Raw genomic sequence first — 280,466 nt, 5'->3', positions numbered from 1 at the left:
TCATTGTTGTTGGCTAGATTAGAGAGAAATGGAGAAAGGAGAGGAAGACAGAGACGGGGAGAGAAAGACACCTGCAGACATGCTTCACCGCTTGTGAAGCAGCCTCCCAACAGATGGAGAGCCAGAGACTTGAACTGGGATCCTTATGCAGTCTTTGTGCTTCACGCCATGTGTGCTTAACCCACTGCACTACCACCAGGTCCCTCTTACTTATATTTTAAGGATGAAATGAGAAAATACATGTAATTTGCTCAGACTAATAAGAACTTACTAGTAAGCAGTTAGCACTTGTTACGTGCCTGAATTTTTTCTTTTTAATTTATTTTTTAATATTTTTTTATTTACTCCTTTTGTTGCCCTTGTTGTTTTATTATTATAGTTATTATTGTTGTTGTTATTGATGTCATTGTTGGATAGGACAAAAAGAAATGGGGAGAGAGGAGGGGGAGACAGAGAGGGAGAGAGAAAGATAGACACCTGAAGACCTGCTTCACTGCTTGTGAAGTGACCCTCCTGCAGGTGGGGAGCCAGGGCTTGAACTGGGATCCTTACACCGGTCCTTGCGCTTTGCACCACATGCACTTAACCCACTGAGCTACCGTCCGACTCCCTACTTGCCTGAATTCTTTCTCCCCTTTTACTTAGTTCATTTTTTATTTGTGATTAATAGTGGGACTACAAAAAAAAAGTGGGGCTACAAGGTATAATTCTACACTGCACCCACCACCAAAGTTCTGTGTTCTCACCCTACCACCTCCCCAAGATAACTATCAGAGTTCTCACAAAGTCTTAGAAACAGTTAGTTTTTATTTGCTTAATTTTTTTTATATTTTATTTACTAATGAGAAAGGAGGAAAAGATGAAAGAACCAGGCATCACTCTGCTACATGTGCTGCCGGATATTGAACTCAGGACCTCAGGCTTGAGAGTCCAGTGCTTTATCCACTGTGCCATCTCCCAGACCACTGTTTGTTTAATTTTTGAAGTTTTTTTTTCTAGTTTACGTGTATCAGATCTCTAGATCCACATGTGAGTAAAACCATCTGGTAGCTGTCTTTCATCTCTATTTCTCTAGCCATAATCACCTTCAGTTCCATCCATTTGGTCCCAAAGGACACAACATCATTTTTGATGAAAGAGTAGTATTCCTGTGCAAGGATGCAGGTTCAAGTCCCTGGTCCCCACCTGCTGGGGGAAAGCTTCATGAATGATAAAGCAGGGCTACAGTTGTTTCTCTATATCTCTCCCTTTCTATCTTCTCCTTCCCTCTCAATTTCTCTCTGTCTCTATCCCATAATAAATGAATAAAAATAAAAAATATGGTGCTAGGTAGTGGTGCACTTGGTTGAGTACACGTGCCACAAGGCACAAGGACCTGGGTTCAAGCCCCTAGCCCACACCTGAAGGTGGGAAGCTTCACAAAGGGTGAAGGAGGGCTGCAGGTGTCTCTCTGTTTCTTTTACTCACTGTCTCCCCAACCCTTCTTGATTTCTCTCTATCTCTACTGAAATAAATAAATACAATAAAAAAGAAAGAATATTTATTCCAGGCGGAGGGTAAATAGCATAATGGTTATGCAAACAGACTCTGAGCCTGAGGCTCCAAAATCCCAGGTTCAATCCCCTGCACCACTTTAAGCCAGAGCTGAGTAGTGCTCTGATAAAAAAAAAAAAGAAGAAGAAGGAGAAGGAGGAGAAGACAGAGACAAAGGAGGAGGAGGAGGAGGAGGAAGAGGAGAAAGAGAAGAAGAACAAGAAGAAGAATAAGGAGAAGAATAAGGAGAAGGAGAAGAAGGAGAAGAAGGAGAAGAAGGAGAAGGAGAAGGAGAAGGAGAAGGAGAAGGAGAAGAAGAAGAAGAAGAAGAAGAAGAAGAAGAAGAAGAAGGAAAAAGAAGAAGAAGGAAAAAGAAGAAGAAGGAAAAAGAAGAAGAAGGAAAAAGAAGAAGAAGAAGAAGAAGAAGAAGGAGAAGGAGAAGGAGAAGGAGAAGGAGAAGGAGAAGGAGAAGGAGAAGGAGAAGGAGAAGGAGAAGAAGAAGAAGAAGAAGAAGAAGAAGAAGAAGAAGAAGAAGAAGAAGAAGAAGAAGAAGAAGAAGAAGACTTATTCCATGGAGTAAATATCCCATCACTGATTTAGGCAGTCATCTGTTGAGCAATTAGGCTGCTGTCACTCTTTGGCTATTGGAAATAATGCAGCTAAGAATATAGGGGTTCATATGTCCCTTTGCCTTCCTCCCTTTCATTTTGTCTATTTTTCAGGTTCAAACCTAGGTGTAAAAGCATCACACTGTGTAAATGAACTATTTTGCTAACCCTGGATGATTTCAACACTTTCCCAACTCGTCTCTATGCTTCTTCCCTCAGCCTTACCTTATCCTCTCTCAAACCAGATCATATTACCTCACCTGCCTGCTCAAAACCTTCCATCAGCTTCCACTCTCAGAATGAAATCTCAGTTTTTATAATACCTTACAAAATCAGGTTCCCTGGCAGAGTCTTCCTCCTAACTTGCTGCTCTATTGGTTTATTCTGCTCCAGGGGCTCAGAGCCCCTCTGTCAGCCAGGTATACTTACCACCTTGAGACCGATCATCACAGCCTCCTCACCAGCAGCTCCCCTCAGGTCTTAGATATCACCTTCCTCAAATCCTTCTCTGCTATCTATTTCAACTGGCCATCTCTTCATGTGCTCACCTCTTTTTTTTTTTAATATTTATCTATTTATTTCCTTTTGTTGCCCTTGTTTTTTACTGTTGTCGCTATTGATGTCATCGTTGTTGGATAGGACAGAGAGAACTGGAGAGAGGAGGGGAGACAGAAAGGGGGAGAGAAAGATAAACACCTGCAGACCTGCTTCACCGCTTGTGAAGCGATCCCCCTGCAGGTGGGGAGCCAGGGGCTTGAACTGGGATCCTTATGCCCCTCCTTGTGCTTTGTGCCATGTGCGCTTAACCCACTGTGCTACCGCCCAACTCCCCTCCCTGCACCTCTTACCCTGTATCTTTTTCCATCTGGCACAGTACACATTGATGTGTGTGCTTGTACTATGATTATTTATTCTCTATCTCCTCCACTGAAATGCATGTTCTGTGAAGGAAGGGATTCTTATTATCTCTTTTGCCTTTATTACTTAAAACAGAGAACACAGAAAATAAATAAATAAATGAATGAACAAATAACAGTGTGGATTTGGATTACCTCAAGCTTTGTGCGAAACAGAGCTTTGCAAATATTCCTTCAATATATTATAGCTGGGAGTCAGGCGGTAGCACAGCGGGTTAAGCACACATGGAGCAAAGAGCAAAGATGTGTAAGGATCCCAGTCGAGTTCCTGGCTCCCCACCTGCAGGGGAGTCGCTGCACAAGTGGTGAAGCAGGTCTACAGGTGTCTGTCTTTCTCTCCCCCTTTTTGTCTTCCCCATCTCTCTCCAATTCTCTCTGTCCTATCCAACAATGACGACAACAGGAATAACTACAACAATAAAACAAGGGCAACAAAAGGGAATAAATAAATAAATAAATTTATAGCTAATTATTCTGTACATATTACCCCCAAATGAAAAGTATTTAATAGGAAGGAAAAGGCACTTTTAGTTTTTAATATAAGTTGTCAGACTGTTTTCCAAATTAAATGAATCTGGTATCTTCTAAATATCAGTTACAAGATGCCCCTGCTAGGTATTATACTTTTAAACTTTTCTGTAATTATAGGAAAGCTAGAAAAATTCACTACTTCTCCATATTTTCATATCAATGATACTATTAAATATCAAGAAGAGAATCATAGCAGCCTGGGAGGTGGCACAGTGGACAAAGCAATGGACTCTCAAGCATTCTGCTGAGTTAGATCCTCAGTATCACATGTGCCAGAGTGATACTCTTATTCTCTCAATAATACATATTTAAATTTTTGAATACATGAATAATAATGTAAATACATTAAAACTGTTCATAAAGAACTAAAATTATCAGCCCAAGGGCTTTCTCAGGTTTAATTTTTTTTTTTTGGCTCCAGATTTATTTGCTGGGGCTGGATGCCTGCATTATGAATCCACTGCTCCTGGAAGCCATTTTTTTTTTGTTGCCCTTGTTGTCGTTATTGTTATTGTTGCCATTGATGTTGTTGGATAGGACAGAAAGAAACCGAGAGAAGGGGAGAGAAAGGTAGACACCTGCAGACCCGCTTCACCACCCGTGAAACGACACCCCTGCAGGTGGGGAACCAGGGACTGGAACCAGGATCCTTACACCAGTCCTTGTGCTTTGTGCCACATGCCCTTAACCCTCTGCACTACCACCCGACTTCCAATATTTATTTATTTATTTATTTATTTATTTATTTATTTATTTTCGGTTCTGGCTTACCTTTGGCTGATTATAAATAAATAAAGGTGGCCTTACTAACCTACTGTGAACACAGATTTTTTTTTCCTTCATAAAGTGTCATACTAATGCTTAGCTCTGGGCAATGGCATACCTAGTTGAGTGCACATATTATCAAGCTCAAGGAACCAGGTTTGAGTCCCTGCTCCCCACTGAAGCAGGTTTACCAGTTTCTGTCTTTGGCTCTCCCTTTCTCTCTTTTTCTCTCCTCCTCCCCTCTCAATTTCTCTTTGTCCTATGAAATAAAGATGAGAGAGAGAGAGTAAAAGAGAGAAAGGAAAAAATGGCTCTTGAGAGCAAAGCATTTGCAGTGACTTCACTGAGACCCAGCAACAATCCTGGTAACAATAATATGAATATGTATATGTATATGTATATGTATATGTATATGTATATGTATATGTATATGTATATGTATATGTATATGTATATGTATATGTATATGTATATGTATATATATATTAAAAGAGCATATTAGGGGTTGGAGGTAGCACACCTGGTTGAGCACAGATGTTACAATGCGCAAGGATCCAGGTGTAAGCCCCCTGGTCCCCACCTACAGGGGTAAGCTTTTCAAGCAGTGAAGTAGTACAGCAGGTGTCTCTCTTTCTCTCCCCCTCTCTATCTTCCCCTCCCCTCTTAATTTCTCACTGTGCTATCCAGTAAGTTGTGGAGGGGGATGGCCTCCAAAAGCAGTGGATTCATAGTGCTGGCACCAAGCCCCAGTGATAAACCTGGAGGGAAAAAACTATATATCTATATATATTTGATAGAGAAAGACAGAAGTTGAGAGGAAAGGGGAGATAGAGAGGAAGAGAGACAGGGAGACACATACAGTACTGCTTAACCACTCTTGAAGCTTTCCTGCTGCAGGTGGGGACTGAGTGCTTGAACCTAGGTCCTCCTGCACTATAACATTATGTGCTCAACCAGATGTGCCACAACCTAGCCCCTCTCTCTCCCTCACTATCTCCTCTTCCCTTTCAAAATCTGTCTCTATCAAATATTTTTTAAGGTTTTATTTATTTACTAATGAGAAAGGCAGGAGGAGAGAGAGAAAGAATCAGACATCACTCTGGTACATGTGCTTCTGGGGATTGAACTCAGGACCTCACGCTTGAGAGGCCAATGCTTTATCCACTGCACCACCTCCCAGACCACTCAAATAAATTAAATTAAATTTTTAAAAGAGAAAACTGTTTATTTTAGACATTATCACAGAATATTAAGTTCCACTGACAGTAAAGGCCTAAAATTTGCTTTTATTTTTCCCCAGCCAAAATAGTACTCTGCTCAGATCCCAAAATCTAAATTTTGTACATGTAAAGATAAAAGCTGCAGAAAAAGTGTGTTGTGTTCATTCCTACACACAAACACTTTGATGGGGGTAAGGACAAGAGCCAGGGCCTCGTAAGTGCAAAGCATGTGCCCCTTGACCTTCAGAGACAACTACCATGTAGTACAAGCAGGTGGCAATTTCACATATCTGTATTTCTATATGTTTATTAGCTAGCTAGTTAACTAGCTAAGAAATACCAACCCTGGCTAAGAAACCCTGAGTTTGATCCCTAGTAGTTTATAAGAGCACCATGGACAGAAACAAAGGCAAAATCAGGTGGCTTTCCATGGATATGGTGTGCTGCTTTGGTGTCTCTCCTTCCTTCTCTCTTAAAAATATAGACACATTTTGTGTGGAACTGTACCCCTCTTATTCTATGGTTTTGTTAATGTCTCATTTCTTAAATAAAAAAATATATATATATGGACACAAATTTGACTTATGTGGATCAGGATGGTTAAGGACAACCTGCATGCCTAAGGCTCCTGGTTCAATCCCTGGTACCTCAGGTAACAGAGTGGTGCTCTGGCTCCTCTCTCTCTCATGTGAAACTCTCTCATTATCACATATGAAGGAAATGAATTTTTAAACATTAAACGGGCAGGGAAAGAGACTTGGTGTTGAGCATGACTGAAGCCCAGCGTTTACCCCCAGGCTTTGTTGAGGGACAAATGCAGAACACAGGGGTTCCTGAGTTACCATACATGGAGCTGAGATCCACACCAGCACATTTTTGTTTTCACTGGGTTTGCGTTCACTGGGTTTGCACACATGGAACTTGAGATCCACTTGGTGAAGGGCTCTTTTTTTTTTTTTTCTTTCTGCACTATATGAGGAGGAAGGAGCTTGTCTCATCAGGCCAATGAAACATAAACCCTGGTGTGACCTAAGAAGGGTATAAAGAGGGTGTTGGGGGTAACAGGGGGTTAAGTGCACATGGTGCAAGGACCAGCATAAAGATCCCGGTTCAAGCCCCCAGCTCCCCACCTGCAGGGGAGGTCGTTTCACGGCCAGTGAAGCAGGTCTGCAGGTGTCTATCTTTCTCTCCCCCTCTTTGTCTCTCCTCCTCTCTCGATTTCTCTCTGTCCTACCCAACAACAAGAGCAGCAATGACAACAACAAGGGTAACAGCAAGGGCAACAAAATGGGGAAAATAGCCTCCAGGAGCAGTGGATTCGTAGTGCAGGCACTGAGCCCCAGCAATAATCCTGGAGGGGGAAAAAAAGGGGGTATAAAGAGAAGGGGGCTTGTAGCATCTTGGTATTTTGGCTTTTAGTCTTTTTGCCTTTGTATTTTGCCAATTTTGGACCAGGTCCAGAGACTCTAGGGGATTCTGACCTCTAGCTTTTATTCTAACTTCACTTTTGCACAACTGTATTAAAGAGCGAATTTAGATACTACACATCTGTCATGCGAGTCCTTTTAAATTCTTTTCGAGTGAATCCGCATAGAACCAAAATGGGAATCCTTCCCCCCAAACCCTTCAACAGCTCCACATGAAAGCAGAAAAAAAGAGGACCGAGCGGTAGCGCTGTGGGTACGAAGCACAAGGACAGGCTCATGGATCCCGGTTTGAGCCCCGGCTCCCCACCTACAGGGGAGTCGCTTCACAAGCGGTAAAGCAGGTTTGCAGGTGTCTATCTTTCTCTTCCCCTCTCTGCCTCCTCTCCTTTCTCAATTTCTCTCTCTCCTATCCAACAACAACTACAACAATAATAACAATGATAAACAACAAGGGCAACAAAAGGGGAAAAATAGCCTCTAGGAGCAGTGGATTCATAGTGCATGCACCGAGCTCCACCAATAACCCTGGAAGCAAAAACTTAACTAATTAATTAGTTAATTAATTAAAATAAAATATTTTAAAACTCAAGTAATGTCATTTTTATTTTTATATAATTTTAATTATCTTTATTTATTGTATAGAGACAGCTAGAAATCAAGAGGGAAGGGGGTAGTAGAGAGGGAGAGAGAGAAAGACCTGCAACACTGCTTCACCACTTGTAAAGCTTTCCCCCTCGGTGGGGACTGGGGGCTCGAACCCAGGTCCTTGAGCATTGCAATAGGTGCGCTCAACCAGGCGCATCAACACCTGGCCCCTTATGTCATTTATTTATTTATTTATTTATTTATTTATTTATTTACCTTCAGGGTCATCACTGGGGCTCGGTGCTTGCACTACAAATCCACTGCTCCTGGGGGCTATTTTTTTTCTTTTTCGTTGCCTTTGTTGTTTATTGTTTATTGTTGTTGTTGTTGTTATTAGATAGGACAGAGAGAAATCAAGAGAGGAGGGGAAGACAGAGAGGGGGAGAGGAAGATAAACACCTACAGACCTGCTTCACCGCTTGTGAAGTGACCGCCCCACCCCCGCAGGCGGGGAGCCAGGGACTCCAACCAGGATCCCCATGCAGCTCCTTGCACTTCACATCCTTTGCGCTTAACCCACTGTGCTACCTCCCCCCATATCATTTTTAAACAAAGAAATTATACATGTCCCCCAAGATGATATACAAATGGCCCGAATGTACAAGAAAGATGGCCAGTATCATTAATCATCTGGGAAAAACAAATTCGAATACAAAGAGATCTCACCTCTCGCCTGCTAAGATGGATATCACCAAATGCTGGACAGCAAGCTAGCAGTTGAAGGTGCCTGCTTTTTCATGTGTGTGACTGAGAGAAGCATCAGTGTGGTGATGTCTCTCCCTTTCTCTCTGTCTCTCTTTTTTATGTTTTATTTTTTATTAGCTATTAATATTGATTTACAAGATTGTAAGATAATAGGGGTATAATTCCATACATATTCCACTCCCAGAATTATCTGTCTTATCCCCTCCATTGAAAACTTCCCTGTTGTTTATCCCTCTGGGAGTATGGACCAAAATTCTTTTTGGGTTGCAGAAGGTGAGAGTCTGACTTCTGTAATTGCTTCTCCACTGGACATGGGTCTATCACTTTCTATCCGAAAATGTTGGAATAATAAAGCCCACGTACTGACCAAGCAGGGGGAAAAAAAAGACAAGCAACAACAAGTGTTGCTAATGATGTGGAGAGAAATAAATTGATTTTTAAACATTTGTTTATTTATTAACTAGAGAGAGAGAGATCACCAGAACATCACTCTGGCATACATAGTGCCAGGGTTCAAACCTGGGACCTTCAGCCTTGAGGGCTCAGTGTTTTATCCACTGTTTCACCTCCTAGCCTGCACTGCTGATGGGAATGCAAAGAGATTGCAGTCTCTCTCTCTCTCTCTCTTTCTCTCTCTCTTTCTGTCTCTGTCTCTCTCTCAGAACTAGCAGATGGTCAAGCAGTTCCAATTCCACGTTATACCAAAGGAAATGAAAACAGATTATCTCAAAGATACGCACTTCCATATTTACTGCACCATTGTTCACAGTCCCAAGCTATGGCAACAACCTAAGGGTGTATCAAGAGATGAATGGATAAAGAATGTGGTATATACACAGAAAAATATAATTCACCTATAAAAAAGAAAGAAATCCTGCGATTGCAACAACACAGATGTGTAACCAGCTGTTAGTTTTGTGAAATCAGAATCAGAATTTCCACAGGGGAGATGTAAAGAATGCATTTATAGGGCCCTGTGTAGTGCACCCGGTTGAGCACACATATTATCAAGCACTAGGACATGGGTTTAAGACCCTGCTCCCCATCTGCAGGAGGGAAGCTTCACAAGCTGTAAAGCAGGTCTAGAGGTATCTCTCTGTCTCTTTCCCTATCACCCCCTGTCCTCTCATTTTCTATCTTATCAAATAAAATAGAAAGTCTCCAGCCTCCATGCTACTGGGGCTCTGATGGTTTCTTTTTATTTATTTATTTATTTATTTATATTTTTATTTATTTAATTTATTTATCCCCTTTTGTTGCCCTTGTTGTTTTATTGTTGTAGTTATTATTGTTGTTGTCATCGTTGTTGGATAGGACAGAGAGAAATGGAGAGAGGAGGGGAAGACAGAGAGGAGGAGAAAAAGATAGACCCCTGCAGACCTGCTTCACCGCCTGCGAAGCTACTCCCCTGCAGGTGGGGAACCGGGGTTCGAACCGGGACCCTTATGCCGGTCCTTGTGCTTTGTGCCACCTGCGCTTAACCCGCTGCGCCCGACTCCCTCTGATGGTTTCTTACGTGCATGGGACTGATCAGTCTCTAGCTCATCTCCCACCTCAGAAGATGAGGCATGGGGGGCCTGCAGATTTTCAGCATTCTATTGACCAATCCCCTGAAGCTATTCTGGAGTCCAACAAGAACAAAGCAGTCTTCTATCACACAGGAAATTCCTAAGGATTCCTACATCTCTGGGTCAGGAACTGGGGTCAAAAAAGAAAACATTAGAACAAAAGGTGTTCCTGGTATTCTTATCACTCAGGAAAGAACAAGGGATTTAGAAGTTTTGTGAGAAGATCCAGGGACAGAGAGTGATACCTATATTTTTTTTCTTTCTCTTTTTCCCCCTAGTGTCATTATATTGCATAAGCTAAGAAGTTTGACATAATTTTGTTTGTTGTACCACAAAATAATTATGGCAATAAAGTCCATTAGCACATCTGTTGTCTCAAATGTGTGTGGTGAGAGCTTTCAGCATGTACTCTCTCAGTTGCTTTCTTTTTTCTTTCTCTTGTTACCTTCCTTCCTTCCTTCCTCCCCTCCCTCCTTCCTTTCTTTCATCCTTTCTTTATTTTTTATTGGTGATTTATAGGATAACAGGGGTATAGTCTCATACCACTCCCACCACCAAAGTACTGTGCTCCCAGTCCCCTCAGTGATAACCATCATAGTTCTCCCAGCATCTTTTTTTTAAAAAAGATTTTATTTATTTATGAGAAAGATAGGAGGAGGAGAGAAAGAACCAGACATCACTGTGGCACATGTGCTGCTGGGGATGGAACTCGGGACCTCATGCTTGAGAGTTCAAAGCTTTACTACTGTGCCACCTCCCAGACCACAGTTCTCCCAGCATCTTAAATATGGGTTGACTGGTTTTTTTTTTTTTCAAGTTAGTTTGTTTTAATTCTTTTTTTTTTCCTTCTTCTTCAATTCTTTATATTATTGGTTCTAGTATTACAAATACACTGATGCCAGTGGCCATATTTTTCTTTTTTTCTTTCTATTTTTAGATGATAGGACAGAGAGAAATTGAGAGGGGTGGATAGAGAGGGAGAGAGAAAGACCTACCTCACTACTCCCTGTACTCCCTAGGTACTCTTATCCTTGCACATGCTAATATGTGTACTCAACCACCACCACCCCCCTTTTTTAATTTCAAGATTCATTTATTTACTGATGAGAGGAGACAGAGAAGTGGACAGATGGAACCAGAGCATCACTCTGGCACAGCAATGCCAGGCATCAAACTTGGGATTTCATGTTTGAAAGTACACATTTTATCCACAGTGCCACTTCCCATGCCCCAGTAACTTTCAAATATACAGCAAATTGACTAGAGTCACCATGTTATTTTCTGTACCCTCAGAGCTTAGCAGGTCAGGCGAGGGAGTTATTGTGTGTGAGGTCCCAGGCTCTATATCCTACAATCTGTGAGTAGAGAAGTGCTCTGGGTTCCCTAACCAAATAGGTGAAGACTTAGGAAAACATTTTTTTAAAAAAACAAAAGTACTGGGGCTTGGTGGTGGCACCTTGCAGAACACACACGTTACCATGTACAAGAACCAGGGTTCAAGCCCCCAGACCCAATCTGCAGGAGCGAAGAAGCTTCATAACCAGTGAAGCAGTGCTACAGGTATCTTTCTTTCTCTTCCTCTCTACATCCCCCTTCCCTCTCAATTTCTCTTTGTAAAAAATAAATAATAAATAAAATATATATATATATTTTTTTTAATTTAAAGTACTAGAGGGCCAGGTGAGAGTTTACCCAAAAGGGTGTATTTTTTTTTTAATTTTTTCCCTTTTTGTTGCCCTTGTTGTTTATCGTCGTCATTATTATTGTTGTTATTTCTGTTGGATAGGACAGAGAGAAATGGAGAGAGGAGGGGAAGATAGAGAGGAGGAGAGAAATATAGACATCTGTATACCTGCTTCACCGCCTGTGAGGTGACTCCCCTGCAGGTGGGGGGCAGGGGGCTAGAACCGGGATTCTTTTTTTTTGTTTGTTTTTTTCTTTTTTTAATATTTATTTATTCCCTTTTGTTGCTCTTGTTGTTTACTGTTGTAGTTATTATTGTTGTTGTTGCTGGATAGGACAGAGAGAAATGGGAGAGAGGAGAGGAAGACAGAGAGGGGGAGAGAAAGTCACCTGGAGACCTGCTTCACCGCCTGTGAAGGGACACCCCTCCAGGTGGGGAGCCGGGGGCTTGAACCGGGATCCTTATGCGAGTCCTTGTGCTTTGCGCCACGTGCGCTTAACCCGCTGCGCTACCGCCCAACTCCCAGAACCGGGATTATTATGCGGGTCCTTGTGCTTCGTGTCACGTGTGCTTAACCCGCGGCCCGGCTCCCCAGAGTGTATATCTTACCATGTGCAAGGACCTGGGTTCAAGCCTCCAGGACTATATGGGAACATCACACATGGCACCAAGGGAGCCTTCATAAATGATGGAACAGTGCTGTGGTGCCTCTCTTGTTCTCTCTGTTTCTCTTCTCTGTCTTTCTCCCTCACTGTCTCCATATGAAATTAAAACACCACCACCACCACCACCACCCAAAAAAAGTCTTTTAGGAATAATGGAGTCATGCATGTGTGACACCCAGTGGTCCCTCCCCAACAACTGTTAAATTATTTTCCTAAAAAATCTTTCTCTGGGGCGGGTCGGGCGGTAGCGCAGCGGGTTAGGCGCACGCGGCACAAAGCGCAAGGACCGGCTTAAGGATCTCTACCTGCAGGAGACTCACTTCACAGGCGGTGAAGCAGGTCTGCAGGTCTGCAGGTGTCTATCTTTCTCTCCCCCTCTCTGTCTTCCCCTCCTCTCTCCATTTCTCTCTGTCCTATCCAACAACGAACGACATCAACAAAAACAATAACCACAACAAGGCTACAACAACAAGGGCAACAAAGCGGGGCGGGGTGGCCTCCAGGAGCAGTGGGATTCATGTTGCAGGCACTGAGCCCCAGCAATAACCCTGGAAGCAAAAAAAAAAAAAAATCTTTCTCTGGGTATGGAATGGCAGCGACTTAGCAAGCAGTGCAGCTGCCAATATATAGTAGACAAGGACAGGAAACAGAAAGAATACTCTGTCCCCTGGGGATCCTGGGCAAATTCAAAGGAACAGAATTTTATTGCTAGTTTTGGCAAGTGGCCAAGATACAGAGACTAGCATGCGGATGCCTGAGGAAAATGCCATCCAGCCTCCTGAAGCCAGACTTGGCCCTGTCACCAAAGCACCTTTGAGTACTTCACCTTGAGTGAAATAAAAGGCTCTGAGGGGGTTGTGTGGTAGCGCAGCGGGTTAAGCACACGCGGCGCAAAGTGCAAGGACCGTCGTAAGGATCCTGGTTCCAGCTCTCAGCTCCCCACCTGCAGGGGAGTCGCTTTACAGGTGGTGAAGCAGGTCTGCAAGGTGTTTCTCTTTCTCTTTCTCCCTCTCTGTCTTCCCCTCCTCTCTCCATTTCTCTCTGTCCTATCCAACAATGATGACATCATCATCAACAACAACAATAACTACAATAATAAAACAGTAAGGCCAACAATAGGGAAAATAAATAAATATTTAAAAATAAATTTAAAAAAATAAATAAAAGGCTCTGAATCAGCACATCCACCCAAGCTCCAGGTCCTCCCCCATTTCAGCCCATCTAAAATGTGACCTAGATGCTAGATCTGCCAACAATTTCATTTCTTGGCTACAATCACCATGTTCTGTGTCAGGGCACAGCTGACCCAGTAGCTTTTGGTTTATAGATCCTTCTTCCATTGTGACTCTGTTACTCTCCCTGTGAAAGGCTCTGCTGTCTCTCCTTAACTCTCTCTTGTGGACTTGAAGCCTCAAAAAGCTCTCCTTGACTTCCAATGCTGGATCATACAGAGATAGTGCACCTTTCTGCTGTTCTGGAATCCTGCTCATAAAGCCTGGTCATGCGTCTTGAGAAACTGCAAGGAGTCTGTGAAAACGCCTATGTGGAGAGGAACCTGGATTCCCAGCTCCTGTCCCCAAATGAACTGAGCTGGCACTTCCTGTTGTTCCTGGAGGCAGACATCTTGGAGAGCAGATTCTGCAGCTTCCATGACCAGCTCTAGGGATGTCTAAGGAGCAGAAATTAACTGCCTGCCTAAGCTGCTGCCAAAATGAGATTCATGAGCAACGCAATGAGTCTACTGCTTTGGAGGTGGATATGGCCTATTTGCCAAAGTCTACATTTTTTTTTTTCCTTCTAGGACTTACTTCATTCTGTTGTGAAAAATTATTTGGTTCCATTCATAGGGTACAGTTGTATGCTTTAGAATGCTTTCTTTTATGTTACTTTAATGTAACCAGGGCTAGGGAAATAGAATAATGGTCATGCAAAAGACTTTCATGCCTGAGGCCCCAAAGTCCTAAATTTAATTCCTTGAACCACCATACACCAGAGCTGTACAGTGCTCTGGTAAAGGAAAAAAAAAAAATCATTATTTAAATATTAATTTATCTTCTGCCTCTAGGGTTATTGCTGGGGGTTTGTACTGGAACTACAGATCCACCACTTCTAGTGTTGTTTGTTTGTTTTTTTTTCCTATTTTATTTGATAGGACAGAGAGAAATTGAAAGGGGAGAGGAAGATAGAGAGGGAAAGAGAAAAACACCTGCAGGCCTGTTTCTCAGCTTGTGAAGCATCCTTCTTGCAGGTGGAGAGCCAGGGCAGCTCTAATCTGGATCCATGTGTGGGCCTTTGCACTTAGTACTCTGTGTACTGCCCAATCCCTAATTATTATTATTTTAATGTAGCTTTGGGAAACCAGGGCCTTACACATTCATGATATAGTAAAATGAGTTGGTTTGTCATCTTTTTATTTTTATCTCTTGAGATAAGAGGGGAAATGAAAGGCAGAGAGAGAGAGAGAGAGAGAGAGAGAACGAGTGAGCAGAACTCCTCCATCATCCATGGAGGAGCAGAGATTAATGGCCTCAAAGCCATATAGTCTGTTCACAGTGTTCCCATGTGGTGCCAGGGATGAAACTTAGGGCCTCACACACTTGAAGATACACACTAACCAGGGGAGCTATCTTCCAGCCTCAAGAAGTTTTAACTTTAAAATTCAATTAATTGGTTATATTTATCTTATCACCTCTATGGTGATTTTTTTTTCTTTTTTGTCTATTAAGCAGCTTACAAATCAAGCCATAATGATGGGCATGAGACTCAAATCATTCAGTCAGTTATTCAGTCAGTCAGTCAGTCAGTCAGTCAATCTTTACCTACAATTGTTTTCAAATTGGATCCATGAAAAAGAATCCTCTTTCTTAAGTTGTCACAGAATCAAAAAGATGTAATGTTTTAGTCATCTCTTTCATAGATATCTAGCCAATGTCATATATAAAGGCAAATTCTAAATTGAAAACCTAAATATGAAAGCTTAAACTATCAACATTTAATTTAGAATTTCTACATAAGATGTAGGTAGTAGTTTTGTTACCTATAGCTAGGAAGAGATTCTAAAATACAGTTTTAAAAGCACAAAAACTGGGAGTTGGGCAGTAGCGCAGTAGGTTAAGCACAAAGGTTATGACACAAAGTGCAAGGACTGGCATAAGGATCCCAGTTCGAGCCCCCAGCTCCCCACCTGCAGAGGAGTTACTTCACAGGTGGTGAAGCAGGTCTGCAGGTGTCTCTCTTTCTCTCCCCCTCCTCTGTCTTCCCTCCTCTCTCCATTTCTCTCTGTCCTATCCAACAACGATGACATCAATAACTACAGCAACAATAAAAAAAATAAACAAGGGCAACAAAAAGAAAAATAAATAAATATTAAACAAATTTTAAATTTAAAAAAGCATAAAAAGTGCTGGGTGACAACTCAACCAATAGAACATACACAAGGCCCTGGGTTCAATCCTCAGCACCACATGGGAGCCCCATGGACAAACAAGACAGTACCAGGGATGGCAAAGTGTTCTCCTCCCCTTCCTCCTCCTTTTAAAAATAATTTTACAGTTTTAAAGAGATGTTTTCTAGGGTGAGGGTAGACAGCACTCTCTCTGTCCTATCCATCAATGATGACATCAACAACAATAATAACTACAACAATACAAAAGGGCAACAAAAAGGAAAATAAATAAATATTAAAAAAATAAAAAAATATATAGAATAAAGGGGGCTGGGCGGTAGCGCAGTGGGTTAAGTGCACGTGGCGCAATGCGCAAGGACCATTGTAAGGATCCTGGTTCGAGCCCCCAGCACCCCACCTGCAGGGGGTCACTTCACAAGGGGTGAAGCAGGTCTGCAGGTATCTATCTTTTTCTCCCCCTCTCTGTCATCCCCTCCTCTCTTGATTTGTTTCTGTCCTATCCAACAACAACAGCTATAACAAAAACAAGGACAACAAAATGGGAAAAATAGCCTCCAGGAGCAGTGAGTTCTTAGTGCTGGCACTGAACCCAGTGATAACACTAGAGGCAAACATATATAGATAGATAGTTGTGGCAGGAAGGCAGTTCAGTGCTGTCATGCATGCACTAAGCTCATAAACTCATCCCCCTGCTTTAAAGTATTAATTAATTAATTAATTAAAGGACACATATGACACGTTACTATGCACAAGGACCTCAGTTCAAACTGAGGTCAACCCCTTCAGTTCAAACCCTCAGTCTCCACCTGTAGTGGGGGAAGCCTTAGGAATGTTGGAGAAGTGTTGCAGGTATCTCTCCTTTGTTCTGTCTCTCCCTCTTTCTGTCACTCTCTTTCTCTCTCTCTTTTTTTTTATACCCCCAGAGCATTGATAAACTCTGGCTTATGATGGTATAGGGGATTGAACCTGAGACCTGGGATCCTCAGGCATGAGAATCTGTTTGCATATCTCTCCCACTTCCTTTCTGTCACTTTCTTTCTTTCTTTCTTTCTTTCTTTCTTTCTTTCTTTCTTTCTTTTTTGTCTTTCACCTTCTATTAAAAAGAAAGAAAAAGGAAAAATACACCACCAGGAGTAGTGGAGCCATATAGGCTCCAAACCCCAACACAGGAAGAAATACATCAGGAATGTAGTTTCAGAAACCTGGCTAAGCACACACATTACAATGTATAAGGACTCGGTTTCAAGCCCCTGGTCCCTATCTCTAGGGAGGAGCTTCGTAAGCTTTGAAGCAATGTTATAGGTTCAATCTCTCTCTCTCCTCCTCCTCCTCTTCCTCCTCTTCTCCTTCCCCTTCTTCTTCTTCCCACCTCTGTATCTCCCCTTTCCCTCTTAATTTCTGTCTCTGCCAGAAGGTGGTGCACTTAGTAGAGGGTGCACAAGGATGCACAAGGCTCAGGTCTTGAAACATGATGGCTGAGGAGGACCTAGCTGTGGTTGTATTGTTTTATGGAAATGCTATGTGTGTACAAACTATTGTATTTTACTGTCAACTGTAAACCATTCTTCTTCTTCTAGCGTTTGCCCTTCTTCCGTAGCCAGTCAACAGCGTCAGGTTGAGCCTGATGTAAAGTTTCGAGACCTCCTTTGAATCTGGAGAGGTGGCAGTCGTTGACTATGTGGGTCATAGTCTGTCTGTAGCCGCAGGGGCAGTTCGGGTTGTCTCTGGCTCCCCAGCGATGGAACATAGCGGTGCACCGGCCATGGTCTGTTCGATACCGATTGAGGAGGGCCCAATCATAACGTGCTAGGTCAAAGCTGGGTTGACACTTGCAGGGGTCTGTGATGAGGTGTTTGTTCTTTACCTCAGCTGACTGCCAACTCTGTTTCCAAGAGTCTGGAACAGAGAAGTTCAGTGTAGGCGTAGGGGACCAGATTGGGTGACGAGACGTCAAGCGTTGGACAGGGTGGGCAAAGATATCCGCGTATATTGGCAGGTCCGGTCGAGCGTAGACGTGGGAAATGAACTTAGATGATGTCGCATCCCGACGATGTTGCTAAGGTTAGGGTTAGGGTTAGGGTTAGGGTTAGGGGCGATGTTGCTAAGAACTGGCAGCCATGGAACCGGGGTGGAACAGATGGTTCCAGAAATTATCCTCATGGAGGAATATAATTTGGAATTGACCAAGTGGACATGGGGGCTACGGAACCATACTGGGGCACAGTATTCTGCAGTGGAATAGCATAATGCCAGAGATGATGATCGTAGTGTGGAAGCGCTTGCGCCCCATGAGGAGCTGGCCAGTCTTGCAATGATGTTATTCCTCGCGCCCACCTTTGCTGCAATTTTTATGAGATGTTTGTGAAATGACAGAGTAAACCATTAATTCCCCAATAAAGAAATAAAAAAAAATAGTCCCTGCCTCCTACCTGCAGGAAACTGCTTTAGGAGCAGTCTCTCTCTCCTTCCACTTTACCCTCATCTCTCAATTTCTCTGTCTCCATCCAAAGTAAATAAATAAATGTGAAAGAAAAATAATCAGTTTCTCTCTTTCTAAAATAAAAAATAAATGAAGGAAAGCAGTTTCAGTGATGAGGTACGCCTTCACTATTGTTGGACTGCCACCAATTCATCAGCTGCACAATGTCAGGTGTGGGCAGGAAAGTGAAGCCTCAAATACCCAGCTACTTGGGGCACCAGCTGTCATGATTTAGCCAGGCAAGGATGTCCATGTCCCCTGTGTGCATGTCTCGAGTCCTCATTCAGATCTCTGTGGGATACATGCATGCTTTACAGTGATATCAATCATGGTGATGGGGAGGTAGAGGAGACCTGAGTGTTCATGTGTTCATGGTGGGAAAGTAAGTAGGCAAAAAGTGGTGAGAGTTGTACCCTGAAAAGTTATGTGGCAGGCAGACCCCCTAATGATCTAGGACAATATATCCATTCCCCCAGCAACCTTAGGTTGAGTGGTTTAAAGCAGCAGATGTACTTCTCTCCTAGTCTGGAGGTAGAAGTTCATAGACATAGACAGGGCCAGTTCTGGCCTTAAAGTCTCTCAAGGAGGCTCATTTGTGGCTTCCTCCAGCATCTGGCAGCATTTGCTTTTCCCTGGTTTGTGAAATCCTGACTCCTGCTTCTGACTCTGCCCTCAAGTGTCTGCCTTCCCTTTTTGCAGATGTTCTCTGTATCTATTTCCTTTTCTTGCAAGATCCACAGTCTAATGGGGTTAGGGTCCTCTGTTGATCATGACTTCATCTCAGGCTGAGTATGCCTGTGTGAATGCTACATTCAATTAGGGTTATATTCACAAGCCAGGGCTTCAATATGTCTGTTTTGGGGACCCAAACCCACATCAACCATCAATATGGGGCTTAGCAGGAAATTAAGCACTACAGCTCACACTGATAGTTAAGGAGGAAAATCATACAGTCACTTTAGAGTCTGGAAGGAAGCTCATCCAGCAGAGCACACACCTTACCATTATTTCACTAGGTAGAGCATTCAGTATACTACACACAGCGATGTCAGTTCAAGCCGCTGGTACCACATGGGAGCATCATGCATAGCAGATGTCATGGTGTCTCTCCTCTAGCTGAAGTAATATAAAATAACAAAGAGTTCAGCAGGAGCAGTAGTTTATGCAGGGGTGAAGCTTCATTGTAAAATAAATAAAATGATTTTCTTCTTTAATATTTTATTTATTTAAAATGAATGAGAGAAGAGAGAAAAAGATAGAGGTAGAAAGACCAGAGCACTGCTCAGTTCTGGTTTATGGTGGTGCTGGGGAATTGAACCTGGGACCTCGGAGGTGTAGGCATGAAAGTTTTTTGCTCAACCACTATGCTGTCCCCCCAGTGCATAAAATTATTTTCTTTTTTTTTTCTTTTTTAATTTATTTATTTCCTTTGTTGCCCTTGTTGTTTTATTGTTGTAGTTATTATTGTTGTTGTTGTTGTTGCATAGGACAGAGAGAAATGGAGAAAGGAGGGGAAGACAGAGAGGAGGAGAGAAAGATAGACACCTGCAGACCTGCTTCACCGCCTGTGAAGCGACTCCCCTGCAGGTGGGGAGCCGGGATTCCAACCGGGATCCTTATGCTGGTCCTTGTGCTTTGCGCCACCTGTGCTTAACCCGCTGCGCTACAGCCCGACTCCCTAAAATTATTTTCTATTGGATATTTATTTACTTACTTATTTCTACCAAGGTTATCTTTAGGGCTCTGAGTCTGCGTGATGCCACCATTCATGAAGATCATCATTCCGTTTCTTCTTTTCTTTTTGATAGAGGGTGAGAAACAGAAAGAGATAGAAAGGGAGAAAGAGATAGAAGGGAGAAAGAGAGGGGCCAGGTGGTGGCGCACCTGGTTGAGTGCACATGTAACAATGCACAAGGACCCAGGTTCAATCCCCTGGTCCCCACCTGTAGAGGGAAAGCTTTGCGAGTGGCAAAGCAGGGCTGTAGGTGTCTTTCTGTCTCTCTCCCTCTCTGTCATCCCTTTTCCTCTTGATTTCTGCTTGCCTCTATCTAATAAGTAAATAAAGATAAAAAGTTAAAAAAAGAAATAGAGAGATAGAGTTAGAGATAGATAGATAGATAGATAGAGAGAGAGAGAGAGAGAGAGAGAGAGACCTGCAGCACTACTACACTGCTGCACTGCTCATGAAACTTCTACCCTGAAGGTGAGAAGCAGGGGCCCGAACCCATGTCTTCAGGCATGGTAACACATGCAATCTATTGGGTGCATCACCATTCAGCTGTCATTTGGTTTTCTTAGTGGCTGGAGAATTTCCACAAAGTTTAATTCTAATTCATGACTGAAACTCAGAATATTTGTAATATCAGTAGAAGGATGCTTCTCAATGTGAGAAAGAACATCTATTTGGGAAGAGATAGAGAGAGGTGTGAGGTGAGAGTTGATTGTGGTTTTGAAATAGCTTGAGTTGAACATCTTTCATGTACCTGTTTAGCTATCTGTACTTTTAAAATGTCTGCTTAGGGGCTAGGTGGTGATGCACCTGGTAGATCATTCATGTTCCCATTCAAGTCCCCATTCCCCACTTGCAGGGGGGAAGCTTCGCAAATGGTAAAGCAGTGCTGCAGGTGTCTACTCAGTGGTAAGAAATGATGACATTTTCTTTTTTGCTAGAATATCAATGCACCAGAGGGGATTATGTTGTGAAGATTAAACCAGAAGGAGGACAGATATTGGATGATCTCACTCATAGATGGGATCTAAGAAACAAAATGAAGATCAGGACAGGGTGAATCCTCAGCAGGTCAACGTCTACAGCAGCAGATCCAGGGACTCAGAAGAAGGGAAGAAGGAGTGCTAAGGAGGAGTGCTAATGGTAGGGTGGGAGGCCTAAGGCCCTAGGGTGGGGCAGGATAACATCTTGGGAGAAAGTGAGATGTACAGATACTTATCTTAGGGGAATGTGGAAATGTACACCTGTGACAAAAATCCTGTAAATTAACACTCCTTTAATAATGTGATATCAAGGACACACAGTTGAGCACACGTTACCATGAACAAGGACTTGGTTTCAAGCTCCCAGTCTTCACCTATAAGGGGGATGCTTCCTGAGTGGTGAAGCAGGGCTGCAGTGTCTCTCTGTCTCTCTCCTCTCTCTCCTGCTTTCTCTTTCTCTATCAAATAAATGAAAAAAAAATTTTCTAAATTAAGTGACACTGGGGGGGATAGGCAGTAGCGCATAGGGTTAAGCGCACAGAGTTAAGTGCATGGAGTTAAGCACACGGAATATGAAGCGCAATGACTGGTATAAGGATCCCAGTTTGAACCCCGGCTCCCCACCTGCAGGAGTTGGGGGGCTGCTTCATATGTGGTGAAACAGGTCTGCAGATGTCTATCTTTCTCTCCCCCTCTCTGTCCCTTCTCACTCAATTTTCTCTGTCTTATCCAACAACAATAGCAATAACAGCAACAACAACAATGATGAAAAAAGATGCTGCCAGGAACAGTGGATTCATAGTGTAGGTACCGAGCCCCTGAGATAATCCTGGAGGACAAAAAAAAAAAAAAATAAGGATACTGAAACTGAAAAATAGGACAATTTAGGAGAGCTGTTATAGACTGAGAGATGAAAACACTGATATGAAGTCATTTAGTTTTTCTCTTCACTTCCAGTAGTCATTCTGTATTACTTGCTTTGAGCCTAGCATCACATACAAAAATCCTCTCTTCCAGCATCACTCAGGAATACAGTTTTCCATCAACTCCTCTTCACTCCCTCTCCCTCTCAACAGTCTCCCTTCCCCTCTCCTCCTCTCTTCTCCCTTTTTTCTTTTTAATCATAGCAGTATTTAGCTCTGGATTATGGTGGTTTGGGATTGAATGTAGGAGCCTCAGGCACTATGCTATCTCCCTATCTCCCTAGCCCCAGATCCTGTTTTGCAACAAGCAACAATTAGCAAATTATCTGTTAAAATGTCACCAGGTTTTGTTAAAATGTCACTTGGTTTATACCAAGGTCACTCCTGTCAGACCAACAACAGGGCTAAATATGGGAGATGGGCCAGAGCAGGTGGGGAAGGGGTTTAGAAGGAGGGCAATATTCTGCAGTGTCTCTTATCAGGGTCCCAAAACTGAAGAGTCATTAAATTCTGAAATCTGGATTATTATCCTGTTTTTGACACTTCCATTTTTTTGACTTGTTGAAAAATAGAGTTAGGGCTGAGGAGACAGCATAATGATTCTACAAAACACTTTTCCTGTCTGAGACTCTGAGGTTCCAGGTTCAATCCCCAGAGCTGAGCAGTGCTCTGGCCTCACTTTTTGTCCTTTTCTCTCTCTCATTGGGGGAAAAACACACACACACACACACACACACACACACACACACACACACGAAGTTCTAGATGGGGAAATAACTCACTTGGTGAAGCATTAGACTTGTATGCCTGAGGTTCTCAGATTGATACCTGGAGCACAGTGGTGCTCTGGTTTGTCTCTGGTTTGTCTCTCTGTTTTAAGTAGATTGCTCCCCTTCTCTCATATTTAATACACAAAATGAACTGATAGAAATAAAAAAAACCTGAATACATTAAATGTTGTTTTGCCACCAGAGTTACTTCTTGGGGATCCTCTATATAACTCTACCACTCCTGGACATCATTTCTTTCTTTCCTCTACATAGAGGGTGAGAGACAGAAAAAGAGAGGGAGATAGAGATAGAGAGACATTGCAGCACTGCTCAACTGCTTGTGAAACTTCTTCTCCCCTGCCCCACTATGCCCCCGCTGTTGCTCCAATGTGGTGACTGTGGTATTGAACCTGGGTCCTCGCACACAGTAATGTGTGCTCTACTAGGTCAGCCACTTGTAGGCCCCCATACTTGACATTTTAATTAATTAATTAATTAATTAACTTCCCCCCCTTTTGTTGCCCTTTTTTTATTGTTGTAGTTATCGTTGTTGTTATTGATGTCATCATTGTTGGATAGGACAGAGAGAAATGGAGAGAGGAGGGGAAGACAGAGAGAGGGAGAGAAAGATAGACACCTGTAGACCTGCTTCACTACCTGTGAAGCGACTCCCCTGCAGGTGGGGAGCCAGGGGCTCGAACCAGGATCCTTATGCAGGTCCTTGCGCTTTGCACCACATGCGCTTTACCCACTGCGCTACCGCCCGACCCCCATAATTGACATTTTTAATGGTTTGGTCAACAATTCATGAATTGGATAGTATCCAACATGGCAGATTGAAAAGAGCTCTGAAGAGCAGTACAAAATAAGAAACTTGTAGACCTAGAAGGGAATTGAGACCAGGAAGATTTATTTTAAGCAACATTTTACTACATTCCTAGTAACTGTTTATGAGGTAGGTGAGGAATGAACCACAATACTTATACATGCCTCCCCTACCCAAACTTTTAAGTTCCGTTTCTCTAGCGAGAGAAAGATGGAGAGCCATTGCAGCACTGTTCCCCAATCCATGGGGTGTCCTCCCACCCACCTCCCTGCCCTCTGTGCTGTCCATGCTGCTTTTGTTGGTGCCAGGAACTGAGCCCAAGGCATAAGTTCTTTCTGCTAAGCCAACTCCAGGATTCAGTTCTCTCTCTCTCCAATAGTTGTGCTTTCTTTCTTATTTTAATTTTATTTTTCTTATTGTTGGTAGGACAGAGAGAAATTGAGAGGGGAGGGAAAGATAGAGAGGGAGAGTTAATTTTTTAAATTTAATTTAATTTAATTGTATAAAAACAAAATTTGAGAAGGAGAAGGTGAGGGAGATTTAGAAGGACACCTCTAGCACAGCTTGAACACTGGGCTCAGGATAACATGTGTGTTCAACCACATGTACCACCAACTAATCCATTAATTTCTTTTTGTAAAGATGTATATGTCTAAAATATCTGTTACCCTTGGTTTAGGGATCATATTTAAATATTTTTAATTAATTAATTAATTTCCCTTTTGTTGCCCATGTTTTTCATTGTTGTTGTGGTTATTATTATTGTCATTGATGGCGTTGTTAGATAGGACAGAGAGAAATGGAGAGGAGGGGAAGACAGAGCGGGGGAGAGAAAGACAGACACCTGCAGACCTGCTTCACTGCTTGTGAAGCCACTCCCCTGAAGGTGGGGAGCCAGGTGCTCCAACTGGGGTCCTCACGCTGGTCCTTGCACTTTGTGCCATGTGCGTTTAACCCGCTGCTACCGCTGGACTCCCAGGATCATATTTTTTAAAGTCATCATCTTTGGAGTAGGGCACCAAAGTAAAAATCCTGGGTTGATTCTATTCGACTTCCGGAGGCGGAGCTACGAGCAGCAGATCGCTTTCTCTCCTCTCCTCTCCTCTCCCGGATCAACTAGGAATACCAAAGGAGACCACCCGGACCGAAACAAGACAGGACTAGAATGACCACAGAAACCCAGTAAATCACCCGTGAGTACAAACACGCGTGGCTGGTGACAGAGAGGAGAGAGGGGCCTAAGGAGAGATTAAGTGACTGCTAACAGTTCGACAGTTTGTCAGTGGAGACACCACCTCCAGTCTGCTCCACCAACAAGGGGACAGCTGAAGGGAGGAAAGGACTCCCCAGAGACTCACCAAGTACAACTCTGAGTCTCCATTGCTACTACCCTCAGAATCTGGAGCAGCAACAGGGAGGAACACCAGGGCACAGAGATCTAACCGGGAAACTCAGGAGAAGACCTATACCTCGGTGGCATAGCTGAAGGGCTGTGAAAGTCTCTTTGCATAACCACTGGATTATCTCTGCCACACCCTGCTTTATCTCTTGGTCAGGAGTCATTGATTAAGCCAAGAAGCCTATTGATAGTTTAAAAGCCCTCAGGCTACCATAGCCTACAGGGGAAAAAAAAAAAAGGCTTTTACACCACTGAACTCCAACTCAGGGATTGAAAAAACTGTTAACTTATATAAAATGGTTAAAACAACAAGAAAAAATAATGGAGACTCGAACCAGGACAAGAGTCCAGCTAAAAGTCCTCCAGAGGGTGAAGCACAAAACAACGAGTTCAACATCCAAACATTAGCTAAGGAAATAATAACAGGAGTGAGTAAAGAATTTGAAAAAATTGTAATCAGAACTGCAGGAACAACAAATGAGAATATGGAAGAAAATTCTAATAATCTCATGGTTATTAGAGAGCTGAAAGCTGAAATTGCTGAGCTAAGAAGGCAACTAGCTGAACAAGCTAAAACAGTATCAGAGCAGGGCAACAAAATAGATGAACTCCAGAAAGCAGTAGAGGGCAGAGAGAATAGAATCAATGAGGCTGAAGACAGAATTAGCAAGATTGAGGATGAATTAGAGACAACTAAAAAAGAAGTAAGAGATCTCAAAAAAAGATTAAGAGATGCTGAAAACAACAACAGAGTCCTATGGGATGACTTCAAAAGAAACAATATACGCATTATTGGCTTACCAGAGGAAGAAAGAGAAGGGGAGGAAGAAAGCGTTCTCCAGGCCATAATAGCTGAAAATTTCTCTAGTCTAGACAACACCAAAGACATAAAGATTCAAGAAGCCCAGAGGGTCCCAAACAGAATTAACCCAGACCTAAAGACACCAAGACATGTCATACTTAGATTGGAAAGGAATAAGGATAAAGAAAGGATCCTCAAGGCTGCAAGAGAAAAACAAAGAGTCACCTACAAAGGAAAACCCATAAGATTAGCAGCAGACTTCTCCATACAAACACTACAGGCCAGAAGAGAATGGCAAGATATCTATCGAGTGCTCAATGAGAAAGGCTTTCAGCCAAGAATACTATATCCTGCTAGATTGTCATTCAGACTAGATGGAAGCATCAAAACCTTCTCAGACAAGCAACAGTTGAAGGAAGCAACCATCACCAAGCCTGCCTTGAAAGAAGTTCTGAAAGGTCTCCTATAAACAACCAGACCACCACAAATAGAACATATATCAAAACACTCTAAAACTCTACAAGACTGGCGTTAAAATATCTTCAATCTTTGATATCAATAAATGTGAATGGCCTGAATTCACCTATTAAAAGACACAGAGTAGGAAGATGGATCAGAAAACACAACCCAATAATATGTTGTCTACAGGAAACTCATCTAACGCAACAAGACAAACACAGATTTAAAGTGAAAGGATGGAAAACTATCATTCAAGCCAATGGCCCACAAAAAAGGGCAGGAACAGCTATTCTCATATCTGACATGATAGACTTTAAAATACATAAGATTAAAAAAGATAGGAATGGACACTACTTAATGCTCAGAGGATCAGTCAATCAAGAGGACTTAACAATTATTAACATCTATGCACCCAATGAGAAGCCATCTAAATACATCAAACTTCTACTGAAAGAGCTACAGCAATATATTAACAGTAACACAATCATAGTAGGGGACTTCAACACCCCACTATCTCAACTTGACAGATCATCCAGGCAGAAAATCAGTAAAGACATAAGGGAGCTAAATGAAGAGATAGATAAACTAGAACTATTGGACATTTTCAGAGTCATTCATCCCAAGAAACTGGAATACACATTTTACTCAAATCCACATGGATCATTCTCAAGGATAGACCATATGTTAGGCCACAAAGACAGCATCAGCCTATTCAAGAGCACTGAAATCATCCCAAGCATCTTCTCAGACCACAGTGGAATTAAACTAACACTTAACAATCAACAAAAGATTAGTAACAGTGCCAAAATGTGGAAGCTCAACAGTACACTTCTTAACAACTTCTGGGTCAAAGAGGAAATCAAGGAAGAAATCAAAATGTTTCGAGAGTTCAATGAAAATGAAGACACAAGCTATCAAAATATTTGGGACACAGCTAAAGCAGTCCTAAGAGGGAAGTTCATAGCTCTACAAGCACACATTAGGAAACAAGAAAAGGCACAAATAAACAGCCTGATTGCACATCTTAAAGACCTAGAAGAAGAACAAAAAGGAACCCTAAAGCAACCAGAAGGACAGAAATTACTAAAGTTAGGGCAGAAATAAATAACATTGAGAATAGGAAAACCATACAAAAGATCAATGAAAGTAAATGTTGGTTCTTCGAAAGAGTAAACAAAATCGACAAACCTTTAGCCAGACTCACAAAACAAAAAAGGGAGAAGACCCAAATAAATCGGATAGTAAATGAAAGAGGAGATATCACAACAGACACTGCAGAAATTCAACATATCATGCGAGGCTTCTATGAACAACTATATGCCACCAAGTTAGAGAACCTGGAAGAAATGAATGATTTCCTAGATACCTACCAACTTCCAAAACTAAGTAAAGAGGAAGTGGATAACATGAACAGACCCATCACAGCTAATGAAATTGAAACAGTTATCAAAAATCTTCCCAAAAATAAAAGTCCTGGACCAGATGGTTTTACAAATGAATTCTACAAAACTTTCAAAGAAGAACTAATACCTCTACTTTTAAAAGTCTTCCAGAAGATTGAAGACACTGGAATACTCCCTGCCAGCTTCTATGAAGCCAACATCACCCTGATACCAAAAGCAGACAGGGACACAACCAAAAAAGAAAACTACAGACCAATATCTCTGATGAACATAGATGCGAAAATATTGAACAAAATTCTAGCCAACCGGATACAGCAGTATATCAAAAAGATTGTTCATCATGACCAAGTGGGGTTTATCCCAGGCATGCAAGGTTGGTTTAATATACGTAAATCAATCAATGTGATCCACCACATCAACAAAAGCAAGACCAAAAACCACATGGTCATATCAATAGATGCAGAGAAAGCCTTTGACAAAATACAACATCCCTTTATGATCAAAACACTACAAAAAATAGGAATAGATGGAAAATTCCTGAAGATAGTGGAGTCTATATATAGCAAACCTACAGCCAACATCATACTCAATGGTGAAAAACTGGAAGCATTTCCCCTCACATCAGGTACTAGACAGGGCTGCCCACTATCACCATTACTATTCAACATAGTGTTGGAAGTTCTTGCCATAGCAATCAGGCAGGAGCAAGGAATTAAAGGCATACAGATTGGAAGAGAAGAAGTCAAACTCTCCTTATTTGCAGATGACATGATAGTATACATGGAAAAACCTAAGGCATCTAGCAAGAAGCTTTTGGAAATCATCAGGCAATACAGTAATGTGTCAGGCTATAAAATTAACATTCAAAAGTCAGTGGCATTCCTCTATGCAAACACTAAGTTAGAAGAAATTGAAATCCAGAAATCAGTTCCTTTTTCTATAGCAACAAAAACAATAAAATATCTAGGAATAAACCTAACCAAAGAAGTGAAAGCCTTGTATACTGAAAATTATGAGTCACTACTCAAAGAAATTGAAAAAGACACAAAGAAGTGGAAAGATATTCCATGCTCATGGGTTGGAAGAATTAACATCATCAAAATGAATATATTACCCAGAGCCATCTACAAATTTAATGCTATCCCCATCAAGATCCCAAGCACATTTTTTAGGAGAATAGAACAAATGCTACAAATGTTTATCTGGAACCAGAAAAGACCTAGAATTGCCAAAACAGTCTTGAGAAAAAAGAACAGAACCGGAGGCATCACACTGCCAGATCTCAAACTATATTATAGGGCCATTGTCATCAAAACTGCTTGGTACTGGAACATGAACAGACACACTGACCAGTGGAATAGAATTGAGAGCCCAGAAATGAGGCCCCACACCTATGGACATCTAATCTTTGACAAAGGGGCCCAGACTATTACATGGGGAAAGCAGAGTCTCTTCAACAAATGGTGTTGGAAACAATGGGTTGAAACATGCAGAAGAATGAAGCTGAATCACTGTATTTCACCAAATACAAAAGTAAATTCCAAGTGGATCAAGGACTTGGATGTTAGACCAGAAACTATCAGATACTTAGAGGAAAATATTGGAAGAACTTTTTTCCGCATAAATTTTAAAGACATTTTCAATGAAACGAATCCAATTACAAGGAAGACTAAGGCAAGTATAAACCTATGGGACTACATCAAATTAAAAAGCTTCTTCACAGCAAAAGAAACCACTAGCCAAATCAAGAGACCCCTCACAGAATGGGAGAAGATCTTTACATGCCATACATCAGATAAGAGTTTAATAACCAACATATATAAAGAGCTTGCCAGACTCAACAACAAGACAACAAATAACCCCATCCAAAAATGGGGGGAGGACTTGGACAGAATATTCACCACAAAAGAGATCCAAAAGGCCGAGAAACACATGAAAAAATGCTCCAAGTCTCTGATTGTCAGAGAAATGCAAATCAAGACAACAATGAGATATCACTTCACTCCTGTGAGAATGTCATACGTCAGAAAAGGTAACAGCAGCAAATGCTGGAAAGGGTGTGGGGTCAAAGGAACCCTCCTGCACTGCTGGTGGGAATGTCAATGGGTCCAACCTCTGTGGAGAACAGTCTGGAGAACTCTCACAAGGCTAGAAATGGACCTACCCTATGACCCTGCAATTCCCCTCCTGGGGATATATCCTAAGGAACCCAACACATCCATCCAAAAAGATCTGTGTACACATATGTTCTTGGCAGCACCATTTGTAATAGCCAAAACCTGGAAGCAACCCAGGTGTCCAACAACAGATGAGTGGCTGAGCAAGTTGTGGTATATATACACAATGGAATACTACTCAGCTGTAAAAAATGGTGACTTCACCGTTTTCAGCCGATCTTGGATGGACCTTGAAAAAATCATGTTGAGTGAAATAAGTCAGAAACAGAAGGATGAATATGGGATGATCTCACTCTCAGGCCGAAGTTGAAAAACAAGATTAGAAAAGAAAACACAAGTCGAACCTGAAATGGAATTGGAGTATTACACCAAAATAAAAGACTCTGGGGTGGGTGGGTGGGTGGGGAGAATACAGGTCCATGAAAAATGATGAATGAAATAGTGGGGGTTGTATTGCTAAATGGGAATCTGGGGAATGTTATGCATGTAAAAAAAAAAAAAAAGAAGTAGAAACACAAAGCAGAAATTGACTGAGTTTGGAGTATGGCACCAAAGTAAGAAAGCAGAAGTATACTAGAGTTTGCAGTGAGTACCTCCCTAATACTTCCTCTCCACTTTTCCAAGCTTTGGGTCCATGATTGCTCAACAATTTGTTTGGCTTTGTATGTTAACTCTCTTTTCAGTCACCAGGTTCCAGGTGTCATCAGGATGCCGGCCAGACTTCCCTGGATTGAAGACACCACCAATGTGTCCTGGAGCTCAGCTTCCCCAGAGACCCACCCCACTAGGGAAAGAGAGAGGCAGACTGGGAGTATGGACCGACCAGTCAACGCCCATGTTCAGTGAGGAAGCAATTACAGAAGCCAGACCTTCTACCTTCTGCAACCCTCAATGACCCTGGGTCCATGCTCCCAGAGGGATAGAGAATGGGAAAGCTATCGGGGGAGGGGGTGGGATATGGAGATTGGGTGGTGGGAATTGTGTGGAGTTGTACCCCTCCTACCCTATGGTTTTGTTAATTAATCCTTTCTTAAATAAAAAAAAAAAAATCCTGGGTTAAGGGTGAGGGTGGATGTTCAGTATCACGGGGTGGGGGAGGGGAGGGGAGGATGGGATGTGACACAGTCTTTTGGTGATGGGAATGGTGTTTATGTACATTCCTATTAATTTGCAGTAATATAAATCACTATTTAAGTAATATGAGAGAGGAAAAATTGATTGAATGTCTCAAACTCTTTAAATCACAGACTGAGTCTTTTTAATACATAGGCTGAGTCTTTGATATGCTGACTCTCTTAAAAGCTTAGACCAAGGAGAATAGAAGCAACTGGTGGCACAGCTATATACAAATAATGTCAAAAGACATAAATTATGGTGATGTTGTGTATGATACAGCAAATCCTAACAAAGGGATATGTCAAAGTTAACCCAATTGCCAAATAATGTGATTATAGCAATAACTATTGCCTTCTTAAATCCTAAGACAGCAGGAACCTCCCACTTCCTCTATAGAGGCGATATTTTCCCCAGTTCTGGAACCTCTATGGTGGGGCTCACTTTCCTGCAAGCTTCACTCAATTCATACCAAATGATACTGCATCTGCTGATCCCAACCTAATCAACACAACAAGTACCACCTCAGCATGCTTCACTTCAGACTGTGTCCAGAGATGTCAGACATGAAATGTCAACCCTTCACCCTCATTATTCAGGTGAGACCTTCCCTTTCTTTTTCTTTTTATTTATTTATTTTTATTTTATTTATTTATTCCCTTTTGTTGCCCTTGTTGTTTTATTGTTGTAGTTATTATTGATGTCGTTGTTGTTGGATAGGACAGAGAGAAATGGAGAGAGGAGGGGAAGACAGAGAGGGGGAGAGATAGACACCTGCAGACCTGCTTCACCGCCTGTGAAGGGACCTGCCTGCAGGTGGGGAGCCAGGGGCTCGAACCGGGATCCTGACGCCGGTCCTTGAGCTTAGCGCCACCTGCGCTTAACCCGCTGCGCTAAAGCCCGACTCCCCTTTTCTTTTTCTTTAATTAATTTTTTCATTTTTGAGAGAGACGCAGAGAGACACACACACATAGAGAAACACCAGAGCACTGCTCAGCTCTGGCTTATGGTGGTGCAGGGGATTGAACCTGGGATTTAGGAGCCTCAGGTTTGAGAGTCTGTTTGCATAACCATTATGCTGTCTCCCCTGACTGAGACCTTTCCTCAGTTAATGAATGGAATAACATACTTCTTGCAATACATATACTTTTTACATATTTCACTTGTCTATTTCACTTGAGCTGTTAGAACTTTTAATATATAAACTCTTTTATTAGATGTTAATATTTCCCCCTTATACACTTCTAACGCTTTAGTCTATTCCAGAAATTTATAAAGTTTTTTTTTTTTTGCCTCCAGGGTTATTGCTTGGGCTCAGTGCCTGGACCATGAAGCCACTGCTCCTGTAGGCCATGTTTTCCCCTTTTTGTTGTCCTTGTTGTAGCCTTGTTGTGGTTATTATTATTATTGTTGTCAGTCATTGTTGGAGCCTTGTTGTGGTTATTATTATTGTTGATGTCATTTGTTGTTGGATAGGACAGAGAGAAATGCAGAGAGGAGGGGAAGACAGAGAGGGAGGAGAGAAAGACACCTGCAGACCTGCTTCACCGCTTGTGAAGTGACACCCCTGCAGGTGGGGAGCCGGGGGCTCCAAACGGAATCCTTAGGTTGGTCCTTGCGCTTTGTGCCACATGCACTTAACCCGCTGCACTACTGCTCAACTCCCGGGCTTGCTTTTCTTACTGGTTGTCACTTTGTGGTGCTTTCAGTGAAACAAAATTAAATTAAATTACCTATGACTATTACCTATTTTATACTTAAGAAGTTCTTCATTGTGAGGTCTTTTGGCATCAAACAAAATTAATTTGTTACTTAGACAATAAACAAGTTTTATTTGGAAACGAAACAACAGAGGAGAAGGTAGATTGTCTAGTGTCTCCATGGTGAGAGGCACATGCACCTCTGGGGACCATCTCTTTTTTTTTAAAAAATATTTATTTATTTATTCCCTTTTGTTGCCCTTGTTGTTTTATTGTTGTAGTTATTATTGTTGTTGTCGTTGTTGGATAGGACAGAGAGAAATGGAGAGAGAAGGGGAAGACAGAGAAGAGGAGAGAAAGATAGACACCTGCAGACCTGCTTCACCGCCTGTGAAGCGACTCCCCTGCAGGTGGGGAGCCGGGGTTCCAACCGGGATCCTTATGCCGGTCCTTGTGCTTTGCGCCACCTGCGCTTAACCTGCTGCACTACAGCCCGACTCCCTGGGGACCAACTCTTAAACTCCACCACAGCAGGAGCTGCAAGGCACGCTGGGTGCTCTAATTTTCTCATTTGGGCACACCTTGGCTTCTTTCTAGCTCCATCACTCTTTTTAGTTGCCTAAATTCATTTAAATAAGGTTTTAGCAGCCCAAGTGGTGGCACACTGGACTCTCAAGCATGAAGGTCCTGAGTTCTATCCCTGGCATGACATGTGTCAGAATGATTGGTTCTCTCTCATAAATAAATGAAAAACCTTTAAAAAAAATATTTATTTAGGGGAGTCGGGCTGTAGCGCAGCGGGTTAAGCGCAGGTGGCGCAAAGCACAAGGACCGGCATAAGTATCCCGGTTCGAACCCCGGCTCCCCACCTGCAGGGGAGTCGCTTCACAGGCGGTGAAGCAGGTCTGCAGGTGTCTATCTTTCTCTCCCCCTCTCTGTCTTCCCCTCCTCTCTCCGTTTCTCTCTGTCCTATCCAACAACGACGACAACAACAATAATAACTACAACAATAAAAACAACAAGGGCAACAAAAGGGAATAAATAAATAAAATATTTTTAAAAATTTATTTATTCCCTTTTGTTGTCCTTATTTTATCGTAGTTATTACTGTTGTTATTAATGATGTCGTTGCTGTTGGATACAACAGAGAGAAATGGAGAGAGGAGGGTAAGACAGAGAGGGGGAGAGAAAGACACCTGCAGACTTGCTTCACTGCCTGTGAAGCTACTCCCCTGCAGGTGGGGATCCAGGGCTCAAACCGGGATCCTTCCGCTGGTCCTTGCGCTTTGCGCCATGCGCACTTAACCGGCTGTGCTACCGCCCAACTCCCCCACAACAAATCTTTTAAATAGGGTTCAAAAGAGTTATTTGTGTAAGACAGGAAAAAGGAGAGAAAAATAGAGAAACTGCATCATTCTGGCACATGAAATGCCATGGACCAAACTTGGGACTCAGTGGAACATTTTACCTACTGAGCACTTTCTGGGCTATCAAGTAGGGTTCTAAATATTAACACACAGGTCAGGTACCTATTTATCTACCTACCTATGTAGCCATAGTTCATTATTAAATATTTTTATTATCTTTACATATTTACTGGAATAGAAACTGCCAGAAATCAAGAGGGAACAGGATGATACAGAGGGAAGGAGACAAGAGAGACACTTGTATCCCTGCTTCACCTCTTGCAGCTTCCCCTGTGCAGCTGGGGACGAGGGGCTCACAGATCCTTGCACACTGTAACATTTACACCACCATCCAGCCCCTTGGTTCATTATACAATACCATCACTGAGTGACCTCTCTAAAGCAGCTTTACTTTTTTATTCTGTGTATGGCAGACATGGAGAATAAAGATATTGCAATACCACTCTACCATCCATTGTGCTCTCTTGGTGCCATCCATGGTGCTGGTACTTAACAGCTTTGCATATGACAAGGTTCATACTCTACTATATGTTCTCCACTAGGTAAGCTATCTCATGGCCTGTTTATTATTACTATTTAAAATGTTTTATTTATTAGATAAAACAGAAATTGAGAGTGATGTGGATAGACACCTACAGCACTGCTTCACTGCTCATAAAGTTTTTTTCTTTCTTTAAATTTATTATCTTCATTTATTTACTGGAGACAGACAGAAATTAGAAAAAGGAGGGGGTGATGGGAAGAGAGACACAGAGAAACACCTGCAGCCTTTCTTCACCACTGGCAAAGATTTCCCCCTGCACGTGGGACTGGGGGCTTGAATCTGGGTCCTTGTGCACTGTAATGTGTGGCTTAGCCAGGTGTGCTACTATCTGCTCCTGAAAGTGGGCAGTGGGGCCCACGAACCTGGGTCCTCATGCATGGTAATCTGTGCCCTTAACCAGGTATGCTACTGCCCAGCTCATTAACTTTTAAATGGAGTCTCAAGGAATGAACTCAGGACCTCTTGCATGGTCCTCCCAATACATAGGTACATATATGTCCAAATCCTTAAAAGACAAGAGAAACAGTAGATGGAGGGACTCCAAGCACCACTCATCATCCAAGGAGTTCATTTCCTTTGCCACATCTTTGTGTTGCTGGGTAGCAAACCCACGGCTTCACACATGGTGAGATGTGTGTGTTACTGCTCAGCCAGCTTTCTCTAGGCCTCTGATCTACTACATTTTTACATGTATCTGTATTTAATATTTCACCCTTAAATTCAATTATAATTTAGTGTATATTTTGATGAAGACTCTACCCAAATAGTTAATTTGTTAAGTCACTGCTGACCAACCCCCTTAACAAACAGAGTCAGACACAGAGAATTGGTGAAGATGAAAGTTTATTCACACAACCACAGAGAAGTAGGCCAGTATCCAGACTCACACGGACAGAGACACACGCATATCTCAGCTGAGAGGTCCCCAAGCCAGAATGCCAGAGGCCCCATTGCCTGAGAGACCCCGAGTTCTCTAAAGGCTTTTATAATGGGGCCTGAGAGACCCGGAGTTCTCTAAAGGTTTTTATAATGCTCAGGGATGGGGGTGGTCACTTCTTATCTAAGGGAGGCAGAGGGGCAAGGGGGGGTTTGCAAGCGAAAGGGTACATTCCACACCTTTATCTAAGTCATACATTCCAAACTCTATCTATGGCCCCCAATCTATGTCTAAGCAGGGTTTACAGAAGCAGAAAGTCAGCATTATTCCTACCCTAGGTTAATTTTTAGCTTTTCTATCGTTCTGGTGCCTAAGCACCATCTGAGTTGATCTCTGAACTATGCCAGCAATTTCTTAACTGTATCTAGTTTTCCTTGATTATACCTGTACCCATTTTTAACTCTCACAAATTAAGTACTCTAGAATGACTAAAAAAATAAATATTCCTTTCTTGGTTGATTTGAAATATCTCCTTTATCAAACAGTAAGCTATTTATGCACTGTGTTTTTAGGTTTCTCCCCCACCTTCAACTTCTAATGCAATAATCATTCAGGAAATGACTGGTCCTGGGGCATTACTGCCCAGATAATGAATCACCAGGTTAAAAGGTTTTATGGCCACAGCCTATTTGAAAGCATTAGAAAGTTTTTTTTAAAATACTTTATTTTATTTATTTATTCCCTTTTGTTGCCCTTGTTGTTTTATTGTTGTAGTTATTATTGTCATCGTTGTTGGATAGGACAGAGAGAAACGAAGAGAGGAGGGGAAGACAGAGGGGGAGAGAAAGACAGACACCTGCAGACCTGCTTCACCGCCTGTGAAGCGACTCCCCTGCAGGTGGGGAGCCGGGGTTTGAACCGGGATCCTTATGCCGGTCCTTGTGCTTTGCGCCACCTGCGCTTAACCCGCTGCGCTACAGCCCAACTCCCCGAAAGTTTTTTTTTTTTTTTTAAGAGAATGGCTTTGTTGGAAGTGTTTATAATTCTAGGTTTGTGATGTCTACATTTTATTATTTGTCGGCTTCACTGCTCTGAGCTAGCTTTTTGTTTTTCCTCTCTCCAAACACAGAAATCTAGACAGAGGGAAAGATACCACAGCAGGAAAGCATCCCCTAGTGCTTGGGTGCCCGCATGTAGAACCAAGCATGCACCTTTCTGAGTGCTTCTGCTGTCTCCGGGATGTTCAAAATGTTTCATATTTTTAATTTTTTCTTTCCCAGAGCCCTGCTGAGTTCTGGCTGATGGTGGTGCTAAGGTATGAACATGGTCTTTGGCAGAAGCCGCCCGAGCTCCTGGCCCTGCAGCATCGTTCCTGGGCACCAGGAGGCAGTGACTCGCTGCCTGTGCAGCCACAGCTCCGGGCCGGGATGGAGACGGCGCTCGGCCCGCCCGTGCCCGAGGGCAGGAGGCAGCTGTCCACCTACCGGTGTGCCTGTCCCGGGAGCCATCAGGCGGCGGCGCCTTTGCTGCAGAGGCGCAGCTGGAACCTTCGTGGGGACCGTAAACTATTCGTAAACCACTGAGAACACAAGCAAACTGTTAACGGAGGGCTGGCTCTGCCGCGCTGGCCGGCAGTACCTGGACTGGCAGCACGGCCGCCCTGCCGCTGTCCAGCCGGGCGCGCAGGCTAAGACACGAACTCGATGCAACTGGAATGGCACAGACCCCGGTGGAGACGCTGATAACTTGTTCCACCGTTCCCGACAAACCCGAGCGCGGTTTTCTTCACTCCCTACCTGACTTCCGGCTCCTCCTCGTAGACGCCGCCGGGCGGACCTTCTTCCCAGAGTGCCTTGCGCCTCCTTCCCAGGCTTCCCCGCGCGCTCTCCACTTTCGTCGCCCGAGTGCGCCGCACAGAGTCTAAGGCGCGTAAGTTGTACTTCAGAGTCTGGCGGGCGGGACTGGTTCTGGCCGGATCACAGTGTGTGTGCGCGGGGCGGCTCAATTCTGAGGCAACCCCGAAGCTGTGCTTCAGCTCGCTGCGGGTATGAGCATGGTGACCTGGGCCCAGAAGCCTGTACTAAAGTGTGCAGCGGGAGTTACCAGATAGAGCTGGCCGGGCGCGTACGCTCCGAGGAACGGAGGTCTGCAGGCCCTCGCCGGCCCCCGTCGACGACGTCAGCCCCGCGCGACGGGCAGGGAGCGCTTGTCACTGCGGCGCCGCGTAGGTCGGGGTAGCGCAAATGCTGTGTCCTTGGCTGCACTGAGCGGCCGGGCGCGGCCAAGGCGGTTGGGGAACGCCAGTTTAATCTCATACACTGCATTTCCAGACCTTCAGAACTTTGAGATGAATTTAGAGACGATTAAACATACCCGTTAAGCTGCAGTTAGGAGGTTTTTAGTATGTTCACGAAGTCATCCAGAGAGAAATGAGATCCTGTTCTCATTATGTCTGGGAACCTTCCTTCTCAAGATATTTCACTTTAGTGCACTCAGATTATTTGTCATCTTGTGGGAGAGAGGTTTGACCTTAAAAGTTGATTATTTGAGAATTCATCTATTCACATATTTTTATTTATTATTTTTTATTCACTTTTTTATAATCTCTAAATTAAAATGGTGTTTTCATAAAGTACCGAGAAAATCGAGTTCCATGCTCATATTGTAAATGAGAATCTTTTTTTTTTTTTTTTTTGCACGCAGAACTCCATTTAATGTCTTTTCCAGTCTTTTTTTTTTTTTTTTTCCCTCCAGGGTTATTACTGGGGCTCGGTGCCTGCACTGTGAATTCACTGCTTCTGGAGGCCATTTTTTCTCATGTTTTTGCCCTTGTCTTTATTGTTATTTTTACCATTGATGTTGTTGGACAGGTCAGAGAAATCGAGAGAGGAGGGGAAGACAGAGAGGGAGACAGAAAGACATCTGCAGACCGGCTTCACCGCCTGTGAAGCAACTCCTCTCCCTGCAGGTGGGGAGCTCGGGCTGGAACCGGTTTCGGGGTGTCTCTCTCCTTCTCCGGCAGGGTGGCCTCCAGGGGAAAGGTAACAGGCTGGTTCTTTCTTGCTCACGACAGGGGTGACACGAAGTAAAAGACACCAGGGGACTCTTAGCGTGCCTAGAATCTGAGTCCTTAGAGTCCCAGAATCCTAGAGTCTGTTTATTAGCAAAATTGACATGAGTTAAGTAGAAAAGCAACGGAGGTAATTATTGTTGAAATATGACAGAAATTACAGGTTTCTTAACAGTCAGCATGCCCCTAAGGTAGGGGGCTGGTATGAGAGGAATTGATGAGATACAAGACAGTTATTTTCCATGACACAAGCAACTTAATTATCCAAAGGTATTTGAGAGAAGCATAGGGGTTAAACCCGTAGGGTGCAACAGAAAGAAGATGAGGGGGTCGGGAGGTGGCGCAGTGGGTTAAGCGCATGTGGCACAAAGCGCAGGAACCGGCGTAAGGATCCCGGTTCGAGCCCCTGGCTCCCCACCTGCAGGGGAGTCGCTTCACGGGCGGTGAAGCAGGTCTGCAGGTGTCTATCTTTCTCTCCCCTTCTCTGTCTTCCCCTCCTCTCTCCATTTCTCTCTGTCCTATCCAACAACAAATTGTGTCAACAAGGGCAATAATAATAACCACAACGAGGCTACAACAAGGGCAACAAAAGGGGGAAAAAAAAATGGCCTCCAGGAGCGGTGGATTCATGGTGCAGGCACCGAGCCCAGCAATAACCCTGGAGGAGGAACAAAAAAAAAAAGAAAAAGAAAAGAAAAGATGAATATCAAAAGCCATATAGTTTGGAATTTCTCTTGTCTGGGGTCTGAGGTGTGTGATGAAGTGTGTGATAAGGTGTGTTCTTCTGTGATCAGAAGGTGACTTTGAATAAGTGAATCTGCGGCCATGTGGCCTGTGGTTAATGGAGGGAAGTACTGGGGTATCTGTGGGCCTGAGAGTCAAGAAGGAAAGAACCAAGTCTGAGTTTCCCCCCTTATGCTCACCTCGGTTGAGAGAGACTTACCAAGAGGTTATCTTCTCAGACCTCCATCCAAAGATGGGGGTAGTTCTCCCTAAGCTCTATCAGGCTTACACATGTTACCAACATCTCCTCCTAATTTCTTTAATTAATGAACAGTGTTTATGGATCAATGTCAGAGCATTTCTTTCCTCTAAAGGAATATGAGTGTAAGGGTGAACTGAGACTCTCTGTACTGTAACAGTAATTATGTCATGTATGCATTTCTTGAGGAATTGAATGAGGCAAGGAATAATCAGCGATAGAGCTACCATAGCTAGCAAAGGGCCTAGGAGAGGCAGAAGCTAAGCAGTTAAAGGAGAAGAGAACCAGGAGTTAGTACCGAAAGAGGAAAAGGAATTCTTAATATCACAGCTAAGTTTGTGCAAGATATTAACATTTCAGTTTTACAAATCTAATTTCATTTACAAAAGAAACATTTTTCTAGACAAAGATCACACTATTTAGCATAAATCAAGTCCAAACCATGGCAGTTCTGGAGTACCACCTTGGCAAGGGAGTTCATCTGTCTCTGGAGAGGCTCCAAGCTGTCCGAGGTGAAGTCAAATGGACTGTCGAAGTTGATTTTCAATGCATCCAGCAGCATAGAGAGATTGTCCCAAAGTCCACCAGCAAGTTTAAGGGATGCAGTCAGTCGATGTGATGTCCAGGGGAAGAAATAGCACGTCTGGTCCTCTGGTGGGTCAGCTCCAGCTGATGAAATTCTTCTTCTTCATAGAGGGTCAGCTGTGGAATAAGAAAAACTAGGAGGCAAGGACCAGGTAGAGAAGAACTGACACGAAAATTAGGTCAGCAGAAAGAGAATTGGGTAGGCTGGTGAGGTTAGCTGGAGTATATACTGGCATGGTGTCCTTTATGGTAAGGACTTGCCAACAGGGACTCTGTGCATTTTCCAAGAGCAGTAATGTCATCCACCATAATAAAAGGAAAACAAACATTCCAGCATTGAAAAAAGAAAAAAAAATGTGTCTCTATGACTATGTGTCTCTATAAATTGGGTGGCTTTGTCAATGAGATATAATAAATGGACAATTCGAATTTCTGTAAATATTAAGAAGATTTAGTATAGTTACTTCATTGACACTGTAGCCAACTAAATACTGGGGGGTGCATTCCCCTTCTTTTTTTTTTATTAATTGAGCTTAAGGGTTATAGTTTTTCTTGTTTGAGCTGTAGCCCACATAAATTTAGAAAAAGTACCAGTTGAGAAAAAAAAAATTTGTTTACCAAACATGGGCAGGTGAGTTACATCAATCTGCCAGAGAGCACTGGCTTTTATCAATGGGGATTAGTCTTAAAATTCTGAATAGCAGAATCTTAATTAAACAAAGCAGGAGCAAGTAAAGTGCTCTCACTATGGCAGGTCAAGCGTTAAAATTTAAGACGCTTGTAAAAAAATGAGAAAAAAAATTTTAGGATATGAGTGACTTTAGGAGTCATCACACACCCATAAATAAAAAAGAAAAATGTTTAGTTTTAAATCTTACCATATGAGCAGTTGGTTCTTCATGTGCAGGTTGTACCTATTTACTTAAGAGAGAAAATAACGTGTACCAAGTTAAAAGTTTAATGGTTAGAATTGGCTTGAGTTCCTTCATATGATTTTAGAAGGCTCTTTATTAAAATATACCAGTATGTTATAGAAAGTCAATACCTAATGTGTTGACATGATAAAATGTTTACTATTTTTTTTTAATCACTTAAACAATTTTAAACTTAGTTTGCTAGAATCTTTATCACAAAGCTTATCACACCCTTAGGGCAGCTATAAACAAGGGTGGGTACACAACTTAATTGATCTTTCACTTAAAAAGCTAAGATAAACCTCATTGCTTAAATGTTTACTGTTACATTTATTTTAGATGACAATATTAGACTAAATAATTTTGTTGAATCACATCTGCCGAATAAAAAAAAATTTTATCAGGCCAGGAATATCATGTTTAACCCTTTATTCCTGGCAAGGCCACTGCTCTACCCTGACTGGGTCATTAGAAAGCCAGACTAAGCACGGAATTTGTTACAGTGGCAGTTGGTATTAGGGTGCTGGTGATATTTAGAATTTTCACCCTCGTGAGAGAGATGCCCTGTAGAGGGGTCAGAACAGATAATCACATTTAAAGATTCTAATAAATCTCTGTCCAATAGGTTAGTGCTGATGTCAGCGATCAAAGGGCGGAAAAGTCCGGTAGTCCCATCAGGATCTTCCCAAACAAGTGGGTCTTGGGTCTGAAAGACCTGTGTAAGGCCGCCCACCCCATAAAGTCTAGGTCCAGGGAGGAGATTCCAGTGCCTGGGCACCTCCTTCTGTCTTAAAATAGTTCTGTCAGCTCCGGTATCAATCAGACATTTAAAAGGTTTTTTGTCAATCTGGAGTGTCATAATTGGGTGACCTCGTTCAATAACAGGGGTAGTCCACAATACTTCTGGCTCTGGACTAGCACCTACCCTTTCCAGCTGGCTATCTTTATCCTGGGTCCTCTCGTGGACTGGGTGCTCTCCCCTATGCTCAGCAGGGAGCAGTGCAGGGGGCAGAAGACAGGCTCCCTGGCTAGATGGAGGCGTGATATCTACAGAGCATTTTATTTCCATATCTTTCCCTCTTTCAGGGGCTAAGGGTTGCCCCAAATCTAGTTTAAATCTTTGTCAAAGTCTGGTAAAGGAGTGCCATCTTTATGCGTTTTAGAACAACACTCTTTTCTCCGATGATAGCCCTTCTGGCACCGAGAACAAAGTGTCTTAGCTTTCTGGTTGCCAGATGGGGTGCGTGGTCCTTGCTTGCCTTTAAAACACTGGTTACGCCAGTGCCCCTCGCGACTGCACTGAAAGCAGGCTCCCTTCTGTTTATCTAGGGCAGCTGCAAAAGCTTGCGCCAAAGTGGTGGCCTGGTGAGTGCTGGACCCTATCTCTTGAGTGGCTAAAATCCACTGACTTGGGGTCTCATTCTTTAGAGACAAACATGCCTGACGGAAGTCTGGAAGCATTCCTTCCCATACTATAGTTTTTAATAATAACTGACGGGCATTTGGATCAGAAAATTTTCTCTCTAGGCTGGCTGTACTCTGGTGATAAACTTATTTAAAGACTCGTCTCGCTCCTGGCATAGGGTAAATATAGGGGCAGGACTCTCGCCTGTAGGCGGTCTTAATTGGTCCCATGCCTGCATTGCGCAGAGGCGCACCTGGTCAAAGTAACCGGGTGGAAACCTGGCCTCTGCCTGAAGAATTCTGGTGCTCAAGCAGCCTGTGCCAAATAATGCATCGGAATTCCAATCTGGCTGCCCTTCAGTATTTCTACGGGCTTGCTGCAAACACTCATCCCGAAAAAATGCTTCCCACTGGAGAAAAAGCGGGCTAAGCAGTACAGCTCTCATAATATCCCTCCAATCTTGGGGTGTATTTAAACTTTATAGATAACCCTGGAGAATAGACTTTGTCCAAGGGGAATGAATCCCATCTTCCTGAATAGCGATTTTGAGTTCTTTTAAATCAGAAACTGCATAGGGGTACCAGGAGCTAGTTTTCTGCCTGTTTGGGACCAAATTTACAGGGTACGCACTAAGCTGTCCTGGGGAAAACTGATCTCTTAGCTGGCATAAGCGTTCAGAGTCTGTCATAGCCACTTTTGGAGCGACAGGGAGCAGTGAGGTAGTTGGAGCAGGAAGAGGAGGGAGAGGGGCGGTGCACAGGGTCTGTGCAGGTGGCTGTGGATCCCGCGGCTGCCTTTCATTTACTGGCATGTCCTGCGGCTCTGGCACAGCCAGAATCACTGGCGCGGATGATAGCGCCTGTTGTGCCGAGGGTGACAGCGCTTGTGGGAGCTGTACAGGTTGCGGCAGTGACGGCAATGAAGCCGTGGGTGCCTCTAACTGCACACTGGGTTGTGGCAGTGATGGCAATGAAGCCGTGGGTGCCTCTAACTGCGCACTGGGTGCAGCCGGTGGTGACTGACCTGGTGGCTGAATCAGAGGTGCCTGTGCCTTTGGAACTGGCTCTGTTACTGCCCAAGGCGGTGATACAGGCAAAAATAATGCTTGTGGTCCAGGGGGCAACACCGGAGACGGTGGCCTGGTCCATGCAGGGAAGGGCAGGGGTATCTGAGGAGGAGGCGGAGGTGGAGAGGAAGGTGCAGAGAATGGTGGAGGGAGAGACGGAAACTGCAGAACAGATTCTTCAGATTCTGCCCTTTCTGGAGAAAAAAGCTTAGACTTAGCCAAGAGAGCAACCTGATCCCTTAATTCCTGAATAGCAGTCTCAAGGCTAGCCTCTTTTTAGTATCTGATCCTTTCAATTCCTTTAAGACTTGCACTGGGGGTGCCAGAGTGGCCTCGCCCTCCAGCGACTTGGCTGAGGGAGAGCTGTCCCTTTTCTCTGGTTCCTTAGCAGATGCTTCGCACTGTTTTAATGCAGCAATGATTGCCAGGAACTGAACATCTAGCTCTCTTAATCCTTCAGCTTCCTCCTTGCGGGCTAAATATGCCACACAGGCCCATGACTCCGGGTCATAGATATGCTCTTTCCTAAACCAGGGGGCTACATGAATTACCACATTCCAAAATCGTAGGGCCTGTTTCCTTGATAGCTTTAACGCCCTGGTAGCTAACAAGTTTCGAAAGCACTTAATTGGAGGTTCCTCCTGGGTTGAAAAAAAATTCCCCATGTCTGTTTAGCTCAGAAATTAGGTGAGGGTCTAGAGCAAATGTTACAAAATTTGGATAGGAGGAAAGATTAGGTCAGACCCGTTAAGATTCAACGGGGGAAGAATACTCAGTTTTCTCAGAGCCTGGCCAGGGTTCTGTTCCACTGAGGTTCTCCCTCTGTATCCTCTCCACGAGCTTCCCTGGAGTGTGAAAAGATAGGGAGAAGGAGAGAAAGATCACAGGGGCTCAAATGAGAGCCTTGGGGTTACCTTTCTGATGTGCTTCGCTATATCTTCTTGATTTCCTGAAGCCACGGTCCTGATCCCCTCGGTTGGGCCAGCGTTTTTCAACCGGGTGAAGGCTGATGCCTGATGGGCCGATTTTCCTCTTGAGGTCGGGAAATTCTGCCCTACATTGGGCGCCAGATTTCGGGGTGTCTCTCTCCTCCAGCAGGGTGGCCTCCAGGGGAAAGGTAACAGGCTGGTTCTTTCTCGCTCACGACAGGGGTGACACGAAGTAAAAGACACCAGGGGACTCTTAGCGTGCCTAGAATCTGAGTCCTTAGAGTCCCAGAATCCTAGAGTCTGTTTATTAGCAAAATTGACATGAGTTAAATAGAAAAGCAATGGAGGTAATTATTGTTGAAATATGACAGAAATTACAGGTTTCTTAACAGTCAGCATGCCCCTAAGGTAGGGGGCTGGTATGAGAGGAATTGATGAGATACAAGACAGTTATTCTCCATAACACAAGCAACTTAATTATCCAAAGGTATTTGAGAGAAGCATAGGGGTTAAACCCGTAGGGTGCGACAGAAAGAAGATGAATATCAAAAGCCATATAGTTTGGAATTTCTCTTGTCTGGGGTCTGAGGTGTGTGATGAAGTGTGTGATAAGGTGTGTTCTTCTGTGATCAGAAGGTGACTTTGAATAAGTGAATCTGCGGCCATGTGGCCTGTGGTTAATGGAGGGAAGTACTGGGGTATCTGTGGGCCTGAGAGTCAAGAAGGAAAGAACCAAGTCTGAGTTTCCCCCCTTATGCTCACTTCGGTTGAGAGAGACTTACCAAGAGGTTATCTTCTCAGACCTCCATCCAAAGATGGGGGTAGTTCTCCCTAAGCTCTATCAGGCTTACACATGTTACCAACAAACCGGGATCCTTAAACAAGTCCTTGCGCTTTGCACCACCTGCACTTAACCTGCTGCACTTAACCTGTATATCGTCTGACTCCCTCCAGTCTTCTTTTTTTTTTTTTTGGTAGCAATTTCACAGTTTAGAATGTTTGATCAAGGCATGGGGGGAGGATAATAGCACTGATAAATGATTTAGCTTTTGTGGTCCTAGACATGTTATGATGTCATGTGGCATCCCATACTTGACATTCATATTTTTTTTTTATAGTTAAAAAAAAATTCTTTAGATCTTTAAGAAATTCATAGTTTTTTAAAGATCTATTTATTTACTTATTTGTGAAATACATGTTTTTATTTCTTTTTTAAGTTTTTAAAGTTTTATTTATTAACTTTTTTTTTTTTTGACTCCAGGGTTATCCCTGGGGCTCGGTGCCTGCAGTACAAATCGACTGCTCTTGTGACTATTTTTTGATTTTTTTTTTTTTTTTGATAGGACAGAGAGAAGTTGAGAGGGGAGGGGAAGATACAGATGGAGAGAAAAAGGTACCTGCAGACCTGCCTCACCACTTGTGAAACGACCCCCTTGCAGGTGGGGAGCCTTCGGCTCTAATTGGGAATCCTTGGGCAGGTCCTTGCACTTGGTACTATGTATGCTTAACCTGGTGTGCTACCACCCAGTCCCTTATCTTAATTTATTGGATAGAGACAGCCAGAAACTGAGCTAGTAGAGGGAGATAGGGAGAGAGTCAGAGAGATGTTTTCTCCTTGTAGGTGGGGATTGGGGGACTCGAACTCCATCCTTGCTCATTGTAATGTGCACTCAACCAGGTGTGCCACCACTGAGCCCCTATTTTTAAAATTTCTTTATTGGGGGAATTAATGGTTTACAGTTGACAGTAAAATACAATAGTTTGTACATGCAAACATTTCCACATAATAAAACCCCCTCTAGGTCCTCCTCTGCCATCATGTTCCAGGACCTGAACACTCCTGCCCACAGCAGAGTCTTTCACTTTGGTGCAACTCCCTCTAGGTCCTCCTCTGCCATCATGTTCCAAGATCTGAACCGTCCTGCCCACACCAGAGTCTTTCAATTTGGTGCAGTACACCAACTCCAGTCCAAGTTCTGCTTAGTGTTTTCCCTTCTGTTCTTATTTTTCAACTTCTATGAATAAGATCATTCCATACTCATCCTTTTGTTTCTGACTTATCTCACTTAACAAAATTTCTTCAAGCTGTATATAAGATAGGGTAAGCAAGGTGAATTCACCATTTTTAATAGCTGAGTAGTATTCCATTGTGTATATAGACCATAACTTTCTCAGCTGCTCATTTCTTGTTGGATACCTGAGTTACTTCCAGGTTTTGGCTATTACAAATTGTGCTGCTATGAACATAAGTATACACAGATCTTTTTGAATGTCTGTGTTTGGTTCTTTAGGATATATCTCCAGGAGAGGAATTGCGGGATCATAGGGTAGGTCCATTCTAGTCTTCTGAGAGTTCTCTAGACTGCTCTCCACAGAGGTTGGACCGATTGACATTCCCACCAGCAGAGCAGGAGGGTTCCTTTGTCCTCACAACTTCTCCAGCATTTGTTACTGCTACCTTTTAAGATGTATTAACAAGAAAACCAGAGCATCACTCTGGCACATGCAAGACTCCATAGCTTTAGCCACTGTGTTGCCTCCTGACCACTATATTGGTAACTTTATGGTTCTGCTAGTACATGATCTAAAAATCTAGAACATATATGTTTCCTGAGACACAACTTTGAATTTGTTCATTTGCAGAGGTGATGGAGTAGGCAGGTGTTGGGTCAACCTGTTAAAAGGTGGTCTTTCTGAGGGTGGTTTTACTTTTTTTTTAAAAAATTTTTATTTATAAAATGAAAATATCAACAGGACTACAGGATAAGAGGGGGTACATTTCTACACATTTCCCACCACCAGAGCTCCCTATCCAATCCCCTCCCTTGATAGCTTTCCTATTCATCCCTCTGGATGTATGGACCCAGGGTCATCATGGGGTGCAGAAGGTGGGAGGTCTGGCTTCTGTAATTGCTTCTCTGCTGAACATGGGCATTGACAGGTCGATCCATACTCCCAGCCTGTCTCTCTCTTTCCCTATGGGGCAGGGATCTGGGGAGGCAGGGGTTCCAGGACACAGGTGGGGTTGTCTGGCCAGGGAAGTTAGGTTAGCATCATGATAGCATCTGGAACCTGGTGACTAAAAAAGAGTTAAGATATAATGCAGAAAATATTGTTGACTAATCATGAACCTAAAGGCAAGAATATTGCAGATGCAGATTTGGGGTTTCCATTTTGGAAAAAGTTCATAGGTCTATGTTAGGTATCTTCTAAGGGGCCCATGAATTTATTAGTTTTTGCCTGAGCCTCACATCTAATACGCAGGTGAACCCAGGTTATTGTCTAGGGATATATTGTCATAGTTGGTAAAAGGGCTAGAAAGCTGGATTAGGGAAGAGCATAGCTTCCAAATATGGGGAAAGTATATAAATATTGTTAACTGTCAACCCCATAAATTTGATCTGGGGCTCATATTCAGCTTAGGAGCCTATGTAACCTCTGCATCCCTGTAGGTCTGAGCTTGTATTCTGTGGTCATGGCTAGGAACATTCCAGGCTGCACTAATTTCAGGACCCATCTTCCTTAATATGTTGTCCAACCTCCCTTCGTAGAATGGAACATTCCCTACCATTGCTGATCCACACTGAAGGCAAGGTCCACTAGGGGCCCACAGAGGAGTCCATTATGTTGTTCCTAATGGAGATGACCTGTGACAGTGGCAAAAAGGATCTGTTAGAGGTCTAGGCCCATCATGTCTGTGGGAATCCCAGGACTCCCTGACTAGGGCCCCAGGTGATGGGGTGGCCTGGTAGTGACCAAAGAGTCATCATTAAAGTATGCCAGTCTCTTGACCGTATTCAGCTTTTGTAGTCCTTACTTTGTCTGACAAGGTTAGCCTTGGAGTGAGTGAGGGATGTGTAGTAGAAAGTAGCTGAGGAGGCTAACTAGGTCTAAGTAGAAACTATTTCATTAGGTACTTTATGGTGTCTTTTTAGGTCTTTCTACTTGCTTCATTTATTGACTCACTGTAAACTATTGTGCACTTTTGCTTTAAGGTATATATTTTCCCCCAACTTATGGTTACATGTGTACATGAGCCCTATCTCTTGGGCACTGGTCTATATCTAGGTTTTGAGGTTTTTTTAAGAAGTGCACCACACAGGGGGCCGGGTGGTAGTACAGTGAGTTAAGTGCACGTGGCATGAAGCACAAGGAGCCCAACTCAAGCTCCCGGCTCCCACTTGCAGGGTGGGGGGGTGTTGCTTCACAGGTGGTGAAGCTGGTCTGGAGGTATCTGTGTGTGTGTGTGTGTGTGTGTGTGTGTGTGTGTGTGTGTTCCCTTCCTCTCTCAGTTTCTCTCTGTTCTATCCAACAACAGTGCAACAATGACAGCAATAGCAACTATAAATAACAAGGACAACAAAAGGGGGGGATGGCCTTCATGAGCAGTGGATTTGTATTGCAGGCACCCAGCTCCAGCAATAACCCTAGAGGCAAAAAAAAAAAGTGGGGCCACCCCATCAGTTGGGGCCCTATTCAGGGAGTCCTGAGATTCCCAAACAGACATGATGGGCCTAGAACTCGAATAAATATCTCTCTCCATTGTTACCAGTCACCTCTATCAGGAACAACACAATAGACCCCTTTGTGGGCCCCCATAGGATCTTGCCCTCAACGTGGGTCAACAATGGTAGAGAATGTTCCATCCTCCGAAGGGAGAATGGACAATATACTCTATGCTACACCTGAGGAAGATGGGTCCTGATATTGGGGCAGCTTGCAATGTTCCTACTCATGACCACAGAATGTGAGCTCAGATCTATAGAGATGCAGAGGTCACATAGGCTCCTAAACTGAATATGGGCCCCAGGTCACATTAAATCGATGGGGTTTACAGTCAACAATATTTATATGCCTTTCCCATATTAGGGAGCTACTCTCTTCCCTGATCCAGCTTTCTGGTCTTTTTTCCATCCATAACATCATCTCCCTAGACAATAACTAGGATTCACCTGCATATCAGATTTCAGGCTCAGGGAAAAACAAACAAAAAACTCATATAGACACAGGCCCTTTGCAATATAACTAAAATATGCCTACTAGCTATCTACAAAATGGAGGACTCCCCCCCCCCCCCAACTCTTCATCTGCTCTATTCCAGCCTTTAGGTTCATGATTAATCAACAGTTTGTTTGGCTTTGTATGTTAACTCTCTTTTCAGCCACCAGGTTCCAGATGCTAACATGATGCCAACCAGGCTTCCCTGGACAGACAGCCCCACCAATATGTCCTGGAGCCCTACTTCCCCAGAGCCCTTCTCCACTAGGGAAAGAGAAAGACATGCTGGGAGTATGGATCAACACCCATGTTCAGCGGGGAAGCATTTACAGAAGCCAGACCTTCCACCTTCTGCATCCTACAATGACCTTGGGTCCATACTCCTAGGGGTTAAAGAATAGGAAAACTGGGGAGTCCGGCAGTAGTGTAACAGGTTAAGCGCAGGTGGCGCAAAGCACAAGGACTGGTGTTAAGGATCCAAGTTCAAGCCCCCGGCTCCCTACCTGCAGGGAATCGTTTTGCAAGCGGTAAAGCCTGTCTGCAGGTATCTTTCTTTCTCTCTCCCCCTCTGTCTTCCCCATTTCTCTCTGTCCTATCCAACAACGATGACATCAATAACAACAACAATAAGACCTTTAACAAAACAACAAGGACAACAAAAGGGAATAAATAAATATTTTAAATTAAAAAAAAGAATAGGAGAGCTATCAAGGGAGGGGATGGGATATGGAGTTCTGATGGTGGGAATTGTGTGGAGTTGTACTCCTTATCCCATGGTTTAGTCAGTGTTTCCTTTTATAAGTAAAACAAATAAATAAATGAAGAAAGAAAAAAAAAAAAAAGAAATGGATCACCTGAAATGTAATTAAGGAGGCCTAGGAAATGTCTCACCAGAGTAATGAAGCTAAAGGGTTGACATTCCATGCCTGAAGTCTGTGGACACAGTCCAAAGTGAAGCATGCTGTGGTGGTACTGGTTGCATTGATTCGGTTGGGATCAGCATGCAGGAAAGTGAGCCCCACCCTAGAAGTTCCAGGCCCAGTTCCAGGGAGAAATAAGAGCTTTATAGAAAAGGGGGAAGGTTCCTGCTGTCTTAGGGTTTAAGAAGGCAATAGTTGGTTATTGCCATGACCAAATTATTTGGCAATTGGGTTAACTTTGAAAATTCCATTGTTAGGATTTGCTGTATCATACAAGACCTCACCATAATTTATGTCTTTTTATGCTATTTATATATAGCTGTATCTTATAAAGTAATGCCACCATATCAGTTGCTTCTGTTCTCCCTGGTCTAAGCTTTTAGGAGAGTCAACATGTCAAAGAACAAGTCATTATTAGAAGTGTATTAACAATTTGAGATCACAGATAAAATTCAATCTGGTTATCAATTTGAAGTTTTAATTGCTTAGATTGAAGGAACTATGGTCTATGCATTAAAAAGTTTGAGACATCGGATCCATTTTCCCCTCTTATATTAATTAAATAGTGATTTATAGGACTATAAGTTAATAGGAATGTTAACACCATTCCCACCACCAAAGATGTGTGCCCCTACCCCCTACCCCTACCCCCCTGGAGAAAACTGAACATCTACCTTCACTCTCCACCCAGAAATTTTTACTTTGGTGCCATACTTAAAACTCAGTCAGATTCTGCTTTGAGTTTCCCTTTCTGTACTTTTTTCTGAACTTCTATTTATGAGTGGGATCATCCCATATTCGTGTTTGTCTTTCTAACTTATCTCACTTAACATAATTACTTCTAGCTCTGTCCAAGATGGGTCAGAGAAGGTGGGTTTATTGTTCTTAATAGCTTTGTAGTATTCCATTGTGTAAACATACCACAGCTTTCTCAGCCATTCATCTGTTGTTGGGCACCTGGTTTGCTACCAGGTTTTAGCTATTACGAATTGTGCTGCTATGAACATAGGTGTACTCATATCTTTTTTGTTGGGTGTTATGGAGTCCTTAGGATATATCCCTAGGAGAGGAATTACTGGGTCATATGGGAAGTCTATCTCTAACCTTGTGAGGGTTCTCCAGACTGTTCTCCACAGAGATTGGACCAATTTACACTCCCACCAGCAGTATAGAAGGGTTCTTTTGTCATCACAACCTTTCCAACATTTGTTGCTGCTATCCTTTTTTATGTATGCCATTCTCAAATGGGTGAGGTGGTATTTCAATGTTGTCTTTATTTGCATTTCTCTGACAGTGACCTGGAGCAATTTTTCATGTGTTTGGTGGCCTTTTGGATCTCTTCTGTATTGAATATTCTGTTCATATCCTCTGCCTATTTTTGGATGGGACCATTTGCTTTTTTGTTGCTAAGTTTGCTAAGCTCTTTATATATTTTGGTGATTAGTCTCTTCTCTGATGTATGACATGTGAAGATCACCTCCCATACTGTGAGGGGTCTCTTTGTCTGGGTGATGGTTTCTCTTGCTCTACAGAAACTTTTTTTTAAAAAATTTATTTCTTTATTGGGCAATTAATGTTTTATATTCAATAGTAAATACAATAGTTTGTACATGCATAACATTCCCCAGTTTCCCATTTAACAATACAACCCCCACTATGTCATTTATCATCCTTCATGGACCTGTATTCTCCCCACCCACCCACCCCAGAGTCTTTTACTTTGGTATGATACGCCAATTCCATTTCAGGTTCTACTTGTGTTGTCTTTTCTGATCTTGTTTTTCAACTTCTGCCTGAAAGTGAGATCATCCCATATTCATCCTTCTGTTTCTGACTTATTTCACTCAACATGATTTTTTCAAGGTCCATCCAAGATCGGCTGAAAACAGTGAAGTCACCATTTTTTACAGCTGAGTAGTATTCCATTGTGTATATATACCACAAGTTGCTCAGCCACTCATCTGTTGTTGGACACCTGGGTTGCTTCCAGGTTTTGGCTATTACAAATTGTGCTGCCAAGAACATATGTGTACACAGATCTTTTTGGATGGATGTGTTGGGTTCCTTAGGATATATCCCCAGGAGGGGAATTGCAGGGTCATAGGGTAGGTCCATTTCTAGCCTTCTGAGAGTTCTCCAGACTGTTCTCCACAGAGGTTGGACCAATTGACATTCCCACCAGAAGTGCAGGAGGGTTCCTTTGACCCCACACCCTTTCCAGCATTTGCTGCTGTTACCTTTTCTGACGTATGACATTCTCACAGGAGTGAAGTGGTATCTCATTGTTGTCTTGATTTGCATTTCTCTGACAATCAGAGACTTGGAGCATTTTTTCATGTGTTTCTCGGCCTTTTGGATCTCTTTTGTGGTGAATATTCTGTCCAAGTCCTCCCCCCATTTTTGGATGGGGTTATTTGTTGTCTTGTTGTTGAGTCTGGCAAGCTCTTTATATATGTTGGTTATTAAACTCTTATCTGATGTATGGCATGTAAAGATCTTCTCCCATTCTGTGAGGGGTCTCTTGGTTTGGGTAGTGGTTTCTTTTGCTGTGAAGAAACTTTTTAATTTGATGTAGTCCCATAGGTTTCTACTTGCCTTAGTCTTCCTGGTAATTGGATTCGTTTCATTGAATATGTCCTTAAAATTTATGCGGAAAAAAGTTCTTCCAATATTTTCCTCTAAGTATCTGATAGTTTCTGGTCTAACATCCAAGTCCTTGATCCACTTGGAATTTACTTTTGTATTTGGTGAAATACAGTGATTCAGCTTCATTCTTCTGCATGTTTCAACCCATTGTTTCCAACACCATTTGTTGAAGAGACTCTGCTTTCCCCATGTAATAGTCTGGGCCCCTTTGTCAAAGATTAGATGTCCATAGGTGTGGGGCCTCATTTCTGGGCTCTCAATTCTATTCCACTGGTCAGTGTGTCTATTCATGTTCCAGTACCAAGCAGTTTTGATGACAGTGGCCCTATAATACAGTTTGAGATCTGGCAGTGTGATGCCTCTAGTTCTGTTCTTTTTTCTCAAGATTGTTTTGGCAATTCTAGGTCTTTTCTGGTTCCAGATAAACATTTGTAACATTTGTTCTATTCTCCTAAAAAATGTGCTTGGGATCTTGATGGGGATAGCATTAAATTTGTAGATGGCTCTGGGTAGTATATTCATTTTGATGATGTTAATTCTTCCAACCCATGAACATGGAATATCTTTCCACTTCTTTGTGTCTTTTTCAGTTTCCTTGAGTAGTGACTCATAATTTTCAGTATATAAGTCTTTCACTTCTTTGGTTAGGTTTACTCCTAGATATTTTATTGTTTTGTTGCTATAGTAAGAGGAATTGATTTCTGGACTTCAATTTCTTCTAACTTAGTGTTTGCATAGAGGAATGCCACTGACTTTTGAATGTTAATTTTGTAGCCTGACACCTTACTGTATTGCCTGGTGATTTCCAAAAGCTTCTTGCTGGATTCCTTAGGTTTTTCCATGTATACTATCATGTCATCTGCAAATAAGGAGAGTTTGACTTCTTCTCTTCTAATCTATATCCATTTAATTCCTTGCTCCTGCCTGATTGCTATGGCAAGAACTTCCAACACTATGTTGAATAGTAATGGTGATAGTGGGCAGCCCTGTCTAGTACCTGATCTGAGTGGAAATGCTTCCAGTTTTTCACCATTGAGTAAGATGTTGGCTGTAGGTTTGCTATATATAGACTCCACTATCTTCAGGAATTTTCCATCTATTCCTATTTTTTGTAGTGTTTTGATCATAAAGGGATGTTGTATTTTGTCAAAGGCTTTCTCTGCATCTATTGATATGACCATGTGGTTTTTGGTCTTGCTTTTGTTGATGTGGTGGATCACATTGATTGATTTACGTATATTAAACCAACCTTGCATGCCTGGGATAAACCCCACTTGGTCATGATGAACAATCTTTTTGATATACTGCTGTATCCTGTTGGCTAGAATTTTGTTCAATATTTTCGCATCTGTGTTCATATTGGTCTGTAGTTTTCTTTTTTGGTTGTGTCCCTGTCTGCTTTTGGTATCAGGGTGATGTTGGCTTCATAGAAGCTGGCAGGGAGTATTCCAGTGTCTTCAATCTTCTGGAAGACTTTTAAAAGTAGAGGTATTAGTTCTTCTTTGAAGGTTTTGTAGAATTCATTTGTAAAACCATCTGGTCCAGGACTTTTATTTTTGGGGAGATTTTTTGATAACTGTTTCAATTTCATTAGCTGTGATCGGCCTGTTTATGTTATCCACTTCCTCTTTACTTAGTTTTGGAAGTTGGTAGGTATCTAGGAAATCGTCCATTTCTTCCAGGTTCTCTAACTTGGTGGCATATAGTTGTTCATAGAAGCCTCGCATGATATGTTGAATTTCTGCGGTGTCTGTTGTGATATCTCCTCTTTCGTTTACTATCCGATTTATTTGGGTCTTCTCCCTTTTTCGTTCTGTGAGTCTGGCTAAAGGTTTGTCGATTTTGTTCACTGTTTCAAAGAACCAACATTTACTTTCATTGATCTTTTGTATGGTTTTCCTATTCTCAATGTTATTTATTTCTGCCCTGACTTTAGTGATTTCTATCCCTCTGGTTGCTTTAGGGTTCCTTTGTTGTTCTTCTTCTAGGTCTTTAAGATGTGCAATCAGGCTGTTTATTTGTGCTTTTTCTTTTTTCCTAATGTGTTCTTGTATAGCTATGAACTTCCCTCTTAGGACTGCTTTAGCTGTGTCCCAAATATTTTGATAGCTTGTGTCTTCATTTTCATTGAACTCTCGAAACATTTTGATTTCTTCCTTGATTTCTTCTTTGACCCAGAAGTTGTTAAGAAGTGTACTGTTGAGCTTCCACATTTTGGGACTGTTACTAATCTTTTGTTGAAGTGTTAGTTTGATTCCACTGTGGTCTGAGAAGATGCTTGGGATGATTTCAATGCTCTTTAATTGGCTGATGCTGTCTTTTGGCCTAACATATGGTCTATCTTTGAGAATGACCCATGTGGATTTGAGTAAAATGTGTATTCCAGTTTCCTGGGGTGAATGATTCTGAAAATGTCCAATAGTTCTAGTTTATTGACTTTATTGATTTTCTGCTGGATGATCTGTCATGTTGAGAGAGTGGGGTGTTGAAGTCCCCTACTATGATTGTGTTACTGTTAATATATTGCTGTAGCTCTTTCAGTAGAAGTTTGATGTATTTAGATGGCTTCTCATTGGGTGCATAGATGTTAATAATTGTTAAGTCCTCTTGATTGACTGATCCTCTGAGCATTAAGTAGTGTCCATTCCTATCTTTTTTAATTTTATCTATTTTAAAGTCTATCATGTCAGATATGAGAATAGCTGTTCCTGCCCTTTTTTGTGGGCCATTGGCTTATATGATAGTTTTCCATCCTTTCACTTTGAGTCTGTGTTTGTCTTGTTGAGTTAGGTGGGTTTCCTGTAGACAGCATATTGTTGGGTTGTGTTTTCTGATCCATCTTCCTACTCTGTGTCTTTTAATAGGTGAATTCAGGCCATTCACATTTATTGATATCAAAGACTGAAGATACTTTAACGCCATTCTTGTAGAGTTTTAGAGTGTTTTGATATATGTCCTATTTGTGGTGGTCTGGTTGTTTATAGGAGACCTTTCAGAACTTCTTTCAGGGCAGGCTTGGTGATGGTTGCTTCCTTCAACTGTTGCTTGTCTGAGAAGGTTTTGATGCCTCCCTCTAGTCTGAATGACAGTCTAGCAGGATATAGTATTCTTGGCTGAAAGCCTTTCTCACTGAGCACTCGATAGATATCCTGCCATTCTCTTCTTGCCTGTAGTGTTTGTATGGAGAAGTCTGCTGCTGATCTTATGGGTTTTCCTTTGTAGGTGACTCTTTGTTTTTCTCTTGCAGCCTTGAGGATCCTTTCTTTATCCTTATTCCTTTCCATTCTAAGTATGATATGTCTTGATGTCTTTAGGTCTGGGTTAATTCTTTTTGGGACCCTCTGGGCTTCTTGAATTTTTATGTCTTTGATGTTGTCTAGACTAGAGAAGTTTTCATCTATTATGGCCTGGAAAATGCTTTCTTCCTCTCCTTCTCTTTCTTCCGCTGGTATGCCAATAATGCGTATATTGTTTCTTTTGAAGTCATCCCATAGGACTCTGTTGTTGTTTTCTGCATCTCTTAATCTCTTTTTGAGATCTCTTACTTCTTTTTTAGTTGTCTCTAATTCATCCTCAATCTTGCTAATTCTGTCTTCAGCCTCATAGATTCTATTCTCTCTGTCCTCTACTGTTCTGGAGTTCATCTATTTTGTTGCCCTGCTCTGATACTGTTTTAGCTTGTTCAGCTAGTTGCCTTCTTAGCTCAGCGATTTCAGCTTTCAGCTCTCTAATAACCATGAGATAATTAGTATTTTCTTCCATATTGCCATTTGTTGTTCCTGCATTTCTGATTATAATTTTTTCAAATTCTTTACTCACTCCTGTTATTATTTCCTTATCTAATGTTTGGATGTTGAACTCGTTGTTTTGTGCTTTACCCTCTGGAGGACTTTTAGTTGGACTCTTGTCCTGGTTCGATTCTCCAATATTTTTTCTTGTTGTTTTAACCATTTTATATATTATGTTATGAGTTCCCTTTATCAGTACTTTTCAAATTATTCATCACTATTGCCTGGATTGACTTGTGTCTAAGTAAGTTAATTAAAGGGTTCACAGTGTTGGAAGTTAACAGTTGTTTCAATCCCTGAGTTGGAGCTCAGTGGTTTAAAAGCCTCTTTCTTTTTTTTTTTTCTTCCCTGTAGGCTATGGGAGCCTGAGGTTTTTAAACTATCTATAGGCTTCTTAGCTTAATCATTGACTCCTGACCAAGAGATAAAGCAGGGTGTGGCAGAGATAATCCAGTGGTTATGCAAAGAGACTTTCACAGCCCCTCAACTATGCCACCGAGGTATAGGTCTTCTGAGTCCTGGTTAGATCTCTGTCCCCTGGTGTCCCTCCCTGTCGCTGCTCCAGATTCTGAGGTTAGTAGTAATGGGGACTCAGAGTTGCACTTGGTGAGTCTCTGGGGAGTCCTTTCCTCCCTTAAGCTGTCCTCTTGTTGGTGGAGCATACTGGAGGTGGTGTCTCAACTGATAGATAAACTGCTGAACTGTTAGCTGTCACTTAATCTCTCCTTAGGCTCCTCTCTCCTCTCTGTCACCAGCCACACGTGTTTATACTCACCGGTGATTTACTGGGTTCCTGTGGTCATTCTAGTCCTGTCTTGTTTCGGTCCTGGGTCCTGGGTAGTCTCCTTTGGTATTCCTAGTTCATCCGGGAGAGGAGAGGAGAGAAAGCCATCTGCTGCTCGTAGCTCCACCTTTGGAAGTCTCCTGAAAATTGACAGTTTTCAGAAGCTTTTCAATTTGATGTCCTATTGATTTGTTTTTGTTTTAGTCTTCTTGCAATTGGGTTTGTATCATCAAAGATGTCCTTGAGGTTTAGGTAGGAAAGTGTTCCACCAATGTTTTCCTCTAAGTATTTGATAGTCTCTGGTCTAACATACAGGTCCTTTATCCATTTGGTGTTGACTTTTGTTTCTGGTGAAATAAAGTGGTTCAGTTTCATTCTTTTGCATGTTTTCCTGGCATCATTTATTGAAGAGAGCCTCCTCCTTCCATTTAATAATTTGGGCCCCTTTATCAAAGATTAGATGTCCATAGGTGTGGGGGCGGTTCTACTTTCTGATGGACTTTCAGACTTCAGTTGTCTGACTAATGCATTGGCTTGGCATCTGAATCACTTCTCTGTCCTTTCTGCGGCCTCAGCTTTTCCTCATGCAGCGGTCTGACATTCGCTTTCATAACCAGATCTTAGGCAGTGCTGATGCTGCCAGGGATTAACCTGCTCCCATGCTACCTTCTGACAAGGTGTAGGAAGCCTTTCTTATTGCTGAATCCTACGTTTGTTTCATATCTGTTAGTCTTCTCCCTCCCGCCAGATTTTTGGCTGCTGAAAAGCAGTTCAGGCTTGTATTGTGTCCCTACAACAGCCAAATAAGTTGATTGTTAGCTCTTGAAGAATGTTTTTTTATTTTCCATTTAAGATGCAAATTAAAAAAAAATATTTATAAAAAGGAAACATTGACTAAACCATAGGATAAGAGGGGTACAACTTTACACAATTCCCACCACCAGAACTCTGTATCACATCCCCTCCCCTGACAAGATGCAGATTTTTATTGAAATAAAAATATTGTAACTAGACATAAGGATAAATAAAGTAGACAAGAACGTTATAATCTGACTATATAATCATTCTCTCATTTTTGGTATATCACTAAAACAAAGGATTGTTCTTTATGCTAATTTTTAAGTTTGTTCAGTTAAACCATTATTTGGTATCCTTTCAACAGATTAACCTTGTAACTATTTAGAGTTTCTTCTCAGAAACATTCATATATTATACAGGAAAACATTCATAGTTCATTTGGAAACATTAATATTTTATACAGGATGTACAAATTTGAGACAGGACAATTAAAAAAAAAAACCCATAGTCACACAACTTTAGCTGCAACACTATCCAAGCTTTATTGTGGTGATTATATTCAGTCAGCTATCCATTATGTACAACTGGAATTTAATAGTGTTATTTACACAGGGGCAAAAAGCACTCATCTAAGGTAAAGGTGCTCATGTTTAATGTGCACTTTTCATAGCCCTATGAAAACACACCACTATATATACTGTAAACACCACAGGGCATGAAATTCATCTCCAACCACAAACATCAATCTCACAGGATCAAACATACAAGGTCTAAGGGAAGGTGCCTGACTTTTCCTTTGTTAGCATACTTTTCATCCAAGACTGCTATTTTTTTTTCCACAGGACACTATTCACTTATATCAAATATGGTGCCAGTACTCAAAACATTTCTGGAACGTTTTCGGGGTGTGGTGGTGGGGATGCCTGCATAGTCTGCCATGAATTCTTCTGAATGTCCTTGAGGGTGGCAAGTCTTCGTCCTTTGAAGATGAATTGGATTTGGAAAAACGCACTCACCGCCAAGTAAATCAAACTGTGTAATATATCACCCAGGATCAAATGTGTGATGCCACTATAAAACAAGGAGACCAATTATCTTGTACAACTCATAAATTAAGAGTTAAAAAAATGCCTGAACAAAGGCAGTCCTGATGAAATAAGCACAGATTTTCCTACGGTGATGGCTCTGAGAGGAAAAATTTGCTTGGACAGCATAGCTGGGGCCTTACACAGTTTCAGAGATTGTCCCTTTGTCACCTCTTGTTGTTTTCGACAGGCTAGGTTGTTTTCGCCGGGCTGGCTTCACGGGCGGGTAACAGACGACCAGGGACTCATGGTTGAGCTGTAGGCAGTATCTCTTTATTCATGCTGGATGCAGCACAATCTAAGACGAGCTAAGCTAAACTCAAGTACTGTAAAACTCACAATGCTGTCTTTATATATACTTGCCAAGTAGGGGGAAACAGGATGTGAAATAGAGGGTGGAGAGAAAAGTGACTGGTGAAAATCAGAGAGTGACAAGGAGGGGGCAGAGCAGGCGAGAATCCTATCACTGAACCACCAATGCCCTGGAGTGCTTTATGTAAATGTAAAAGAGATTTATGTAAATAAATCAAAGCTTTGAATGGGATTAAATCTATCCCTATATAGGCATATGGTTAAGCAGAAGCCAGGGGGAGCTGCCATACTATCCAACAACCTCTCACACAGACTTCAGTATTCCTCTTCAGTTTCAGTCCCTTTTGCTTTCTTATGGATCACCCGATTAAAGCTGTGGCAAGCAGGAACCCAGTGATTGTCATGCAGCCCAAGCTTACAGCCAGGGAAGCCCTTCTGGGACCTGTGGCAGCACATCCAGTACCCTGGCTGGCCCATAGGGGAGTGCCTGGCAGTAGTGTTTCTGGTGCCACAGGCACAGTGACACATCCCTTTCACATATTTTTTCTTGTACTGCTTGCAAGAATCCTCTCTGTAGCATGGATCTCAGACCCAGTGAGAATGTGCTGGCATGATGTTGTAGTATTCAATGATAAACTTGAAATAGCAGTAGGTACATTTAAGAGCCACTTAAACTCTTGGTGGGAAGTAACCTGAAGATTTTCACCATAACAGGATGGGGCAGAAAAGCCATGTACTGCTGACGCTCCAAAAGTTGCTGACTTTTAAACCTGGTCTCCAAAAAAGTCCTGAGACACCTGCTTCTTCCAACTGGATGCCTCAAGCACCGGCAGGCAGTGCACTTTCCCTAGGCGAGGCCAGAGGAACAAATGAATCAGCTTAAAGGCTTTTTTCTTCAGATGCATGGTTACCCTCAGCAACATCTTCAAGTTGGCTGGCTTCAGATGACTCTTTGGTTGCGCTTTCATTCAACTGCAGTCTGGCTGGTGCCAACTAGGTGGCAAAAAGAACAACATCCCTTGAAGTGGGTCTTCACAGGACTTTAAACTGGAAGCCTGGTTTTTCTCTACCTTGGTCACAGTAATACTAATGCACAAAGATTCTTTTCTTCTTTGATCAGGATTTTGAATGTTTTTGTTTTTAAACAGAATTCCAGCATATGCTTATAATACATAGACAGTGCCACTACTATAGCACATGTTTTAGCTGAAAGGTAGCAGCAGACCTTAAAAGATTTTCAGTGGAGGGCCGGGCAATAGTGCAGCTGGTTAAGCACATGGTGCAAAGCGCAAGGATCCGAGCCCAACTCCCCACCTGCAGGGGGATTGCTTTACAAGAGGTGAAGCAGGTCTGCAAGTGTCTGTCTTTCTCTCCCCATTTCTGCCTTCTCGATTTCTCTCTGTCCTATTCAACAATGACAGCAATAACAACAACAACAATAATAACAACAGTGATAAACAACAAGGGCAACAAAAGGGAAAAATTAGCCTGTAGGGGCAGTGGATTCATAGTGCAGGCACTGAGCCCCAGCAATAACCCTTGAGGCAGAAAAAATAAAAAAGCTTTAAAAAAAAAAAGTTTTTCAGTGACTCTTTAAGAACATAGCTGAGCACTGGGAAACTGAATCCTTGGTGGGGGCAGGATCTAGAAATAGAGTGAGTATACATATAAATGCTTCATCTGGTTTTTGGTAGAGACGCTTACCTTTGACATTTATTGCAATCTCTTTCTCATATCTTGTTAATACAGAGGTCACTGAGAAGTACCATGTCTGGGACTGAAGAAATGATTCTTGGCAGCCATGACAACCACACTTCTGCTGCTGGCACATCTGTGTTGTGCTTTGGACAGGTAACTGCATGTATTTTCATACCTGGAAAGAGTGAACTTAAGTCAAAAAGGTATGAGAAAACAGTTTGTAGAGCATCATCATATATGGGTAAGCTATGCTTATTGCTTATTCCTTTATATTTTGAAAAGATGTATTTATTTACTTAATTATTGCACAAGAGATTGAGGGGGGCAGGTGAGGGGAGAGGCCAGAGGACTGTTGAGGATTGAATCTGGGGCTGCATGTCTAAGTCCTGTGCACTAGTGCTGAGCCATCTTCCTGGCTGCTGGCTTTCCTTCTTGATGAATTACTTAGGAGTTTTTGATCTTGTGCATTTGCTAACTTAATTAAACTTAAAATCTTTTAAAAATTACTGTTATCGGGGGTTGGGCGGTGGCGCAGTGGGTTAAGCGCATGTGGCACAAAGCGCAGGGACCGGCGTAAGGATCCCAGTTCGAGCCCCCGGCTCCCCGCCTGCAGGGGAGTCGCTTCACAGGCGGTGAAGCAGGTCTGCAGGTGTCTATCTTTCTCTCCCCTTCTCTGTCTTCCCCTCCTCTCTCCATTTCTCTCTGTCCTATCCAACAACGAATTGCGTCAACAAGGGCAATAATAATAACCACAACGAAGCTACAACAAGGGCAACAAAAGGGGGAAAAAATGGCCTTCAGGAGTGGTGGATTCATGGTGCAGGCACCGAGCCCAGCAATAACCCTGGAGGAGGAAAAAAAAAAAATTACTGTTATCAGGATTATTGCTGAGACACTGTTCCTGGTGACTATTTTTCTGTTTGATAGAGATAGAGAAGGGTAAGGGAAGAAACAGTGAAAGTGAGGGAAAAAATCACTAATAAAAATGAGAGAGAGAGACACCTGCATCACTGTCTTACCACTCATGAAGCTTCTCCCCTGCAGGTGGGTACTGGGGGACTTAAATCCCAATCCCTGACCATGGCAATGTGTGCACTTTACCTGGTTCCCCCCTTTTAAAAAATTTTTTTATTTATAAAAAGGAAACATTGACAAAACCATAGGATAAGAGGGGTACAGCTTCGCACAGTTCCCACCACCGTATACCATCCCCTTCACTGATAGTTTTCCTATTCTTTAACCCTCTGGGAGTATGGACCCAAGATCATTGTGGGATGCAGAAGGTTGAAGATCTGGCTTCTGTAATTGCTTCCCTGCTGAACATGGGCGATGACAGGTCGATCCATACTCCCAGCCTGTCTCTCTCTTTCCCTAGTGGGGAAGGGCTGTGGGGAAGTGGGGAAGCAGAGCTTCAAGTCACAGTGGTGTGGTTGTCTGTCCAGGGAAGTCTGGTTGCATCCTGCTAGCATCTGGAACTTGGTGGCTGAAAAGAGAGTTAATATACAAAGCCAAACAAATTGTTGAACAGTCAAGAACCTAAAGGATGGAATAGTGCAGATGAAGTGTTGGGGCGTCCTCCATTTTGTAGCTAGCTAGTGGGCATATTTTATATTTCAAAGGGCCTGTAGCTATCTATACTAGTGTTTTTTTTTTCTTTTTCTTTTTGGTCTGAACCTGAAATCTGATATGCAGGTGGATCCTAATTATTGTCTAGGGAGATGATGTCATGGCTGGGAAAAGGACCAGAAAGCTGAATCAGGGAAGAGAGCAGCTCCCTAATATGGGAAAGGGGTATAAATATTACTGTAAACCCCATCAATTTGATGTGATCTGGGGCCCATAATTAGCTTAGGAGCCTGTGTGACCTCTACATCCCTCTAGATCTGAGCTCACATTCTGTGGTCATGAGTAGGAACATTCCAAGCTCCCCCAGCATCGACCCATCTTCCTCAGGTGTAGCATAGAGTATGTTATCTATCCTCCCTTCAGAGGATGGAACATTCTCTACCATTGTTGATCCAGGTTGAGGGGAAGGTCCTAGCCCCCCTTTTTTTAAATAGTGGTGGGGATTGAATCTACCACTGTGTGAGGCACGTACACTTTTACTGGTCCCATCCTTGGACATTAGCATCAAAAGACTTACTAGCATTGAGTTACATTTAGACTTCAGCTTTATTGTTCAGGCAGATTATGTATTCATATGATATGACATGGTAATGTGTGTGCTTTTCAGGGAGCCACCATCCAATCCCTAAAATAGTTTTGTAATAAAAGCAAATGAATGTCTGCCTTTCTTCCTCTATGTCCTGAGTGAATGATGGAATGTTCCAGAGATGGTATGGTACTGTTCTGATGGCTGATGGACTCTATGTGTTAAAGGCTCACTTTTTTTTTTTTTGCCTCCAGGGTTATCACTGGGGCTCAGTGCCTGCACTACGAGTCCACTGCTCCTGGAGGCTATTTTTTCCCTTTTGTTGTCCTTGTTGTTTATCGTTGTTGTTGTTATTGCTATCATTGTTGTTGGATAGGACAGAGAGAAATCAAGACAGGGGAAGAGAAAGATAGACACCTGCAGGCCTGCTTCACCCCTTATGAAGTGATCTCCTGCAGGTGGGGATGGGGGGGTAGGAGGGGGTCTCAAACCAGGATCCTTAACGCCAGTCCTTGCACTTCATGCCATGTGCACTTAACCTGCTAAACTACTGCCCAGCTCCAAAAGGCTCTTTTTTCCTTCCTCCTGTGGCTTTGCACCTGCATGCCTTCACTACTCCCAATGGATAGTTTTTTCTTTTTTCCTTTCAGTCACAGATAGGAATGAGGGTGGGCTGAGGAAGGGAGACATCGCAGCATTGCTTCACTGCTTGTGAGGCTTCCATTGTAGCAGCTGGGGGGGCTCAGTCCTGGGTTAATGGCAAAGTTTGTTCTCTTTCAGGTGAGGTATTGCCCCATAGAAGTTTTCTTAGTTTTAATTCCTAATACTGATGGATGTAATCCACATGAGCAAAATTAGACCCATAGTACTTTATAAGAATTTAAAGGGATCTAAAAAGTGAAAGTCTCAGAGACTTGCTGAGGGATGCAATAGGGTGTGTCATGTAACGTTCCCTGTCTGTGTTGCAGTGCCCATACACAGCAGACGAGCACCAGGCCATCCAGAGAGCGCTGAGGCAGAGGCTGGGCCCTGAATACATAAGCAGCCGCATGGCTGGAGGAGGCCAGAAGGTAGGAGCGAGATTTTATTTTCTTTTATTTTATGTGTTGTGATGTATTACTGATAATGAGTAAACTCAAGCACTACTCTGGTACATGCAATACCAGGAATTGAGCCTGGGACCTCACACTTGAGAGTCTAGAGCCTTACTTGGGCCACAGATAGAAAAGTATCTGCTTGAAAAGGTATCCTAGTAGCTGGCTTTTCAAAGAACCTGGCCAACTTAACTCTAGTTCCTCATGGATTCAGGGCTCTTATTCACTGTTACTGTACTTAGTACCTGCAGTACTAGCCTTCATCATCTTTGTTGTCATCATTGTTATTTTTGCTGCAAGCATTTTGCTGGGGCTTTGTGCCTGTACCATGATTCCCACTGCTCTGGAGGACTTTAGTTGGTGAGAGACAGAATGAGGAGAAATAGCACAGAACTACTGTCTCAGTCATGAAGCTGCCCTCCTGCATGGTTCTCTGGTGGCCAGGGGTTTGTACCTGGGTCTTTGCAAAGAGAGTACAATGTGCTCTCTACTGGTTTGCTGTCTCCTGCCCCCTGGCCTTCATTATTATCTTCATTATTTTTCTCGAGATTTATACATCTGCCATTCTAGAATTTTTTTTAAATTAAAAATTTTTTTAAATATTTATCCTCTTTTGCTGCCCTTGTTGTTTTAATATTGTAGTTATTATTATTGTTGTTGTTATTGATGTCATTGTTTTGGGATAGGACAGAGAGAGAAATGGAGAGAGGAGGGGAAGACAGAGAGGGGGAGAGAAAGATAGACACCTGTAGATCTGCTTCACCGCCTGTGAAGCAACTCCCCTGCAGGTGGGGAGCCGGGGGCTCGAACTGGGATCCTTACGCCGGTCCTTGCGCTTTGTGCCACCTGCACATAACCCTCTGTGCTACTACCCGACTCCCGCCATTTTAGGATTTTAACACCATCTTTTAAGAATGTTTCTTTTGTTAATTGTTTCTAATTTTATCCCTCTATATGTTTTTGGTCTTATGTAAAATATATCAACCTGAGATTAGTACTTTGTTTGGAAACATAATTTCAGAAATTGGTAGGTGAAGGGGCTAAGGGCACAGATCTATAGTGGTGGAAGTGGTGTGAAACTGTACCCCTATTTTCTTATAATTTTGTAAATCACTGTGTCAGAAAACAAAAAACTAAACTAGTAGGTGAGTGGCGATCTTTCCTATCTGAGTCTGTTTCCTTCCAGCAGTCAGAGTATTATTTCCTTCTGGAAGATCTTTGAAAAAGCTAATAAATTCTCTGGAATGTCTAAGGGGAAATTTGTATGGAAAAATGAAAGCCGTGGTAGAGATAAGACAAATTAGTTTTGACTAACATTTAAGTTTGACAAAGGATTTTAACTTGTTTTCTTTCATTTTTTCCCCCCCAAAGGTCTGCTACATTGAGGGTCACCGGGTAATTAATCTCGCCAATGAGATGTTTGGATACAATGGCTGGGCACATTCTATCACACAGCAGAACGTGGGTGAGCAGAGGTGCTGTGATCTCCCTACTGGTATGCTGTCTGATTGCTGCTGAGAGTGTGCAGTGGGTGAGGAGATGCTGGAGGTGTGTCTGCTTGCTGGCAGGAAGAGTATGGCTGAAGACTGAGGGTCAGCATCCTCCTTATCTGGTTCTCTCTCCCACCTCTAGATTTTGTTGACCTTAACAATGGCAAGTTCTACGTCGGAGTCTGTGCATTTGTGAGAGTCCAGTTGAAGGTGAGGGTGATGATACAGCAGCACTGCTGCCCGCAGGGACATGGTGGGTGGTCAGAGAGCTGAGCAAGTAGAGAAGCTTGCCTGTGGTGCACAGCTGCCTACAGCACTAGGCCCTGACCAAGTCTCAGCGAGGTCCTGAGACCCTCTAACCTTTTTCACATGGGCCAGGCCAAGAGATGTTTGAAGTGCTGTGTTATCTTGCATATTTTAACATCTAAAAAACTCTACCACAAATATAAATAGTGGAAAATTCTGTGGTTTGGCATATTATAAATTTTGACATTCTAAAGTAAATCTGATGCTTTTTTAAAAACGTACTACTTGCTGTCATCCATTTTTAAAAATGAAAACTTTTTTTGATCAAACTATATTTTTGTCACGTTGTTTCTTCTTGAACTTACATTTCTGTTCTATTTGTGTATTGGCTTTATCCTAGCACAATATCTATTTATGGATAAAGGTCTTCTAATCTTTTACTAATAACTTTTTGCTACTCTGCTACTGAATTGGGTGGAGTGTGTGTGTGTGTGTGTGTGTATGCAAAAATAATTTTTATTTTTGCCCTCCAGGGTTATTGCTGGGGCTTGGTGTCTGTACTACAAATTCACTGCTCTGGAGGCCATTTTTCCCATTTTTGTTGCCCTTGTTGTTGTTCTTATTGTTATTGTTGTTATTGCTGTTGTTGTGGATAGGACAAAGAGAAATTGAGAGAGGAGGGGAAGACAGAGAGGGAGAGAAATGACCCCTCTGCAGGTGGGGAGCCAGGGTCTCGAACCGGGATCCTTGCTCTGGTCCTTGTGCTTTATGCCACATGTGCACTTAACTTGTTGCACTACCGCCATGCCCCTGACAATAATTTGTAAAAAATATTTATTTATTTATTCCCTTTTGTTGCCCTTTTTTTTAAAATTGTTGTTGTTGTTATTGATGTCGTTGTTGTTGGATAGGACAGAGAGAAATGGAGAGAGGAGGGGAAGACAGAGAGGGAGAGAGAAAGATAGACCTGCAGACCTGCTTCACCACTTGTGAATTGACTCCCCTGCAGGTGGAGAGCCGGGGGCTTGAACCGGGATCCTTATACTAGTCCTTGTGCTTCACGCCACATGTGCTTAACCCGCTGTGCTACCGCCCGATTCCCCTGAAAATAATTTTTAAAGTAAATTTCCAGGGCTGGAAAATAGCTCACTTGGATAGTGCGCTGCTTTGCCATGTGCATGAGCCTTGGCCTCCACCACACTGAAGGAAATTTCAGTGTTGTGATCTCTTTCCCTCTCTGTCTCTATCTTTTTTTTTTTTTTTTTAAAGAAAATTTCCAGTAACCACAAGGCTCTAAATATCAAAATAATATTTTCTGGGGCTGCGAGGTTGCTTTCCTAGGAGAGCATACACTTTATCTGTGTTCAAACCCTGGCAGCATGCTGGGTCAGCATACATGATGGGTGCTTTGCTGTCCCTCTCTCTCTTTCTCTTTTCCTCTCTGTTTTCAGTTTAAACTGAAAAAGAGGGAGCAGAGAAATTGCACAGGCATGAAGCCCCTGGATGCCAAAAAGGAAATTCTAGGTTATGTTACTAGTACAGGTATTAATAACATAGTTTTAAGTTGAAGAGACAATGCTGTCACCAAGTTTATACTTAATGAAAATATTTTAGGGGTAAGTGGGTGGATGTTTATCTTGCCAGTGTGCACGGCTTAGGTTCAAGTCCTACCATCATGTGGAAGCGTCACACTGCATTGCAAGAAACTCCAGTGTATCTCCCTGCCTCTCTACATGAAATGGTGGCCCAGGAGCAGTGAAATCATGTATGTGTGAGGCCCTGACTTTGAAAAAAACATAGAAAAAATGACCTTTTTCCAGTTACTTTAAATATCCATAGCTAAATATCTCTTGTCCCTAGACTGAACATTCATCACTAACCTATTCAGATTTATTTTATAGATAGCACTGAAATTTCTTATTTACATAAACTGAGAATAGAATTTTGTTATAGTGTCATTCATTTCTTTGAGTGTCTTTACCATTGTATTTTCAAGAATCAGATTTATTATCAAAAATCATATTCAGGGGGACCAGGCACTGGTGCACCAGTTTAAGTGCATATAGTACAAAGCTCAAGGACCCATGCAAGGATCCCGGTTTGAGCCTCTGGCTCCTCACCTATAGGGGGTCACTTTGCAAGCATTGAAGCTGGTCTGCAGGTGTCTGCCTTTCTCTCTCCCTCTCTTCCCCTCCTCTCTCAATTTCTCCTTGTCTTTTCCAACAATAGCAGCAACAACAACAACAATGGGAAAAAAGATGGTTGCCAGGAGCAGTGGATTTGTGGTGCAGCCCTAGTGACAACCCTGGAGGCAAAAAAAAAAAAAAAAAAATTCAGTTCTCCATCAGCTAAACTACAGCATCAGGTTGACCAAGTGAAAGCCGAGAAGTGGACTCACCTGCCTTGCAAAAGGATTTGTTGTTCAGAGTCTGTTAAATAAAGTATTTACTTTTACTTGCGGTCTGGAAATATCACAGTAAGATGCTTAGAGGGAGAGACTGTGTCACATAACTTTGATTACAGCACACTGTTATAATTGTCCTATATTACTCCTAGTTATTCTGCTGATCTTTTAGTGAGTTTGATTTATCATGTAAAACTCTTAGGTTTATGTTAGGTCAGAATACACAGAAGGAGTGAGGTTGGTCATGAGCTCAGCCTTCTCTGGGGGGTTCTGGGAACTCACCCTTGTGCCCATTTTTGTGACCTGGGGGCAGAGAGCTGTGGGGCCAGAGCCCCCACTCTGAACTTCTGTACCCCCAGGATGGTTCCTATCATGAAGACGTGGGCTACGGTGTCAGCGAGGGCCTTAAGTCAAAAGCCTTGTCTTTGGAGAAGGCACGGAAGGAGGCCGTGACGGATGGACTGAAGCGAGCGCTGAGGTGAGCTGAGTGGGAGAGGCTGGTGTCTGACCACAGTCAGAGCAGCTCTCTTTAAGGCAAGCCATTTCATGTGCTTCAGCTGTCATAGGTCTTGCTCCCACCCATGGCCCTGTCTGCATGTCTGCATGCGGTTCCTTACTCTCTTCATTCTCACTGCCGCTCCTTGAGGCAGGGATTTGTGCCCTTTAAGTTCCTGTGAGGGCTGCCATTTCTTAGGGGCCAGGCCACGCAGGAACATGGAAAAGAGTCAGCACACATTTGAATGACTATTAGGGTCTATTTCCTCTGCTGCTTTGAGAACTGAGAAACCTTACTCAAAAGTTATAAAGTCTATTCTTCGATATTTATATGGAATAATTCTTTTTTTTTTTTTTTTTTTTTACCAAAGCACTAAGCAGCTCTGGCATGTGGTGTGGGGGATTGAACCTGTGACTTCGGAGCCTCAGGCATGACAGTCTGTTTGCATAACCATTATGCTATCTACCCCCTCCCAGAATAATTCTTAACGGTACTAACTAACTTAACTAACCCTAACTTTTTCTTCCCCCTTACGTACAGAAGTTTTGGGAATGCACTTGGAAATTGTATTCTGGACAAAGACTATTTGAGATCACTGAACAAGCTTCCATGCCAGGTATGTGGTAGTGGGTGGTTGGATGGGTGGATGCACTGAGTGGGCCTCTGTATGTCATCTGGGTGGCTTTTGGGGAAGGAGGAGGTGGAAGTTGAAGACTTGGCTGTGTAGAGGGCTTGACGTGTGTTTCTGATTTTTAAAAAAATTTTTTTTATTTATAAAAAGGAAACATTGACAAAACCATAGGATAAGAGGGTTACAACTTCGCACAATTCCCATCACCAGAACTCCGTATCCCATCCCCTTCCTGATAGCTTTCCTATTCTTTAACCCTCTGGGAGTATGGACCCAAGGTCATTGTGGGATGCAGAAGGTGGAAGGTCTGGCTTCTGTAATTGCTTCCCTGCTGAACATGGGCATTGACAGGTTGATCCATACTCCCAGCCTCTTTCTTTCCCTAGTGGGGAAGGACTCTGGGGAAGTGAAGCTCCAAGGTACGTTGGTGGGGGTGTTTCTGATTTCTTTGAATATTAGAGCTAGCTGGAACCAATCACTATTTTACAGCTGAAAAAAATTGAAGCCTCACTTGTTTCATATAGAGAGAATAATGGTTGAGAATGGAATTCTCAGAGGAGCACTAAACCTGAACAACCCTAGGTTGTTGTGTGTGTGTGTGTGTTTTCTCCTTAGACATGCTCAGAGCCTTTCCCCTGCTCAGTCTTTAGTTCTGGTATCTGAGTTTCAGATCTTGTTCCTGTTGGTGCCAGTCATGCAGTTGTTTTTGGAGAAGGGGATCTGGCGTGGGGTGCTCCCAGATTCTCCCTGCTTGACTGAGTCAGGCTTTGGAGCAAAGCTGCATTGCTTCTGAGGTCCCACCACCCAGCCAGTATGTCCTACTTCTACTTGGAGCACCCAAGTTTCTTACCAAGTTTGTTTGTTAGTTTTAGATAGAGGCAGAGAGAAATCAAGGGACTAGGGAGAGATAGGGAAAGAGAAAGAAAGATACTTGCAGCACTGCTTTACCACTTGTGGCTTGAACCCCAATATTCACACGTGGTAATGTGTGTTCTACTGAGTGCATTATTACACAGCCCCCAATTACAACACCACAAACTACTACTACCACTACCACCACCACTATTACTTTGTTCTTTCATATATGATGGAACCCCTAACGGGTATGTTCCAATTAGCATTGTGAAGTTCTGTCTTTTTCTTTAACTTGCTTTTATATGATCAGACTTAATATGCAAATAATTTGTTAGAGGCATTTTAATCTATTTTACAAATAATATCAGCTATAGGAGTTTTCCTTTTTAAAAATATATTTATTTCCTTTTGTTGCCCTTGTTTTATTGTTGTGGTTATTATTGTTGTTATTGATGTCGTTGTTGGATAGGACAGAGAGAAATGGAGAGAGGAGGGGAAGACAGAGGGGGGAGAGAAAGAGAGACACCTGCAGACCTGCTTCACCGCTTGCGAAGTGACCCCCCTGCAGGTGGGCAGCTGGGGGCTCAAACAGGGATCCTTACACTGGTCCTCATGCTTCGCGCCATGTGCACTTAACCCGCTGTGCTACCTATCATCTGACTCCCTTCCTTTAAAAAAAAATTTTTTTTTTTGTAGTGTTAAAAGTTACGATTTTAGGTCTGGGAGATGGGTCCGCTAGTAGAGCGCACACTTTACTGTGTTCAGGGACCAGGTTTGAGCCCCTTTTGTCCCAAGGGAGCACATGTACAAGGGGAAGCTTTACAAGTGGCAGAGTAGACTGAGGTGTCTTCTCTCTGCCTCTTTTCCTCTCTGTTTCTACTATTGAAAAACAAAAGAAAGTCTGATGAGAGTGGTGGAATTGTGTAGGCTTAAAGGCCAGGTGATAAAAAGTAACTTACTTTAAGAGGACATGCTCTTGATCATGGCGCCACCTCCTGGGCTGGACCTTTAGAAATATATATTTTTTTCCACCAGGGTTGTTGCTGGACCTCAGTGCCAGATGAGTCTACTACTCCTGGCAGTCGTTTTACCTCCTTTTCCTTTTTTGATAAGAGACAAATGGGAGCAGGGGAGAAAGGAAGACATGTGCAGGGGCTGGCTGTGGTGTACCTAATTAAGCGCACATGGTCAACCATGTGTAAGGATAGGTTCAAGACTCTGCTCACCACCTGCAGTGAGAAACTTCATGGGCAGTGGAACGGTGCAGGTCTTTCTTTTTTCCTCCCTCCCCCCATTTCACTGTCTGTATCAAAAGAGAAATAAAAAGGGGAAAAAATGGGAGTTGGGTGGTAGCGTAGCGGGTTAAGTGCAGGTGGCACAAAGCACAAGGACTGGTATGAGGATCATGGTTCAAGCCCCTGGCTCCCCACCTGCACGGGAGTCGCTTCATAAGTGGTGAAGCAGGTCCGTAGGTGTCTATCTTTCTCTCCCCCCTCTGTCTTCCCCTCTTCTCTCCATTTCTCTCTGTCCTTCCTATCCAATAACAACAACAATAATAACAACGATAAAAAAAACAAGGGCAACAAAAGGGAATAAATAAATAAATATTAAAAAAAAAAAGAAAAAAGGGGAAAAACATGGTATCTGGGAATGGTGGCTTTGTCTTGCAGGCACTGAGCCCTAACAATAACCTTGTTGGCAAAAATAAATAAATGAAAATAAAATAAAATACATCTCAAAAATAAATAAGTAAAAATGCTTATCTATTTATCTATTTTATGAGGGAGGAAAAGAAAGAGGGATGCCAGGACTAGTGTTTAGCATGTATACTGCTGGGGCTCAACCATGATTTTTTCCCTTTTTCTTTCTTATTTGATAGAAACAGAGAAATAGAGAGAAATAAACACCTATAGCAGTACTTTCGCAAGAGGCTTCACTTCACTTCTGCAGATGGGGACCAGAGACTGGAACCCCTAGTCCTCACTTGTGGTGATGTGTGTGCTTTACTGGGTACACCACCACCTGGCCCCTGAACTCAGGACCTTACCTGTACAAGTCTGGTACTCTACCAGCTAAGCCACCTCCCTAGCCACACACCCCAACTTACTTATTAGTTAGGAATTCCTAGGTAGCCTCCGTGTCATGATGCGATGAGTATAGGAATGCTGATGATCTTTCTTGGGGGTGGGTGTTGCTGGGGATTAAACTTCATATATGGAAGGCACATACTCTACCACTGAGCTGCATCACTAGCTCAGTACTCTTCAAGTTCAGTCCCGAACCTGAGGATAAGCCAGAGCTAAGCAGTGCTCTGGTAAAAACCAACCAGACAGTGAGGGAAAACCACTATACAGTGAACTCCCACTATCCTCTGTCCAAGCCCCTGAAAACTCCCCTTCTTCATTTTTCCTTCTGTCTTTTCTTGCATTCTTTCCAGTATTTTATTTATTTATTAAACCAGAACACTGCTCAGCTCTGGTTTATTGTCATGCTAGGATTGAACCTGGGACTATGGAGCCTCAGGCATGAAAGTCTTTTGCAGAACCACTGTGCTGTCTCCCCAGCCCTTTTTTCTATATTTTTCTCTGCCAAAATGTGTCCTAATTTTTCCAGCATCCCAGTAATGATCTCATTCTCTCACATTCAATTCTTCTATTCATATCATGAACTGACAGTTTTCCCAAAAGTAGAAGCACAGGCTTCCTGCAGTGCTTGGATCTAGAAGTGAAGGGTAGGCATTTGCCATGAAGATACAGCCAGTGCCCCCGCACTTGCTGAGGTGCAGGGATGCCTCTGGAGAGGAGTCACTGCAGCCGCTGCCAGCACTGCCATCATCTCCAGGTTTCTTCTTCCTGTTGCATGAAGGACACTCATGTGCCAAGCCTGAGGCTTCTGTGGTGATGAGTGTGGAGCTTGTAGAGGAGGCCTGGCAGGCAAGCCAGAGAAGGCGGAGACTCCCACAAATATCACATGCGCTTGTTTCCCAAAGAAAGAGAGTTGTCATCAAACAGATCTTGTTGCTAAGGAAAGATTCAAAGTAGATTTTTTTGGATTATTTGTTCTAAATCAAAACTGAATAAGATTCCTTTTCCTTCATAGGATTCCTTCAGAGATACAGAAAAAATAAGATGTAGACAGCAAAATCATGCTACTACTCATATAACTAAAATAACTATTTCTGGGGCCAAGTGGTGGCACACCTGGCTAAGTGCACACATTATAGTGTGCAAGGACCCAGGTTTGAGTCTTGGGTCCCCACCTACAGGGGGAAATCTTCACAAGTGGTGAAGTATCACTGCAGGTGTCTCTCTGTCTCTCTCCCTCTCTGTTTCTCCTTTCCCTCAATTTCTGGCTGTCTATCCAATAAATAAAGTTAATAAAACAATAAAATAAACATTTAAAAATAATAATTTTGAATTGAGGTCATCTTAGCTTTTAGGAACTAGGAAAATTGATACATAGGATTGTCAACTGCCATATTCCAGAAATAATGGTTCTAAGGGATGGAAAAGAAAGGGAAAAAGTAACTATTTCTCCTTTTTTTCTTTCATTATTAGTTGCCTCTTCAAGTGGATTTAACTAATGCAAAGAGACAAGATTTTGAGCCCTCTGTGGAGCAAGCAAGATACCGCAGCTGCAGACAGAACACTGTTTTGGGACCCCAAAAGCCACAGGAGGTGACCTCCCCTTGTAGACCAAGCCATTCGGAAGATCCCCACACTGTGACACAGGGGGACAAGGATAGTAGCTCCCGGTATGATGCCCACATTTCCTCCACATCCAACTTCCCATCTGACTAGTTGGGTTGTGTGTGTTCCTGAGACTTAGTGCGGGAGCTCATGCCCACTTTGCTTCTCTGAGGCAGATGCCTGGCTCCTGGGGACAGGGACGCTACCTATCAGCGAAAACTCCGGCAGAAGCAGCTGCAGCAGCAGTTCCGGGAGCAAATGGAGAAGCAGCAGCAAGTCCAAACCCCTGCTCCCTCTGTGGGAAAGAAGGGCCAGGGTATGTGAGGGTGCATGGCCTGCAGGGAGTTAGTGTGGTTGGGGCAGACCAGCCTCCCAGGGGCATCTCCAAGACCAGAAGGCCGTGAATGCTGTGGGTGTCTCCTCACAGGGACTGCTTTGGAGTGCAGGAAAACACTTGACTCACAATCCAGAACCAGACATTTCAAGGCTTAGAACCTTTTCCTGCTTTTAGCTACTATGATAATCTCTGCGTCATAAAATTTCTGAGCTGTCTTTTTTTGTCTTTGCTTTTTAATCTTTTTTTAAAAGATGTATTTATTAATGAGAAAAGGAGAGAGAGAGAGAACCAGAGCATCATTCTGGTACATGCATTGCTGGGGATGAACTAAGTCAGGATCTCATGCTTGAGAATTCAGTGTTTCGCCCACTGTACCTCCCAGATCTCTGAACTGCCTTGGAGTATAAAGGCTAAATTAGGTTTTAAGATAATGGAACTCTTGACAATTATTGGGTTAGAAAAGTCATGACTGACTTTCTTTTTTTTCTTATTTATTTATTTGCCACTAGGGTTATTATTGGGGCTTGGTGCTATCACTACAAATCTACTGCTCTTGGTGACCATTTTTTCCTCTTTCTTTCTTTCTTTCTTTCTTTCTTTCTTTCTTTCTTTCTGCCTCCAGGGGCAATAGCTGGGGTTCGGTGCCTACACTATGAATCCACTGCTCCTGGAGGCTACTTTTTCCCCTTTTGTAGCCCTTGTTGTTATTATTACTGTTGTTATTGCTGTTGTTGTTGTTGGATAGGACAGAGAGAAATCAAGAGAGGAAGGGAAGACAGAGAGGGAGAGAGAAAGATAAGACACCTGAAGACCTGCTTCACCGCTTGTAAAGTAACCCCCCTCCAGCAGGTGGAGAGTCGGGGACTTGAGTTGGGTTCCTTACTCTGATCCTTGTGCTTCATACCATGTGTGCTTAATCCCACCTCCACTTTTTCCTTTTTCTTTCTTCTTCTTCCTCCTCTTCCTCTTCTTTTTTAAACTAGATAGGACAGATACATTGAGAGAGGATGGGGAGGGAGAGGGAAAGAAAGGTAGACACCTGAGATCTGCTTTATTGTTTGTGAAGCAGACCCCCTGCAGGTGGGGAGTGGGTCCTTGCACTTGATAATATGTGTGCTTAACTGTCTTCATTTTATTGGATAGAAACAGCCAGAAATCTAGAGGGGTGGAGGAGATAAAGAGGGAGAGAGACACCTTTAACACTGCTTCACCACTCACAAAATTTTCCACTTGCAGGTGGGGAGTGGGGGCTTGAACCCAAATCCTTGTGTAGTCTAATGTGTGCTCTAACAGGTGCACCACCACCTGGCCTTTGTTTTTCTACACATGGCTTTTCCAAGAGCCCAGTTTTTACCACATAGTGTAGATCCAGTGGGAATAGTAGATGCAGGAGGTTGGTATATATATATTTATTTAATCTCCTTAAGAATTAAGATGGTTTTGGATTTGGGAGGTGTATCACCATCCTAAAGCCTGATGATTTCCATGCCTGAGGCTCTGAGGTCCCAAGTTCAATCCCCAGCAGCATCATCAGCCAGAGCTGAGCATGGCTCTGGTAAAGAAAAGGAAAAAAAAAAGTAAAAGACAATCTGGGCCTATCTGAAATAAAAGTTTGGCCAGGTAGTGGTGGAATTATGCATGCCTGAGGCCCTACCACTGGAAAGAATGAAGAAAAAAAAAAAAGATTAAAAAAAAAAAAGGATAGTTTGCCAGGCTGAGTGAACACCTTACAATAATAAGGCCCTGTCAGCCTAGGGAAGAAAGCCATAGTGCCTTGGAAACCCCATGAATGTTGGGGGGTGTTTTGGCGATTTCCCTCTCCCATAAAGTGAAAGCTGAGTCAGTCTGGGAACAGTTGTGGTCACACATAGTCCTATGCTGAAAAAAGATTCATAGAGTTCTTGCTCATGTTTGGCCTGTTAATTTTCCTCTTAGCTCCTCTTAGCAGACTGGAGCTAACAGGGGAAATGCATGAGTAACTGAGTGGGGCTGCTCTTCGCTCTAGACCCTAGGGGAGTGGGAACTGTCCTGGGCTTTTCCTGATCAGATGGTTAGGCCCATGGTACACAGACTACCATAGTTATGGCCTGCATTTCTGCTTATGGCTTAGGTGGAATGAGGTTTGTTGCTTTAGAAACTGGAGCAGGTGGTTTCTTCTAAAGGGGAAGTAAGCATTCGTCCCAGTTTGGTGCCATGAACAGTGTTTAGTTGTGTATGGCTCTGAGTGTGGCTTGTGGGGCCAGGAGCAGCTCTGCACCTCACAGGTGATGTCTGACTCTTCAAGGGCCCTTTCTCTCCTGCAGTAATTGTGGGGCCACCACCCCTGCCCCCTGGGAAGGACAGCACCCCAGTGATGAAGCCTGCAGATCCTCCCATGGCAAAGGACTTTGAAGGTCAGTATGTGCTGCAGGCAGGAGCAAGATCATTAGTTACCAGTAAGTCCATGTGGTATACTTAGAGGGGACTGTGCAGTTGGTTCTGGTAATCACGAACACATTTTTTAAATCACCCCTGGGTTATGGCTTGGTACACATTGAATGCACTGCTCCTGTGACCATTCCCCCCCTCCGTTTTTTTTTTCCCCCTTTTCTATTTTATTTGATAGGACAGAGAGAAATGGAGAGGGGAAGGAGAGAGAGAGAAGGGCAAAGACAGAGATACCTGCATCACTGTTTCACCTTATGAAGCCCCCCTCCCCCTGCAGGTGTGGAGCAGGGCCTGGAAGCTGTCACTAAGCATAGTAATGTGTGTGTAATCGGGTGTGCTACTGTCCGACTCCAAAATGCATTTTAGAAGACATCTCTTCCATCCATTTTATAGCCCATAATATATCCCCCCCCTTTTAAAAATATTTATTCCCTTTTGTTGCCCTTGTTTTATTATTGTAGTTATTATTGATGTCATTGTTGTTGGATAGGACAGAGAGAAATGGAGAGAGGAGAGGAAGACAGAGAGGGGGAGAGAAAGATAAGACACCTACAGACCTGCTTCACCACCTGTAAACAACTCCCCTGCAGGTAGGGAGCGGGGGGGTTCAAACCGGGATCCTTAGGCCGGTCCTTGCACTTTGCACCATATTTGCTTAACCTGCTGCACTACTGCCCGACTCCCAGTTTTTGCCCTTTTAAGAGATGCTGTCATATGGACTGCTACATGTTTAGCTTGTGTGTCTAGTCTGAGAAGTATCAGTGAATTTCTAGGTGTCAGAAAGCTCCAAATCCCTGGGAGAACAGCCATACTGGGAGGCCTTGTGCCCAGGCTCTGTTCTCTGCTGACGCTCCTTACTGTGATCCCTGTCCTTACAGACAACCTTGAAATGTGGGACATGTCTCAAAATTCATGGGACAGTATAGCCAAGCTCTCCTCCAAACCAGAAGCACCCCAGGCCCTTGCCACAATAGTCCCAAAGAACCAGATGGCAGCCTGGAGCAACACCCCCAAAAGCCTTTGCCATCAGAACCTACACGTGGAGCCCTGGCACCCCCAGATTCACAGTGCTGAAAAACACTCAACAGGTAGGAAGATGTCAAGCCAAATTTAAGGAAGAACTTGGATTTAATTCTGTGAGCTTTAAATAATGTCATAGGAAGGCCATTGGGTGAAGAAACATAACTTTTTCTTGGGGTTTTGACGTGGTGTGTGTGGCTCTGGGCCCATGGTGGAAGTGGATATTAGCACAGCTTGGTCCAGAGTTTGTGAGAGATGCGTCCTCTTCATAACTTTCATCTTTGTGATTTTAGCTTAAACTAGGGCCCATTTAGAAATTAATCTTTTCACTTTATTTCTGAAGTACACACGTACATTGAACGTTTTTCTCTTCCACAGGCAGCTCTGACTCTGACAACAGAAACCTGGACATGAAGAAAAGGAGGCTGGATCCATCTTAATAGAGGTTGAGGCCATGACACTGACTATCACAGGAAGCCTTTAAGAAGAACTCATGAAAATGTTCACCATTTCTAGGGAATGAGCTCTATTTCCAAGGACTGACCTTGCTTCTCTCTGAACTTTGCCAGAGATTGTATTGTGACTCTGGTGACTTGTTGCAGATGAAGTTGTGCAGCTGGAAAATATGCACCAGGGAAACCTCGCCACTGCATGGGGGAGGACCTGGGAGATGAAACATCCTTGCTTTGGTGTTATTCACTCTATATTCCTAAAATGGTATGCTAATAAGAATAGAGAGAGTAGGTAAAGTCAGTGGTTACCGGCCATTACACAGCATAAATCATACTAAGCTCTGATTTTAACATTAAATTATTGAGTAATCTTTTTTTTAACTTATAAAATGGAAATATTGATAATACTTTAGGTTAAGAGGGGTACATTTCCACACAGTGCCCACCCCCAGAGCTCCATATCCAATCGCCTCCCTATTTATCCCTCTGGGAGTGTGGAACATGGGGTGCAGAAGGTGGAAGGTCTGGCTTTTGTAACTGCTTCCCCACTAAACATGGGCATTGGCAAGTGAATTGGTATCCTCGGCTTTAGTAGTTTTTGCCTGAGCCTGACATCTAATACATAGGTTGACCCAGTTTATTGTCTGGGGAGATAGTGTCATAGTTGGAAATTGAATAATCTTTGCCTCCTTTGTTTACAGGACTCTAGTGATGCTCGTACAAGCAATGGCTTATTTTACTGCACTTTGTAGATGAGGGTTTTTTTTTTTTTTTGTGGCAACCTGTGTGAGCAACTGTCAATTCCTGCCTACAACTATGTGCCATTTTCTGGTATCCTATTATTTTTTCATTATTCTTTTATTTGTTATGTTTCTATAATCAGCAACCTTTAATACTACTTTTAGTAATTGTTTTGCACTACCACAGATCATCCTCATGTGAATAGTGTATGTAATCTATTTAGCTATCTCATTTCCTCTTTGGCTTCCTTATGTCCTGAGACTGGAGTTCACTGCTTTTAGGCCAGGGGCTGGAAGATTAACTAGGAAGCTCACGGGTGGAGCAGCACCATGGTGTCTTTCAGTATCTCTCTGCCTCTTCTATCTGAAATAGAATAAACATCCCAGGAGCAGTGGGTATGTATCATATATATGTATATATGATTCATATATATAAATCACATATATGGGGGGCTGGGTGGGTAGCACAGGGGGTTAAACGCACATGGTGCAAAGTGCAAGGATCAGAGTAAGGATCCTAGTTTGAGCCCCCAGCTCCCCACCTGCAAAGTGGGGGTCCGCTTCGCAAGTGGTGAAGCAGGTCTGCAGGTGTCTGTCTTCTCTTCCCGTCTCCCCTACTCTCTTGAGTTCTCTCTGTCCTATTCAACAACAACAGCTATAACAATAACAACCATAACAAGGGCAACAAAATGGGAAAAATGGCCTCCGGGAACAGTGGATTCATAGAGCTGGCACTGAGCCCCAGTGATAACCATGGAGGCAAAAAAAATAAAATTTGAAGATGAAAAAAATAGGCCAGTTAACTAAGGACCTCTGAATGTTGGAGTGAAGAGACAAATATGACCATAAATCCAAAGCTGCAATGATTAAGCTTAGCGAGAGAGGGCATGTTGAAAACCAAGACAAGGTCAAAAGCTGTGCCTCTTGGGCCAGCCAGGTCACATGTATGACAAAGCAAGTGCAAGTCCAAGCAGCTGGCTTGCTGGCCCATTTCTATTCTGAGAAAGATGAGAGACAAGATGCTCTACCACCAGTTGAGTCACGGTGCTGAGGATCAAACCCAGGACCCCACACATGCTAAGTCATGTCCTTAGGTAGCTAGAACTTCAATCTTGTGGGAAGATATGAATCTGGATCTCTCCCTATTTTCCCCTTCCTCTCAATTTAAGTGTCTGAATCTGAAGCACAGAATTCCTAGATCAAAGTAAGGCACTCAACTGTTTTTGTTTCTTTGGAAGATGAAGAGGTAGCAGCTTACCCAGATTTCCCTTCCATTTTGCTTGCTGAATGAATTTGAACATTGTGTGTGCGTCTACACATCTTTCACTTTTATCCTCCCCTTGCACCCAACTCTCAAATTTTGCCCTAAAGAAACTAGAAACTCTTGACTCTATAGTGAACATTTTATACATTAAAAAAAAAAAAATTCCCTTTTGTTGCCCTTATTTTATTGTTGTCATTATTATTTGTGTCGTTGTTGTTGGATAGGACAGAGAGAAATGGAGAGAGAAGGGGAAGACAGAGGGGGAGAGAAAGACACCTGCAGACCTGCTTCACCACTTGTGAAGCGACTCCCCTGCAGGTGAGGAGCCGGGGCTCGAACCGACATCCTTACACCAATCCTTGCGCTTTGCGCCACATGTGCTTAACCCACTGTGCTACCGCCTGACTCCCTATACATTCTTTTTATAGAGAGGGTGGGGACGGCAGCATACATAGTGTGAAGTGCAAGGACTGGTGCGAGAATCCCGAGTTGAGACCTTGGCTCCCCACTTTCAGGGGGGTCACTTCATAAGCACCGAAGCAGGTCTGTAGGTGTTTCTCTTTCCCCCTTTTTTAATTTTTTAAAATTGAGACAGAAATTGAGAGGAAGGGGAGATGGGGGAGAGACACCTACAACACTGCTTCACCACTTGTGAAGCTTTCCCCCTTGAGGTGGGGGCTGGGGGCTTAAACCAGGGTCCTTAGGCAGTTAACATATGTGCTTAACCAGATGCGCCACCACCTGGCCCATCTCTGTCTTCCCCTCATCTCTCTGTCCTATCCAAAAGCAGCAACAACAACGGGAAAGAGATGCCACCAGGAGCACCAAGCGCTGGCAATAACCCTGGAGGCAAAAAGGGGGGGGGGCGGAGAGGAGGTAGGGAGAAAGACACTTGCTTTGGACCTGGGGCTTGAACCCAGGTCTTTGGTGTGGCAAATGTGCTCTACCTGGTGTGCCACCACCCAGCCTCCCAATTTTTATCTTTCGCAGTTTACATTTCAGTTCTTTCAGATACAAGAACCAGAAGACCCCCCCCCCCCCCACACACACACACACCACTGTTTAGTCTGCAGCATACCTTCAGATCAGAATTGCTATGGGAAAAAAGTTGGAGTCAGGAATTGTATACAAGCAGAGCTGACTGGAACATGAAAAAGGAGTTTGCTTGAAAATGAAACCCCACAGCTCAACAAAAGCAAGTTTGGTTTATTTGAATGGTTTCATTAAATAAGTCTACAAAGGTAACAAACTGAAGCACAAAGCGAGATCTTACAAGGAGCAACACCAGAGTTAGTGCAAAATGTACAATTCACGGCTACTGAGAAATCCCCAAGGCTTGAATTCAGTTTAATTTGCTTTTTAAACAATGTACATTGTTAAATAATGTAAGGAAAACATTTATAATTCAGAAAGTTTTTTTAATGTGGAAAAAGATACTCAAAAGTATACTATTAACACAAAAATAATTTAAACAGTTCAGTAGCACTAGTTCATTCCTCTAGGCTTCAGTTATTTCATCCACAGGAGGGGGGGAAATTAACAGTAAAAACCAGTTCTCATGTGTAAATGAGATCTCAAAATTATTAACCAAAATAATATGCTGCATTTGGTTCCCTCGTCCCTCTGGTAGAAATATTTGTTTTTGGTGGTTTACTCATTTACTTGGCACCTTTGTTCTATTTTTACATGCTCCCCAAAACTCTAAGGTGAGATTGAATAAGTAAATGAGTTTGAATTAGGACTTGAAACTCTAGCCCCATTCATGTCTACCTTGCTAGAACCTTCAGCTCTCATTTGCACTGTTGGGGTCTGGGTTAACATGAAGAAAAACAAGGCCCATGAAGGAACAGCATAAAACAGGACAGCCGGCCAGGCTCTTTCTAACGCTGTGTGGAGTCCTGGATATGCCGCTGAGGTGGTCAAGAAGTTGGAAATAGGTCAGTATTCCAACTCAAGAGTCGAGAAGAAGCACCCAAAAATTAAAAGGAATCCTAGCTTCTTTGCAGATATGCAGAAATTATAATAGAGATCTCAAACTTTGCCAATTAGGAGACTACTTAAAAGCTCTTGAAAATAGAACTGCCTGTTACAACTAGGCATAGTACTGAATAATACTGGTTGGTTGCAGTTATAAGGGGAATATTTATCTGAAAATGTGAAGAGTATCAGTTGCAATTCTAAAAATGAAGGTGGCAAACATACCCTGCAACCATTTGAACGCCCGCTATACAAAGCAGCAGCAGCAGCAGCAGCAGCAGCAGCAGCAGCAGCAGCAGCAGCATTCCTTCCTACAAGGCTTACTATGGATGTACCTGCACTTTGCACACAGCAGCTCCCCAGACTGAAATGCAGGGAGCATGTGGACCCCGAGGAAAGCAATCCAAACAGAGTGTTTCCTAGAGCAATTTTCTCCACCTGTGGTTTCTCACCATCTCATTTCCCATCTTAATAACTCTCCTCTAGCCCCTTTCTGTATGTCCTGCCATTTCTTCTAGGTCTCATCTGTTCAAGTCCAGCTCAAATAAGTAAGGCTCATGGCAACTACTGGCCAGGCGTCATAGACTTTTCAAAACAGGTTTCTATTCCTATTCTTTATAGTCTTTCTTCCCCTTTCACTATCACATGCCACCCTAATCTTTTAAACTGTCCAATTTTGTTACTATACCCTTCTTCACTGTCCCTGAAACAGAACATTCTGCTTTCAACCACTGATGTCAACGTAACTTCTCACTCATCTTACACCTGCTCTAGACAAAACTGTTGAGTGATATTAAAAAAATAAATTTGAATTTCCCTTTGGCATAATCCACTGCTGGGGTTACATAGACCACATGCCCTGTGCTGATCTGGGGTCTGATGAGAGGTTGATGCTAATGGCAGAAGCAATAGAAGTCCAAGGCACTAAAATATCCAGCAAACAATACTGGGAGAACAGAAGTATTCAAGTACAGTAATTTATACAATTTTACATTCACATTTATTTATCTAATACAATGGAAATACAAAGGAAAAAGTTAAAGTGTCTCAATAAGTAAAGGACAGAGCTAGCTTTTTTCCCCCCAACTTTTCAAACCTTTCATATTACTCTTAAAAACTACTGTTGTCCAACAACATTTTTATATCACAGTGTTTCCACATCAAAACTGATGGCAAAGTTACATGTCCGCAGGGAACGTAAGTTTTTTTTTTTTCCTAATTGCTAATGCTGCAGTCAAAGCTGCTAATATTGTTTGCTTAAAGCACTGATGACCTATCATAAGAAAGTGTTGAAACCTCAGTCCCCTGGTGTTTTCCACTGGGTGCTAAAGAACAAATATATATATAAAGAAAAAAGGGAAGGGGGGAGGTAGGGTGGGGAACAGGGTATGAGAGAGCCCAATAGATCTTTTTTTTTTTTAATCTTCTGGTTTAGATTTTCAAAGGAATAAAGGTCTTAGGGTGGGTACCAAAGTTAGGAGCTCCACACATTAAAAACACAGATGGGCTGTGTCTCCTCTGAGCTCTCCAGTAGCTTTGTAGTAAACACAATGCTCTCTCCTTGCCCTCATTGTTAGGTATATAATAGGAAAGCAGAAGTTTGAAGCTGACACATCACAAAAAAGTTGCTTCTTCCCACTCCAATAAGTGGTAAAGGGAGGAAGGGTCTCTATTCTGAGGGCTCTAAGCAGTATGAAAAACATTCCTTTCTGGCAAAAAAATAACCAGTTAATAAATGCAGCACTAGTAGTTAGTATATAGGCTACTTTCCCACCCCTTTCCCCCTCCCCTCCAGCATTACATCTCCTGCCCCCAAATCTACTCAGGTCTCTTCTCTAGGTCTAAGTGGTCCGCAAGTTGGAACCTGGGGGGTTGCTGATGGATTTCTGCAAATTGCTGATGTTGAAATTCTGTAAGGAAGCAGTTCCCACAGGCTGGAACTGGCCCAGTGGCTGTGGTGCTGGGCCAGCCGTCCCGCTCCACTGAGTGCCAAAGGGGGCAGCTGGAAAACCGTACTGCTGGGGGGGGCACATGGACTTGCTGAAGTGACCTAGAGAGGTAGCTGATGCTGCAGAGAGGGGGGCAGAGCCTCCCAGGCTTGAGGTCATGGAGGTGCACAGCTGGCCAGGTGCAGAGAACTTCCTTGCCATTCCAGGGCCCTGAGAACAAAACCAATACATGTCAAGGCTGCTGTAGTTGTAACACTGCCACATGAGAAATGGGTAACACTATAATATGATTCTAGAACTGGGGCTGTTCTAATCTTACAGGGTGGAGTGACAAAAACCTCCAAACACAACCTTCCATAATAATTAAAGTTTTGGGGGGTCGGGCGGTGGCGCAGTGGGTTAAGCGCATGTGGCACAAAGCGCAGGGACCGGCTAAGGATCCCGGTTCGAGCCCCTGGCTCCCCACCTGCAGGGGAGTCGCTTCACAGGCGGTGAAGCAGGTCTGCAGGTGTCTATCTTTCTCTCCCTTTCTCTGTCTTCCCCTCCTCTCTCCATTTCTCTCTGTCCTATCCAACAACGAATTGCGTCAACAAGGGCAATAATAAAAACCACAACGAAGCTACAACAAGGGCAACAAAAGGGGGGAAAAAATGGCCTCCAGGAGTGGTGGATTCATGGTGCAGGCACCGAGCCCAGCAATAACCCTGGAGGAGGAAGAAAAAAAAAAAATTAAAGTTTTTTCCTTTTCTTATAGTTAACTAAATAGCACACACACTTATACAGAGCCCAGGGTGTTAAAACAAAAGGGATGATGAAAAGCCCAGAGATAACCAAGAGGGAGCTAGGAATTCAGGAAAACAAGAGGGCTTCTGACTGATTTCAGTTTTCCTTTTTTGAAAGTGTTAACATCCATGAGCTAGTTAAAAAAGGCTGTGGTATAGGATGTTACACACTAGTATAGGGATTTTATTGTCATTGATCTTGATGTGTTATGTGACAAGTACACTGGTCAGGGAAGGCTTGCCTCATAATTCATGTGTCCTTTGCTTCCTCTCCTGCCTGAAAGATTCATGGCATCTCGGGCCCAGTTGTCTACCAACTTGTGCAGGTCATCTGTGAAGGTGCCCTTCCGGCTGGAGGTCATGGTGGGAGGCTGAGTCTGGGCAGCTTGGCTGTTCACTGTCCCCCCAACAGTGTTTGTGCTGCTGGTCCCTAAAGTAAGAAAAGGAACAGAATACAACTATTAAAAAAAGTCTAGGTTGCAATTTCAGGAACAGGGAAAACTTCACAATATGATGAATCACAAGCAAAGAGTGGGGAAGGAAGGAGTGAACTGGGAAGCCATGCAAGGAAGGTTGGTTCTCTAAGGTTTTATTTAGCCAATTGTTCTGGCATAATGGGAACAAAACCAGATTCTCTTCAGGAGCTGCAGATGAAGTTAAATAACTGAGAATGATTAACAGATAAACACAGGGGCAAAGCTCTCTCTTTGCCTGTTTCTGTAGCACTGTAGAGGATGATGAGCTTTAATGAGACTGACTGCCAGTATTCTACTCCCAACATCATGCTGATGGAGGTGCCTTACGTTGTAGAATGCAGAGCAAGAGAAGAGGCTATCTTGTGCATAGGAGCAGGGTTATGGTAGGTGTTAAAGGAATGCAAAGGTAGGTGCTTGGCCCAGGAAAAGATGGGGTTCTCAAACCATGTGGATATTGCCACTCATCAAAAACAAAGTGGTAAGAGAAGAAGCATGCTCTGTTAAAAAAAACACCTTTTTCATCTAGACTCAAACACGAATTTGTAAATATAAACATAGAAGGAATTAGGCTTTCAACTATGCCCTGTTTCCTATGAGTAAAGAACCAAGATTACTCATGTGGAAGATGCTTCATGGTCACCTGAATCTTTCCACCTCAGAAACACATGATTTCCTTGACGATGACCTCAGTCTCAATTGGTCCAAGCATTCTACCCATTCTTCACCCCCTCTCTTACCAGAGAAGCAAGCACTATCATGTGGAAGCGGTGGGAACATTCAGCTGGGGTGCAAAAGGGAGGGGGGAGCTTTGAGGTTATGATGAAGGAATTCTATTTTCTACGGTTTGATAAGAAAGGAAGAAATAAAGGAGTCTGTGTCCTGCCTGATTTCGGCTCTGCTGGAGGGCACACTGAAGATTATTCGAAGAGGCAAGGTTTAGGGAAGAGGGAAAGAAGAGTCATGATCTTGTTTTCCCCATAGCATCTCCCATTTTCTTACCATATCTCACATGTGCTGCAGAGTAAAAGCTACTAAAATAAGTGAGCCACCAGACCCCAGGTAATGTTAGGGGCTAAAAGATACACACATCTCCTGCTTCCAAGGTCAAAGCAGCACTAGAGCATAGCAGCATACCTGAAGCAACCCTGCTGTTTAAAAGCCCACTTTAATTCATCACTAGTCCCAAGTTTACGCCCAGCACCCAGGGAATGGCATACACAAGCAAGTCTGTTCTACAGCTAACAGCTAATCCCAGGGTGAAGCTGTTGAGTGAGGTGGGTCACATGATTCTTCCCACCCAGGCAAGACCTGGAACTACTGTGTGTATATTAGCTCACTTCCTGGAGCCTGCTGGAGCCACAGGCATTACTACCACACAGTATGTGGGGATGAGTCAGTGGCTCTGGGGTACAGGGAACCCATGTGGGAAAGTACAAAAGCACTGGAAACAGCTTTTCTGGAACAGCAAGAGGAGACAGAAGTGGGGTGGGAAGCACAGGCAATGAGTATGAGCAGTCATGGTATCAGTGAGGTCCAGAAGCAGGTGGCTAACATGCATGAGGACTGTCACCCTGCTTGAGTGATCTCTGCTGGGGAAGCTTGATGAGGACTGAGGCAACCAAAATGAAAGTATAATCACAAATGAACAGAGCTATCAAAAGCCAAACAAGAGAAGCTCCACAACAGTGAACACTACTTATTTACGGAGCTCATGCTAGGAAGTCACACCTCTCTAGTCTCATGCATATCACCTTTGATGACCTTTTATAACCAAATTTCAGTTTCTGTTTTAATCTATATTACAAAAACTGGGTTAATACTAAAAAAGGAGAGTGAACCATAAAATGAGTGTTTTTCTGTCCTCTGAAAATGTTTTCCCACTAAAGGGAAACACAATCCTTCCAGACCAGAAATTAACTCCAGCTGACCTATAAGAACTAAGAGTCCACCTTGTGCATTGAGTTCACCTTAGTAGTAAAGTACACTTCCAGAACATATTGACTAAACCTCTTAAATTTTTTTTCCAGACCTGTTGAAAAGTTCTTAAAAAACAGTATTTTTTACTTTCAAAAATACACTTAAAAATTTGTTGAACAGTCTGCACTTTAATAAGAAGTCACTAATCTAAGAAACTACAAAATAGTATTTATCTTCCACACGCCTCCTGTGATTTCATGATACAGATTTAAAAAAAAATCGCTTCATATTTGACACAGTTGCACAATGAAGAATGAGAAGCCTGTGTGTGGTGCTGGAGCAGGAAACCACAGGTGTTAAGCACTCTCCAAGTGGGCTGCTGGATGTGTTCTATTCTGCTCACTGCTGGCAGGACAGTGTGATTGGCACACACCTACTGACTAGAGAACATTCTTTCCCAAAGTAGCTGGGCATTCCTGACCTCTGTGTACCACATCCAAGGGTATCATCAGCCTGTGACACTTAAGAGACAGGCTTGAAGTATTTCTTCATTTGGAAGGATAGTCAGTAGTTAGCAATCAGGCATGTTAAAGAACGTATTATAAGAGTGCAAAACTAGACAGATGGAAGTTAGGGATCAAGGAGTTCAGGGTTCAAAGAACTCATGGGTAACAGGCTTTGCAATCAAGGATCAAAAGTAACAGAAAGAAAAGATAATTACTACAGAGCTGGTTGCAAGGACAGACTTTTTTCACCATCTTCCCTGAAGCACAAAGAGAGAGCAATGTGTTAAAGAAACATCAGTGTAAAATATTTAGAATCTCTAAACAGCACACAAAATGCCCAGCATGAGAAAGCAGGAGGGGAGACAGACTGTTAGGTAGGACCTGGAGTCCTTGCTGTAGATGTAGTTCTACAGGTTCTAACTAGCTGGCTACTCTCTCTTATGGTTACATGGTGACTGTGGCACTTGGCTGTCAGAAGTTGAGTTTTTACATCTAATCACTATCTAAATATTGCATTCAGATTCTGGAATGGAGAGGAACTCCAGTGTCTCAGGTGTTTAGATTTCAAGTGCCCAAGCAGTCTGTTCAGTGACCCTGTCTCACTTTCTGTTTCTCCTGCTGGGTTGTTAAAATGCGCTCAATTAAATGCATTAGTAATTCTATCACAGTATGATACAGTACCATTGTTATGGTTTACACATCATTTAGTTTGGTTATATTTCCACACCCTAAATGTACATAGCAACAAATTCTTCTCTAGAAAAAGCTTTAAAGGTATGTGGAAAACAAGCAACTTTTAAAATAAAACATTAAGCCAAGCCGTGCTTCCAGACTATTATCTATTTGAGAGCATTGGATAATGCGCCTAGCATTAGAGCAACCCCTCCACTCCTCTGAGTAACTTCTCTCTTCCCCCTTCCTTTCCTTCTTCCTTTCTGTATCTGTTTTAAATCTGCCTCAAGGAATTATTCACCAAGGCTTATCTGATGTATTCTGCTATGCATTCTCATTTCAGAACCAAAGAGAAATGGAAAGAGCCATTATTTTTAACTACTTCCAGTTCAGCAACAGTGTAGCATCTACCTACCTTTAAGAGAGTGTGATGAACTTTAATTGAATTAATTAATCTGAAATTATACCTGTCTCACTGTATTTCACAAAAAAGCCTTGGTTACTTTTATCTCTGGAGACATTTTAGGCTGTCTAATATAGACCTGGCATGGCACATTCTAGTTCAAAACACTGGTCTCCTACTACTAATGTCTTACTTTCTAACTAGACAAGTAAATGTCTGAGTATCAAAATGCTGACATGCTTAGTCCAGGCTTGTCTAGCCAGTAAAAATTGTTGGTTTGAGTACTTAAATCCCAAACATACTTATAAAAATATCAAACTAGGTAATGGCTTCCACTTTGGCCTTGGAATAGAATGAGGCCAAAGGGCTTTTGAATGATACTTAGAAACAGTGATGGCCTTAGCACATGCATTTGAACAGCACTTTGATAACCACATCAGAAGTTTGAGGCTTTAATAGAAAATATCTTTATCAAAGATGTAGCAAAAGTTTTATACATATTTTGGTTCTTGAAAAATTTATTTCAGTATACACTTACTATGTGCTTCTTGGTGTGTGAGTGTTTGTGTGTGTGTTTTCCTGAATAGCTCTCAATGACGAGCACTCTGCTCCAACTCGTGTGGAAGAAGTGGGCTTGGGAGCTTGGTGTTGCTCATTTCCAGAGCAGAATGCTAGGAGATGCCCAAAGTCACATAAAAAAGACCATCTTCATACACAGAACTTTGTTCTTTAATAGAGTGAGTGCTTTATAGGAATAATTACACTTAAACCTTTTTGAAATACTAATTTTATGGAATGAAAGGATCTAATAATGACAATATTCTAGCATCTTTTCAACTTGATGGTTAGACCTACTGTGAAAAAGCAAAGGCACACTTTTTGCTTGATGCCAGGATTTTAAGTGCATCAGTAGTCAAGCTTTTGGCTACTTATAGCACTGGAGCAAGGACTATGCTAAATAGAACTATAAGTTAACTTTTCACTATGCTAAATGACCCAGCACTCTACGTAAAATCCTTGGTGTCATATCAAACATGTTGTCACCCAATACTGTCACAGATCTAGTAAGAAGCTGCTCTACCAAATAACAGTCTTAAGCTTCTAGGAATCTACTATTATTTATTTTTTATCTAAATTAACACAGACCCAAACTTCTGAGGGTACCAGAGTTCAGCCAAGTTACTGAGTAGATGATGTACAAAGAGACAAATGAAAATGGACTGTGTGACTATCAGATCCAAGCAGCAGAAAAACAAGGACAAGGAAGGAGTAAAGGTGTTACACACAAAGAGCCAAGCAGGGCGTACTCAGAAATCGCGTCCTCCTGCCACCAGGTTTGAATGCCACCTGCTCAGATGCACAGTTAAACTTCGCACAGCCTGTGAGAAGGGGAAAACGGGGAAAAACAGAGAGAAAAGAGACAGAACACAACTACAAGATGTTAGAAACTTGAGGCTGGAGTGGTGAAATGCACTAAGATGGCACACAGAAGAACAAGCCTTTAGGGAAAGGTCAGTTACGTTGTACATGAATACTAGGTCTCAGTTCCTTCTATTTGAAAATGCTAAGTCATACTACGCAAATAAATTCACCTTGTGAAGAGATGATGTAATCTACTTTCTGTGTATAATAGCAAAAGTACTTCAGCTAGTTATCTATGTTTTCCTTGATTGTTATCCTTCCCATGCACCCAACTCTCAATTTTTGTCCTAAAGGTACTAGAAGCTCTTCACTCTATAGTAATCCTGAGTGAATATTAATGTAGAAAAGACTATACTGGAATGTAGATTATGTGCAAAAAAAAAAAAAATCAAGCTTCAGGGATATTCAGTCTTAGTATGTTATTCCTATATTCAGACACTAACAAAAAGTCTAAAAAGTCTATGGTTAAGCAGAACTACTATGCTATCTCCCCTAGTCCTTGCAAATGTGCTTCAAAAACTATTAGAACTCCTGGGATTTGGTCTAGGAAATCCGAGTCTAAAGCATATTTTCCAAGTCCCATATAAATAATTTCTCTGAATAATATATGCCACAAATGTATGTATGCCATAGGTATGATTTTTTTGTTGTTGTTGTTGGGATCCTTTAACAAAAACAAAACAAACCCAAAAAACTTGTCAGAAAGAAAACTAGCTCATTCAGGATAATGTGCTACTTAGCTATGTATGAAGGCTCAGGTTTGAGCCTTCCCTTGAGGGCACTGAAGGACACTTTGGTGTTGTGATTTATTTTCCTTCCTCTATCACCCTTTCTATCTGAAAAAGTAAGCATGGGGCAGTGAAACCCCAGAGCCAAGTAAAGCCCAAAAATCCTTCAGATAGGAGCAATGAGTGCTCTTATCTAATTAACACTCAACTTTTATTTTTAGTCCAAATACACAGGCCACATGCTGGTTAGCTGTCCTTTCACCTACCTCAACAACTGGCTACTCATCTGACTTCTGTCACAAATCTGTCACCTTCATTTGCATCTTATTAGAAGATAATAGTTGCTTTAATTTCTTACCTTGACCTGGAGCAGAAAGGCTTGGTACAGAAATGGCACCATCACTGGTGAAGGCTGAATAGAGGTTGTCACTGGAGGGAGATGGCTTAAGAGGCTGTAACAGCTGGTTCTGCCCAGTCTCTGGCACATTCCCAAGAGGGTGAAGGGTCTGCTGGGGGTGCAAAATTGAAGCTGCACTCTGACCAGACAGGTTACCTGCCAAAGACAAAGGCACATGAAGAGACATATAAAGCTGCCTTAATTCTTTCTTTTTTAAGAAGTTTATCTTTATTTATTTATTTATTGGATCGAGACAGCCAGAAATTGAGAGGGAAGGGGGTGGTCTCTGGCACATTCCCAAGAGGGTGAAGGGTCTGCTGGGGGTGCAAAATTGAAGCTGCACTCTGACCAGACAGGTTACCTGCCAAAGACAAAGGCACATGAAGAGACATATAAAGCTGCCTTAATTCTTTCTTTTTTAAGAAGTTTATCTTTATTTATTTATTTATTGGATCGAGACAGCCAGAAATTGAGAGGGAAGGGGGTGATAGATAGGCACCTGCAGCCCTGCTTCAATACTCATTAAGCTTTACCCCTGCAGGTGGGGACCAGGGTCTCAAACCCAAGTCCATAAGCACTGTAATGTGTGCACTTAACCAGGTGCACCATGACCTCGCCTCTCTCAATTCATTTAATCGGCAGTTTCTATTCCTCCAAGTTGTGCCACTGAGTGGCTGAAAGCTATAGCTCTTATAGCTACAGGGGGTAAAAAGATCAAAGGGCTTCACCAACAGGAAGGGAAAACTGACATGATAGTCAACGGGACTATAGGAAAATACCCCAAATGTATGTGTACATGTGTATATGTGCATATGGGTCTATCTAACACACACACACCCACACACCACCACCAGGTTTATTGCTGGGGCTCAGATCCAGCATAGCTCTATGGCTCCTGTTGGTCATATTTTTCATTTTTCTTTTGATAGAGTTGATAAAGGGTGAGGAGTTACCTGCAGCACTGCTCCAATCCTTGTGAAGCTTACCCATTGTAGGTGGGTGTGGGGAAGTGCCTTGAACCTGCATCTGTGTGTGTGTGTGTGTGTGTGTGTGTTCTACTGGGTTAGTCACCAACCAGTTCCTTAAAATAGTATTTTTAAACATTAAATAACATGTAAGAAATACTATAATGTGGAACTGATAGATTACTTACTTTAAAAAAAAAAAGGTTTTATTTATTTGTGAGAAAAGATAGGAGGGGAGAGAAAGACCCAGACATCTGGCACATGTGCTGCCGGGGATTGAACTCGGGACCTCATGCTTGAGAGTCCAAAGCTTTATCACTACGCCACCTCCCGGACCACTACTTGCTTTTTTAAATGTCTTATTACTCGTTGGATAGGAACAAAAAGAAATTAAGAGCAAAGGGAGAGACAGGGAGGAAGAGGAGGAAAGAAAAGGAGAGACCTGTGACATTGCTTCATCCCTTGTGAAGTTTTCTTCCTGCAGGTGGACCAGGGGCTTGAACCTGGATCCTTGCATATGTTAATGCATGTGCTCAACTGGGCATAACCACACCCAGTCCCAAGAATTTAATTTTATATTGACAGAACTGAGAAGAAACAAACAAACAAACAAAAAAACATATACAGACTGGGCAGTGGCACACCTTGTGGAGTGTAAATATGATAGTGCCTCCTGCCCCGACATATAGGGGGGAAGCTTCATGAATGGTAAGCATTGCTTGAGGTATCTCTTTCTCTTTATTTCTCTGTATCTTCCCTTCCCCTCTCAGTTTCTCTATCCTAACAAACAGGTAAATTAATAACTATAAAAAGACCCACTATAAAGCATTGCATTGGATCATTATACAGACAGGTTTATTCACTGAGAACAAAAGAGGTGCTGAAAATGATGTAGGTTACTGAATTATAGAGCAGTGATTATTTTTGTTTCTTGGTAGGCTGCTTTCGTATGACTAGTAAAGTTTCTCGAAACTAATTAAGCTTTCTGTGCCCTAAACTAGTAAAAGAATAGCAGTCTACTCAAAAAGTAGATGATACTTGCTGTAAATAAATTCCTTCTGGGTTTCCAGAGAAAAAGTTTGGGTTTCTGAAAGTTTCTAGAGAATGGAGAGCTTGCTATGAAGTTTGCACCTATATTCCAACATATTTCAGTTGGACCTGGGAAGTAAATATGAGGCATGAACTATTTCAGCCCTTTCTACTTTCCATTAACATTACTAAAATTTCACAAAATGAAAATCATCACAATTAAACTAACTTTGTCATGCATTCTGACCCAGGTTTGAACCCAGTCACCACCACATATTCAGTGCTTGGGCTCCTCTCTTTTTTTATCAAAATTTTTTAAAAATTAATTTTATTACTGGATAGAGACAGAGAGAAATTGAAAGAGGAGACAGAGACACCTACAGCCCTGCTTCACCACTCTTGAAGCTTCCCCCCTGCAGTTGGCGACCTGGGGCTTGGACTTGGGTGCTTGTGCTCTGCAATGTGTGCGTTCAACCAGATGTGCCACAGCCTGTCCCCCACCACCTCCATCTGAAAAAGTCAGACAGGAGTGGTGAAGTGCAGGAGAAAAAACAAACACCAAAACTAAAATTCTCATAATTCACCACACTGAAATTATCACTCAAGACATATGCAAATTGCCTATATAAAATTCCTATTCATCTTAGTTGCAATTATGACCAATTAATTCCTTAAAAGGAAGAAACTACCAGGTATTAATGTATTTCTTCCCCCTCCCCCTTTTCTTTGATAAGGGAGTATGGAACAGATAGAGACTAAAGGAGAGACTTTGTAGCACTGCTCCATTGCTCATAAAGCTTCCTCCCTACAGATGGGGGGTGGGGGAGAGATGCAGCTTGAACCTGGGTCTTTGTACATGGAAATGTTCTACTAGGTACACCACCACCTAGCCCGATTATTTTTTTCCAAACTCCCAAAAGCCTGGTGAAACACTGAGTTACCAGGCAAGTTAAATATTTTAGCCTTAAGAACAATTATAAATGAAGACTTAGTAGATAGTAAAAAAAAGATTACACTGTACTCACTGAATCTACTCCCACAGACCACTACGAATATAGAAAGTGGAAAATTCAAGGAAGCAAGATATGTTAGAAAAGTAAAAATGTTTTAAAATTTAATAAAAATGACATTTTTTATATGTTACATACAAAGTTAGAACAAAAGACATTTGCAGCTAGCCTGGCACTGGGCTTTACCTGAAAGCTGAGGGCTCTTATTCCCCAAGGAACTACTTCGACTAGACTTGCTGCCTTTGCTTTTAGTGGGGCGCCTTCTTCGCCCAGAAAGTGGGGCCGCTGGGGGGATAATGACCGCAGGGGGAACCTTGCCCAGTTTGGTATATAAAGACTCAATCTCATGTTTCTGGCGACTCTGCAGGTCTTGAATCTCTTTAAGATGCCTAACAAGATAAGCAAACATAATTCAAAGATATTATCACCAACTTTGTTCAAACAAGAATGAACAACCAATTCTTTAACCTCCATTCAAGTATTGACCTACCCATGAATATTCCTCCCTACTACTGTGATTTCTGACACTCAAGATGCCACTCTCAACTCATCCTATGGCCTCTACTGATCAAGCCCAATTCTAACAAACTCCTAGACAGGAAGTATGAGAGGAGATGTGAAGATGTTCTTGGCTTTTAAGCCTATTCAGAAGTACTGAATCTGATAGTCTGATGTGATCTATTAAGTAGGACCAAAATGATCTACCAATAAAATCTACAACCTACTGTCATTACTGTATTCACGTGGTATATTAGTAAGTAGCTTAAAATTAATTTTAACTACCATTAAAATCATTTTAACAACAACTAGGAAGTGCTATTAATAAAAATGACACTCAAGTTGATATGGGTAGAAATGTGCTGAGTAAGCCCTATAGGGAGAAATGCTATGGGTTTTCTTTATGAGTACAAGAGGTGCAGTGAGGGGGGGGAAAAGTGATCCAATGAGAACTACATTCAGATAACTAGCTTTTGCATATCAATCACTCTCTTAAGCACATTGCAGAGGCAGGAATCAGGACATAGTTATTTCCTATTGCCCTTTCACAGGAAAATGTACTTACTTTTCTCGTAGTCGCCGTAACTCTAACTTTAAGTCTTCATCTTCAATATCCGACTCATTATCACTACTCATGTAAGAAGAATTGAATGAATTACTAAGGCTTTGACTTAGATTCTGGACAGGAAGGCTCTTTGAACATAGCTGAGTGGGGGAGTGTGGACTGCCTGACCCATCATCCACATCCCGACTCAGAAAGGCTGCTTCTAGGTCAGAGGATGGCCCATTCAATTGTGATGCTTCTGAAAACTCAGGCTTTTCTTTCTTTGGTATCACAGCAGGAAGAACAGCTTGTTCCACATCTACAGAAGGAGGAGATGCCACTGCTTCCTCCTTCTTTGCATCAGCAATCTTGTCCTCAGTTCTTGATACAGAGAAACGCCCTACTTTGTCTGCAGTAGTCATCACCTGAAAGCGTCCAACCGTGGTAGACTGCCCAGTTTCTGATTTTGTTTCAGAGGCAGGCATTGTGGGAGCACTGTCTGGCATATCTGCAGAAGTGCCACGGATAGTTATTCCATTCGGCTCTAGTTTCACCAAGGTACTCTCTGGACTACTACTTGATAGTACCGAGGACTCCGAGGAGCTGGATTCAAAAGGGACAGATTTCATACCTTCTGATTTGTTTTTACCTTCTTTCTGGGCATCATCCATTGCTACTGAAACCTGATGTGAAGACAAGATGAAATTAATAATGTGCCTAGTATTCAATTTTTAGCAAAGTACAAAGAAAAAACAAAAACAAAAAAAACCAAACACACACCCTTCACAAAAACAAATTGTTTTCCCAGTCAGAGTGGGGTCACTATCTGCGTACAAAGCACCTCCATCTTATCAAAACACATTGAATAAATACCATTATAAAGAACAACCTCAATATCAAGATATAGATTCTGAATAGATGGTTAAGTCTGCTAACTACTTACCTTCATTTTTGTTATTATATATGGCTCAGGCTCAGATTCACATCTTAGTAAAAATATAAATAAAAACTCATAGAATCTTGGTGGTCGCTTTTTGAGTAAGAAAAACTACAGTAGCCCAATGGATAAAGTACTGGACTTACCAGTGTGAGGTCATGAATTTGATCCCAGATATCATGTCAGTGCTTTGGTTCTTCCCTTCTCTCAATAATAAACAAATTTTATCACACACACACTACATAGACTGGGCTGGGCAGTGATACACCTGGCTAACTGCACACTTTACAGTGCTCAAGGATGCATGTTCAAGCCCTTGGTCCCCACCTGCAGGGGGAAAGCTTCACGAATGGTGAAGCAGTACTCCTTCTCTATCTCTTGCTTCTCTTTCAATTTCTCTGTCTCTATCCAATAATAAATAATTTTTTCTTTAAAAAACTATTAGATTGAATCAGATTAACTTTAAACAAACAAAATACATGTTAAATGCCCAGAATCAGTGTTTTAAAGCAAGAAGCAATGTTAAAGTGTTAAAATCAACACAACTATGTGGTACTAAGAAAGAAAGAAAAAAAAAGACCCAGATCCTTGACTTTGTTCATCCATGTATCATAAATATACATATACTGCCCAGCTGTGAGAAAAAGAAAAACAGATTTTCAAAGCTTGTTAGAGGATTGGTGAAATAATCCACTTAGATAATGCACTACTTTGTCATGTGTGCCACAACCCAAGTTTGAGGGAGGGAGGGTGAGAGGGAGGGGGAGTGTGAGAGAGAGAGAGAGAATAAGGATGAGAATGAACCAGAGCACTCTGGCACATGGAATGCTAGGGAATGAACTTGAGATCTCAGGATTAAGAGTTCAATGTTTTATCCATTGTTCCACCTTCCAGGCTGCAATAATCCAGTATTTTTACTTTAGAAATTGATCCAGGATGGGAGTAGATAGCATAATGGTTATGCAAAGAGACTCTCATGCCTGAGGCTCCGAAGTCCCAGGTTCAATCCCCTGCACCACCATAAACCAAAGCTGAGCTCTGGTAAAAAAAAGAAAAAAGAAAAAAAGGCAGGGCTAGGTAGCATAGTGGTTATGCGAAGAGACACACATAATCAAGGCTCCAAGGTTCCATATTCAATCCCCCACACCACCATAAGCCAGAGCTGAGTAGTGCTCTGGTAAAAAAAAAAAAAAAAAAAAAAAAAAAAAAATCAAAGAAAGTCATCCTGTCATCCTGGGTGAGTCCGGCCGTAGCACAGTGGGTTAAGCGCACATGGCACAAAGTGCAAGGACTGGCATAAAGATCCCGGTTCGAGCCCCTGGCTCCCCATCTGCCCAGGAATCACTTCACAAGTGGTGAAGCAGGTCTGCAGGTGTCTATCTCTCCCCTGTCTCTGTCTTCCCCTCCTATCTCGATTTCTCTCTGTCCTATCTAACAATGACATCAATAACAATAGTAACTATAACAACAATAAAAAAACAAAACGGAAAATAAATAAATAAGTATAAAATAATTTTTAAAAAAGTCATCCTGGACAGGGTAAATGTTTTTATATACACTGATTGGTTTCCTGTTACTTTACCTACTATATTAGAAAAAATTAAAGCAGTCCAATTAAGAGGAACTGACTGTAGTGGCAGGAAGAACCCTGGATTCTATTTTTTTCTTGCTGTACCCAACAAGGAATGAACCCAACAAACTTTCTTTCTGGACCCTAAAGAACTTTAAAAGTGCTTCAGGGCCCAGGCTGAGACACACATTACCATGCACAGGAACCCATGTTCAAGTCCCCCGGCCCTTTCTACATGGAGGGAACTTCTTGACCAGTGAATCTCTCCTTTCCCTTTCAATTTCTGTCTGTCTCTATCAAGAAAAAGAGAGAGACAGAAAGGGATAGAAAGAAAAAGGAAGGAAGGAAGATCCCTGGTGATAACCCTAGTGGCAAATAAAAAATAAAAAGTTAGGGACAGAGAGACACCACAGAACTGAAGATTCCTTCAGCATGGTGGGAGCCAGACTTGGATGTAGGTCATATGCATGGCAAAGCAAATATACTATCCAAGTCAATGTATTTGCTGCCGTAATATATTTCTTTTATATAGTACTTTTAAAGTTTTCTGGGGTCCAGAAAGAAAGTTTGTTGGGTTCATTCCTTGTTGGGTGCAACAAGAAAAAAAAAAAAAAATTAAAGATAGCCATACATGTAACCTCCTTCTACCACTAGAGTCAGTCCCTCTCTGCCTTCCCGTAGGAACACTACTTTCTCCAATTTATTTTCTTCTGCTCCTTTTTCTTTGTACATATTTATATCTAAAATTGATCCTACTACTCCGAATGGTTGTGGGGGTGTGTTCTTTCTTTATTTTTTTCCATATTGGGGCATTAATGAATTACAGCACACTTGGTATATGTTTCCTTATCTAGTAACCATTTCAATCTTAGTTGGGCTGTTTTTATTTTTTCTAATATAGTAGGTAAAGTAACAGTAAACTAATCAGTGTATATAAAACATTTACCCTGTCCAGGGTAATTTTCTTTGGATCATTTTTTTTTTTTTAAGATAAAGACAGAGACACAATGTGAAAGCTATCAAAACACTGAGGCTTCCTTCACTGCAGCAGAGGCCAGGTTTGAACCTGGATGCTGCTTATAGCAAAGCAATGCACTAACCAAGTGAGCTATTTTTAATAGCCTTCTGAATTAAAAAAAAGTATTTATTGGATAGTGGAATTAATAAGGACAATGGGGATAGGGAAAGGATCTGTGTCCCTGTAGATTGTAACACATACTCTCTACCAGGTACCCCTACTCTCTGAATTTTTTAGCTGGGGGAAAAAAGTTAACCTGGAGAGTGATGTCCCAGTGATAGAAAAAGAAAACAAATCTGTTATTAAACCTGCAACTATGCCTTAATAAGTAGGTAATGACTTTATTATACATACTTCCCCCCCCCCACCCCAAAGAAAGAAATGTGATAATCTTACCTGAAATCGTCCCATCTTAAAAACACCAGTTCCTGAACTAGGGTCTTCTATGATCTGAGTAACTGAAACAAATACATGGAGGAGAGCAATTTAAATGAGAATCTATTTATAGTCTTAACTTGCTACCTTCCTCTGTACATTTACAGGTCCTATTACATTGAAGTAAGAAAAGATACACATTGGGGGGGGTCGGGCGGTGGCACAGTGGGTTAAGCGCATGTGGCGCAAAGCGCAAGGACCGGCATAAGGATCCTGGTTCTAGCCCCCAGCTCCCCACCTGCAGGGGAGTCACTTCACAGGCGGTGAAGCAGGTCTGCAGGTGTCTTTCTCTCCCCCTCTGTGTCTTCCCCTCCTCTCTCCATTTCTCTCTGTCCTATCCAACAATGAACAACATCAACAATGACAACAATAATAACCACAATGGGGCTACAACAAGGGCAACAAAAGGGGGAAAAAATGGCCTCTAGGAGCGGTGGATTCATGGTGCAGGCACCTAGCCCAGCAATAACCCTGGAGGGAAAAGAAAAGAAAAGAAAAGAAAAGAAAAGAAAAGAAAAGAAAAGAAAAGAGAAGAAAAAAGGGAAGAAAAAAGGGAAGAGAAAAGAAAAGATACACATTGGGCAGAGTTAGACAGCATAATGGTTATGCAAAGAAACTCTCAAGCTGGAGGCTTCAATGCCCCAGGTTCAATTCCCTGCACCACCATAAGTCAGAGCTGATCAGTACGCTGGTAAAAAATAAATACCTAATATAAGCTGCACATTAAAAAAAAATTTAAAACAAAGCAGATCTCAGAGGTAAAGCACAGGGCTTGCAGCAGAATGAGATCCTGGGTTCCATCCTAAGTATTGCACATGCCAGAGCTGAGCAGTGCTCTTTCTCATAAAAGTAAAAAGTAGGAAACTGGGTGGTGGTGTACCCAGGTAAGTGCACATACTACCATGTGCAAAGACCAGGGTTTGAGTGGTGAAGCAGGTGTCTCTCTCCCACTCTCTCTCTCGTCAGTTTCTTTGTCCTATTGAAAAGAGGAAACAAACAAAATAAAATAAACAAAAAACAAGGGGAAAAAACGGCTACCAGGAGTGATGGATTCATAGCACCAAGCCCCAGTGATAATCCTGGAGACAAAAATAAATAAATAAACACAGCTATATACAAGATACTGGGTATTATATAGCAAACCCTAACAAAGGGGCTTTTCAAAGTTAACCCAATTACCAAATAATGTGATGATAACAGTAACTATCCATTGTCTTTTTGAACCCTAAGACAGCAGGAACCTCACATTTCCACTATAGAGCCTATATTTCCCCCAGTACTGGAACCTTTTAGGGTAGGGCCCACTTTCCGGCATGCCTCTCCCAATTCATATCAAATAATATTGCATCTGCCGATCACAACCTAATCAGCCCAACGACTGCCACCTTAACATGCTTCAGCTCAGACTGTGTCCAGAGACTTCACATGTGGAATGACAACCTTTCAGCTTCATTACTTGGGTGAGACTTTTCCTTTCATAGTATTCTCTAATTCTATCCCAGGTGGTTCACTTCCTAACAAAGTCCCAAAACCTAGATCTAGACCAGGTTCTGTGAGAGAGAGCATATGTTCACATGTATCCATAAACTAGTGTAAAATATATACCTGAAAGCAGAAGTACACTAGAGTTTACATTAAGTACCCCCACCCCCCCAACACTTCCTCTCCACTATTCCAACCTTTAGGTCCATGATTACTCAATAATTTGTTTGGCTTCATATGTTAACTCTCTTTTCAGCCACCAGGCTCCAGATGCCATCAGGATGCCGGCCAGGCTTCCCTGGACTGAAGACCCCACCAATGTGTCCTGGAGCTCTGCTTCCCCAGAGACCCACCCTATTAGGGAAAGAGAGAGGCAGACTGGGAGTATGGATCGACCAGTCAACGTCCATGTTCAGCAGGGAAGCAATTACAGAAGCCAGACCTTCCACCTTCTGCATCCCACAATAACCCTGGGTCCATACTCCCAGAGGGATAGAGAATGGGAAAGCTATTGGGGAGGGGATGGGATATGGAGATTGGGTGGTGGGAATTGTGTGGAGTTGTACCCCTCCTATCCTATGGTTTTGTTAATGTCTCCTTTCTTAAATAAAAAGTTAAAATTAATTAATTAATAAATAAAAGTAAAAATAGCAAGATTCATATTATTCATTTTAAGTTAAAAGAGAGAAATACATAATGAGATTTTACCTAGAATATTAAATATTAAAGATATATTTTAAAATGAAAACCAGTCAAGTTATAGAGAGACAGAAATTGTACCTATGTGACCACTGTCTTGGAAATCACTATTTTCCCAATGAAATAATTGGGGGTGGGGAGAGGTAGGATGGGGGTGAAGATAAAGAAAATCCAGTCAGGTGTGGTCCAGGAGGTGGCGCAGTGGCTAAGGCACTAGACTCTCAAGCATGAGGTCCTGAGTTCAATCCCTGGCAGCACATGTACCAGAGTGATGTCTGGTTCTTTCTCTCTCTCCCCTCTATCTTTCTCATAAATAAACAAACAAAATCTTTAAAAAAAAAAAAAAAAAAAAAAAGAAAAGAAAATCCAGTCAGGACAAATTGTTTCAGGCCACACTTTGGTAAATCCTCTAATAGGACAACAAAATATCAGAATTATTAATAATAATAGTTTTCAGTAACTTTAAACTACTTACGCCTCTAATGGTAATAATTAAAGTTTCTTGCTAGGGATACATACATTTTCTTTATTTTAGGTAGCTATCTGATTCTGACACTTTCATTTAGTGATATTTTTAGAAAGTTTACTCTATCTCAATGTTTCATTCTTTTTAATGGCAGCATAGTATATGACATCTAAATTATTCAGAAGTTCCTGCTATACTGCTATTAGACAAAGTCTCTTATAGTTCTATGGAATATATAAGATATAAGAATAGCACTTAATGTTGAATCATTTCCACTTAAACACTGACACATTTTCCAAAATTATCTTCAAAGACATGGGACCTTATCACTAGTAGCTACTGAACTTCTAAGTTTAGTGAAGAAAAATGAGTAATTCTATCACTTTTATTTTGTTAATACTTTATTCATTTACTTGCTTTTATGACAGAGATCAGAGTACTGCTCAACTCCAGCACATGGAGGACCTAGGTGTTAAACTTGGGGTCTCTAGGACCCCAGATACACCAAGTCTTATACTCTAAATGCTAAGATATTTCCCTAGCCCTCACAGATTTACTTTGGTTTATCATGAAAGTAAATTATGTATTTTCCTATCTAAAATTTCCTTAGTACTTGGTTCATCCTGAATTTATAGTAGTCTTAATTAACAAAGCTAGTTCTTTTTCACATATACATTTCCTACTTTTATATTTATCTTTGGATCTGATGCCCTTTTTTGTTTGTGTTTGCTTGTTCCAGAGCACTGCTCAGCTCTGCCTTTTGGTGGTAATGGTACTGAACCTGGGAGGTCAGGACCTCAGGATGAAAGTTATTTTGTATAATCAACATTCTATCTCCTTAGTCCTTGATTTTTTTTTCTTTCTTTTTTTTTTTAGGGGTAGACGGTGAGAGAACATAGCACTGAAGAAGTTGGAGCTGGGCTTGTACACATGACATGGCAGCATACTATCTAAGAGGGTTATTTTTTTGGCTCCTAATATTATTCTTTTTCCAAAAAGAAAACTTAATTATTAATCTATTTCTGGGCTGGGCATTAAACTAAGTAATATTGTCCTTTAGACTAGGGATCAGAAAATAAGGACTTGTGGAGTAGCTTACTGCATATTTATATAGAGATTTTACTGGAACAAAGTCAAATGCATTTATTTACATACTGTTCACTGGTGTTTTTGGCTACAACAGGAGCTTTAAGTAGTTTGGATAGTGACTATATATAGTCAGAAAAGTCTAAAAAAACTTTCTGGCTCTTTATAGTAAGCAACTGACCCATTTAAGACATTTTAGGAAAATTATCATTTCCCCCACCCTTCATCTGCTTCACTAGTTTTCAAGTGACAACTTTTAAAATAAGACAGTCAGGGACCAAACAGTGGTGCACTGGATAGAACACATACCATGTGAAAAGACTCGGGTTCAAGTCCCTAGTCCCCATCTGTATGGGACTATAAGCTTTCAAGTGATGGAGCAGTGCCGTAGGTTTCTCTCCTTTCTGTTTCCCCTTACTCACCCTCTATATGGAAAATAGTCACCAGGAATGGTGATGTCATGGAGGCACTGGGGAGCATTAGCAAAAACACCACCAAAAAAAGGGGGGGGAAGGGAGAGAGGTAAGAACAGGTAGGTCATGTGCCCTGGCACCAAACAGGTGCCATGAAACTAGGGAAAGCTCTAGTGCTCTGGTATCTCTCTCTTCCTCTTTCTCTAAATGAAAAAAGTGTCCCAGGAGCAGTGAAATCATGTGCATAAGGCCTCACATCCTCCTGACCCCCCCAATTAAATAAATAAATAAAATAGGCAAGCAGTCATGTATTATATAAAAATCACACTAAGTGACATAGTCTACATTTAATTATGTTTACTTTTCCAAATCATTTACAAATGATTTGAAAGGAAAATATGACAATAATTAGAAGTTTTAAGTCTTTTTTTTTTTTTTAAAGAATTTATTTACTCATGAGAAAGATAGGAGGAGAGAAAGAACCGGACATCACTCTTGTACATGTGTTGCTGGGGATCAAACTCAGGACCTCATGGTTGAGAATCCAATGCTTTATCCACTATGCCACGTCCTGGACCACTTAAATCTTTTTAATGGAACTGATATGGTGAAAACAGACTCAAAACAAAACTTTGAATAATGTAAGTTTTTATGAACTTACGACCAAGTAAATGGTGGTAAAAATGCTAATAAATAATTTGTTGTGATGGATAACTTTCACAAAATTAACTTGGAAACATGCTGCTCTAAAGAGACATTTCTGGACATACTAATTCAAAAGATTCTAGAAATAGTTAACAATAATACCTAACTGAAATTTTACATTTGTATTTCTATCTCCATGCTGTTCATGTTTACATTTCTGTAATATCCCGTGTCATAAGTGGATTCCATAATTAACTTTCATAAATATACTTGCACTTTCCAATCTCTCACAGCAAGGAGCTAATGCTTAACAAAGGGCCTTATGTATGACTTTCTTAAAACAACACAAAAAAAGTCAACTGCTAATTAAAAAACTCATCCATTTAGTAGTATTTCATCCTCTAGACAATTATCATTTCTTCTGTGATGAAATATATAAGTGTTCCTTAAAACAGTCCCATATACACTTAAAAAAATGAAATTTATTTTCCTTTTTGTTGCCCTTGTTTTTTATTGTTGTTGTAGTTATTATTGTTGTTATTGATGTCGTCATTGTTAGGACAAAGAAATGGAGAGGAAGGGAAGACAGACAGGGGGAGAGAAAGACAGACACCTGTAGACCTGCTTCACCACTGCCTGTGAAGTGACTCACTGGGATCCTTATGCCAGTACTTGCGCTTCATGTCATGTGCGCTTAACCCGCTACACTACCGCTTCTGTATCACTCTCATTACAAAGAAGAAAGGGAGTTGAGGGGGGAGGGCGAGAAGATGGTCCTTAAAACAGTAATCTCTAAAGTACAGTATAGAAAGATGTGGAAGCAGTAACAAAAGGAGGATGCTTCTCACCATCCTTCTGAGGCTGTGTTCCTGCTTCTGGAAATACCATGGACACCGGCTGTAAAACACAGATATCAAGCTTCAGTCACTCTTAAACTTTTGTTCTGCTATTTTTTTCACTGATCTTTTTTTTTTTCCCCCTCCAGGGTTATTGCTGGGCTTGGTGCCTGCACCATGAATCCACCACTCCTGGAGGCCATTTTTCCCCCTTTTTGTTGCCCTTGTTGTTTGTAGCCTCGTTGTGGATGTTATTATTATTGCCATTGTTGATGTTGTTCGTTGTTGGATAGGACAGAGAGAAATGGAGAGAGGAGGGGAAGACACAGAGGGGGAGAGAATGATAGACACCTGCAGACCTGTTTCACTGCCTGTGAAGCGACTCCCTTGCAGGTGGGAAACCAGGTGCTAGAAGCGGGATCCTTACGCCGGTCCTTGCGCTTTGCGCCACATGCGCTTAACCCACTGCGCCACTGCCTGACCCCCTTTTTCACTGATCTTTGTAAAAGTCAGGAAGAAAAAAATGAGGCAGAAAGACAGTATGTATGCGAAGAAATACTACTTTCCAAGAGAAATTTTTACTTTTTAAAATAGGCTAAACTAAATAAGTCTAATACAAAAAATGACAAACTTTTTTTTCCCTCCAGGGTTAGTGCTGGGGCTCAGTGCCTGCACTACAAATCCACTGCTCCTGGAGGCCATTTTTTCAATTGTGTTGCCCTTGTTGTTATTGTTGGATAGGACAGAGAGAAATCAAAAGAGGAGGGCAAGACAGATGGGGGAAGAGAAAGATAGACACCTGCAGACCTGCTTCACCTCTTGTGAAGCGAACCCCCCCTGTAGGTGGGGAGCAAGGGGCTCCAACTGGATCCTTATACCAGTCCCTGTGCTTCACACCACATGCACTTAACTTGCTGAAGTACCTGGCCCCAAGAATGACGTTTAAGAAAAAATTTTGAGCTTTAATCCTTCCATATTGGCTTACTTTTTTCATAATATTATAGAGCAGCTGTTTTCATCAGGACATTATTGTGTCACAAGTCTAAACGGGAAAATTAAAACTTTAAAAGTATAACCCTCTGGGTCAAGGATGTGAGCTCAGTGGTAGAGTTCATGAGATAGAGTGGCAGAGTTCATGAGGCCATGGGCTGCATCCCAGCACTCCAGACAACAAAAACAAACAAAAACCGTAACTTCCTTCAAACTGTATGTATGAAATCATAGGATTAATTCTGATAAATTATAACCATAGGCAAGATGTGAAAATACTTTTCAAATAAAGTAAGTTTCCACAGCTACACAGTTGAGGCAGTGTTAATTTTTCATTAACTGTCTCATTTTTGTTGGTTGGAGCTAACAGATGCTTAATAATGCTGTAGGTTACAGGTGTGTCCCAGGACTAACACATTAGGAATATAAGATTTTAAGAGCTTACACCAACTGTAGATGTCACTGCAATAGTCTCTGGACTCAGTGTTCTTCTCAACTGAGCATCAAGATCTTCTAGAGGTTGCTGGGACTAAATATAAACAATTATAGTAAGTACATCTTTGGCATATCCAGAGTACCTGAATTAGTTTATAGAGGATATATTCATTTATGCTTCAGGTCAGGGGTGGGGAATGTCCAGCTTGCTGGTGGCCCTGCCAAGGCAACCACAGGTGGGACTCTAGATTCAATAAATCTAGGAGGGTTTATCTGTTTTGTATAGCCTGTAAATGATGTAGTAAATATCCCAATGGCTCTTGGCAATAAAAAGGTTCCCCACTCCTGCTTTAGATTAATACAATGTAACATATGTCTATTCACTAAGCATTAAAGGCTAGATCCCACCTAGTTAAATTGCATGGATGATTTACCAGTCTCTCAAAAATTCATGTAAAACCCTCAAGCCTTAGAGACACTAAGTTACAATTATGTCTTTACAGTTTCAAAATCTTTTGACAAAAATCTTGTTTGATAATACAACAGAAAAGCTGTCTACTTATCTTCTTTTTAAAAAAATATTCTAATGTCTATCATGGGGAGATTAGGAAATATAGACATGATAAGAGTCTCATAAATCATTTCTCTAATAAGGTGATTCAAGAAACAAAATATATGGAAACATGCATTAAAATTTACTGCTAGACAAACCTACCCATATGAATAAAAGATGGAATAAATATAGTCTGCAATCATTAAGTGTTACTGTTTTTCATTTTCCCAAGTCTTAATAATCAATATGCTTTAGACATTATAAATAGAATTGGAGGTCTAAGCATTCCATCCTACTAACCAGATTGTAGTACTATCAGCACCATCCACCTCAAAGTTATACCTTCAACTCTCTATAAAATTCTCTAATCCTGCAACTATCTTGGCTTTTAACAAAAACAAAACAAAACAACAAAAAAGTCTTTTATGACCTTCAATTAACTGTTCTGCCTTTACATGAAGGCATGCTTCATTTATCCTAACCCTCCACCCATGTCTCATTTCCTGTTTCATATCATACATTCAATTTAAAACTGTGTGGTTGGCAGGACAGGAGGTGAAAGTGGACTTAACGATTTAAATAGTAGCAGACATTTCTGATGCTATTCCATCAAATAAGAACTGAGTATGAGACAGGTATCTCACTCACATTCATGCTTCAGCTCTCAGTTCCTCTATGGGTAACCTAGTGAGTGTTTTTGTATTTAAAGATACAATAAACGTTTTTCACAAATCATGACCTATGTACAAGTCAATTATTCTGTTGGTTGGTCATTCAAAGGAATGTTAATTCAAGAAAAAAAATGGTTGGAGTGAACTGAGAAAAAATAGTGTTTCCCTTTATCTATGTGACTCTTCTCTTTCTTTTAGGTTTCTTTCTTTTTATGGGGGGAGACTAATGGTTTACAGTTCAGTTATTAGCACTGGATATGGGGTATAATCCCACATCTCAACAGTGACCTAAGGCATGATGGAACTTCAATATGAATTTTGACTACATGTTAACTTTTTACCTTTCTTAATAACATAAGTCAATCTCATGCATAAGATGAAATCTCACTATTCTACAAAAATGATAAGATGTTATAGTTGCCTGGCAAATGCCTACTGTGCTATTTTCTTATAAGATATGGAAAAACATTAACAAGGTTTATTTTCTAGATGACTTGAAGCAATATTACCAGCAAAAGAACACCTTACTTTAAGGAGTGCCTGGCTCATTAGCTACACTATTTAAAAATAAAGTTGCAAGGGAGTAGGGCGGTGTGCAGCAGGTTAAGCACAGGTGGCACAAAGCGCAAGGACCGGCATAAGGATCCTGGTTCGAGCCCCCGGCTCCCCATCTGCAGGGGAGTTGCTTCACAAGCGGTGAAGCAAGTCTGCAGGTGTCTATCTTTCTCTCGCCCTCTCTGTCTTCCCCTCCTCTCTCCATTTCTCTCTGTCCTATCCAATGACGACAACATCAATAACAATAATAACTACAACAATAAAACAACAAGGGAAACAAAAGGGAATTAATAAAATATTTAAAAATAAGTAAATAGGGTGGGGGTAGGTAGCATACTGATTATGCAAAGAGACTGTCATGCCTGAGTTTTCAAAGTCCCAGGTTCAATCCCCTACACCACCATAAGCCAGAGCTGAGCGGTGATCTTGTGTTTCTCTCTGTGTCTTTCTCTCTCTGCATCTCTCTCAAAAATAAAATAAATAAAATACTCAAATAAAATAAAGTTGCGGGGGCCGGTTGGTGGCAGTGGGTTAAGTGCACAAGGACGAACAAAGTGCAGGGACCGGCGTAAGAATCCTGGTTCGAGCCCCCGGCTCCCCGCTTGCATGGGAGTCGCTTCACAGGCAGGTCTGCAGGTGTCTGTCTTTCTCTACCCGTCTCCGTCTTCTCCATCTCTCTTGATTTCTCTCTGTCCTATTCGGCAATAATAGCAATAATGACAACAATAACAACAATAAAAAGGGTGACAACAAGGGCAACAAAATAGGAAAAAAGGTCTCCAGGAGCAGTGGATTCATAGTCCAGGCACCAAGCCCCAGTGATAACCCTGGAGGCAAAAAAAAAAAAAAAAAAAAAAAGTTGCTACTAAGTAAAAATTAAATAGGAGCCAAAAGCCAAGATCTTGCATAGAAAATTTAAATAAGCTTTGTGAAAGAAAGTAGGGGGAAAAAGAGAGGAGAAGGAAGAGAGAACTGCCAAGTCTTGAGGCACCTGAGTTAGTGAAGGTCCTGGCAAAGGTGGCAGCTGCTCGCTGGGAGGTGTACCAGCCGGAGGCTCAGTGCCTATTGGCAGCACCTACAGACAATGAAGAAAATTCAATTCCATGAGACACTAAGAGTAAAGATGGCATGCTGAAAAGCTAATGAACTAATCTGAATGAAGAAGCATTACAATACATCTAGTTCAAACATGATTGTTGCCTAGATTACACTTTAATCTATGAATTTGGGGGAGGAAGTGGAGGGATATTAAATAGGGGTTATTATGACACACCGAAATGGCAACAGTATAGGGACTATCATTACACACTAAAAAAAAAAAAAAAAAAAAAAAAAAGGGGATTCGACTTCCGGAGGCGGAGCTACGAGCAGTAGATCGCTTTCTCTTCTCTCCTCTCCTCTCCTCTCCTCTCCTCTCCTCTCCTCTCCCCTCCCCTCCCCTCCCCTCCCCTCCCCTCTCCTCTCCCAGATCAACTAGGAATACCAAAGGAGACCACCCGGACCGAAACAAGACAGGACTAGAATGACCACAGGAACCCAGTAAATCACCCGTGAGTACAAACACGCGTGGCCGGTGATAGAGAGGAGAGAGGGGCCTAAGGAGAGATTAAGTGACTGCTAACAGTTCAGCAGTTTATCAGTGGAGACAACACCTCCAGTCTGCTCCACAACAAGGGGACAGCTGAAGGGAGGAAAGGACTCCCCAGAGACTCACCAAGTGCAACTCTGAGTCTCCATTGCTACTACCCTCAGAATCTGGAGCAGCAACAGGGAGGGACACCAGAGGACAGAGATGTAACCGGGAAACTCAGGAGAAGACCTATACCTCGGTGGCATAGCTGAGGGGCTGTGAAAGTCTCTTTGTATAACCACTGGATTATCTCTGCCAAACCCTGCTTTATCTCTTGGTCAGGAGTCAGTGATTAAGCTAAGAAGCCTATTGATAGTTTAAAAGCCCTCAGGCTCCCATAGCCTACAGGGAAGAAAAAAAAAAGAGGCTTTTACACCACTGAGTTCCAACTCAGGGATTGAAAAAACTGTTAACTTCCAGCACCACGGTAAACCCTTTAATTAAATTACTTAGACACAAGTCAATCCAGGCAATAGTGATCAATAATTTGAAAAGTACTGATAAAGGGAACTCATAACATAATATATAAAATGGTTAAAACAACAAGAAAAAATATTGGAGAATCGAACCAGGACAAGAGTCCAGCTAAAAGTCCTCCAGAGGGTGAAGCACAAAACAACGAGTTCAACATCCAAACATTAGCTAAGGAAATAATAACAGGGGTGAGTAAAGAATTTGAAAAAATTGTAATCAGAAATGCAGGAATAACAAATGAGAATATGGAAGAAAATTCTAATTATCTCATGGTTATTAGAGAGCTGAAAGCTGAAATCGCTGAGCTAAGAAGGCAACTAGCTGAACAAGCTAAAACAGTATCAGAGCAGGGCAACAAAATAGATGAACTCCAGAAAGCAGTAGAGGGCAGAGAGAATAGAATCTATGAGGCTGAAGACAGAATTAGCAAGATTGAGGATGAATTAGAGACAACTAAAAAAGAAGTAAGAGATCTCAAAAAAAGATTAAGAGATGCTGAAAACAACAACAGAGTCCTATGGGATGACTTCAAAAGAAACAATATACGCATTATTGGCTTACCAGAGTAAGAAAGAGAAGGAGAGGAAGAAAGCATTCTCCAGGCCATAATAGCTGAAAATTTCTCTAGTCTCGACAACACCAAAGACATAAAGATTCAAGAAGCCCAGAGGGTCCCAAACAGAATTAACCCAGACCTAAAGACACCAAGACATGTCACACTTAGAATGGAAAGGAATAAGGATAAAGAAAGGATCCTCAAGGCTGCAAGAGAAAAACAGAGTCACCTACAAAGGAAAACCCATAAGATTAGCAGCAGACTTCTTCATACAAACACTACAGGCAAGAAGAGAATGGCAAGATATCTATCGAGTGCTCAATGAGAAAGGCTTTCAGCCAAGAATACTATATCCTGCTAGACTGTCATTCAGACTAGATGGAAGTATCAAAACCTTCTCAGACAAGCAACAGTTGAAGGAAGCAACCATCACCAAGCCTGCCCTGAAAGAAGTTCTGAAAGGTCTCCTATAAACAACCAGACCACCACAAATAGGACATATATCAAAACACTCTAAAACTCTACAAGAATGGCGTTAAAATATCTTCAATCTTTGATATCAATAAATGTCAATGGCCTGAATTCACCTATTAAAAGACACAGAGTAGGAAGATGGATCAGAAAACACAACCCAACAATATCTGTCTACAGATATTGAAACCCAACTAACTCAACAAGACAAACACAGACTTAAAGTGAAAGGATGGAAAACTATCATACAAGCCAATGGCCCACAAAAAAGGGCAGGAACAGCTATTCTCATATCTGACACAATAGACTTTAAAATAGATAAGATTAAAAAAGATAGGAATGGATACTACTTAATGCTCAGAGGATCAGTCAATCAAGAGGACTTAACAATTATTAACATCTATGCACCCAATGAGAAACCATCTAAATACATCAAACTTCTACTGAAAGAGCTACAGCAATATATTAACAGTAACACAATCATAGTAGGGGACTTCAACACCCCACTATCTCAACTTGACAGATCATCCAGGCAGAAAATCAGTAAAGACATAAGGGAGCTAAATGAAGAGATAGATAAACTAGAACTATTGGACATTTTCAGAGTCATTCATCCCAAGAAACTGGAATACACATTTTACTCAAATCCACATGGATCATTCTCAAGGATAGACCATATGTTAGGCCACAAAGACAGCCTCAGCCTATTCAAGAGCACTGAAATCATCCCAAGCATCTTCTCAGACCACAGTGGAATTAAACTAACACTTAACAATCAACAAAAGATTAGTAACAGTCCCAAAATGTGGAAGCTCAACAGTACACTTCTTAACAACTTCTGGGTCAAAGAGGAAATCAAGGAAGAAATCAAAACGTTTCGAGAGTTCAATGAAAATGAAGACACAAGCTATCAAAATATTTGGGACACAGCTAAAGCAGTCCTAAGAGGGAAGTTCATAGCTATACAAGAACACATTAGGAAACAAGAAAAAGCACAAATAAACAGCCTGATTGCACATCTTAAAGACTTAGGAGAAGAACAACAAAGGAATCCTAAAGCAACCAGAAGGACAGAAATCACTAAAGTTAGGGCAGAAATAAATAACATTGAGAATAGAAAAACCATACAAAAGATCAATGAAAGTAAATGTTGGTTCTTCGAAAGAGTAAACAAAATCAACAAACCTTTAGCCAGACTCACAATACAAAAAAGGGAGAAGACCCAAATAAATCGGATAGTAAATGAAAGAGGACATATCACAACAGACACTGCAGAAATTCAACATATCAAGCGAGGCTTCTATGAACAACTATATGCCACCAAGCTAGAGAACCTGGATGAAATGAATGATTTCCTAGATACCTACCAACTTCCAAAACTAAGTAAAGAGGAAGTGGATAACAGGAACAGGCCCATCACAGCTGATGAAATTGAAACAGTTATCAAAAATCTCCCCAAAAATAAAAGTCCTGGACAAATGAATTCTACAAAACCTTCAAAGAAGAACTAATACCTCTACTTTTAAAATTCTTCCAGAAGATTGAAGACACTGGAATACTCCCTGCCAGCTTCTATGAAGCCAAGATCACTCTGATACCAAAAGCAGACAGGGACACAACCAAAAAGGAAAACTACAGACCAATATCTCTGATGAACATAGATGTGAAAATATTGAACAAAATTCTAGCCAACCGGATACAGCAGTATATCAAAAAGCTTGTTCATCATGACCAAGTGGGGTTTATCCCAGGCATGCAAGGTTGGTTTAATATACGTAAATCAATCAATGTGATCCACCACATCAACAAAAGCAAGACCAAAAACCACATGGTCATATCAATAGATGCAGAGAAAGCCTTTGACAAAATACAACATCCCTTTATGATCAAAACACTACAAAAAATGGGAATAGATGGAAAATTCCTGAAGATAGTGGAGTCTATATATAGCAAACCTACAGCCAACATCTTACTCAATGGTGAAAAACTGGAGGCATTTCCCCTCAGATCAGGTACTAGACAGGGCTGCCCACTATCACCATTACTATTCAACATAGTGTTGGAAGTTCTTGCCATAGCAATCAGGCAGGAACAAGGAATTAAAGGGATACAGATTAGAAGAGAAGAAGTCAAACTCTCCTTATTTGCAGATAACATGATAGTATACATGGAAAAACCTAAGGAATCCAGCAAGAAGCTTTTGGAAATCATCAGGCAATACAGTAATGTGTCAGGCTATAAAATTAACATTCAAAAGTCAGTGGCATTCCTCTATGCAAACACTAAGTTAGAAGAAATTGAAATCCAGAAATCAGTTCCTTTTTCTATAGCAACAAAAACAATAAAATATCTAGGAGTAAACCTAACCAAAGAAGTGAAAGACTTGTATACTGAAAATTATGAGTCACTACACAAAGAAATTGAAAAAGACACAAAGAAGTGGAAAGATATTCCATGTTCATGGGCTGGAAGAATTAACATCATCAAAATGAATATATTACCCAGAGCCATCTATAAATTTAATACTATCCCCATCAAGATCCCAAGCACATTTTTTAGGAGAATTGAAAAAATGCTACAAATGTTTATCTGGAACCAGAAAAGACCTAGAATTGCCAAACACTCTTGAGAAAAAAGAACAGAACCGGAGGCATCACACTCCCAGATCTCAAACTGTATTATAGGGCCATTGTCATCAAAACTGCTTGGTACTGGAACATGAACAGACACACTGACCAGTGGAATAGAACTGAGAGCCCAGAAATGAGGCCCCACACGTATGGACATCTAATCTTTGACAAAGGGGCCCAGACTATTATATGGGGGAAGCAGAGTCTCTTCAACAAATGGTGTTGGAAACAATGGGTTGAAACATGCAGAAGAATGAAACTGAATCACTGTATTTCACCAAATACAAAAGTAAATTCCAAGTGGATCAAGGACTTGGATGTTAGACCAGAAACTATCAGATACTTAGAGGAAAATATTGGCAGAACTTTTTTCCGCATAAATTTTAAAGACATTTTCAATGAAACGAATCCAATTACAAGGAAGACTAAGGCAAGTAGAAACCTATGGGACTACATCAAATTAAAAAGCTTCTTCACAGCAAAAGAAACCACTACCCAAACCAAGAGACCCCTCAAAGAATGGGAGAAGATCTTTACATGCAATACATCAGATAAGAGTTTAATAACCAACATATATAAAGAGCTTGCCAGACTCAACAACAAGACAACAAATAACCTCATCCAAAAATGGGGGGAGGACTTGGACAGAATATTCACCACAGAAGAGATGCAAAAGGCTGAGAAACACATGAAAAAATGCTCCAAGTCTCTGATTGTCAGAGAAATGCAAATCAAGACAACAATGAGATATCACTTCACTCCTGTGAGAATGTTATACATCAGAAAAGGTAACAGCAGCAAATGCTGGAGAGGGTGTGGGGTCAAAGGAACCCTCCTGCACTGCTGGTGGGAATGTCAATTGGTCCAACCTCTGTGGAGAACAGTCTGGAGAACTCTCAGAAGGCTAGAAACGGACCTACCCTATGACCCTGCAATTCCCCTCCTCGGGATATATCCTAAGGAACCCAACACATCCATCCAAAAAGATCTGTGTACACATATGTTCTTGGCAGCACACTTTGTAATAGCCAAAACCTGGAAGCAACCCAGGTGTCCAACAACAGATGAGTGGCTGAGCAAGTTGTGGTATATATACACAATGGAATACTACTCAGCTGTAAAAAATGGTGACTTCACTGTTTTCAGCCGATCTTGGATGGACCTTGAAAAAATCATGTTGAGTGAAATAAGTCAGAAACAGAAGGATGAATAGGGGATGATCTCACTCTCAGGCCGAAGTTGAAAAACAAGATTAGAAAAGAAAACACAAATCGAACCTGAAATGGAATTGGAGTATTACACCAAAGTAAAAGACTCTGGGGTGGGTGGGTCGGTAGGGAGAATACAGGTCCATGAAAGATGATAATGACATAGTGGGGGTTGTATTGTTAAATGGGAATCTGGGGAATGTTATGCATGTACAAACTATTGTATTTACTGTTGAATGTAAAACATTAATTCCCCAATAAAGAAATAAATTATTTAAAAAAAATGAATAGTGCAATTTAGGAAAAGTTTGTTTTATATAAAAAAATAAAGAGAATAAAAGCTATTATATAGATAATTTTGGAATTATCAAGCTTTTCTTAAAACAAATTAAGACTTTGAGAAAGTCAAACAGTTCAGATAATGAGGTGGCAGATCTGATTAAAGAGGGATAAAGAAGGAGTTGGGCAGTAGTGCAGCAGGTTAAGCGGACGTGGCGCAAAGCCCAAGGACCAGCTTAAGGATCCTGGTTCGAGCCCCCAGCCCCCCACCTGCAGGGGAGTCACTTCACAAGTGGTGAAGCAGGTCTGCAGGTGTCTATCTTTCTCTCTCCCTTTCTGTCTTCTCCTCCTCTCTATTTTTCTCTGTCCTATACAACAATGACGACATCAATAACAACAACAACAACTACAACAACAATAAAAAACAAGGGCAACAAAAGAGAAAATAAATAAATATATTTAAAAAATTAAAAAAAAAAGAGGGATAAAGAATAGGAAAGCTATCAAGGGAAGGGATGGGATACAGAGTTCTGGTGGTGGGAATTGTGTAGAGTTGTACCCCTCTTTTCCTATGGTTTTTGTCAGTATTTATTATAAATATAAATTTTAAAAAAGGCACCTGAAGTTTAGTACTATTAAGCAATCTGTATTCTGTGTGAGTGTTTCTATATTATCATACTGTGATCAGACTTTCAAATCAATGACAGTGCAAAAAGATGACTAAAGCACACAACACAGTACAGAAGTACAGTCCTGTTAATTGGAGACCAGAGAGGCAGAAGTTAGAAAAATGAAATGGAATCCATCACAGCAGATTTAGAAAACATATTCTAATCACTCTATTCCTAGAACTGCAATTTTCCCTCTATCTCTAAACACTTCATCAACATTTTTTAATACATCCTAAATTGTGGGAAGGAAAAAAGAAAAGCTTCATTGTCAGTTTGTGAACTACTATCTACTATATACAATCTGCCAGAAGGAACATTTAGATCTCTTTTTAGATATTGATTTCTTCAGTTTGTACAAAGTAGGAAGAAGTAGCTATATTATACCTGGTTACTATGCAGTCTTAGAAAACTGTGAAGTACAATAAAATAAATAAAAATCCTGTCATGCTTCAAAAGAAAAAAAAATCCTATGCCCAATGTACATATGGCCTAAAATCATTTTAATATAAAATGCCTCCTATAAACTAGGCATTAAAAACTTTTTAAAAGTTATCTTTATTTATTGGATAGAGACAGCCAGAAATTTGAGAGGGGAAGGGGAGAGAAATGGAGAGACACCTCCAGCCCTGCTTCACCGCTTGTGAAGCTTTCCCCCTGCAGGTGGGGACCAGAGGCTTAAACCCAGGTCCTTGCACATTGTAACATGTGCACTCAATCAGGTGTGCCATCACCTGGCCCCCTAAACCAGGCATTTTTATAAATCCATTTTTAACCTGTTAAAGCTGAGCTGAAATATGCCATTTTTGGAAAGAAGAAGAATTATCTCACTGGGGCCAGGCAGTGGTACACCTGGTTCAGCACACACACTACAGTGCTCAAGGACCCAGGGGTCCCCACCTGCAAGGGGAAGCTTCATGAGTGGTGAAGCAGTGCTGTAGTTATCTTTCTGTTTCTCTATGTAACCCCAATTTGTCTCCAGTAATCAATATTTAAAAAAAAAAAGAATGATCTCATTAATCAAATCACTTCAGAGAAATCTTACTGGAGTTTTAGTCACAGGTAGCTTTGCTGGTGCGGTTCCAGGTTTCATGCCTGCTGCAGTGCTGGCTGGAGCAGAAATGTAGCTGACCAGGGTGGCTGCTTGTCCAGGTGTGACCACTGGCATAGCTGGCACACAAGCTGTTCCTACTGGCAGACTAGTTGGTGGTAAGCAGGTGCTTGTAGTGGAAGTTATGGGCTTGCTTGGTGCCACAGCAGTGGTCGGGACACCTGGTGTGACAGTGGTCTCCACTACCAGCGATGTCTCAACTGAGACAGAAGTGTGTTGAGTGCCAGATGAACCATGTTCACTGAAGAGAGATCGAAGCTTTTCTTCCAGAGTCTTTATGTCGTCAATCCCAGCTTTGGGCTGTGCATCAGCATCAATTTCAGGACAGTGAGTGTGGGGCTGGTTGGGAAGTAAAGCTGGCTGAGGCTGACTATGAATCAGTGTCTGCTGCACAGCAGGTACATTTGCAACAGGTTGTGCCAGGGGCAGGATACTAGGTACTTGGGGAAGTAAAGGTGTGGAAGTAGCTCCTGTTGCTTGGGGCAAGACAGGAGTAGAAGCTACACCTGATGGAATGACCAAAGGATGCACCCCACCAGGATGAGAAATAGAGCTAGATAGTCCTGTTGCTGGGGAGGAGGCGGAAGATGCTGCAGAGAAGGACAAAGCAGTTGTACTGCTATGAGATATCTTATCCAGTGAGTGTGCACTAACTACTACTGTTTCGGCCAGAGCAGGAGCAGAGGTGCTGCTGCTCAGCTGAACGGACGGCTGTGAAGTCATGCCTGATAGTGGTGTGGTGGCAGAAACTGGTGCCAATGTGGCTGCCCCAGTGGTACTACTTGTTGCCTGCTGAGATAATGCAGGCGTAGGTTTAACACCTGGGGCAGCAACACTGCTCACTGTAGAGACTGGAGCAAGTGAAGCTGTTATAGAGGGGTAAGTCCCTATGCTAGAAACAGTGCTCCCTGATGTGGGAGCCTGAACTGACTGGGATGTTGTAGATAACGAGACAACTACAGGTATTGTGATGTTCGAAGCCACACTGGAAACCACTGGTGATTCAGACACAGGTGATACAGTGAGACCACTTGAAGTTAACACACTTGTGTTGGTGGGGACCCCGGCACCTGCCTTTTCAGTGGGCACTGTAACCTCAGACTGAGTTACTGATGTGGAGATATCACTAAGTGGGCTGCTAGTTGCAGGGACTGACACTGAAGGTGTGGCTGCTGTTGAGGCTGGGACTCCAGCAAGGCTGCTGGAGGAAGGTACTGCAGGAAATGCTGGTCCTGTATGACTGAAGTTGGGAGGTGCTGTATTGGGTCCTTCTGTCATCTGAGCATGTCTAAGTTCAGAAAAGGCCTGCTGCAGACTCAGGGATGAAGCAGAGTGAGACAAATTCATTCCAGCCACCTGTGATGTAGAGGAAGCAACTGCAAAGGAAAACAAAAAATTTAGACTTGGTACATTCTAAAATGTTTCCCAAGGAAATGGCAGACTATAAACAAGCAAAATTAAGCAGCAGTTTCATCCAAATAAATTTAGCTTGTTACATACTTACTGGGTTGTTGGAAAAGTCATGATGCATTTTTGTACAGAAAATGATGTCAGCATCTTTTTTCTGACAACCTAATATTTTTTAAATTCAATTAATTTATTTAAAAAAGGAGACATTAACAAAACCGTAGGATAGGAGGGGTACAACTCTACATAATTCCCACCACCAGATCTCCATATCCTATCCCCTCCCCCGATAGCTTTCCCATTCTTTATCCCTCTGGGAGTATGGTCCATTGTCAACCCAGTATTTCTGGAACCCTCCTCTTAAGAGATCCCCAATAAATAAATTAAAAAAAAAATTTTTTTTCCAAAGCATATGCAACACTACTAAGGGAAAAGAAATATATACACGTCTGTTAATCTTCTTTAAAATTTTTATCTAGCAGGGGTCTAGGCAGTAGTGCATTTGCACACATTATTACCATGCTCAAGGATCTGGGTTTAAGTCCCTATTCCTCACCTATAGGGGGGGAAGCTATACAAGTGGTAAAGCAGTGCTACAGGCATTTCTCTCTTTTTTCCCTCACCTTCTTCCTCTCAATTTCTCTCTGTCCTATATAAAGGAAAAAAAAATCTAGCATGGTCATTCTTTTGTCTCTTTCTTTAATCCTACTCATCAATTTTCCCCTTCTGCATATGTATACTTCTTGGTTATGATTCAACAATATACTTTTCTTTATTGTTTATGTGATCATGTGAACTACTGCTTGATGACAAGATTCCAACACAGGAGAGATTCTGTTAGATTTGTAGAAGCATGTGGTAAAAGCAATCCCATACCTGTATCTGATGCTTCACTGCTAAAGACTTTTGATTCTCGTAATCGACTTTCTGGCACAGGACTCACTATAAACCGTCTTCCAGCAGAATGGACAACTTGAGTTAAAGAACTGGTAGGAATGCCTGGTTAAAAATATACATACCACACACTCATATTACTACATACTTATTTACTCTGTATACATATAATCATCAATTAGCAGTTTCAAGATATTGTTGTTAGCACACAACCTTAAGAGCAAACATGGAAAGGAAAGAAATTCACCTATTTGTTGTGGTGGTGAAGATGCAGGAACTGGTTGTTTGAACTCTCCTTCCAATTTCTACAAAAAAACAAAGGTTAAATTTTCAAACGCAATCTCAGCAAGTTGGCAAAGCAAAATGCAGTAAGAGAACATAAATGTTTGGCAAGCTCAGACAAAGCTATAATTGTGTAATCAGTGGACATTCTGTATGGGAAATTTCGGCAATATAGATACATTTTAAGTGAAGTTTCACTATGGACATGAGAGCTTACTTGAGAGCCTGAAAAGCCATAGACATCCTTTCTCTGCAGACTCTCCAAGCCCTGGTCACCCTCTGGTTCCACACTCACATCCTCACTGAGCATTTCATCAGCTTTTTCAATAATTTCCCGCACTTGATCCACAAATGACTCTCTTTCTACTGCGAGAATAAAATCATTGTTCACCTGTAGAAGAAATTTCTTATTAGTACGATGCTTTACAGAATTGAAGTCGATTAACATTTTCGTGACTTCTGCCCTATTTGCATACTTTGTAATTATTTGGCATATATGTTAGGTCAATACCTAACTAGACACATCCTAGATAAGAACATCAAGTCACAAGCTAGGCACTCTATATTACCATTGAAATAAACACAAATGTCAAGAAATGACAAAATACAGCACATCTATGTAGGCACTGGATGTTAACATTAAGCATGTGGCCAAATTTGGCACTCAAAAGGCAGACATACCATAATTGTTGCTATCTCTTCGGGGTTATCACCATCTAAATCAAATTTAAATGTGACCATTTTCCGATTATGAGTTTCTAACTGACATTCTACCACCCGATCTCCTTTATTTGAAACCTAGAAATAAAAAAGATAAAGACCATAGTCAGCTTTGTTATTGCATTTCAGAAAAAATAATGCAGATTACCACTTGAACCTGATGTTGATACCTTTCGTTTGAGAACTGGTCTTTGTGCCTCTAATTTGGTAATAAGTAAGCTTCTTACTGATCTTTCACTGAAGAATCTAGAAGGAATTCAGTCTTTCTTCTACAAATTGAAGCTCTTTTATTATTTTTCTAAAATGTAAGTAGTGTCCTATCACAGAAATGTGGAAAGTCGCAATGTCATCTGCATAGCTAGAACATCTTCAATTAATGCACCAGTGCCTTAAGAAGTACTTAAATGAGGGGCCAGGAGGTGGCAGTGTGAAAAGTGCTGAACTCTTTCTTTCTTACATTTATTTATGTATTGGATAGAGACAGCCAGAAATTGAAAGGGAAAGAGAGATAGAGAGCAAGAGAGACAGAAAGACACCTGCGTTTCACCACCTGTGAAGTTTCCCACCTGCAAGTAGGGACCAGGGTCTCGAACCTGGGACCTGGCGCACTGTGATTTGTGTGCTTAACCAGGTGCGCCACCACCTGGCCCCAGTACTAAACTCTTAAGCATGAGGTCTTAAGTATAATCCATGGCAAAGTATGTGCTAGAGTGATGGCTCTGGCTCACTTCTCCTTAGTAATATGTAGATATTAAAGGGGGGGGGAGATACTTAAAATGATGTAACTATACAATACTCCAATCAGCAACACCACTTACATTCAAAATTCTCAGTTTTGGGCGAGAAGTCTTTTCATGGCGAGAGCGACTTCTTACAGATTTTCGGTAATGCCGTTTAGTAGTTCTCCCTTCATGTCTTCCACTGGATGATGGGACATTTTCATTACCATCACTCATACCAGAAGCAACATCTGAATGTGCACTTGAGGAAAAAAAAAAAAGTTCAGTTTACAATATGTGATTCAAGTATTTGATATTTTTGAGTTACACAGCTCTTAGTAAAGGAAGAATTTTATTTTTTATTTTTACATACCTGTCTACAGAAGAGACCATAGTGGTGGGCTGGCTAGGCGGTGGCTGTGCTACTGGGATTGCCTCTGAAGGAGCAATCTGAGAGATGCCCTGAGCACTCTGTGAATAGAAAGAATAATTCACAGCTTGACAGTAGTTTATTTTACTCATTACCCAACTATATGTTTAAATTCTCCCGCTAATTCCACTAAGCACTAAATTTACTAGATAGTCCCAATATTCAGCAGCTATAGTGATCTTAAAAGTTCAAGTTTCTAAAGCTACCCATTGGTATAGACTGCATGGTGTGACATTTGCAACACAGTCTCTAGGTAGTGAGAAACTACAACTTGCCATGCAGCTAACATTTGACCAGAAGTGTGCAATAGGGTAGGCAGAACAAAGTACAAACATGGTTTAGAACTTTCTCCTATTAGGGCAAAAATTATTACTGGGAGCACAGCAGAGTAAGATTCTCTTATGACTGCCAGTGGCAAGAGTTTGTGAAAGGACAAGAATAATGGCTAAAGAATTAGGGAGAGAAGTGAAGTGCTAGTAGGGCTATTCTTCAAGGCACACTCACTTCCCAACAGAACAGCCAGTGGCAACAAGGCCCCCAAATTGGCATTTCATTCTGCTGTAAGAAAAAGTCATTCAGAAATTAGTATAAAATAGCTTCCCAACGAGTTCTAAACCAGGGGAGCCTATGTTTCTCTTTTGTAATTTTTATTCCACAGTATATACTTTATATGCAAATATGCAGTAATTTCCATTTACCTCCAGAGCTGCCTGCTGGGAGGATGTTGTGGGGGTTTGTTGTGCTAAACTCACTGTTGGCTGGGACACTTGAACCTGTCCTCCTACACTGCCCACAGGAACCAAAAGATTTGATTCCACATAAGGCTGCACCATCACAGGAAAATAGCCTGGTGTAGCCAAAGCTTCTGTAGACATGGGAGGGGATAGGACTGTAGAAGGGTTGCAAACAGAAGCCACGCTGGAAGAGGGAGCAATATTGGAATCTCCTGGGTATTGTGGTGGCAGTCGAGGTGGGAAGGCCTGTGACAGAAATGAGGAAGGTGATTTAGTGCAGGCTGGATCATCAAATTAGCAAAACAGCAAGATATTGGGGGGGGGGGGCAGGAGGGAGGAGCAGAAGAATAGTAGCCCATCTCTTTTTAATAACTGAAACGAAATGGTAGAATAGCTTCAGTTTAGAGGACAGGAATGTGCAATTATAATTTAAATTGCTGTTTCCCCTCTTCTAAGAGATTATTTAAATAGGAGGAATACACTTATCTTCTAGCCAGTTTTAAACCAGAGGAAGCAAAAACTTTTTTTTTTTTTTTTGCTTCTTGGGTTATTGCTGGGCTTGATGGAGGCATTACAAATCCACCGCTCCTGGCGGCCATTTTTTCAAGGTTTCATTTCAGTCATTTCCGAACATGCCAGACTTAATAATGTTTCCATCAGTTTTGCTATCTGAAATTTTTTTATTGATACTATATTGGCTATAGTATATGAACAGTAGCCAAATATATATATATATATATATATATATATATATATATACTGAATGAGTTTACGGAATAGTGAGAGAACCACTCTCTCCCCAACATGTGTTAAACCCTCTGGTGCCCTCCTTTGAGTCAGTCAACACAATACCTGATATAGAACATCTCCAGAGGGAAGTGGAACCTCAGCAGCATGTCCAAGGTTAGCTGGTATTCCCATGGACTGAACTGCTGGCTGCAGGAGCTGTGGGTGAACCTGACTTGGTAGCTGAGTCACAGGCTGCAGAAGGGTGGGAAGCTGACTAGGAACCACAGTTGATCCCCCTGGGATTGCAGCTGCTGTAGCAGACGAAGCCAAGGTGAGCAGAGGCTGACTAATGCCAGCTGCCATTGTGATGGGCAGGGATGAGAAACCTGTCTGAGCTGCAGACACATGAGGAGTTGATATGGGAATCTGAGAGACAGAGTACTGAGGGAGTAAGGAAGTAGGGAGTGGCTGCCCCAGAGGGAGGAAGTGAGCACCAGAGTGGACTGGAACAACTGAGGGTTGTGTTGCAACTGGGATCTGAGGTTCGCCTTGGATAGTTGGTATTGGCTGGGAAACAGGAAGCTGGGAAGGTAAAGAGAAACAAAACCAACTTAAAAAACAAAAAAGCAAGAATGCCAAAAGCAAGATTTATGTTAGCCACAAAGAAGGAAAATTAAACAAATATCCTGCATACATTAGTTTAAGTTAATATGCCACATAAGGAAAGGAAAAAGATAACAGGTAATAAAGAGGCTGACAGACTGGCCATTGTTTCAATTCTTTCATTACAGAAAATTCTGCAAATGTTTCATTATTTAACAACGTAATAATAATAAGGCCGTCCCAAAAGTAAGGTTCTTAACAGCTTGATGAAGTATTCTACACAACATAATTCCAATGACATGTGTGCTGTCACTAAATCTATGCTGCTATTTCAGTAGTTATTAAACTTCAAATGATTCACATTAGAAGGTATTGAAAATCCAGTTATGAAGTTCACATTTTTGTCAGAACAGAGTTACCCTTAATTTTGGATGATGTTTCTCTCCTTTCTTTTATCAATAAACAAATGAATCTTTAAAAATATTCAAGCAGTGCTAGGTAGATAGCACAATGGTTGTGCAAAAGATATTCCTGTCTGAGGATCTAAGGCCCCAGATTCAATCCCCAGTGCCACCATAAGCCAGAGCTGAGCTCTGGTCTCTCTTTTTATCTTCCTCTCATTAAAATAATTTTTTTAAAAAAATTAAATTTCTTTCCCAATGGAATTAGAATTCACTTGTACTAAGACAGACCTAATAAAGGTAGGTGTGATGATCACATTTCACTGATTCTAGGATGCAACCATCTGTTTCTATCACCTGACACATTTTCACATTTGTGACACTGGTAAATACAGGTCCAAAAAGGATGTCAGAGAACCTAGTGGGGGTTGTATTATTATATGGAAAACTGGGAAATGTTATGCATGTACAAACTATTGTATTTACTGTCAAATGTAAAACATTAATTCCCCAATAAAGAAATAAAAATAACAATACAAACATTTATATGAAAATGGATCAGTACTGTAAAGCCAAAATATTAGATAAAACTGCCACAATTATAGAAAATATCTCAGGTTCAGTTACCAAGGTACCCTTATTTAGCCTATCAGTTTTAATATCTGTCAAACTGTTTAAACTTACACATCTAAAAGCTAAACATGTCAGTGTGTACCCATTTAGATTAAGTAATGCTTATATGCAAATGCAGCAAGGTTCACTTCATTTTGCCATGAAATGAACTAAATGCAGTATTTTACCACAGCAATAGAAAGGAGAAGTCTATCCACACGAAAGGACAAGTAACAAGGATATATCCTTTTGTAAATTAAGAGTTTACCTGTTTACCAGCTGACACTTGAGGCAAGACCTGTGGAACTTGAGGTTGACTGACTGGCTGTACCGTAGTAGCCTCACTGGAGGTTGATGTCTGTGGAAGTGAATACTGTACTGTCTGTTGAGGAGGGGCTGCTTGCTGTATTCCCTGTAGCTGGTAATAAAATATATTCAGTTTCATTTCAAATGATTAATAGCTTGTTTCTTTTTCTTTTAAATCTTTATTAAAACCAGAGAGAGAACCAGGGCAGCACCCTGGCACATGCATTGCTGGGGAATGACCTCAGGACCCCATGTCTGAGGGTCTAATACCATCTCCCATGGCCACACCCCAAACTAAATTTAGCAATTAACCACGCAGACAAATAAATGCAGAACCACCACCTGTTCTATCAAAATCTGAACTTTATAGCGGATTCTCAAGACACTCTAGTAACTATACTAAAATAAAAATTAAATTTTAATATACTAATTTTATTTCATTTATTATAGGCACAAATATCCTAGTAGTGAACAAACAGCCATATATATGTGTGTGTGTATGTATATATTTTAATCGAGATACAATTAAAACATAAAATCATTGGCTTCAAATATAAAACTAATCATAGATATATACATTGTAAAATGATTGTTCCAAAAAGTCTAGTTAACATTGTCACCACACAGTTGCTAGTATTTTTTTGTTTCTGTGATAAGAACTTAAGATATACTCTCTTGGCAACTTTAGAATATGTAATAAAATACTGGAAACCACAGTGATCATGCTGTATGTATCACATCCTCAGGATTATTTATTTTTTTGTTTACTTTTTTATTATGCACATGAGTACATAGTCTATAATATTTTTGATTTCACATTTATCCCTTACTGTATTCTTATTAATACCAATTAAAATATTAACAGAAATATAATAGTGGCATTACTCATGTTTATTTCATTATGTTGATAATGCATCTTAACACAACCATATCTTTATGTTTATTTGAATGTTCTAGTTTTTAAGACTGTGACATAACACTTTCCCTTTAAGTCATGTCATGAGGTATTCAGTAAGCAAGCATTTTCTGTTTTTCCATGCAAAAATATGCTGTAAATTTTCTGACAATCCAATTGAACAGGGACCCTAAGTTGCCACCCAGATCCATCTGACTTTGGTGCCGTGGCCACTGCTGGGCACTTATGACTATGGACACTAACCTGGTTCAGGTCCACTTGAAATCTGAGCACAGGGACCACAGGGCACTTCTTTCCTCAAATCACTCATCATTGTCAGGCAAGCCCCACTGTTGCCACACTCACAAAGAACTTCAGGCTGGGACCTCCTGACCTTGGTGCCATAACTCTTGCTGGTCATGTGTCACTATGAACACCTATTTTCCCCTATGGCTCACTCAAACTTGGCACAAAGGGAACAATGAACAATCACTCTATATGGACCTCTAAATTATTGCCCAGTCCCACAGAGGCCAGGCACCCATGTCCACACTCAAACCCTACTAAAGCCCTGGAGCACTCGGAACAGTGAACCTCTTGTCAAGTCAAGGCCTACTCAAACTCACTGCTAGGTATTCAAGGTTACAGTCACTGTTAGACACAACTGCCAACTCCTTACCTTCCCAGGGCTCTGCTACACTAGCTGCACAGTTCTATTTCCATAATGATACCCAGGCCACCACCTGAAGCTCTCATTTAGTATCAGACCTAAGAGGACCATACATGTATCAACAGGCCAACACAAATATAACAGACACAACAGAGGGATATAAGCTAATTGACATGGTATTTGGAGCAACAATTTAGTGATGCTTACCAAAACACGGAGGTCAATGGAAGAGAAACTCAGCTAAGTTAGAAAAAGTATGAAGATCAACAGATGTAATAGAACTAAAGAATACAGAGGCTGGGGTGGATGCAAATAGCATAATGGTTATACAAAGACTTCCATGCCTATGGATTCGAAGTCCCAGGTTCCAACCCTCACACCATCATAGGCCAGAGCTATGCAGTGCTCTAGTATTAAAAAAAAAAAAAAAAAAGGAAAAAAAAAAGGGGGGGAGGGAGGAAAGAAAAAGAATACTGCCACTGAACTAACTAAAAAGAAGAAACTGAGGGGCTCCTAGCAGAACAGTAGAAGCTGAGGTCAAATCAACATGCCTGAAGATAATTCAGAGAGACCAGGAAAAAAAAAAAAAAGAATGGAAACAACAAGAGAGAGTCATGTAATGATGTTATGAAAAACAAAGTCTACTCAATTAACTACACAAAAGAAAGTAACAGATATCCCCTAATCTGTCCTGACAGCAACAGTGTTAAAAGACATACTGTATATAGTGGCCAAGAGATATACTGGCAAAAGTGTACACACACACACTAACTAAAGGACAACTATTGTCCCTATAACAACCTCTATTGTAATCATCAAACAAGTAAAATGCAATAAAACTTCAGGTTAACTTAGATTTCACTTAAATCCTAGGTCTATTCCCTCAATTTGAGGCTAGATCCCACCAACCCAATATTGGTCTGGATACAACAAATGACAGTCAATGGTTTAAAAACTTGAAGTCTAACTAAGCACCTTAGTTAGATAAAGGACTATAAAAGCTGGATAAGGGCAAGAAACTGGCTCACTTTAATGATGGCATTTTTGGTCAATACCAGACGACCCTATCATCTGGAGCTCTAGTCAGGGAATCCTAGACTTCTGATAGATCCCTCTCTCTACCACGATTGATCACTGAACATCAACATCAACATAAGCCCTCTTGTGGACCTCTTCAGGAACTTGACCTCACTATAAAGTAGCAATGGTAGGGACTGCCTAACTCTCTGAAGGGAGGCTGGTTGGGTCAGCCTACTCTGCTACTCGAGGAAGACTGGTCCTGAAATGAATGTAGCCTAGAATGTTCCCAGCTGTGACCACGGACTGTGAGCTCAGACTAATAGGGACAAAGAAGTTACATAGGCTCCTGTGCAAAATATCAATATATATAGATCCTGGGTCAGACTGATGGGATAAAGAGTTAATGGCATTTAGGGGGTCTGGTGGGGGCACACTGGGTTAAGCACATATAGTGCAAAGTGCAAGAACCTGTGCAAGGATCCGAGTTCAAGCCACCAGCTCCCTGCCCGTGGGGGGGGGGGGGGTCACCTCCCAAACGCTGAAGCAAGTCTGCAGGTGTCTGTCTTCTCTCCCTCTCTCTAAATTTCTCTCTGTCCCATAAAAAAGTCATTTAATGTAATAATAATTATTATTTAAAAAAGTTAATGGCATTTATATACATTCCTCATGTTTGGAGCTACTATGTTGTGCCCTACTACAGCTTTCTAGCCTTATTCTCAACTCTGTCACCATCTTCTCAGATAATACTTTTAGTTCACTCACATGTTAGCTATCAGGCTCAGACAAAAATTACTAAAGTCATAGGCCCCTTGGATCATACCTAAAACAGATTTCCTAGTTTCTTTCCACTCCAAGATCCCTATTTTTTCTTGCTCTGTTCCTACTTTCTGGTTCCTGCTTATTAAACATTTTTTTTACTTCTTTATTGGGAGATTAATGTTTTACAGTTGACAGTATATATAATAGTTTGTACATACGTGTAACATAAAACCCCCACTAGGCCCTCTGCTATCATGTTCTAGGACCTAAAGTCCCACCCTGCCCCCCCCCACACCTCAGTCTTTTACTTTGGTGCAATACACCAATGCTTATTAAACGTTTTGTCTTGCATTATATCTTACAGCCTTTCAACCACCAAGCTACAGATGCTACTATGATTCTATCCTGATTTCCTTGGGCAGACGAATCTCATCGATGTGTCCCGGAACCTCACCTCCCCAGAGCCCTACCTGACTAGAGAAAGACAGAAATGGGCTGGGGGTGTAGATCAACCTGTCAATATCCATGTCTAGTAGAGAAGCAATTTCAGAAGCCATACCTTCAACCTCTGCACTCCATAAAGATCTTTGGTCCATACTCCCGAGAAGGATGAAGAATAGGGAAGCTTTGGGGATCAGGTGGTAGCACAGGGGGTTAAGGATCCTGGTTCCAGCCCCCGGCTCCCCACCTGTAGGTGAAGTGGGGAAGTGCTTCACTAGTGGTGACGCAGGTCTGCAGGTGTCTATCTTTCTCTCCCCCTCTGTCTTCCCCATCTCTCTCAATTTTTCTGTCTTACCCAACAATGACATCAATAATAATAATAACTAACCACAACAACGATATAACAACTAGGGCAACAAAAGGGGGAAAAAAACAGCCTCCAGGAGCAGTGGATTTGCAGTGCAGGCACTGAGCCCCAGCAATAACCCCAGAGGCAAAAAAAGAAAAAAAAAAAAAAGAGTAGGGAAGCTTTCAATGGAGGGAAGGGGGCACAAAGAACTCTGGTGATGGAAACTGTATGGAATTATACTGCTGTTATCTTGCAATCTTGTTAATCATTATTAAATCACTAATAAAAATAAAAATAAAGAGGAACAAAGTTCACATTATAGGGATTCTAGAAGAAAGGGCAGAACTTATTTATTTGTTAGAGACAGGGAAAAACTGAGAAGGACAGGGGAGATAGGGAGAGAGAAGCTTTCCACCTATAGGTGGGGGCTGGGGGGTTTGAATCTGGGTTCCTGTGCACTGTAACATGTGCACTCAAGCAGGTGTGCCACCACCCAGCCAAAATTTTTTATTTGAATAATAGTCAAGAAGTAGCCTCCACCTACCACCCACCCCCACCTGCCAATAGTAGCCCCCAAATGAAAGGAAATACCTAGACCTTAAATCCAGGAATTTCAACAGAGTCCAAACAAAATAAGTCCAAAGAGAAGCACAGTAAGACACAGTAATGATAAACAGTAAAGATAAATAATGAATGTTCACTCTACCAGAATTCTAAAGTTCCAAGAGAAAAAGCAAATCACTGTAAATAAGTCAACACGAAGTAAGAGAGACTACCAGGCAATTTGTAAACTTAATTTTGCCACAGGGACTGGAAGAATATATTCAAAATGATGAAACAAAAAAGAACTCTAACCATAAGTATTCTACTCAGCTAGGCTATTATTCAGACTTAGGATCAGAAAAAGAACTTCTTGGACAAACAACAGTTAAAGATGTGCTGCATTTTTGTAATGTACAAGTATTAAGAAAAGAAAGAAATCAAGAAAACAATCTTATTTACAACTAAAAATGAAATACTTTGGAGAGATCCAGGAGGTGGTGCAGTGGATAAAACACTGGACTCCTGGAAAACTCTCAGAAGGCTAGACATGGACCTTCCATATGATCCAGTAATTCCTCTCCTGGGGTTATACCCCAAGGACTTCCTAACACCCAACCAAAAAGAGGTGTGTACTCCTATGTTCATAGCAGCACAATTCATAATAGCTAAAACCTGGAAGCAACCCAGGTGCCCAACAACAGATGAGTGGCTGAGAAAGCTATGGTATATATACACAATGGAATACTATGCAGCTATCAAGAACAATGAACCCACCTTCTCTGACCCATCTTGGAAAGAGCTAGAAGGAATTATGTTAAGTGAGCTAAGTCAGAAAGATAAAGATGAGTATGGGATGATCCCACTCATCAACAGAAGTTGAGTAAGAAGATCTGAAAGGGAAACTAAAAGCAGGACCTGACCAAATTGTAAGTACTTTTACCAAAGTAAAAGCCCTGTGGTGAGGGGTAGACATGCAGCTTCCTGGGCCAGTGGTAGGTGGGAGTGGGTGCGAGGGATGGGTCACAGTCTTTTGGTGGTGGGAATGGTGTTTATGTACACTCCTAGCAAAATGTAGACATATAAATCACTAGTTAATTAATATGAGAGGGGGAAAATCAATTGTATATCTCAAAGTTTTTCAAAACACAAACTGAATCTTTTTAATATATAGGCTGTGTATTTGATATGCGGACTCTCTCAAACGCCTAGACCAAGTAGATTAGAAGCATCCAATAGCACAGCTATATACAAGATACTGGATACTGTACAGCAAACCATAACAAAAGGACTTTTCAAAGTTAACCCAATTACCAAATAATGTCATGATAACATTAACTATCCATTGTCTTTTTGAACCCTAAGACAGCAGGAACCTCACATCTCCACTATAGAGCCCCTACATCCCCCAGTCCTGGAACCCTTGGATAGGGCCCACTTTCCCGTATGCCCCTCCCAATCCATATCAAATAATATTGCATCCACCGACCACAACCTAACCAACGCAACGATTGCCACCTCAACATGCTTCACCTCAGACTGTGTCCAGAGACTTCACGTGTGGAATGACAACCCTTCAGCTTCATTACTCGGGTGAGACCTTTCCTTTTATAGTACACTCTAATTTCATCTCAGGTGGTTCACTTTCTAACAAAGTCCCAAAACCTAGATATACACCAGTTTCTGTGAGAGAGAGCTTATGTTCACACGTATCCATAAACTACTGCAAAATATATACCTGAAAGCAGAAGTACACTAGAGTTTGTAGTGAGTACCTCCCTAACACTTCCTCTCCACTATTCCAAGCTTTGGGTCCATGATTGCTCAACAATTTGTTTGGCTTTGTATGTTAACTCTCTTTTCAATCACCAGGTTCCAGATGCCACCAGGAATGCTGGCCAGGCTTCCCTGGATTGAAGACCCCACCAATGTGTCCTGGAGCTCAGCTTCCCCAGAGATACACCCTACTAGGCAAAGAGAGGCAGACTGGGAGCATGGACCGACCAGTCAACGCCCATGTTCAGCGGGGAAGCAATTACAGAAGCCAGACCTTCTACCTTCTGCAACCCTCAATGACCCTGGGTCCCTGCTCCCAGAGAGATGGAGAATGGGAAAGCTATCACGGTAGGGGGTGGGATATGGAGATTGGGTGGTGGGAATTGTGTAGAGTTGTACCCCTCCTACCCTATGGTTTTGTTAATTAACCCTTTCTTAAATAAAAAAATTTAAATAAAAAACAAAACAAACAAAAAAAACACTGGACTCTTAAGCATAAGGTCCTGGGTTCAATCTCCAGCAGCACATGTACCAGAGTGATGTCTGGTTCTTTCTCTCCTATCTCTCTTATGAATAAATAAGTAAAAAATAATAATAATAGAAGTTGGTGGAAGCTAACTCAGGGCAACTTCTTTACTCTGATAAAAGGAGAGCTGAGGTTATCTAAGGCAGGCTTGGGATTTGACAACTCAAACACATCTACAACTAGACAAATTACACATCTAGTATAGAACAACTTTTCTTTATCTCTTTGAAACTCTAGTAGCTAAAATTAATGCAGCTCCTTATATGCTTTTAAAGAGTCAAAAGTCATTGTAGAATACCATTGTGAAAATCTTGAATACTGCCTTAAAATTTTAGTTCTATCCATTTACTGGGATTGTGGACCTGGAAAGCTTAAGTATTCTAGAGTATGTACATTTCTTATACATTGAGGAATTGATGATGATTCTATTTAACTTAAATGTGCTGCATTTAAAGTGTATATACTAAAATTATAAAATGAAATTATCTAAAAGATGCCATGTCAGAAACATAAAATTTTGTTTCTAATAATGAGGTAGCCCGATCTGCCCTCAGTATAGTCAAATAGGTAATTTTATTTATTTAGCCACAGTACTGCTTGGTTCTGGCTTGTGGTGTTATAAGGGACTGAACCTGAGATCCTAAACGTCTTTATATATATTAGTTTATTAAACTTGACAGGACAGGGAGAAATTGAGAAAGGGAAGGAGAAGAGAAAGAGAGGGAAACAGAGACAGCTAACTGCAATACGGCTTCACAACTTATGAAGATTTCCTCCTGGCAGGTGGGAACCAGGAGCTTGAACATGGTAAAGTGTGCACTCAACCAGGTGCATCATTTGGCCCTGGAAGTCTTTTGCTTGACCATTCTGCTATGTCCCTACCTCTGACTACCAAATTCTCTTAACCTGACATTTTCAGAATTGTGTTCTGCATCTGATACTTTTTTCATAGAAAGATGTGAAATTTTAGTCCTATCATTGAACTTGATGCTTTTCTTCACCATATGGTGTTGTTAAAAATTCGGCGGCTCCAGCTGGCCGGGATAGCTTCACGGGCGGGTAACAGAGATGCGGAGACAACGGCTGGGCAGGGAAGCTGTATTTCTTTATTCAGGAGCGATTCATAAACTAAGACAAACTAATCACCAAACAGAACTCTGCTGTCTATGGCAATAAGTATTCATGTATATGCCACAATATTTAAGGCATATAACAAATTCCTTTAGAATAGGATCATCAGAGAACCCTCTTAAATTTGCTCAGCTTGTTGGTGTTGGTCGATGTAAGTAAAAAAAATAAATATATTAGAGCAGGCAAATAGACAGACCGAGCAGGGATTTTGTGAGTGGAAAATTTGATGACTGCTACAATCAACAGGCTAGCTCCAGTAATATCTCATAAACCTTATGCATTTGGTAAGAGAAGGAATCCTGAAAAAGTCCTTAAGACCACACGCAGGAGGGGCTGCCTCCATTTGCTAACAGTCTGCTCCATTTATTGCTCTATTAGCAATAAATCTGTACCTTTTCTTGGGCAATAAATCTCTGCTGCTTATAACAGTTTATGTTTGCCTGATATCATTCCATCTGAGAAGACAAGAGCCAAGGAGACTACAACTTTGTGTGGTTAACACTGGTATCTATGATAGTGCTTCTGTTCTTAGCCAATTTTATGTAACTATTAATTAGCATTCTACTTTAGTTGGTCTAGTTAACAGAAATGTAATTTGTAAAGGTTGAGAAAAATGTGACTACTGAACATAACTGACACCTCTAGCTGTTATTAGAAATATGGTCACCAAGTAAATCCTTGTAGGAAAAAAAAACATTGATTTTTTTTAAACTATTTATTATTTAGAATAGAGACAGAAATCAAGAGGGAAGGGGGAGACACAGAGGGAGAGGAAGAAAGAGACCATCTGCAACAGTGCTTCACCTCTTGTGAAGTTTTCCTCCCTGTATACAGGGACCAAGGACTTGAGAAAACACAAATTTTAAACTAGTATCAAAAATGACTATGATCACAACTGAAGCAAATCATTTGCATTAAGAATAAAGTTTTAGAAAGCTACAGATACTTAGTGATTTCTAGTTTGAACTGTAACAATATTGTGGTTTCGTTTGTATTATTTTACATTGTACTTTCCCCATTACTGATGGTGTGGACTTTTAATGAGAGATTTCATAGTTTTTTTTTTTAATATCACAAAAATGAGGTGTGAATGAACAGTGTATTCTAGAAAGCAATAAACTAACTAAAATGAACCTTGTATATATTAAGATAGCCTTAAACCTTTTTCTCTAATGTCTTAGCTGTCTTGTATAATGAAAACTTTTAAAACACTAGTGATGTAGTCAGCATGCTAGAATGAGAGACAAAATACTGATGTATAGTTAATGCAGGTACTGATGCTATCTGTGTTTAGCACTGTTTGGCTGTCTTTATGCTACAAAAGTGCAATATTAGACACTAGCTAACTAGTACTGCTGTTGCCTCTTGTAACTCCAAAAAAAAAAAAGAAAGAAAAAAAATAGAATTTGAATAACTAAGTGTACATATTTAAGTTACTCATTGTCCTGTGCTTGGATGCAAAGCCATGCAGAATTATGTGGCTGCTATTTTTATTTACATTGCATGACTTCAATTAACCTTGAACTGAGAACCAAACATACCTTCTACTATATCTGACCACCAAATGGCTAGCCCTTCAATGGCAGTCTGGGAAAATAAACCATTTTTGTATGAAAACTGTGTGATGTTACTTACGATCAGATAAAGAGTTGTTTGTACTTGATGTATCTTGAGATGCTGTCTGTCTAAAGCTCTAAAGACTTTAGTCTAGGCAGCAACACTTAATACCATGCTACTGAGTTTTTGTAGAATTGTTACATTTGATAATAAAATTTGCCTGTTTAATCTCCAAAAAGATAATAATAAAGTTTTATTTAGGGACCGGGTGGTGGCGCACCTGGTTGAGTGCGTGAATTACAACGTGCAAGGACCCGGGTTCAAGCTCACGGCCCCCACCTGCAGAGGGAAAGCTTTACAAGTGGTGAAGCAGGCCTGCAGGTGTCTCTCTCCCTCTCTACCACCCCCTCCCTCTTGATTTCTGTCTGTCTCTATCCAATAAATAAAGATAATAGTAAATTTTAAAAAGTTTTATTTAAAAAATCGGGAATGTGCTATCTTCAAAACACAATCCTTACCATGTGGAGAGAAAGGAACTCTATTATACTGCTGGTGGGAGTGCAAACTGGTACAACCACTATGGAGAACAGTATGGAGAATCCTTAAGCAAATACAGATGGAAATACCTTACAATCTAGCAATTCCACTCCTATGCATTTATCCAAGAGATAGTATCACTAATTTGAGATATATGTACCCCCATGTTCATGGCTGCATTATCTACAATAGCAAAAATTCGGAAGCAACCAAAAAGTCTCTTGACAGATGACTGGATAAAAAAGTTATGGGACATAAACTCAGTGGAGTACTACTCAGCAATAAAAAAGATGATTTTACATCCTTTGGAATAAAATGGATGGAATTCTCAAACACTATGCTTAGCGAAGTAGGCAGAGAGGTAAAGGAAAGCCACAGGATGGTTTCATTCATATATGGAATTTAGAGAACTGAACACATACTTAAACAGCCAGAGGGAGTCAGGCGCAGTGGGTTAAGCGCACATGGCGTGAAGCACAAGGACCAGCTTAAGGATCCTGGTTGGAGCCACCAGCTCCCCACCTGCAGGGGGAGTCACTTCACAGGCAGTGAAGCAGATCTGCAGGTGTCTATCTTTCTCTCCCCTTCTCTGTCTTCCCCTCATCTCTCCATTTCTCTCTATCCTATCTAACAACGATGACATTAATAACTGCAACAACAATTAAAAACAAGGGCAACAGAAGGGAAAATAAATAAAATAAAGCAAAAATAAAAAAACAAAACAAGATACAACACAACCCATATTAAAATCTGAAAACTATAGTGGTTACCTGGGGGTGAGGGGGAAGGGCACAAACTCTCAGTGGCAGGAAAGATGTGAAATTTTAACCCTATCACTATTTAGTCTTATCACTATTAATATGACTTGTTGGGGGAAGGGGGGATAGACTTAATATGTTCCCTAACTGCCTAGACCACAGCCCTAAGCAGAAATATTTACTTTAGCCTAAACATTTATTATCTTAGATTTGCAAGATGTTCAGACTCTGATAATGGGATTAAATTGTTCAAGGAGCTGTAGAAATGTATCTGCAAATATAGCTCTATAAACATCTAAATCAACTACAACTTTAGGCCAGACAGCAAGACCATTTGGCCCTGTAATTATCTAAAACACAAAGAGGTTCAGATACCACTACAAGGGTTCAAAGCATAGTGAATTCTATTAACATAGTAGTATACTGGATTTTCATAACCATAAGAAAGTCCTTTCATTCTCTTTAAGATCCTCATTTCTCCTAGTCCTAGGACTATGCCCATACTTCTTGATATTTCTCCTCTATGATTCCTTACCACCTCTGTCGCCTTCAACCAAACTGCTACTGGTGCTGCCATCCCACGTTATGCTGCTACCGAATTCCTATTGTGGACTGTAACCAGATTCTGAGCCTGAGAAGTCAACCTCAAAACTTTTCTAATCTGGTGAGACATTTCCTAACACATGGGACCACCTATATCTACATTAGATGGCAAATCCTTTAACTATATAACAAATAGCAGATACAGGCTGGGGTTTAGGGTACTGGGTACAGTCAATTATATAACTCAAAGTCAAAGTGCTCAATAATGGTTGAAGTGCCTAAAGAAGGCATCATAAATTCTCTAATTGATTGGACTTAGACCAAACTAGCTGGGCAACCAAGCAGAAAAGCTCAAAGAAGATAGATCCCCAAAACCTAATTCTGGCAAGGCTCAACAAATGATATTCAATATTTAAACAACTGAGAGGAAATCTAAGATCATCAGATAAAGAGAGGACTACAAAAGCTAGATAAGGGCAAGAGACTGGCCCATTTAAAAATGGCCCTTTTGGTCAATTTTACTTCACCTCATCATCTGGGGGCCTAGTTAGGGAATCCTTGGATTCCCACAAACATGATGGCCCTAAACCTCTAAGAGATCCTCCTCTCCACCACCACTGGTCACTTACATTAGAATGGCATCTTGTGGGGCCTCTCAGGACCTTATCCTTTCCATAAAGCAACAACGGTAGGGATAGCCCCAGTCTCCAAAGGGAAGCTGGGGTATCATGCCCTGCCATTTGAGAAAGACTGGTCCTGAAATGAGTGCAGCCTGCAATGTTCCTCAGGGACTTAGAGGTTACACAGGCTCTGGTGATTATATATATATATATGCCCTGGGTCAGATGGATGGAGGTAAATAGTTATTTTAGCCACATATATACATATTTTTTCAAGAATGGGAACTACTCTCTACCCTAATCTAAATTTCTATCCCTTTCTATGACACCATTCTCTCAGACACCATTCTCATCCAACTTCAGGCTAGCTATTAAACTCAAGCAAAACTACCATAGTTATGTGGCCCCAGGAACATGCCTAAGATGGACTTTCTAGCTTTCTTCTACCTTAATATCCCTATTCTCATCTGCTCTAGTTCTACTTTTTGATTTCTGTTCACTAACCATTTTGTCCTAACTTAGGTCATACCACCTTCCAGACACCAAGTTAGTTACAGATGCTACCATGACTTCATCCAACTTCTCTGGGCAGATGACCTCACCAATATGTCCTGGATCCTAAAACCTCCAGAGCTCTGGTCCACTAGGGAAAGCTAGAAACAAGCTGGGATCAAAATTTCAGCTCCCATGCTCAGCGGAGAAGCAATTACAGAAGCCAGAACTCCTACCTTCTGCTTCCCATAAACAACCTTGATCCACACTCTCAGCAGGGGAGAAGTGATAGGATGAAGATAAGAAGGCTCTGAACTCCAGCTCATCAGCACCCAGAGAAAGTGAAGAGAAGAGGGGCATATGGATGTATTTATGTTGTCATGAGTGGCTTGGAGGAGAAGAGAGGATTAAATCAGTAGAAAAAGGGGGCAATTATGTATAAATGTGGACAGATAGCTATAGAGATGATTAGCCCATATATACAACCTCAGGGAAACTGTGGTGGATTGCAGTGGGGAGACTGAAGATTCAGAACTCTGGTGATGGGAATGATATGGATTTAAACCCCTGTTGACATGTAATTTTATAAAATAAATTAATTAGTTAAAAACAACAACAACAAAACCATCCTTACCAAACTATCAATAGTTCATTTTGACATATATTGTGGCTATAAAATTTTATAGTCTAATGGATATAGTATAGCCAATAAATATTCAATTATTCCCCAGCATTATACCATGAATTATTAATAACTAATCCTCTCGAAACTTTACATCAGGCTCAACCTGACGCTGTTAACTGGCTATGGAAGAAGGGCAAACGCTAGAAGAAGAAGAAGTGATGAACTATAAAATCTAATTTTAGAATTATTAGATTTTCTGCTAAATACTCAGCGTTATAGTCATCTCTCCAGTTCCTTGCATCTTCTGAAACAAACCCACAAAACAAAAACTTCTAGAAGGGTAGGGGAGACAGATCAGAGTACAGGATTTGCATGCCTGAGGCCCCAGCAGTCTTGGGTTTAATTTCTGATGCAACCATAAGCCACAGCTGAGCAATGTTCTCTTCTCTCTTAAAAGGACGTCTCAATATTTTTTTTTAAAACTTTCCACACTAACTTAAGGCAAAATGACCAACAAGGAAAACTCATGATTACGAAATACAGTGAAAATAAACTAGAACAGGGAATGCCTTGCATAGAAATCATCTCAAAAGACTTGTAAACAAGAGATTCCACAGCAAAAGAAAAAGACAGTGTCTAGGTAGTGAGGAGGAATAAAGACATGAAGGCCAGGAGAAACCCACCCTACCATATGGGAACCAGTTATAATCAGGGAAAGATTTCTAAGGTGTGGAATTTTCTTGGCAGCAAAGTTTTGTGCTAAGTCTTGGCTTAGGACAACTCCTAACACTTTAATTGTATACTGACAACACTAGACTAGGGACAGGAAACTGTAAGGTATATCCATGAAGTCAGTGGTAGGTACCATTTTTGTCTCCTTGCCAAAACTTGTTGGGAATAGAAGGTGAACACAATAGTATATATTCCTATTAACCTATAGTCTTATAAATCATTATTTAATCAATATGAGAGAGGAAAATAGATGGAATGTCTTGAATTTTTTTTTTAGTTTTCCCCCTTTTGTTGCCCTTGTTTATCACTGTTGTTGTTATGATTGTTGCTGTTATTATTATTGGATAGGACAGGGAAAAATCAAGACAGATGGGGAAGACAGAGGGGGAAAGACAGATACCTGCAGACCTGCTTCACCGCCTGTGAAGTGACTCCCCCTGCAGGTGGGAAGCTTGGGGGCTGGAACCAGGATCCTTAAGCTGGTCCTTGTGCTTTGCACCACCTGCACTTAATCCGCTGCACTACTGCCCAATTCCCTGTCTCGAGCTTTTTAATGCACAGACTAGACTTCAGTTCCTTCAATCTAAGCACTTAAGGTTTCAAATGAGTAAACTCACTGAATTTCAACATTGGGCTTAATTTGTTAATTTCTAATAACTTTTTTTTTGAAATATTAAATCACCTATAATCACAAGCCAAGGAAACCAGAAGTAACTGATCTTGTCAGTATCTAAGATATAGTTACTTGTAAATAGCATTAAATGGCACAAATCATGGTATCGTATAGTACAGTAAAACCTAACCATGGGATTTTCAAAGTAAATCAAATTCCCAAAAAGCTTGGCTATTACAGCAAGGAACCTTCCTCATTCTCTATAAACCCGTATTTCTCCCATTCCTGAAGGCTCTGGAGTTTTGCTCATTGTCCTTTATGCTTCTCTTGATTTAAACAACTTGATACTGCATCTGATGATCTCAACAAAATCAATGCAACTAGTGCCACTTAGACATGTTTCACATCAGACTTTGTCTAGAGACGCTAGGCTTGCAATGTCAACCCTCTAGCTCCAATACTTTGCCACCAAGTGGCAGATGCTACCAGGATGCCAACCTGACTTCCCTGGGCAGATAGCCTCACCAATGTGTCCTGGAAACCCACCTTCCCAGAGTCTTGCCCCACTAGGGAAAGACAGAAAACAGGCTAGAGTTTTGGATGGATCAGTCAACACCCATGTCCAGTGGAGAAGCAAGTACAGAAGCCAGACCTTCTACCTTCTGCACATAAAGATCTTTGGTCCATACTCCCAGAGGGATAAAGAACAGGGAACTCTTGAGGGCCAGCAGTAGTGCAGTGGGATAAGTGTAAATGGCATGAAGTGCAAGGACCGGTGTAAGGATCCCAGTTCAAGCCCCAGGCTCCCCACCTGCGGGGGGTTGGGGGGTAGCTTCATGAGCAGTGAAGCAGGTCTGCAGGTGTCTTTCTCTCCAGCCGTCTTCTCCATCCTATCTAACAATGACAACAATAATAACAATGATAAGATAAACATGGGCAACAAAAGGGGAAAAAATAGCTTCCAGGAGCAGTGGATTCAAAATGCAGGCATCAAGCCCAGGCAATAACCCTGGAGGCAAAAAAAAAAAAAAAAAGGTATAAGGAAACTTCTTTTTTTTAACATCTATTTATTCTCTTTGGTTGCCCTTGTTGTTTTATTGTTGTAGTTATTGCTGTTGTTGTTATTGTTGTTGGATAGGACAGAGAGAAATGGAGGAGGGGAAGACAGAGAGAGGGAGAGAAAGATAGACACCTGCAGACCTGCTTCACTACCTGTGAAGCAACTCCCCTACATGTGGGGAATGTACCCCTCTTATATACTACAATCTTGTTAATCATTAATCACTAATAAAGAATGCCTGGGAATTAAAAAAGGTGAACATCATAGTAGGTCTAGATTTCCACAATATTATTAACAGACCCTGGTGACAAATCCCTGAGGAGTGCTCCACACACTTTCAGGTGAAAGCTGAGCCCACTGGACAGACAAGGAGTGTACATTCTACAACTGACTGGGACTGAAAGCCTGCTTCCTTTCAGAGTTACCCAGAACAGGTGGTGCAGTCCCCAGGCTCCTCCAACTCAGTGGAGGAGTACCCTGGGTACTCATAAAAGTAAACCATTTTGTCCAGCCTTATTCAAAATCACCACCAGGTACATTACCAAGGCCCACTGGACCCAAGGGGTAGTCACTATCAGATACAACTTTGAACCCTTGGCATCCCAGTCCATAGGTACTGCCAGGCACTCATAACTGTGAATCCTTGTGGCTTTCCAGGTCCACTCACATACAAACCCCACACTCAGGCTCTCACATAGCAATGGCCAAAATGAGGACAAGAGAAGCCGACCTGCAGAAGTTGGAACAGTGGATCAAGACAACAGTATGGGAAATTCACCAAACACAAGAGTTATATATTAAATTTTACTGCTTATCTATCTGAATTTTACTGTTATCAATTAAATCCAAATGAATGGAAACATTACCTATTAAGATATACAATAAAAGTAGTAGAAAGATAGCTAACAATTGTGGGTTCTAAGTGACTTGTACGTATTACATAAAGAGAAATTAGTTGAAGGGCCAAGTGGTGGCTCACCCAGCACTGTACATAAAAGAATCCCCAGTCTATAAACTGTAACAATGTGGTGTTCTCACCTGTTGAGAATGTTGTAATGACTGAGAAGTTGGAACCCCTATGAAGCTACTTGAAGATGGCTGACTCTGGCTCTGCCCCTGTGCCTGAAGGAAAGAAATTAACACAACAAATTAGAAAAGTCCAAAGGTAAGCAAGCATACAGAGTGGCTAGAGTTTTGAAATAAATATTTAAGCTCCTGACTTTGCTTGAGAGCAAAATTAAACATAAGCTTGAGTAGTTATATATGCAAGCAATGGCTGGGATACCACTTATGAAAAAAGGTTAGAGAAGGGCTATATCATAGAACATATTTGATGCCATACAAAACCCACTGATTAAAAACAAAAACTAACCTTCTTCTGCTAGCTAAAGCTTTAAATTTAGTTAGCCAAACATTACTAGTTACTAAATTCATGATAATATTGCTATTTCAAATAAAAATAAGCAGGAGAAAAGTAATGTGAAGAAATTTTACATATGAACTAAAGAAAATGAAAATGCTAATTTGGTTTAGTTTATTATTTCTTGAGGTACTATGGTGACTATGAAAAAAAAAAAGTAAAAACAATGAGGCCAAGGAGACAGCTCATTGCATATGGGCAACTGTCTTGTCATTCCTCCAGGGCAGAGGTTCAAGTCCTTGGCCAAGGGAAGCCTTGACATTGTGTGTGGCCTTCCTCCTCTCTCTGCCTGACCTTTATCTGAAAAAGTCACTTCAGAGTAGTGAAATAACACATACATGATGTGCTGGCAACTTCCCCACCACTGCCTCCACCCCTTCCAGAAGATAAAAAGGCAATCAACTGCCAAGTACTTACAGCAATAGTTCTTTTTTTAAATTTTATTATTTTATTTTCCCTTTTGTTGCCCTTGTTTGTTATTGTTGTTGTAGTTATTGTTGTTGTTACTGATGTTGTTGTTAGATAGAACAGAGAGAAATGCAGAGAGGAGGGGAAGACAGAGAAAGGGAGAGAAAGATGAGACACCTACAGACCTGTTTCACCGCCTGTGAAGTGACTCCCCTGCAGGTGGGGAGCCGGTGGCTCGAACCGGGATCCTTAAGCCGGTCCTTGTGCTTAGCGCCACATGTGTTTAACCCACTGCGCTACCACCCGACTCCCTTACAGCAATAGTTCTTAACTAGAGACGTTATCTGTCCCCTCCAAGACCCTGCCCACAGACATTTGTAGGTTGCTACAATTGGGGGAGGTGGCTGCTATTAACATCTAGTGAGCTTAAGAAGCTACTAGACACCCTACAATGAACAGTCACCCAAACAAAAGAATTATTAGACTCAAAACCTCAGTAGACTCAGTAGAGTTGCATTTGGGAAAGCCTGATTTGGAACAGTCTTATAAGACAAGAAATTCTGGTTAAAATAATGAAAAAGTGAGAAGTGAGAAGAGAATGCAGGACTTTATATATGTAACTTAGAGAAATAAAATACTACCATCTTTGCTACTTGATTTCAGTTTAGAGTGGTTTCTTTGAATTTATTTAAACATGTTTATATATAAACCATTTTACAGTATGTCTGTAAAATTAACTATTTGATATGTGAAATTCTACTTTGCAAAGTTTTGAAGCATATGGCTGCCTGTGTTAAAGTCTACACTAAAAAACAACAGTGTATAATCTGAGTATACTGCATGCCTATGCAATAGCATTTTCAAGTTTGTAGATCTTTTTGGTTCTTAGTAGTTTAGGGCTGTTTGTGCCTATATGGGAGAGGAATAAAAAAAAGTAGGCAGACATATTTTATAAGACTGAAACAATTAAAAGATCCAATTAGGGGCAGTAGAGATAGCATAGTGGTTATGCAAATAGACCTTCATGCCTGAGGCTTTGATATCCTGGGTTCAATCCAGCACTACCTCATTACCCAGAGCTGAGCAGTGCTCTGGTAAAAAATAAAAACAAATAACAAGATCCAATTGATGTCTTCAAAATATAAGTGCATAGTCTCTTACCTTGTAATATTTACATAGTTGACAAAATGTATAAAAGAAATAAGAAACTATACAATTCCACTTTAAGTCTAATATTTGATTTTGTCTTTATCTGCAAGATAGTGTGTATATGGCCATACCCATAAACAGAAAAATCTAAACTCATTAAGGAAAAAATTTATGTTTCTTAGCCACAAATTTTAAAACAACAACAACAAAAAATCATTATCATACTAGTTTCTAAATTAGTTGCTGAAGATGAAAATCAGTCAATTTTATCTTGACACAATGCAGTGACTTGTTTGATGCCATTTAAAAAAGGCATCTTCATCTTTGTTAAGAAAAATTTCAATATTGCCTTTCCCTTTTAAGATCTTCCTTATTAATGAAGATTTTGTGTTTGCTTAATGGTACTTTCTTATTTCCCACTACAGGAAAATATGTTACTGATTACTATAACTAAACTTTTTACAAAAGCCTTGTTTTGTTACTAGGGAGAAAGAAATCACTTTATTTGCAAATAATCACTGCTGAGTCAACTTTATATTAATGATATTTATGGTATCATTAATACTTGAAAATACACTACAACTGATTAATTTAAATGACTAAAATTCCAGGTTTGGTGTTCTCTTTTCCAAAGGTTTATAGGTAGCATAAGTAAAATAGGCAGTTCCACCTATATTTTGTTCTTAACTACAAGTAGTTTGTAATCCCAATATGGGAAACTCTATTAATATCAAACAATATTCTTCATTATTGTAAAGGACGGACAGAAAACTTAAATGTAACTTTACAAAGTAGAGCAGTTGAAAAGAATCTTGGAAGTTTTCCTATAACCTGTGGATGGAGTGCAGATCCTCCTGAAGAAAATGAGGCAGATAAGACCTGCTGAGGTGTGGTTCCTTGGGGAAAACAGAAGAAAAGTGGGGATTCTTGTAACACTGTCTGAGGCAGATGGATAAAGGGTAATGAGACATCAGAGCCAAAAGGTGCAGCTGCTCCCCCCATAGGGGGAGGTGACTGAAAATCACTGGGGTCTGAAGAAGTAATCTGTGAGGAATCACTGGAATACTCTGGGCTTCCTACTGGCCAGTTCTGTCCGATAGGCTCTACCACAGAAACGGTCAATTCTGGGGCAAGGTAATTCTGCTGCTCTTCGGTCACAGGCTGCAGACGGCCATGCAATGCAACTGATGGAGAAGGTGCTTCTTCCTGATTCAAGTCCACTACAGCCTGTTGGTTTCGGTAAACACGCTGAGGTAAAACTCCTTCTCCAGAAGAGGAGCTTGGTGTGTGAACATGAAACTCAAACACACAATTGCTTCTGCTCTCATTGTTATGAGTTAACACAGCAGGCGCAGAATGAGGAACAAAGACAGGGTGAAATTTCAAATGTGAAGCATCTTTACTGATAGGCGCAGAAATACTAGAGAGGGGAGATCCTGGATTCAATCCAGAATCAAATCTTAAATTCTGAAAGTGTCCTACCAGAAAAGCCTGCCCAGATGGAAATTCAAAGACAGAACTTGAGGAAGGGCCCCCTTGGACTGGTTTCTGCTCAGGTATCTGTTTCAAAGGATTTGACAGTACTGGTGAGTTGTATAGAATACCCTCATACTGTTCTGCCACTTGGGCCTGGTAATGCACCCCAGCTAGATACACTGCTTCCTGAGGAATAAAATAATGAGCTTCTTCTGGATGTCTAAGTCCAGGTCTATAGTCACTGTAAACTTGAGTTGGCTCAAACATAGGATGGGTCTGTACCTCATAAGGTTCTCCAGGTATTTTACTGGCTGTAGTGCCCAACATAACTGCAGCCTCTGGTGTCCAGTTAGTTGGGCTGCCACCAGGTAGAAGAAGATTTTGGCCAACAGTCCTCAGCAGGGGTTGGAAGTGGCGTGTTTGGGCTTCCAGGAAAGAGGTGCTCTTACGCCGCTGGGAAATGGCCACTTTTGGTGGACAGGTGGGAGGTGGTGAAAAAGAAACTGGACGTTCATGAACAGTTGGGAAAAATATCTGTGATTCTGGGTATGTTGGGGTCCCCCCATACGGATGCGCCATGGACTGAGGCTGTATCAACATGAATAAGACAAAGAATTCATACATTCATATGTGAAATTACATTAGACATGCACAACTGGGTAGTTCTGTGTAACCCCATGAGATGGTTACACCAAATTTCAATTAATAAAGAAATAACAATGCTTTTGGAAATTACGGGCATAGTAAAATCCATTAAATACATCCAGGATTAATAAGATTATTCTGTGGGACTTTTTGCTTTACATAAGAGCTGCTTTCCTGTAACTATCTTCTTTCAAAGACAGAATTTAACTTTTTAAATTGAGTATTTTATTTGTTCCTATCTATTCTCTCTTAAATTGTGAATTATATCACAGAAAAAGTTAAATAAAAGATTTAAAGGTAGGCAGTCAAACAATTTTTATAACATAAGGGGTGTGTTTCAGCTTAAACTACTAAGATTTTCCTATATTTTTACAATTTCATATGCTGTAGTAGAGGCATAAATGTTACAGCCTTTTTAAATAGATTTGGCTATTTCAGATGAGCTATAGAGTAAGCTTAAACTGAGCAAGTTAAGGAAAAAAGGAGTACTACTCTGAAACTAAGATTTTCCTATATTTTTATTACTTCATATGCTATATTAGAGGCATCAGTGTTACTTCCTTTTTAAGTATATTTGGCTATTTCAGATGAGCTAGAATAAGCTTAAATTGAGCAAGTTAAGGAAAAAAGGAGAGTACTACACTGAAACATGCAGCACTGGGACTAACCTGGAGTCAAGTCCTGTACAGTGCCAGCTGAGCTGGGTCCTCAGCCAATGCAATGCTATTTTCTTATCAGCTAGAGGTATATCTCCTAACAAGAAATTGGAAGAGATCATTGGTGGATAATAAAAAACAAAACTGCAGTAGAGTAATGTCTTTCCTCTGTCTAGTCCAAACTAGAAGCAATTAATTTAACTAACCATAATATGCTATAGATGCGAAATTACACAAGGTTCACTTTTCTGAACCAAGCTAAAGGATGAGTAAATTGGTGTTTAAATCAAATAAAAAGGATAATATAAAGAACAGCCAATTTGATTTAATAGTGCTTTTTGTTCATAAAAGCAGTTCTAGGGTGGAGGATAGATAGCATAATGGTTATGCAAAGAGACTCTCATGCCTGAGGCTCCAAAGTCCCAGGTTCAATCCCTGCACCACCAAGAGCCAGAGCTGAGCAGTGCTCTGGTTTAAAAAAAAAAAAAAGACAGCAGTTTTGGTTTAGGAGTATAGATTTAGAATCCTATTTGCCAAATGCAAACAGTAACAATTCACTCTATTGAACTCTTAAAAATTAAGAGTAGGTTGCTTCATTCTTCCAATAGGAAAGATTCCTATTAAGTTAGTCAACTGGCTTAACTGTTAACCCTAAGAGAATTCTCTTCTGAAACATAATGCTCCTGTTTAACTGTTCATTCAAGCAGTTTTTCTTACATAAAATTCTGAAGATTTTGGGGTTGCTAGGTCAGAATGTTAATTATATCCTTTTTGGAAAAGCAGCAGCAAGGTCCCACAGTGTTTAAAATAACTTAAAAAAAATCTTTTATAAACTTTCATGAGGGAACATCATATGGCCTTTTAGTTTGCTGACATGTTGCTCTTAATATTCAATAAATTAAAATCAACTTTCACTCTTTAGATCTAAGACTATGAAAAATCATTTAACTATTCTTTAAACTATGGGGGGAATAGTGGACCCACCCAATTATGTTGGTCTCTCATAAGACTAAAGGAGAGAATATGTCTAGGTAATATTGGAAGAGAAAATTTGCTTTTAGCCAGCAATAAGTTTAACATTAGACATACATATTCATCACTAGGATTTGAAGATGCATGAATTTACATATGTTGGGAGGGGGTACGGGAACATAGTAATTATTAAATTTTACTGCACACATGTTTATACCTTGCCAAAAATGTTAAGAACATTCTCTCTCATGATCTCGTTAATTTTATCTTCCTTAATGTCTTATAACAAAAAAGGCTACTATAGGAAAAGCCACTATCCTTAAAACATAACAAATTATGAAATTTAGTCTCTGATGCCTGGATGTATTCACTGGTAATAATTTATGTCAGGAAGTTCATGATTACATACAGTACTGACAAAGAGGGAAGGCAGGCTGGAGCGTCGGTGCTTGCGCTGAGAGGCAGAATGCATAGGCAGGACACTCTCCAATGCTTTAGAAAGCTTTTCGGCAAAAGTTTCCTCAGGGGCAGTCCGAAGGAGGGTATGAGAAAGAGGTGCAGACAGCACTGGTGGTGGGGTGGAAGGAGCACTGGGAGAGATGCGGGATAAAGAGGGAACAGCAGAAAGATGGGGAACACAAACTGACATGCTACGGCCACGACGAGGCTAAACAAAAAACAAACATACATGTGAAACAAAATAACCAAATGTACGATGATAATAAGGCATAGCCGACAAGAAATGTTCCACCCCACACCTTTTACATATATCCAACTGTTTTGAGAAAAGATGTAACTCCACAAAGCACATTTAGCAGGTCACAACTATTCTCTCCCCACTGTAAGCATATTAACAAGAAAAATTTTTTCTTTTTTAATAAGTGATCATGAAGATGATCTCCCTAGATATTCTAAATATCAATTGTTTTTATGTATGGACATGAATGACCAACTGAGACAGCAGAAAAGTGGGAAAACAATAAATACTAGCTTTTACAAATTTATTTAAGATTAAGGAAGAATAAATTAATTATACTACCTTAATGCAGAAAGTTAATTCTATTAGATTAATATACGTTTTAAGATAAAAGACTATAAGACTTTGCAGGAGCTCTAGTAACCTCAGGAAAGGTTCTCCAGGGGGCCAGGTGGTGTTGTACCTGGTTGAGCATATGTTACAATGTGCAAGGACCTGAGTTTGAGCCCCCAAGACCCTACCTATAAGGGAAAGCTTGTTAGTGAAGTAGTGTCACAGGTATCGCTATCTCTCTCTTCTATCAACCTCTTCCCTCTTGATTTCTGGCTATCTCTGTCCAATAATAAATATTTTTTTAAAAAAGGTTTCTCCATTCTATTTCAGAAGCATCGAACTAAAAAACCCCGTCATTTTCCACTATGAAAAACATTAGCTTTCTAGATGTAATTTACAATAAGGTATAGGAAACATTCTCTGTGTTTTTTTTTTCCCTCCAGGGTTATTGCTGGGGCTTGGTGCCTGCACTATGAATACACTGCTCCTGGAGGCCATTTCTCCCATTTTGTTGCCCTTGTTGTTATTATTGTTGTTGTCATTGCTATTGTTGTTGGATAGGACAGAAAAAAATTGAGAGAGGAGGGGAGACAGAGAGAGGGAGAGAAAGATAAGACACCTGCAGATCTGCTTCACCACCCATGAAGCGGCCCTCCTGCAGGTGGGGAGCTCGAACCAGGATCCTTACTCTGGGTCCCTGCGCTTTGTGCCATGTGTGTTTAACCTGATGTGCCACTGCCTGGCCTCCTTTAAAAAAAAAAAAAAAAGACATAAATGAAAAAATTGGATGTGAAACTCTACAGAATAACCTTTTTTCCCAGGAACATCAGAGATTCAACTTAGATTTACAAAGGTACTTTAATATAAAGGTTATGATATAGCTATAAAGTAGTACATCTAATACTGTAAGGTTCTCCTGAATTTATCATTTCCTTTTACATATTGTAAACTAATGACAGGTTCTTTTCCAAAATGGCTACATAGAATGCTCTAAGTCACACTTGTGGTTCATCTGTAGAGCAAGTGTGTAAGCTTATGATTTCTTAAATAGCATTTCTAGTTCTATTTTCCTCAACCTTTCTCATGTATTCCAATTTAAAAATTCTACTTACATAATTAATGTTATCATAAACCACAGTAAATTCTAATAAGAATAGAATTTAAAAACTCTTAAATAGAATTTTAAAAGTGGTTTTTAATATTTACTGATTTCAAGGCTTGGTGGTGGCACACCTGGTAGAACACAATGCTACTATGTTTGAGAATCTAGGCTTCAGCCCTAGGTCCCTACCCGAAAAAGGGAAACCTCAACAGCATGGAAGCAGTGGTGTACGTGTTTCTCTTTCTTTCCCCTCCTCAATTTCTCTGTTTCTCTCAAGAAAAGAGAGAGAGAGAGAGAGAGAGAGAATGAGTGAGTGAGTGTGTGTGTGTGTGTGTGTGTGTGTGTGTGTGTGTGTGTGTGTGTGTGTGTGTGTGTGAAGGGCATGGTAGGAGAGAAGGATTCAACAGGCAGATATCAAGCCCCAGCAATAACTTTGGTGGCAATGAAGAAAACACAACAAAAACTTCATGAATACATCACAGAACATTGACATCAAATAAAGGTAGGATAAAGTCTGTTTTAGAGTATCAATAAAAACAGTAGGTATGCTGACAGTTCATATATTAATATCTCTATATTGTTCTTTTCATTTCCTTCCCTAAAGCATTTCACAGCCAATGTTCATAACCCTGAGATGAGGAATGGCTAGAGAATAAAAAATACTTTAAAAAAAATGATAGGGCTGGGTAGATAGCATAGAAGTTATATAAAATATTTGCACACTTTTATCTCCAAGGTCCCAGGTTCAATTTCCTGCACTGTCCTAAGTCAGCTGAGCAGTACTTTGATGAGAGTGGACAAACAAACAAAGCCTCAAAGACCTAGTCTATTACATCTAGAAAACAAAATAAGAACAAGACTACAAACTGAGAAGAAATGCTGACAAATAATACTTGTCAGATAACATAGTTTTTCTTAAGTTCTTCTGTCCTACCCAATTAATTTTTTAATTAAAAAAAATATTTATTTATTTATTCCCTTTTGTTGCCCTTGTTTTATTGTTGTAGTTATTATTGTTGTTGTTACTGATGCCATTGTTGTTGGATAGGACAGAGAGAAACGGAGAGAGGAGGGGAAGACAGAGAGGGAGAGAGAAAGACAGACACCAGCAGACCTGCTTCACACTGCCTGTGAAGTGACTCCCCTGCAGGTGGGGAGCCGGGAGCTCGAACTGGTGCTTTGCACCACCTACGCTTAACCCGCTGCGCTACCGCTGGACTCCCCCAATTATTTTAAGGACTAGAAAGTAAGGAGCTAAAATCATTAGTAGTTTTCTTTGTGTTAATGTGGCCATTCATCTTGATATCAAGCCAAAGCAGAAACTGATGGATGGATTATTCCAAGCTGTAGGACAAATTACCAGAGTAAGCATAAGTATTATCTAAACAGAGACAGATTTTCATTTAATGAAGACATAGAGTTCCACAAAATTCAGATTAAAAGTTTTCTGAAGAAAGAAAATCTGTCAGCCTCAAGACTTTGCAAAATAAATGTTATATACAGAGACCACTCATTCTCTGTTACTTTCTTAAATAGATGATGTTTTTTATATTTCTCTAAAGGTTCCAGAGGGTTAATGGAAGAAATGGGGCAGTATCTGATTTATATCAAGCAGTGTGAGTGTGAATGTGGTGTGTGTAAATGCATAAAATATTTCAGGAAATTAGTTCATTTATTTTGAAAATAAATCAGTAACAAAACATACCAAATGAAGAGGGAAAAGCAAATGAACATATACTAGAGAAGTAAATTGTGCCCAACAGACTGTAAGGCAGAAACATAAACACACAGCAACTTATGATTAAACACAAGCACTAAATTAAATGATCATCCAAATAAAGGAGTTCTTCACTCTAGAGTATCCACATGCAGCATTCTCTAACAGTCTGGAAGTCTTACCTGTGTTCTCAGTTAAAAAACAAAAATCTTACAGAAAATACTTAGTAATACTTTTAACAAGTAGTGACTTAAAAATATGTAAAAACTCTACTTGCCCCCACACTGAAACCAACTGCATGTCCAACTTCTGCTGTTTTCAAATTTCAACACCAATGTGCTAAAGAGAACATTATCTAATAAGTGTAGTCTAATCTAAGTCTTGTTGCTACATAGGGGAATTTCTACTAATCCCTGAACATTAATCCTATCCTGCCTACACTCCATAATAAATCTGACATATCCTTTAGAAATAGATTACTTATATTTTCTACTTCAGATTCACTCCACTCCTTGGAGAGTTAAGGAATTTGAGCTAAGAATTATCTATTAGCTCTGAACGCAGTCAAAATTTTCTTATGTATTTACTTACCATACTTGAAGGTGGATATACCCCATGAGGCTGAGACTGTGCTTGGACAATAGATGCTGTATGTCCTGGGACTGTGCCAGTAGAATGTGCCTGTTCATGTTGGGAACCATATGAAACTGTCTGTTGGCTGCTCACTCGAGATTCTGTAAAGACGGATGATCCCTGACCACTGTCAATTGTCCCATCAGCTGGAGGAGAAACAAAATGCCATGGGGAAAGGGGAAGGCTTATCAGAAAAAGATTCACACTTTCATATTACAAACTCAATACTTTGCAGTCATTTTTTTTTCTCTGCAGAGATCTGAATCGAATAAAGAATACTAGTTATGTTATCAAATAGATTTCTTGGTTTACATAAGGCATCCATATGGAAAAGGAGTTTTAACAGGTTGTTGCTTTTTTTCTTTTAAATAAATATGGTATCACAAAAATCTTTTTATAGGAAGAATAAGGAAAATAAAACAGGATGTTGCCAGTCTTAAGTTTGGTAGTTTTCAAAGTATTTGAAGACTGGAGCATTCTTTGGAGTCAAATCTGAGTAGCCAAGATAAAGCTGTTTATTTTTCACTACTATATTTTCAGGAATCATGAAAAAATAGAAACCCCAAATTAACTGAAATCTCCATGATGTTGGAACCTTTAGAATTACTGCATATTCTAAATCACACTTCACTGTCTCATCCTTCTATTTTATTAGTCATGAATATGAACAGAGGAAGGGAAGGTGTATGGCAAATATTTTATATTGTATTCTATATATTTATAATTAAATAACCAAGGTCAGTGCAAAATAAACAAGAATACAAAAATTAATCACAAGTATCACTAGCACAAATGCCCACTCCCCTAAATACTTACATAATACAGATATACTAGGTTGTTGGTACTGCAGTTGCTGATGCTGATCTGCCTCAGGCTCTTCAGGTTCTACTTGTGTGGACACTGAAGCTGAAGTGGTAGGGGCAGTAGGTATGCCAGTGCTAGCAGGTGGGAGTTGCTTGATTCCTGCCTGGGAAGCACTTGATTGCTGTTCTACCTGTTGCTTGAGATTACTCTCTTCCTGCTTTCTTTTTTCTTGCTCCTCCCGTACCAACTGCCGCTGCTCTCGTTTTCTCTTAATTAACGACACTCTGTCTTTGATAGCTTTTGCCATAGTCTTGTGATCACCTTCACAGACATATCCAGACTCTACCTACAGGATAAGAGGGTGCATTAGGAACAGTATGTAATTAAAAAAAAAAAAAAAATTTTAAGAAACTTTTGCAAAGAAAAAAAAGGGTGGGGGTAAAGAAAACACTCTTTAAGGACTTGTCTTAACCTCACTCAGATATTAACTGAGCTACATTATGTATTCCCTAACAATTCTTTTATTATTATTGGGGCTCAGTGCCTGTACAACAAATCCACCACTCCTGATGGCCTTTTAAAATTTTTTGTCTCCTTTTTTATTTGATAGGACAGAGAAAATGAGAGAGGGGAGGAGGAGGGAGAGAGGGAGGAGGAAGAGGGAGAGAGACACTATACACTTGTTTCAACTATTTGTGAAGCTTCCCCCTGCAGGTGGGACCTGGTCCTTGCACATGGTTAACAATCCAGCCCCACCCCCTCATATTTTGATAGATGCTCTTGGGGGTGACACCATCATTTTTGTGGAAACATTTAAGATTAGCATACTTTTACTCTTTTCAACCACACAAAAAAAAAGAAAGTGAAAAACCAAAGCTCTTAAGTCTCTAACTCTATTTCTGATTCACATGTAATAATTACCATAAACCTGTGTTGCTCTTATTTTCTTTCACAAGATAATCACTTAAGACAATTGTGGTAAACATATGGGGGGGGGGACTTTAAGCTGTATTAAAAATATTTATCTCATAACTACCTCATTCTCAATGGCAGCTATTAAATTCTAGTAGATATACTATTGAGCATCTCTGCATCATTAAGAGTTGTTTTAGACATTGTGGCAAGACTATAATTGGTGAGACTTTTTAAAAAAGCAATCTCTTATACCTACTATTTTGAAAGCTCACTTCAAAACAAAAACATTTTAGGATTCATTTGTAGTTTATCCAGATCACTGTTCAAAGTCTAATATAGAAGTATTTAAAGATAGTCATTCTGATTCAAAAAGTCTTGGATAGAATATATTCCAAGAGAGGGAAAAGAAACATTCTGACTTAAATAAACTGGAATAATTCAACTTACAGCTTTCAAAAAATTTTAAAACACATTTTAGCTCTATTGTCTGATCTACCTACTTACCTAGTCTCTCTATCCAAAACTATACATACCTACATCTCTTCCTCAAATAAAAACCTAACTTTAAGGACACTAATCAACACAATTTTGTATTACACTGCTTCATAAAATGCCTTTTATGTTCACCATTATTTATCAATACCTATAGTTCTATCTACCTATCTCTTTCCCAATTTTAAACAACTGCTGAGTGTTCATTTACCATTTCTTGAGCAACATCTTCTGGCACATCTCTCTCCAAGTCAAAGGAAAACTCAATAGCCTCATTGTCTTTGTATTTTCCCTTTAATTTTTTAATATCTTCAATACGTAGCCATAATTTAATGGCTATCTTTTCTCCATCATCTTCTTCTGCTAATTCTACCCGTACTCCTGTTTCTTCCTGGAAGAAGGCATGATTCAAAAGGTCTTTGATAGAATATCTTCCAAAGAGAGGGAAAAGAGACAAAAATAAATACAATTACATTAAAAATAATTTAAGAGTAACGGACTATTATTATGCATGGTATAATGAAAAGAAAACCAAGGAACATTTGCAACTTATGTTTTACAGTGCTCTATTTGGATAGTGACTTTAGTCATTAATAAAAACTGCGATACATAGGTTATCATAGCTTCAAAATAACATACAACTTTTTACATGTCTATACTTAATTTAAAAAAAGACCTCATATACATATGATCCCTTGACTAACATTAATGAGTTGTATTATTTCCTGATTACTTAAAAATTTTTTTTATTTTAATCTGTGAAGGAAAGAGAGACAGATATGGGGAGTGAGGGAGGAGGAAGACAAGAACCCAGAGGGGGCTAGGTGGTGGTGCACCTGATTAAGTGCTCACACTACAGTGTACAAGAACCTGGGTTCAAACCCGATCCCCATCTGCAGGGGGAAAGCTTCACGAGTGGTGAAGCAGAGCTGTAGATATGTCTCTCTCCCTCTATCTCCTCCTCCTTTCTCAATTTCTGTCTCTATCCAATAATAAATAAATTAAAAGATAAAAACAAAAACAAGAACCCAGAGCATCCTTCTGGTACATGATGCCAGGGATCGAACATGGGATCTCACATTTGAGAATTTAACACTTTGCCCAATGTGCTACCCTCCTCAACCACTCATTTTCTGAATACTAAGAAATGGAGGCTCAGAATTTGTAGCAATCTTGTTTATAGTTATAAAACACACATAAAAATTTCATTTCCACTTCATTAGTGAATACTTTAACAAGCTTTATTTAGCCCAGTAAATTCTGATTCCTTGGTTCAACAATTTGCTTAAAGGCAAGTAGAAATCAGAGTGCAGAATAATCTTTAGGTAAATAATCTCCTAATACCAGTTATTTAATAAACTGTTCCATCTAAGGCTGGGAACAAATATTCCTTTGTTTATGGTAAAATAAATTTTTAGAAGTGATTAAGTACTCTCCTTTCTAATCTGTACATAAAAATAGAAACCCAAACTAAATTTCTGCTAAAAAGCCTTGAAGATCATAATGCTAACCACCTCCACCAAATAACAGTTGTGAAAAGAATATGAGACTGTAGAAATGAAAATGAATTTCTTTAGTTTGGCTGATAAGCCTGATTGTTCACATTCTCCAAGAGGTGGATTATGCTCAATTTAAAATTTATATTTGTACTGGATGATCTCCTTTTTCATTTTTTGTGGGGAGGGATGGAGAAGGTGGATTATTTTTCAATCAGACACTGGACATTTGCCATGCCTGATGGGTGATGAGTCAGCTATATGGCATATCAGATATTTGCCACTCCTCTGAGAAAGAACCTCTGTTAGTACAAATGACTAAGTCAGATATCCTCCTAAGCTTTGGGCGAAGTCGTCTCTTTTTACTCAGAGGAATTTTCATGTTTTATTCTTCTTAGATTCTGGCACAGTGACAGCAAATCAGATCTTGTATATAGTTGCTTTGAAAGAGCCAACTTTTTTCATCTATTAGAATTTAGTGGGCAAAGTACTTAGGAACAGATTTAACACTACACGGTTAAAATTTTTTTTTGCCTCCAAGGTTTTCGTTGGGGCTTGGTGACTGCACTACGAATCCAACTGCTCATGGAGGCTATTTTCCCCCTTTTGTTGCCCTTGTTTATTGTTGTTGTTAGATAAGACAGAGAGAAATTGAGAGAGGAGGGAAAGAGAGGGGAGAGAAAGATAGACATCTGCAGACCTGCTTCACCACCAATGAAGCTCCCCTCCTGCAGGTGGGGAGCCGGGGGCTGGAACTGGGATCCTTACACCGGTCCTTGCACTCGTGCCATGTGCGCTTAACCCACTATGCCACTACCTGGGCTCCCTACTAACTCTGTTTTTTAAATCGTGTTGGTGTTACAGGTCATCACTATGTGTAAAGAAATTCTGCAAACCTCCCCCGACCCCATTTAATGGCAGGGCTTGGTGCCTAGAAAACACCATTCCTCGTGGTTACTATTATTATTTTCTCTTTCAGAGGGTGATAGACAAAGAGATAGATATATAAAGGAAGAAAAAAGAGACACTGCTCTATAACCCCCCCCCACCCCACCCTCCACACACAGATGGGAATGGAGTGCTTAAACCTGTGTCTTCAAGTACATGTGAACCAGGAAACAATCAATGTGATTCTGGCTTAAAGTCTTATCAAACTATACCTTTACTTTGTTCCAGTATATCAAATCTGAATACCTTCAAACAGAACTATACTTTTAAATATATTATAAAACATTTATGGAGAGACTAATAACAAGTAGTAGATACATCTTAGAATGACTGTTGTATTAAGAGTAAATTATATTTCAGACTTTTACTCAAAACCAAGTCACAAAGGACAACTTACCTTTCATCTTTGTTTTGTCGTATGCATCCTTCTATAATTTCCTTCACTTCAGGAATTGCTACTTTGTCAAAACTGGCTGGTTTTACCCCCTAGAAACCATAAAATAATAAACAAATTAGTGATGGCAGTCTTTTGAGTTTTTGTATTTAAGTGATTCCTAAGGCTCTACTAGGTTGTCTTCTTACCATCTCGATTTTTTTTCTGATTTGTCCGCAGAAAATGGTCCATGCAGGGTCAGAATTAGGTAATGATGCCCACAAGAACACAACAAGCAACAATTATATAGCGGGGTCATTTACTTCCAAGGCCTCTATATGAAGCTAGAGAAAAATTGTGGCTATTGTCAAAATCTTCTGCTGTGCTTTAGGTAAGGGAACACTGGTTTAAAAGAAGGCCAAATGTTCTAATTGGCTAGAAGAACTTTTGTTCAACCTTCTTTCATAACACATTAATCAACACAGCTTTTAGCTGTTTGAACAGTGAACCCATGTGTAGACATGAATTCACATGCTTACTTTGGCAGGCATTATATTATTATAGTGCTCTCACAGACTTGGCAAATATATAAAGAATTAAGGACAAGAATCAGTTTGATATGATTAGTGAAGAACAAATTGTCTTCATAAATGCAAAGCTTACATATTTGAAATGTAAGTTTTCCAACTAATTTTATTTATAAGCAAAACAAAAACCCTCAGGGTGTGGCAAACCTGGTTAAGTGCACATACAATCAAAATTAAGCACAAGGGTGAAAACTTCACAAGCGATGAAGCAGGTCTGCAAGGTGTCTATCTCCCCCCCCAATTTCTCTCTGTCCTATCTAATAAAAAAATAGGAAGGAATGAAGGAAGAAAGAAAACAAGGAAGGAAGGGAGAAAAAAAGGAGGAAGGGAGGGCGGGAGGGAAGGAGGAAGAAAAAAAACAGCCACCTGGAGTGGTAGATTTATAATACTGGCACCAAGTAAGTGATAACCCTGGCAGGGGGGAAAAAATCTCAATACCATTATGTGTGTGTGATACTTTTAAGTGGAATCATGGTGATGATTTGAGAAAAACATATCATTTAAGGAATCTCATGTTATGCATTGATATGTTGTACAAATAACACACAGTAGACAGGAAATAGGAAAAAGGGAGCAGAATCAGTTAACTTTTCAGAGTTAAGAACAGTAGAGCTTCCCAGTTCGAGCCCCGGGTCCTCACCTGCAGGGGAGTTGCTTCACAAGCAGTGAAGCAGGTCTGCAGGTGTCTATCTTTCTCTCCCCCTCTCTGTCTTCCCCTCCTCTCTCCATTTCTGTCCTATCCAACAACGACATCAATAACCACAACAATGTTAAACAAGGGCAACAAAAGGGAAAATAAATTATAGAGCTGACCCTACTTACTGTTAATATATGTACTTACATAGTTTATTTTATTTCTTTTAAACATTTGGGGGTGGGGGATGTGAATGAGAGAAGAGAGAGAGAGAAGGCTGGAGAAGTATCACTCAGCTCTGGCATAAGCTGGTGCCAGGGCTTGGTTCTGTGGTCTCAGATATGCAAGTTGGTGCTGTCACAGGCTGAGCTACCTTCCCAGCCCTTTTAAAAGGTTTCTTTCTTTTCTTTGCGTTTCGTTTATTTATTTTTGATAGAAACTGAGAGAGAATGGGGAGGGAGAGGAAGTGGGGAGGGGAAAGGGGAGAGGAAGAGAATGGGAGACAAGGGGAGAAAGAAGGAAAGAGGGAGGGAGAGAAAGATGCATTATTATTGTATCTCACCACTTGTGAAGCTTCCCCCTGCAGGTGGGGATGGGGGAGGAAGGTAGCTGAACAATGTAATGTGTGCATGTCTACCAAGTGTGCCACCACCCAGACCCTAAATGGTTTATTTTGTTAAAAATTTATTTATTTATTTATTATTGGACAGAGATAGAGAGTAACTGAGGATGGGGAGACAGCAAAACACCTGCAGCCCTACTTCACCACTTGTAAAGCTTTCTCCCCTGCAGGTGGGGACCAGAGGCTTGAACCTGGATCTTTGAGCACTATAATGTATGCTCTTAACCAGGTGTGCCAGCACCTGGCCCCAAAAAAGTTTATTTCTAAGCAATGACTACAGAGATCACTATTTGGATTTTTCTCCACCTTTTTATTTTTAAACATATATTTTATGGATAGAGGTAGAGGGACTGAGACATTTGAAGTACTGTTTCACTACTCATGTAGCTTCCCTTCTGCAGGTGGGAACTAGGGAGCTTGAACCCTGGTCTTTTGTGCATGGTGATGTGTGCACTTAATTGGGTGTGTCACAGCCCAGCCACTTGGATCTTATTTTTCAAATCAAGCCAAGTTTTCCTATACTCTCTCCCCCCCCACCTCTATATATAATTAATTTTTGATAAGAGACAGAAATTGAGAGGGAAGGGGGAGACAAGAAGGTGAGGAACAGGGACCTGCAGCACTCCAGAAGTTTTGCCCCCTACAGTTGGAGGCTAGGGGATTGAAAACAGATCCCTGTGAACTGTAATGTGTGTGCTCAGGAAGATGTGCCACCACCCAGCCCCTTCACATATACTTCTAATGAAAATAAAATAATGCTGAAGCAAAGAACTGTGTAAAATAGTATAAAAGTAAGTTGTAAGGTGTTACTTATAACCCAACAGGAAGAATAATCTGAAATGCTATGTATTAGATTTGTGACACATTTACTGATAGAAAATTGATGATTGTTGTAGAGTAAAACACAGTTGGCATTTATAAACATTTCAAGTTTAGTAAGTGGCTAAAACAGCAGCAACAATTGCTGGAGAGGCTGTGGGGATAGAGGAACCCTTCTGCACTGCTGGTGAGAATGTAAATTGGTCCAGCCTTTCTGGAGAACAATCTGGAGAACTCTCACAAGGCTAGACATGGACCTTCCATATGACCCAGTAATTCCTCTCCTGGGTATACAACCCAAGGATTCCATAATGCCCAACCAAAAGGCTATGTGTACACCTATGTTCATAGCAGCACAATTCATAATAGCTAAAACCTGGAAGCAATCCAGGTGCCCAACAAAGGATGAGTGGCTGAGAAAGCTGTGCTATATATACAAAATGGAACACTATGAAGCTATTAAGAACAATGAATCCACCTTCTCTGACCCATCTTGGATGGAGCTAGAAGGAATTATGTTAAGTGAGATAAGTCAGAAAAATAAAGATGAGTATGGGATGATCCCACTCATCAACAGAAGTTGAGAAAGAAGAACAGAAAGGGAAACAAAAAGCAGGATTTGACTATATCTAGAGTAGGGCACTAAAGTAAAAACCCTGTGGTGAAGGTGAGGGTGGACATTTGGCTTCCTGGGGCTGTTGGGGGGCTGGAGGTAGGTGGGTAGGATGGGACACAGTCTTTTGGTGGTGGGAATGGCGTTTATGTAGTTATATAAATCACTATTTAATTAACATGATGGGAGAAAATTTGATTGTATGTCTCAAACTTCTTAAAGCACAGACTGTCTTTTTAATACATAGGCTGAGTCTTTGATATGTTGACTCTCTCAAAAGCCTAGACCAGGGAGAACAGAAGCAACCAGTCGCACAGCTATATACAAGATGTTGGGTATATACAGAAAATTCTAACAAAGGGAGTTTTCAAAGTTAACCCTATTACCAAATAATGTGATGATAACAATAACTATCTATTGTCTTCTTGAACCCTAAGAGAGCAGGAACCTCATATTTCCACTATAGAGCCTATATTTCCCCCAGTCCTGGAACCTTAGGGTGGGGCGAACTTTCCGGCATGCTTCTCTCAATTCATATCAAATAATATTGCATCCGCAGATCATAACCTAATCAACGCAGTGAGTGCCACCTCAGCATGTTTCACTTCAGAATGTGTCCAGAGACTTCAAGTGTGGAACAACAACCCTTCAGCTTCATTATTTGGGTGAGACCTTTCCTTTCATAGTATTCTCTAATTCCATCCCAGGTGGTTCACTTCCTAAGAAAGTCCCAAAACCTAGATATAGACTAGGCCCCATGAGATAGAGCATGTTCACACGTATCCATAAACTAGGACAAAAAATATACCCGAAAGCAAAAGTACACAATAGTCTGCAGTGAGTACCCGCCAACACTTCATCTGCACTATTCCTGCCTTTAGGTCCATAACTGTTCAACAATTTGTCTGGCTTTGTATGTTAACTCTCTTTTCAGCCACCAGGTTCCAGATGCCAGCATGATGCCCACCAGACTTCCTTGGACAGATGACCCCACCAATGTGTCCTGGAGCTCCACTTCCCCAGAGACCTACCCTACAAGGGAAAGAGAGAGGCAGACTGGAAGTATGGACCAACCAGTCAACGCCCATGTTAGCGGGGAAGCAATTACAGAAGCCAGACCTTCCACCTTCTGCAGCCCACAATGACCTTGGGTCCATACTCCCACAGGGATAAAGAATAGGAAAGCTATCAGGGGAGGGGATGGGATATGGAGATCTGATGGTGGGAACTGTGTGGAGCTGTACCCCTCCTTTCCTACAGTTTTGTTAATGTCTCCTTTTTTAAATAAATTAATTAAATAAAAAAATAAGTGGCTAAAAATAATACACAATACAATTAGGAAAAGGCACCTTCTTTCCATAAACAAATACATTTTAGAAAAACCTATTTTGGTCTACTGGCAATAATGATATCACACATATAATCTGAGAATATTAAATGGTTCTTCTGTTTCAGCATAGGAATATAGAAAGATATAAAGATTTATTAGAAGTTAATTCAATGTGAATTGGACAAGTACTAGTAGATCTAAAGTTCTGAGTTCCTTGCGACTGTCTAATTAATATGACAACTATAATCAAATGCACTATCTAGGTTGAAAATTCTTTGAATTATTATTTTTGTTGAACCAAAGGCCCCATTGAATTTATTTATTTATTTTAATACTTTATTACTGGATTAAGACAAACAGTGCAATTGTCAGGTTATGGTGGAGATACGGGGGGGGGGGGAGGAAACAGGGGAGAGAAGGGGGGAGAGAACGGGAGAGAGGGAGGGAAGGAAGGGGAAAGAGAGGGAGGGAGGGAGAGACTCCTTCAGACTTGCTTCATTGCTGCTCATGAAGCTTTCCTCCTACATGGGGGGGGGGGAGAAAAGCTGTCAGGGACTTGAATCCTGTGCTCACTGTAACAAGTGTGCTAGATCTAACAGGTGCACCAATACCCAGCTCCTTTGAGTTTAAAGACAATCAATCACCAGAGATAGTGTAATCAAGCTTATAGTTACTAAGAATCCTCTTTTTAAAAAAGCATTAAGGTGACCAGGTGGTGGCACATCTGGTTAAGCACACACACTAAAAAAGCATCAAGACTCAGGGATTACTCCATTCTTGATTACTTAATAACTCGACTGTTAATGCAAATACATATATTCAACTTTATAGAGACATTCCCATTTATTAACACAAATACTAGCTGTGTACTCATGTGGTTATAGGGGCTTGGACCCAGGTTCTTACACATGGCAAAATATGTGCTCCCCTGGGTACAACATCTCTTGGCCCTTCTTAAATTTTAACAAACCAGGAAAACCTTTTTTTTGGTAATATTTATTTATTCCCATTTGTTGCCCTTGTTTTATTGTTGTGGTGGTTATTATTATTGTTGTTGTTACTGATGCCATTGTTGTTGGAAAGGACAGAGAGAAATGGAGAGAGGAGGGGAAAACAGAGAGGGGGAGAGAAAGATAGACACCTGTAGACCTGCTTCACCTCTTGTGAAGTGACTCCCCTGCAGGTAGGGAGCCGGGGGCTCGAACAGGGATCCTTGAGCCTTGTCCTTGGACTTTGTGCCACGTGCGCTTAACCTGCTGGGCTACCGCCCAACTCCCAAAGACCCATTTCTATGAGGGAAAGTGAGAACAGACATATGGTACTGCTGGGGATTTTATGTGGGGCCCCACAAATCTTGTGTTCTAATCTTTACCTATCTCCTCAGTCCTAAGCCTCTGATGAAGAGAACCTGTAGTTTCTGTAAATGATAATTTTAGTTAAAAAAAAAAATTTAGTCCAGGTAATTCTAAAACGTGATTTTAAGCACCAGAGAAGAAAATAATGTATCTTAATGGCAAAAGATTTCATTAAGATATGTCAGCAGTCAACTTAAGAGCCTAAGTCTTCTAAAATTCTAACCCTTTTCCCCCTCCTTGATTTAGCTACACTCAATTCTATTCCCATCATATTCTAACCAATAAGTCATCTTGTTCACCTATTATTCTGCATGAAGTTCAAAAACAGAAAACAGTACATAAACTGGGCTCATAAACCTAAAAAGAAAATGTATGTTATAGGGTGGAGGAGACAACATAATGATTATGCAAAAAGTTTTGAAGTTCCAGGTTCAAATCTGCAACACAGTCATCAGCCAGAGCTAAGCAGTATTCTTGGGTGTGTGTGTGTGTGTGTGTTAGTGTTATACCCTTTTGCCCTCTTCCTCCAGAGTCAGTGGTTAGTCAGGGTAGAAATGTTTTTGCTTCTGCAATTCATAGGATTTCACTTTAGACAGTGGTGCCATGTTAGTCTTCTTTTTAATATATACATATGTATTCCCTTTTGTTGCCCTTGTTTTATTGTTGTAGTTGTTACTGGATAGGACAGAGAGAAATGGAGAGAGGAGGGGAAGACAGAGAGGGGAAGAGAAAGATAGACACCTGCAGAACTTCACCGCTTGTGAAGTGACTCCTTGTGAAGTGATTCCCCTGCAGGTGGGGATCCGGGGGCTCGAACCGGGATCCTAAGCCAATCCTTGCACTTTGCGCCATGTGTGCTTAACCCGCTGCGCTACCGCCCGACTCCCTTAAAAGATATTTTTATTTAGTTAGTTTGGATAGAGAGAAACTAAGAGGGAAGGAGGAGGTGGGGGAAGAGAGGGAGGAGCGGAAGGAGAGGGAGATGAAGAGAGGGAGGAAAAGACAGAGACCTGCAGCACTACTTCATCACAGATGAAGCTTCCACCCCTGCAGATAGGGAGCTGGGGGCTTGAACCTGGGTCAATGCCCACTGTGACATGTGTGCTCTACTGAATGTACTACTGCCCAGCCCGTTTTTTATTTTTAAGAAACTGGTTTGTATTGAGGAACCATAGTGTTACAAGACTGTTACTGTCTCCAGCATAATTTTACTCTTCCCCACCACCACAATATGCACTAGCCGACTTCACCCACAACCAAAGGTGCCCCACACCCTCCCTGACTATATATATATATATACACATATATACAAAATTCTTTTCACCAGATCTGCACATATATGCCAAAGATTTAGGTAAATTTCATTATCTGTTCCCTTGCTTTACTTCCTAAATACCACTTATGAGTAGGAGATCTAATATCCGTATGCTTCTGACTTGTTTCACTTACTATGGGACTTCCTTTTTTTTTTTTAATTAAGCAAATGTATGTCTTGAATGCCATATACACAGAGCCATTTAATATACTTTTGGGGTGATAAAAAATCATGTATTCTCTGGGACAAAAAAAGGGGGAGTACTTTTGTACAACTTTGAATGGAGTATAAAAAACTATTAATTTTTAAGGATCCCAGTTCGAGCCCCAGGCTCCCCACCTGCAGGGGAGTCACTTCACAAGTGGTGAAGCGGGTCTGCAGGTGTCTTTCTCTCGCCCTCTCTGTCTTCCCCTCCTCTCTTCGTTTCTCTCTGTCCCATCCAACAATGACAACATCCGTAACAATAATAAATACTACAACAATAAAACAAGGGAAACAAAAGGGAATAAACAAATAAATATTTAAAAAACATTTAAAAAATCTATTAATTTTGACTCCCCAAGGACACATCAAGAATCAATAAACACAAGATATGTTTATTTGAACTAAGAAAACTAAAACCACATTCTCATAATTTATAGACTCTTGAGTTTTTCTTTGGCTATATCTATATCTGGTCAACTAATGCACTGGCAAATTAAATGTGAGTCATAATATTCCCTGATTTAATTTTCCAGTTAAAAAAAAAGTGCCAGCACTTGTCTCTTGAATGTGTAACTATCCAATATGCTAGAATAACATTTCATTATCCTTTCATAAACATAAAATATTTCTGAGCCATTCATTCTAGTTGAGAAAAACTTCTTTTTCCCCCTCCTCACACAAAGTACAGTGTAAGTTAACTAAATTAAAGAATTTTAAACATTTTAAAAAACAAACCTGAAATATAAACAGTACCAACACCTTTCTACACATATCACCAAAAGCTACAACATACATCTGTATATAGTGAAAGTTCTCACCCACCTCATTTACACAATCTTTTTGAGGGCAGCAGCAGCAATGTGAATTTACGATGACAAACACTGAGCAAAAATCTTTCCTTGTAAAATCCATCAGAAAAGGCAAAATAGATGTTACAGTTATAGGTAAACAAGAGAAAGGGTAACACGACAAAAATTAGCAGAGTAAATCAGCCCACAGCATAAGCAAGGCAGGAATCAAAATCAGACTGAAGTACAGTTTCTTGTTTAACACTGGCCATCCTTTCCCAAGTCTCACACATAAATTTAATCTGCTTAGTCAATATCCTACTAATTTTAGATTGGCCCTTAAAACTACATGCTGAAGAGCAGGAAAATGGTTCTGCTACTATTCTTTCTGCTTCTCCTCCAACAGCAACATATGTCTGGGCAAGTGAAGTGAGATGTTTTTACTTACTCAAAGCTCCACCCATTACACCCACAGGTTCTGCCTCCATGACATAAACACCTACAGTAGAAATTTAGTTATCTGAACATGATTTCTCCCCAATTATGTTTAAAAAATGCTCTTAAGAAAAAATAAGTATTGGGTTAAATAGATAAAATATAAAAAACTATGTAGCCAAATGAACACAGACAAGATCAGAATACTGGGGTTGTGGTTCTAAGTGCAAACTCTAACATACCAAGTGAGAGGAACTTGAGCCTCTCACATACCAAGTGAGCCAGGAACTTTAAACACAGTTGCAAGTGAGGAAAATAGATAATTCTGTTAACCTAATCTAAAAAGTGATGATATGAAGTTAAATTCCCTTACCACTATTGTATGGTGGATTCAAACAAACTACTGAGTTAGGTACAGAGAAGTAGTAAGAATTTATTCACCTCTTCCCCTCTTATTACAAGCCCCACTAAATGTATTATCTACATTTAGTTATTTTCTGATCTCATGGGTGCAAATAATGACTAATTGTAGTGATACCTCTCACAGCATTAATGAAAATGGTACAAGAGGAACACTGCTTGTTGCATTATTATAATGGGTTATCAGAATAATGTTCTGTACCTTATAGTTTGGTGAGTTTGAATACACATCAAGACAGTGGGTAACAGGGCTTTTAATTACTTAATAATAACTGTATAAAATAAGGACACAAGCTATCAGCAGAAACACTTCTACTCTACAGTTTTGAAATGACTATTAAATCTAACAAAGTATCTCAAAGATCCTGTATTTCAAAATAAATCACTACAATTGAGTTGGTAGTGTATCAGACTTGGCAGATAGCAGGCACTGGCCAGAAATGCAGTACTGTGGTCCACCATTACCTTTTAACATTAGGTATTTGAGCAAGTCTTTGAAGGATTATGCTTGGTTAAATTAAAGTGAAGGAACTAAAATACAAACAGCCTGTTTTCTGCTTCATGGGTTTATTAAATATAAAATATAAGTAGGTTTTAAACTCAAGTGGCTTTAAACACCAAACCAGACCGAAATAAGGGTCTTTTTTTTTTTTTTGAAGGGCCACGAAGGTATCATGTAAGCACAAATATCTAGATTTATAAAGATCAGCATCTCCTATATAGCAAGAATTTTCAAAATACAGGACCAAAGCATCACTCAAGACAGGAAAATGACATAGTGGTTATGCAAAAAGACTTGTGCCTGAGGTTTAATCCCTGGTACCACCATAAACCAGGCTGAACAGTGCTATGGTTAAAATAAAATACCACTCACAGCATCATAGATGGTTATGCAAAGACTTTCAAGCCTGAGGCCTCTAAGTCCCAGGTTTAATACCCAACAATACCCTAAGTTAGAACTGAGCAGTGTTTTTGTCTTTATCTTTCTCTCATGAAAGTAAAATATATAGTTTTTAAATACCATTCACATACAAAACCCAAATTACTTGGCTTAGCTAATTTCTTTTTCTCAAAAGTCAGTGCCTTTCTCTAGAATTCCCCATTTATTTCAATGGTATCACTATTTTGATCCAATGAAATCAAAGCCACAGTCATTCTTAGATACTGTTTCTCCTACAATATTGATGTGGTCTCTACGAAGTATTTAAACTAAGATAAATGCTTAAAGCAACTAGCAAACAATTCTGCTAGTAGAATTTAGTCTCTCCAACAGTCAAAAATCTCTGCTAGGACTAAATTAGGATTTTTACTGGTTTTTGGTAGCCTAGCAACCCTGACCTCAAAGTTCAGAATATCAATACCTCTTTCAGACATCACAATTTAAGACAGGCCTCACTGTTCAGATTTTTTCCATTGCTGCTTTGTATTTGCCTCCAAGGTTATTGCTGGGGCTCAGTGCCTGCACTACGAATCCACTGCTCCTGGAGGCCATTTGGCCATTTTCCCCATTTTGTTGCCCTTGTTGTTGTTGGATGGGGCAGAGAGAAATCGAGAGAGGAGGGGAACACAGAGAGGGGGAGAGAAAGACATGTGTAGACCTGCTTCACCAGTTGTGAAGCTACCCCCTTGCAGGTGGGGAGCTGGGGCTCGAACCAGGATTCTTACATGGGTTCTTGCACTTCGCACCATGTGCACTTAACCCACTGCACTACCACCCAGCCCCTGCCAAATTATGTTTTAGGGGCTGGGCTAGAGCCAAGCACAAAGACCTGTGCAAGAATCCAAGTTGGAGGCCCTGCTCCCCAGATGCAGGGGGAAGCTTCCCGAAGCAGGTCTGCAAGTGTCTGTCTTTCTATCTCCCTGTCTCCTCTCAATTTCTCTGTCCTATCCAATAAAATGGGGGGGGGGGGGAAATGGCAGTAGGAGCAGTGAATTTGTAGTGCAGGCACCGAGCTTCAATGATAACCCTGGAGATTAAAAAAAAAAAGTCATGTTTTATATTGTGGATTGCTAGAATATCTGACATCATTTGACAACTAATCCTTTGACAGCATGTAATTCACATCCTGATTCAAAAATGGTGAATGATTATACACATCTACTATATCACAGACCTACACAGAATTTTCTTATTAATGAAGTGTTTATTAAAATAATTTAAGCTTGGTAGAACTTATACCTGTGGACACAAAACAACAAAAATAGTTTAATTTTTTTAATAAAAGATTTATTTTATGATATATAGAGAAAGACACCAGAGTACTGTTTAGCTCTGGGATATGACAGTACCAGGGATTGAACCTGGGGCCTTTAAGGCCTCAGGCATACAGTTCTATGTTCAAACATTGCAGCTCCTATTTCCAACCCTGAGACCGTCTCCCCAGACAATACCTTTGGCCCACCTGCATGCTAGCTATCAGGCTCAGGCAAAAACTAGAAAGCCCTCTGGAATAGACCTAAAATAGACCTACTAGCTTTTTCCAAAACGGAGACCCCAAATCTTCATCTGCAATATTCTTGCCTTTAGGTTCATGATTAGTCAACAATTTGTTCTGCTTTATATTTAAACTTTTTTTTTAAACTTTTTTCATGCTGCCAACCAGACTTCCCTGGGCAGATAATCTACCCCAGATCTCTGCCCCACTAGGGAGAGAGAGAGAGACAGACTGGGAGTAAGGATCGATTTGCAAATGCCCATGTTTAACAGGGAAGCAATTACAGAAACCACACCTTCCATCTTCTGCACCCCTTAATGATCCTGGGTCCATACTCCCAGAGATAAAAGAATAGGAAAGCTTCCAGTGGACAGGATGGGATATGGAACTCAGGTGGTGGGAAATATGTAGAATTTTACCCCTCTTATCTTATAGTTTTGTCGCTATTTTCTATTTTTTATTTCATACAGAAAAAAAAAGAATTCAGGGGCATGATTCTGATAGAAATATTCTGGGAGTCAGGTGGTAGTGCAGCAGGTTAAGCGCACATGATGCAAAGTGCAAGGACCTGCGTAAGGATCCCAGCTCGAGCCCCCGGATCCCCACCTGCAGGGGAGTCACTTCACAAGTGGTGAAGCAGGTCTGCAGGTGTCTTTCCCCCTCTCCAATTCTCTCTGCCCTATCCAACAACAACGACATCAATAACATCAACAATAATAACTACAACAATAAAACAAAGGCAACAAAAAAGGAATAAATAAATATTAAAAAAAAGAAGTGGGGGAAGGGGGCAGGGTAAAAAAACAAAGAAAGAAAAAAAAAAGAAATGTTCTACCTACACAGAATTTTGAGTGAGATTACTCCTTATATAAATGAGAGAACTATAGGCTAAATGAGATCAATGCCATTTCAAATTTAGAATTCAACTGGTATTTATGAAGTGTGCAGTTTAATCTACTGTCAGATACCTGCTCTTGCACTATCCTTACCACTTAGAATGAGTCTATATTCATGGAGTAAGGGCCTAAGTCCATATGGTTTTGATTTTCTTAATCTAGCATGAAAGTGCTCATAACCCAATGTTTAGTTCCCAATACCCATCTCCTCCTAATAAATTAGTAAAACTGATTACTTGTTTACTGAATATCTAATGATAAAATTCACCTACATGATTATTTCCCTTTCACTCTCTTTTTTTTTTTTTTAAAGCTGAGTCTTACACTTCATTCAAGGTTTACCTTAAATCATATATAATGAGAAAACATTTATTCTGTCTTTGAGCATATAAGTTACTATACAAAACACCAGGAAACTGAATACTATATATTCAATATATTTAAATACTGAAGTCACCTTCATTTTTTTTCCTGTAGTACAATGCCTTGTGAATGGTAAACTAATATAATGTATAGAAGTAAAATGAACTTTTCTGAAAAAACTGAATCAAGAATTTCAAAAATCAAAAATAAATTGCAAAGTTGTGAGAAAAATAGAATTTTACAACTGTTCTTTAGCACCTAAAACTTTGAAAATGATACCCACAACTGTTTACATTAAGACTACTAGTGAGGGGCTAGGCTGATCACAGCAGTAGCTCAGAGGACTTGCATTTGAGAGGTCCCTAGGTTTGATCCTGCTCTGGCTCATACAAAAAGATGATCGAATTAAAATTCAAAACTTTAAATCTTAAGTCTAATGACTTAGAAAACAACACAAAAGTTTTCAAGATATAGTTTGTGATACAATATTTTTTACAAAAATAATCTCATTTTATTTAATGGAAACAGATGCATCAGCTATATTCTAGCAGCCAGAGAGACGAAAATACAAAGCTTTCATCAGCTTTCAAACCATATCTCGCCAAGAATCAGTTTCATTTGTTTCTTTAAAAATTGTAGGTTGAAGTGTAATTTGTTATATAAAAACTGAAAGGAATTTTACCCTAATTGCTTTAATTCTGTTTTTCCCAGACAGAATGTTCAAACCCTGCAATCCAAAAGCTAATGGAATCAGTGACAAAATCAAATTACACAAACAAAGTAATTAAAAACTCCATTATTTCTAACTTGGTTGTAAAGGAGGCTAGATCTAGCCAGATTCTTAACTGTTATGAACCATTAATTTACTGGAATTTGAACATACCTTATGATTCCATTGGAAAACAAGCCTCTTCAAATTCCCTACCAAATCTAGCTAGCTCTATCAAAGAAAATTAGTTCACCTCATGATTTTCCAAGGTTCATTACTCTCTGGATACACAAAAACCTGTACACTGCTCTAACCTCAAATGGTCTATTCTTCATACAGAAATCAGAAAAATCAGTGCCAGTGCCTACTGATTCAGTCCTTCCCCCCTTTTCTTAGTAGCAGAAACAAACTGTGCTGAGCCTACCTATACTAATCACTAATCTTACTCGGATCTTCATATTCCTCAAGAGCAGAAATCCTGAGAAACAAGAAGCTTTCTTTCGAACTCCTGTTAAGGCCTGATTCTGAGCTCTATAAGGCTCAAGTCTCCAATACAATCATACTCTGCTACCCAGGTAACCCAGAGTTTTCACTCTCAGATTTCAGTCCCTTTAAGTTTGATCCCCAACCCCCCCAGATTCAACCTAGGACATAGAGTTTAACAAAATAAAACAACTTCAAGAATTGTGTTATAACAGTTTGGGAAGCACCACAATGGATAAAACAATGGACTCTCAAGCAGAAGGAATCTAGTTGAATCTCTGGCAGCATACATGCCAGTGACTGAGGTTTTCTTTCTGCCTCTTCCTATCTCTCAAATAAATCAAGAATTGTCTTAAGGACTTGGGAAGACAGCAGAGTGATTATGATACAAAAAGCCTAAGGTACCAAAGGTCCTAGGTTCAATCCCCAGCACCACCATGTATGTAAATCACAGATGAGTAGTGCTCTGGAAAACAACAAACAAAAAACATAACCACATCCTCTAAGAATTGCACTAGTGATATCTTAGAGACACCTTATTTCTGAGATAACCACCACCCACCGTATTATTAAATTAACAGGTTATTATTTTTCCTGCATAGCTTTGCTCATGTCTCTGAATCAATTTTTTACCTGTGAAATGAAGATAATATCTACATATTAGGATATAAAAGATTTAAACAGGGGCTGGGTGGTGGTGCACCTGGTTGAGCGCACATGTTATAGTGCACAAGGACCCAGGTTTGAGCCCCCGGTCCCCACTTGTAGGGGGAAAGCTTCACGAGTGGTGAAGCAGGGCTGCAGGTGTCTCTCTGTCCCTCTTCCTCTCTGTCTCCTCTTCTCGATTTCTGGCTGTTTCTATCCAAAATATATATATTTAAACAGAGTAGTATATAATAAAATTGGTGAGATCTAAGAGTATAAATACTCACTAGCTCTTATTTAAAACTTGACTTTAAGTTCATTAAGCACATTTTTAAATATTTATTTATTATTTATTCCCTTTTTGTTGCCTTTGGTGTAGTTATTATTGCTGCTGATGTCATTGTTGCATAGGACAGAGAGAAATGGAGAGAGGAGGGGAAGACAGAGACGGGGAGAGAAAGACACCTGCAGATGTGGTTCATCGCCTGTGAAATGAAGGTGGGGAGCTGGGGGCTCGAACCCGGATCCTTATGCCGGTCCTTGCGCTTTGCGCCATGTGCGCTTAACCTGCTGTGCTACCGCCTGACTCCCTATTAAACACATTTTAATCACTGTACTTCTCTGTAAGACACCAATTAAAAAGAACATAGTAAGGTAAACTTCTGTGCCTGTACCTAATAAATAGTAGGATGACTGGATGCTAAGCACTTTCCTATGCCTCTCCTATTTAATCCCCACTACCACCTGAGATTGAGAGAAAATTTGGCCCATAGCAGGTTATGACATTGCTGAGATTTGAGCTGAAGTAGCTCTGGAGGTCATCTGCTCTACAGGTAACAGAAATTTCTCTTTCATTCTGTACAGTTCTGTATTCACATATTCACCTCACAATTACTGAGTACTCCAAGTCTTTGATTGTCAGATAAATGGAAATAAGGACAATGATGAGATACCACTTCACTCTTGTGAGAATGTCATACATCAGAAAAGGTAACAGCAGCAAATGATGGAGAGGGTGTGGGGTCAAAGGAACCCTCCTGCACTGCTGGTGGGAATGTCAATTGGTCCAATCTATGTGGAGAGCAGTCTGGAGAACTCTCAGAAGGCTAGAAATGGACCTACCCTATGATCCTGCAATTCCTCTCCTGGGGATATATCCTAAGGAACCCAACACATCCATCCAAAAAGATCTGTGTATCCATATGTTCTTGGCAGCACAATTTGTAATAGCCAAAACCTGGAAGCAATCCAGGTGTCCAACAACAGATGAGTGGCTGAGCAAGTTATGGTATATATACACAGTGGAATACTACTCAGCTGTAAAAAATGATGACTTCACCGTTTTCAGCTGATCTTGGATGGACCTTGAAAAATTCATGTTTGGTGAAATAAGTCAGAAACAGAAGGATGGATATGGGATGATGTCACTCAGGAAGAAGTTGAAAAACAAGATCAGAAGAGAAAACACAAGTAGAACCTGAACTGGAGTTGGTGTATTGCAACAAAGTAAAGACTCTGGGTTGGTGGGGGGAGGGAGAATATAGGTCCAAAAAGGATGACAGAGGACATAGTGGAGATAGTACTGTTATATGGAAAACTGTGAAATGTTATGCATGTACAAACTACTGTATTTACTATTGAATGAAAAACATTAATTCCCCAATAAAGAAATAAAAAAAACCTATTTATTTAAAAGAGAATGAAGGAGGATGGGGAGGAGGGTAGGGAGAGAAAACCAGAGAACTGCTTTGCTCTGGCATCAAGTGGTGTGGGAAATTGAACCTACAGCTTTTCAACTTCAGGCATTTAAGCAGAAGCTCTAAAAGGCTGAGCTATATACCTGGCCCAATTGTAGTCTAGTAAAAAACAAACTCTCCGTTCATTTTGTTATTTTTTTCTATAACTTTTTTCAGACTAAGTTATTCCTTCAGATTCCCTCAGCTGCAATATTTTAACACCAAGGCCTTGGTCCACCATCTGTGGAGTTCCTACAGTGTCTCCATGATGCTTGATTCCAGGGCTTTAGGCATAGCAAAGCAATTTAGGGAGCTTCTCCTGGTCCTGAAATATCCTCTTCCCTAGGCTTTCAGTCTTTCCTCATAAATCTATTCTACACTCTATAGTTAGTTTTCCCCCCAATATAACTGTGCTGGGGTCGGTCGGTAGCACAGCGGGTTAAGCACATGTGGCGCAAAGCGCAAGGACAGGCGTAAGGGTCCTGGTTTGAGTCCTGGCTCCCCACCTGGGGGGGGGGGGTTGCTTCACAATCAGTGAAGCAGGAATGCAGATGTCTATATCTTTTTTTCCTCTTCTCTGTCTTCCCCTCCTCTCTCAATTTCTCTCTGTCCTATCCAACTACAATGACAGCAATAACAACAATAATAATAACCACAACAACAACAAAACAACAAGGACAACAGAAGGGAAAAAAATAGCCTCCAGGAGCAGTGGATTCATGGTGCAGGCTCCTGAGCCCCAGCAATAACCCTGCAGGCAAAACACACACACACACACACACACACACACACACACACACACACACACACACACACACACCTTAAAAATGAATGAAAGACATAACTGTAAGAGCTGAAACTATAAAACTTTCAGAAGATAAAATAAGTAAATGTTTTGGGTGGCGGGAATTGGGTGGAGTTGTACCCCCCACCCCATCCTATGATTTTGTTAATGTCTTCTTTCTTAAATAAATAAATAAATTTAAAACTAAAAAATGTAAATGTTTATGACTGAACACTGGTAACAGGTTTTTGTTTTGAAATAAAAATATATTTTAGGATGAAACACTAGACTGGCAAAATAGCTCACCCGAAATGGTGAGTCTGCTTTGCCATTATATATGGCCCCGTTTTTGTTTTTTTTTTTTTTAATTTTTTAAAAAATATTTATTTCCTTTTGTTGCCCTTGTTTTATTGTTGTAGTTAGTATTGTTGTTGTTACTGATGTCATCGTTGTTGAATAGGACAGAGAGAAATGGAGAGAGAAGGGGAAGACAGAGAGGGGGAGAGAAAGAGAGACACCTGCAGACCTGCTTCACCACTTGTGAAGCAACTACCCTGCAGGTGGGGAGCCTGGGGCTTGAACCAGGATCCTTACGCTTTGCACCACCCGCGCTTAACCCGCTGCACCACCTGACTCCCATGGCCCAGGTTTGAACCCAGTACCTACTACACATTAGAGCAAGTTTTACTGCTCAGCCTTTCCCCTCCCCCACCCCACCCCCAAACTTACATTAGTCTCCAGCACTGAGATGGGGGGTTCCCATTTGTAGCATGAATGAACCTACAGGTCATTATGCTAAAAAAAAAAAAAATCAGGCTTGTGAAATAGCTCACTTGGGTAATAGTGCACTGTTTTGCCATGTGTGCAACCCAAATTAGAACCTGGTTTCCATCACACTGAAGAAAACTTTTGGTGCTATGCTGTGCTCTCGTTCATACTGTCTACCACTCTGTATTTAAAAATAAAAAGTCAGAAAAGAACAAATGGTACAAGTACAGTACAAATAAACAAAGCATTAACTTAGATTCAGAGAATAGACTGGTAGTTATATAATGCTTATATCTGAGGCTTATGTAGTCTTAAATCAACCAATGTTACCTCAATTAAAAAATGTTTTCAATGAATCTGCATAAGCATTTTTCTAAAGGGGAGTGGAGGCAATAGTTGTAAGTGTATGAAAAATGATGTTCAACATCATTAGCAAAAAGAGAAATGAAAACCAAACTATAACTAAGATAGCATATTGAACCTACTAGGTAAGTAGAAAGAAAAAACAAAACCAGAAAATGATGATCAGAAATACATGAATGATGAGAGCCACCTTACAGTGATGAGTGGCAATGTAAAATGAAACTTATTGGAAAACAACTGAACTAAGAAGCTAGCATATGGTCCAGCAACTCTACACTAGCATTATATACAAAGAAACTAAAACAAGAGCCTAAAACAGAATTATTACAGTAAGAACTGCTTCTGGTGGACTTTTTATTATTATTATTTTTTTAATTCAGATAATGTGTTAGAGGAAAAGAGATCACAGCACAGATCTTTAGCTCTATCTTCCATGGGGCCACCCCTGGTGCTATGCATAGTGCTCTCATGTGTACCAGGGTTTTGAACCCAGGTTTCTCAGGTATAGCAAAGTGTGTGCTCTACCAAGTGCACTATTTTTCAGCTCCTGTATATACTTTGACAAGCAAATAGGTATCAGACAAGCTCTTAGTACCAGGAAGCAAAGCAAATCTTCAATTAAAGAGAATTTGAAAAATAAATTCAAAATATAAAAATCTTTTATAGATAGCTTAAAGCATAAAGTAAAAATGTAAAATTAGAATTGTGACAGGATGAATGGAAGAGATGTACATGAGTTATTCTGAAGCAAGAATATGACAAATTTTAGAAGCAGTGAAGTAAAAAGTAAGGAATTAAGTGTACTTTTTAAATTTTGAAGAATTCTCAGTAACAGTGGGAAAATAATCCAGTAAATAGCTTACTGAAAGTAAGAAAATGTAAACTATGTATTGGGGAAGAAATGGGGGAGTCAAAATAAAAAACCTGAACTTAGAATATTATAAAACGCTAAGAGGCAAAGCACTTTAAAAAGAAAAATTCAAAGACAGTCCTCTACAATAAACTGGTATTTCTTTAACCTTTGTCTTTGTTCTCACTAAATCATGAGTGGTAAAAACAAAACAAACAAACAAAAATAACTTGGCTCCTTCTTCCCCAGCACTTCAGTATGCCTTCTACTATTGCTTTCTTCTGCATGGTCGAAGTTATCCAGCCTGGGGAAGACTTACACTGGTCACACGGCGATAGATCTGCGCAGCATTTTGGCACTCTGAGTAAGGGTATTCAGACGTAGCCATCTCAAGCATGCACATCCCAAAAGCATAAACGTCGACGGATTCATCATATTTCTCCTCATACATCTCAGGGGCCATGAACTCTGGGGTACCTTAAATTAAAAGAACGATTCAGACTCAATTCGAGAGGAAGTTGCAGACGTTACTCACTGAGGGGAGAAGCAGAGGGGTTGACCTGTGAGAAAGAAAAAAGTAGAGAGAGGGGGGAAGAAAGAAAGTGGGGGGGGGAGAGGAAAGAAATTTGCTTAGTTATTCTGTTTCATCATATATTTTATAGCTCTTCCACTGCAAGGCCTTTATGAGAAACTCAAGTAGTATGAAGTATCTATTTCAAATAAGTTTCTACTGTACAATGTCAAGACAGAACTTTGAAAAAGAAATAAACTAATACTGAAGTATTAGCAAGTAATAAAAAACCAAATATAATAGCATGATGGAATTAAAAAAAAAAGCAAAAACTTTTCTGCCCCCTACTGGATGATAGCTATTATATTAATACTTATAGTTAAGTAATTCTTACCATCAACAGTTCAGTAGATCAGTTTCACTTTTAGGGAGGCCTTGCAGTGAAAAGCCTGATAGTCAATGCTTGGGTTTTTTGTTGTTGTTGTTGTTTTTGTTTATTTTTTTCTTTAATAAAAAACAAGTAATTTATTGAATTGTCTATAAAAGCCACTCACCAGAACCCTTTTCTTCATATACTTACCATTCCAACCTGCAGTATACAAATAAGCCTACTACAGATACAAGAAATACAGTGAAGGGCATCCTACAGGTAAAGACAGACAGACAGAAAGGCAGGCAGGCAGGCAGGCAGGCAGGCAGGCAGACAGACAGACAGACAGACACACAGACACACACACACACAGCCCCTTGACTATTTTAAGTTATGAGTACAAAGTATGTGATCCTAAAGACCAGGTTTTTCAATGTTTCCAAAGAAATTGTGTGTGAAGACTTCAATTTGCCAACACTTTTTTTACAGGTTGAAATAAGTTATTTTTCCAGCAAAAGTTCCCTAACATCTGAAAATTCTTGGATATGTCTCATGTCTTAAATGTCTGAAAAAAACAGCCTTATTCTTTTTTTTTCCTTTTGTTTCCCTTGTTTTTATTGTTGTAGTTATTGCTATTGTTGTTATTGATGTCATTGTTGTTAGATAGGACAGAGAGAAATGGAGAAAGGAAGGGAAGACAGAGAGGGGGAGAGAAAGATAGACACCTGCAGACCTGCTTCACTGATTGTGAAGCGACTCCCCTGCAGGTGGGGGAACAACCTTATTCTTTACAACCTTATTCTTTATATGTCAGTGATCCTCAGCAGGGCAATTTTACCAAGTGACATTTAACAAAGTTCAGAGACATCAGTGGTTGTGACATCTAGGAATGATAAATAGATATGCTAATTTCCATCTTGTGACTTGAGAGGCCAGGGGTGCTGTAAATTAATCATCCCATGCATAAAACACTATATACTATATGGTAAAGAACTGTCTAGCCCAAAATACATTAGTTACTGAGGTTTTAAAAAATCCCATTTTAGATATAAATAACATCTAGAGTAGGGGGAAAAAAACTGATAAAACCAACCTCTCAGAATGAACTGACATGTTCATATAGTTCATATTTTATAATATAATGATGATCCTAACAGGTAGATATTTGAGTTTACATACATATATATCTAACAGACTTCTTTGTAATACACTACATCTCATAAGTAGAACTGATTGCTTCGAGTTCGAGTTATGTCTTTCTGAAGTTTTATTTCATGTAACAAAAGCTATGACAGGACCAGATTCTAAAAAAAGAAATGTCAGAAAAACCAGTTAGGCTTCAAGGTACAACTGAAACATACCTATCACACTCTTGGCAAAAGAAGCCCGCTTCAAGGTTGCCAAACCCAGGTCTCCAATCTTGACTGAGCCTGTAGGACCAGTGATAAAGATGTTGTCACACTTAAGATCTCGGTGAATAATTGGTGGCGTTCGAGTATGAAGAAACTGAAGTCCTTTAAGGATCTGACGGCACCAGCTTCTTAGAACTTTGATCTTCATCACTTTAAACCTTTTTAGGTACCTAGAAAATGCAAGGCACACCAAACAGGTTATCAATGATATGAGATTACTGCTTTGAAGAATTCCATTAAATTCAAGTATATCAGACATAGAAATATCAAATTTAAAATATTAAGAACCAGTAACCTTAAAGCAAGGGTGAGGAGCCTTTTCTGCCAAAAACCATCTGGATATTTATAACATAGAACTAAGAGGCTTTACAGAACTACTACTTAAAAATTAGCACAACCAAATGATCTAAGGGACCTTATACAACTCAAAGGCAGGACATTCCCCACCTCTGCTTAAAGGTTACTAACACTTCTAGTAATAAGTGGTTGGAGAAAAAAGAATTCTGGTAGCAAAGCGCGCGCATGCGTGTGCGCGTACACACACACACACATGAATTCATTAAAATTAGACCACTACTAGTATAAATAAAAATTAAGGAGGGGTGGGTGGTGGTGGCTTACCCTTTAAAGTGCACACTCTACCATGCTCTAGGACAAAGTCTCCACCTTACATTTTCTTATGAAAAAAGCTCAACAAAATGAAGGCTGGATTTAAATGAAAGCAAACCTGTAAACTAAGACTGCAGAACTAAGGCTACCTACTTGGGTGTGGGGCTACTGGGTTATCATAGTAAATGGGGGTTCAATAGATTTTAAAGGAAGGATATTAGTGCTTTGGTGGTGGGTGTGATATAATACTTTAAAGAGGTGCAAAAACTGTACTTGTACAACATATAGTCTGAAGGTGGAGGCTCTCTTTGTTGAATGGACAAATTATAGTCTGACCTAGGTTCAAGCCTCTGGTTCCCACCTGAAGGGGGAAGGCCTCAAGAGTGATGAAGCAGTACTGCTGGTTTCTCTTTAACCTCCCTCTCTCCCTTCCCTTTGTTTTGCCTCCAGGTTATCTCTGGGGCTCAGTGCCCCACTATAAATTTGCTGCTCCCTGAAGCCAACATCACCCTGATACCAAAAGCAGACAGGGACACAACCAAAAAAGAAAACTACAGACCAATATCTCTGATGAACATAGATGCGAAAATATTGAACAAAATTCTAGCCAACCGGATACAGCAGTATATCAAAAAAATTGTTCATCATGACCAAGTGGGGTTTATCCCAGGCATGCAAGGTTGGTTTAATATATGTAAATCAATCAATGTGATCCACCACATCAACAAAAGCAAGACCAAAAACCACATGGTCATATCAATAGATGCAGAGAAAGCCTTTGACAAAATACAACATCACTTTATGATCAAAACACTACAAAAAATGGGAATAGATGGAAAATTCCTGAAGATAGTGGAGTCTATATATAACAAACCTACAGCCAACATCATACTCAATGGTGAAAAACTGGAAGCATTTCCACTCAGATCAGATACTAGACAGGGCTGCCCACTATCACCATTACTATTCAACATAGTGTTGGAAGTTCTTGCCATAGAAATCAGGCAGGAGCAAGGAATTAAAGGGATACAGATTGGAAGAGAAGAAGTCAAACTCTCCTTATTTGCAGATGACATGATAGTATACATGGAAAAACCTAAGGAATCCAGCAAGAAGCTTTTGGAAATCATCAGGCAATACAGTAAGGTGTCAGGCTATAAAATTAACATTCAAAAGTCAGTGGCATTCCTCTATGCAAACACTAAGTTAGAAGAAATTGAAATCCAGAAATCAGTTCCTTTTTCTATAGCAACAAAAACAATAAAATATCTAGGAGTAAACCTAACCAAAGAAGTGAAAGACTTGTATACTGAAAATTATGAGTCACTACTCAAAGAAATTGAAAAAGACACAAAGAAGTGGAAAGATATTCCATGCTCACGGGTTGGAAGAATTAACATCATCAAAATGAATATATTACCCAGAGCCATCTACAAATTTAATGCTATCCCCATCAAGATCCCAAGCACATTTTTTAGGAGAATAGATCAAATGCTACAAATGTTTATCTGGAACCAGAAAAGACCTAGAATTGCCAAAACAATCTTGAGAAAAAAGAACAGAACCGGAGGCATCACACTGCCAGATCTCAAACTGTATTATAGGGCCATTGTCATCAAAACTGCTTGGTACTGGAACATGAACAGACACACTGACCAGTGGAATAGAATTGAGAGCCCAGAAATGAGGCCCCACACCTATGGACACCTAATCTTTGACAAAGGGGCCCAGACTATTATATGGGGGAAACAGAGTCTCTTCAACAAATGGTGTTGGAAACAATGGGTTGAAACATGCAGAAGAATGAAACTGAATCACTGTATTTCACCAAATACAAAAGTAAATTCCAAGTGGATCAAGGACTTGGATGTTAGACCACAAACTATCAGATACTTAGAGGAAAATATTGGCAGAACTTTTTTCCGCATAAATTTTAAAGACATTTTCAATGAAACGAATCCAATTACAAGGAAGACTAAGGCAAGTATAAACCTATGGGACTACATCAAATTAAAAGGCTTCTTCACAGCAAAAGAAACCACTACCCAAATCAAGAGACCCCTCACAGAATGGGAGAAGATCTTTACATGCCATACATCATATAAGAGTTTAATAACCAACATATATAAAGAGCTTGCCAGACTCAACAACAAGACAACAAATAACCGCATCCAAAAATGGGGGGAGGACTTGGACAGAATATTCACCACAGAAGAGATCCAAAAGGCCGAGAAATACATGAAAAAATGCTCCAAGTCTCTGATTGTCAGAGAAATGCAAATCAAGACAACAATGAGATATCACTTCACTCCTGTGAGAATGTCACACATCAGAAAAGGTTAACAGCAGCAAATGCTGGAGAGGGTGTGGGGTCAAAGGAACCCTCCTGCACTGCTGGTGGGAATGTCAATTGGTCCAACCTCTGTGGAGAACAGTCTGGAGAACTCTCAGAAGGCTAGAAATGGACCTACCCTATGCCCCTGCAATTCCCCTCCTGGGGATATATCCTAAGGAACCCAACACATCCATCCAAAAAGATCTGTGTATCCATATGTTCTTGGCAGCACAATTTGTAATAGCCAAAACCTGGAAGCAACCCAGGTGTCCAACAACAGATGAGTGGCTGAGCAAGTTGTGGTATATATACACAATGGAATACTACTCAGCTGTAAAAAATGGTGACTTCACCGTTTTCAGCCGATCTTGGATGGACCTTGAAAAAATCATGTTGAGTGAAATAATTCAGAAACAGAAGGATGAATACGGGATGATCTCACTCTCAGGCCGAAGTTGAAAAACAAGAGTAGAAAAGAAAACACAAGTCGAACCTGAAATGGAATTGGAGTATTACACCAAAGTAAAAGACTCTGGGGTGGGTGGGTGGGTGGGTGGGGAGAATACAGGTCCATGAAAGATGATGAATGAAATAGTGGGGGTTGTATTGTTAAATGGGAATCTGGGGAATGTTATGCATGTAAAAAAAAAAAAAAAAGAAGTAGAAACGCAAAGCAGAAATTGACTGAGTTTGGAGTATGGCACCAAAGTAAGAAAGCAGAAGTACACTAGAGTTTGCAGTGAGTACCTCCCTAATACTTCCTCTCCACTTTTCCAAGCTTTGGGTCCATGATTGCTCAACAATTTGTTTGGCTTTGTATGTTAACTCTCTTTTCAGTCACCAGGTTCCAGGTGTCATCAGGATGCCGGCCAGACTTCCCTGGATTGAAGACCCTACCAATATGTCCTGGAGCTCAGCTTCCCCAGAGACCCACCCTACTAGGGAAAGAGAGAGGCAGACTGGGAGTATGAACCGACCAGTCAACGTCCATGTTCAGCGGGGAAGCAATTACAGAAGCCAGACCTTCTACCTTCTGCAACCCACAATGACCCTGGGTCCATGCTCCCAGAGGGATAGAGAATGGGAAAGCTATCGGGGGAGGGGTGGGATATGGAGATTGGGCGGTGGGAATTGTGTGGAGTTGTACCCCTCCTACCCTATGGTTTTGTTAATTAATCCTTTCTTAAATTAAAAAAAAAAAAAAAAAAAAAAACAAGAAAAAAAAATTTGCTGCTCCCAGCAGCCATTTTTCTCATTTTATTAGATAGGACAGAAGAGAAATTGAGAAAGGAGAGGAAAATAGAGACAAAGACAGACACTGGCAGACCTGCTTCACTGCTTTTGTAGTGCCTGCCCCTTTAAGTGGGGAGCTGGAGGATTCAACCTGGATCCTTATGTGGGTTTTTGCGCTTAGTATTATGTGTGCTTAACTGGGTGTGCCACCAACCAGTCACCCCCACCCCTTCCTATTCTATCTCCCATTCCCCTCACATTTTTCTGTCTCTATCCAAAAAAAGAATAGAATGAAAGAAAAGGAAGGAAGGGAAGGAAAGAGGGAGGAGCCACACACACAGTTTTCTAAACCAACTTTACCTCAAAAACAAACAAAAAATGGGAGTTGGGCGGTAGCACAGCAGGTTAAGCACAGGTGGTGCAAAGCACAAGGACCAGCAGCATAAGGATCCTGGTTCGAGACCCTGGCTCCCCAACTGCAAGGGAGTCGCTTCACAGGCGGTGAAGCAGGTCTGCAGGTGTCTATCTTTCCCTCCCCGTCTTCCCCTCCTCTCTCCATCTCTTTGTCCTATCCAACGACGACATCAAGAACAACAATAATAACTACAAAAATAAGAAAACAAGGGTAACAAAAGGGAGTAAGTAAATAAACACTTAAAAAAAAAAACCAAAAAATTCAGTCAATAGGGAAAGGCACGTAAAAAATAATGATATAAAGTCAAATCCAGTAGGGTTACTCTTTTTTAAAAAGCATACTCCAAAACAGACTGTTGGCAGGTATTCAGGAAAAAAAAGAACCTTCAAGGGGGGCCAGGCAGTGGTGCACCAGGTTAAGTGCACATAGTATAAAATACTAGGATTCCTGTTCGAGTCCCCAGTTCCCCCACCAGTGAAGGGGTGTAGGTGCTCCACAAGTGCTGAAGCAGGTCTGCAGGTGTCTTTCTCTCCCCCTTTCTATCTTCTCTTCCTCTCTCAAGTTCTCTGTCCTATTCCAAAAAAAAAAAAAGAAAGAAAAGAAAAGAAAAGACACAGGAGCAGCAGATTTGTAGTGCAGGCACCAAGTCCTAGCAATAACCCTGGAGGCAAAATTAATCAGATTTCTTTTAAGAAGGAACCTTCACATACTACTGTCAAGAAATGTAAAAATGGTTTAGCCGCTAACAAAAAAACAGTTGGGTGCTCCTCTTAATGTTACTACATGACATGATTTTTGAAGGTATATAGCCAAAAGGAATGAAAATAAGTACTCAAATACATGTCTATATATGCTGGCAGCAGAACTAGAGTCAAAAGGTGAAAACAAGACACCTATCTATCAGTGTATGGATGGATAAATAAATCATGGCATATTCGTGCAATGAAGTATTATTTAGTTATAAAAAGAATTAGGTATTGAGAAACAAAAACACTTGCAACAACAAACAAAAACCAAAATAGTCAAATTGTCTCTAAGCCTTTTTGTGAGAACTATGGTGGTTAGTTATAACTGGAGGGTGGGAACTTAATGTGGTGGGTGCAGTGCACACTGTAATCTTATAATGTTGTGACCAATGCCAAATCACTAATTAAATAAAGAATTAAGTGTAAGATTAAAATGTAAGAATCTATACAGGCCACATGTTTTGTGATTCCATTTATATGAAATATCTTGTTTACATAGAAACAGGAATTGACTGGTGTTGTTTAATAGGTTTTTCAATTTTGCAAAGTGAAGAACTCTGGAGATTATATAGCATTTTGATTATACTTAGCATCACCAAATTTGCATATACTATAAAACTGGTAAAATTTTACTACTTGATTATCATAGAAAAAAAAAATTCTGGGAGCCGGGCAGTAGCGCAGCGGGCTAAGTGCATATGGCGTAAAGCATAAGGACTGGCTTAAGGAATCCGGTTCTAGCCCCTGGCTCCCCACCTGCAAGGGAGTCACTTCACAGGTGGTGAAGCAGGTTTGCAGGTGTCTATCTTTCTCTCCCCTCTCTGTCTTCCCCTCCTCTTTCCCTTTCTCTCTGTCCTATCCAACAACAATGACATCAGTAACAACAATAATAACTACAACAATAAAAAAACAACAAGGACAACAAAAGGGAATAAATAAAATAAAAAAGAAAGAATTCTATGGGCTGCCAAGATAGCATACAAATAAATCGGGTGTAGTGTGGCCTCCACAGCAGCAGAGGGAGCTTCATGCTGTAGTAACACCTCCCTGTCTCTCACCTTCTGAAAAAGTTGCTTTAGAGCAATGAAGCCTAAAGACAGTAACAAGAAACCCCATTCACAAATCCTACTTTACACATGGAGAGTTATCTGAGAGAAGGGGAATTCGTTTCCCCAAACCAAACCACACTTAGATAGCCCTAAACTCACAGCTCCTATTGTACTGCTAGTGCTCTTTCTTCTATGCTTTCCATTCACTATAGCATCTGGAGGCTCAGAAGTTGGGTCAATGATAAGAGACTTAAACTTGAAAGAAAAAGGAAAGGTACAGAGGAGGGAAGAAAAGAAAAGAAAGTCATTCATTGTAAGTCTTAAGATCTTAAACCATATACAATTAAAGAGTAAATAAATGCTGTGGGAAGGACCAATGGGGAGTAATAGTCCCAACTGGCAGGGGATGTTCTTCTGAGATAATAAAATTCTTTAGGAACATAATAGATGTGACTACACAATACTGCAAATGAGCTAAATACAACTTAACTATATACTTTAACAGGCTTGTCACATCAAAGTTCACCTCATTTTTAAAAACATCTAAATTTATTCCCATCTGAACGAAACTGTCTAATCCATATGTTCCCATCTCACTCTAGACATAGCTATTTATTTCAATACTAGTATTTCTATATATAATTCCAAATATTCAATAAATATATTTATATTTAGAACAAATTCCCTTCCCCTTGGTCCCATTATGCATCAAGATGCTCAAAGTTCTCCTGTATTCCTTAGGTATAAATATGGGCACTGAACCCTGTACAGGCAATAGTACAAGTTTACATCCCTAAAGTCCTATGATCTAGGTCAAGATTTCTATTTTCCCCTCATCCAGAGTTCTTATAGTTTTCACTAGTTTGTGATGGATACTTCACTGTCACGTTTTTTCCCCCTTCTCTCACATACTGGCTATTAACTTTCAGTTCCTTCCTCTACTGATCTCTAAGGTTTTTGTCTTTGCATGGACATTAAAACCCCGCAATTTTCTTTAATCCATTTGAGTATTTATTAAGTTCCAAGTATTTATTAGTCCAGTAGAAGAAACATAAATATATGTAGCAAGAAGTTTTGATATTGGGAAAATACTGTTTCCTAATTACAATTGGGTGGAAAAATTAGAATTTGTATAGTGGGGCTGGACAGTGGTTTACACCCTTGGTCCCCACTTGTAGGGGGAAAGCTTCATGAGTGGTGAAACAGATCTGCAAGTATCTGTCTCCCTCTAAATTTCTCTGTCTCTATCCAATAAATTAAAAATAAACTGTACAACAGAGGTGGAGGGGAGGATAATCTGTTGGCTTTTGAATTTTCTAATCTTGAATCCAAGGGCACATGTAAGTGACTACATCCAGGAAATTCAAGATTATGCGTCAAGAATGTGAGATCAATCAACCTGGAAGTATGAACTAAAGTAATAAAAAATACATACCAGAGATAGGATTCAATGCCTCCACAATAAAAACTTCACACTATAATTTATACTAGTTTCCTCTCTGAAAACAAATATTATACTGTAAGAGACATAGAATTCCAAAGGCATACAACAACATTTATTTAAAACTTTTTACAATGTACTCAGGAATTTTTGGCTTTGATCTAACTGTATTCCTGAAACCTAGGTCTAGCTTTCCTGGACTCACTTCCTGTTTCTATATGAAATGGAAGTAAAAGTATCTTCTAGTCACACAAAATTTGCACTTGATACATTTTTTACATATAGTAAAAACTTCCAAATGCATGGTAATAAAATGTGCTAGTTTCAATAAGCCTTAACTTCATTTTAACCACTAGAGGGCCACCTTGTTATTTGATTCAATCCCTTAGCCACTCGTTTTTTTAGAAACAGGATTTAAAAACAACTAGGTTTATTTTGCAATAGCTTCTTTTAATACCAATAAATAATTACAAAATCACTTTATGCACTAGAGAACTTTGTGGGCAGTAACATGCTAACAGATGGCATGTTAACAGATGTTGTTAGGTTCCTTTCTTAGTATGCTGAACACAGAAGCAGAACTAACAAGGTTTAAAATAAGAAAAATTGAATTCTCTTCTAGCTTTATACTATTAATACTTACGTTTTAAGTGTTCCAGATGTCATAAGTTCAGTCACCAAAACAATGCACTTTTTCCCTTTTACTGTGGATTCCCATGAGTCATAGAATCGAACAATATTGGGATGCTGAAGACCCTTTAACATTTCAGCCTCTTCTTTAAATCTTTGTCTCTCAGACTTTGTTAACTTTCGATCCTAAAAATTAAAAAAAAAAAAAATCTGACTTTGTAGATGCATTAATCTTACAATTTCCAATGTAAGTCATCTATTACTAGATGATGTGATTTAATCATATATTACTTATACAGACTTTGGGAGTAGAAAGATTTAAGTATAAACCAGTTCTCTCTCTGATTAGAAGTTCCTTTATGAATATGTTCCTTCACCTTATAAGACTGTTTCAAGAATTCAAGAACACTACACATGCTTTCAAGCCATGTTAAAAAAAAACACCTGGAACTTATCAATTCATTATCTAAGATTAAGTGAGGAAAACGCTTAATTTGTTGTCTTTTTCAAGATGATATTCCACGCACACAAACTCACTCATTCTGAATTGCTGTTTAATCTGAAAACTGTCATATTAATATTCTGTCTAACCATGTAATATATATCGTAATAAAATATTTCAAATATACAATGCATTCCTCATAATTAGTGAAAATAACAAATATCATTTATGAATAAGGTAACTTACAATACCCCTACATAATTAAACGTCCTTCTCATTCTTACTCTTTACAATTCTGAATAATCACAATCCTACATTTGAATATACTATTCCCATACAGGTTTATATTCTTTATATGGAATGTTAAGTTTCATATAATAATATCAATGCATCAATAATTTGCAAGATTGCTTTTTATATTCAACAGTTTAAAATAGACACCTACCATATGACCATAACATGATTTCATTCATTATCATTGTTATGAAGTTATCCATTCTCTAAATAAATTGATTTATATAATCTATTGATGTATCTTTAGGTGGCCCCTCCCCCATTATTGCTACTATAATACATTGAATTAAAATATTAAACTTGTTTGGCATTCATTTATAATGTCTCTTAGAATGCAGACTTTTAATGATATTTATTTATTTATCCCCTTTCATTGCCCTTGTTTTATTGTTGTTGTGGTTATTGTTGTTGTTGGATAGGACAGAGAGAAATGGAGAGAGGAGGGAAAGGCAGAGAGGAGGAAAGACAGATACCTGCAGACCTGCTTCACCACTTGTGAAGTGACTCCCCTGCAGGTGGGGAGTCAGGGGTTTGAATTGTAGTATGCTTCACCCGCTGCGCTACCACCCCAGAATGCAGATTCTTAACTTAGGGTCTATAAACCCTTTTAAGGCAAATAATAAAGGTTAGTGATTTTTTTTTTAAATCTATTAACCTCTTTACTAGCCTTCAAAGAGATAGGAAGGCTGGCCTGAGAGGTAGTATGAATGGTACAATGGTACCATTCTGGACTTGCAAGTATGATACCCTAAATTTGATACTCAGCTTTGCTTGTGCTAGAGTGAATCTGCTTCACTCTCTCATAAATAATCTATTTAAAAAGAGAGATTGGAGGCACAAAAAAATATTAAGACTATTTTTAAAGATACAATGGCTCACAGTAGCATTACTGAATCACAGGACAGATACATTCAATTTTCATAGGTATCAACAATTTTCTCTTCAAAAATGTTATGCTTATTTGCTCTCTCAAACATATGAAGGTTGTCACTGCTGCATATGTCAGCAGTAATTATTATAGGTTGCTTAATTCTTATTTTCAAAGTCAATTATTATGAGAAACTTTCTGTTCCCATGCAATTGCAGAGTTGAGGAGACAGCAGTTCTATTTCTGCTTTATATATTCTGTTCTGATGCCCTGTCACTTACTGCACACATTTATAACTCCTACACATCTCCTTCTCTATTTTTTGAGACACCAGGGTCATTATTAAGGTTTAGTGCCTACATAGCTCCACCATTTCTGGTGTTATTTTATTATAAAAATCATAAGCCAAGTAAAATTATCACCAATAATTTTAATTAAAGGCATATTGGAATGACACTAAGACAGTGTAGATATATATTCTGCAGTCTTTTTCTCAAGTAGTATATATTAATTCTTAAAACTAAGGTGTAATTTGCACACTATAAACCACTATTCTAATCACCCTTCCCCTAGCTATACACCACTTCATCACTCCTAGGCAGATACCGTTGTAATTGTCAAACAATACAGATTGTCCTTATTTCACATCACTCTTGAATGATAACACAGATGAATACAGAATTGGTTTTGTTCTTTGCATTTTCAAGATATAATTTCATGCTATTCTGGTATCACAGCTTTCAGTATCTATGTTCTCCTTTGTAGAGTTTTGGTATTCTTACCTCTGAATGCTCTAAAGACTTGTAAAAAGTGTGTTGTATACCTTCATGATGATGCGTCTAATTTTTTTAAAGTTATCTGTAATGGGGCTATTTATTAAGCCATACATTTCAAGTATCTGTCTTCAGATCAGAAAAATTCTCAACTATTCTCTTTGAATATGCCTCTTCCTACTCCCCATTCTCTGTTAAAATTTCATGTGTATCTGTATATGTTTTATGTGAGGGTGTGGGTATGTGGAACCTCATCTAGCCTTCATAAATATGAACCTCTTTCTCACTGTCATTTTATCTTTCAGCTCCCTTTTAACTCTCTAGTACCTCCTTCTAATAAAGTATGTATGTGTGTGCGTTCGTTGAAGGGGAAAGAACTCAGCTGTTAAGGCACCAGACCAAATTTTTCTATTGCATATTTTTATGAGGGGGGCTGGAGAGAAAAAGCCACTAAAACATCACTCTATCACTTGTGGAATTCCACTTGCTTCCTTCTTTGGTGCTCTCATGTGGTTCTGGGGATCAAACCTAGGCTTTATCATGCAATGGAAGGCACCCTCTTTGTTGGTATGTTTTAAAAACATACCATTTGGTTTAAATCCCCCCTGCTTAACAATGCATTCTATTTACATAACCACTGTATTCTATTTACATAACCACTGCCGTCTATTTACATAAATCACTTTTACATTTACATAAAGCACCACCTTCCCTCCAGGGCATTGGTGGTTTAGTGGTAGAATTCTCACCTGCTCCACCCCCTCTCCTTGTCACACCCTGATCCTCTCCTTGTCACACCCTGATTTTCGCCTGTCACTTTTCTCTCCATCACATCCTGTTCACACCCTACTTGGGAAGTATATATATAAAGACAACGTTGTTCGTTTTAGTTAGTTGTTAGTTTAGTCTAGCTTGGTATAGATTGCGCTGTGTCCTGCATGAATAAAGAGATACTGCGTACAGCTCAACCATGAGTCCCTGGTCGTCTGTCTCCTGTCAGTGAAGCTCAGCCCAACACCTCTTGACCTACTTAGCCCCCTCCCTGACCCCAATTCCTCCCTCCCTTCCTCAGAGCTAGGGCTTTGTACATATACGACGTCACTGCTCTGGGCTTCTTTCAGATAGACAGTGAACAAGTAAGCAAGCTAAGAGAGTGATGGAGAGAGAAAACTAGAGCTATCAGAGCACAAGATCTTCCTCCAGTGTCTTAAAACCTCCCATGTGGTGCCATAGTTTGGAACTGCTGGGAAAACATCACATACTGTAGGTAGAGCAGTGCAGTTAAAACTTGGGATATACCTTATACAGGTCAAGTTTATTTAAAATGTTCTGAGCAGGGCCAAATGGGTGGGTGACAGCATTGAGAATGAACAGTATGAACAATGTTTAAAAGTAATAGCTTAAATACAAGCATATCAGTTGTACAAATAGGGAAATTGGGTCTTGAGGCCAGGAGGTGGTGCACCTGGTTCAGTGCACATATTGCCCAGGTTCAAGCCCCTGCTCCCCACCTGCAAAGAGGACACTTCATGAGCAGTGAAGCAGGTCTGCAGGTGTCCATCTCTCTCACTCTCTTCCTCCCCCTCCTCTCTCAATTTCTCTCTGCCCTATCTAGTAAAAGAAGAAAGGAAGAAAGAGAGAGGTGGGGGGAGAGGGAGGTAGGTAGGTAGGTAGGTAGGTAGGTAGGTAGGTAGGTAGGTAGGAAGGAAGGAAGGAAGGAAGGAAGGAAGGAAGGAAGGAAGGAAGGAAGGAAGGAAGGAATAGCCGCTGGGATCGTTAGATTTGGTGTCAACACTAAGCCCCAGTGGTAAATCTGGTGGCAATATAAATAAATAGACTACTCAGCATGTTTAACATGTATCCCCAAGATTTTTGTTTCTCTCATGTCTACAATTTCAAGTTTTCAATAATGTTCTTTTATAAATTCTCTCTGCTAAAAATTACTCAAAGTAATCTAATTATGTCAAGTATAACTACTACTGTTTGAGGTCACGCCTCTCTTCTGGACTCCTAAAATAACCTAATTCCTTTAAACACATCTAATCTTATGCTTGGTACAATGTGTTTTCCATTTTGCCAACATATAGTGAGGGGAAATTTTTTTTTTGTCTATGTACAGGCTGACATTTTCAGCCAGAGTACGACAGAGAAGCAGAGAAAGAGAAGAAAAGAAATTGCAGCACTGAAACTCCCTTCAATGTGCTAGGTGCTGGGCCTGAACCTTGGCTGTCCACATGGCAGAGCAGTATACTTTTTTTTTTAATTCCCTTTTGTTGCCCTTGTTGTTTTCCTGTTGCAGTTACTGTTGTTGTTACTGATGTCATCATTGTTGGATAGGAGAGAGAGAAATCTAGAGAGGAGGGGAAGACAGAGATGAGGAGAGGAAGACCTGCAGACCTGCTTCACCACCTGTGAAGCAACTCCCCTGCAAGTGGGGAGCCGGGGCTCGAACCTGGATCCTTATGCAGGTCCTTGCACTTCACGTCATGTGCACTTAGCCCACTGTTCTACCGCCCGACTCCCTATACTAGTTTCTTTGTTTTGCTGGTCCTGATCCCTACTCAATCAACTCTAAGGTATCTGCACACAATTAGTTCTTAAAAATTCATTATACACTTTAGCCTCTTTGCAACTACAAAGTATGTATAATATCTGCATGTCTATTTTTATATTGTTGTGAATCTAAGCAATGAGATTTGACTTCTATACCTACTGAAGCAGTCTTCTAGGTTTATTCTAAAAGCAGCGGCAGTGACAAAACATTTTACAGTGTTCTATCTTTCATATCTGACAACTTAATATAATGATTTTTCAATGACCACATGTTGAATGAATCCACAAATGTGCTCTTTTGAATGGAAGAGGGAGGGGGGAGGGAAGGAGAAGGAAAAGGATATAGGTGTATCTTTTACAAGCAGTTAACATTTCCTCAGGGGTAAAAGAAATTCCTATAACTTAAACGGTGAGAACTAAAATTAGGCCTCTGAGTCTGTTAAAAGTTTAATACAACCTAAACACAATGACCAACTTGCAAAGCTCAAGGTTCTTAACATTCTGATTTTTAAAAAAGCAAAAGCTCATGATGAAAATGCTGTCAAGTGCTTATTTAGTTGGGAAAATAGCATTATGGTTATACAAAAGACTTTCATGTCTGAGGCTAGAAAGTCCTCAACTAGAGCTGAGCAGAGAGTGTGCATGCGTGTGTGTTGCTCTCTCTATATTTAAGTAAATGAATAAATAAATTAATAGCAAAGTAGTAATTATAGCAAAGTAGAATTAAAGAGAAAAACAAACTGGTGATTCTTAATTCTCCTTAAATATCCCAGAAAATGACTTTTTTATAGCATCTCATTTAAAAAAATAAAACAATAAAGCAGTTCAAAATACATACCAGAAGAACAAATGAGGTTTTAAAAAATAATATTGGCAAGGCCGAGTGGTGGGGCACCTGGTTGAATGCACATGTTACAGTGTGCAAGGAGCAGGTCCAAGTCCTCCAGTCCCCACCTACAGGGGGAAGCTTTATAAGTGATGAAACAATGTTGCAGGTGTGTCTTGTCTCTCTCCCTTTCTGTCTCTCCCTTATTCTTACATTTCTAGCTATCTCTATCAAATCAATAAATAAAGATAAAAAATTATAAAATAATATTAGCTAAAATTGGTTTCTATTTATAGTGGGTTATACTGCTTCTGTTCTTATTAATTCCAGGAAAAGCCCTATGAGATATTAGGTATTATATATGACTATAACAGATAGACTGAAAAAAAAAACAAAAAAAACATTTGCTTCTTCAAATTCACATGAAAATAAATAAATAAATAAACCTACTATGATAAAGACAATGGTAATATTTAAAAGAGTGGGAAAGATAGGGAGAGAGAACCAAAGCATCACTGACATCCGTATTGTTGGAGATCCAAGATCTAACTCAGAAGTTCACTGTCCCTAGCTGCAACAATAACATTTTAACATGAAGCATCAAATGAAATTCCAAAAGTTTAATCACCTGTTTTTTAGTATTTTCTCTCCCCAGTTACTATGCTGGATATTCCTGGAGGCCTGCACACTACCCCAGTTGCAGCATTCAACACCTCCCATGTAAACTAGAGTTGATGCAGCTAACTCACTCTATTCATTTCATTCCACCTACATAAAATTGTTTTGACAGGCTAAATGAACAAAACTAAAGATCACTATCACATGACCTCCACAATATGCAGTTCCAGGCTGCTGGGGGGGGGGGGGGGGGAGCCAGGCAACAACTAAAACAATCGCTCATCTCAGTGCCACCCAAATAACAGTGCTCAGCACATTTATTTGCTGATGCAATTTCTTCTTGGGTAAGAAGCACAATGCTAATATTTAGTATATGACCTTAAAGCATTTTCATATCTTCCATCCCCAATTTTTAAGAAGTTATTTTAAATATCCTCTAGGTGCGTTTTCTTTTTATCCATAAATATCAGTATTTTCTGAAGTTGCTACTCTATGTCTTTCTATTATTTTATTAGCCCCAGAAGCAAAGCTTTCAAAACAAAATTATTTAAACATGAGGTTTGGTACTGACTAATTCAACCTGAAATACAGTTAAACTTCTGTAGCCCTTTATAGTAACATTCAAAGTTTCCCTGCTAAATTAAGAACACATATGGTAAGTCTACATATCAAAATATGGGTGGAGAAAAGTATCTGGAATTTCTTGATTACAGTATTTTAGGTCAATACAGGAGACCTCCCTCCTTATCATTTTCTGCACCACATTGACATAGCAAAGACCTGGGTATCTATTCCATCTTTTAAAATAAAATTAATTGTTGGGTGTTGGAATATAGAAATAACTTGTCTTTAGGAGGAGAGAACAATTTGAAACATTACTTTCCAATGCAGTATGGGCTTCAACTGAATAGAGGAAGAGAAAGCAAAGAGATAGGTGGGTAGAGGGAAGAAAGGAGGGAAGGTTCAGCAAAATAGCTCACTAGGATAGTGTGCTGCTTTGCCACTGCACTGAAGAAAACTTCAATGCTGTGCTTTCTTTCAGTCTCTCGTTCTCCCTCTGAGAGAGAGAAATGGCTGTACTTTTTTCCCTATCTAGCTAATCTTTATTACATTTCTTTTATTTACTAAAACTGTTTCTATCATTATGCCCCTCATGTCTTCCCCATATTTGTACATTGTATGTCTAAGAGATTTTTCTCTGCTTATCACCTTTGGAGACACAAAAAAGAAACAAGAATTAAAAAAGTATCTAGAATCTGGCAAGCACACACACAAAGCTTTACATTAATACTAAAAAATGTAGAAGATACTAATAATAGCTAGACTACAAAAAAGAAAGCATTTGATTTTACTAGAAAATGGGTAAGTGAAGAGGGTGGTTTTACTCATAGGTAGAATATATAAGGCTAAAGCAAATAAATTTAGAGGGAAGGGGGATTGCCCGAACTATCCCTTGATCTCTGTGGGAACTAACTATGGTGGTGATAGTGTGACTGAAGGGAGGGGGAGGAAGACTTTGGTGCAGGGTATTGTGGTAACATATACAACTTTGAAATCTTATAAGACATGGTTATATCACTAATAAAAAATGAAAAAGGTAAGCCATTTTCACTAAATTATATAAATATCCATTGTGTAGTAAGGCTCAGACCATTAATAATCTGTTGACAAATTTTAGTTTGAATATGCAGATAATTAACAGAAAGCTAAATTCCAATTGCTTTAAAGAAAATAAAGGCTCAGAAAGGGACAAGGAGTGAGGCTCAGTGTGGGGATGGATAAAAAAATTATTTTTGCATCCAGGGTTATCATTGGGGCTTGGTGCCTACACTACAAAACCACTGCTCCTAGAGGCCATTTTTTTCCCATTTTATTGGCTAGGTCAGAGAGAAATTGAGAGAGGACAGGGAGATAGGGAAAGAGAAAGACAGACACCTGCAGACCTGCATCATCACTTGTGAAGCAAAAATCCTGCAGGTGGGGAGCGGGGGCTTGAACCTGGATCTTTGTGTGGGTCCTTGCGCTTCGTACTATGTGTGCTTAACCCAGTGCGTCACTGCCTGGCCCCCAAATGAATGAATTTTAAACTTCTTCTTCATTATAGAAAGAAAAGTTTACAGGTGTTACTCAGCAATGACTATGAGAAACTTTCTAATTTTTTTTTAATGGGGAGACCAAAATGATGGAACTGGAAAGTTAACGTAGAGTTATAAGCACTTAGTAGGCCCCTAACCACAGGAAAACAAAATGTTATGGCATATACTGCAAACATAAGCATGTATTTTATCACAGAATTCACTAAGTATGATATCCAGAATTTGTTATTTTTCTGTAATCAATACTCTATAAGAATATGGTATGCTAACTTTTCATTATACGAGACAACAGATTAACTTATGAAAATTAGAGCCAAAGTTCTTTTTTGATCTTAAAAAATAAAGAGAGAGAATGCTAAGTACAATATAACCAAGTCACATTAACCATAATCCTTGTATATCATCTTCTCTTCTAGGATATCACTGTAACACCTAAATTTTAACCTATCACTTTTTCCTATTCCTACTAGAGGTCTGGGGATAAATATTCCAACTCTGTAGGTTACCCAGAAGCACAAGGAATAATTTTAAAGTCTTTTAAAGTCATTAAGAGCTGTATGGGAGGTGCCAGAGGACAGTTCACCTGGCAAGTAGCATGACTTGGGTTCAAGCTTTTAAAACATTAGCAACCAAATGATAACCTGATATTTTATAAATTCAGTATTTGTTAACTTTTACTGCAGGTATGATGACATCTTTTAATGTTGGTAAGTTTTATCAGTTAACTGTTCAGAATTCTTTTTGGTACCGTGGAATCTTCCCTCTCTTCCTTTTTTTTTTTTTTTTCTGTCTGAAAAAAGTTGGCTCAGAGTAACGAAGCACCAGAGATAACAGAATAAGTAAAGATAAAATTTCTGAAGTTATAATTAGTAAATTTATAAACCAAACTGTCTAAGGACCTGGGAGATAGCAAAGCAGTAGCACACAGTACTTGCATCCTGGGTTCAACTCCTGACAGCACCAACAGCAAGAATTGAGCACTGCTCTTGTAAAAAGAGGAAAAGGGGCGGGGGGGGGGGGACTTAAGACTAGTAAGATTTAACTTTAGTGGGTTTTAATTTGCATTTACACCAACTCTTTCTGAAAGTATAGCAATGTTAAGATCTACAAAGCAAAGTCAATTTTGTTTCTACTTAGAGGCATGGCATTTTAATTAAGTCACAGCAAATGTCTTTAACTTTTTTTCTTTTCCTTTTTTTTTGGCATCAGGGTTACTACTGGGGTTTAGTGTCTACAAAATGACTTCACTGGCCAATTGTTTCTCTTTTTTATACAATAGAAACAAGAGAGAAATAGGGAGAAAGACACAGGGAAAAAGAGACACCTTCAGTACTGTTTCACAGCTTGTGAAGTCCCCACTCCTCCCAAGGTAAGGACCAGGGGCTTGAACCCACCTTGTTCAGGGGGACATGCACTCTACAAGTTGGTGGTGCACATGGTCCACATTTTTATTTTAAAATCTGTCTGAGCCAGAGAGGCAGCTCAATGGGTAGCATGCAATGTCATGCCATGTGTGAAACCCAGATCTGAAACCTAGTACTACATGAAAGGTGCTATAGCACTAGGACAAGTTATAGCACTGTGGCATCTCTCCTGTGATGCCTAAATTAAAAAGTTGACCAGAACTTAAAGAATCCAGCAGGAAGCTTTTGGAAATTATCAGGCAATATAGTAAGGTATGAGGCTACAAAATTAACATACAAAAGCCAGTGGCATTCCTCTATGCAAACACTAAGCAGAAGAAGAAATCCATAAATCAATCCTCTTTACTATATGAACAAGAACAATAAAATATCTAAGAATGAACCTAACAAAAGAAGTGAAAGACTTGTATACTGAAAATTATGAGTCACTATTCAAGGAAATAGAAAAAGACACAAAGTGGAAAGATATCCCATGTTCATGGGTTGGAAGAATTAACATCATCAAAATGAATATACTACCCAGGGCCATATACAGTTTTAATGCTCTCCCCATCAAGATCCCAACCACATTTTTTAGGAGAATAGAACAAATGCCACAAATGTTTACCTGGAGCCAGGAAAGACCTAGAATTGCCAAAACAAACTTGATAAGAAAGAAGAGAACTGGAGGCATCACACTCCCAGATCTCAAATTGTATTATAGGGCCATTGTCATCAAAACTGCTTGGTACTGGAACATATGAATAGACATACTGACCAGTAGAATAGAACTGAGAGCCCAGAAGTAAGCCCCCACACCTATGGAGATCTAAACTTTGACAAAGGGGCCCAGACTATTAAATGGGGAAAGGAAGAGTCTCTTCAACAAATGATGTTGGAAAACATGGGATGAAACTGAACTATATTTCACCAAACACAAAAGTAAATTCCAAATGGATCAAGGACTTGGATGTTAGGACCAGAAACTATCAAATACTTAAGAGGAAAGTATAGGAAGACCTCTTTTCCCTCTAAATTTTATAGGCATCTTCAATGAAATGAATCCAATTACAAAGAAGATTAAGGCAAATATAAACCTATAGACGACATCAAATTAAAAAGCTTCTGCACAGCAAAAGAAACCACCACTCGAAGAGATCTCCCACAGAGTGGGAGAAGATCTTTACACACCATATATCAGACAAAAGGCTAATAACCAAAATATATAGAGCTCACCATCCTCAGCAACAAGAAACAAATGACCCTATCCAAAAATGAGGAGAGGATATGAACAGAATATTCATCATAGAAGAGAGCCAAAAGGCCAATAAACATGAAAAAATGTTCCAAGTCATTGATTGTCAGAGAAATGTAAATAAAGACAACAATGAGATACCACTTCACTCCTATGAGAATGTCATATATCAGAAGCGGCAGCAGTAACAAATGTTGAAGAGGTTGTGGGGACAAAAGAGCCCTCCTGCACTGCTGGTGGGAATGTCAACTGTTCCAACCCCTGTGGAGAGCAGTCTGCAGAACTCTCAGAAGGCTAGAAATGGATCTACCCTATGACCCTGGAATTCCTTTCCTGGGGATATACCCTAAGGAACCAAACATACCCAACCAAAAGGATCTGTGTATACCTATGTTAATAGCAGCACAATTTGTAATATTCTAAACCTAGAAGCAACCCAGGTGTCCAACAAAAGATGAACGGCTGAGAAAGTTGTGTTACTACTCAACTATTAAAAATGATGAATTCCCCTTCATCTCATCTTAGATGGAGCTTGAAGAAGTCATATTAAGTGAGTTAAGTCAGAAGCAAAAGGATGACTATGGGACGACCTTACTCATAGATATAAGTTGAAAAACAAGATCAGAAGGGAAAACACAAAGCAGAACTTGGACTGGAATTGGTGTTTTGAACCAAAGTAAAAGACTCTGGGGTGGTGGGGGAGGGCTCAGGTCCTGGATCATATTAGCAAAGGATCTAGTGGGGACTGTATTGCTATGTGGAAATGTTATGCATGTACAAACTATTGTATTTTACTGCCAACTGTAAACCATTAATCCCCCAATAAAGAAATTAAAAAAAAAAAAGTTGGCCAGAAAGGTAAAAAAAAGTTGGCCAGAAAGGGCCCAGCTCTGTAAAAATAATTAAACATATCTAACAATGACATACCGCTTGAGACCCACTAAGAAGGGGTGTGTGTGTGTGTGTGTGTGTGTGTGTGTGTGTGTGTGTGTGTGTGTGTGTGTGTGTGTGAACAGGAGCCTCACAGAAGGTGTGTGTGGCCTCACATAATGTGATGCCACCAATCTGAGCCTCATTTCATTTAGAATAGAAACAGAGTGACACCACAGCATTAGAATTTCCTGTTGCCATAGCACCTGTCACGTGGTGCCAGGGCTTTAATCTAATTTGTGCAGATGGCAAACATGAACTCTCTCCTGCCCAAATATTATTAAATAAAAAAAAAATCCTAGCAACCAACATTACTAGCGAGAATGCAGACAAATGAATTGCAATTAACTTGTGTGCATTACTGGTGGGAAAGTAAAGTGATACATTAATTATGGAAAACAGATTGTTTGCCTGAAAAGTTAAAACACAGAATTATCATATGAATAAGCAATTTTGTTTTATATACCTCAAAGAACTGAAAGCAGAGCCTTGAAAAACAGATACCTGGGTGGCATACCTGGTTAAAGGTACATATTACAGTGCTCAAGTACCCAGGTTCAAGCCCTTTGTCCCCACCTACAGAGGGGAAAGCTTCATGAGTGGTGACATAGGGCTGCAGGTGTCTCTCTGTTTCTTTCCTTGTCTCCTCCTCCCTTCTCAATTTCTGTCTCTATCCAATAATAAAGTTTTTTTTAAAAAAAAAAAAGCTTAAAGAAAAATACTTATATACTAATATTAATTTTTTTAATCTTTTTTTTTTTTTTTTTTTTTTGCTGCCAGGGTTATTGCTGGGGCTCGGTGCCTGCACTACTAATCCACTGCTCCTGGAAGCTATTTTCTCACTTTTGTTGCCCTTGTTGTTTATCATTGTTGTTACTGCTGTTGATGTTGTTGGATAGGACAGAAAGAAATCGAGAGAGGACGGGGAGATAGAGAAGGAAGGCAAAGATAAGACAGACACCTGCAGACCTTCTTCATGCCTCGTGAAGCGAGGCCCCCCTGCAGGTGGGGAGCCAGGAACTCGAACTGAGATCCTTAGCCCTGTCCTTATGCTTTGCGCCATGTGGACTTAACCTGCTGTACTACCGCCAGGCCCCCATATATACTAATATTTCTACAAGCATTGTTCACAAGATCCAAGAAGGGTAAAACAACCCCCAGCTGATTCTGTCAGCCCGGTTCCGGTATCCGGCTCTCTAAGCCCGCCTTCTGTTGACCCCGTGGTTCCGGTACCTGCTTCCCTAAATCGTCCCCCTGCTGATATGTCATCATTAAGAGACCTAGTGGCTGAGATACGAGAGTTAAAGGATATTTTTTCAGCATTTAAGGACCTTAAACTATGTGCAGTCCGCCCCGAGAGCTCCATCCCTGTAGATACGTGTTCAGTTTCCCCTGAGGCCACTACAGCAGTTTCCACGGCACCTTCCACTTCTGTAGCTCCCTCTCCTGCGCCATAGAACCAAATCCACACTTTCCTGGTAAACGTTGCCCCCTCTAAACAAAACCCTCGGCCGTGGCAGCCATACACATCTGAAGAACTCAGACAGCTCAGATAAGCGGTCAGGGAGGACGGCATTCACGCGCCATGGACTAAGTCCATTTTAAGGAGTTTTTACCAGCATGTTAACACCCCCCAGGACTGGAAAGACCTGGCTCGTGCTGCACTTCCAGACCCCCTCTATCTTCAGTGGAAAGCGTGCTTCCACAATGACTGCTCTAGACAATCACAGGAAAATAGTAACAAACAGGTAGAATGGAATTTTGATGCTTTGTTTGGAGCAGGAGCTTATGAATCTGGAGCTCAGCAGGCAGAAGCCACGTTTCCAACAGGTTATTTTGAACAGGTACACATCTGCGCAACACAAGCATGGGAAAGGGTGACCCCACCCAATGTAGATTCGTCAGTTCCCATTAACTCTCTTTGCCAAGGCACTGATGAATCATTAGCGAGCTTCATCTCAAGGGTGAAGACAAGCTTAGAAAGAAAGGTTTATAATCCTGATGTCCGCTCACTACTCCTGCGCTCTATTGTCTGGGAAGGCATGATACCACAATTCCGTCAGGCATGCCTTAATCTTAAACACCTACACCCAGATAATTGGATTTTAGCGACACAGGAACTTACATCAGGCAATTATGGGGCATCCACTACGACACAGGTTTATGCAGTTACCCCACGTAATCACAACAGGGCCTGCTTTCAGTGCGGTCGCCAAGGACATTGGCGTAACCAATGTCCTGATAAGCTGCGACCACGCCTCCAGTCAGGGAAGAAGCCCTGCCTCCAGTTTGTGACCACGCCTCCAGTCAGAGCAACCCCGCTTTCAGTTAGGGAGCCAGAAGCCACAAACGGTGTGCCCTAGATGTCGTAAAGGGTTTCACTGGAAGAGAGACTGTTGGTCAAATTTTCACAAAGATGGCATGCCCCTGAATGGTACAAATTCGGGGCCTGAGATTTTGTGGACCACTCCTGTTTTAGAACTCGGTCACCCTTCTATGACAGTAAATATTGGCAATATTCCTTTTAAATTTTTGATTGACACAGGGGCAGAAAAGACGATTTTAAGGCAAGAAGAGGTTCCCCAAGATTCGGAACTTCTCCCTGGACCCAGTATACATGGAGTAGGAGGGGTGACCCCATCATTCCGCACACGAGATTCGCTCGTGTGGGAAGACCCGGAAGGCTCTACCGGACACTTCTGCCCTTTGGTAGCTGATATCAGCACCAATCTACTGGGCAGGGATCTTCTGGAATGTCTTGATGCAGGAATGTAACACTCACTCCCGCGAGACCAGATCTAATCAGCACCCCCAATACTAAACGCCACTGTTCATAGCCAAACTCCCCGCTTAAGCTGGCTTTCTAATGAGCCTGTCTGGGTGGAACAGTGGCCTTTACCTAGGGATAAGCTAGAAATTTTAAAAGAGCTCGTCCGAGAGCAGTTGTCCTTGGGACACATTCGTCATTCTCGAAGCCCATGGAATACTCCTGTCTTTGTGATTAAAAAGCGCTCGGGAAAATGGCGCCTCCTTCAAGATCTCTGTGTGGTAAATAAAACCATGCAGGTCTGGGGCTCCCCCTAAAGGGGTTTGCCTCTTGCTTCTGCAATTCCCACAGGAATTCCAATCATAGCTATTGATATACAAGATTGTTTTTTCTCTATTGTAAACGTTTTGCCTTCTCTGTTCCTTCTATTAATAACGCCAGCCCTGCTAACAGATTTGAATGGGTGGTGCTGCCCCAGGGTATGGCCAATAGTCCTACAATTTGTCAGGATGGAATACTCCTGTCTTTGTGATTAAAAAGCGCTCGGGAAAATGGCGCCTCCTTCAAGATCTCCGTGTGGTAAATAAAACCATGCAGGTCTGGGGCTCCCCCCAAAGGGGTTTGCCTCTTGCTTCTGCAATTCCCACAGGAATTCCAATCATAGCTATTGATATACAAGATTGTTTTTTCTCTATTGTAAACGTTTTGCCTTCTCTGTTCCTTCTATTAATAACGCCAGCCCTGCTAACAGATTTGAATGGGTGGTGCTGCCCCAGGGTATGGCCAATAGTCCTACAATTTGTCAGGATGGAATACTCCTGTCTTTGTGATTAAAAAGCGCTCGGGAAAATGGCGCCTCCTTCAAGATCTCCGTGTGGTAAATAAAACCATGCAGGTCTGGGGCTCCCCCCAAAGGGGTTTGCCTCTTGCTTCTGCAATTCCCACAGGAATTCCAATCATAGCTATTGATATACAAGATTGTTTTTTCTCTATTGTAAACGTTTTGCCTTCTCTGTTCCTTCTATTAATAACGCCAGCCCTGCTAACAGATTTGAATGGGTGGTGCTGCCCCAGGGTATGGCCAATAGTCCTACAATTTGTCAGGAGGCTGTTAAATCTGCCCTTGTCCCATATATTCATAAGGGCCTTAATGTTTTTTATTATACAGATGATATTTTAATATGGGGAAAATCAGATACAGATCTCTATGCCTTACGTGATTTTCTCATTCCTGCATTAAAGAAAAGCGGCCTTAATGTAGCTCCTGAGAAGATACAGCTAATTCCTCCAATATCTTTCTTAGGTTCAGAGATTTCTTTAACGCAAATTCGTCCCTTAAAACCTAATGTCAACTTTCCTTCTAACCTTACTCTTGCTTCTTTACAAAGTTTTCTAGGAAATTTAAATTGGCTTAGGCAGTATCTCTATCTGCCTACAAGCTGCCTCCAACCACTGTTTGACCTGTTGAAAGGAAACAAACTGCCCTCCTCAAAACGTAAGTTAACTCCCGAGGCCTCCTCGGCACTGGAAAGGGTTAACCAGGCCCTCCAGGACATGCACCTTGTTCGATTCTCCCCCCCTCTCCGGTAAACCTTCTAATCTTCAACTCCACCCCCACAGTAGTAGGGGCATTGTGGCAAGACCATGGGGTTCTTGAGTGGCTTCACACGCCAGTAGGAGGAGCTCCAAGACTCCTCACTGAGATAGACGCGTTAGCATTCATGGTTCGCCAAGGGAGAAATGGGTCTGTGCAGGTCTTAGGGAAAGAACCGGATTTAATTATTCTGCCCTTTTCTCTCACAGATACAGAGTGGCTTATACGCCATCATTCCCGCTTTGCCATAAGCTTTGTGGGGTTTCCAGGACAAAAAGATAACCATTTTGCTTCTAATAAATTGATAGCTTCTTTACCTCTTCTGCCTCTAATAGCACCTAAACTTTCCTCTCGGGATCCCATTCCCTCTGCTCCTACTATCTTTACTGATGGCGGAAAAAGGGGAGCTGCTGCCCTTATATATTACCCAGACAAACAATCTCCTAAACCTCTCTTTACTGAGCTTCCTGAGAATTCCCCTCAGTACAAAGAACTTTATGCTGTTTTCCTTGCATTAAAAGCTGTACCAGAATCCTTCAACCTTTTTTCTGACAGTGTGTATACTGTTAACTTACTTCCATGGCTTGCTCGTTCTTATGTGAAAATTGATGACAACCCACTTTCCCCTCTCTTGATTCAAATCGCCTCTATGCTCTGTTCTTGAACCCAACCACTGTATATTCAACACCTTCGATCCCACAGCCTTCTTCCTGGTGCCCTGTCCGAAGGGAATGCTGCAGTTGACCGCCTTGCCTACACAGGAACTTTTCCAGTCTCTGTCTCTGATCCTGCTAATTTTCATTCTCTAACCCATGTTAATCTTAAAGGCCTTTGAGCTCGATTTCCTGATTTTCCTGCACCACAGTTAAAACATATGCTCGTTAAATGGTCTTCTTGTGCAAGTCTCATAAAGACACCTGCTATCCAGACCACTGGGGTTAACCCCCGAGGTTTAAAAGCTAATGCTATTTGGCAAATTGATGTCACCCACATACCAAACTTTGGCAAACAAAAATATGTGTTTGTCTCAATTGATACCTTTTCTAAATTTATGTGGGCTACAGCTCAGACAGGAGAAAGCTATAAAAAGCTTAAAAGCCATATGCTCTCCTGTTTTGCTGTGATGGGCTTACCTCTTTAACTGAAAACTGACCGTGGACCGGCGTTTACCAGCAAACAATTTAAAGTTTTTTGTTCCCTCTGGAACATTACTCATACCACAGGCATTCCCTATAATCCACAGGGACAAGGCATTGTCGAGAGGGCCCATCAAATCCTTAAGGCTCAATTAAATAAAATTAAAGGAGGAATGTACCCCCCCGAATATCCAGCTAGCAAAAGCCTTAACTTCGTTAAATCTCTTTAATATTTACAATAACTTGGACCTACCTCCTATCATTCTTCACTGGCAAACACCATCCACCCTCCCATCCATTAAGGTCAAATGGAGAGATCCACTCGATAAAATTTGGAAAGGGCCTGACCCACTATTGACCATGGGGAGGGGTTTCGCATGCGTTTTCCCTCCAAATTTCTCTAAACCTGTCTGGGTTCCTGCCCAACATGTCCGACAATACCCGCAGGATGGCGCTGTTATCCTTGAAGAACAAGAAATACTACCAAGAGGACCAGATGCAGGATACATCCCAGGACCCGTAATACGACATGGCAGTACCTACAAAATCTGGCTCACAGAGACCTCTCCTATCCTTTCCCTGAATGTCTTATGTTATAACTTGCCAGTTGTGTTTTGTGAGTGTGTTGAATGACAAAAAAAAATTTTTTTTTGCATAACCCATCTGCTCGGAGTACTCTAAAAGGTAATTGGCTTTATATAAAAATGCTGGACACAGCCAAAGTTTCTGGAGACGTCCAGAAACATTCCAAAATTTTTGTTTTTCTCCCTCTTTTGATTTTTATATATAGTTTTGGTATACATGTGTTTATAGTCTTAAACTGTATGACTAATGACAGATATAAAATTGTTTTTAAAATGATATGTTTTTATAACAAAGGTGCTTTTTCCTCCAGTGTGTTATAACTAAATGTTTATGGGTATGTCTCAAGTTTGGTAACAGTAACTTAACATCAAAAGTGTAACCCTACAGCTACATTATTACCAGACAAGGTAAATTTTAATTTGCTAAGGTAATTAACTATTTAAGGTAAAATTTTAAATGTTTAACATGACTATACATTCCCAAAACTAAAATATATAAATTTTATATACAGGACACCTTTGGAAGGCCCCCAAAGGTGCCCTGTAAACTATCTTGTGGAAATTAATCCACAACAGATCTGGCATCAATCTGGCACTGTAAATGTTAAAATCATTGTCACGAAAATGCATTAACTGTCTAAGCAATTTGAGTCTGTTTAAAATATATATTTTAGCTAAAATTGGTCTCAAGATCCTGCGGTACAGACTGCTACAGGAGGTCACATTAGAAGACCTTTAAATAAAATCATAAAGAGATTTAAACCAATTATAATCATCGAGGTATCAACTATAACAAACCTATAACTTGTTACAAGTTCAAATTAACCACGAGAAGCAGATTGTTTGTGTTTCTTTCACAGGAATCCCGGAAAAACCATCTAAACCCCTGCACACCCAGACGTCACCCACTAGATGGCACGACTACAGTGGCACACCTCCCGAAACCCTAGATGTCACTTAACGCAATCTGAAGAACTTGATACACAGACTCCAAGGACAGAACTTTCTTAATGCCTGCTTGCCGTTCCTGCTTCTTATTTGCCTGTCATGTGTTGGCGGTTCCAGCTGGCTATCTACAGAAAAGCAGAATTCCAGCAGCTGACCTCCCTCATGCATTGTCTCATCCCCTGCCAATTCTTCCCCCTAGCCATCTACTTTGGACTGAGACTTGTATCGGACCTTCTGGCATACCCTATAGACATTTTACACAATTTTAAAGCAGCTTATTTCCTTTCATGCTGCTGGTTTTCCATAGACTGAGTAGTTCATAAAACTGAGTAGTTTCCTGAGTAGTTCATAGACTTTACAGACTGTTGCCTTGAAGACTATACGATGCCAAATAGCCCCTCTGTTTGGTGGGTCATGCCCTCCCGCCTCCCCCATTATGTACCCTTGCCCCTTCCCCCCCCAAGCAGGGAACGTTCCTTTACACACCAATCCTTCCCTGCACTTCACACTGGCTTTTACTACTCCCCTACTTGTCCCTTCCTGTTTTGTTATATCATTTAGGTTTATGCCCAAAAGGTTTCTGCTCCATGATAGTCTTTTACAGACTTTGAACCATCTTATGCTATTACTGGATAGAAAGATAGAAAAGATGTAGAGATATTGTGAAGAGATGGTTGAGCAGGCTGCGCTTAAACCTATGAGTCCCTCCAGGTAAGTCTCTCTCTCTAAAGAGGGGTTGAGCACAGGAGGATGCATAAATCTCACAAGGTTGGCAGTCATTTAAGCCTTCCCTCCTCCACAGAAAGTCCTACATCTTCCCGCCTGAGCACGGCACTCTTAATAACATTTAAGCCTGCTCCATTCCATTTTTCTTTACTGTTTCCATATAAATATAAAGGGAAAGGAGATGACGCTGAGGAATTATTCTGATGCAGTCTCCGCCCCCAGGTTTTACCACGCCCCGCGAAATCCTAGCAGCGCCCCACGTTGGGTGCCATTTGTCATTAAGGTTCGGGGGCTCCAGCTGGCGGGGCTGGCGGGGCTAGCGTCGCGGCGGTAGAGACACTCGGAGACACATGGCTGGGCTGAGAAGCTGCAGTTTTATCTTTATTCACGAACCGGCAAATCACTACACCATGTGCTTCCCCATGTTTCTTTCTCTGCTGCTGCTGGGACTCTGCACGTCCTTAGCATACGGGGCGGGGAGAAAGAGAGGCGCAAAACTAGCAAGGACCAAACCATTTCTCTCAGAGGTAGGGGGAATGGGGCCAAACCAACACGAAGAATACCAACAATAACCAAAATATATAAAGAGCTCACCAAACATAGCAACAGAAAAAACAAATGACCCAATACAAAAGTGGGCAGACGATATGAACAGAATATTCACTAAAGAAGAGATCCAAAAGGCCAACTAACAAACAATTGTTCCAGGTCACTGTCAGAGAAATGCAAATAAAGACAACAATGAGATATCACTTCACTCATGTGAGAGTGTCATACATCATAAACAACAGCAGCAACAAATGCTGGAAAGGCTGTGGGGACAAAGGAACCCTCCAGCACTGCTGGTGGGAATGTCAATTGCCCAACCCTTGTAAAGAGCAGTCTGTAGAACACTCATAAGGCTACAAATGGAACTTCCATATGACCCAGTAACACCCCTACCTAGGGATATATCCTAAAGACTCAATCAAACCCATCCAAAAAGATATGTGTACACCTATGTTCACAACAGCACAAATTTGTAACAGCCAAAACCTAGAAGCAACCTAGGTCCCCAACAACAGATGAATGGCTGAGTAAGCTGTGCTATATACACTCCATGGAATACTACTCATTTATTAAGAATAATGAGCCCACCTTCTCTGACCCATCTTGAATAGAGCTAGAAGGAAATTATATTGGGAGTCCAGTGGTAGCAAAATGGCTTAAGCGCATGTGGTGCAAAGCGCAAGGACCAGTCTTAGGATCCCGGTTCAAGCCCCTGGGGAGTCGCTTCACAGGTCCTGAAGCAGGTCTGCAGGTGTCTATCTTTCTCCCTCTCTGTCTTCCCCTCCTCTCTCCATTTCTCTCTGTCCTATCCAAAAACAGCATCAATAACAACAATAACTACAATAAAAAAACAAGGGCAACAAAAAGGAAAATATTAAATTTTTTTTTAAAAAAAAGAATTGTATTGAGATAAGTCAAAAGGAGGAAGAGGAGTATGGGATGATCCCACTCATAAACAGAAATTGAGAAAGAATAGAAAGGGAAATGCAAAGCAGAATTTGAGTTTGGAGTATTCCACCAAAGTAAAAAAAAAACAAAAACTGGTTGGAGGGTGAGGGTAGATTTTCAGTTTCACTAGAGAGAGTTCGGGGTAGGGACACAGACCTTTGGTGGAGGGAACGGTGTTCATATACACTCCCATTAGCCTATAGTTTTATAAATCACTACTTAATCTATATGAGAGGTGGAGAAACAGATTGAAGTTCTCAAAGTTTTTAATGCATAGAACTCAGTTCTGAGTATATGTTCCTTTAAGCACTTAAGGCTTCAAGTTGGAAACCTGATTGAATCTTAACAGTGGGCTTAAATTGTTAATACACTTTTAATAATGTTTTTTTTCTTTGAAATATTCAACCACCTATATAATCTCAGACCAGAGAGAGCATAAGCAACTGGTTACATCACTGCATAAGATATAGCTATATGTAAATAGCATTAATGACATAGTCATGGTGAGTTCTTGTATGATCCAGAAAATCCTAACAGTGGGATTTTCAAAGTCAACCAAATTTCCATATAACTTTGTATAATAATAACTATTTACTGTCTTCTTAAGCCCTAAGACAACAGGAGCCCTTCCCATTCTCTTTAAAACCCATTATTTCTCCCAGTCCTGGAACCTCTGCTGCAGGGCTTGTTTTCTAGCAGGCTCCTCTCAACTCTTACCAACTGACACTGCATCTGCTGATCTCAGCCTAATCAATGCAACCAGTACTACTTCGACATGTTTCACTTTGGACTATGTCCACAGAAGCCAGGCCTGCCATGTCAATCCTTCAGCTCCAGTACTCTGGTGAGACTGTTCCTAGTTTATAGAACTCGTTAATTCCATTTCAGGTAGTGCAGTTCCTAACAAAGCCACAGCACTTAGATATGAACCAGGGCCCAAGAGACAGAGCACATTCACACGTGTACCCATAAGTCAGGGGAAAATATATACCTTAAAGCAAAAGTGCACAATAGTTTGCAGTGACTCAGTAAGTGCAGCAAGCAAGTAGAAAGAACTAAAAGAGACAATATAAAGTACTTAGTCAAATAGTTTCTATTTAGTCATGGATACCCTCCTCAACTACTTCCTATTTCACTTCCCTCAATCACCCCAAGGCTAACCTTGTCAGACAAAGTAAGGACTAAAAAAGTTGCATAAGGGCAAGAGACCAGCATACTTTAATGATGGCTCTTTTGGTTACTACTAGGTAACCATCATCATCTGTGGCCCTAGTCTGGGAGTACGGGGATTTCCACAGAGATGTGATGGACCTCGACCTCTAGTAGATCCCTCTCTACATGTCACTGGTCATATTCATCAGGAACAACATAATGGACCCCTTTGGGGGGCCCTATAGGACCTTGCCCTCAATGTGGATCAACAATGGTAGGGACTGCCCCATTCTCTGAAAGGAGGTTGGGCCAACATACTCTACCACAAGAAGAAGATGTGTCAGGCAATGAATGCAGCCTAGAAAGTTCCTAGCTATAATCACAGAATGCGAGCTCAGATATACAGGGATGCAGAATGCTGAGGTGAAACAGATATCTGCACTGAATTCCAGATCAAATCAATGGGGTTTACAGTTAATGGTATTCAAATATTGTTTCCAGATTTGGGAGCTACTCCCTGATCCAGCTTTCTAGCCCTTTTTCCAACCTTGATACCATTTCCCCAAATAATATCTTCAGCCCACCTGCATGTTAGCTATCAGGCTCAGGCAAAAACTAGTAAAGTCATGGGCCCCCTGGAATCTAAAATAGACCTACTATCTTTTTCCAAAATGGACACCAAGTCTCATCTGCTATATTCTTGCCTTTAGGTTCCAGATTATTTGTTCTTTTTAAGTATTTTTATTTATTTATTACTAGATACAGAGAGAAATTTGAGAGAGAAAGGGAGGATAAGAGAGGGAGAGAGACAGGGACACCTGCAGTTCTACACTTCACCCCTCATGAAGCTTTCATCCTGCAGATGGGGACCAGAGGCTCAAACCTGAGTTCTTGTGGACTGTAATGTGTGCACTTAGCCAGGTGCGCCACCTGAATTTCTTCTTTATATCTCAATGCTTTTTCAGATACCAAGTTGCAGATGCTACTATAATGCTCACCTGACTCCCCAGGGCAAACAACTTCACCAATGTACCCTGAAACCCCATCTCTCTGGAGCCCTGCCCCACCAGGGAAAGAGAGAGACAGGCTGGGAGTATGAATCAACCTTTCCAATGCCTGTGTTCAGTGGAGAAGCAATTATAGAAGCCAGAACTTCTACCTTCTGCACCCTATAATGATCCTGGGTCCATACTCCCAGAGAGATAAAGAATAGGAAAGCTTTTCTGGGGTGGGCAGTGGTGCACCTGGTTAAGCGCATACATGACAGTGCACAAGGACCTGGGTTCGAGCCCCTGGTCCCCAGCTGCAGGGGGGAAGCTTCATGAGTGGTGAAGCAGGGCTGCAGGTGTCTGTCTCTCTCCTCCTCTATCTTCCCCTTCCCCTCTCAATTAGTCTGTCTATCCAATAAATAAAGATAATAAAAATAAAGAATAGGAAAGCTTCCAGTGGAGGAGGTGGGATCTGGAACTCTGGTGGTGGGAAACGTGTGGAATGGTACCCCTCTTATCCTATGGCTTTGTTGATATTTTCTATTTTTTATTTTATAAATAAATTTAATTTAAAAAAAAAGAAACAAACCTAATCTCCTAGGCTTAACCGTTAAATTCTGCCATAATAGATCAGTTCCAATCTCCTACACTTCCAGACTAATAAAGAGTAACAGAAAATTAAGTAAGGTTTTTCTTTTTTTCCCCCATAGCTTTCTTTTATTTCTAGAAGGGAATAAAGATAAAAAATAAATCAGGTATGTTTAGCATTAGTCCTTCAGCAACAAGTCAAATAAGTATCACCATTATTTGTCCAGAAGTTTGTTCTGGGAAGCCAAATGCTCACAGAAATTATATATACGGTTATTAAGTGGCATGCTAAAACAAACAACTCAAAGGATAAGGGAGTGCTACCGAAACTCAAGATATTCAAAGGCAAGGGGGGTTGGGGGAGAATAGCAGAAACACAATCAATCATAAGACTAAGGCAAATAAAACTGCCCTTTTGTCAATTACAATGGTTAAATATAGGATATATCACATGATTCAACTTAACATATAACTAAATTACTTTCCTTTTCATTTCTTCACAGAGTGGCTTGGAAGATACCATATTTAATTCTACCAGTGCTTACTTTTAAGCTATACAACAGCATTCTTTAACTTACACCTAGTGCCATGATCTTTAAAGAAAGAGCTTTACATCTGAATTCAAAGCATGTTTACTATTTTCTTTACCTACTTAATTGTTAACATAATCTGGAGACTGATTATTGTTTCCTCTTCATGTCAAACTATTGGCCACAAATTAACATAACATTTATATTCCTGTTTTAAGTATGTAATACTTAAAATTTTAAGTATGTAATACATATTGTTAGATATTATTAAATGACTTCAACATTTTTTCATCACTAATATTTCTGATTGGGCCAACTTTTTCAGAAAGAGACAAGACTACAGCACCAAAGCTCCCCCTTAGTGTATTACCACTCCCACATGGTGTATGTGGGTGGGGCAGGATGCCTCAAACATGGCTAATTAACTCAGTGACCCCAAAATGACTTTGACTCTTTTAATTTTATTGGATGACAGAAATTGAGAGGGAAATGAGACATAGAGAGGGAGACAGAAAGACCACTATACTTCTTGTGATGCTTCTCCCCTTCCCCATATAGGTGGGGGCTGGGGCTTGAACTAGGGTACTTGAGCATGGTAGTATGAGCTTAACCTGGTGTACCACCATCTGGCTCCTTGATTTCAATTCTTGACCACCTAATTCCTGTTTCAATATTCTACTTCAATATTCAAATACAGTAGATGCCATGATCTTCTAACATCAAATAGTATACTGATTTTAAATCTTTAGTAAGTAAAAATATTTTTCTAAATAAATGCTTATAAGATATCCTCCCAAATTTTAAAGTTCAATTATTTTTGCCAAATTGTCTCTATGAGTGTCGTTTCTTGTTCTGTTTATTTTAATACTGTCTTTGAAGATTGAACCAAGGACCTTAAGCACACATGACACTTCTAAGTCCTTCTTCCCCAGCTCAACTTTTATTGTAAATTTTGAAAGAGGAAGAAAAAGGGAAAGATTCCAAAGCACCACTTCACCATGCTTAATCTTCCTTGGTATTGTCCAAGGTGCTCCCATGATTCCAGACATGATAGACAAAGGTTATGCTGTCTCTACAAAGAATATAAAGTTGGGCCATGGAGGCCACTCAGCAGTATCACACGTGATAGACTCTAGGTTAATTTCTCAGCACATCATTAAAAAAAATTTTTTAAGTATTTTAAAATGATGAAACAGAGTAACATCAACAGTAACAGTAATCTTATTAAATTTAAATGGTCTATTTTATGTGAATACTATAAAAAGTGTATGACAACAGATATTTAGATAAAGTTTTTTTTTTCCTATATGCTGGAAGTAGACCAGAATCAATCAATCAAAACAATCTTGAGGAAAAAGAACAGAACTGAAGGCATCACACTCCCATATCTCAAATTGTACTATATGGCCACTGTAATAAAAACTACCAGTACTGGAACAAAACATACACAGTGACCAGTGGAATAGAACCGACAGCCTAGAAATGAGCTCCCACACCTATGGACATTTAATCTTTGACAAAAGTGCTCAGACTAATCTCTTCAACAAATGGTGTTGGATCAAGGTCTTGGAAAACAATCAAATACTTATAGGAAAATATTAGCAGAACCCTTTTCCATCTAAATTTTATAGGCAGCTTCAATAATACAAATTCAATTGCATGGATGACCAAAACAAAAATAAGTCCAAATTAAAAAGCTCCTGTACAGCAAAAGAAACCACCTTCCAAACAAAGAGACTCCTTACAGAAAGGGAGATCTTAACATGTCATACATCAGACAAGAAGCTAATAACCAAATTATAGTTAGCTGACCAAACTCAGCAACAAGAAAACAAATGACCCCATCCAAAATTGGGAGAGGATATGACATAATACTCACCAAACAAGAGATCCCAAAGGCCAACAAACACGTAAAAAATTCTCCAAATCGTTAGAGAAATTGGTTAGAGAAATGCAAATACAGACAACACACTTCACCCCTGTGAGAATGTCATATACCAGAAACAAGAGCAACAACAAATGCTGGAGAGGTTGTGGGGGCAAAGGAACCCTCCTGCACTGTTCATAGCAGCACAATTAGTAATAGCCAAAACCTGAAAGCAACCCAGGTGTCCAACAGAGGAGTGGCTGGGAAAGTTGTGGTTTATATACACAACAGAATATTACTCAGCTACTAAAAATGGTAAAATCACCTTCTTCACTTCAACTTGGATAGAGCTTGAAGAAACCAAGTCAAGCAAAATAAGCCAGAAAGAGAAGGATGGACATAGGATGATCCCACTCATAGACAGAAGTTGAAAAATAATAACAGAAGGCACAAATCAGAACTTGGACTGGAGTTGGTATAATGCACAAAAGTAAAAGACTTGGGAGGGGGAAGGGAGTATTCAGGTCCTGGAACATGATGGTAGAAGAGGACCTAACTGGAAGGTCAGAGGATTATGCAGAAAACAGAGAAATCGGCCCCACACCTATGGACATCTAATCTTTGACAAAGGGGCCCAGACTATTACATGGGGAAAGCAGAGTCTCTACAACAAATGGTGTTGGAAACAATGGGTTGAAACATGCAGAAGAATGAAACTGAATCACTGTATTTCACCAAATACAAAAGTAAATTCCAAGTGGATCAAGGACTTGGATGTTACACCACAAACAATAAAATACTTAGAGGAAAATATTGGCAGAACTCTTTTCCGCATAAATTTTAAAGACATTTTCAATGAAACGAATCCAATTACAAAGAAGACTAAGGCAAGTAGAAACCTATGGGACTACATCAAATTAAAAAGCTTCTGCACAGCAAAAGAAACCACTACCCAAACCAAGAGACCCCTCACAGAATGGGAGATCTTTACATGTCATACATCAGATAAGAGTTTAATAACCAACATATATAAAGAGCTTGCCAGACTCACCAAGACAACAAATAACCCCATCCAAAAATGGGGAGAGGACTTGGACAGAATATTCACCACAGAAGAGATCCAAAAGGCTGAGAAACACATGAAAAAATGCTCCAAGTCTCTGATTGTCAGAGAAATGCAAATAAAGACAACAATGAGATATCACTTCACTCCTGTGAGAATGTCATACATCAGAAAAGGTAACAGCAGCAAATTCTGGAGAGGGTGTGGGGTCAAAGGAACCCTCCTGCACTGCTGGTGGGAATGTCAATTGGTCCAACCTCTGTGAAGAACAGTCTGGAGAACTCTCAGAAGGCTAGAAATGGACCTACCCTATGACCCTGCAATTCCTCTCCTGGGGCTATATCCTAAGGAACTCAACACATCCATCCAAAAAGATCTGTGTACACATAAGTTCTTGGCAGCACAATTTGTAATAGCCAAAACCTGGAAACAACCCAGGTGTCCAACAACAGATGAGTGGCTGAGCAAGTTGTGGTATATATACAATGGAATACTACTCAGCTGTAAAAATGGTGACTTCATCATTTTCAGCCGATCTTGGATGGACCTTGAAAAAATCATGTTGAGTGAAATAAGTCAGAAACAGAAGGATGCATATGGGATGATCTCATTCTCAGGCAGAAGTTGAAAAACAAGATCAGAAAAGAAAACACAAGTAGAACCTGAAATGGAATTGGCGTATTGCACCCAAGTAAAAGACTCTGGGGTGGGTGTGTGAGGAGAATACAGGTCCATGAAGGATGATAAATGACATAGTGGGGGTTGTATTGTTAAATGGGAAACTGGGGAATGTTATGCATGTACAAACTATTGTATTTACTGTTGAATGTAAAACATTAGTTCCCCAATAAAGAAATAAACTAAAAAAAAAGAAAACAGAGAAATCTTATACATGTATTAACTACTGTATTTTACTGTTGACTATAAACCATTAATCACCAATTAAGAAAAAAAAAACTGCTATAAAAAATAAATTGATTCAACCCCTGTTGAGGAGGGACCAAAGTTAGTTCCACCAGTGAACACTATCAAAAGTTTAAACAAGTAAGACCAATCCCTCACAAACACTTATGAATAATAAAAAAAAAATTCTGAGACCAGTATTAACCTCATGCCAAAACTAGATAAAAAAAAAGAATGACAGAAAAAATTCATCTATTTTATGAATGCATACACACAAAATCCAAATAAATTAATTCAGCAAGAAATGACAAATTCTAAATCGTGGTCAGCTGTAATTAATCCCAAGTATAAGATGTACTGAGCATCTAAAAAATACCAATCAATTCAATTTATCACTTTAACTTAGTTTAAAATCCACCTGATGGGGCCAGGTGGTGGAGCACCTGGTTGAGCGCACATGTTACAATGCGCAAGGACCCAGGGTTCAAGTCCCTGGTCCCCACCTGCAGGAGGAAAGCTTCACAAGTGGTGGAGCAGTGTTGCAGGTGTCTCTCTGTCTCTCTTTCTCTCTATCCCACCCTCCCCTCTCGATTTCTGGCTGTCTCTAACCAATAAATAATGATAATAAAATCCACCTGATCATTTTAGTAGATATAGAAAAAGCACTGAAAAAAATTCAGCAACATCTCATAATAGAAATAAAATTCAACAACCTAGGAGTAGAAAGAAACTTCCTCAATATGATAAAAGGGCACATATGAAAAATCCACACCTGTTGTCCAGGAGGTGGCACAGTGATAAAACTTTGGACTCTCAAGCATAAGGTCCTGAGTTCGATCCCTGGCAGCACGTGCCAGAGTGATGTCTGGTTCTTTCTCTGTCCTCCTATCTTTCTCATTAATAATAATAAATAATAAATAAAATATTTTTTAAAATCCACATGTAACATCTTACTTAATTTTAATGGTGAAATACTGAATGCTTTCTCCTAAAGTCAGGATTAAAACAGGGATGTTTGTTCTCACCACTTCTATTTAATACAGTTCTGGAAAATTTCTCAGCAGAGTAACAGAGGGAGGGGAAAAAATTAAAAGACAGAGAGTCGGGTGGTGGCGCAGCAGGTTAAGCGCACATGGCGCAAAATGCAAGGGACTAGTGCAAGGATCCCGGTTCAAGCCCCCGGGTCCCCACCTACAGGGGAGTCACTTCACAGGCAGTGAAGCAGGTCTGCAGGTGTCTATCTTTCCCCCTCTGTCTTCCCCTCTTCACCCCATTTCTGTATGTCCTATCCACCAACAATGACATCAACAACCACAACGTTAGACAACAAGGGCAACAAAAGGGAAAATAAATAAATATTAAAAAAATTAAAAGACAGGGAGCCGGGCTGTAGCTCAGCGGGTTAAGTGCAGGTGGCACAAAGCATAAGGACTGGCATAAGGATCCCGGTTCGAGCCCCCGGCTCCCCACCTGCAGGGCAGTCGCTTCACAGGTGGTGAAGCAGGTCTGCAGGTGTCTGTCTTTCTCTCCCCCCTCTGTCTTCCCCTCTTCTCTCCATTTCTCTCTGTCCTATCCAACAATGATGACATCAATAACTACAACAATGAAACAACAAGGGCAACAAAAGGGAATAAATAAATATAAAATAAAATAAATTTTAAAAAAATTAAAAGACAAACATATTAGAAAGAAAGAAAGAAAAATATAATAGGGCTGGGAGATCATTTACCTAACAGGGTGTGCACCATACCACACAATGTTCATTCAAGTCTCTGTCACACCTATGTGCCATAACACCAGAAATAGGGGAAGCTCTATGAATGAGGGAATGATGTTCTGGTGCTACTTTCTTTTAGAAACAATCATTTCCAGTAATAAGATTATAGATTTTTTTTTTTTCACTTAAAAGGCAGCACATATGGGATAGGTGCTGGCATACGTGGTTAAGTGCATACAGTACCATGCAAAAGGGCCCAAGTTCAAGCCCCTAGTCACCACTTAAAGGAGGTGTCTTCACAAGTGGTGAAGCAGTGTGATAGGTATCTCTCTCTCTTCCCCTCACAATGCCTTTAAACTTTGAAATTTATTTTCAAACCAGAATTCAGCATCCAAACTAGCAACTACGAGAAAGAAAATTTCCAGAATTGCAAGATCTTAAAAAAAAAAAAAAAAAAAAAAAACCTTCTCTTTCTCAAACAACTTTTAAGATAGACTTTCAAAAATGACCAAGATAGTGGCCTACCAAGAGATGGTGCAGTGGATAAGGTATTGGACTCTCAAGTATAAGGTTATGAGTTTGACCCCCAGCATTGCATGAGCCAGAATGATGCATTGCATCTCTCCTTCATTAATAAGTAAATAAATTAGATAGATAGGTAGGTAGGTAGACAGACAGACAGACAGACAGACAGACAGACAGACAGACAGAGATAGCAGTTGAGGAGGCTGCTCTGTGAGTAGAGCACGTTCCTTGAATATGTAAGACTCCAGGTTCTATATCAGTATATGACAGAGCGATTCTCTGGTAGATGCACCTTTCAATCTCATATGAAAAAATGCTTTTTAATGACCAAGATCAAGAACCCAGATTCAGGATTCAACATTAACTAAAGATATAAGTTCAAAGATGAAAGGAAGTCCCTAGTCTAGACATCAACCTAGATAGTAACAAGTACAGGTGGGTGAAGGTTAGAAGTTTATCCAAAAAATTGATGTACTGATAGAATTTAAAAATTTAAACTAGATATCAATGTGGGGGGAACATATAATACACAGGAAAACTAAGCAAAAATTCAAAATTATTTCCAGAAAATCAAAAGCTTATACAACAGAGCAGTAGTAATCACTTATTAATAGGCTCAGCTTTTCTTTTTTTTCTTTTTTCTTTAATTGACTTCCTGATAGATAAGAGAGAAATTAAGAGAAGGGGAGAAAGACACCTGAAGCTTTGCTTCACTGTTCGTGAAGCTTCCCCCCAACAGGTGGGGACTGAGAGGCTTGAGCCTGGATCTCTGTGCATGGAAACATGTGCACTTAACCAGGTACACCTCCACTGGCCCCCTTGTACATTACTTCTGTGAGAGATGGTTAGGTCTTCTCTTAAGAAGAACATTAATAGAACTGTTTAGTACAAAAATTCTTTTTATAAATTGTTATCTAAGAAGAACATTAATAGAACAACTGTTTAGTACAAAAATTCTTTTTATAAATTGTTATCTATGACCACCTGTGGTCAGTAGTTTTGTATTCTTTAGGTCAGATAATAGTTCCTTACAGTGCTTGCTAATCCTCCAGCAAAGACCCTCATACTCTCTTCCTTTCCTTATTTAGACAATGGGGAGATTGTGAGCTCTCAAGCACAGGGGTGGAGGAGACAGTTATCATCAGGTATAAAAGATGGGAGAAGGGTGAGAGGAGTGTGACTGCCACTGTTGGCAGCATGCCCTTTGGAAAAAAGAATAAATGCCTTGCTTCAACTCATTTTTTGCCTTGGCAAGTAATTTTAATTGGACATCATTTACAACACTTTCATAGTCACAATAATGTAAATATCAAATATTCCAACTTCATTTGGGAAGATGGAAGAATAGTATGTGTAGTAGTATGCAGAAGGGAGATTTGTTAATCTATAAAAAGAGTAATTTAAAAAACAGCATCAAAAACAAAGGAACTGCGGTATAAATATGACATATAGACATACAGAGGTAAACACCAAGATGAATAGCTGAGGATACCTTTGGAGACTAGAAGACAGGAAAAGGAAAATAGAAAGACAATAGAGGGGCAAGGTGGTGGCACACCTGGTTGAGAGCATGTTACAAGGCACAAGGATCCAGGTTTGAGCCTCTGGTCCCCACCTGCAAGTGGAAAGCTTCACAGGTGGTGAAGCAGGTCTACAGGTGTCTCTCTGTCTCTCATCCTCTGTATCTCCCCCTTCCCTCTCAATTTCTGTCTAGAGAGTATCTAAAAAAATAGCTTTATGAGGCTACTTCTACTTCTTCAAAGAATGTATGGAGACAACCTATTATAACATAGAAATCTAATTAATAAATATAAGTACCAAGTTACTTAGCAATTCTGCTTTTAAAATATCTTACACAAAATTGTATCAAACATGGCTGCCAAATATATTATTTATAAAAATATAAATCTGGATATAATCAAAATGCCGCTTCAAAAATGCAGTAAATCATACGTGCAAAAAAGCATAAACCTGCAAAGTGCTTTAAAAAAAAAAACTGACAAATATTTTATTCCCCAAAAACTTGTCTTTCTCTGACTCAGTATTCATAGGACCAATGGTGTTTATATTATACCAGTTATACAATGACCCATTTTTATTTCCCTCCCTTGTCTTCAGATAAGAAGAAATATGTTGGGAGCCGGGTGGTAGTGCAGCAGGTTAAGTGCATGTAGTGCAAAGCGCAAGGACTGGTGTAAGGATCCCGGTTTGAGCCCCCGGCTCCCCACCTGCAGGGGAGTTGCTTCACAGGCAATGAAGCAGGTCTGTAGGTATCTATCTTTCTCTCCCCCTTTCTGTCTTCCCCTCCTCTCTCTATTTCTCTCTGTTCTATCCAACAACGACTACATCAACAACAATAATAATAACTACAACAGCAATAAAAAAAAAACAAGAGCAACAAAAGGGAAAATAAATAATAAACAAACAAACAAACAAAAAAGCTGGGAGTTGGGCGGTAGCGCAGCGGGTTAAGCGCCCGTGGCGCAAAGCGCAAGGACCGGCTGAAAGATCCCTGTTCCAGCCCCTTGCTCCCCACCTGCAGGGAAGTCGCTTCACAGGTGGTGAAGCAGGTCTGCAGGTGTCTGTCTTTCTCTCCCCCTGTCTTCCCCTCCTCTCTCCATTTCTCTCTGTCCTATCCAACAATGATATCAATAACAACAACAAAAAAACAACAAGGGCAACAAAAGGGAATAATTTAAAAAAAAAAAAAAAGCTAGTTATGCAATACAGAAAAATTAACCAGGTTTAAAATTTGAGTATAGAGGCAGGGGCAACAGCATTTCAACTTTTGCAAAATGCTGTTAATTCATGTAAAAGTTCATTACTGCCTGGTAATGCATGTACACAGCTCTTTGAGAAGTGGTAAACTGGTCTACAACTATGAATGCACAACTCAATGAAATATTAAATAAGAAAAAGAGAAATATTAAATAAGTGAAAATTATGATGTGACTACTCAATAAAACTGGTAAAAAAAAGACTTAATGGGGGTAAACTGGTTTATGAGATAGGTACAAATAATTCAATAAAAGATAATCTTTAAGCGCATGTGGCACAAAGCGCAAGCCCCTGGCTCCCCACCTGCAGGGGAGTCGCTTTACAAGCAGTGAAGCAGGTCTGCAGGTGTCTATCTTTCTCTCCCCGTCTTTCCCTCCTCCATCTCTCTGTCCTAACAATGACAACATCAATAACAACAATTGTAACTACAACAATAAAACAAGGGCAACAAAAGGGAAAATAAACAAATAAAATTAAAAAAAATAAAGGATAATCTCAACAATCAGGACTATAACAATCTGAAAACTACAAGCAAACCTAACTTCACTCTATACCTCACACACAATATGCAAATATTATAAAATTACAGTGTCCACACTCCACCCTCTCACCTCCCAAAGACAACCACAATAGTTTTATGTGATGTTTTTTTTAGACTTATCACCAAAGGATAATCAATAAAAAAAAAACTGTTATTAGGCTTTATCAAAGTTTAAGAATATTGTTCTTTGAAATAAAACAATATACTACCAGGAAACTTTAACTCTTTCAAAGTAAACCATAAATCCCAAAAGAAATCAATGGGGGAAGAAAGAAAGAGACAGAACAGAACAAGCAAGCAGGATGGAGGGGTGGTGTAGATAAAGGGACCTGACAGAAATAAAATATTGAGGGGGCCGGGTGATAGTGCTGCAGGTTAAGCACACATGGTGCGAAGCGCAAGGATAGGTATAAGGATCTCAGTTCAAAACCCCGGCTCCCCACCTGCAGGAGGGTCGCTTCACAAGCAGATCAGCAGATATCTGTCTTTCTCTCCTTTTCTTTTTCTTCCCTTCCTCTCTGGATTTCTCTCTGTACTATCCAATAACAATAATAGTAACAACAACAGCAATAAAAATGGAAAAAATAGCCTCCAGGAGCAGTGGATTCCTAGTGCTGGCACTGAGCCCCTGTGATAACCCTGGAGGGAGAGAGGGAGGGAGGAAGGGAGGGAATAGACTGCACCTAAGTTTTTTTAAATTAACTGAATGGTTAGAACAAAAAATAAAACATTCATTAAAATAACAGCACATATGCCTTAAAATTAAACAGGTGTTTTCTGCATACTACTGCTCAAAAACTCATATCCACTGTAACAGCCTTGAGGCCTAAAGTCCTAGGTTCAATTCCAAGCACCAATGGTGAACAGTATTCTAGTATTTCTTTCTCAAAATAAGTGAATCTTAAAGCAAGAAAAAACAAACAAACCTCCCATATTAAAAAAGGTGTTAAGATTTTTAATGCCACTTATCTGTTGTACAGCTAATATCAGTATTATGTCTATCAACAGGAATTAAATAAAAACAGATTTAATGGACCATCGAACTATCTACATTGAAGGCTAACAACTCTAGAACTTTATGTGTCTAGTGTCAGCTGTTATTTAGAATCTTCATTTGTTCATTCCTGTGAATGAATATCATACTCTGAACTGTTATGATTAACAAACAATGCAGACATTAAATTCAAACAGCTACTCTATTTTCATTTTGTGGCAAGTATCAATAACGTATTGCTTAATTTAAAAAAATACAGGGGTGGAGGTATAGCATAATAGTTAATGCAAAGAGACTTTCATGCCTGAGCCTCTCAATCCCAGGTTCAATCCCCTGCACTGACATAAGCCAGAGCTAAGCAGTGCTTTGGTAAAAAAAAAAAAAAAAAAAGAAAGTTATAGGACAAATGTACATGTATCCATAAGTTAGGGAAAAATATATACGTTAAAGCAAAAGTACAAAATAGTTTGCAGTGATCCAATTAATGTAGCAAGCAGAGAGACCTAAAAAGATATCATAAAGTACCTAATGAAATAGTTTCTACTTAGACCTAGATACCCTCTTCAGCTACTTTCTATATTTCCCTCACTCACTCCAAAGCTAACCTTGTCAGACAAAGTAAGGACTACAAAAGCTGAAGAAGAGCAAGAGACTGGCATACTTTAATGATGACTCTTTAGTCACTACCAGGCCACCCCATCACCTGGGGCCCTGATCAGGGAATCCACACAGATGTGATGGGCCTGGACCTCTAACAGATCCCTCTCTCTACTGTCACTGGTCATCTCCATCAGGAACAACATAATGGACCCCCCTTTGGGGCCCCCTATAGGACCTTGCCCTCAATGTGGACCAACAATGGTAGGGAATGTTCCTTTTTTTTTTTTTGGGGGGGGGGTGTTGGATAACATACTCTACCTATCAACCAAGGATGATAATTCCTGAAATTAGTGCAGCCTGGAATGTTCCTAGCCATGACCACAGAACGTGAGATCAGACCTACAGGGATGCAGAGGTAACATAGGATCCTGTGCTGAATGTGGACCCCAGATCAAACTGATGGGGTTTATGGTTAACAATACTGATGTACTTTTCCCATTATTTAGGAGCTACTCTCTCCCGATCCAGCTTTGTAGTCCTTTTTCCAACTATGACACCATCTCCCCAGACAATAACCTGGGTTCACCTGAATGTTAGATGTCAAGCTCACGCAAAAACTAGTAGTATAATGGGCACTTTGGATTATACCTAAAATAGATCTCCTAGCTTTTCCAAAATGGAGACCCCAAATCTTCATCTGCAATACTCTGGCCTTTAGGTTCATGACTAGTCAACAATTTGTTCTGATTTATATCTTAATTCTTTTTTAGCCATCAGGTTCATGATGCCAACCTGACTTCCCTGGGCAGATGACCCAGCCAATGTGTCTTGGAATCCCACCTCCCCAGAGCCCTGCCCCACTAGGGAAAGAGAGAGACAGGCTGGGAGTATGGATCAACCTGTCAATGCCCATATTCACGGGGAATAAGAAGCCAGACCTTCCACCTTCTGCACCCCATAATGATCCTGTATCTCCATACTCCTAAAGGGATAAAGAATAGGAAAGCTATCAAGAGAAGGGATTGGATACAGAGTTCTGGTGGTGGGAATTGTGTGGAACTGTATCCTATGGTCTTGTCAATACTTCCATTTTATAAATAAAAACTAAAAAAAATAAAATAAAATTAAAAAAAGCAGTTACAAGTTTATACTTTAAATGATGTTCTTTTCAAAGAATGGGCTATTGCCTTTTTAGAAATTGGAATAGAGCAGGTTTGTTTGTTGACTGATAATAGTTTTTGAAGCTTTTGTCTTATGTTTTGTTATGTATGCATGTTTTTGTTGGTACATAGTTTAAAATATATTTATCAGCTGGATAAGTGGTATAGTAACAGTTCACAGGATCTTCAAACATAAGATTCTAGGCTGGGGGTTGGGGGAGCTAGCATATTGGTTATACAAAAGACTTTCATGCCTGAGGATCTGAAGTCTGTTTCAATTCTCCTTACCATAGTAAGCCAGAGGTATATAGTGCTCTGGTGAGGAAGGAAGGGAGGGAGGGAGGGAGGGGCGAACTACCAGATGTTATACTGTTTTTCTTTTTCCTTCCCTTTCCCATTAATAAAGTGATCTCTCAAAAAAAAATTTTTAAAGAACGGGTCTCAAAAAGATTTGAAAGCCAACTTTGTTATGTTCATAGGGATAAAAAATATATTTAAGGCAACAGACTAAAGTGGGAAGGACTTTTCATCAGTGGGCTTTACAGCTCTAGGTTGTTTCCTCAGGTCGGAAGGGAGAAAAAGATGGACCCGCCCTGGTGCGACAGTACTCCTATGTGGGACAGCATAACTCGAACCTCAGCCATACACATAGCAAGGCAGGCACCCTTCCAGGTTACTTACTAATAGCCCCTAGAGTTCTGAAACAATTCTTATCATTTTCTTTGCTAATTGGACAATTTACTAATCCAAGTCATTCTTCTTTCTATTGTTAGCATTAGAACCAAGTCACCCACCCTAATTTTCTCTACACTAAATTAGGGGGCAATAAATGTGTTGGCTAAAAAGCATTATCAGTATTTAAGTGCTAATTCTGAGTTTCCTACTTTGGTTTCTAATAAGTAAAAGAAACTGCAGCTTAACACATACAACCATTTCAAGTACTATTCTACCAGATTAATGACCACACCAGCTTTCCCATTAAAAGCTTTTCCCAGCCAGTTACTTGGTACTTAGCTTTTTATAGCGCTTTTCTTTTCCCATTATGCTCAGCAGTGCATGCAATACATTACAGTTTAGGAATTCAACACACTACTTTGGTAAATTCATGGCTGGGGCTATAATATAACTCAAATTTTTCTAAATTTATACATTCTATCCAAAATTCAGAAGTAGAGTACTACAAAAATCTAATGCAGTGTTAAGACCATATACTTTTTCATCTGTGTACCACACTCAGTAGAAAACATTATAAATATTTTAAGAGACCTCATTCAATCTCCTTCTCTGTCTCCCCCTATCCATGGTGAAAAAGAAAAGGGAAATAATGCTTGCTGGGAATGGTGGCATTGTGCAGGCTCAGAGTCTCAGGAGAACTCTGGTGGTAATAATAACAACAACAACAACAATAGAGGCCTCATTCAAAACAGTCAGACCTTGAAGTATATGCAAAATACTTCATTCCCATATCCTTATAATTCTTCAGTAACAGTGAAGACATAAGGATAGAAATCAAAACAAGATCTCTACAAGGAGCTCAGGAAGTGGCAATAAAATAGAATAAAAAAAAATACATCAGTATGATCATTCCCTAGAAGAAACATGACCAGTCCAGTTCATTAACCATGTATGTCTTGCCACCTTTTAGCCACCAAATTGCAGATGCTACCATGATTCCATCTTGACTTCTTTGGGCAGACCACCTCAGTAATCTGTCCTGGACTCTGACTTTAAAAAAAAAAAAAAAACAATTTTTTTTTGTTGCTGTAATTTAAGAGCTCTTTGCATGATCTGAATAACAGTCTATGGTATATCTTTTACAAATATATGTATTTTTATTGGGGGGCTAATGCTGTACAGTGGACTTATTACATAAGCATACAATTTCCAGGCCTCAAAAGTTTTCTCTCTCCTTTCTCCCCAGAGTCCTTTGCTTTAGTGCAATACACATATCCAGTCCATGTTTCACTTCATTAAGTCCCGCTAATAAGTGAGAGAGATCATTTGGTATTCGTCCTTCTTACAATTGTTTTCTTTCAGTGTGACTTACCTTTTCTTTGCTTTAAAAAAATTTTTTTTTATTATCTTTAGGGAAGATAATAAAAAGGGAAGAAGGAATTAGAGAGGAAGAGAGGCAGCAAGAGACACCTGCAGCACTGTTCCACCACTTGCAAAGCTTTCCCCATGCAGGTGTGGACCGGGGGCTCAAACCTAAGTCCTTGTGCATTGTAATAGATATGTCCAGTTGATGAAATGTTATTCAAAATTAATAAGAAATGAACAATCAAGACATGAAAAGACCTTGAGGAACCCTAAACTGTACATTACCAAGTGAAAGAAGCTAATCTGAAATGGCTACTTAGATGATGTTCCAGAGAAGGCAAAATCAGAGACTGTAAAAAAAGATTCAGTGGGCCCAACAACTAAATTTTTCAACATATGCTGAATTACTAACCTATATCAAATAATATTTTCAAGTATTAAAAAATTCAGCAGGAAAGTATGGCAGAAATGATCAGGCAGAGCACAGAGGACTCTGGAGGGTGGGGGTGGTGAAATATTCTATGCTGTTATAACAATGGATATATTGCATTCGTCCCATAAGCTGTATAATATCAAGAATGAACTTTAAAGAAATGTATAGACCTTGGGTGATTAATGTGTGTTAATGTTGATTCACGATGTACCACTATGGTGAGGAATAGAGGATATTATCGATGGGGGGGGGGGGGGGTTTGCACAATAGAAATCTCTTATCTTTCTCAATTTTATGGCCTAAAACTGTTCTTTAAAAAATTCAGGACCAGAGAAGAGAAGAGTAAAAGCAATGAGGTGTATTTGGACAGAATGATAGACAATGATAGTTAAGAATTTTGCTGAGTCCGGCAATAGCGCAGAGGGTTAAGCGCACGTGGCTCAAAGCGCAAGAACCGACATTAAAAATCCCGGTTCGAGCCCCCTGCTCCCCACCTGCAGGGGAGTCACTTCACAGGCTGTGAAGCAGGTTTGCAGGTGTCTATCTTTCTCTCAGCCTCTGTCGTCCCCATTTCTCTCTGTCCTATCTAACAACGACAACATCAATAACACCAACAGTAACTACAACAACAAAAAAGGGCAACAAAAGGGAAAATAAATAAATATAAAAAAATAAAAAAATAATTTTGCTATATAATATTCTACAAACGTGTTGTATGAAAGGAGAAAAGTTAGGATATTCTACAAAATTTTACAAAAGCTCATAGTACAATCAAGATTCTCTAACTTGGTCTTCAAATGAATCTTCCAGGTGTACACAAATACGTCAGTGATAAGCAACTTATCCAAGGATTGAGGAGGTGGAGTTTTGCAAAATAATGACTGACTAAATTATGTAAAGAAACCACAGACTGAATTTTAGTAAAGAGTAAAGTAGTTCATGGTCACAGCCTTATGGACTAAACTCTTGCTTACTGCTTTTATAATAGAAAGCAATTAAATCCCAACTACTTGGCGAGTAAGTTATGGCAATTCAAATAAGGAGTTATCACATAACTATTAAAAATGCTTATGCTAATTCTTACCTAGGATCCAAGCAGAACATAAGACCTGAGGACAAGCAATATTTTTTTCCTCTAGCTAGACAGTATGTTGCACATAGTACTCAATAATAGCTGGAAAAAAAATATAAACTCAACTTGACAGAGAGACAAAAGAATAGTATTCCAAAATTACACATCAGTATTGTTTTTTAGTGGGGCTGTTTTAGCTTCTATTTCTCCCCCATCTTCTAAAATGTCTCAAATATATATTATTTCTACAATAGGAAGGAGGAAGAATCTTCTAAACACCTTTGTAATCTTATAGAGTAGGCTGGGCACACCCAAAGAGCAAACTCCCAGTTAGCAAGAGTGGTGAACCAATGCTGCAGGTGTCCTGTACAAGTCCTGTCTTGTACCTAAGGAGCACCTCCTCACCAGCAGCATTAACTGAAAATTTAAATAAAGGAAGCAGAAACATTATCTTCAGTGAGTGAGTAGGAAGCAGAAATAGAACACTAAGACTTTTCCCTTCTGTAGGTTTAGTCAATATACAAAGCTAAACTTCCTCACCAATGTTAAACATCCGTTGGGTCCTTAATACTTGGCTTTAGAAACTTTACAGTCAGTGTAAAACTGTCCTAAAAGAAAGCTATGAATTTTAATATTCTGATCATGCCCCAAAATATGATGCAGTGAACTACCTTTCTGTAAATGTCTGGACAAAGGCTGAAAGTGAAAGAAAATAAGTTTGTAATATACCAACCATGACTTTCAGACTTCTGTTTAGAGTGATCAGATCAGGTCAATTTCCTGGATTTGTGAGTCAAATTCTAATTAACTTTCCCTTATTAAGAATGTGCTTCTTTAAAATACTTTTGTGTTTAAGGATGGTTACAAAAAATAATGGTGAAGTGGTCCAGGAGGTGGAGCAGTAGATAAAGCATTAGTCTCTCAAACATTCATCCTGAGTTCAATCCGTGGCAGCACATGTACCACAGTCATGTCTGGTTCTTTCTCTCTCCTCCTACCTTTCTCATAAATAAATAAAATCTTAACAACAACAACAAAAAAAGATAAAACTAATGGTGAAAACAAATGAAACTCCTGTAATGTATATGTCAAATCAGGATGTAGCTCTAAACAATATAAAATATCCCTATACAAAAAAGAGAATTGGACTTCTGTGGCTATTGAAACACTATTTTATTTTTTATTATTTATTTATTTATTTTTATCACTGGATACAGACAGAGACAACCTGAGAAAGGAAGGAGAGAGAGACAGACAGACACAGAGACACCTGCAGCCCTGCCTCACCACTTGTGAAGCTTTCTGCCTGCGGGTGGGGACCAGGGCCTTGGACCAGGGTCCTTGGGCACTATGTGTGTGCTTAACCAGGTGCACCACCACCTGGGCTCCTGAACCACTATTTTATTATGTCTTGGCATCTCAAACTACTACTCTACTGAGAAAAAGCAACTAGCTTTATTTATTCCTATTTACTATAATAAGAATACCCAGTCAAATAACTATTTTGGAAAAAACTTACTGCAAATTAGTTCAACAAAGACTTACAAGCAATAGACACCCTCAAAAAATAGTAATAATTAAATTGGGGCATAGCACACCCTGTAGAACACATGTGCCACCAGGGTTCAAACCCCCTGAGCTCCAGCTGTGTGGGGAAACTTCACAAGCAGTTAAACTGTGCTATACAGTCTCTTTCTCTCTCACTATCTCTCCCTTCCCTCTCAGTTTCATCTCTATCAAGAAAAAATGAAGAAAAGGAAAGAGGGAAGAATGGAGGGAGTGAAGGTAGGGAGGAAGAAAAATATGGCTGCCAGGATCAGTAGAACTGTAGTGCTGGCACCCAGCCCCAACCAGACATGGTGATAACGTATAAAAACAATTCTATTTCTCAGGGTCGGGCGGTAGCGGGATAAGCGCACATGGTGCAAAGCGCAAGGACCGGCGTAAGGACCCGGGTTCCAGCCCCAGGCGCTCCACCCGCAGGGGAGTCGCTTCACAAGCGGTAAAGCAGGTTTATAGGTGTCTTTCTCTCCCCGTCTTCCCTCCTCTCTCCCATTTCTCTCTGTCCTATCCAACAACGAACGACATCAACAATAATAACCACAAGGCTACAACAACAAGGACAACAAAGGGGGAAAAATGGCCTCCAGGAGCAGTGGATTCATGGTGCAGTAAGCACCAGCAATAACCCTGGAGGCAAAATAACAATAATAATAATTATATTTCTCAATATCATTATGGTGTGAATGTGTGTACTAAATTGCTTAACAAGTTTAAGGAGTTGAAAACCAGACATATTAAAGAAAACAAACTAGGAAGTTATTTGAATAAAAGCTTACTTCTAATAAAACTGTCTTGACAACAACTAAGTAGTCAAAGAACAAGACCACTTATGAGTATCTTTTCTGATTCAAACATGATGGTAAACAAAAGCAATGAATACCAATCTTAATAAGTACTAAAAAGCACAAACCTAAAAACTTTAAAACTCTTAATTCTGTGTATATGTTCAGCAACAAAATGGTGTTAGTGAAAGAAACCACAAGAAGGAAGGTGCTAAGATATTTTTTAAAAGGAAGTAGTAAACGGGAGTTTACTGCAGCATCAGCTTCTTTAGAGAATTTTTTTTTAACTAGCACACTGCTCAGTTCTGGCTTATGGTGGTGCCATGGGATTGAACATAGGAGCTGGGGCCTGAGGTATGCAGGTCTGATGCATTGCTGATGGTAATACCTACCCAGACCCTTTTACAGCATTTAAGACAACTGAAATATATAAGCCACACATTCAAATTTTTAAATTTCAAGTAGTCACAAATATAAAATGTGAAAAGAAATATATGAAGTAATAAATTTATTTACCCAATATATCTAAACAATATGACTCTAGTATCTAGTCAATTGGAGTAGTTTATTCAATCACAAAAGTATTTTTTCTTTTTTTGCATAACCATTATGCTGTCTCGTCGGCCCTGTTATGGTATTTTTATGAAGGTTTCGTTACAGAGATATCCATTAGCAGCTTAATTTCCAGTTCCTCTTTCTTTCCTTCCTATAGAAGTAGATGAAAACAAGGATGAGAGGGCCACCTATGGTGGAAGCTTCATAAGTGGTTAAGGCAGTGCTGTAGGTGTCTCTGTGTCTCTTCCTCTCTACCTGCCCCCTCTCAATTCCTATGTCCTACCAAATACAAATTTAAGAGTAAGAGAGAGGAAATGCAAGCAAGCAAGGAAGACTGAAAGTTCCAACCTTCTAATCTTGCTCAGGCTTTTCTGTTGACTAGTCCCTATTCTGAAACAGTAACAGTCACGTCATTAAAACAAAAGATATTCCTCTAGCACTCTGGAAATTCCATGGGATGGAAGACGGAACCATTGGAGTATCTGTAATTGAACCATAAAAACATCTGTTTGGAGTAGGGCACCAAAGTAAAAATATCTGGGTAGAGGGTGAGGGTGGATGCTCAGCATTACTGGGGGTGGGGGGGGGGAGTCTTTTGGTGGTGGGAATGGTGTTTATGTAAACTCCTATTAACTTGTAGTCATATAAATCACTATTAATATGAGAGGGGAAAAACTGATTGAATGTCTCAGACTTTTTAATGAACAGACCACAGGCTAAGTCTTTGAAATGCTGACTCTCCTAAAAGCTTAGACTAGGGAGAACAGAAGCAACCGGCGGCATTACTCTTTAAGACACAGCTATATACAAATAATGTCAAAAGACATAAGTTATGGTGATGTCGTATATGATACAGCAAATCCTAACAAAGGGATTTTTTTTTATGAGACAACAGAGCACTACATATGTGGTGCAAGGGATGGAACTTGGTCTTCATCCATGTAAGAAATTTCGACCTGCCAATGCCCATGTCCAGCAGAGAAGCAATTACAGAAGCCAGACCTTCCACCTTCTGCACCCCATAATGACCCTTGTCCCACTCTCCCAGAGGAATAAAGAATAGGAGAGCTTTAAACGTTATGCATGTGCAAACTACTGTATTTACTGTCAAATGTAAAACATTAACCCAATAAAGAAATAAAAAAAAGAATAGGAGAGCTTTCAAGGGAGGGGGTGGGATACAGAACTCTTGTGGTGGGAATTGTGTAGAACTGTATCCCTTATCCTAAGGTCTTGTCGATATATTTTATAAATAAATTAATAACAATTTAAAAAAGAAATGTGCTCTGATAAGTTATATCCCTAACAGCAGCAGGTTCAATTTTTAACACCATTTAAAAGTTACAGCTACCATTAATATTACAAAGTACTGAGGGTCAGGCTGTAGTGCAGCGGGTTAAACGCACATGGTGTGAAACTCTAGGACCACCGTAAGGATCCCAGTTCAAGCCCCTGGCTTCCCACCTGCAGGGGGTGGGGGGTCGCAAGACTTGGTGAAGCAAGTCTGCAGGTGTTTATCTTTCTCCCCCCATCTCTGTCTTCCCCTCCTTTCTCCCATTTCTCTGTTCTACCCAGCAAGAACAACATCAATAACAACAATAATAATAACCACAACAATGGTAAAAAACAAGGGCAACAAAAAGGGAAAATACTTTTTTAAAAACGTTACAAAGTACTACACTAAAAGGAGAAAATGTAGTGTTGACATGAAAAAGAGGTATAAAAAGAGTCTTCTGGCAAACAATGGAAATATTAATAGCTTCCCTTTTTTTCTATTTATAAAAAAGGAAACATTGACAAAACCAAAGGATAAGAGGGGTACAACTGCACACAATTCCCACCACCAGAACTCTGTATCCCATCCCCTCCCCTGATAGCTTTCCCATTCTTTATCCCTCCGGTAGTATGGATGCTAGGTCATTGTGGGGTACAGAAGGTGGAAGGTCTGGCTTCTGTAATTCCTTCCCCGCTGAACATGGGCATTGACAGGTCGATCCATATTCCCAGCCAACAGCTTCCCTTTTAACTTACAGTTACAGAAATTTTCTAGTAGACTTAAAAAACCATGAATAAGGTACACTAGCAGAATGTTTCCCCCATTCTAACATTCATATAATAATAAAACTCATCTCGATATTAAGGAAGAATGAAAGTCCAAACTCATGCTTGGGTATGATTTGTACTGTGTGTACGTTGAAGCTTTAAAAAAAAAAAAACAAAAACCTGACATACTATGAGGTAAGTGCTTCAGTGTCTGGTTATAAATTATCTCTCCTGACCTTAAAGAAATACATTAATGTAAAGAACACCTAAGAATCCAAACCCCTGGGGTGAACACACTTATTTATCTGTGTTAGTATGTACACAATATCAATAATACACTTCAAGTTTTAGCAAGAGGTCAATTCAAAGTTTTTCGGAAGAAACTTTCATCTTACTGGTGGTGAGGGGCATCTAATTCCTATGACAATTTTGAATTGATACATTCAAAAAATTTTAAAACCTAACTGCAATTTAAGAGATTTTTATTTAGAGTTCTTACAAACTAGAAGGTGAAGTCCTTTTCACCAGCATACACACACCTCAAAATAAACAATGAAGAAAAGAGGTAACAAATAATAATGAAAGTTAATTATATTGCCAATATCAAGAACTAAACAATCTGTCTCTGCAATAGACAAAACTAAGTTCTATAGAAATTAAACACTAATACATTCCATTCTATTCATTAGTACTCCAATACCCTTAATTATGCTTTCCTGGTATAAGTAAAAATTAGCACTCATACCCTAACAATTTTAGGAATCTTAAGTCTAATTAGTTCTTACAAACAATGTAAAGTTTGATAGTGAACAATCTACCATGTGTCAACAACTGTCCTGTTAATTAAACCATTACTTCCCACCAAATTAATAAAGTGACCTTTTATAGAAGGAAACAATTTATAAACAAAATCTAAAAATAACCTGACAAAGTTACTAACACTACATTCAAGTCTTCTATCAGAAATTTGATGCACAAAAACTTAATTCTAAACTTGTCTCTGAAATAACCAATGTAAAACCAATTAAGAAAAATCTCTTCTGAAAGTCAATAAACCTGCCACCTTCTTATAGAATATACATATGTACACTGAGTAAAATTCATTTCTGTGGAGATGGGTGTCATGAAGTCAAATTATAAAAGATGTGAGAAGTATAATGACAAATTATAACTGCTAAATAGAGCAAAATGGCTTCAAATTCCATCAGAACTCAAACTCTTTCCTAGCTTAATATTCTACAATGAAAAGAACAAGGACTTAGATATGCCATATAATTATAAACAAATTATTAAGCCTGACTTTATTTTCTCAAATATAAAATTAACAAAGTGACTATTTGTACTGTTGTGAGAATCACAATGAATATACCACTGTGGCCATCGTCAGAAAGAGACAGAGAAAGGAGCTCTTACTAGTCAAACATCAGTGATTTTTTTTTTTATACTTTTCAGAATTAGTTAAAAGAACTTTCAAAAAGAAAGACAAGGCCATGGGCTGGGGAGATAACATGATGGTTATGCAAAGAGACTCTCATGCCTGAGGCTCAATCACACCAGCTTAAACCAGAGCTGATCAGTCTCTGGTTAAAAAAATAATAATAAAGAAAGGAAAGTTCATTTTGATGATATACTAGTAGAAACTTTCCTGTGACTGTATTTTATTTGAAATCTTGCTATTTCCCACCAGACATAAAGATGACCATTCCAGAAATATTTTTTAAAAAATATTTTTATTATCTTTATTGGATAGAGACAGCCAGAAATTGAGAGGAAGGGGTAGATAGAGACACCTGCAACCCTGCTTCACTACTCGTGAAGCTTTCCCCCTGCAGGTGGAGACCAGGGGGCTTGAACACTGTCCTTGTGCACTGTAACGTGCAATCAGGTGCTCCATCCATCCGTCCCCAAAGAGATACTTTTTTAAACGATTGTTTTAAATATTTTAAATTATCTTTATTTATTTATTGGATAGATATAGCTAGAAATTGAGGGGAAGAGGGAGATAGAAAGGGAGAGACTGAGAGACACCTGCAGCACAGTTTCACCGCTTATGTAGCTTTTCCCACTGCAGATAGGAACCAGGGTTTAAACCTGGGTCCTTGCGCATTATAACATGTATGCTCAACCAAGTGCGCCACCACCTGGTCCCCCCCCAGAGATTAATTTATAAAGTATCATCACTGTGCACCAAAGTAAAAGACTCTGGGGTGGGTGGGTGGGTGGGGAGAATACAGGTCCATGAAAGATGATGAATGATATAGTGGGGGTTGTATTTTTAAATGGAAATCTGGGGAATGTTATGCATGTACAAACTACTGTATTTACTGTTGAATGTAAAACATTAATTCCCCAATAAAGAAATAAATTATATATAAAAAAAAAAGTATCATCAGTGCAGAAAATCAACTAAGAATCAGCACATCACTCCTGATGCTTAATTGGGCATTCTGGAAATTAAAAGCACTAAATACCTAAATTGCGTTTAACGGTGAACAAAGAATAATCAACACTATAAAAGTAATTGACTGGGGCCTGGGAGGTAGTGCAGGGGGTTAAGCGCACGTTGTGCAAAGTACAAGGACCAGCATAAGGATCCTGGTTCCAGGCCCGGCTCCCCACCCTGGTGCTTCACAAGCGGTGAAGCAAGTCTGCAGGTGTCTGTCTTTCCCCTTCTGCCCATCCTCTCTCCATTTCTCTCTGTCCTATCCAACAACAATAACAACAATGATAAACAACAAGGGCAACAAAAGGGGGAAAAAATAGCCTCCAGGAGCAGTGAATTCGTAATGCAGACACTGAGCCCCATCGATAACTCTGGTGAAAAAAAAAAAGTAATTGACTTAGATCAAATTCTTAAAGATTCAGGCAAAGGGACAAAACATCATCCTTTGATCATTTTTTCCCATGGGGGGGGAGGGGTGCTTCACCATGCTGGACAGTCTTTGGAGGTGAGGGCACAGGACAGGGGAAGACATCATGGCAATCCTCCAAAGCCTTGGGGGTTGGGCTTGAATCAGGGTCCCATGCAAGGCAAAGGAATCCCACTACCCAGGTGAGTTACTCTGCCAGCCTCAATGTTTCCATTTTTAAACTACTATTCCAGCCATTTTATCTCTCACCACGCCTTCTACTTACCCAATCTTTCTTGCTTTGTATTTATTCAAATTTGCCTAAAGAAATGGCATACTCCCTCCTCCATTTCTTAAGTTTCCTCAGCCACTCCTTAAACTCACTATAAAATTTCCACTCTGCTAAGACTATAAAGTTATCAACTATTTGGAGTAAATGTAACATAATATCATTCAGTTAATTCCACATGTATAGGTGAGACTGTGATAACATTCTTTGTGTTTCTTTCTTTTTTGTTTAATTGCCACCAGGATTATTGCTGGAGCTGCCAGCACTACAAATCCACTACTCCCTGTGGTCATTTTTTTCCTTTTTTTTTTTTTTTTATTTTGACAGGACAGAGAAATTGAGGGCAGAAGGAGATAGGGAGAAAGACAATTGCAGATCTGTTTTACCTCTTGTGAAGTGTCCTCATGCAGATGAGGTACAGGGGCTTGCATTTGTCTCCAAAATAATTTTTTCTTTATTAGTAGTATACAATAATTTTTTTTCATTTATAAAAAGGAAACACTGATTAAACCATAGGATGAGGGGTACAACTTCACACAATTCCCACCACCAGAACTCTGTATCCCATCCCCTCCCTTGATAGCTTTCCTATTCTTTAACCCTCTGGGAGTATAGACAGACCCAAGGTCATTGTGGGATGCAAAAGGTTAAAGGTCTGGCTTCTGCAATTGCTTCCCCACTGAACATGGGCATTGACAGGTTGATCCATACTCCCAGCCTGTCTTTCTCTTTCCCTAGTGAGAAAGGGCTCTGGGGAAGTGGAGCTCCAGGACACATTGGTGGAGTTGTCTGTCCAGGGAAGTCTGGTTGGCATCATGCTAGCATCTGGAACCCGAGTAATGAGGATGAAGGGTTGACATTCCATGCCTGACATCTCTGGACACAGTCTGAAGTGAAGCACGTGGCCACGGTGGTACTCCTTGACTTAATTAGGTTGGGATTGGCGGATGCACTATCATTTGGTATGAATTGAGAGATGCATTCAGGAAAGTGAGCCCCACCCTAGAGGTTCCAGGACTAGGGAAAATATAGGCTCTAAAGAGGAAGTGGGAGGTTCCTGCTGTCTTAGGGTTTAAGAAGACAATAGATAGTTATTGCTATAATCAAATTATCTGGCAACTGGGTTAACTTTGAAATATCTGTCTGTTAGGATTTGATGTATCATATACAACATCATTATGTCCTTTGGCATTATTTGTATATAGCTATGCCACTGGTTGCTTCTGTTCTTCCTGGTCTAAGCTTTTAAGAGTCAACATATCAAAGACTCAGCCCTATGTATTAAAAAGACTCAGTCTGTGATTTTAAAAGTTTGAGACATTCAATCAGTTTTCCCCCCACTCATATTAATTAGTGATTTATATAACTACAAATTGATAGGACTGTACATAAACACCATTCCCACCACCAAAAGACAATATAACCCTTTTATATTACCATTCTTTGTCTAACCCTGTCTTTTGTTCAAATTTGCCTACCCATAATTATTATTCCTATTCTGCCCTATTGTTCTCTCTCAACTATCACAAGTACCTCAAGCTCAGTACAAACTGAATATAAACATTCATTCTATTATCACAAGCACTCTATAAAACAGTACCCTTACCAAATTCTCTTTTCAGGTAGAAAACCAGCACAGCAGTTGCCCAAAGCAGCACAATCATAGCTAAGAAAATATTTAAATCCAAGCAAATTTAGCCTTTAACTGCTGTGCCATAATCAAGAAAAAAAAAATGTCCCTTTCAAATCTAAATTCAGGTCATGCATGCTAAGCCTCACCTATTCCTGCAGAATAGATTGACCCTCCTTAAAATGAAATAAAATGCAAGATACTAAAAAAATAAATATAAACAAGTAAGCAAAACCTAATCACTATTTTAAATTTTTTCATGGTATACTAATGCTTTCAGAAATAATAATTTGATATAATCACTCTTGCTTTTATCTTTAAAAAAAAAGCCAACTAAAAAGAAACCTAAGCAATAGATTTTGAATGATTTCTGGAAAAGAGAACTCAGTTTTATTTGAATGTTTCCATAGGGATTAACTAAGATGACTTGTCAGTGACTACGATATCTTGCACTAGATTGGGAATGTCCAGTAATGAACTCAATCACCAACCAACAATAGATTCTCAATTTGTTTTATACCAAGACAATTCTCTTTCCAATTTCTATCTACGATACAGTCAAGGAATAAAAGTCGGTTAATCCCTTAAAACTAAGTCAGAACTCTTCATCATTAAGAGGGGGAAAAAAACAAAAAACAAAAACCCAAGTGTCAATTCTTCGTACCAGTGGTTACTTCTTGCAGCAAGATATCTCTCTCTCTCTCTCCCCCCCCCCATTTAAACGAAATCCTACCTAACCAAAATTATACCATAATTACTTCTATTCTGACCTGTTTAGAAGGGATAAAGGGCTTACGTCAAATCACCAATCATTGAATAATTTGTCCAGCAGATACCCTACAGTTATCTGAATTTTACCCATGTTCCTATTAGTGATTCTGAGAATACAATCAAACTGAAAACAAAAGAACCTATTCCCTGAAGCTTAGCTCTTAGTTAGAACTGAAAGTCAGTGTAGATATAGAAGGAATGTGAACATATGTAAAAGGAAAGGGGAAAACCCTCTATATTCATGAGGTCTTTTAAGAGTTATAGCAAAGAAATACCTTATGGTTTCTTTTTAAGAAAAAAAGGTGAGAAACAGGTAGAGACAGAGTTGAGTTATGGTTTCTTAATCACAGAACCACATCCCATTTCTACAGCATTGCTAAACATTTTATAAAACACTAATATACCCACTAGTATATGAGTCTTAACTTACTAAGACAGAGGAAAGCAAGCACTAAATATATATATATATATATATTAGTGCAAACAAAATTTATGACGACCTCCCCTTTGAGGTAGTTTTGGAAACAATCTCATCAATATATAAAGTGAATTTATCAAGTGCATTCAGTATTTAGAGAGAAGTTAGGATGCAAAGAGTTTCAAGTAAATAAATCATTCCTAAACCTGTGTTACTATGTTCTCTGAAAACAAATTATGCTATGTTTCTTAAAACAAACAAACAAAAAAGACCCCTCCCTTACAAAAGTAATGTAAACTCTGAAAAGTTCAAAGATATTTTCTAACTGTGGTCACTGGTCAGAAAATTAAGACACACCATTTGCTTAATAAAACTTGGTAAAGAAATATGCAACTTAAAAGATCTTTCCTCACTTAAGATTCTGTGGTTAGTGAAGCACTAAAGAAACAATGCTTGTTTTACTCTACAGCTATACACACTGTGACTAAAAATAAGCTTGATGGAAAGAATGGTGCTTGATTTGTATACCACATTTACTATCTCCAAAAGGCTGTTTACCAATCTACATTTGATAAAAATCAATACCCAAATCCTAAGTCAGGAATTTGCCAGGGTTACAGAATTTCTGTAGAAGTCTGACAATGACTTCCACACCAAAATAGAATTGTCTCATTTGAGATTTACTGATTAGTCATGTACTAGGCTGTAAATGCTAACCAAATTATTAGACCCTGATCAGTTTAATAGTTGGTCTTCACCAACCTAAACAAGTAATTTATTAATTTTATGGTTTTAAGCTCCTGTCTTCCTACAGAACTGTATGTATGTTGTAAGTAAATACTATCAGGGAAAAAAAAAATTTTCAGTAGTCCCTTGCCTTGAACTTTTTTTCTTTTTCTTTTTTTTTTTTTTTAAAGTCAGAGCACTACTCAGCTCTGGCTTATGGTGGGTGGGGGAGATTGACTCAGGTACTTTAGAGCCTCAGGTATGAGAGTCTCTTTGCATAACCATTATGCTATCTACCTGCATCCTAAACTTGTTCTGAATTTGGATCTGAAAACAAACTCAACCACAGGGCAAATGTCCTAGTCAAAATGTATTCTAACACTAGACTTCAGTTTTTTTTCCAGTTTTTATTTCACAATGCTTCAGAAGTTCTGCGCATTCATTAACTGTAAAATTTATATTATGTTCTTACAGTAATTGCCAGTTTTTAAGTTGACATTCTTCCAACATGTTAACATTCCTTCACATGTGACATGGTCTTGGTCATTCTGAATCTGACAGTTCAAAGGGCTAAGTGCTATTTATCTTACTAGTACATAGATAGCATGCATGCATTCCTTAATCATTCAGTTATCTTCCTATCATATTTCAACTTGGTATACAGTCTTGGTAAGAGTATGATGAACAATTACACTTTTCCATATTATCAACGTGGTTGACTTCCATTCAATGTAACTCCAGTTCCAATGACTATGTTGACTTCCTGGCAAGGGTAGCAAGCTGCTACGGGTCAAGCGACAAGAATTCCCAAAGTAATCATTTAAATCTATAAATTGCCTGCCAAGCAGATGCCACACTACTGTGACACCACGAAAGCCTTTGAGAGAAGGTAAACGGCGCACTGGGACTCCTTTGGACTCTTGGGAAACTGTGCCTTAAAAAGCCTTCTATAACATGAAGATGATGAGAATGACGTTACAGTTCTCAACAGTTGCCCACAGGCTCTTCCACTCTTCACTGCCTGTGCAGGACAGGCTGAAGAGACTCGCTTTCATGCCACAACACTGCTAGCGACCCTGAGGCATCCTTGGATGGAACAATGTCAAGTACCCAACGTACCTCACTCTTTGCAAAGTATTTATCCAGAGACGTTCTTGCCTCCAGTCTAGACCAGATGTCTACGCAAAAACTAAAACACTTGCGGAGGAAGGTCATCCAAGAACAAGGTCATTCTCGTTCTCACTGGGAAAGCACAGCCCGATCTCAGGGATGGAAACAACCAGCTCCCACCCCGCACCAACCAGCTCGGAACTGCAGAACTCCGGGGAGGGAGTGCAGTGAGCGAGGCCAGGCCGTTCTGGACTTTCCCGACTGGGAAGCTTCCCCCGCCAGACACCGGCAATACCGAGAGGGCGCTGCGGGCGCCTCTCCCGGCGTGTCCCAAACCCCACCTGCGCGCTTTTCCGCCGGCGGCGTGGGAGGTGGCGGGGGTGGGGGGTGGAGGGGCGTGTAAGGGGCTTTACCTGCAGCTCGCACCAGGCGACCTCCACTGTGGTCTCGGTGTCCAGGCCTTTGTAGACCGTCTTGAAGGAGCCCCTGCCGATCTCGATGTCAAACTTGAGGAAGCGACCGTCGTTGGACATGCCCACGGCCTTGGTCTCCAGCTCCTCGATGTCATCCTGCTGCTGCTGCTGGTTGCGGTCCTCCTGCGGCTCCCGGGCGCCGCCGCCGCTGCCGCCTCTGGCCGGGGGAGGCTCCTCTCTGCTGCCCGCATGGCCGGGCGGGGAGGCCTGGCGGTCTCTGCTGGACTCACAGGGGGCGACAGCGGCAGCGGCGAGCACCGGGCCCGCGGCGGGCGGCTCCCCGGGTTGCGGGGCAGCGGGCGGAGGCAGCGCGGCCGGGGCGGCGGCGGGCGGCAGGGCGCCCCCGCGCGGGAGCCCGGGGGGCTCGGGGGGCGTGCTGTGCGGCGCGGCGGCGGCGGCGGGCGCGCCGGGCTGCGGGAGGGCAAGCGCCAGGCCAGGCAGTTCCAGCGCCGTGGCGTTGGAGTCGCAGATGACGCTGCGGCGGAAGAAGCGATGCTCCGTGGTGGTACCAGCGGCCGCGGCGCCGCGGCTGTCCTTGTCCATCGTGTGGCGGCGGCGCCGGTACTCCTCGCTCCGGCCCGCGCCCGCGTCGGGCCCCGCGGCGCCCAGCTTCTCTCCGACCGACGAGTCGGAGCTGGAGCCGTTCTTGGGGGCCGGCGCCGGCGGCGACAGGAACAGGGCACCCGGCGAGCCGCCCGGCCTCTCTGCGGCGCCGCCGGACATGGTGGGCGCGGGGCGGTGGGGCGCCGCTCAGCACTGACGGGCCGCCGCGGAGGGCGGACGGGCGGCGGGGCCGCGGCGCGGCAGCTGCGGCTGTCGGGACGGACGGCGGAGAAGCGGGGCCGCGGGGCTTAGCGCCGCACGGTCCGCACCCATCCTGCGGCGCGCGGCGGCGAGGAGGGCGGGCGCGGCCGCGGCGCCACGCTCATGGGGGGCGGCCGGCGGCAGCGAGTCAGGCGGGGGCGGCCGGCCGACGGGCTAGGCCCCGAGGGCGGCCGCGCCGGGCCGAGTGGGAGGGGCCGGGTCGAGGGCGGTCAGTCAGCGGCGGCGGCCGCGCCTCCCACACGCGCCCCCGGCGAGGGGACCGGCCTCACTGGGCGCCCATCGCCTGAGGGCAGGGCCGGGCCAGCTGCCGCCGCCGAAGACCCACAACCCGTCGAGCCGCCCTGCCCGCGGCCTTCCGGGCGCTGCCGCTCGGCCTGTAAACCCCGGTCTCCTCCCGGGCCGGCCCCGGGCCGGAGCTGACGGGGGACGCGGGGAGGGAGGGCCGCTCGCCGCCGAGCCCGAGCTCCGCGGCTCTGCTCGGCCGGGGCGGGGGGGGGTCGGGGAGGGAAGAGAGCAGTCACCGCCACCGGGCGCCTTCTGTCACCGGCGATGGGGCGCAGAGTGGCCGCCAGGGAAGCGCAGCGTCCGCCCGGGAAACTCTCCGCGCTAAATGGCGCCGGCAGTCTCAAGCCTCCACACAGCCCGCTTGGACCCCGCCCCCCGCCGCCCCGGGCGGCCCCGCCCCCGGCGCGCGTTCGGCGCCCTTGCGCAGGCGCACCAGTACCAGGGCGCCTTGGGACCGGTAGTCCGGGCGCTGGAGGAACCCTAGGGCCTGAGGAAGCGGGCGCCTACGACTCCCGTGATGCCTCGCGGCGGCGATGGCACACTACCTCGTAGGAATTGTAGTTTCCTTTGGAAACCGCCCCTTCTGGGAGATGGATGAGAGCGACTCCGCGGAACACTCGGGTCCCATCCTGAAATCAGCGCTAGTCAGAAAATCCCTCATCCAGGGAGCCACAGTGGAAGAAAGGAAGGAAGCACAACGACAAAAAGAAGTGGGAGACGGCCCTCGAGCAGAGGCTCCCAGCATGCTCTGCTCGGGCTCGGGCGCACTGGGGCTGCGCTGCCGTGAAAAATGATCTGTTGTTCATCTCCAATGGAGAGCGAGCCTCGGGGCGGGCGGGGGAGGTGCCTGCGGACTCCTCGGTGGGCCGAGGACTTGGCGGCCGTGGCGCAGGGGAGGGTCGCGGGGAAACGGGGGCGGGGTGCCGGCAGGCGGGTGCTCCCTTGCGGTTCTCTCCTGTGCGGTTAAGGCCATGCTTGCAGCCCCAGCCCCTAGCGTAGCTCCTCCGCCGAAATGCAGTGGGCCGTCGGCGAGCTCTGCTTTGTCAGGAAATAGCGCGTGTGAAGGGGGCGATTCCAGAAAAGATGATGTGTGCAGCCTGGAGACTCAGCACATGCAGAATGCAGGACAGACCGTGCACACAGCTCTATATTGGTAGTCTGCAGTGAGGGGCACTTGGAAGTTCTCTGTCCCGTTCTTACAGCTGTTTGAAATGATTTGTTGGTACAGTATCTTAGCTATTCTAGTGGTCAATGTTGAGTGGTAAAATAATGGATTTTTCTCCTTAAAAAGATGATAAGGTCTACAAATGTTCCTTTTGCCACAAACTTGAGAGAGCTGAGTTGATTTGACTGTCCCGGGTGAAAACTCAATTTCTGTCTTCTTTTTGCTAGCACAACAGCAGCCCCTCTTCCTCATGCGTGCAAGGAAGGTGTATGTATGTGTGGTTGGCCCCATGGCTCTGATCACAGAGACGACCCCTGCACCCCAGGACCCCCACTGATGGAATGAATGCCTCGCATCCTCAGCTCCCTGGAGGCCCTGAGCTCCTGGTGACTCAAGACCCTGCATGTGCCGAGCGCCAGGGGGCACCAGACCCGGGAGGACGCGGACCCGCGAGGCTAATGGCGGTTCCTGGGCACGTCCCCACCCCCCACCAACCTCCCGGAGTGCGGGGAGCCAGGTCGCAGCGCCCCCAGTGGCTGGCCCCCGGCCTGGCGACGGTGCAGGCGGGGCGGCCGCGACACTAGCCTCCTTGCGCCGCTTCCTAGGACCCGCCTGCCGCCTCTCTGGCTGAGTGCCACTTGGAGAAGTTTTGCTTTGAATCCGATTGATTCATCTGATCCATAAAGTAGTCGCACCATTTTTCAAGTTCTGCTCATTAAAAATGACACTTTCAGCTATAAAGGGGAAAAAAAGTTCTTATCTTAAAACCAGTGCTAGCTAGACTTAACGAAGCTTGCAGATTATGAACTTTTCTTAAAGAGTTTATTTATTTATTCATGAGAAATGATAGGAAGAGAGAAAGAACCAGACATCACTCTAGTACATGTGCTGCCAGGGATTGAACTCGGGACCTCATGCTTTAGAGTCCAAAGCCTTACCCACTGCGCCACCTCCCGGACCACATGAACTTTTTAAATACAAATTTGGTGACAATTTTAAATACAAATTTGGTAGAGTGCTGAAAAAAATCAAGCCTCTGCTGGTTCGCTATGGTGATCTTAACATCGGTTTGTCTCCAACTGTAAAGTTAATAAAAAGCGAGAGAAAAACTTCCAAGTGCATGGACAATGTACTTCGTGTGACTATTCTTTGAACTTACTCTACTGTTATTTTACTAGGAAAATAAAACACGTTCTGTTTTATTAGAAATGTGAACTGGATATTTAAAGTAAAATTTAGGTTTATTGGTAAGTTAAGAGATCAGTAAATCAGGGCTCTGTGGTGGAGCACCTGGTTAAGCTGACATGTTACAATGCACAAGGACCTGGGTTCTAGACCCAGTCCCCACCTACAGGAGGAAAGCTTTGTAGTGGTGAAACAGTGTTGCATATCTCTCTGTCTCTCTCCCTTTCTGTCTTCCCCTTCCTCTCAATTTCTGGCTGTCCGATCTTGGATGGACCTTGAAAAAATCATGTTGAGTGAAATAAGTCAGAAACAGAAGGATGAATATGGGATGATCTCACTCTCAGGCCGAAGTTGAAAAACAAGAGTAGAAAAGAAAACACAAGTCGAACCTGAAATGGAATTGGAGTATTACACGAAAGTAAAAGACTCTGGGGTGGGTGGGTGGGTAGGGAGAATACAGGTCCATGAAAGATGATGAATGACATAGTGGGGGTTGTATTGTTAAATGGGAATCTGGGGAATGTTATGCATGTACAAACTATTGTATTTACTGTTGAATGTAAAACATTAATTCCCCAGTAAAGAAATAAATTATTTAAAAAAAATTTCTGGCTGTCTCTATCCAATAAAAAAATAAAGAAAAATTAGTGGTCCGGGAGGTGGTGCAGTGGATAAAGCATCGGACTCTCAAGCATGAGGTCCTGAGTCCAATCCCCAGCAGCACATGTACCAGGGTGATGCCTGGTTCTTTCTCTCTCCTCCTATGTTTCTCATTAATAAACAAAATATTAAAGAAATTTTTTTTAAAAAAGATCAATAAATCACAATATTCATATTTTGGCACCACAAAGAAATGAGGCTATTTTTGTGTTGAGTTGCCGGGATAGCCTGAGGGTACTTCTTCCCGAGCTAGTGCTCTCTGGGTTGGAGAGAACTCAACTGGAGCTGATCTAGGCTGCTGTGTGGGAGAGGGATCAGGAACTCGTGCTGCACCAACTTCCGCAGGAGATACACTCTGGAACTCTCGGAGCCGGAAAGCAATTTCCAAGTGTCTTTAATCAGAAGAGCAGCTGTTTTTATACTCTCCAAGTAGGGTGGAAACAGGATGTGATATAGAGAGGGTGGAGAGAAAAGTGACTGGTGAAAATCAGAGTGTGACAAAGAAGGGATCAGTGTGTGACAAGGAGGGGGTGGAGCAGGAGAGAATCCTATCATAGAACCACCAATGCCCTGGAGTGCTTTATGTAAAAGTGATTTATGTAAATAGACCAAAGCTTTGGATCAGCCAAATCCCTATATAAGCATATGGTTAAGCAGAAGCCAGGGGGAGATGGCAACTACCCAACATTGAGTGGTCATCACAAGACATGCCTGTTTCTGTTTTCTAAGCCCTGAAACTTTGGGCACATTGCACTGAGCACAAGCCCCTTCACAGTTACCGGACCCTATTATTATCTATGAGCATTCCTGCTTTTTTTTTTTGCCTCCAGGGTTATTGCTGAGTCTCTTTACAAATCCACTGCTCCTGGAGGCTATTTCCCCCCTTTTGTTGCCCTTGTTTATCATTGCTATTATTGTTATTGCTGTCGTTGTTGGGTAGGACAGAGAGAAATGGAGAGAGGAGGGAAAGACAGAGAGGGGGAGAGAAAGACCCTTGCAGACCTGCTTCACCACTTGTGAAGCTACCCCCCCCCCCCAAGAGAAGATCCAGGAGGTTGAATTGGGATCCTTATGCGGGTCCTTGCGCTTTGTGCCATGTCTGCTTAACCTGCTGCCCAGCCTCCGCTTTTCCTACTTCCTTAAAGTCTCTTAACTGTAGAAATAGCAGTATATAGTGGTACATAACTGCATGCTCAATCACTCCACACACCAGCCTTCATTCTAGACCCCTCATAGAGCCCCTCTTACAGATGATTTTTGGGAGCCTTAAGTCCCCATTCTCTTCTTTGTGGGAATTTCCTTGTTTGTTGATTGACTCTAAGCCATATGACCTGATTACTAGTAACAATATCAACATGTTATTTCAACCAGGAAGAACTACATTCATTATAAATAATCTGATGATTGACTTACAAGAGCCACACTTGCCCATACAACAGTTTTCCCTACTCAATTTTAACATGTTTTATTATGAAAACAAGTACAATTTTGAGTATATCCATATTGTGTAGTATGTTTAGATTTAGAGGTTAAATTGTTTAGTGTATTTTACTACAGACAGTATTTGCTAACATTAATTAATTTTTACCAAAGCACTGCTCAACCTGGGTTTATGGTGGTGCTGGGAACTAAACCTGGGACTTTGGAACCTCAGACATGAAAGCCTGTTGCAGGGGGCCAGGCAGTGGCACCCGGGTTAAATGCACATAGTACCGATATAAGGACCCTGGTTTGAGCTGCCTCTCCCCACCTGTAGTGGGGAGGCTTCACAAGCAGTGATGTAGGTCTGCAGGTATCTCGATCTGCCCCTCCTCAATTTTTCTCTTATCAAATAAAATTGGGAGGTGGAGTCTTTTCCATAATCATTTTACAATAAATGTGATGTTTCCCAAATACTCATAATGATAATAATATCCCTAATAGTGATTTTCTGTGCCACTTTAGTTTTTTCTTTTTTCCCCCCTAGAGGTATTACTGGGGCTCAGTTTCTGTGTCATTTTAATAATCAAGTAAAGAACTGAATCCTTTAGAATACATACTGATGACCAACAGGCATGTGGGCATGTGAAGAAAGATTCATATCACTTATTTTTTGAATCAATTTCTTTTCTCTTTCTCTGCTTTTCTTCCTTCTTTTCTTCCTTTCTTTACCAGAGCACTGTTCGGCTCTTGCTTATGGCTGTGAGGGGAATTGAACCGGGGTCCTGCTGTTTCCCCACCCTCAGACTACTTATTATCAGGGATATAAATCAAAGTTATGGCACCTACATAAATGAGAATGGCCTATATAAAGCTGTCAGTGAAATAGCCCACTTGGATAGTGCACTGCTTTGCTATGGATATGACCCAGGTTTGAACCTAACACTTCAGTGCTATTCTTTCTCTGCCTCTATCTTAAAAAAAAAAAAAAAAAAAAAAACTGCTGGGGTGAGGTCTTGGAGTAAAGGGAACCGCCATGCATTGTTGGTGGAATATAAACTGGTCCAACCTTTTAAATATTGGTGTGGAGATTTCTCAATATAGATGAATCATATGTTTCAGCAATTCAAAGAATAAACAGGCACTTATTTGAAATGATAAACACATGCATTCCTGTGTTTATTGCAGCATTATTTACAATCACCAAGATAGTAGAAACAACCTAAGTGCTTCATGAGAGATGAGTGGATGAGGAAGGTATGGTCTAGACATACAATAAGCTACCACTTGACTTCAGGAAAAGATGAAATGTTGCCATGTTGCTATTAGATGGACTTGAAGGATATAATGATAAGTGAAGTAAGTCAGAGAATTGACAACCACAGTGCCATCTCACTCATATGTAGGATGTAAAGAAACACATCAAGAGAAGAGACAAAAATCAAGCCTTGGATTCAGACCATAGAACTGAAGTTGCCAGAGGAAGAGGGCTGTAAGGGGCTCAAAGGCTCAGAGGAGTCCAGCAGACATTGGTGGAAGCATTTCAACACTTTGGTGAAGGGCATAGTATGACAGCTTACTTATGAGAGGTAAAAACTTACTCCTGAAACATATATAATAATGTATACCAATGTTAACTTAAAAAATTATATCTAAAGAAGAAATATAAAATGAAAAATTATACCTAAAGGAAATTGCTTGTTTAAAGAAGAGCAAATAGAGGTTGAATGGTGATGCACCTGGTACAGCGCACACATTATCATGTGCAACGAACTGGGTTCAAGCCCCTTGTCCCCACTGGCAGGGGGAAGCTCAAATGGTGGAGCAGTACTGCAGGCATCTAACCTCTCTCCTCTCCTCTCTCCCTCCCTCTTTCTACTCCTGTCTCTTGCCTTCAGTGGAAAAAATAAAAGATCACTAGGGATGTTCAATGATGGAGTCATGCAGCCACCAACCCCAATCGATAACTCTAGTGGAAACAAAAAAACTAAAAAAACAAATAAAAAAGAGACTATATAAAACTAAAAAGCTTCTACACAGTAAAGAAAACCACCAACAAAATTAAAAAGCAACCTAGAATGGGAATATGTGCAAGTCACATATCTGATAAAGGATTAATATCTGAAATATGTAAAGAACCCATACAACTCAATATCAATTACAGGAACAATCTGATATCAAGTGGGCAGAGTATCTTGAGGGGGTTAACGTTTTGCAGCACAATAACTGACATGCATATAATCTCATTATATGATAGTCCCCCAAAGTTTTCTTCCTATCTTCCCATCCCTTCCTCCCTCCCCAAAGTCCTTTGCTTTGCTGCAGTACACCAGGCAGGGTATCTTAATAGGCACTTAAACAGATAACCAACCAATACATAAGGAGGTGCTCAACCTCTTATCATATAAATGCAAATTAAAAGCAAGAGTTATCACCTGACACTTGTTAAAATGACTATTATTAGAAGTAAGAAAGCAAAAGGATGGCAGTCGGGCAGTAGCGCAGTGGGTTAAGCGCATGTGGCGTGAAGCGCAAGGACCAGCATAAGAAAGCAAAAGGACCGGAGTAAAGATCCCGGTTTGAGCCCCCAGCTCCCCACCTGTAGGGGGGTCACTTCACAGGCGGTGAAGCAGATCTGCAGGTGAAAGAATGCAGAGAGAAAGAAACCTTTGTGCACTGTTGGCAGGAAGGAGATGCTGAAGCCATATAGATAGCAAAATAACACCAGAGCTTGGGGTGAAGGGACAGTGAGGTAAAAGGGGCATAGAGGACACAAAGTTGCAGTGTATAGAATAAGTGTTGAAATTTGATATTTGGGTATGATGACTACACTTCATTATACTATACTGATCACTGGAAATATGCAAAGAGATCTCAAGTGTACTCATCACACAAAAAATACAATGAGATGAAATATTAGCTTGATTGCACTAAACATTTATATATCAAGATGCATACCAAATCACCATGTTGTAATCCTCAGATACATACAATTTTATTTATAGGTAAAGAAATAGAGGGCTCCAGAGGATTCGACTTCCGGAGGCGGAGCTACGAGCAGCAGATCGCTTTCTCTCCTCTCCTCTCCTCTCCCGGATCAACTAGGAATACCAAAGGAGACCACCCGGACCGAAACAAGACAGGACTAGAATGACCACAGAAACCCAGTAAATCACCCGTGAGTACAAACACGCGTGGCTGGTGACAGAGAGGAGAGAGGGGCCTAAGGAGAGATTAAGTGACTGCTAACAGTTCGACAGTTTGTCAGTGGAGACACCACCTCCAGTCTGCTCCACAACAAGGGGACAGCTGAAGGGAGGAAAGGACTCCCCAGAGACTCACCAAGTACAACTCTGAGTCTCCATTGCTACTACCCTCAGAATCTGGAGCAGCAACAGGGAGGGACACCAGGGCACAGAGATCTAACCGGGGAACTCAGGAGAAGACCTATACCTCGGTGGCATAGCTGAAGGGCTGTGAAAGTCTCTTTGCATAACCACTGGATTATCTCTGCCACACCCTGCTTTATCTCTTGGTCAGGAGTCATTGATTAAGCCAAGAAGCCTATTGATAGTTTAAAAGCCCTCAGGCTACCATAGCCTACAGGGGGAAAAAAAAAAGGCTTTTACACCACTGAACTCCAACTCAGGGATTGAAAAAACTGTTAACTTATATAAAATGGTTAAAACAACAAGAAAAAATAATGGAGACTCGAACCAGGACAAGAGTCCAGCTAAAAGTCCTCCAGAGGGCGAAGCACAAAACAACGAGTTCAACATCCAAACATTAGCTAAGGAAATAATAACAGGAGTGAGTAAAGAATTTGAAAAAATTGTAATCAGAACTGCAGGAACAACAAATGAGAATATGGAAGAAAATTCTAATAATCTCATGGTTATTAGAGAGCTGAAAGCTGAAATTGCTGAGCTAAGAAGGCAACTAGCTGAACAAGCTAAAACAGTATCAGAGCAGGGCAACAAAATAGATGAACTCCAGAAAGCAGTAGAGGGCAGAGAGAATAGAATCAATGAGGCTGAAGACAGAATTAGCAAGATTGAGGATGAATTAGAGACAACTAAAGAAGAAGTAAGAGATCTCAAAAAGAGATTAAGAGATGCTGAAAACAACAACAGAGTCCTATGGGATGACTTCAAAAGAAACAATATACGCATTATTGGCTTACCAGAGGAAGAAAGAGAAGGGGAGGAAGAAAGCGTTCTCCAGGCCATAATAGCTGAAAATTTCTCTAGTCTAGACAACACCAAAGACATAAAGATTCAAGAAGCCCAGAGGGTCCCAAACAGAATTAACCCAGACCTAAAGACACCAAGACATGTCATACTTAGATTGGAAAGGAATAAGGATAAAGAAAGGATCCTCAAGGCTGCAAGAGAAAAACAAAGAGTCACCTACAAAGGAAAACCCATAAGATTAGCAGCAGACTTCTCCATACAAACACTACAGGCCAGAAGAGAATGGCAAGATATCTATCGAGTGCTCAATGAGAAAGGCTTTCAGCCAAGAATACTATATCCTGCTAGATTGTCATTCAGACTAGATGGAAGCATCAAAACCTTCTCAGACAAGCAACAGTTGAAGGAAGCAACCATCACCAAGCCTGCCTTGAAAGAAGTTCTGAAAGGTTTCCTATAAACAACCAGACCACCACAAATAGAACATATATCAAAACACTCTAAAACTCTACGAGAATGGCGTTAAAATATCTTCAATCATTGATATCAATAAATGTGAATGGCCTGAATTCACCTATTAAAAGACACAGAGTAGGAAGATGGATCAGAAAACACAACCCAACAATATGTTGTCTACAGGAAACTCACCTAACGCAACAAGACAAACACAGACTTAAAGTGAAAGGATGGAAAACTATCATACAAGCCAATGGCCCACAAAAAAGGGCAGGAACAGCTATTCTCATATCTGACATGATAGACTTTAAAATAGATAAGATTAAAAAAGATAGGAATGGACACTACTTAATGCTGAGAGGATCAGTCAATCAAGAGGACTTAACAATTATTAATATCTATGCACCAAATGAGAAGCCATCTAAATACATCAAACTTCTACTGAAAGAGCTACAGCACCACCAAGTTAGAGAACCTGGAAGAAATGAATGATTTCCTAGATACCTACTAACTTCCAAAACTAAGTAAAGAGGAAGTGGATAACATGAACAGGCCCATCACAGCTAATGAAATTGAAACAGTTATCAAAAATCTTCCCAAAAATAAAAGTCCTGGACCAGATGGTTTTACAAATGAATTCTACAAAACTTTCAAAGAAGAACTAATACCTCTACTTTTAAAAGTCTTCCAGAAGATTGAAGACACTGGAATACTCCCTGCCAGCTTCTATGAAGCCAACATCACCCTGATACCAAAAGCAGACAGGGACACAACCAAAAAAGAAAACTACAGACCAATATCTCTGATGAACATAGATGCGAAAAAATTGAACAAAATTCTAGCCAACCGGATACAGCAGTATATCAAAAAGATTGTTCATCATGACCAAGTGGGGTTTATCCCAGGCATGCAAGGTTGGTTTAATATACGTAAATCAATCAATGTGATCCACCACATCAACAAAAGCAAGACCAAAAACCACATGGTCATATCAATAGATGCAGAGAAAGCCTTTGACAAAATACAACATCCCTTTATGATCAAAACACTACAAAAAATAGGAATAGATGGAAAATTCCTGAAGATAGTGGAGTCTATATATAGCAAACCTACAGCCAACATCATACTCAATGGTGAAAAACTGGAAGCATTTCCCCTCAGATCAGGTACTAGACAGGGCTGCCCACTATCACCATTACTATTCAACATAGTGTTGGAAGTTCTTGCCATAGCAATCAGGCAGGAGCAAGGAATTAAAGGCATACAGATTGGAAGAGAAGAAGTCAAACTCTCCTTATTTGCAGATGACATGATAGTATACATGGAAAAACCTAAGGAATCTAGCAAGAAGCTTTTGGAAATCATCAGGCAATACAGTAATGTGTCAGGCTATAAAATTAACATTCAAAAGTCAGTGGCATTCCTCTATGCAAACACTAAGTTAGAAGAAATTGAAATCCAGAAATCAGTTCCTTTTTCTATAGCAACAAAAACAATAAAATATCTAGGAATAAACCTAACCAAAGAAGTGAAAGACTTGTATACTGAAAATTATGAGTCACTACTCAAAGAAATTGAAAAAGACACAAAGAAGTGGAAAGATATTCCATGCTCACGGGTTGGAAGAATTAACATCATCAAAATGAATATATTACCCAGAGCCATCTACAAATTTAATGCTATCCCCATCAAGATCCCAAGCACATTTTTTAGGAGAATAGATCAAATGCTACAAATGTTTATCTGGAACCAGAAAAGACCTAGAATTGCCAAAACAATCTTGAGAAAAAAGAACAGAACCGGAGGCATCACACTGCCAGATCTCAAACTATATTATAGGGCCATTGTCATCAAAACTGCTTGGTACTGGAACATGAACAGACACACTGACCAGTGGAATAGAATTGAGAGCCCAGAAATGAGGCCCCACACCTATGGACACCTAATCTTTGACAAAGGGGCCCAGACTATTATATGGGGGAAACAGAGTCTCTTCAACAAATGGTGTTGGAAACAATGGGTTGAAACATGCAGAAGAATGAAACTGAATCACTGTATTTCACCAAATACAAAAGTAAATTCCAAGTGGATCAAGGACTTGGATGTTAGACCAGAAACTATCAGATACTTAGAGGAAAATATTGGCAGAACTTTTTTCCGCATAAATTTTAAAGACATTTTCAATGAAATGAATCCAATTACAAGGAAGACTAAGGCAAGTATAAACCTATGGGACTACATCAAATTAAAAAGCCTCTTCACAGCAAAAGAAACCACTACCCAAATCAAGAGACCCCTCACAGAATGGGAGAAGATCTTTACATGCCATACATCAGATAAGAGTTTAATAACCAACATATATAAAGAGCTTACCAGACTCAACAACAAGACAACAAATAACCCCATCCAAAAATGGGGGGAGGAATTGGACAGAATATTCACCACAGAAGAGATCCAAAAGGCCGAGAAACACATGAAAAAATGCTCCAAGTCTCTGATTGTCAGAGAAATGCAAATCAAGACAACAATGAGATATCACTTCACTCCTGTGAGAATGTCACACATCAGAAAAGGTAACAGCAGCAAATGCTGGAGAGGGTGTGGGGTCAAAGGAACCCTCCTGCACTGCTGGTGGGAATGTCAATTGGTCCAACCTCTGTGGAGAACAGTCTGGAGAACTCTCAGAAGGCTAGAAATGGACCTACCCTATGACCCTGCAATTCCCCTCCTGGGGATATATCCTAAGGAACCCAACACATCCATCCAAAAAGATCTGTGTACACATATGTTCTTGGCAGCACAATTTGTAATAGCCAAAACCTGGAAACAACCCAGGTGTCCAACAACAGATGAGTGGCTGAGCAAGTTGTGGTATATATACACAATGGAATACTACTCAGCTGTAAAAAATGGTGACTTCACCGTTTTCAGCCGATCTTGGATGGACCTTGAAAAAATCATGTTGAGTGAAATAAGTCAGAAACAGAAGGATGAATATGGGATGATCTCACTCTCAGGCCGAAGTTGAAAAACAAGAGTAGAAAAGAAAACACAAGTCGAACCTGAAATGGAATTGGAGTATTACACCAAAGTAAAAGACTCTGGGGTGGGTGGGTGGGTGGGGAGAATACAGGTCCATGAAAAATGATGAATGAAATAGTGGGGGTTGTATTGCTAAATGGGAATCTGGGGAGTGTTATGCATGTAAAAAAAAAAAAAAAGTAGAAACGCAAAGCAGAAATTGACTGAGTTTGGAGTATGGCACCAAAGTAAGAAAGCAGAAGTATACTAGAGTTTGCAGTGAGTACCTCCCTAATACTTCCTCTCCACTTTTCCAAGCTTTGGGTCCATGATTGCTCAACAATTTGTATGGCTTTGTATGTTAACTCTCTTTTCAGTCACCAGGTTCCAGGTGTCATCAGGATGCCGGCCAGACTTCCCTGGATTGAAGACACCACCAATGTGTCCTGGAGCTCAGCTTCCCCAGAGACCCATCCTACTAGGGAAAGAGAGAGGCAGACTGGGAGTATGGACCGACCAGTCAACGCCATTGTTCAGCGAGGAAGCAATTACAGAAGCCAGACCTTCTACCTTCTGCAACCCTCAATGACCCTGGGTCCATGCTCCCAGAGGGATAGAGAATGGGAAAGCTATCGGGGGAGGGGGTGGGATATGGAGATTGGGCGGTGGGAATTGTGTGGAGTTGTACCCCTCCTACCCTATGGTTTTTTTAATTAATCCTTTCTTAAATAAAAAAAAAAAATTAAAAAAAAAAAGAGGGAAATGGCATGATGGGTGAATAAGGAAGGATCCGGTGTGCTTTTTAAACTTCACATGATTCTAATCTACTTTAACTTTAAGGTCATGGTATAAACGAGCAGTTTATAAACCCTCCAAAAGAAAAAAAAGTTTTACTCCAAATCTGGAAAGACCAGCTGCTCCAATTTCAGATGAAATCGCTTGGGGCAGTGACTAGTTTAGCTTTGGTCCAACTAAGTTTTTTTTCTCTAGATAAGGTGGGCAGAAAGGTGGCAAAAAAAAAAAAAAAAGAAATAGAGCGCTCCAAATGGCTCTCTTGCTTGAGGTTCTGAGTTCCCTGGTTCAATCCCCACTACCACCATAAAAAAAGAGCTGAGTAATGCTCAAGTTAAATAAATAAGTAAAGTTATAAAAAAAAGGAAATAAAGAAAGAAAGAGAGAAAGAAAGAAAGAAAGAATGAAAGAAAGAAAGAAAGAAAGAAAGAAAGAAAGAAAGAAAGAAAGAAAAGATATAGAGGTCCAGGAGATAGTTCAGCTGGTAGAGCTTACCATGCTTGAGGTACTAGATTTGAGTCCTGGTGCCACATAGGAGAACTTCATGAATGATGGACCAGTGTCGCAGTCTCTCTTATCTCTGTGTCCTTCCCTCTCTCTTTTGAAAAATTAATTAAGAGGGTGGGGAGATAGCATAATGGAAATGCAAAGAGATTCTCATGCCTAAGGCTCTAAAGTCCCAGGTTCAGTCCCCTACACCAACATATGCCATAGCTGAGCAGTGCTCTGGTGTTTCTTTCTGTGTGTCTTGTCTCTTTCTGCATCTGTCTCAAAAATAAAATATATAAATTAAAAAAAAAAATTAAAAAATAAGGGCATCAAAGTAAAAACCCTGTGGTGAGGGTGAGGGTGAACATTTGGCTTCCTGGGGTGGTGGAGGGGAGGGGGGGTAGGATGGGACACAGTCTTTTGGTGGTGGGAATGGTGTTTATGTACACTCCTATTAATTTTTAGTCATATAAATCATTATTTAATTAATATGAGAGGGGAAAATTGATTGTATGTCTCAAACTTTTTAAAGTACAGACTGAGTCTTTTTAATACATAGGCTGAGTCTTTGATATGTTGACTCTCTCAAAAGCTTAGACCAGGGAGAACAGAAGCAACTAGTGGCACAGATATATACAAGATGTTAGGTATTATACAGCAAATCCTAACAAAGGGACTTTTCAAAGTTAACTCAATTACCAAATAATGTGATGATAACAATAACTATCCATTGTCTTCTTGAACTCTAATAAGACAGCAGGAACCTCACATTTCCACTATAGAGCCTATATTTCCCCCCAGTCCTGGAACCTTAGGGTGGGGCTCACTTTCCTGCATGTGTCTCTCAATTCATATCAAATAATATTGCATCCGCCAGTCACAACCTAATCAATGCAATGAGTGCCACCCCAGCATGCTTCACTTCAGAATGTGTCCAGAAACCTCAGGTGTGGAACAACAACCCTTCAGCTTTATTACTCGGGTGAAACCTTTCCTTTCATAGTATTCTCTAATTCCATTCCAGGCAGTTCACTTCCTAACAAAGTCCCAAAACCTAGATATAGACTAGGTCCCATGAGATAGAGCATATGTTCACATGTATCCATAAACTAGTGCAAAATATATACCTGAAAGCAAAAGTACACAATAGTCTGCAGTGAGTACCCGCCAACACTTCATCTGCACTATTCTAGCCTTTGGGTCCATAATTGTTCAACAATTTGTTTGGCTTTGTATATTAACTCTCTTTTCAGCCACCAGGTTCCAGATGCCAGCATGATGCCCACCAGACTTCCCTGGACAGACAACCCCACCGATGTGTCCTGGAGCTCTGCTTTCCCAGAGACCCACCCTACTAGGGAAAGAGAGAGGCAGACTGGGATTATGGACCGTCCAGTCAACGTCCATGTTCAGCGAGGAAGCAATTACAGAAGCCAGACCTTCCACCTTCTGCAACCCACAATGACCTTGGGTCCATACTCCCAGAGAGATAAAGAATGGGAAAGCTATCAGGGGAGGGGATGGGATATGGAGATCTGGTGGTGGGAATTGTGTGGAGTTGTACCCCTCCTATCCTACGGTTTTTTTAATGTCTCTTTTTTTAAATAAATAAATAACAAAAAAATTTAAAAAGAAAATAAAAAAGAAAAAAAGGTTTAAAAACAAGAAAAATTAATAAAAATTAGGAAATTGAACTGGAGAGACTACTCAACGGTATCATGTCTGTATGACGCTGAGTCCATTCCTCAGCACCATGTTCAAAAATTCTTTAAAACAAAGAAACAAAAATATTGAAAAACATTCAAAGCATAATAAACTCAGGACTCAATTTAATGAGCTACGTATAATAATCATGCTAAAAGCACAAATTATTACTAAGAGAAATTGATGAACTAAATCATAGAAAAGCATACCTTGTTGTGTGTCAGGACATTGAGTACTGCTGAGATGCTAGTTGTTCCTAAATTGGTCTACATATTCAATGAAGTCCCAACAAAAAATTCCAACAGACTTTTTCTTAACTTATTTATTTAATATAACAGAAATAAATTGAGAGGGAAGTGGGAGATAGAGATAGAGAGAGAGAGGGAGGGAGAGAGAAGCCTGCAGCACTGCTTCACTGCTTAATGTGAAGCTTCACTAGGTGTAGAGTGGGTGCAGGTGGGGAGTGGGGACTTGAACCTGGGACCCTGTACATGGTAACATGTGTGATCTACCAGGCATACCACCACCTGGCCCCTTCCAACAGAAATTGACATGTTGATTCTAAATTTATACAGAAATAAACAAAACCTGGCTCACCCAAAAACAATTTTGAAAAAGAGTGGAGTTAGATCTACACTACCTGATTTCAAGACATACTACAGAGCTGAAGTCATTAAGGTAGCATAAAGATTGACAAGTAAAACAGTGGACTAGAATACAGAGCCAAGACATCAATAAATAAAGATGACAACGGAAATTAATGGGAAAGGCTACCTTCACATCAAATCATATTAGGATATTTGGATGGTGATATGGATAAAACAGAGCTGTGGAGCCAGGTGGCCGTGCACCTGGTTATGCATACACATTTCAGTACAAAAGGACCCAGACTTGAGCCCCTGTCCCCACCTGCAGGAGGAAAGCTTCACAAGTGGTGAAGTAGGGCTGCAGGTATCTCTCTGTCTCTTTCCTTCTCTCTCTACCCCTACCCTCTTGTGCTATACACCCACTGCTACAGGCAGCCCCTTCTCTCTCTCTCTCTCTCCCCCTCCCCCTCCCTCTCCTTCTCCCTCTCTTCCTTTTTTTGATAGAACAGAGAGAAATTGAGAGGGGGGTGGGGAAATAGAGAGGGAGAGAGACAGAGAGACAGTGGCAGACCTGCTTCACTGCTGGTGAAGTTTCCCCCCTGTAAGTGGGGACTAGGGGCTTAAACCTGGGTCCTTGGCAATATGTGCACTCAACTGGGTGTGTCACCACCCCCAGGCCCCTAAGTGCTGTTTTTTTTAGACTTTATTTATTTATTAATTAGGAAGAGAGAGCCAAGAGAGCCAAAGAGAACCAGATATCACTCTGGTACATGTGCTGCTGGGGTCAAACTTGGGACCCAATATTTTATCCACTGCTCCACCTCCCAGACCACCTAAGTGCTAATTTTTAATTTGATAATTGTGTATGGCTCTTGAATGATGTTATAAATATCCAAATAACCCTTGGTAGAAAGAAATGGCTCTCCACACTTGCTTTAAATAGATGATTTTTTCATTAAAGTAATTAAACAAATAGATGATTTTTTTAAAATGTATTAATTTTACCAGAACACTGCTCAGCTCTGGCTTATGCTGGTACAGGGGACTGAACCTGAGAACCTAGAACCTCAGACATGAGTATCTTTTACATAATTATTGTGCTAGCTCCTCCTCCCTAAATGGGTAATTTTTAATTGTACATAAATTGTATCTCTCTTGCAAAAATATTCTATTAGTGGTTTATAAGATTATGAAATAAAAGAGTATAGTTCTGTACCATACCACATGTGTTACATCTCAATAAAGCAGGTTTTTTTTTTGTTGTTTTTTTTTTACCAGAGTACTGATAGTGTGAGATTTTGGAGTCTCAGGCATGAGAATCTCTTTGCATAACAATTATGCTATCTACCCCCACCCAATAAAGCAGAATTTAACTACAGTATAGTTCTGTCAAAATTATTGCAATAAGGATGGGGTTAGATACCATAATGGTTATGCACACTTTTTTTGAGCACACATGTTATAGTGTACAAGGACAGAGTTCAAGCCCCAGTTCCCACCTGCAGGGGGGGAAGCTTTGCAAGTGGTGAAGCAAGTACTACAGGTATCTCTATTTCTCTCTTTCTTTTTTTTTTAATTTTTTAAATTAATTTATTTTCCCCTTTTTTGTTGCCCTTGTTTTTTATTGTTGTTGTAGTTGTTGTTGTTGTTATTTGATGTTGTCATTGTTAGGACAGAGAGAAATGGAGAGAGGAGGGGAAGACAGAGGGGGGAGAGAAAGATAGACACCTGTAGATCTGCTTCACCGCCTGTGAAGCAACTCCCCTGCAGATGGGAAGCTGGGGGCTCGAACCCAGATCCTAAGGCTGGTCCTTGCGCTTTGCACCACGTGCACTTAACCCACTGACTCCCACTCTCTTTCTCTTCAACTCCCTCTTCTCTCTAGGTTTTTCTCTGTCTCTATCCAAATAAATAAATAAATAAATAAACTATTCAAACTAGATTTCACTACTAACAATCAGATGCTTTTGAAAATAAGTTTCTTTCCACATTTTTAATTAATAGTTATATGCAAGGAGTCAGGCAGTGGCACACCTGGTTGAACACACACACACTATATAGTGCACAAGAACCTGGGTTCAAGCCTCCAGTCCCTACTTGCAGAGGGCAAGCTTCATAAGCAATATAGCTGTGCTGTAGGCTTCTCTCTCTCTCTTTCTCCCCCTCCCTTCTCTATCGATTTATCTCTTTCAATAAAAAACCTTTTAAAAAGTTGTGTATAGTGGAGAACAGCGAGAGTGTTGAAATAAATGGACTCCACACTCATTGGGATCAACAGGTGACCTCTAAGAAAGAGTGTTAAAAATCTTGTTATTCAAATGTTAAATATAGCTAGCTTCACAGCCTTCTCCATTCCTGCAACCTCCACCTCTGCCATTCAATTTGTCCTAAATCAACTTTGTATTCATTCCCCCTTTCCAGAAAATGACTTCTCTCTTCACACTATCGACAGTTTGCTTTAAGAAAACATCAGTAAAAACCCTGTGGTGAGGGATAGACATGCAGCTTCCTGGGCCAGTGGGGGGTGGGAGTGGGTGGGAGGGATGGGTCACAGTCTTTTGGTGGTGGGAATGGTGTTTATGTACACTCCTAGCAAAATGTAGACATATAAATCACTAGTTAATTAATATGAGAGGGGGAAAATCAGTTGTATGTCTCAAAGTTTCTCAAAACAAACTGAATCTTTTTAATATATAGGCTGTGTATTTGATATGCGGACTCTCTCAAAAGCCTAGACCAAGTAGATTAGAAGCATCCAATAGCACAGCTATATACAAGATACTGGATACTGTACAGCAAACCATAACAAAAGGACTTTTCAAAGTTAACCCAATTACCAAATAATGTTATGATAACATTAACTATCTATTGTCTTTTTGAACCCTAAGACAGCAGGAACCTCACATCTCCACTATAGAGCCCCTACTTCCCCCAGTCCTGGAACCCTTGGATAGGGCCCACTTTCCCGTATGCGTCTCCCAATCCAAACCAAATAATATTGCATCCGCCGATCACAACCTAACCAACGCAACGATTGCCACCTCAACATGCTTCACCTCAGACTGTGTCCAGAGACTTCATGTGTGGAATGACAACCCTTCAGCTTCATTACTCGGGTGAGACCTTTCCTTTTATAGTACACTCTAATTTCATCTCAGGTAGTTCACTTTCTAACAAAGTCCCATAACCTAGATATATACCAGTTTCTGTGAGAGAGAGCTTATGTTCACACGTATCCATAAACTACTGCAAAATATATACCTGAAAGCAGAAGTACACTAGAGTTTGCAGTGAGTACCTCCCTAACACTTCCTCTCCACTATTCCAAGCTTGGGATCCATGATTGCTCAACAAATTGTTTGCCTTCATATGTTAACTCTCTTTCCAATCACCAGGTTCCAGATGCCACCAGGATGCTGGCCAGGCTTCCCTGGATTGAAGACCCCACCAATGGGTCCTGGAGCTCAGCTTCCCCAGAGACACAACTTACTAGGGAAAGAGAGAGGCAGACTATGAGTATGGACCGACCAGTCAATGCCCATGTTCAGCGGGGAAGCAATTACAGAAGCCAGACCTTCTACCTTCTGCAACCCTCAATGACCCTGGGTCCATGCTCCCAGAGGGATAGAGAATGGGAAAGCTATCATGGGAGGGGTGGGTTATGGAGATTGGGTGGTGGGAATTGTGTGGAGTTGTACCCCTCCTACCTTATGGTTTTGTTCATTAATCCTTTCTTAAATAAAAAATTTTTAAAAAAAGAAAAGAAAACATCACTCTAGGGGTAGGGTGATTTTTCACTTAGGAAAGTGCACATGTTAGCATGTGCAAGGATCTTGGTTCAAGCCCCTGGCTCCTTCCTACAGAAAGTAAGCAAGCAGTGATGCAGATATCTCTTTCTCACCCTCTCTATGCTCTTCCTTTCCTCTTCATTTCTCTGTCTCTAGCAACAAAAGACAAAAAAAAAAAAAAAAGGCCACCGGGAGCATTGGATTCATCATGCAGGCACTGAGCTCCAGTGATAACCCTCATGGCAACAGGAAAAAATAAAATAAAATAAATACTTCAGAGCTTATGTAATCTGATAATCCTGTTGTATTTTAATCACATGTAGAAAATATATAACTGGGGGGGGGGCTAAATGAACTTCTTAATGAGATCCAGTTTGTTGGTACAAGTTTTGTATTAAAGGCCCTCTTTTTCCCCTCCCTCATCTCCTTCTTTCTTTCTGTTTCATTTTATTTTTGAAAGAGAGAGAGAGAAACACCAGAGCCCCGCTCAGCTTTGGCTTATGGTGGTATGGGGGATTGAACCTGGGACTTTGGAGCTTCAAGCATGAGTCTGTTTGCATAACCATTATGCTATCTCCCTCTCTTTCTTTCTTTTCTTTGTTTCTTTCTTCCTTTTTTTCTATTGGAGGTTCTGCAATGATTCCAGTTAGAAATAAATAGTTCAGTAAGGAGAAGTGATGATCTACCAGCCTGTGTTGTTTTTGTCACATTAAAGCACTCAGACTAATATCTTTTTCCATGACCACTGAGAATAACAAGAGCTGACAATGGGGGAAAAGGTGGGGAAGGAAATAAGTAGGAAACAGTGACAAATAGATTCAAGAGCCAAGCTCCATTTTAAAGGTCAACAAATCCATTTAGATAGTCCGATAGCTTGTCAGCTTCTAACAGCTCTTATTATTTACTTAATATTGACTGGAGATTTTTAAAAATCCTCTCCAGTTGGCTTTATTTTTCTTTCAGGTAAAAATGAAGTTATTGTGGGCAGTTAATGTTGTGTCAAATAAAGCCCATCCTGCCTAAATCCTGCCAAGAGTTTGCAGTTAATATACCTTATCAAGAATAGTCCCTGAACTTGCAGCTGCAACTTTCTATCACCACTAATTTAAATGAGGCCTGCAGTTCAAATTAGATATTCTCAATTAACATAATCAGACTTTACTAGTCTAATGTTTTTTCTTCTTTTTTTTTTTCTTTTTAAACGTTTAATTCCTCCTTAACAGAATTGAGAAAACAAGACCTCCTCACAGTTGAATAGCTCAGTAAAGGTATAACCATTGATTAGATGCAATTTTCCCTTAGCTGATAGACTTGAACTTGATCCACTGATTTGCACCACGAACTTCAAAAGGTGGATCACTGCTATAGATGTGGTAGCCCAGCTCTTCCAGGGGTGGTTCAGGATCAGCAGTGGCAAACTGGGCAGCATCCTCAATTTCTTTCCTTACTTCAACATCAATTTCCTTTAGCTCTTCAACACTGGCAAGGTTGTTGTTCACCATTCTGTCCTTGAGAAGCATAATCGGATCACTCTTACTTCTTACTTCCTGAATTTCTTCTCTTGTGCGGTAACTGACTCCGGGATCACTCATGCTGTGTCCATGGTAACGGTAAGTCTGTAGCTCCATCAGTATGGGCCCCTTTAGAGATCTACAATGGGCAGCTGCAAACTTTGTTGCCTCTCGAACACACAGGATATCCATTCCATCTACCCTCAGCCCAGGGATGAAGTCGCCTCTCTTGTAGTAATCAGGGCTGGCTGCTGCTCTCTCAACAGATGTTCCCATTCCATAGCAGTTATTCTCACAGATGAAAATACAAGGCAGTTTCCACAAAGCTGCCATATTGTAAGCTTCAAATATCTGGCCCTGATTAGCAGCATTAGGAACACTACTCAGCTCTGGTTTATGGTGGTGCAGGGAATTAAACCTGGGACTTAGTAGCCCGAGGCTTAAGAGTCTCTTTGCATAACCATTATGCTATCTACTCCTGCCCTCTTTTTTTTTTTTTTTGCCTCCAGGGTCACTGCAGGGGCTTGGTGCCTGCACCACAAATCCACTGCTCTTAGAGACCATCTTTTCCCCTTTTGTTGCCCTTGTTGTTTTATCATTGTTGTGGCTATTATCATTGTTGCTGTTGCTGCTGTCGTTAGATAGGACAGAAAGAAATGGAGAGAGGAGGGGAGACAGAGAGGGGGAGAGAAAGGTAAGACACCTGTAGAGCTGCTTCACCGCCTGTGAAGCGACTCCCCTGCAGGCAGGGAACTAGGGGCTGGAACCGGGATCCTTATGCTGGTCCTTGCGATTCGCACCACGTGCGCTTAACCCACAGTGCTACCACTGGACTCCCTCTTTTTTTTTTTATTTATTTATTTTATTTTAGTGTGTGGGGAGAGAGAAAGAAAGATCACGGGGCCAGGTGTGGCACACCTGGTTGAGCGCCCGTTACAGTGCACAAGGACTCAGGTTCGAGCCCCTGGTCCCTACCTGCAGGGGGAAAGCTTCACAAGTGGTGGAGCAGTGCTGCAGGTGTTTCTGTCTCTTTCCCTCTCTACCTCCCCCTTCCCTTCTCGAGTTCTGGCTGTTTCTGTCAAAAAAAAAAAAAGAATAAAAACAAAATTAAAAAAAAAAAAGATATATCAGAGTACTACTCAGTTCTGGCTTATGGTGGTGGTGCTAGGAATTGAACCTGAGAAGTCTTTTTCAGAACCCTAGCCACCCAATCTGTTTTTTTTTTTTTTTTTTTTAGATTTACTTATTTATAATGAGAGAGAGCCATGTGACACTGGAAGTTGAACTCAGGACCTCATGTGTGAAGGTCTACCCACTGTGTCACTTCCCAGTAGGGCACCAATAAATAGCTTACCTGGGAGGGAACCTGCATTGCTATGAGCATGACCCAAGTTCAAGTGCTTAATAGTCCATATATGCACTGGGAGAAGTTTTGATGTGGGGTGCCTCTCTTCTCTATCGATCTTTCTGTTTGAAAAAAGTTGGCCTGGAGTGGTGAATCATGTTGACAACTAAAAAAGACAATGCAGCAGCATATTTTAAATGATTACTTTGTGGTCTGGGAGATGGCCCAGTGGATAAAGTGCTGGACTCTCAAGCATGATGTCCTGAGTTCAATCCCCAGCAGCATGTAACAGTGATATCTGACTCTTTCTTTCCTCCTATCTTTCTCATTAATAAATAAAATATTAAGAAAAAGAAAAATAAGATTATTTTATGGTAGCTGTTATTTTGTAGCTAAGTGGCCCTTAATTGGTTATTGTTCAGAGTAGATGAACTGAAATAGCATCTTTTGTTTTCTTAATATCTTTCAAACTAACACTACCTATATATAGTCATCTTTTTTATTTTTATTTATTTTATTTTATTTTATTTTTATCAGAGCACTGATCAGCTCTGGTTTATGGTGGTGCAGGGGATTGAACCTGGGACTTCGAAGCCTGAGGCATGACAGTCTGTTTGCATAACCATTATGCTATCTATCCCTGCCTTGTAGTCATCTTTTATTCTCCTTCTCTAACTGAGTCATAGAAAGGGGAGGAGGCTGGGGATGTGGCTCAGCTGGTAGAGTGTGGAGTTCCGTGCCTGAAGCTGTGTTCTCAGCCTTATGCCCAGCACTACAGGTACCAGAGTGGTGCTTAGCCATTTCTCTCTGTCTCATGTAAAAACACTCTCTCTCCCACGCAATAAATAAAATAAATATTTTTAAAAGGGGAGGGAGGAAGATAAGTCAGAAAGAGAAAGATGAATATGGGATGACCTCACTCACAGACAGAAGTTGAAAAATAAGAACAGAGAGGAAAACACAAAGTAGAACTTGTACTGGAGTTGGTAGTAAAGAACTCTGGGGCAGGGGAGAAGGGGAATGTTAAGGTCCTGGAACATAATGGTAGAGAACGTAGGTGGGGGGGTTAGAGTGTTATACATAAAACTGAGAAATGTTACACATGTACCAACTACTTTATTTTACTGTTGACTCTAAACCATTAATCTCTCCAATAAAGAAAAAAGAAAAAGAAAAAGAAAGAAAGAAAACACCCTGAGGGAAAACAAACTATACATTTCTGGGCAATTAACAAGTGATAAGAATGCTCCATTGATTCTTTTTAACTGGCATATAGCATGAAAACAGAGTAGTAATCCTGATATGAGAAACAAAAAATGGTTTTAATATTTTATTTTACTTATTGTTTGTTGGATAGAAACACAGAAATCGAGAAGGAAGTGAGGAGATGGACGGGGAAGAGAGAGAGAGAGAGACACCTGCAGCACCTTTTCACTGTTCATGAAGCTCTCCCCTACAGGTGAGGGTTGGGGGTTTCAACCTGGATCCTTGTGCATGGTAATGTGCTCAACCAGGTACATCACATTGCTCAACTCCAAGAAACAAAATGTGCAGATGGTTAACAGAATGTTCCTTATTTTAAATCTTTAAAAAAAAATTTATTATTTATTTTCCCTTTTGTTGCCCCTTGTTGTTTTGTTGTAGTTATTGCTGTTGTTGATGTCACTGCTTTTGGATAGGACAGAGAGAAATCGAGAGAGGAGGGGAAGACAGGGAGAGAGAAAGACAGACACCTGCAGACCTGCTTACTTCACCGCCTGTGAAGCGACTCCTCTGCAGGTGGGTAGCCAGGGCTCCAACCCGGATCCTTACTCCATCCTTGCGCTTTTCGCCACGTGTGCTTAACCTGCTGCACTACCGCCCGATTCCCATCTTTTTTTTTTTTTTTAACTCAAGATATATAAGCATACAAATTCTCTAGACAAGCTAACTGGGTTCACAATTTGCTTGTTTGTCATTTAGTAGCTATCTAACTAGTCCATGTACCTTATTTCTCTCAGCTTTTTTCCTCATATGTAAACTAGGGGTTAATAATAGTAGATAGAGGTAGCTTTTTGTACAGGACTGCCAGATAAAATAAATGGGTATAAAAATTTGACATAATCCCTGTTAGTAAGCTCTTTATAATTATCAGTTGATGCTGGGAAATTGTGCTGATGCAGTCACATCTGCCCTGTTTTCAGGCTACTAGTTCCCGTGAGAGCTGGGACATTCTGGGAGTGCCTGTTCTGCCATGTTATGCCATCAGGACATTGTCTATATCCCAGCAATATTTGGAGTGCTATGGTTACTCCTCCCCCTTCCCATTCTCTTGAAAGCTACTCCTATAAAAACCCTTCGTTTTCCACACCTCCTTCTCTTGCCAGCGCTTCACTCCGGTGTTCAGGTGTTCAGACGCAGGAAAGGTTACTTTGTGAGGCGGCCATTTTCGCTACCTCCACGTGGCCCAACCTGCTTCTCTAGCAGCCAACTCTGAGGTGCCAGCGCAAATAAAGATTTGTGTTTCCTCTTCGCTCCGGACCCCTCCTCTCTCTCTTCTCCATGGCCGCGCACAACAACATCTGGCTCAACAACAAGTTATTATTAATATAATACTATTTGCACAAATTTTCTGAGTATAGATGTTACACAAAAAAGATAGTAAATATGAACCAACCCTAAAACTAATCATTGATAATAACTCTCACTTCCTTTTCTGATGAGATGACTCAGCTTGTATATATCAAGGGCATGCCATAAGATACAGTGTGTTAAAAAAAAAAAAAAGATACAGTGTGTTTTATTTTTATCAAGGCTTATTACAAATCCCCTCAGTTATTTTTTGAGCCAGTTGGAGAAATGTACACTAAAAAACAGCAAATTAATAAAGTTATTTTATTAGAGGGAGTTCTTCAGGCACTCGACAAAAAACTCTGTCCTTGACCTATATTCTTCAACATTTTTTTCACTTTTTAATTTTTTTCCCTTTATTGGAGGATTAATGTTTTACAATTATTCTTCAACATTTTAATCAACATCTTCATCAAGCAGATGTCCAACAACAGATGAGTAGCTGAGTAAATTGTGGTATATATATATATATAATGGAATACTACTCAACTATTAAAAATGGTGAATTCATCTTCTTCAGCTCATCCTGGACGGAGCTTGCAGGAACAATATTGATATAAATCAGGAAAAGAAGGATGAATATGTGATGATCTCACTCATAGAGAAAAGTTGAAAAACAAGAATAGAAGGGAAAACACAAAACAGATCCTGGACTAGAGTTGGTGTATTGCACCAAAGTAAAAAAGAAAAACTCTGGGGTGGGAGGGTGGGTTCAGGACCTGTAACATGATGGTAAAGGAGAACCTAGAGAAGGTTGAATTGTTATGTGGAAAACTAAGATATGTTACACATGTACAAACTACAGTATTTTACGGTTGATTATAAACCATTAATCCCCCAATGAAGAAAAAAAGTTAAAAATAAATTTTCTGAAACTTCACTTCCTTAAATGAAAAACAGGAAAAATAATATTCTCCCCACTAGTGTGCTATAATAAATTACCACATAATTTGTTTTATATCAGTCTATACTCAGTATTTTGTTATTATTTTTTTTTAAAGAATATACCCAGTGAACTAGTACTCAGTCATAGTATGTATGAAATCCTGCCATTTGCAACAATATGGACAGACTTTGAGGATATTATCCTAAGTGAACTGAGTAAGACTGAGAAGGAAAAACACCAGATGGTTTCATTCATATCTATAAGATAGAGTTTCAAGGCAAACAAATAAAACCAAAAACAAAAAAACAAAAAAAGCCCTCTAGGGTCCTGACAACAGAATGGTGGTGATCAGGGTGAAAAAGGATAGGGGGGTGCATGAAGAAGGTGGAGGAAGTCCACTGGATGGTGATGAATGGGAATTAGACCCTTGGTAGTGGTTATGGTATGATATATGCAGATGTCAAGGTGTGATGCTGCACACTTGAAACATATAGTGTTGCAATCCAGTGTTGCCACCAATTTTAAAAAAACGTTATGTGACAAAAAAACTGACTAAAATAATTTTATTTTATTTTTTAATTTCTTTATTGGAAAATTAATGTTTTGCTTTCGATAGTAAATACAATAGCTTCTACATGCATAACATTTTCTAGTTTTCCATATAACAACACAACCCTGCCCTAGGTCTTGCTGTTACCTTTTCTGATGTATGAATGATATTCTCACAAGAGTGAAGTGGTATCTCATCATTGTCTTTATTTGCATTTCTCTGACAATCAAAGACTTGGAGCATTTTTGCATGTGTTTCTCGGCCTTTTGGATCTCTTCTGTGGTGAATATTCTGTCCATGTCCTCCCCCCATTTTTGGATGGGGTTATTTGTTGTCTTGTTGAGTTTGGCAAGCTCTTTATTTATTCTGGTTATTAGCCTCTTGTCTGATGTATGGCATGTAAAGATCTTCTCCCATTCTGTGAGGGGTCTCTTGGTTTGGGTAGTGGTTTCTTTTGCTGTGCAGAAACTTTTTAATTTGATATAGTCCCATAGGTTTATGCTTGAATTAGTCTTTTTTGTAATTGGATTCACTTCATTGAAGATGACTTTAAAATTTATGTGGAAAAGAGTTCTGCCAATATTTTCCTCTAAGTATTTGATAGATTCTGGTCTAACATCCAAGTCTTTGATCCACTTGGAATTTACTTTTGTATTTGGTGAAATATAGTGGTTCAGTTTCATTCTTCTGCATGTTTTAACCCATGTTTTCCAGCATCATTTGTTGAAAAGACTCTGTTTTCCCCATTTAGTAGTCTGGGCACCTTTGTCAAAGATTAGATATCCATAGGTGTGGCTAAAAGAATTTTAGGTTATCTTTGAATTTTAATTTTTTCATGTCACTCTTTCTCCCTTTATCACTGAATCCACAATAATACATCACCTACTTGTTAGGAATAATGCTACACATTCTGACAATTCAAATAACTGTTGAAGGGAGTATAAAAACTGTGCTATGTCTCCAATTGCAGTAAGCTTAATATGCCCTTTAACAGATCGATGTTGTAGTCAAAATATCTTTTTAAACATTTATTTTACTTGTTTTGAGGTTACCTTGGTTTACAAGACCATACATGTTTTAGAAGTACAATTTTACATATCTTCATACTCACCAATAAAGTACCAATACTCCTCCACAAAGTCCACTGAACCCCTTTTGCCTTTGCAACCCATTCCTTCCTCCCCACACCTTTTATTAACCTTAATTCTTTGCTGTGAGTTCAAAGGTTTGGCTTTCCTTGATTTTTTAATTCCTTTCTTTATATAAGTGAACTCATTTACATTTTCCTTTTATATAAGTCCCCTTGATATTTCTTGTAGGGCCAGTTTGGTAGTAAGACATTAAAAAAAAAACTGCTATGTGTTTGTAAATCCCTTTATCACTCCTTCAAACCTGATTGATTACATAGCTGGATTGAATATTCTTATGTGGAAGTCTTTTCCACTTAAAACTTTAAATATATTAGGCAAGTACTTTGTGACCTTTAGATTTTCTGTTGAGAAATCAACTAATACTCTTATGGGGTTCCCTTATAGATAACTATATGCTTTTATTTTGCTGCTTTGAAAATTCTCTTTACCTTTGCTGTTTTCCATACACTTATTATGTGTCATGATGTACTTAGGTTTGGATTCACTTTGTTTAGAAATTTAAAGTTTCCTGACTCTGAGGATCTATGTCTTCAATTTAGGCAAATTCTCAGCTAATATTTCTTTAAAAAAAAAATCTGTGCACTCTATTTTCCTTGATATGAATGCTGTTCTGATGTAGTCCTATAACATTCTTACATTGATTTTAATTTTTTACCAGAGCACTCAGTGCTAGTTATTGAACTATTGAACCTGGGATCTCAAAGCATATAAATTATAACCATTATATTGCCTCTGGGACTTTGCTGATTTATTTATTTGTCTATGGTTTCTTCTACCTGGTTCTCTAGCTCACTACTTCAAACTTTGCTACTCCACTAGTATTTTCTTCATATCTATAATTTATGGTATGATTTCTCTTTTCTTTCTCTGATTTTGTTGAGCTTTTCACTTCTGTGAGTGTTCTTATAATATTTTAAATAAGAACTTAAAGTGTTCTTGAAGAAGCTCATATTGCTACTTTGTATTTGAGGTTTTATCCAAGTTTCTGTCTTGGTCCAACAGTGAAGCCAATTTCTTCTGTCTTCTCATTATATTTGAGGCTTCATGAGAACCAGAGCCAGGGGTCTGTGTTTGAGCTTCTGGCCTGTGACCAGAAGTTCATAGTCCCAAGTGCCTACCAGAACTACCAGAACCAAGGCCAAGCCAACTTGGGTAGCAGCCAGAACTTTGAGGTTACACATGCTCAGTAGATACTAGGTTTCTATGGATGGGATTTTGGTTTTTAAAAGAAGTTACCATTCAGGTAGTGATAGCTCATACACTCTGTGACTGAAGGGGGAAAAAATCTGGCAGGCTGTTAACTTCAAGGGAACAATCTTTATCTGGAATCTATATTCTGAGTCTGTTACTATGGAGGATGAATTCCAATATGGTAGCCACCAAGGCTGTTCTCTGCAAATCTTAGCAGTCATCAGGAAGGCAGCTGCCATGACTCCACCTGGTTCATAGCTTTGAATTTCCCATTGTAAAATTGTAGGCACAAATTGGAATAGGAGTGTGATGCTTGGAGTTTAGTACAGCCTGCACCCACACCCTACTCAACAGACTAAAGACTTTATAGCACAACTTGCTGTACAGAGAGACAGAGAGAGAGAGAGAGAGAGAGAGGGAGAGAGAGAGAAACTCTGAGACTGACTGTGTCTGCTGCCTGAATGCTGACCTTTTGTTCCTTGTTGTGGAAGCCTGTTTGAGATTCAGGTCTGTTTCTATGTATATTTTTCCATGTATTTTTGTGGCTGTGCTATTGTTGAGAGAAGTGGAAAATGCAGGACCTCCCTGTTCAGCCATCTAGACCCCACCCCACAGAAACTGTCTCCAAAATATCTTTTTTCTTTGTTACTGACAGAACAAAATGGAAATAAACAGTGTAGTTGGGCTCACATATTTGTATTTGGCACTCAGAGGCTAAAATTAGCTCTTTTCATTCTGAACATTCAATTTGAGAGCATAAGAGATTTGTTATTTGAAAACTATGTCTAAAATATTGGTGAGGGACCAAGAAGAATTTTGAAAAGTACTTAAAAGAAAAAACATACATAATGCAAACCCACAGCTAACATTACACTGAATGATGAGAGACTGAATTGTTTCCCCTTAGATTTGGAACAGGATAGAAATGTTACCACATTTGAGTCCTATATGGTATTATAATAGACAATTATTTCTTTTCTTTTTTAATTTTTTAAATTTCTTTATTGGGGAATTAATGTTTCACATTCAACAGTAAATACAATAGTTTGTACATGTATAACATTCCCCAGTTTCCCATATAACAATACAACCCCCACTAGGTACTCTGTCATCCTTCTTAGACCTGTATTCTCCCCAACCACCCACCCCAGAGTCTTTTACTTTGGTGCAATACGCCAATTCCATTTCAAGTTCTACTTGTGTTTTTTTTGTTTTTTTTTTCAATATTGTTTTTCAACTTCTGCCTGAGAGTGAGATCATCCCATATTCATCCTTCTGTTTCTGACTTATTTCATTTAACATGAATTTTTCAAGGTCCATCCAAGATCGGCTGAAAACGGTGAAGTCACCATTTTTTACAGCTGAGTAGTATTCCATTGTGTATATATACCACAACTTGCTCAGCCACTCATCTGTTGTTGGACACCTGGGTTGCTAGACAATTATTTCTTTTAATTTTTTTTTAAACTTTATTTATTTGATTTGATGGAAAAGAAAACAGAGGGGCAAGGGCGAGAGAGAGAGACAGAGAGACACCAGCAACATTGCTTCACCAACTGTAAAACTCTCCCTCTGCAGGTGGGGACAAGAGGCTTGAACCCAGGTCCTTGGGCATGGTAGTGTGCACTTAACCAGGAGCACTATTGCCTAGTCCCTGGACAATTACTTCTCACCATGCACAGAAAATATTTCCAAATGGATCACAGATCCAAATGCAAGAGTTCAACCTACAAAGCACAGACAAAAACACAGGCATCAATCTTCATTACATTCAGGTAGGCAATTATTTCTCAGATATGACACCAAAAACATCAGCAATAACAGTAAACAACTGATGTGCTGGGCTTTAACAAAAGTAAAATCTCCTCTCCTCCAAAGAACACCACCGAAGAAGTAAAAGGGCAACCTACAGAGTGGCAGAGTGTATTTGACAGTGATCTGTCTGAAAAGGGCCTTGTACTCAAAACATGTAAGTCTTTCCCTCCCTCTCCCTCCTCCCCACTTTCCATGACTGAAGAGATAGCTTACTAGGTAGGGTGCCTTCATCACTTTACAGATTCAGATTCGAATCCTGGCACCACAAGGGAGGTGCAATGACAACAGAGGAAGCTCCAACACTGTGGTGTCTCCCCCACTCTCTCTCTATCTGAATGAAAAAAGTGGCCCAGAATAATGGGATCACAAAATAAATAATTCCATGTGATGCTGGGACTTGAACCCAGTTCCACCAAAAATAATAAAAAGACAAATACTTCAATAATAATAATAATAATAATAATAAAGACTAGGGGTTTAAATAGGCATTTCTTTAAAGATGCAGCCTGTTGTGGTTCCATGAACTTTCAGTGAAAGTCTGACTGTGTAATGGTGGTTCTTATTCGCCTAGTTGGAGGAAGCTTTTGTGTCTGGGTTTGTGTAGTTGCACTCTATGAAGTTCACTTGGTGACAAGAATGATCTCACACTATATCTCTTTAATGTGACATGATGCTATCTGTTCTAAGGCCCGAGTTAGCTTTAGAAACATTGCAGTTACTTTGACACCAATTCCACTGAGTGTAATTATCTCAGACGCATAGTTTTCACTTAAAAAGTTCAATCTTCTCCTTTCCGGGTCTCTACTTTACATTCTCAGTCTTTCTCTTAGCGTTTTGAACACCTTGTTGGGCACTGGATATATTTGTTCTCCAAATTCATTCTTGAATTTGCTTTGGGCTGCTTTTATTGGGGAAACTGTTTTGAGTCTTTCCAGTGTTACTTTTAAAATCGCCCTTTTGGCACTATCAGGCCACCCCATCATCCAGGGCCCTAGTCAGGGAATCCTGGGATTCCCACACAGATATGATGGGCCTAGACCTCTAACAGATCCCTCTCTCCACCATCACTGGTCATCTCTATCAGGAACAACATCATAAACCCTCATGTGGGCCTCGACAGGACCTTGCCCTCACTATAGAACACTGATAGGGTCTGCCCCACTCTCTGGAGGGAGGCTGGGTCAACATACTCTTGCCACTCGAGGAAGACTGGTCCTGAAGTGAGTGCAGCCTAGAATGTTCCTAGCTATGACCAGATCAATGGGGTTTACAGTTAACGGTGTTTATATACTTTTACCATATTTGGGAGTTACTCTCCACATTTATATAATTTCCCCGTATTTGGGAGCTACTCTTTGCCCTGATCCTATTCCCAATTCTGACACCATCTTCCCAGACAATACTTTTAGTCCACCTGCATATTAACTGTCAGGCTCAGGCAAAAATTAGTAAAGTTATGGGCTCCTTGGAACATACCTAAAATAGACTTCCTAGCTTCTTCCAACATGAAGATTCCAAATCTCATCCGATACATATGTATATATCAACATCTGATATATACATATATATATAGATCATCTTGCCTTTAGGTTCCTGATTATTAAACAATTTGTTCTGCTTTATATCTTAATGCTTTTTAGCCACTAAGTTGAAGATGCTACCATGACGCCAACCTGACTTCCCTGGGCAGATGACCTCACCAATGTGTCCTGGAACCTCAACTCCCCAAAGCTCTACTCCAATAATGAAAGACAGGAACAGGCCAGGGGTATGGATTGACTCATGTCCAGTAGAGAAGCAATTACAGAAGCCAGACCTTCCACCTTCTGCACCCCATAAATATATTTGGTCCATACTACCAGAGTGATAAAGAATAGGGAAATTTCCAATGGAGGGGAAGGTATATGGAACTTTGGTTGTGGGAATTGTACAGAATTTTACCCCTCTTATCCCACAATCTTGTCGATCGTTATTAAATCACTTATAAAAAAAGGGGGGTGGGGAAGAATCACCAAGTCACATATAAAATTCTGCTTTTGGCAAAGAGCTCTTCTAGAGCCAAATGTAAATAAAATCAGTTTCTTATAAGACTCCCTGGGCTTCAGGCAATGATTCAAAACATGCTTTTTCCCAGGAGCCTAATTAATAGAGGGAGGATTTCTTCTGTGTTTACCAAGTTCATCACAGACCTGTGATAAAAAGATATTTAGGGTGATGCTGTGCTCTGATAGTAGCTTAAGACAATTTATGAATAATAATTTTTGTAGTTGTAGGACCATTGAAACTTTGGGCTGCTCTGATCTCACTACTAGATCTTATTTCCTGGTGGACATAAGAGAAAGGCAGAATGATTGCATCCACAAATGCAGAAGCAAAGAGTTGCTCTTTCACATCGACTCACTTATTTGGAATAATAATAACAACAAAGCACCTTCTCCATGTTAATCAGTTATCCTGAATTGTTGGACAAAAGGACCTACTCAAACATGAAGATCAACATCTTGACCATGTTATAAGGTACTTTTCCTTATTGGAAATTTCCCGGTCCTAAATGTAATTTTCATAACTTACAAGAGACACAAAACATTCTACTTTGCTCTTGGTAAAAGTGCTATCCAACAGATCTTTCTCCATGGAGGGCATATTCTATACCTACACTGTTGAAGATGGTAACTAAAGGAAATCTTGAAATGCAGGTGAGATTGAGAAACTACACTTTTTAATTTATTTAAATCTAGTTGTCCACATGTGTAGAGTTGTCAGATTTAGCAAATGAAATCTAGAATGCTCAACTAATTGTAAATTTCACAGAAGCAACAGACTTTTCCCCTCCACTAAGGGACAATCTATACAATTCAGAATTTCTCCTAGATTTTGACCTTTGAATATGTTTTCCATGTGGCACAGTTGGTCTTGGTGGATATTCGAATTCCTCACCACTGTAACCTTAGCTGTTGGTGAGTCACAGCTGAGTCCACTTCCAAGTGACTCTCAGTAGTGATGCTGCCTGGTACAACGTTATACCCAGTGCCTGGGACAGCTGTATCGAGTGACTAGTCAGTAGAGGACACAAAAGCCCATGACTTGGTTGACTGGGGACAAGTGTGTATAACTATCCTACTCCACAGGCTTGGCAAGGCTGCTGTTTCCAGAACATTGATGTTCAACTTCTGCTTCCCTTTCTCTCAGAACACTGATGTACAAATTCTGCTTCCCTTACTCTCACACAGAAAGGTTTCCGAAGAATGCTTTCCAACTACACACACAACAACAGCAATGAACAGTGAGATAGGGAAGGGAAGGAAAGAATGAACAGAGCAGTATAATCACATGATGGCTGGATAATGTCAACTTTAAAAAAGTCTGTTCTAAGGATTGGAGAAATAGCTCACTTAGATAGCACTCTGTTTTGCCACATGCTTGAACCAGGTTCAGGTCTGTCCCCCACTGCACTGAAGGAAGCTGTCATCTCTTTTATTCTCTCTCTCTCTCTTTTTTTTTTTTTGCTTTTGTTTTTCAAACCTTTGTTTCTGTCTAAAAAAACAACAAAGAAGACTGCTGTAAATAGAGTTATATAACACTCTTGGTAAACACAGAGACACACAAATATTAAACAGAAATTCATAGACCAGTGAGGAAGCCATTATAGAAACCATCCACTGGAGCTTGAAAAAATCAGGCAGAAGTTGAAAAACAAGATCAGAAGAGAAAACACAAGTAGAACCTGAACTGGAACTGGTGTATTGCACCAAAGTAAAAGACTCTGGGGTGGGTGGGTGGGTGGGGAGGAAAATACAGATCCAAAATTATGACAGAGGACCTAGTGGGGGTTGTATTGTTATATGGAAAACTGAGAAGTGTTATGTATGTACAAACTATTGTGCTTAGTGTTGAATGTAAAACATTAATTCCTCAATAAAGAAATAAAAAAAAAAAAACCATCCACATGAGATGACAGTAGTAGATGGACAAATAAACAAAATTATAAAATCAACCTCAAAACAAAAACCAGAATGGCTTTAAGTCACACATATCAATCATCACCTTAAGCATGAATAGCCTAAATCCACCTATTGAAAGGGCACAGAGTCGGGGCCAGGCGCACCTGGTTAAGCACTCACACTACAGTGCACAAGGACCCAGGTTCAAGTCCCTGGTCCCCACCTGCAGAGGGAAAGCATCACAAGTGGTGATGCAGGGCTGTAGGTGTCTCTCTGCCTCTCTCCCTCCCCCTCCTCTCTCAATTTCTCTCTGTCTCTATTCAATAATAAATAGAATATTAAAAAAAAAGAAAGGGCACAGAGTGACTGAATGAACTAAATAAATCAAAATCCACCAACTCTGTCAGCATGAAACACACATCTGAAGGAAAGACAAACAGAAACTCAAAGTGACAGGCTGAAGCAAGGTGTCTCAAGACAATAATGTGAAAAAAAGAAGTAAAGTTCTTTTTTAAGAGGTACAGGGTAAGGGAGATGGTATAATGGTTCTGTCAACAGACTCTTATGCTTGAGCTTCAAGGTCCCAGGTTCAATACTTCACACCACCATAAGCCAGAGCTGAGCAAAAAAAAAAAAAAAGGACAAACAGCTATCCTGCTAGCCAATAACAATAGGCTTCCACATAAGGAAGGTAAAAAGGAATAGAGATGGATACTACATGATGGCCAAAAGATCAATCTAACAAGAAGATATAACCCTCAATATATGTGCTCCCAACATTGGTGTGCCCCAAAATGTAAAACCAGTATCAAGAAATGATCCCCACCAAAACACCCCAAGATGCTGCATTCATAGTTCCATTTAGAAGTCAATTTTGGAGTCATTTTCAGAACACATAAGTAGTTGAAGTGCCAGTTAACTAACTTTCTCATTTTTAAAATTATTTAATAAGACAGAGAAATTGAGAGGGAAGAGGGTATAGAGAGGGAGAGAGACGGACACCTGCAGCAGTGCTCCATCACTTGTGAAGCTTTCCTCTGCAGGTGGGAACTGAGAGCTTGAACCCAGATCTTTGTGCAAGGTAATGTGTGTGCTCAGCAGGATGTGTCACCGCCCACTCACCTCCCCCACCCCATTTCTTAGGACAAACTTTCAGCTTTGCCAAGATTGCCTTTTTCTATGTCTGGGGGGAAATGTGGCCCGACTTATATTTTTCCAGACATATGGTCAAACTTCATAGACAGGAGTCTGAGAAGTTACTGGAATGTGAGGGGGAACTTTCCAGAATTGTATGTATGTATTGGGGTGATCAGACTGGCAGGCAGGTGGCTGCAATCAATCTTCTCATCCCTCAGTAAAATGCAGATGACCTAGTGGGATACAGAAACCCCCCTCAGCTAGCCACTCCAAGGCAACAAAACAGGCACTCCTTATAGTGAAGGAATCTGCAGAACCAATTCTGCCCTCTGCCAGGAATAACTGCTTTCTCCCAGTAGTCTCTTGTGATCACTCTCCTGACCAACTTTGTCTGCAATTTTAAAAGCTGCTCTTTGAAATCCTGGGAGTGGACCTTGACACTTCTGATTCATAACCACTTAATCCTGTGGAATTTGACTAACATCCCTCTTATTGCCAGCTGCCATCCATCTTGCTCCTCCTTGGCTTTGTGCCTTCTTTCACTTAGCTGAAAAGTGGGAAATAAGAGCAGAGAGAAGGGCAGGGCTCCTATGTGGAGAGTTTTGACAGTGCGTTGGGTACTTCTCATTGCTTCACTAAATCTCACAATAGCCCAATAAGGCGAGAAAACACACACACACACACACACACACACACACACACACACACACACACACACACACCATCAAGGTTTTAAGGGTTAAGTAATTTAGCTTTTTTGAGGTATGTAACGTCTCTTCCTTAGGAAGTTAAATCTCAGCTGGGCTTGCATAAGCATGTAAAACAATGTCCTAAATTAATTCCACTGGATTGATGTGACTTTGGATAGAATTTGTTTTGATAGTGGCCTGGAAACAGATCTAATCTTTAATAGTCCCTGATTTTACTCTTAAGTCTTTTACAGTCTTAGTTGTTCTAATGCTGCAGGTCAAAGAAGGTGTCTAAAACTGGGAGGTGTCTTAATATTTGAGCAGCATTCATATTGTATCACTGACTAAGGATTACTGGATTCATTAATAAGCATTTACTGCATCATCACTGCTTGCAAAGCATGAATAAAGAGTGCTTTGAAGCAGTAACAAAAAGCATTGACTCTGAGAATAGGATTGCCTATGACAAGAGCTTACACAGAAATAACTACATGATCAGTGGTGACTACTTTCTTCTTGGAGGGGAAACAAAGTGACAAAGGATCCTGATTTAGGAAACACATATCAGAGGGAAGACTTATCTGTTTATAAATAGCTGTAACACAAATTCAGAATATGAATAACAGGGAGATTAAAAAAGAATCAAAAATTATTTTTTATTATCTTTTAAATTTATTTTTATTTTATTTATTTTTGCCTCCAGGGTTATTGCTGGGGCTCAGTGCCTGCACCATGAATCCACTGCTCCTGGAGGCCATTTTTCCCATTTTGTTGCCCTTGTTGTTGTGCTTGTTGTAGTTGCTATTGTTGCCATAGCTGTTGTTGTTGTTGGATAGGACATAGAGAAACGGAGAGAGGAGGGAAAGACAGAGAGGAGGAGAGAAAGATAGACACCTGCAGACCTGCTTCACTGCTTGTGAAGCGACCTCCTGCAGGTGGGGAGCCAGGGGCTCGAACCGGGATCCTTACAACGGCCCTTGCACTTTGAGCCATGTGCGCTTAACCTGCTGTGCTACCGCCTGACTCCCCTTTTTTTTATTTATTGAATAGAGACAGCCAGAAGTCAAGAGGGAAGGGGGAGATAGGGAGAGAGACAAAGAGACATCTGCAGCCCTGTTTCACCACTTGCAAAGCTTTCCCCCTGTAGGTGGGCACTGGAGGCTTGAACCCAGGTCCTTCATCATTGTAACATGTGTGCTCAACCAGGTGCACAACCACCCAGCCCTGAAAGTAAATTTAAAGAAAGGAAGGACTACTTCTAGGTGTGGACATCAGAGAAAACAGGTACACTTGCATTGCCACACACAATCCAGGTTCAAATCCAGCCCCCATCACATTGGAGGAAGCTTTGGTGCTGTGGTATCTTTCCTTCTCTGTCTCTTTCTCTCTGTCTGAAAAATGTCATCCTGGAACTGTGAATTCTGGCAATGACAAAAAACAATGAGAAATAAATATCAGTCAAACTTATGGGTGATGTTGACACTTTCTAATATTAAACCTGATTAGTAACTCTCTTGCAAACCTGTAAGTCCTAGCTAAAGTTAAACAAACAAACAAACAAAGATTTCTAGAGCAGAGTCTTGAATCCAGCATTTATGAGGCTGGGTACCTGTTGGGCATGACAACATGCTCATGACAGCAGGGGAGAGCAATACATGTCTGACTCCAGATTCTGTTTCTAGACAGTTCCATGGGGGTTTTTCTAACTCTGGTAAAACTTCTACCTAGGTGATCTGAATCAAGACAAATTCTGGTAAAGCCTCCAAATTAATGACTGTTAACGAGAGCACATTGCGTGGTCCGGGAGGTGGCGCAGTGGACTCTCAAACATGAGGTCCTGAGTTCATTCTCCAGCAGCACATGTACCAGGGAGATGCCTGGTTCTTTCTCTTTCTCTCTCCTCCTATGTTTCTCATAAATAAATAAATAAAATATTTTTTAAAAACCAAGAGCACATTGCATGCCTACCACAAATCCTACTATAGCTATGGGAAAGAAAGGATACAGAAAAGAAAAAATAAGAGAGAAAGAAGGAAGGAAGGAAGGAAGGAAGGAAGGTGGAAAGGAAAGAAGAAAGAGAAGGAATAAAGAGAGGAAGGGAGGGAGGAAGAGAGAGAGAAGGGAAGAAAGAATGGGAGAGAGAAAGAGAGAAGAGGGAGAATTGACAGTTTGTATTAGCTGGGAATATAAGACTATCATATAGGAAATATGTATATATATCAGATTATGTATTAACATAGTCATATATTAACATATGGAATGTGTAAGAGATAAGGTTAACATATAGAATGTTATCCATATTAAAACACACATCCTTATTGTT

General features: G+C 40.6%; 3 protein-coding genes and 1 pseudogene across 16 annotated transcripts; 1 reads left to right on the top strand and 3 right to left on the bottom strand.

The window, feature by feature from the left end:
- The first annotated feature begins 37,062 nt into the window (after window positions 1-37,062).
- On the top strand, window positions 37,063-82,155 carry RAD52 (RAD52 homolog, DNA repair protein). Of its 9 annotated transcripts, none has more exons than XM_016189478.2 (12): window positions 37,063-37,214; window positions 61,317-61,418; window positions 64,386-64,487; window positions 65,883-65,976; window positions 66,144-66,211; window positions 69,011-69,129; window positions 69,688-69,763; window positions 74,191-74,387; window positions 74,499-74,638; window positions 76,963-77,052; window positions 77,965-78,174; window positions 78,485-82,155. In XM_016189478.2, exons 2-12 carry the CDS (start codon window positions 61,335-61,337, stop codon window positions 78,544-78,546), a joined length of 1,242 nt encoding a protein of 413 aa, XP_016044964.1. In that variant the 5' UTR covers window positions 37,063-37,214; window positions 61,317-61,334; the 3' UTR covers window positions 78,547-82,155. The 9 variants fall into 9 exon arrangements, 8 of the variants coding, with proteins under 8 accessions (XP_016044964.1, XP_016044966.1, XP_060046317.1 ...); XR_009549565.1 differs by having other exon boundaries at window positions 37,068-37,218; window positions 76,963-77,060; window positions 78,037-78,174; XM_060190334.1 differs by having other exon boundaries at window positions 37,069-37,218; window positions 69,691-69,763.
- On the bottom strand, window positions 59,877-61,336 carry LOC103116028 (F-box only protein 34-like; annotated as a pseudogene).
- WNK1 (WNK lysine deficient protein kinase 1) lies at window positions 81,749-242,290 on the bottom strand. 6 transcript variants are annotated; one of them, XM_060190326.1, is made up of 31 exons: window positions 240,689-242,290; window positions 187,291-187,463; window positions 178,769-178,989; window positions 176,846-177,003; window positions 157,397-157,485; window positions 154,767-154,986; window positions 153,161-153,494; window positions 152,303-152,490; window positions 144,945-146,177; window positions 142,175-142,258; window positions 125,455-125,604; window positions 123,694-124,152; window positions 122,806-123,087; window positions 122,051-122,148; window positions 121,777-121,939; window positions 120,920-121,036; window positions 120,456-120,629; window positions 120,204-120,261; window positions 119,939-120,061; window positions 117,590-119,031; window positions 109,620-109,703; window positions 106,860-106,943; window positions 105,437-105,485; window positions 99,759-99,820; window positions 95,859-96,520; window positions 94,982-95,184; window positions 91,753-91,947; window positions 90,552-90,623; window positions 88,385-88,426; window positions 85,513-85,700; window positions 81,749-84,698 (listed from the first exon to the last, which is right to left on the bottom strand). In XM_060190326.1, the coding sequence occupies exons 1-31, from the start codon at window positions 241,469-241,471 to the stop codon at window positions 84,381-84,383; spliced, it is 8,508 nt and encodes a 2,835-aa protein (XP_060046309.1). In that variant the 5' UTR covers window positions 241,472-242,290; the 3' UTR covers window positions 81,749-84,380. The 6 variants fall into 6 exon arrangements, with proteins under 6 accessions (XP_060046309.1, XP_060046311.1, XP_060046312.1 ...); XM_060190328.1 differs by lacking the exon at window positions 90,552-90,623 and having other exon boundaries at window positions 240,689-242,289; XM_060190329.1 differs by lacking the exons at window positions 88,385-88,426; window positions 90,552-90,623 and having other exon boundaries at window positions 240,689-242,289.
- Window positions 242,291-262,519: 20,229 nt separating this feature from the next.
- LOC103116031 (pyruvate dehydrogenase E1 component subunit alpha, somatic form, mitochondrial-like) lies at window positions 262,520-270,800 on the bottom strand. The gene is made up of 2 exons (XM_060190830.1): window positions 270,607-270,800; window positions 262,520-263,267 (listed from the first exon to the last, which is right to left on the bottom strand). The coding sequence occupies exons 1-2, from the start codon at window positions 270,798-270,800 to the stop codon at window positions 262,616-262,618; spliced, it is 846 nt and encodes a 281-aa protein (XP_060046813.1). The 3' UTR covers window positions 262,520-262,615.
- Window positions 270,801-280,466: the final 9,666 nt, after the last annotated feature.

Source organism: Erinaceus europaeus, chromosome 4 (genome assembly GCF_950295315.1).
Source record: "Erinaceus europaeus chromosome 4, mEriEur2.1, whole genome shotgun sequence".
Classification (NCBI taxonomy): domain Eukaryota; kingdom Metazoa; phylum Chordata; class Mammalia; order Eulipotyphla; family Erinaceidae; genus Erinaceus; species Erinaceus europaeus.
Note: the sequence above shows the minus strand (reverse complement) of the source record. Positions and strands in the feature narration are given on the sequence as shown.

Excerpts from the sequence above, each read along its gene's own strand:
- RAD52 (XM_016189478.2), top strand. The coding sequence starts at position 61,335 with ATGTCTGGGACTGAAGAAATGATTCTTGGCAGCCATGACAACCACACT. Across the intron at positions 61,419-64,385 it reads CTGTGTTGTGCTTTGGACAG|TGCCCATACACAGCAGACGA; the intron begins GTAACTGCATGT and ends TCTGTGTTGCAG. Across the intron at positions 65,977-66,143 it reads TATCACACAGCAGAACGTGG|ATTTTGTTGACCTTAACAAT; the intron begins GTGAGCAGAGGT and ends TCCCACCTCTAG.
- WNK1 (XM_060190326.1), bottom strand. The coding sequence starts at position 241,471 with ATGTCCGGCGGCGCCGCAGAGAGGCCGGGCGGCTCGCCGGGTGCCCTG. Across the intron at positions 153,495-154,766 it reads AAGATGTTGCTCAAGAAATG|GTAGAGTCTGGATATGTCTG; the intron begins GTAAATGAACAC and ends CTTATCCTGTAG. Across the intron at positions 85,701-88,384 it reads TCCTTGCAACCAGCTCTGTA|GGACCAGCAGCACAAACACT; the intron begins GTAATTATCTTT and ends TTCTTACTTTAG.
- LOC103116031 (XM_060190830.1), bottom strand. The coding sequence starts at position 270,800 with ATGGCAGCTGCCTTCCTGATGACTGCTAAGATTTGCAGAGAACAGCCT. Across the intron at positions 263,268-270,606 it reads GAGCTATCACTACCTGAATG|CCTCGGGCTACTAAGTCCCA; the intron begins GTAACTTCTTTT and ends GAGACTCTTAAG.